Consider the following 288358-nt stretch of genomic DNA (forward strand, 5'->3'; position numbering starts at 1 on the left):
AAAAAAAAAAGTATCGCAGCTCAGGCTCGCTGTCCAAGACCTCTGGGAAGAACATACTTACCTGACCAATCACATTGTTCTTTGCTGAGTGATGTCAGACGTTTCATGCTGGCTCTAATGGCTTGCCCTCCGCGCTAAAATAGGGAAACTGGCAGAATCCCGGGGACACCATCGTTCGGTGCGCGCTTTTCAGCTCACATTCTTACAACAAATTGCTTGATAGCCAGAATCGTGCAAATACGGAGTTGCAATCTTGGCGGGCGGAGAATCGCGATAATGATTCTCCACGATTAATCATGCAGCCTAGACACCCAGCCTTTTGAACCTGAAGATGAAATGGGTGGCCCCATCAATAAGATAAGACAGATTTGTGAAACCTTGAAGTTGGGGACACAATTGCCTTCCCTTGTATAATGTCTGACTAAGGGCGTTTAGCAGAAAAAGTAAGTGTCTGTTCTAAGAGGAAAACGGGTCTCCTAGTTCTCATCCTGAAAATGCTAAACTCCCAAATTCCAGCCTTGTATACATAATAGGCAAGTCTCTGCTGGATTCATCGGACAGGACATCCATGCCCCACTCACCTATCTGGGCATCTTTCAATGAAGTAAGCTGATTGGTCTCAAAGATCTGTGTGCAAGCACCATTTCGCAGCTGCTTTACTCAAGAGGTAAAGAACCTAGTTAAATCCACCCGATTCAACAAGCAGGCTACTTTCACAGGGAGGCGCTTTGCAGGAGCTGCTAAAAAAATAGTGCCTGCAAAGCACACTGGAAGAGCCGCTCAATTCACTCCAATGTGAAAGCCCGAGGGCTTTCACACTGGAGTGGTGCGCTTGCAGGGCGCCCCTTACCATTGAAAACAGTGGGACTAGCAGCCGAATAGCACTGCTAAAACAGTGCCCGTCCGCCCCAGTGTGAAAGTAGCCTTCGACATGGGCAATCTGTCGAGTTTGCCAGACTGAATTAGTATGCCTTGGTCCCAGGTCCCTGTGCATCTTCACTCCAACTGGCCACAAAACCACCACATAACTTGTAAATATTACAAACAGGTTAATATTTTCATAAACGATTTTTTTTTTATTATCACCCTGGTATTTGATGCCTTAAATACTCAATTGTTTCCATTATGAGTTAATTGCAAGACACCGCTTCCATTGGTGCTCTACCCTAGCATAGCAATGCCGATCGCACTTCTCATTTCAGAAGCCGCACATACACACTCTGCTTATTCTTTCAGCAGATTAGCTCTGCATTCCTGGGAAAGGCAGACAATGCACACATTGCACAGCTTTTCAAAAAAGGAAGCAAACTTGCTCCTGTGATGCTAGGACCAATGTCTGACATATCCTGTGATTAACCAAGGCTGTATAATGCAAATAATGAAGTATTTGGGCCAGACTTCATAGGGGTACAGAAACTGCCTAAAAGTGTGGCATCTGCATTGAACCATATTTAAAAACTGCACAGTGAACTTAAAACTACTTGGGCCCCTTGTCTGCATGGGCCAGCTTCTGTAAAACTGTGAACTTGCCCTTTAAAGGATCTCTCCTTCCACCTGCCTCAGGTCTGTGGAGCTTCATTCACTCAAACTACTGTTGGTAAGAGCTTTTCTGTCACCAGCTCATGATCTAAAAGAAAAATGGTGCAAGAAAACGCAAGACCAAAGCAGACAGGAGATCGCCCTTTTAAGAGTTCAGAGAGTTGTTTCCGCAATATGTGGTTAGCGCATCCATTTCCATTGCTAAATAATGCACCTTAAAAGACAACTGGAGGGATGGGGGAAGATATTGAAAGCATACATATATAAAGTAAAGATATAGCATAAAGTCAAGTTCAAACAAATAAAAACAAAAAGAAGCAGACGTTTATTGAAGTTTTTTTTTTTTTTAATATCACTTTTCAAAGTGTTGAAAGCAACGATCCACAAAAATGAAGGTAAAACAGTGTTGATGGAAACGTTTTACAAGGCATAAGGGCAAGTATCAAAATAATTACTATGCAAGAAAGAATTTGAAGTGTTTTTACAAACATCTGTTTTATTCTAATGTCCTCCTAAGGCAAGACGAAAAATAGACCAAATTGAGTTCTATTATACAAACTGCCAAGCACCCATATTTATATATTTATATAGAGATTTATATTATTCAATCCACACACTCATTGAACAGTTTTAGAATATCATTTTTTCAAGCAGGTTATTAAGGCCAGTAACAGTTATACTCTCTTAGCACAGTGAGCTTTGGAATGCAGAAATCTGGCTAGCTTATGAAGGTTGAACCCGTATGCTAAATATTTTCAGAGAAAAAAAAATAAAAATAAACGCCAACTCCCTGGTCTTGTGCAAGGAAGCAAACTCTGACCTTGTGTTGAGGGTTTTTTTGTTTTATATGCATATTTTTTCATTTCTCACAACAGCCCATGTACAGGTGATTCCCATGGCTGATCCCAACTGAACTATGCTCACTCTATATGACGCCAACTGCATGGCAGAAAATATAACAGTGCAATTTTTATTTATAATTCGGGAGGAACTTTCAGCTGTATAAAGAACTATCAAGTCAGTGGGCTCGTCGCAAAGTGGCAATGGACCCAATTTAATAAAATGTAAACCAATATTTTAAATACTTTGCCTGTCCAAAGTCCCATGTCCGTGACAAGACATCTAAAGTGAATGTAGGTTCACTCCATATAGTCTCGTATTCAGTTCACTTTCCTCAACTAATTTCCCTCTACTTCAAACATTCGCAAACAAGACTGTATGAGAAAGGATACGGGTACACAGTGGAGTACATGGTTCTTTGACTCCACATGGGGTTATTGGTGTGGTAGTGTGCTTTATTCCAGCAGAATTTTGAGAAATAGACAAGATAAACTCGTGCGTAATTAGTGGTAGCGCAAACCGCAAATGCATTGTGCAAACTGCAGTCACACACGGCAGGCAGATTTTTAAAATCACACCTGCCAATAGTTGATTTCTGACCGCTTCCTATGGATTACTGTTCTTAGCATTTAACTGTTCTTTGTGGTCCCTTAACTAAACAAGCTAAAGCATTTCAATTCCTGTGCCTAACCAGCTTGTGAAATCTGAACAGAGTTTTCTTTTCATAAACAGTTGTGACTAGTGTTTAAAGCAGAGTTTGGCATATACATATGTAGACCAGCCATATGCAACATGAATCTCCAGATGCTGGGGAATTGTAAGCACTAGCATGTTAGGCTTTTCACAACTGTTGGACGGTAATGCATACATTTCCACTGCATATCTATCTTTTTGATGTCATGTCACGGACAATCAACTTCACTGGTGTTAGTAAGATTTTCATTCCTACTAATACTTATCTGTACTGTGTGGCAGCAAGTATACTGGAGGAGCAAAACGAAAGCCAATTTACAGGCATATAATTTAAAGCACCATCCTATTAGATAAAATACTATAGGAAATATTGCCTGACAAACACTTTCATTTAGGAAGAAGCACCTTCCAAGATAAGAATCCTGTTTAATATTAAAATCCATGCCATACATCTCTCTCCCAGGCTGCATGATCAACATGCAAACATTTAAAAACGACTAAACTGTGCTGAGAAATTTAAAAATAAAAACTGTTGCTTTCAATTAAAAATATGAAGAGGAAAATGTATGTTCCATTAGTCTTGTAAATATGACTGAGTGCTGAATATGTGAATACCAAAAAAAAAAAAAAAAAAATCATAAGTTAAGCAAAACCAAGCAGCAGGTTTGTAGAAAAACAACAAAGCAAGACTTAATGAAGGGCGAGATCCTAAATAAACTTTATAAGCTGGATTTTGTCCTTTTTAGCAACACCAGTTTAAAAGTCTCAAACAGCAGCACTGAAGGGAAATAGTGCAGGAAGGAACAAAGGGAAGCCAATTTAGTAAACTTTGTAACCTTAAGCTGGCCATACACCATACAATTGCCTGCCTGATTGCACACAAATTGAAAGTGTTTAGATTTGACCCTATATCATATGGTTTTGGTAAATCTAAAGGAAATCTATAGAAGAAAACTGTATAATGTATGGACAGCCTTAGTCTCTAAACACACAGGTGTTTAATCTTAGCATGCAAATACCAGCCTGAAAAAATAAAATAATATTAACTATCCTATAAGCAATGTGGAAGCTTTCTAAAACCTGTTCAAATCTACAGCCAGAATTCCATTTGTGTAGTGTTGATGTACCAATGGTAAGGCGTTAGGCCACACCCCCATCACAGCTCAAAACGCACCTGAGCCTTTCAGGAATGCCACACGATAGGTTCTTTTGTCTTGGCACATTTAATACTGACATTTAAAATGAATGAGGTGACATTGCACTAACACATGCATAGTTTGATACTGCAACACCCTAACCTAATGAGATTCTGACCCTAAAATGTTAGATGGACGAGCAGATTTAGATACAGTTACACGTGATGCTAAACTCCAGCTAACACTTCATAAGCAGTTACAAGTAACATTTTCTTTTTGGTATAAAGATTTTACATAAATAAGTAAAAGATGATCACCCCTGTTAGAGTTAAATGGTTTGCCTCACCTCTGAATGGTACATTCTGCTGGAGAGCTTCTTTTGAAAAAACTTACTGGCCAAATCACCAGATAAAAATCAAATAAAGCAGCCTAAAAAAAACTGAATGCAGTCATCAAATCTATGAATTGGTAAGCTGCAATATAATAAAGGTTTGCTTTTAGGTTTAATACCACTGTAAACTTAATTCTTTTAGGGCTCATTAAAACTAGCAGTTGGGGGGCAGTAAAACCATGCAGAGGAAATACAACTCCTCCTCGCGATCTGAATGCATTTCCCTCTTCAAAAGATCAAAGCAAGTGTGAAAAAGCCCTAAGCGTAAACGACCCAAAACAAGCATGCAGATTAGAAAGTCAGCGCTTTTGACCTGCATTCTTTTTCAAGGTCTGTGCCTTTAAGTTAGGCAGACCAGCTCGACAGCTGCAATGACATTCTCTGTATTCTCCCAGTTCAGGTCTCCATTTTTTTTTTAATTTCTTAGTGTTGCCAGACTAAGGCTTGTTTTAAAGTAAAAGCTTCCGTTCTTTTTTTACTTCCTTTGAAATACTAATACTTACCTCTCCAGGACTATGTTGTAAATATCAATGACCAGTTCACATGGGGCAATAAGTACCCATACACACTACTAGATTTTCTGCAGATTTTTGTCTTCAGATTTGCCAAAACCATACAATATGGAGGTCAAACCTTAAGAGTTTCAATTTGTATGCAGTCAAGGAGGCCCTTCCTTGCACTACATTGAAATCTGCAGAAAAAAAAATATGTTTATGGGGTCTCAGTTGCATACCCCATCCAAGGGGGTCTTTTACTGGCACAGAGATGTACAGGTGTTGCATGCATTCCCTTGTCTACTGGGACACATGGCAGCATGGACACAGCTGCTGTGTCCCAATACAATATGCAGGTCCCCAAATGCACACAAGGTGAGCTGCACATCATGTTTGGACACAGCGGCTGCATATATGCAGCCGTGTGTCCCAATAAATAATGGGACGCTGGCAAGGGGATGCATGCAGCGCCTGTGCATTCCCCCGTGCTGGTAAAAAACAGCCCTGCACGGGGCATGCAATTAATGGCCCATGTGAATGGGGCCTTATAGTTACTGAATTGTCTGCCTAGCCCTCAACTATTCCCTGTGGTTCCATTCACCAGCCTGTATATCACTACAGGACAAACTAGTGATGCAAGGGCTGGTGTGAATACAGAGGACAGCAGCAGATAAGTCATTTTACACCTTTGGAAGAAAGCAAAGACTCATGCTCAATTCCATCTGCATAGTACTGGAGAGGCAAGCACACAATTTTTGCAGGGAGCTTAAGGTAAAAAAAAAAAAAAAAAACTCCACACATTATGCTGACAATGGCTTTAAGAAAGCCGTTCAGTACTTATTCAATCATCTGGAAAGGCTAGTTGACGCTGCTACTTCTCAGACCAGCATTTACAAGGTAAGATTAAAATTGTGCGTTTAGGGATTTACCGGCTTTCAGACATTAAGAGCTACATAAAAAATAACAAACGACTAGAATATGTAAACCTGAAGTGCTAAACTTTACCACAATAGCAGTAAAAAAAGTATTTTAAATGGATAAGTGCACTTTAAAACAAACTGTGCGTATCTTTTTAGCCCCTTTCCACTGATCTAACATAACCAACCCTGAATTTGAAGGCCACGGCCTCTGATGTTTGTCAGATGAAAGCAAATGTGTATCTTTGGAGAGGAAGGATGGGTAAATTTAGGTTAGGGCAGAGAGGACAAGAGCGCTTGGTCTTAAAGTACACGTATCCTTCAAATCAGATGGCGAGAAGAAAATTAAATAAGCTGTCAAATTGATCTGGTGAAAAGAAAAAATTTTTTTTTACATACATTAAAAATAAGTTAAGATGTTGATGGGAAGGGGAAAAGGTTTTCCCAAAATAAGTAATAGCCTGTTAAATATACATGTCCTAGGTTCACAGGGTCTGCATTATAGCCTAAAGTCTGCTAAAACTGTAACCCTTTTTCTAGTATGATTTATCAGAAATAAAAATGACTTCAAAGTCAAGCTCAGCTACAGTTCACAGTTATGTGAATTACAAGACCTTGTTCTAAAGAGAGATTGTACATGTTTGGCCCCGATATAAATTGAAATGAGATGTTTCAGATGCATGACAGCATAACCATACTTTGATATATGTTAATATCTATATACATATAAATATGTACCTATACACAAATGTAATATACACACATTTACAATATAAGCATATGTATGCAATTTAGCTTAAATTATGTTTCAAAGTAATCAAGTATTTGCAAAAAAAAAAAAAAATCAGTCTTTAAATTCATAACTTACATAACCATTTTACATCTACAAACAACTCTAGGCCCAACAGTTACTGCGCCTTAATAACCTGTGGTTAAATCATTCCTACTGCTTCAATCACACACACACATAGCTGCCATATCATCTGGGAAATAGGGGAGACCAACAACAAAAATAGGGAGGAGCGTTCAAATCTCTGAGCAGACAGACCGACATCTGTCATCTTACTAGAAACAGAGGAAAATGTACTTTGGTAACATAGGTACAGAAGTCATTAATAAATTAAGCACACATTTCACCGACACAATGGACCTAGACGTTCCAGTGTGTTCTGTTCAAAAAGCACCGCAACTTAACAGCACCAATTGACTGAGGCACAATCTTGTACGCATAGCACCAGTTGAATCTGCATTGAGGCATATTGACAGAAAACCTGTCATATCCCTCATGTCAATCTCAAATCCAAGTGCCAATCCAATTTTCTGCTCATCTGTTGAGCTACGTCCTCCACAAAATTTGAAAAAACCCAAACTTACAAAAAACAAAAAAAAATACAAAAAAAATTACAAACTTTTAATATAAATAAGAGTACAGTTGTTTTTCCCGATCTTGTTGCAAGGATCTCATTCACAGTGGAAAATGGGTAGGTGTGTCCTAGCGCAGAAATTGGTAAAAAGATGAAGTGATTTTTAGCTTGAACCAGTGGTAGCTACAAAAGGAAGAATTGAGGGAAAAATTGCCCTCAACTTGTGTTGAGCACCTTTTTTGTGATGGAAGGTAGACAAAAGAAAAAAAATATACATTAAAAAATAGAAAACAAAAATTAGAACATAGCAGGTCTGTCTTTGCATAGGTGAATTCAAGTGAGGTAGATAATTAAATACCTGCAGAGAAGAGAAAGGGATTAGTAAAGGACACAGTCTTGTGCAACTGCATTTTATTTCCTGTGAACATAATTGCATTCAGCCACATCTTACCACCACCCCATTTTAAAACAAAAAGATGAAAAAATAATACACATAAAAAAAAAAGATATAAAATGATGGGTAGCATGTGACTTTTGAATCTGTGCTCCTAAATATTGCATAGGTTGGTAACCTAATTCTTCTCCACAGGAGATAAGCAATATAGCTTGCTAGTTAACTAGCCAACCTCAGACCTGTGACTGAGAAATAAGGGCATGAGCACACTGGTTTTGTCATCCCTCTACTCTTCCCTCCCTATAATGCATGTTCATTCTGCAAAAACTGAATGTCAAGATGTGCAGTATTTTAGGACCTGTAAGACTCAGATTGTGGACCCTCCCTCCCTCAGCCTAAGGTCTGCTATGAAGAGGAAATGGAAGGTTTGATATCAAGGGTTATTCAGGGAGTTAAAAATGTTACTAACCCAGGACCCGGCATTCACTATATCTGGTCTCCCGGAGTACACAGAACATAGAAATGCAATTATTTTAGTAAATATAAACTGCTAAATACATTTTCTTAGCAGTTAGAGCAGTCTTGACTTCTCAGTGTTCAGGCAATCAATGGTTAACGTATACAAACAAGCTACCAATTATAAATGAGAACATGTAAAAAGTAGCACTAAAGGTAAATAATTAGCAGAAAAGATACTTTGAATAACACACCAAAAAGTGTTAATGTGTATAGTAAAGTCCAAAAAAACTCGATGGGGTCAAATCTATGGGTCGACAGTTGATAACTTCATCCAACACCACACCATGTGACCGAAACGTGACTCCACTCCCCAGTTTAGGTGTAAACTCACCAGAAAGATTTGCCTCACACTCTTATGTTTTCGCAAGCAGTTAACCACCATAGGGTTCAGATGAATTCCATTCCCCAGTGGATAATATAGGAGAAATAAGACTCCAAATACTGTGGTATCGTCAAATTAAAAACAGAATTTATTAAAAAACATAGCCCGATGGTAATATACTCACAGACAGTTGAAAAAGTAGAGTATCAATGCTCTATCTAGAAAGTGCTTGACAATCAAACTAAAGATATATAAAAAATGTGAAAAGAATTGTGAAAAATAATATTCTCACATAAAGTGCTTAGTATAAAGTGGAAAGCAGCTAGACTTCTATAGTGTTACTGGTACCAATAAACCTGTGTATAAATAATGAAGTAGCGCTAACTCAAATAAAAAAAAAAAAAAAAAACGCAAATGTGCCTAGAAATACACTGATCACTCCTGAAATTATGTCTTGGCACAATTAACAAACAATTATAGTGATAAATAAAAATGTTCAAAATATGAATAAGTCTGATCCGGTTAATAAAGTGCATCACATATTAGTCAATTAAAACTAACCATATTTCAATATTTAAAGTGCATCAATAAGCAATCTAAAGAAATGTTCCCATCAAAAAATGCATCCAAAAACTAGTTTGAAATGTTTAGTCTCTTAATTCTATGTAAGCAAGCAGAGCTGAGGGGGGACAGGGATGGATAAGGAAGTCCAATCTAGAATATTACTATGAATATATTCAGACTCTCACCTTCAAGGAAGATCCCCACGGGTCAAATGGTGCATCAATAGACAGTGCGGTCACTTTCTCCTCCTTGATGGATCCAGGGCAAAGGATCACTCCAATCTTCCTTTAGTCTTGACGACCCTTTGTCCTGTAAAAGAAGGTCTCCAGGTCCAGAGGATCAGGAACAGAAAAGGAGATTCTCTCCATCTCTGAAAAAGGTAACGGCTGTGACCGGAAGTCTTTACCTTTTAGAGTTTTTTTTTTTGTTTGGCATGTATTGCCGTTTTTATAGCTGTATTTTTGATAAACACTGGATTTTTAAACCATACCATGGATAATCTCCTTTTCTGTTCCTGATCCTCTGGACCTGGAAAACATTATTTTACAGGACAAAGGGTCATCGAGACTAAAGGAAGATTGGAGTGATCCTTTGCCCTGGAGCCATCAAGGAGGAGAAAGTGACCGCACTGTTGTCCAATGATGCACCATTTGAGCCGTGGGGGTCTTCCTTGAAGGTGAGAGTCTGAATATATTCATAGTAATATTCTAGATTGGACTCCCTTTATCCATCCCTGTCCCCCTCATCTCTGCTTGTTTACATAAAATTAAGAGACTAAATATTTCCCTGAATTATCAAACTACTTTTTGGAGGCACTTTTTGATGGGAACATTTCTTTAGAGTGATTATTGATGCACTTTAAATATTGAACTATGGTTATTTTTAATTGAATAATAAGAAGATTATGTTATGCACTTATTCACTGGATCAGACTTATTCGTATTTTGAACGTTTTATTTATCACTATAATTGTTTGTGCCAAGACATAATTTCAAGAGGAATCAGTGTATTTCTAAGCACATTTCCCCCCCCCTTTTTTTTTTAGTTGTTAGCGCTTCTTCATTATGCAGTCACAAACAGGCAAGGTAAAATAGCGTTCAAATAATGGAGATGCCAGAGATACCATCACGGCGGATAAAATGTATAGGGCATTCCTCTCCTGATCAAAACACTTAGATCAGGGGTGTCCAAACTACGGCCCTCCAGTTGTTCAGGAACTACAATCCCCATCATGCCTAGTCATGTCTTTGAATGTCAGAGTTTTACAATGCCTCATGGGATGTGTAGTTCTGCAACAGCTGGAGGGCCGTAGTTTGGACACCCCTGACTTAGATTGTCACTTCCGGTTGTCCGTACAGCCACACCCAACGCGTTTCGTTATACCGACTTCGTCCTGGGATTTGGAGTCCTATTTCTTGTATATTACCCACTAGGGAATGTGCACCGATGGAATTCATCTGAACCCTATGGTGGTTAACTACTTGATTGCCAAAACACGAGTGTGAGGCAAATCTTTCTGGTGAGTTTACATCCAAACTGGGGAGTGGAGTCAAGTTTTGGTAACATGGCATGGTGTTGGATGAAGTTATCAACTGTCAACCCATAGATTTGACCCCGTTGAGTGTTTTTATGGACTTTTATACTATACACTTTAACAATTTTTGGTGTGTTATTCAAAATATCTTGGCTGGTAATTATTTACCTTTAGCGCTACTGTTTACCTGTTCTTATGTATATTTGTTAGCATGTTTTTATACATTATCATTTTTAAGTGGCTGCTTATTTCAATTATACATCTTTAAATTTTTTGTTTTTTTCCGTATCGCAGTGACTAAATCCCATTTTGGTGAGCGGTTTATGCGATTTTGTGGTTTTAAGCACTGGTTAAAGCTTGTAGTTTTCTGACTGAGACTGCAAGAGCCCTGACCCTCTATCTGGTCAGTGTCTATTGCCCCTGTGCTGATCACATGCACTCTCCCAAGAGGAAAAAAAAAACCTCTCGCAATACACACCAAACGGAACATGTGCAGCCTGACTCCATAGCCTTTGTGTTATCAGGAAATTAACAGGGGACAATGGAAAGAAGGGAGGATCTGTGCACAGAGGATCAAACAGCCTTTTTACACAATGTGGAGGGTTAAGCCCTTAGCTTCCACAGTGAGTATAACAAGTATGCTTTGCTGCAAATAGACTGATATTTTACTGTTGTGGGTTTATTAACACTTTAAGTAAAAGAATATATTTGCAATGTTTTTGTACGACGTCACCATATGACAAAACACGTCAAGTAGGGACGCGTTGACGTCACCACGTTGTTCAGACCCCGGAGGACAGGCGATTGTTAGCCGGCCGGCTTTTTTATTCATGTGAGTTTTAACAGAATCTATGTGCATTACTTTTATACTGAATAAAGTGCAGACAGTAATACACTATGGCCAGTTTTTCTTTCTGGGTCCTTAACTGAATGAGACGAGACTGGACTCTACAGTGGTCGATAGGTATGCAAGACTCAGTGCAGCGATCCATCCTGTGGCCAATTCTCCATACAAGCATCTGTGCAAGTACAAGGCCTTGGCTGGGCTGGGCTATAGCCACATGCCTGGTTTACTTGCTTTCTGGTAAGAAAGCTTTTCTTAAGGTGGCGGTGCACTTGTATGACGTGAACCACTGTGGTGTCACTGTGAGAGGGATCTTCACATATGGAATTTAAATATTTATGCTGCACAATCAAGGATTTTGCATACTTCAATTAGGACCATTTAGTGTGGCTTTTCCAATTTATATTTGTTATAGTGCTGGCGGGGGTGGAGCATGCTTCAATAGGTACGCGTGTTGGTTTTGTACTGAATATGAACCAGATGTCAAAACCTCCCACTGTCACTGCCAGACATGACACTGATGAGCACCAGAAAAAAAAAGTCCTCAACAAAAAAATTTAAAAACATTTAAAGGATAAATAATATACTCAGAGCGTAGGCTCAACCCCAACTGAATACTTACAGGGTTCCAGTAGCTTCAGTCCACTGCAATGCTTACATCCAGCACATCTGGATCTTTTCCCACTTTTCCACCTTTCATCTCCATAAATTTTTATGGAGCAGACTCGCAAGGCAGAAGACACCCAGAAAACAACCCCAATGAAGTTTAAAGGGGAAACTTCGGACAGGAGTGGGAAGTAAAGCCAGGATGGTGGGTTGTAAACATGGTGGTAGACCACAGCTGAAAGAACCAGTAAAATAGGCAGTCTTGAGTGGGGTGAGAAAGGTAGGCCAACATTCTTTTAAAAGTAGACTTGGCCTGAAAGATAGTATGGCAAACTTATACACAACAAAACATTTCTGTACTTACCGTAAAATCTTTTCTTGAGTGTTAATTGAGGAACACAGCAATTCAGAAACAGGTTATACTGCCAACTTCAGAAAGCTGGGACACTAGTAAATAGAAAAATTGTAAGCCAGTCCCCTTATAACCCTTCCTCTACCCAGTATGTCTGTTATGCAAGAGAGAAAGAAATACACAGGGACAGCCAAAAAGCACAGAAGGGTGTGACCGGTCCCCCACACCCTGACCCTTGGGTCAGATATTCCTTCTACCTAGCATCAGCCTCCCAACTATTCAGCCAAAATGCTCTGTACAAGCTTAGACCCATGTAACAAACCATCACAACTAAAAGCACAATGATCCAGACATTTGCTTCAGCTGCATGATAAGGGAACCTACACTAGCAGTGGAAGGATCCCTTTTGAAGGAAACCACTCCTCTTGACATTGTCTGACCGACTGCAATCGTAAGGAGAACCACAATCTTGAAAGGTGTGCAAATGTTCAACCCATTTAGTGGTATTTCTAGTAAGGTGGATTCACTTTTACATCAATGAGGAAAACAGATTGCCGATTTTCAAATTTGCTTTCCAAGTGGTAACACGCCCATCCCAGAACCCTTCAAGATTTGGTGTAGGGACACATTGGACGCCTTCATCTGCCATTGAGCTCTTGCGGGACTTCTCATATATGTTCCCGCACCTTTAAGGAGGAATGGGCTCCCTCCAGGCATACCTGCCCTTAATTTATTAGCTACTATATATGCTCTAACTTGGAGACTAAAATTTGAGTTAGAACCACAACTTCAGAGGAGACTTGGCGAGGCAGTGTGGCTTTTACATATATTTGCAAACGTGTGAAACCAAAACCTCTGTTTTTAAAAGGTAAATTGTGTCTTTTTTGGGAGGCTAGCTGGTAAGTATCCTGGGAAAAGTTTGTTGGTCTGTACTGTGCAATTGCAATGCCCTACCATGTGCGCCTTACTTCAAAAGTTAGTTGTAAATTAGGTTGGTTGCCATTCTTCTATCAGGATGTTTCCAGTCTGCACAGAGAAATGACTCAGTGGGTGAAGCAAAAATGTCTTTGCAGCTGTTGGAGCCCTAAAGACCCCAGACTTGGAACAGTGGGCTGATCCTCCTGATGCTGAATGATACGCACTGCATCAATAATATTTAAACCTGAATCAATGGCATGGCAGGAGTTTGCAGTGCCTTTAAAAACAGTCCCTTTAGAAATAGGTTTTATTTAAGAGCTTAGGGTGGTCAGGGACAGACTCGGGGCAGGGCACTGGTGTGAATAGAGCCTCTGAGGCTGGATTCACACCTATGCAGTTTTAGTGCTTTTTGCATTTTGCAGATTTGCACTACAGTCCATTTAATATGGTCTCCTATGGAACACATTCTGCAGTGCAAATCTGCAAAATGCACTAAAAATGCATAGGTGTGAATCCAGCCTGAAAGTGGTGCTCCAGTAGCTGAGCGGTGGTGGTTGGAAATTTGAAAAGTTGTCTCGTGTGCAAACAGTGAGGTAGCTCCTGATGCTTTACCGCACCAGTCTTACTAAATAAGAACAAGGTCACGCCTGGTGCTGGGCAACAGCTCTGGACAGCACCACACTGCAGAGGCTAGCCCCACATGTTCAATCCAGCAGGGTATGGTCTCCAAAGCTAGTGGTAAGGAGTGGTTGATCTGGATAGCGGCTATGTACAGGCAGCGGTGTACTAAAAATATTGATTGAAACAACTGCAGGGGGGGGGGGGGGGGGGGAGACTAAAGCAATTGAAGGCTAGCAAAAAAAAAAAAGTTAAACTTTCTTTCAGCAGTGCTGAAAAAAAGAGACTAGTCTCCTAGAACGCTTATGTCAGGGCTGACTCCAATCTGTTTGCCAGTGTCCAAATTTCCTGTAGGCAGCAGTATAAACTGAATTTCTGAATTCCTGTGTGCCTCAATGGACAAGAAAGAAATACAAAGCACCCTGATTTTAATAACACTATTGTCATCAGAGAGTCTCCCCATTAAAGCATAGTCCACCTTTGTGACAATGTTTCATGTTACACCGTGGCAGAGGCACTCAAAGAAAATCGATCGAGTACAAGATCACATTACTGCACTTGTAGTCTATTGATTACTTCCTATAGCAGTGGGTCTGTATCTCTGTACGAATCTGGGGCTGATGTTGCGTACACACGACCGTACTTTCCGGCAGAAAAGGTCCAACGGTCTTCCCGACAGACTTCCAAATGAACAGGACTTGCCCAAACACAAATGGATGAAAGTCCGTTAATTTTGAATGTAATGACGAACAACGGGACTAAAAAATGTAGTTCAATAGCCAGTCGCCAATGGCCGTCCTTGCGTCGTATTTGGTCCGTCGGACCAGCATACAAACGTTTTCGCGACAGGAATGGAGTCCGGAAAGATTTGAAACATTCTATTTCTAGGTCTGTCGGAATTTTTTTAAAGAAAAAAAATCAGCATATCCCATGCATGAAAGGACTATCCGATGGAATGATTCAATCCGACCTATTCTGCCGGAAAGACCGGATGTGTGTATGCGACATAAGTAAACAATGCAGAAGCTTGCGTATTGCACCCATGATGCAGTGACAGAAGGTAGACTTTGCCTTTAAGAGGTCAAAATTTTTCCGTTACTTGAATGTTCTTTCACATATATACAAACATGACACCCCCCCACTCCCAATCACTATGCAGTTTTGTGCATTTCCCAAGTTAACATTTATGTATAGTCAGACAAAATTGTTTTCTTTTTAAGAAAGTGCGAAAAGTACAATAGTCCATGGCAACCAATTCATATCGTCTCTAGTCAAATAGGGATGTACAACACCTATGCATCTAATGTGACTGCAATTTAAAAGTGACATTCCAGGCTTACTGCATAGAATACATGTTTAGTACTTGACCTTTCAAAGGATTTGCAATTCTGTTAGGCCAGCCTTACAACTACCCAATGCACAGCTAGGGACATTTTTGGAAGAGATTTAGTGCTTGGTCACCTGAGGTGATGCTGATTATTTTGCTGTATGAATAGGCCATGAATAGGCCAGAGGCAACTTGGGGAGCTACAAACATGAACCAGGAAATAGGCATGTGGTGTAGTGGTTAGCACTCTCACCTAGCAGTAAAAAGGGTCGCTGGTTCAAATCTCAACCATGACACTACCTGCCTGGAGTTTGCATGTTCTCCCTGTGCGGGTTTCCTCCCGGTACTCCGGTTTCCACCCACACTTCAAAGACATGCAGGTAGGTTAATGGACTTCTGTCCAAAATTGGCCCTATATGAATGGGGACCTTGGATTGTGGGCTCCTTGAAGGTAGGGGCCGATGTGAGTGTGCAATGTACAGGGATAGGGACAATTGTAGACACTCAGGTTGAACTGGATGGACTGGTGTCTGACAGTTACATAGTAAGGTCGAATAGACTGGTTATGTAGTGTTGATGTGTGAATCACAATAATGGCTGGACAGGGCTACAAATCATTTGTGAGGTAAAAATTGTAGGTGTGCATTTAAACGTTATATTTAACCGTTTGCATGAAGCTCCTCTAAGTAAAGTTACTAATTTCAACAATATTTAAAACTTACAACCCATCAAATACACAGTTCCTTTCTTCATTGCATAAGCAGTACACTTATACTACATACTACTGCTTAGCTGGGAAGTGTGGTTCACTCACCTCCTACTGTTCCACCGGTCACTCCAGGCGATGTGAAACTGGCCATGCCATGGGAATTAGCTAGACGGCCAACTGGGCCAGTCACATGTACAGGCATGGAGCTGAAGAGAGACTGCAGAACTGAATTGCTGGCCATTGAAGTTAGGCCACCCTGCAGTGTAAGCTGGGAGCCAGTTGTCAGGTTGCTCAAGAGATGGTGGTGTGTTTGGAGGGGTGTCGAGACAGGCCCCTTCCCATTCAGTAGGACCCCTGTTCCCTGTGACATGAATAAGTTGCTGCCTGCTCGTCCCTCCCCATCCCTTTCCCGAGTGCGAGGTGCTTTGGAGCGATCAACTCTTGAGCTTGGACCCCTCTCCTCTCTCTTTCCACCATCAGATGCCAACTTTTTACTCAGGAACAAGTTTGCCTCTGGCATTCTGCCCACGTCTGCTCGGGTGTGTTCGCCAAGACTGCTAGCTGACCCTGGGCTCATACCCCCAGAACCTCGACGAGCCCCATCACCAGATGAATAATGGTTACTGCAGCGTGGGGATGATGCGGGGCTGTCAGGGGTGCGGCTGGGAGCTGCATCAGAGATCGGGGAGAAGGTGGATTTCCATTTGCCTACACTCTCGCAAGAGGATTTTCTGCTGGGGTACGGTAGACCTAAAGTGGTGGAGGGGAAAGCAAGGGTCAATAATGGGGGAAAATGGGTTTGGTAAAAGTCAGGAGGAAAAAAAAAAAAGAGCCAATGAAGAAAATGGCAGGAAATTATTTTCAGACCTACCTCTTTCTCCTTCACTCCTGTGTGGGGAATCTTTGCTCTCAAAACATAAACCAGAGCTCTTCCTTTCTGCTCTATTAGGAGAAAATAAAAAAGTCAAGAGGACCATCATAAAATAAACACAAAATTATATATTTTTTTAATGATACTTCAATTAACCAAAAGGTAGCAATAAAGAGACCCTGCCTCCACTAGTATCTGAGGTACTCCGTGTGTTCAGGAAATGGATCCTCCTTGTAGAGTATTGCCTGATCACTAAAAACTTTCACTTTTTTTTTGCAGAGTACCATCATTTTAGTAAAGTCTCACATGTACATTTCATGATATTTGCACATTCCAGCATAAACAGTGGCAGACGGGGTGTTTTACAGTTCTGTACATTTTCAACCCTGTGAAATCTAACTTTATATTTATTTTAAAAAAGGGTGATGTGCAACCTCTTTATTCACAAAAATAAAAAGCTCCTTTTCTGTATGAAGGTGTCAACAATGTGTTGCATATTGAAAATTAAAACAAGTCTCCAGTTTGTGTGTGTGGTTGCTCAGGACACTGTAAAATGGGTCCTTGAGAGCACAGAAATGAAACAATTCATTACAGAGCCTAAAATAGTAATAATGTTTAGAAATTTGAAAAAAAAAAAAAATACAGAAAGCCGAAGCTTACAGGTTGGGGGAGGTGTGCAGCTGCTCAAACAATACAGCCTTTTTGCAGACGATGGGAGACCTCAAAGCACAGCTGGTAATACCGTCAAGGATATAAAAAAAAAAGATAAAACTACCCAGATACTAACTGTACACTTGTGTGTCTGGTGTTGTAGAAATATACCAGCTCTACTTGCAGCAATGGACACATTTAAACCAGTTTTTAGTGTGGCGTATTCAGAGAAGCACTGCCCAAATAACAGCAGTTATAGCTCGGTAAACTATATCAAGTGGAAAAACAAACCAAAACACACACAATGTGCACTTAAGGGGTTGATGCTGCTATTCTGTGAAAATAGCTGCTCCGTCAACTGTGCAAGATGAACACAATTATACACCGATCAGTTAAAATGTTATGACCACTGACAGGTTAAAAAAATAACATTATCTTGTTACAATCAATGGCATCTGAAAGTCAGTGGGAAGTAAAGTAACGTCTAGCCCCCAAGGTTTGTGTGTTGAAGGCAAAAAATAAATAAAATGGGCGTCATAGTTTGTTGTGTATGGGGCTGCATAGCTACAGACCAGTCAGGGTGCCATCAGTGACGTTGCATCCATAAGAGCGGACGGGTGCCACTCCCTCTAGCACCAATAGATATATTCATGCATTGCATGACTATGGCTGCCGCCCCCTATTCACATGCGCCCGGCCCCTTTTTGGGTGCTGAGCTCCTGAATTACAGCGGTGGAGGGGGGAGGGTGTTTTTGAAACACCAGATTAGAGCCTTAGGACCCTTTTACACTACTGATCTGACAGGCAGATCTGAACGTTTTTTCAGGCGGACCTGAACGGATGCTCCATAGAGGTCTATGGAGCGTCGGATATCAGCGCTGACATCCGACCCGCTCCGAAAAAGTGTGACGAAGGAAAAAGGCATTTTTTCATCCGTCATCGGATCACCGGACATCGGACACTGCGGTCAGTCATCACCAGATCTCCCATGGGGAGAGCGGCGCTGTGACAGGTCCATCCCTGCGCAGTGTGCAGAGACAGACCTGTCATTTTCCTGCTCAGCGGAGATCGCTCCGGCAATCCCCGTTGAGCAAGCGGATATCCAGGGGGCGGATCAGCACTGATCCGCCCCGTGTGAAAGGACCCATAGGCTCTAATAGGCGTCAAAAAGGTTAACCTGCGAGCGCCATGCTGGGCGCTTGCAGGTCACTCAGCTGTGTTAGGAAAGCAAATGAATATTCACTTTTCGAAAACTAAAGAGCCTCTCCCCACCACTGATGGCTCAAAACTAATTTGCCATGGTCAAACCGACATCTTCCTGCCTGTTTTATGGGAAAAAATCTCCAACTCATGGACAGCCATATGAAAATCTAAAGTATAACTAAGGGCAAACTTTTTTTCTTAATTTTGAATAGCGTAAGGGTAGATTACTTTCACATTGGAGGATTTACCCTCTATTACCGTTCCGGTGTCAACCCAAAATTTGGGTATTCGTTACTTTCGATAACAGTAAACAAGACAAAATAGAGGGCATGAATCTCCCTAACCGGGACAAAGATGGCAATAAAAATTGAGGTGTGTTCTAATCCCTCTCCTCTAAAAAAAATCTCCAGGACAGATCAAAAGCCCCCCAGAAGATGCCCAGTTCATGAATTTGCCGTTCACAACTCAATTTTTAAGTGATGTTCCTTACCTTGTACTGTGGACCTCCTCATCAGATTCCATCTCATCTTCTGTTGTGAGAGGTGAGTAATGAACCCCATTAGTTGGCAGTAAGGGTTTCTCTTTTTTTAAAACTGGTGGCAATTCATGATCATGGTATGGGGCAGGGGAACTTTTCAGCGAGTTTTCTGGAGATGAAATAGCAGTGATCTCCAAAGGTTGATTAATGTTATTTACCTAGAAAATAAGCAATATTCAATAACAGATTAACTAAGCATTAAAAATGATAAATTATTGCCCATACACAAAAAATGCTAATTATGTTCATTTGTGTTTAATGTTAATCTGTTTTAGCTTTTTTCTGCTAAAATCACCCTATTCTGAAAAACTTGACTTTTTTGTACTCACTGTACATTTTATTGGAGTCCACTGAGGGACACCGGAAGTAGAGTACTGTTGGGTTATACTGCCACCTACAGGTGGATTGGACACTTGCAAACAAAAAATAAATATTGTCGGCCAGTCCAGGATAATCCTGCCTACTCCCAAGCATGCCTGTTTTGAACATAGTACAAAGAACATGATCATTAAACAAAAAAGAATGGGACCTGTGACCCACAATGGACTCTAAGAAAAGGATTGGACGGTGAGTACAATAAAGGCCTATTTTCATTCTCGTTCATTGAGGAACAGTCAGTCAAAGTCTTGTACTGATGGGACATCCAAAAACACTTAATCTAAGGTGGCATAATGCAAACAAGCCCACAAAAAAAGAAATGGGAACTGCCAGCAGCTCAAAGAGCCACCTGAAGGACCTTGAGCCTGAAGCTGGCATCAGATTACCTGGTAAAACTTAGAGAACATGTGAATCTGAGAAACAGATTTTTGGTTGAAGAGCCCAAGAAGTATTTATAGATTAAGTGGGGTGAGCCTCAACGGGAGTGACGTTTGATCCTTAAGACCATAAGCTTGAATGATGGTCTGTCTGAGCTACTTAGAAAGAGCGGAAAGAAAAGCTGGGGACTATCATGAATGACAGAGTCAGTCTTTATGTAAGGCAGTTTCTGAGAGATAAAACCAACAGCCCAAGCTACATCCAAGCAACGAAATCAGATCTTTCAGATTAACTGGAGTCAGACAGAAGAGCAGAACAATTTTCAAGTTGAAGGGAAAGGTTAAAACTTTAGGAAGGAAGGAAGTTCTGGGGTTCAACACTAACTAGTTCTTATGCAAGAACAGAAACAGTTCTTTACAACAGAAAGCCGCCAATACAGATGCTCACAAGCAGAGGTGATGGCAACACAAATCTGCGTCATATTTTCACACAGATCTGGAAATGAGTAAACTATAAGCCCCATCTGCCACTGCAACAGGGACTTCTAGTTCACATTTTAACAAGATATGGACAATCTGGAAGAGCCCAGAACATCTGCCATAAGTCTTACCAGGTCAGAGTACCACATCTCCCTGGACAAGACTGGACCTATGAGGATAAGAAAGCCCATCATCTCAATCCTGTGAAGTCAAAGCAGAAGTGTCAGGGGATGAAAGGTGTAGATCAGGAAGCAACCACAGGCTCCACTGCTAGAGTATTCCTATACCTAGTGACAGACCTATCCAGTTTGTAGTTAAGCATTTAAGCCAGGAGATATGAATCCAGAGCCACCCACCCGTGACACAGGTCCTGGAACACTTTTGGGTATGGGGAGAACAACCCCTGGTGCTGCTGCTTGAGGTCGTCTACATCCTGGGTATGGACAGTTGGCAGGCAGATGGTCACTAACAAGGCTGCAACATAATGCCCATGACAGGATTGACATCTCTTGCTGCAGCAAGACTTCTGTTTCCTACCTGTTAGTTGAAGTATGCTGATATTTTGGCATTGTCTGACTGAAACCAAATCAGAAAACCTTTCCTGTTGTGGGGTCCATCATTAAAAAGGGACAACTAAACTGCTTGACGTTCCTCAATGCTGACCGAGAGGGGAGATTTTGCCAATCTCCAAATGCCCTGCACAAATAAGGTGTCCAGGACTACCTCAGCCTGACATTGTAAGGCTTTTCCAGAAGACTGGAAGACAAGACTTTGCCGACTCCTGAGCAGGATTCCTGAGTTACCATGCCAGAGACCACCTGGTCTTCTGGGCAAGATGAAGGAGTTTTCCCAGACTTTGCCCCAAAGGCTTCTTCTGCCGAGGAAAACAAGTACACTATGCACTGGTGGCAACTTTAGCTAGAGTAGCTCTAATGTGGCATTTTCCCTGTCAGGTCACATGGAGCAGACGTTCTTTGCATGTGGGCTCTGCAGCCCAGCACTTTAACCAAAGAGTCCTCATGTTTACTGACAGACTCATACAAGGCAGGTGACCAACAATCCATCTATGCTGTAACTCAAGGCTGCAGGCATGAGTTCCAAATGCTCTAAAAACAAAGGATCAACTGCTATATTGATCATATCCCATGACAGCCTTAGGTCAGTCAGTCGGGGTCTGACAGATTAAGGGTCACTGCACTATCAAATACAGGTTTTAATATAGAAACTACAAGGGAGAACACTGGCTAGAAAGGGCTTCTACAAGTTTATCAGTGGAGTTCCTAAAGAGAGGTCCATGCCTCCACATGGCTAGTAGACCTTTTGTTAAGATGGGATACTGCAGGATTCACAAGGGGGCAGCCCACTTTGTACCTCCCAAGGGTCTGCCAGCCCTGTACTGATTTGAGACAGGATTTGTTACAAACAGCTTGTCGGGATGGTTCCAGCCCCCACCCATAGAAGACTGTAAACAGTAGGTGCACCAGAAGAACTACAGTGGTCTTCAACCCTAAGGGAAACCAGAGAGACAGTACTGATAATGGTCACCGGCTGCTCATCATGTTTTAAAGGGGTATGCACCACTTCAATAAGAGCTGAATCTGTATCTTACAATTTGGAAGTGAAGGTAGTTGACTGCAATTCCTCAAATGCAAGTTCATTAAAAAAAATAAATAAAAAAAAATGGAGATTCCACATCAAAGTCTCAGCAGCTGAAGGCTCAAAGGACACATGCAGCACTGACAGATTCTGCAGGGGCATGCTTATCACCTTTGCAGTCACAGTCCACAATTAATAATGCCAATTAGCTCAAAGACCTACATGAATGCAACAAAATCATCCTTGGATGGAGCAGAGAAGGTTGCCACAACTGATACTAGAGAAAACTCAAGACGATAGCATAGAATCTAGTAGAGTATAATTCAAGGCTTTTTGGCCAGGACCTCAGAGACACAATGAAAGCAGTACTGAAAATGTTAGTAGAGTGTGGGCTAGAGGCACTCAATACAGTAGGACTGGCTCCCATTTCTACCATGGGATAATAAACCACAATGCAACTTGGCTCTGGGTACAAGGCGAGCCTCATAACCACAAACCCCAACCGCTGGGCGAAGGGGTAGGATCAGGCAGCCAAGGATGACCTCAGTGTTGGCAAGCGGTAAAAGCTGATCGAGAGTTCTATGTGGCTTTTGCTAGCCGAAGCAAGAGCTTAAGGTGCTTCAACGATGAATGCTGGAAAGGCTACAGAGCACATGCACGCCACCCAACATCATTCAATTCCTCAGTGTTAACACCTTCCACATAGCGTCTGGTGGTCAGCCCAAACAGGTTACACACAAACCGGGAAAATGTTCAGTGGCTAACTTTTACCAGTGCATGAAGGCCCAGAAAGCACCACATGCCGGAACCCAGTGCTCAAAGGTCACATTCCAGGTTGGCCCTGCAATGTCTAAACCAAAAGGGGACACTATAAATTCAAGCTTAGGACAGGCTGATCTTGATAGTCGCTCACAGAGACCAGCCCAGCAGCGGTGTGATGCTTTTCTCATCAGTGTGTACAAATTTCCAGTAGGCAGCAGTGACACTACAAGACTTCCTGTGTCCTTCGATGGACATTAAAAACAAACAAAAAAACAAAACAAAAAACAGCATTATATATGCTTTATTCTACAGTGCATTAAAAGGCGGCTATATATATATATATATATATATATATATATATATATATATATATATATATATATATATATATATATATATATATATATATATATATATATATATATATATATATATATATATACACACACATCAATACTCATTTTAGACATTTTAAAGCGGTTCTGCACCTTAAAAAAAAAAATATTAAATATATATTAAAAGCCAGCAGCTACAAATATTGCAGCTGCTGACTTAATAAATTGACACATACCTGTCCCAAGGTCCAGCGATGTCGGCGGCAGATGATGAGCGATCGCTCGTCTCTCTGCTGCCCCTGCTGCCATCCTCTGTCAGGGAACCGGGAAGTGAAGAGTTGCGGTTCCCTACTGCGCATGCGTGAGTCGCGCTGCGCGTCTCTGCTGGTCCCCGCTGTGTCCTGGAAACTGTGCGTTTCCCAGAACACAATGCGGTGGTCTGTCCCGAAGGTGGGTGCAGATACCTAGATTATCCAGGTAACTGCACCCCCCCTCCCCCCTGAAAGGTGCCAATTGTGGCACCGGAGGGGGGGGGGGGAGGGATCAGATGAGCGGAACTTCCACTTTAGGGTGGAGAACCGCTTTAAGATGAGAACAAGGAGACTTATGGGCAGAATCAACTCTGCATAACAATGTCTCTCTGCCTAACTCTCAGGGGCCCTTCGTTATGTTTTTATCATAACATGCCAGAGTATCTATGTATATATAGCCATCTTTTAGTGTATTGTACAATAAAGCATATCGTTTTCATAATAAATATTGTGTCCTGATGCATTAAAGTTCCATGGGAGAAAATGTCTTTGTTTACCGTTCTATTGGGGACGTAGCAGCCTTTGTTTGCTCTAGGCAGGCTCATCTGCCCCTTTTCCTTTATGTATTGGAGGTTTACTCTTACTTGCTGTCCAGTAAAACCAATGTCAAGGGGACAGTAAAGCCCCATACACACTATCAGTTTTTCTGCTGAGTTTTTCCTTCAGATTTACCAAAACCATATAATATGAGGTCAAACCTTAGGAGTTTCAATTTGTATGCAATCACGCATGCCCTTCCACTACATGGGTTTTGGTAAATCTGAAAGAAAAACTCAGCAGAAAAACTGATAGTGTGTATGGGGCTTTAGTGAAAGAAAATCTAAACAGAGCACCATATAAAAACTCAGATGTTCTAATCCGTCCCCACTTAATACAGAGCAAATCATTTTTACATGATAGACAGACATACAAGGCATTTATCTTGTGTGATATTTTAATACATACTCTGCAATCATGAGGAAAAAATGCATTTATATATAGAATTATGCTACACAACAAACCTGTGAACTAAAGAAAGTCTTTAAAGGCAAAGTTCACTTTCCTGAAAAAAATAATAATATTATAAATGCCCATATTATTGCAGGAAAAAGTGCATTTATTATTTTTTTCAGAGGAGCATCAGTAGATCACGGGTAAAAGTGAAAAAATTTGTTGCGCTAAAAAGCAAAATCAATCTATATAAAACAAAAATAGCTGCTAACACAAATATTGCTGGAAACAATATCACGGGTGCAGTGTCAGGCTCTTGCAGACACCTCCAGCTTTGCCTGTTCCTCTGTACAGACCGTCTGTTTGACAGCTGGAGGAAGTGTGAATGGGCAACAAGGGTGCTCATCCATGTCCTCACAGCTGATTGAGAACTATGTGCAGTCTGCAGTGGTGGGAGAGACTTGCCGTTTTCTCATTCATAGATTGCTGTGGACGAATGACGTGGCTGTGAGTGGAGCTCTGCAGATTTTGAAATGCGACAGAAGGTGCAGGGACAGCATCTCCTACCTGTCACAGGGGTAGGAGATTAAGGGGGGGGGGGGGGGGGCACAGTGGTCAGGAGCTGGAGAATGTTATATATTATGCCCTAAATTTGGGTATACTGTGTAACATACTCTAGAGAGTGAACTTAGCCTTTAAAAAAAAGGAACCAAAAAAGTGTATTGCCAATATCAAATACTATTTAACGGTAATTATTTACCATTGAGTTGATACTCATTGGAGATCCTGAAGTATAGCCACTCAGTCCAAAAGATGATGGATGGTATCTACGTTTGGGAGAAACTACCAGGCTGTAGTTCCCTGCAGAGGACCTTTTGCGCCGGCTCCCTTTCCTCCTGCCATCCTGACCCGGGCCACTCTCCATGCGAATAGTCGCCGTCAATGGACTATGTTTATTTGATGGTGACCTCCCTGAGGAGCTTCCACCACTAGTTATAGTGAAAATGATTCGCCTCTTCGCCTCTACTTCTGCATCGCTGGCATAAAAGTCTCCATCACCAGAGGTCTTACTTGGATCTGGAAACCCGTGGGGACTATCAGACATGGGATAGTGAGCAGGTGAGCGCTGAGAGGACTGCTGGTGATGTGAAGGGGTGGAACTTCTAGATCCCCCAGAGTTTGAAAGAGTGCCTGAATTAGAAGAATCATCCATGCAGTCAGTCTCTGATCCATGGCTGTTCAAAACTGGTCCATTAAGAGAGCTTGACCAGGTTGGGTAAAAGAAACCTAAAAAGTCAAATGAGAAAACGGTTTAATTTGGGGGGGAAAAAGCAAAAAATAAATATAAAGAAAAAAACAAAAACACAAAACTATAAGCTACAATTGCTTTTTAGTTTAAAATCAAAGAATGGTTTCTGAAAGTGTCATGGACTAAAGCCACAGATGGAGTGAAATTTGCCAAGTTTAGCCAGAACAGCCTGGTTTTCAATCCGTATGTGGCCACTGCCGATCGACATCTGTCGAAACAAAGTTTTTGGAAATCCGATCAGCGGCTGCAGTCTAATGGCTGCACTGGAAGCAAAGAGCCCCTGCTGTCAAAATATGTCTCAGCAGGGAGGATTCCTCCATTTCCCCCCCGAAATGCGTGGATGGAGGAATCTGTTCATGAAAAAAAAGAAAAAATCCAAAGGATACACATCCATGGCCAACCTAAAGGAATAGGACTTCATGGAGAATTAAATAAGTTTAACCAGTTCAACGCTAGAGAAAATGTTTTAAATTTCTGCACACATGTAAAAGTTTAAATTTTTCACCCACGCTGTGAAAGTGATTGGAGGCTACACAGCTGCTGCATTACTTTCACGTCAAAAGCCAACATACAGCAGCCTTTCTCAAATAGTTCCTCCAGAGGTTAAGAGTTTCTTGAGCAAATTCAGTAATTACTCACACCAGTGACCTTAATTTGTGACACTGGGGTGTCGCATGCGATGGCAGTAAAGCGGCACTATACTTAGCGGCACTAGCGGGGCAGTTTTAACCCCCCTTGGCAGCCAAAAAAGGGTTAAAACCGCCTGCAAAGTGCCGCTACAGCGGCGCTTTGCAGGCGGGTGTGCAGGGCTGCCCCATTGTTTTAAATGGGAAGGGGCGCTTAAGGAGCAGTAAATACACCGCTCCTACAGCGCTCCAAAGATGCGGCTTGCAGGACTTTTTTGACCGCCCTGCAAGCGCACCGCTCCTGGAGACACAGCAGCGGCTGTTTCAGGGCGCTTTGCAGGCGCTATTTTTAGCACTTTAGCACCTGCAAAGCGCCTCAGTGTGAAAGCAGCCTAACATTGCCTACTAATTGAATTTTTAACGTTAGCAAAAAATTATTATTATTATTTTTTTTTTTAAACAAAACCATTATGCTCACATAGAAGCTTTTTACAGCTGAATTCCAGGTAGAAGAGATAAAAAAAAATACATACATTTTGCTAATACTAAAATACATGTCAATTGTCAAAATTGCATCCCTATCTTTTTAGTTATGCAGCATGCGCGACTGTACAGATAGCATTCAACCCCTACTAATTGCACTTACACGCTGGCCACTAATAAAAAGCAAGACAACTTTGAGAAAGCACAGAAGGACACCAACATTTCAGGTGGATGGAGCGGAGTGACCTCCTCATGCACTGCAAAACACCATCTTGGATTTTAGCGGAAATGTATTACAAGCGGCCTATTGCTGACGTCTTGCTTTTTATCGGCCACTTCGTAAGCACAATATTTTTTAAGTAAACAAGCTTTTAATGTTTTACACTACAAAATCCTCTGATTTCATGATTTTACGGGGATTTGAGTATTCCTTAAGCTGAATAGGAACCAATATATGCAGATGGTTATTTGTCCAGGAGGAGCTTTGAGCAAAACGGACACATTTAAGCGCATTAGACCTCTAATTTGCATAAATAGCGAGTTCCATCTCTTGAGGTTTGATTACATATTGAATGGCACAGTGGTGCTAGCGGAGCACTAGTTCTGGATACATTTCTCATAGTGAAGATTAACTGGAACACTGATACATTGGCTATTAAATGTGGACTGCTTTTAAGTAGCCACAAAGGACAAAGGAGGTTTTCCCATCTGATTTATTATACTAAATGTGATTGGCAATAACGCATGCTATATATGTTAACCCATGTTAATATTTAGGCATAAATGTGGCGATAACTAGAGCCTTTCACTATTTCTCCTTTTAATTTTTTAGCATTGTGATATTAGTTATGATTTTAGTGTGAAACTCTGGTTTTGTGGTATTTATTTATATATATATATATATATATATATATATATATATATATATATATATATATATACACACACATACATATATATACACACATACATATACACACACATATACATACATACATACACATATACACACACATATATATATATATATATATATATATATATATACACGTCACAATTAGTAAGTCATAAATGGCTGTAAAAAGGGTTTAAACTTTAACATTTTATATTATGAACAAGGGTGAAACTTACCTGAGGTAGCCAGTGGCTTTGAGACAGCACCGTAATTGAAGCCGTTAGAAGTAGCACCATATTGATTCTCCATGCTAGAGCTATCTCTGCTATTGCAACCTGGACTGGGACTGTTTCTCTAAAAACAAGGAACAGGAATCATACAAGAGGCTCAAAGGACAAATGTTTAATACATTAAACCACATGCATTTGCTAGTGGGCTTGTTTAAAAAAAAAAAATACATTATTCAAGACTGGCTTCATCAAAGAAAACGTAAAATGGTTTGGTTTAGTAGATATTTTTCGCCATCTGATCATAACTATTAGAAATAAAAAAAGGGAAGCCACTTTATTAGATCCTGACCCAGGCAAGAGGATTCCCAGGTATCATAGGGCTTTGGGACCCTGGAGTCCCAAGTTGATAGCACAAGCTAGGACACTATGGCTGGCTTTTGCACCAGAGTTATCGGAGGAGTTGCTTGATACTTACCACGCACCACTGTTATCTCCTCGACAGACAGAATGATTCAGTAATTGTTCTTTCATCAGATATTCTATACTCTTGTAGGTCTATTTTGTATGCATAAGATTTTCTGCAACTTGTCATAAGTGTCAAAGGGCTGAGGGAAATCTTACATGTGGCATGGGAGTGTTCCAAGAGAAGGTCTTTGTGTTCTATGGTGACAGAGTTTATAGCTGATAAATTTGGTCTCCCTAATATATGCTCCCCTTTGCAGTGTCTTTTGGGAATTATTGAAGAGGAGGAGATGGAAGTGGCTACAAAACTGTTCCTTAGACTCCTTTTCTTCTGTGTCCGTAAGATCATAGCAAGAAGGTGGTGGATTTATACTGAGAACCTGATGCTGGAGATATGGAAGAAATTAGTTAATGCTCACATTCTGCTCTATCAAAAGACATATGAGGCCCAAGAATTTTAGGAAGGTGTGGTTTCACTGGGTGGACTCTAATGATAACCTGGGGGGAGAGGCAGATAATTTCAATTCATAAGGTTCTTCCTGGGGGTATAACATGTTGCTGGGATTGGGGGCTTGGGTTTTGTACGTTTGTCCAAAGATTGTGTTTTGTTTACTTTTACATGCAGATGAGGCCTGAAGGTAACTCTTCTAGTGTCTCAGCCATACTAGGTGAGTTCAGAGATTAGGTCATGCCTGGGGCCACACCATGGCTCTGGACAGCAATCTCTATCCAACCCACACACAGTACACGAAGGTCTAGAAAACAGCACAATGGAGAGCCCAGTGCTCAAAGGTCATATTCCAAGCAATTCCAGGGTTCAGCTTTGGTCTCCAAAGATAAGGCGCTAATGAACTGGATGGCTGCTGTAGAGACTCAAGCAGCAGTGTAGTAAGGAAACTTGATTGACATCAAAAGGAAAATAAAATACCAGCTGTACAAAAATCTTCATTAAAATCAAGGGAAAAAATCCACAAAGAAAGAAGGCTAGCAAAATCAGACAGGCAGATCTGAAAAAGTTGTCCAATCTCCTAGGACAAATACCTGAGGTATGCTGGGTAGGAAGGGGGGGGGGGGGTTATACAGGTTTTTCTGTTTGCCAGTGTCCTAAACTTCTGTAGGCAGAATTACAGCCAGATTGTGAATTCCTGTGTCGCTCAATAGAGAAACCACATTGGGCTTTTAGTAAAGGGTACCAATTTAACCATTTGGCAGCAAAGTGACTTTTTCCAAATTAAAGGAAATATTTACATATTTGAAACTGGGGATTATCTTTACTCTACAGATCAAAGTAAATGAACTGAAAATTATAAACAGAGTAAAACAGCCAGCAAATCTCATTGCACGATTACCAACATACCTTTTCTACTCGGCTTGGCAGGACAACACTAGCCAGAGGGATACTGACTGGCAATTTGTTTGGTTGGACTGTGCTCAGCGGGATACTTATAGGCAAACTGGTGATCGTTTCAGGATTAGAAGGGCTACGGTCTCTTGAGAGCTGAAAGAAAAGCATCCAGAAGGCACAAGTTAGACTATAAAAAAAAAAAATAATTAAAAAAAGTTAAAGAAAATTTGAAAATGAAACACTACCTTATTTTTGAATTGATCAATCCTAAAGCCTTGTACACACGATCGGAGAATCCGTCGGAATGTGTCCTATCGGACCGCGTTGTCGGATAATCCGACTGTGTGGTATGCATCGGAATGTTTCCGTCGGACCCAAATTTCCAACTTGTTGGAAATATTTCCCGACCAACTGGTTCGATCAGACATACTCCGATCATGTGTAGAGAATTATGATCGGACCAAGTGCCACGCATGCTCAGATCAAATTCCTACATCAAAGCTATTGGCTACTAGCCTGAACGTAGTCCCATCATAACGAAATGACATTCTGAAATATCGGATTTTTCAACAACTTAGTCCGACCGTGTGTATGCAACAGTTTCGGGCAAAATCCGACGGATTTGGTTGTCGAAATCTCCGACCGTGTGTACAGGGGCTAAAGCATAGTGCTTTTGCACATACTTTATTGCCATACAAACATTTGGCTTACTTTAGGAGCTCCTAAATTCTGGGTGCACTAAGATGATGCATCATTCAACTTTCATATGTTAAAAAAAAACCTCCTATTCATTACTCCTTGTAACTGACAGATTGATATCTGTGAATATTAACCTCTAAGACAAAACAAAGATAAAAATTGCTGCTCTTAAAGAGTTCCACCCACCTCTTTAAAAATTTTAAGTCAGCAGCCACACCATACTGTAGCTGCTGACATTTAACATTGGGACACTTCCCTGTCCTGGAGTCAAGAAATGGTGGGATGCTGCCACTGCTATTGCTGGTAAGGGAACCAAGCCGCCAGTGTAGACTTTCGGCTTCATGGCTGGGTCCCTACTGTGCATGTGCAAAGCATGCTGCGCTCTAACTGGCCTGGTCATTTTATCAAAACAGATCTAGACTGAACAAAAATATAGATCTATGGACGGGCGCATATAAAAATGGACATACAGCACTGTGCAAAAGTTTTAGACGGGTGTGAAGAAATTCTGTATAATAAGAATGCATTTCAAATTTTTTTTATTTATTCTTTATCAATTTACAAAATGCAAAGTGAATGAACAGAAAGAAAACAAATATAAAATCAATATTTGGCGTGACTACCTTTTGGCTTCAAACCTGCATCAATTCTTGCACTTTATACACTTGCACAAAGTCAGGGATTTTGCAGGATTGAAGCTGGTGCGAATGATCAATTTCATATGTAGGTTGAAACAGTCATTAACGGAAACAGAAACAGCTGTGTAAGAGACCTAAAAGTGAGGAACAGCTAAACTCTGCTAATAAAAGGTGAGGGTTGTGTTAGACCGTGTCACACACCATGGCACGACTGAGTTACACTGCATCAGCAAGGTCTCTCCCAGCCAGAGATTCCAAAAGCAGACTGGGGTTTCAAGATGTGCTGTTCAAGTTCTTTTGAAGAAACACAAAGAAACAGGCAACACTGAGGACACTAGATGGCCAAGGAAACCATGCATGAGAAGAAATATTATGCTTACTTCCCTTTGACATAGGAAGAAGTCCAGCAGTGCCATCAGCACAGAAATGGCAGAAACCAGTGGGACCCAGGTACACCCATCTACAGTCTGGAGATGGCCAGAAGTGCTTTGCATGGAAGAATTGTGACCAAAAAGCCATACCTCCGACGTGGAAACAAGGCTAAAGTGATTCTAAAGATAGGTGGCTTTATCTTATGCATTCTATGCAGTAAGATAAAAAACCTTCAGTGTGCAAAAGCCCCACCTCAGCTCCCCCCAATGCTTACCTGAGCATCATCCGTCACTGAATGGACAGAGCTACAGCTCAGCTCGGGTGGCCCCATAGCAAGCTCCTTGCTGTGTGCCCATTTGACAGAAGGGAGGGGAAAAGGAGTGCCGGCCAGAGACCCGAGGAGAGGAGGATCTGGGCAAAAATGTATATCCAAACACACGCCTCCCTAATAGTATGGCATGATGGCTAAGTATCTGCCTGTATTTCTCAGCATTGAGGACACCATTGATCATGACCAAATCTCCAACTCCATTTGTAGAAATGTAGCCCCCAAACTTGCAAGGAACCCCCACCACTATGCTTTACTGTTGCCCACAGACACTCATTGTTCCTTTCTGCAGTCCTTTGGGGAAAAACTGGCTCCTGCTACAGACAGATATTTATTTCTGATTTTGACTCCTCAGTCCAGAGCACCTGCTGCCATTTTCCTGCACCCGTTTTCTATGTTTTTGTGCATAGTTGAGTTGCTTAAGTGATACTAAAGTCTTGTTTTGTTTTTTTTCTTCTTTAAAAACAACAAATATGTCATACATACCTGCTCTGTACAAAACCACTACACAGCGCAGGTATGTATGACATTGTTATTTTTAAAGAAAAAAAGACTTGGTATCACTTAAGCAACTAAAGCTCAAATTAAAGCCATATCTCACTGCACCTTCAGTATCACCTACAGCTCTACCTCCTCCTTTGCTTTTTCTGAAGGGATCACCCAAGGCTCTGTCCTCGGATTCTTTCCATTTGCTTTCTATACCACCATCCTGGGTCAGTTGATAGTATTGGAAACTGATGTCGTCACCCAAATCTCTCTACTGCTCTGCTCACCCCCAGTGTACTCGTACATCACCAATTTACCATCAAATCGTTATGGATGTCACATTACTTCTGCAAAATTAATCTTTCTAAAAAAAGAGCTCTCTCTCCTCCCCCAACGTCTCAATTGAAACCAATGGAAAAACTATCAGTTCCTCCAGTTATGCCAGGGTGCTAGGTTTAAACTTGGGTTCTGACTCTTCCTTTTGCCCCACATCCAATTACTGTCCAAACTTGCTGGTTTAACCTAATCCATAACATCTCCAAAATATGTTCCTTCTAAGTCAAGGACACAAAAAAAATAATAATTCACTCCCTTATTATCTTGACTACTTTAACACTCTGCCTTTTTTAGCCTACCTTCACATATGCTATCCCCCTTCCATCGTGAATGCTGCTACCAGACTCATCAACCTTAACCATTCAGTGACTGTCAACCATCTATGCCAATCACTCCACTGGCTTCTGCTTGCCCAGTGAATAGTTCTAAAAACTATACAAAACTATCCAAGAATGTCTCAAGCTATATTACCAACCTCATCTCAAAAGTTTCCCCAAACTGACCACTTCTAAACTTTAGCTCCCTCATCACTAGGCTGGAAAAGGACCTGGGGGTCCTAGTAGATGATAGGCTCAGCAGTGTCATGCAATGCCAAGTTGCTGCTAACAAAGCAAACAGAATATTGGCATGCATTAAAAAGGGGATTAATTCCAGAGATAAAACGATAATTCTCCCGCTCTACAAGACTCTGGTCCGGCTGCACCTAGAGTATTCTGTCCAGTTCTGGGCACCAGTCCTCAGGAAGGATGTACTGGAAACTGAGCGAGGACAAAGGGCAACAAAGCCAATAAAGGGTATGGAGAATATTAGTTATGAGGAAAGGTTGCGAGCACTGAACTTTATTCTCTCTGGAGAAGAGACACTTGAGAAGGGATACGATTTCAATTTACAAATACCGTACTGGTGACTCCATAATAGGGATAAGACTTTTTCGCAGAAGGGAGTTTAACAAGACTTGTGGCCACTCATTAAAATTCGAAGAGAAAAAAAACAAAGAAAAGAGGTTTAACCTTAAACTACGTAGAGGGTTCTTTACTGTAAGAGCAGCAAGGATGTGGAATTCCCTTCCACAGGCGGTGGTCTCAGCGGGGACCATTGATAGTTTCAAGAAACTATTAGATAAGCATCCGAACCACAACATATGGGGATATACCAGGTAATACTGACATATCACACACAAAGGTTGGACTTGAGTGTTTCAACCTTGCCTACTATGCAACTACGCAACTTCCTCTCAAGCTCGCCTACCAGGACTCCTCCAAAGCTGGACCCCATTTTTCGAACTGTAATGGCCCTTCAAACCCTCTTGAATTGTATTATAACTATACTGTTTCCCTTTATATTCAAAAAATCTGGGGCTATATAAATCCTGTTTAATACACTAATCATAAAAAAGTAGCAGAGAAACCCTGACCGCATGTGTACACAGGAGTATGACTAAGATAAATGCTTATTAGAGGAATGTTGAGACTCAAAGGATAAATAAGTTTGCCGAAGGCGTTACAAAAAAAAAAAAAAGAAAGAAAGAAAAAAACCTCAATATACAGAATCCAGAGGAAAAAAACACAAAAAAACTATAATGCATTGTTCAATTTTGTCCAGCAGGACAAAAAAAAAAAAAAAACAAAAAAAAAAAAAGGCAAGCAGATTGTGGTTTAGATACTGCACAAGGAAATTAAGGTGCATACAAGCCATATTTGGATTCTTAATAGAGAGTAAACTAAAAGTTATTGCCATGAAATCACCCACCTTGTCAGCTCCCCTCTCAACGGTTGCTTGGCCTCCATCAGTAGGATGTGATTCTCGAGGACTTAACTCGATACCATTCAAATTACCAGGACTTGATAACATAAAGCTGCTCTCCTTAACCATCTCACACCTAAAACAAAAGACAATCTACAATTAATCTCACTGGTAATCTTTTAATGACTCTTCCATGGCAGCAATAGACTAATACATGGTTTTTGAAGGGGGGGTGTAACAATTCCATCTTTGCGTACGTACAGGACACAAGCAAATTATTCAAACAACCTGGGTTATAGGCTGATACCTTCAAGTGACTGGACACTAGTAGGCTTTATAGGACATGCCCCCTGGGTGCCTCACCTATAACCCTACCCAATTCAGTGAGTTCTCAGTTGTGTAGCAAGTAATGCAGAGTAATGAGAGTATGGAAGGGAGGGTACCCAGTGTCTTGCACTGTATGGAAAGTTAAAGCGGAGTTCCACCCAAAAGTGGAACTTCCGCTTTAAGCACTTTCGCGCCTTTCAACATGCCACAATTAGCATGGAATTTTTTTTTGGGGGGGGGGGGGGGGGGCTGGCAGTGTGTACCTTTTTAGTGGGACTTCCTGTCCCACTTCCTCCTTTCTTCTTGGCCGCCTAGGCGACTCTTCTCGCCCTAGGCAGCCCCTCCCTGCCAGTGATCTTCGGGGACACGTCACAGATCCCAGAAGATTGCCTGGCCAATAGAGTACAATGCAACATGCGTATGCGCAGTGCACACCGGGCCATGGAGCCGTAAGCTGTCACAGCTGGGTGCCCACAATTGCTATGATGGTGCCGCGGAGAGGAGGGGGAGAGAAGTGAGGCTCTGGGACAGGCAAGTGTCTATTAAGTCAGCAGCCACACTTTGTATAGCTGCTGACTGCATTCTAATTTTAAAATGCCTCATTGATCCTGGGACATCTATCGGCAATGAATTAGAAGTGTGGGCAACAACTAAGCAAACAGAACTGCGCCAAGAAAGAACAAGGATAAACATAGTTGACTTCAGTGTGCTGCTGCAAGAACCTTGTGGCCAAAAGCTACATTCAAAAGAGGCTTGGCCTTCCACCTTGCAAAAAATGTATTAAGGTATGAACAAAGAACTGGGTGGCAGTCTTACGAAGCTAGAATAAAGCGACCTAGTGCATGTAAACCCAGGAAATGCCCAACCATATGGAATGAGTGTGTAAAAGTGCAGGAGGAGATTTGTCATTAAGCTCTGGCAAATTAGTGTTCTTATCCATCGAGTGGTGGTAGACTTCGAAGAATGGAGGTCCAGTACTTTCAAATTAATCTGATGCCACTAAGCTCAAAAATTTTAATGGGACATGTCAACTCTTGTGGGCAATAGGTCCCCTAGACATTCAGGAAGTTGTCAATTTTGCCCTTGAGGCCAGCATCTGGCCCCATCTTCCCAGCTATGTGAAGAGACGACTGCCAATTTCAGGGCTGTATTGGAGATCCACCATGTCGGGATGAGCTTTCTTGTTATAGATATGTTGGATTGAAGAGGTCTGGAGTGTAACTGGGAACTGCCTCTAAAGGAGGCCACCATCAAGCCCAGATGACTCATGCAGAAGCAAACTGAGGGGTGTCGTTTTTAACATAAAAGGTCCTCCGGAGGACCTTGGAGAAGCATTTTTCACCTAATGATTTAAGTTTCTGAACGGAGCTGTGAACAAGATTAGACCGTTGCTTGAAAAATTTGTTGTACTCACCGTAAAATCCTTTTCTCTAATTCACAGACCAACACAGCTCCTCTCTTAGCCATTGGGTTGTTTGCCCTATTACTAGGAGATAATGGATATTAGTTGTAATACAACACTCAGAACTCCAAGTTCCACCCAGGGGGTGGTCCCTTGGGCAACAAGCCTCCACCCTGCCATGCAGCCAACAGTACATCAACAAGCAGTATAACGTAAAGATAAAATGGAGGGGCAGGTGCTGTGTCAGTAGGTGAATTACAGAGAAAAGGATTTTACGGATGCCAGGGGTCACTGAAAAAAAAAAAAAATAGACAGCCAAAGCTTAAAATTTGCCCCCTAATGGTGCTTATCGCCAATTTCTGGTCTACTCCTTGCTAAAGAAACAGCAGGATCCTGAATATAGAAAGGCAGCACTCCACACATATGGAGATGTAAGCCTTCCAGGTACAATGGTATATCTTCCGAGACGATTCCCATGCTCTCAACATAGTTGGGATCAGAGTCCGACAGACCCCAGTTCCTCAACACCTGGCTCTCAATAGCCATGCCATTAAAGCCAGCGATGGTAAAGCAGGATGGAGAATAAAACCTCGAGACAGAAGGTCCTCTTGCAATTGCAGTCGCCAGGGAGCGTCTGCCACCAGACACACCAGGTCTGCGTACCAAGGACGCGGAGGCCAATCTGGGGCAACCAGTATTACTGGGAAACCCTCGGTTTCCACTCTGCGAAGCAGGTGTGGTAACAGTTTTAGTGGAGGAAAGGCGTAGATCAGCTGGTACTGATCCCATGGAGCCACCAGTGTGTGCCAACGGATCTCTTGTCCTGGACATGAATCTTGGCATCTTCCGATTGAGACGGGAGGCCAGAAGATCCAAGTCTGGTGTGCCCCACTTCAGGCACAGTAACCTGAATATCTCCGGATTCAACGCCCATTCTCCTGGGTCCAGCATCTGGCGACTCAGATAGTCCACCTGCCAGTTCTCCACTCCCGGGATGTAAATGGCCGACAGGGTCCGGTACGTGTCGCTCTGCCCACCAAAGTATGAGAGCGACCTCCCGTCGTCGGCTGAGCTTCTTGTTCCTCCTTGGTGATTGACGTATGCCACAGCCGTGGTGTTGTCTGACTGGATCCTGATCGGACGGCCCTGAATTCTCATCGACCATGTGGAGAGGCACACTCAACTCGAGCAGATTCATCTGCAATTTGGATTTTTCTGTCGACCAGAGGCCCTGACCCGACTGGACTCCCATCGCTCCACCCCGGCCAGATAGGCTGGCGTCCGTTGCATCACTGCCCACTTCAGAGGCAGGAACGATTTCCCGGACTGAATCACCAGGGACCTCAGCCACCAGATCAGCGAGTCCCTGACTGACTGGTTCACCTGGATTTGACGATCCAGGGAAAACAGATTTGTCCCATTTTGTCAAAATCTCCTTCTGCAGGACTCTGGTGTGGAACTGGGCATAAGGTACTGCTCCAAAGGAGGCTACCATGAGCCCCAGGATTCACATGCAGAAGTGCAGCGACGACCACTTGCAGTTCATCAGCAGTTTTACCGCGGATCTGAGAGTCTGCAGTTTGTTTGAAGAGAGAAAAACTCTTGCTTCCATGTAGTCCAGCAGCAAGCCTAGGTACTCCAGATGCTGGGTTGGTGCAATCACCAACTTCTTTAGGTTCAACAGCCACCCAAATCCTTGCAGGGTCTCCATGGCGATCGCCACATCCTCCTGAGGCTGAAGATGCCCTCAGGAGGATATCATCTAGGTAATCCCACGATCGCGAACCCACGTTGCCGCAGCAACGCCAAAACTGGAGCCAATACCTTGGAAAAGACTCAGGGGGGCCGATGCCAGACCAAAAGGGAGAGCCACAAATTGGTAGTGGGCTTCCCCAAACTGCAAACCACAGAAATATTTGATGCCCTGGAAGCGTTCCGATTCTGGAACCAGTACAACCACCCCACGATTCAGCAAGTCCCTTACTGCCCCCAAGAGGACCTCCTGGCGAGCCGGGATATGGGTATGCTGGAGGGGGAAGAATCTGTTTGGTGGCCAAGAGAGAAACTATCTTGTAGCCCGTGGAAATCAGATCTCAGACCCATTGGTTGGATAACCGAGAGGACCACTGGGCTGCAAACTCCCGAAGGCGACCCCCCCCCCACCCGAGACATGGGTGGGGGCAAACCTTCATGCGGTAGCACTTTTATTCGCAGGCTTGCGGTTCCCTGGGATGTTTTTGACCACCCGTGGTCGTCCTGTCGACGTTTTGTCAAAGCTCCAGGCGGATGAAAAAGGCGTTTGTGAGGGAAAAAAAAAAAAAAAAAAAAAGAAGAAGAGGACCCTTGCCTTCGGAGTGGCTTCTTAGCCTTCCTGGCCTATGGGAGTAGGGTCCTCTTACCACCGGTTGCATTTTTAATAATGTCATCCAAGGAGGCTCCAAAGAGCTGGTCGCCAAGGAAGTGGCGATCCGTCAGGGCTTTTTTTGGATGCCTGGTCAGCATTTTAGCCAAATTAGGCGCCTCAGCACCACAGCTGACACTGAAGCCCTGGATAACAGAGGGAGAGTATCCAGGGCCACGTCACAGACGTACTTAAGGCCTTGCACTAGTTGGTCTGCTAGTTCCACGAAGACAGGAGAATCCTGTTGCTCTCCCAGTTCGTGGTGCAAAAGTTTTTCCCACTCAGTGTCTGCGACACAAGTGCGGATGCCAGTACTGGTCGCACGGCTGACCCCACAACCGTAAACATGGAACTAGCCACGGCTTCGACCTTCCTGTCCGTGGGATCCTTGAATGCAGGAGTCCCCTCAATCGGGATCGTGGTTACTTTATTTAACCTGGATACTGAGGGGTCCACAACCGGAGGAGCCAACCATTTTTTGAGAAGGCTCTCCTCAAAAGGCTAACGCACCGCCATGTATTTGGAGACCGAAAAGGTCCATTGCGGGCGACCCCATTCCTTGTAAATGAATTTGTCAAAATAAGTCAGATACGGAACACCATAGGTGAATGTGCTGGCTTGCGGGACCCAAAAGAGACGGGTACATCAGCAGAGGGATCCGCTGGCTCCTGAATCTTCAGGGTATCACGCACAGCTGTGATAAGTGCTTCAAGCAGCGCTTTGCCGTGCACGGACCCGGACGGGGACTCATCCTCACTGTCCGAACGGTCCTGGTCAGCGTTGTTTGACAAGACAGCAGGGGTCACCAGCCCCAGGAGGACCCGAGTCTGCATCAGAGCTCTGCCTAGAGGACGGGGGGCAGGGGGCACTTTAGTGCACCTTTCTTCCCATGCACCACCACCATCTTAGCAACGAACAAATTGAGGACCGCCGTCAGGGTGTCCATGGGCACTGCGCAGTCTGCAGGTGACCCAGTTGCAATTGTCTGGATTTCAGGGGAAGAAACACCAGTTTCTGAAGCCATGCTGACCCTACCCTGTCTGCCACCCGAAGGGGACTTAGGACAGTGACAGTTCGACCCTCCTAGCTGCCGCTGGCTAAGGGGCTCTTTCCCGCTGGACTCACCACCCTGAGGAGTTCCGCGCTAATAAGCAGTGCCTGTAGTCCCTGTGGGCCCCCAGGTGCAGAGGAAACAAAAGCTGTCTCGGTGGCAGCCGCTGCAAATAGCGCCAAAATGCTCTGAAGTGTGCTCAGGCTTCAATAAAATGGCCGCCCAGCGTCCAGTACAAAGACATAAAACACAAGGAAAATGTCTGTGAGCACATGCTGCTGCTAGAGAACACTGAAAAAAACAAACATTCACGTTTTTAGAAAATGTCCGCCAGTGTCCTGTTTGGGAGATCACTAGGAAAATGGCTGCTCAAGCCCAGGAAAGCATGCTGCCCTTGCCCACACCTAAAATGGCCGCCAATGCAGCTCCATGAGGTACAGGGAGAAAACAATGGCAGTGAACACAGCCCCCCAATCCAGGTGAGAGGCCCCAGAGAGCCCCTATATAGGCCCACACACACCGCTCAGCTGCCACATGCAGCATCTCCCCAGAGGGGGGGGGGGATGGGGACAAGGGAGAGAAGAGAGGTAGGTGAGGGACCCCCGAATCGACCTCCCAGGGAATGCCCAGCTGCTCAGCCCCGCCGAGGCAGGGAGAGCTGTATTTACCAGTCCTGAAGAGCTGGGAGACATTCCATCACAGACCCACCCACTGATCAGTACAGGGTGGCTGCTGGCCCAGCATACTGTGACGCAGACATCAGTAGCCCGGTCATATGCATTTCCCCCGGAGCATAAAAGCTCACCGACCACCTCTGGAGCTGAGGTTTCCTCGTGGCCTGCAGAGCGCGTAGCTGCAGCCTGCACACGCTCGATGGCCGGACTGGGGAGACTACAAGGATAAGGGTATCCAGCCTGTCACCCAGCCGGCTGTTGATAGTAGATCACAGGATCATTCATCTTGCGCAAAAATTCACGCTTCTGCATAAAAAAGGCACGGACCGATGGGCCCGCAGGGTTCCTAGGTCCTTCACTAGGCAAAATAAAACTGATGGCTGCATGGCAGGGTGGAGGGTTGTTGCCCAAGGGACCGACCCCTGGGCGGAACCAAGTTCTGAGTGTTGTATTACAACTAATGCCTAGTATCTCCTAGTAATAGGGCAAACAACCCAATGGCTAAGAGAGGAGCGGTCGGTGAATATAAGAGTTGATTATCCAGCTAAATGTTTGAAAGAACTAAACTGTCTTTTAAATAGTGTCGTCCACGTAACCTGTGACATGAGATACGCTGGGTCTTCAAAAGAGCCAGTAGTAGTGCAAAAAACTAACGGTGCAGAGGAGAGCTCGATTGGTAGCGCTAAAAGCAGACAGTATTGATCTCCCACAGCAAAACACAAAGTATTGATGTGAGGAGTGCGAGAAGACTGGGAGGTGTAGATCGGCCTCTTGTAGGTTTACTGATGGCAGATAGTCTCCTTGTTGGAGAGAAGCAACAGATCTTGTTGACTCCATCAGAAAGTATAGTACAAGAAGAAAATCGGTTTAGAGACTAAGTCCAGTAAAAGGCAGATTTCCCCATTTTATTTTGGGACTGTTAATAGGTTTGAAGAGAAACAGTGAAACTGTTCTGTTGAAAGAGTTTGTACAATTCCTTGTGCCTGAGGATGGTGCAAGACAGTCAGTAAATCTGCTTTCTTACAGATTGAACACAGAGGTCCTTGATGCCTCAGATCCAAGCTTACAGAAACACAGATGTTTCCCTTTTCAGGGGAGTGGGGGTGCCCCCTCATTGTGAGGAGGGCCTCTGAGCAGGCTTAGTGGATTTGAAGTCCATGGCTTGTGGTAAAAGTAAATGTAGGCCTTGGTTTTGAGGATGATGCGTGGGGAGAGGGACAGGGTCCCTTTTGCTCAGCAAAAGTATTAACTGTAGGAGTAGGAAACTTAGGCTTTTTCTTGGGGGATAGGAGTACCTTTCCCCCACTGTCTCTTAATTATTCAAGCGATTCTCAAAAAATAGTGGAAAGAAATAGTCTACACACCTCTGCAAAAATGCCAAAAGTCAAAAAAAATTAAATAAAAATTAGGTCAAGATAAAGCCCTTCTGAATCATGTTCAAACTGACGTTAAATATTAAGTTAATACATACTTGCCATCAGTGAAAATTACTGATTAAGTCCATATAAAAAGTTTAGCTGTTCTAGTAGGATTTTTCTGACATTTACAGTTGCACAACTGATTTAAAAAATAAATAAAACTGTGGGGGGGCTGCCAAAAGATCTACAGCACTACAACATTAAAAGATGCAGTAGTGCCTGTGTACCATATGTGACAACAATCTCCTGTATTCTTCATATGTCTGGACTGTGGGGCAGGGTGACAGAACAGAAGCCTTTCTTATCAAGAAAAACATCAAAGCTTGGTACAGTTTGCAAAAGCAAAAACCTACATCAAGATTTAACCTTTTGGCAAATTTCAAAAATCATGTTTGGCACAAAAAAAAAAAAAAAAAAAAAGACAAAAGACAAAAATCAGAGACTTCTGAACAGTTTCAAATAGTCAATTTCGGCACAAAACCTTCAGGCCTCTGCTAAAAAGCTGAGCACAATGACCCAAAGCATACCGCCAAATCAGCAAAAGAATGGCTTCACAAGAAGATAAAAGTATTGGAATGGCCCAAGCCAAAGCCTATAACTAAATCTAAAAATCTGTGGGTTCACCTGAAGAGGGCTGTGCACAGGAAGCAAGGAACAGGGAGCAACACTTCCAAAGGCAACATGCAATGCTGGTAGACTTCTACACTAAAATGACTGAATGCCATCATAAAATCAAAAAGTGGTTCAATAAAGTATTAGTTTAAGGGTGTGCATATTTGTACAACTGCATTTTACGTTTTTTTCTCCCTTTAAAGATTTGTTTTTATAGGTCATATTCAAGGTGAAAACTAAAAAAATAAAAATCAATAGCAATTATCTTGGTCGGAACCCTGGCATTTTTACAGGGGTGTGTAGACTCTTTCCACTGTAGGCAGTCACTGCAAAAAACATGTGTAGAAGACATTTACAAGTGGGTCCAGGGCTTAAAAAAAAAAAAAAAAAAAAAAAAACAACAACAAAATCCTTAAAAGAGGGAACAGCCTCAATAGGAAATGTAAAGTGTTTATTTAGCACCGAGAGGGCAGTATCCACCACCAGAACAGCCCATTTCTTCTTAAAAATACTTTTCCACATGATAGTCCTCATGAGGTGCACCAGTGTGCGTATAGGAAAAGTCTTTAGACTTTGCAATTGTTTCAATGCCCATAGGGGCTCGGTTAAGCTGTGCAGAGTCACTTGCTGTTAGGCAAAGGCTAGTGTGCAATAGGTCTGTTATTGTGTACACAGTATAGGGCATTAAGCAGTTGCTTGTAATTCAAAAAATGTAGGTGCAGCGAAATCCTGTTAGACGTCTAAAAGAAATTTGCCAATTACTCACTTAAAGGTAGCCTGCAAATAATCCATGGTCTATTAGTAAGAGTCCTGTACTGTACAATTAAGAAATACGAATTTACTTTTTTTATCATAATTTCTATTTTAGTGCTTAGATTCGATTAGATTAGATAGTGGGAAGGCGACAATCTCTCTACTGGACAGGAATTTGAACCATACAGGTGTCGAATATCATTTTAGCCAATGTATTTCATATTATTCATATTGATTTGCATATGTTTTATTGATATGATTATTTGGTAGTGGTCTTATCAATACTATTATTAAATAGTAAAACAATAGTTATTAATCTTAAAGCATGTATAAATAAAGAGAAAGTTTTAAATGCTGAACTTTAGATGACCTAGCTGCTTCTTTCTCATACTTTTTATAAGATAGTTTACTGGATGAAAGTTCATTAGAATAGATTCAAGTATATAGAATTGTCTCTAGTCATTGAAATGCATATAAATCAGATAAGAAAACAGGTGTTTAAAATTAAGTGGAATACGGGAAAGTTATGCACAATACATTAATTAAGCTTGACAAGGTCAAAGGTCTGCTTGAGCCCTCATTAAAACTGTTAAAATACATTGAATAAGGAAATGAGTGTGTGCATATATTAATAATTAGACAAGATTAAGTAATTGGCTGTGTGTGTGCGTTACTAACACATGGGATTCTCTCAAAGTTGTAAATCTAATTCTTGAAGCTAGTTAACGCTTCTCAAGATGAGGAGAGTTTAATAACAACGCTGAGGGCCAGACTGTCTATACACAGGCGTTTTTAATTGGACAAAACCAATATCACTTTAACCACTTAAGCCCTGGACCAATTTGCAGCCAAAGGACCAGGCCCCTTTTTGCGATTCGGCACTACGTCGCTTTAACTGACAATTGCGCGGTCGTGCAACGTGGCTCCCAAACAAAATTGGCGTCCTTTTTTTCCCACAAATAGAGCTCTTTTGGTGGTATTTGATCACCTCTGCGGTTTTTATTTTTTGCGCTATAAACAAAAATAAAGCGACAATTTTGGGAAAAAAAATGCAATTCTTTACTTTTTGCTATAATAAATATCCCTAAAAAAATATATAAAAAAACATTTTCCTCAGTTTAGGCCGATACGTATTCTTATGATTTTTTTTTTTAACCAAAAAATATGTAGAATTAGCAATTGGTTTGTGCAAAAGTTATAGCGTTTACAAAATAGGGGATAGTTTTATAGCATTTTTAGAATTTTTTTTTTTTTTTTACTAGTAATGGTGGCGATAAGCTATTTTTATTGTGACTGTGACATTATGGCAGACACATCGGACATTTTTGACACATTTTTGGGAACATTGTCATTTATACAGCAATCAGTGCTATTTAAATGCACCGATTCCTGTGTAAATGACACTGGCAGTGAAGGAGTTAAACACTAGGGGGCGAGGAGGGGTTATGTATGACGTTAAGTGTTTTTTTTATTGTAGGGGGCGTGGTCTGGCATGTGACGTCACTGATCGTCCTTCCCTATAAAAGGGAACAGACGATTGGCGACAGCCACACTAGGAAGCACGGGGAGAGGTTTGTTTACACAGACCTCTCCTTGTTCTTCAGCTCTGTGACCCAATCGCGGGCCACCAGCTGCGATCGGGTCCGCTGGTCCCACGGCCACAGAGCTCAGGACCGGTTCGGGAGCGCACCGCCGGCGGCACGCTTCCGACCCACGGCTGGGCACTTAAAAAATCCTGTACAGGCAAGTGATTGTGCCCAGCCGTGCCATTCTGCCGACTTATATCGGCGTGAGGTGGTCCTTAAGCAATTAATGAACATATAGGAATTTTAGGAATTATTAAGTCTGTCTGGTTGTAGAACAGATGTCGAATTTATGGTTAGTTACATTGCCATAGATCTTAGCGACCAATCATATGTAGGAGAGATGATGATAAGGCTTGTAAAATGGTATATAAATGCAAGCTCTACAATTGTTAGACAAGTCAGATAGGCATCTATCAGGCTGACTGTCTATGCAGCCCTATTGCAAGGGTGGCAGACGGTCAGGACCAGAAGGCAAATGTCAGTAATTAGTCTCCTCGTACGAGTCAAATAGAGAAAACTACTTAACTTGTTGCAGAGTGTTGTCTCAGGTGAATTTCCTTCACAAACTTGGTCGAGCAGGAACCCAATACTCTGAGGGGACCAGACCACCGGTCGATATACTGGTCCCGATCAGGTGACGGGTTCCCAATAATTGGCAGAAAAGACCCATTCTGGTTCAAGGCGAGAACAAGTCACAATTGTTTCAATTTGGTTAAAGGATACAAATACCTATATCTAATATGCTTGCATTGTAAGAAACTGTATAAAAGACATGTACCTTGTAATACTTTGAACATAAACCTGTATGTTATCAGCTGTTAATAAACCTGCATGTTATCAGCTGTTAATAAACCTGCATGTTATCAGCTGTTAATAAACCTGCATTGCTGAAGCTCTGCCTGGTTCAATGCTTTATTATTCTACTTTACAGGACTGGGACTGGAACTCGGGGAGCAACTGCTGTCACATACCAGGATTAAGGACCTTCATAGCAGGCTCAACAGGCATTATTTTAACCAAAAGCAGTGTTTTTAAAAAAAGACTAAAATTATGTGCATTATGTGTGTGTTTTTTTTTTTTTTTTTTAATAGGTTTACATCTAATTGAATGCAGAATATCAGGTTATGCAAAACCGTTGTACAATCTTTTTTCTTTCAACTACATAATAGCAGCATTCCAAAAGCCTTAGCGGCCAATGATGCATAAAGGTTTACCAATTAATTTTTTTATTGCACCCCTAGTATTTTGGAAAGGTTGGTATGCGACCTGTAATGAATAACCGCCTAAGCAAGTTCTGCCCATAAAAGCACTACCACCAATGAGCATAAAAAAACACTTCAAGCTCATTTTCTTTTTCCTGAAAACAGTAAAATAAAAAAAATAGTGAAGTTTCATAAAATCACCTGTGACTGAAGTCTGCATTTCTGCAGTTAGACGTTGGCTCTTGATTCAGATGACGTCTCATGGCTATTTTAGCAGGCGAGTATCGGGTGTAGTCTGGTTGAGATTGTCCAGCAGTCCTCTCTCCCTTGTGTCGTGATAAATGTGTTGGTGTATTTAAAACAATGTCAGAATGATCCATGTGGGAAGGAGTACTCTCTTTTGAGCACGGCCTATTTCCACCACTGCGGCCTGATTGGTAAAGTTCATAGTGCAACGCATGACCATTTGTGGAGAGCTCTGGGCTTAAACTATTGGGAATGGAGGTCTGAGGAAGATGCACACGTGCATGAGAAGCATCAGTGGAGTAGCGAGCACCAAAACTGCCCTTAGAGCGACTGTTGCTTGATGGAGGATCATCTGGCAAAGTGGAAGACTTCAGCTGAAGTAGCTCATGTTGCCTTTGTAATTTCTCCAACTCAACAATACTAATCTAAAGAACAAAAAACACATTTGTAAAGACACACATTTCAGATAAACACTGTGTGGCTTTAACCCACCAGCAGCTACATAAAGAAACCATAACTTAAGTCTTACCGATTTCTTACCCCACCTCTTCCAAAATTCGCAAGCATGTCAAACTAGTGCTTTCTGACCTAAATACGGCCGCCTTACTACCTTTGTGGCCCTTGGCTACTGAAACACTGTAAAAGGGTAACAGTACGCATGGAAGTAAATGTAAGCCTTCAACAGATAAACGCTGCATTGCTAGCAATATTTTCACCACAGTTGATACAGTAGCTACATTATTCAGCACTGCTTTCACCATGCTCTAGCAATAAGCCTGGTGCATTGGGGAAGGAAAAGTGGGCAAAGTCTACCTCAGATTAGTTATGCTCAGAGCTAGTATAAGGCAGATTATGCCCACTTGTACTCCCCTTGTGAGCAGGTCCTAACATTATAAAAAAACAGGATGAGTAGTACTGCAGGATGCAAATGTCCATTTGCACCACAGTACAAATGGGACATTGTGGGGACAAAGTAGGTATTAAAATGGTTAGCAAGGCAGTGCATGTGTGCTTGCGACTTTCCCCCCAAAAAAACTTTACTCTTTAAAATGAATACAACCACAAACTGGGACAAAGCTCATTATGCCTACTCTTGTTATTTCCACAGTTTGCAAAAGTTTTCTTGCACCATTAATAGGTCTACACATATTCAACTGTCAATAAATGAAGATATATGAAATAAAGAAAAAAAAAAAAAAAAAAAGAAACGAAAAAAAAAAAAAATTCTTTACATAAATATGGTTTTCCAGACACCTTTCTCACCATGATTAGGGCACTCTACCACATGTCACAAGCTGTTATCAAGTGCTTGGGCTTTCATTTACCCATGTTTCCCATCCTTGACAGTCAAGGCTGCCCACACATCAATTGTTTATCCAAGCCATAGAACAGCTCAGCCTTCTAACAGCCCAAAAAACATATCCAGGGCAAAGATGTTGCTGGTTTCCATCACAAGCATTGCTTGTTGACAATTTAATAATTTTCCTGACCAACCCCATCATCTTTTCCCCCCCAATATCCCTCCAAGGGGTTGTAAATCCTCATGGTTTTTCACTTTAATGCATTCAAAGCTGCAAGATTATTCAGATAGAGCAGCCCATTGAGCAGCTGGCTGTGAAGCCGCAAGCAGTCACAGCAGGGTGCCAACAGTTAATATGTCGAGAACATTCACTGAATTGTCCCTAAGCCAACTCCTGTGTTGTCTTGGCCGTGTGCTTAGGTTTGTTATGTTGGAAGGGGAACCATCAACCCAGTCAGAGATTATAAGTGCTGTGGAATAAGTTTTCATTGAGGATAGCTCTGTACTTTACCTTATTCAGCTTTCCCTCAACCCTGACCAGTCTCCCATTGCCTGCTGCTGAAAAACACCCCCCCAGCATGCTGCTGCCACCACCATAGGATTGTATTAGGCAGGGGATGAGTGGTGCCTGGTTTCCTTCAGACATAACATTTATAATTGAGGCCAAACAGTTCACTCTTGGTTTCCTCAGACCAGAGAATATTGTTCCTCACAGTCTGAGTCTCCTTTTTTCTGTGTTTTGCACTAAGGGGAGACTTCCACCTAGCCACTCTGCCATGAAGTCCAGACTGGGGGAGGGCTGCAGTGATGGTTATCCTACTGGAACTTTGTCCCATCTCCACACAGGATCTCTGGAGCTCAGTCAGAGTGACTATCGGGTTCATGGTCTACTTAACTACCCAATTGCTCAGTTTGGCCAAGCGAACAGCTCTTGGAAAAGTCCTAGTTGTGCCAATACCTTTTTTTTTTTTAGCCTTCCTCAGATCTGTACCTTGCAATAATCCCATCTGAGCTCTGCAGGCAGGTCCAAATCATGTCCAAACAATTCAATTTACCACAGGTGGGACTCCAATCAAAGCGTAGAAACATTTCACCAACAATTAAGAGAAATGGGAGGCACCTGAGCTAAATTTCAAGTGATGTTGCAAAAAACGTATTTAACCAGTTGCCGACCGCCGCACGACGATGTACGTCGACAGCATGGCACGGGCAGGCATATGGGCGTACCTGTACGTCCCTGCCTTCCCGCGGGTCGGGGGCCCGATCGGGCCCCCGCCCGGTGCCTGCGGCGGTCGGTTTTCGTCCGGGAGCGATCCGGGACGAGGGGGCGGCCATTCATTCATGGCCACCCCCTCGCGATCGCTCCCGACGAATAGAAATCCCCCGTGACATCACTTCCTCTCCTGTAATGTAAACACAGGAGAGGAAGTGATGTATTCTCTCCTCCGTGTTGGTATTTTTCGTTCCGACACGGAGGAGAGCGGATCGGTGAGTTGCACCAACACTCTACACACACAGTAGAACATGCCAGGCACACTCACACCCCCCCTTTACCCCCCGATCACCCCCCCAATTACCCCTGCCCCCCAGTCACAGTGACACCAATGTCTTTTTTTTTTTTTGTGCATTGGTGTCATTTGTGACTGTAATAACTGTTAGGGCAGTTAGGGTTAGCCCCCTTTAGTTCTAATGTACCCCCCTAACCCCCCCCAATAAAGGTTTAACCCCGTGATCACCCCCCGTCGCCAGTGTCACTAAGGCTGGGTTCACATTGCAGCGGTTTATGAGAACGAATGTGATTCGCACCGCACTGCAGTGCAAATCACATCCGATCTCTGTGCGATTCGAGTTCAGCCATTCGCCGCACCCGCCGCAAATTCGCACGGGACCCTTTTTTTGGCCCGCAGCAGAATCGGATCGCATGGGTGTTCACACCATGCGATCCGAGTTTGCAGATCGCACTGCGATATGCGAACTGATCTGGGGGTGTCAGTAACATTTCACTGACACTCCCAGCAGTTCGCATAGGGCAGTGTGAACTGCCGCCGGGAGGCATGCGATGCGGGAACCCGCCGCGGATTCGTGGCGTTTCCGCATCGCTCCAGTGTGAACCCAGCCTAATAAGCGATCATTTTTCTGATCGCCGTATTAGTGTCACAGGTGACGCTAGTTAGGCAGGTAGGTATTTAGGTTCGCCGCAGCTTTTTATAGCGCCAGGGACCCCCATATACTACCGCATAAAGCCCCCTGATTGCCCCCTAGTTAACCCTTTCACCAGTGATCACCATATAACTGTTACAGGTGACGCTGGTTGGTTAGTTATTTTTTTATAGTTTCAGGGCACCTGCCATTTATTACCTAATAAAGGTTTAACCCCCTGATCACCCGGCGGGTGTCATTTGTGACTAATAACTGTTAGGGCAGTTAGGGTTAGCCCCCTTTAGTTCTAAGGTACCCCCTAACCCCCCCAATAAAGGTTTAACCCCGTGATCACCCCCCGTCGCCAGTGTCACTAAGGCTGGGTTCACATTGCAGCGGTTTATGAGAACGGATGTGATTCGCACCGCACTGCAGTGCAAATCACATCCGATCTCTGTGCGATTCGAGTTCAGCTATACAGATAGTATGGCTGAATTCGTGTCGCACCCGCCGCAAACTCGCACGGGACCCTTTTTTTGGTCCGCAGCAGAATTGGATCGCATGGGTGTTCACACCATGCGATCCAAGTTTGCAGATTGCACTGCGATATGCGAACTGATCTGGGGGTGTCATTAACATTTCACTGACACTCCCAGCAGTTCGCATAGGGCAGTGTGAACTGCCGCCGGGAGGCATGCGATGCGGGAACCCGCCGCGCATTCGTGGCGTTCCCGCATCGCTCCAGTGTGAACCCAGCCTAATAAGCGATCGTTTTTCTGATCGCTGTATTAGTGTCACAGGTGACGCTAGTTAGGCAGGTAGGTATTTAGGTTCGCCGCAGCTTTTTATAGCGCCAGGGACCCCCATATACTACCGCATAAAGCCCCCTGATTGCCCCCTAGTTAACCCTTTCACCAGTGATCACCATATAACTGTTACAGGTGACGCTGGTTGGTTAGTTATTTTTTTATAGTTTCAGGGCACCCGCCATTTATTACCTAGTCTCACTAGTGTACCCCTAAATTTAGGGGTGTCTACTTTTCAAAATGGGGTCATTTGGGGGGGGTTTGTGCCATCTTGGCATTTTATGGCCTTCAAAACTGTAACGCCCTTAGAAAGCCTGAAGGCGGTGCTTGGTTTTCAGGGCCCCGTACGCGGCTAGGCTCCCAAAAAGTCCCACATATGTGGTATCCCCGTACTCAGGAGAAGCAGCAGAATTTATTTTGGGGTGTTATTTCACATATGCCCATGGCATGCGTGAGCAATATATCATTTAGTGACAACTTTGTGAAAAAAAAAAAAAAAGTTTGTAATTTTCCCGCAACTTGTGGCAAAATATAAAATATTCCATGGACTCAACATGCCTCTCAGCAAATAGCTTGGGGTGTCTACTTTCTAAAATGGGGTCATTTGTGGGGGTTTTGTGCCATCTTGGCATTTTATGGCCTTCAAAACTGTAATAGGTAGTGAGAAGTGAACTCAAAAATTTACGCCCTTAGAAAGCCTGAAGGCGGTGCTTGGTTTTCGGGGCCCCGTACGCGGCTAGGCTCCCAAAAAGTACCACATATGTGGTATCCCCGTACTCAGGAGAAGCAGCAGAATTTATTTTGGGGTGTCATTTCACATATGCCCATGGCATGCATGAGCAATATATCATTTAGTGACAACTTTGTGTAAAAAAAAAAAAAATTTTTTTTTTGTCATTATTCAATCGCTTGAGGCAAAAAAATAAAATATTCAATGGGCTCAACATGCCTCTTATCAATTTCCTTAGGGGGTCTACTTTCCAAAATGGGGTCATTTGGGGGGGTTTTGTACTGCCCTGCCAATTTAGCACCTCAAGAAATGAGATAGGCAGTCATAAACTAAAAGCTGCGTAAATTCCAGAAAACGTACCTTAGTTTGTAGATGTGACAACTTTTGCGCAAACCAATAAATATACAATTATTGACTTTTTTTTTTACCAAAGACATGTGGCTGAATACATTTTGGCCTAAATGTATGACTAAAATTGAGTTTATTGGATTTTTCTAATAACAAAAAGTAGAAAATATCATTTTTTTTCAAAATTTTCGGTCTTTTTACGTTTATATCGCAAAAAATAAAAAATCGCAGAGGCAATCAAATACCATCAAAAGAAAGCTCTATTTGTGGGAAGAAAAGGACGCAAATTTTGTTTGGGTACAACATTGCATGACCGCGCAATTACCAGTTAAAGCAGAGGAGTGCCAAAGTGTAAAAAGACCTCTGGTCATTTACCAGCAAAATGGTCCGGTCTGAAAGTGGTTAAACTGTAGTATCAGGCTGCAACATAACAAAAACAGAAAAAAGTGAACTGAATACTTTGTGAACGCACTGTATCTTGTGCTTGATAAATCAGTTGCACAAATATCATGCAACATAAAAAATATTGCAACTTCCAGCATTTCCTTCTACAGGGCCTGTGCTTTTTGAAAATACTATAAAATTGTTTGGGGGTTTATAGTACATTTCTAGAAAACAAATTCAGATTTTACCATGGGCACAATTATAAAATTGTCCTCATGGAAACGTGGTTAAGATTAGCTGTGTATATTAGACAGCAAAACTAGGTCTCCTAAGACCCCTTTCACACTGGGGCGTTTTTCAGGCGCTTTAGCGTTCAAAAAAGCGCCTGTAAAGCGCTTGAAAGAAGCCTCATCTGCAGTCCCAATGTGAAAGCCCAAGTGCTTCAAGAGCCCTTTCACAATGTCAGTGCCAGAAAACCACTAGTAAAGCGCCGCTTAAACTAGCAGCGCTTTACCAGCGTTTTTCGAGCATTATTGGGACGTTATTGGGGCGTTATTGGGGCATTATTGGGGCATTTTTAACCCCTGCTAGTGGCCAAAAAAAGTGTTAAAAGCGCCCACAAAACGCTGCTGCCAATAGCGTTTTTCAGGCACTTCCCATTGATTTCAATGGGAAGGGGCGCTTTAGGAGCGTTGTATTCACCGCTCCAAAAGAGCTGCTTGCAGGACTTTTTTTTGACGCCCTGCCAGCGCAGCGCCTTGGTGTGAAAGCACTCGGGCTTTTACATTGGGATTGCAGTTGCAGCTTTTTTTTTTAACGCTAAAGCACCTGAAAAACGCCCCAGTGTGAAAGGAACCTCGGTATGAAAGCACTCAGGCTTTTACATTGGGATTGTAGTTGCGGCTTCTTTCAGGCGCTTTTTTTAACGCTAAAGCGCATGAAAAACGCCCCAGTGTGAAAGGGGTCTAAAAGGCTGCTAAAATGGCATGGCACAATCATACCTGTAACTCCAAGCAGTGCTTCTGCTTTTCAGAAATCTGGTTTTTCAGTGCCAATTTTTCCTTCATCAAATTTTCCAGGGACAGTGTATTCCAGTCCAGCTTCAATTCTTCACAACGTGCCTTCAACTAAAAAACACAAAGCAACTTTATTCTCAAATGTTCGACATGTTGCAAAATAGTTTTTGTTTTCTTTTAAACTCATCAGGTTATCTTTTTCCTATCATTTTCGTTTGTAATTTTACTTTTTACTCACCAGCTGCAAACTGCGGTTTCTAAGTTCACCATTTTCCTGCTCTAGCTGTCGGCTCTGTTCCTTCAGTTGTAGATTGTGAGCGGAGATCTCCTTTTGGGCTTGAATGAGATCACTGTAAGTAAGAGCCTTGACTCCCAGCTGCAAGAGCAAAAATCAATACAAAGTACGTATGGGTGGGGAGATTCACACATCAATATGCACTATGAGCATTTCTTTGCAACATGGGGGGAAGCTCTAAAATGAGGGGAAGCTCAGCTGGATTTCAACCTCCAATCATGTACAAACAAAAATGTTTTTTTTTTATTTTTCTTGCCTGTGATTAAAGCGGAATTCCATCAAAAAGTGGAATTTCTGCCCGTTTGTCGATTCCCTCCCCTCCTACCCCGATGCCACTTTTTAGGGTGGGGTGGGGTACCTGCTGCGGAGAGAACCCTTGCTGCGGCGCCACCTCCTGGAAGTTCACCCCCCTTCTCCTTCGGGACAGACATTGCGGGCTCCCTGGACAGGCCTAAAAAGTCAGCAGCTGCCGTATTTGTAGCTGTTGACTTTTTTCCTCGAGTGGGCGGACCTCTGCTTTAAGTATTCTTTTCAAAGAAAAAACTTTACCTCATTTACTAACCTCTGAAGAATGCGCACTTGCGGTGCACAGTATATTTTCCTTTACTAAATCAACCCCCTTAGCCTTATTTACATTTCCTTTTAATCAGGGTCATACTCCTAAAACCGTGCAAGTCTAATTTTGTAGCATGTTAAATATATTTCAGATATGGTTGCATTTACACCTCTGTTTTTTCATGCATTTTAGCACACATGAAAAGGGAATACAGAGCATGTGAATAGGGACTGCACTCACTAGGCTCGCTTGAACAGAAATATGTCTGAGCTTAATTGTCCTCCCTCCCTATTCCCCCGCTGGTCTGCAATCACACTGGCCTTTAAGTGTTCCAAGTCAAACTTAAATCATCACCTATGTCAGGGATATGCAATTAGCGGACCTCCAGATGTTGCAAAACTACAAGTTCCATCATGCCTTTGTCTCTGGGTGTCATGCTTGTGGCTGTGAGAGTCTCGCTATGCCTCATGGGAGTTGTAGTTCTGCAACAGCTGGAGGTCCGCTAATTGCATATCACTGACCTGTGTCAACCAGACTACAATAATCCCTGCACTTCTGTGCTCAGCGATCTATGGAGAGAGTTTTAGTCCTCATGCACAGGGACGTTTTTAAAAAAACGGGCTGTAAAGCTAGTACAGACGCCAGGGGAAAAAAAGCAGCGTTCATGCGATTTTTTCTGCTGCGTTTTGCATTGAATTCAACGCACGTTAAGCCGTGCTAGCTTTCAGACACGTTGCTCTGTCTCTATTCAAAAACCAATGGTTCCCTATGGGAGCCCATTGATTTGAATAGAAGTCGTAGCAGAAGTTGGATCAAGAGGATACCACTCGCGGCACGACTTGGGTGCTGAGAATCTTGAAGGGGAACCCCGTGGAAATGTAAAAAAAATAATTTGCATGAGGTTCCCCCCCCAGGACGATACCAGGCCCTTTGGTCTGGTATGGATATTAAGAAGAAACCCCAGACCGGAAAAAAAAAAAAGGGTCACATCACCCGGTGACCATGCCCCATACAAGCCATTACAGAGGAAGAGAGTGTTGTGTCAATATCGGAAGAAAGAAAGAAAGAGAAGAGAGGGAAGAAGGACGGAGGAGAGCGGGCTCCTCCGCTAGTAAAAGAGCTGAAAGATAGCGGAGGAGCCCAGAAGAGCGGGAGAAGACGCCGGAGAGCAGGAGAAGAGGCCGAACAGAGAAGTGCGAAGAAGACCCCCGGAGCCGATTAATAAATATAATTACTTTAAAAACCTGTGTTGTGTTTTTTTTTTACACTTTTTTTTCTCCAGGTGAAAGGGTAGGGGTATGATGCACCCCTTACTCATTCACATAGGGTGGGGGGCAGGGATCTGGGAGCCCCCTTATTAAAGGGGACTCCCGGATTCCAATAAGCCACCCGCCCGCAGACCCCAACAACCAACGGCCAGGGTTGTTAGCAATGTTCTAAGCAAAGTTGCCTTTAAAAAACCTCATTTAACATGCATTCCCTTAAAAAAATTATATAAAAAAAAAATCACAGGAAACCTCTGCCCACTTCATATTGCTTTTAAAAGCAACACATGTAGGACATACCAAAAACTGCACATTCTGACATGCAATAAACTGTTCCTTTTTCCAAAGCAGAGGTTTGACAGCACTCAGTAAAATGACTATTTACAGTATAGTTCTTGCACAAGGTACTGATGTTTGAACGATAGAGCTTCCTGGCAGAAAATTCCTGCTCAAAAAACAGGTCAGTATAGTGAGCGCCTTTACATGCATATGTGCGCATAAAAATTCTTCCAGCTGTTATAATGCCCAACAATTTAGGGCTGTTGCGGCTTATTGTGCAAAAAGCGTTGACCACTAACACAGATTTTGTGCTTCATTTATTTTTTAGTGATCCAAACGCGGTTCTTAGTTACTGATATTTATGTGCCTGTGTGTGCAGGTCCAGTGAAATCAATTGGTCGGATGCAGATGAGGAAAAAAATATGCCCTAGTGACTAAAAAGGTTAGGCATTTTTGGTGCCTGTGTGCAAACCCCCAATACTAATATTTTGAAAATCATGCCCCCTATAAAAAAAAAAAAAAAAAACTGGCTCATTAGTTTACAATACCTCATCCAGCTTCTGCTGAAACAGTTTTTTGATTTCTTCCTTTTGAACTTGGCAATGTGTAAGAAGTTGTTGTGCAGTACCAAGCAGCTGGGAATTTTTCTCCTAAAAGTTTAAAGAAAATCTGTATCAGTATAGAAAAAAAGTCAGCTAAAAAAACCTTATGTCTGAGAATAAAGACAAAGAGGAGGTCCAGTGAAATAACATACTTTTTCCTTATGTAACAGTTGCTGCAGTTCCGCTTTGTAATGGGGAGTCTTCATGTAAGACATAAGTTGCAGATACTGTACCCTAAATGAGTCTGAGACAGAAAAATCAGTGAAGAGCTGCACATAAAGTTAAACGGATAAAAGGTTTCACAAACTCAGGAAAGAGCTCTCCTGTATTTAATACTTACAAGAATATAAACCTGTGGGGGTTTAGAGAGACTACTCCTGGAAAATGTATTTCATAAAAAAGGTACATACTACCTGTGTTCCAAAGAACAGCACCAGCAATAAAAAAAAAAAAGAAAAAAAAAAAAAAAAAAAAAGACGGCATGTTTCCATGACCGGGTGGGGGGGGTTAATGGGAGGGAAAATAAATGCATATAGCAGGAGCAAGCATTAGTCTTATAAGACTCAATACGCATCCAAAACACTTTTTTTTTTTTTTAATAAAATCTGAGTTTTACACTGCTCCATAATAACCAATGAGTATTTTGGAATTGGCACTGATTACACCTGAAAAAGCAACAGCGGCCCTGTTAAAAAGTAGCTGCTTTAAAAACAACTTCTAGCAACTAGCAAAAGAATTTGCCTTTCACAAATGGAACTGCAAAGTACAATAAAATCAAAGAACACATGATATTCTACATTGATAAGATACTGATTCCCAACATTCTGAGGAATCTAATTCTCTCCTTTTTTTATACAAAATCTGTTCTAGCTTTCTCTACATTTGAAACCTGTTGTCGTCCTCAATTTTCTTTTTCCTCAAAAACAAAGGTCTGTGCTTATACACCTATATGTAACAGAAACAAAGCTTCTTATTTAAAGACTGGTCACTGAGAATGGACCAACAAGACATACCAGGACAGGGCAAACTACGAATCAAGATGAAAACTTACTTCATTAAAAAAAGTTAAATTGAATATAAAAATATACATTTAGGAGCCCATGTGTCTTTTTGGCATCCTATCTGACAATTTCTCTCATCTTCAAGCTCCTAAGCTGATCCTCATTCCTTTGTTCTCTCCCTTCTCAGGCCTTTATTGCTCTAGTTTTTTTGCACAACGTTCTTAAAAATGATTTCTCAAACACATCTATCCCTATGCTAAATAAACCATTTTGGAAACATAACTCTAAACCCTCTAGCAAAGCAGACACTCCACCATTTTGCTAATAAAAATAGAGGCACGCATTTTTGTACTGGTTATGTCCCTTCACACTTAAAGCCCAAATGTAGCTTGTCGTACACAAGATAAATGCAGGGTGCTAAAATAAGATAGCCTGTCTTTTTAATTGCGCTCCAGTCTGAAAACGCCAAATACTTTGAGGACGACGACAATAAACCACAGACCACTGCTCTTTAGCAGTCCCGTCACAGACTCTACACATTCTACAGCCACTGTATCCCCTACTAAAACCACATTCTGCATCCCAACACCTCATTCTACATGCCTCTCCCCCCACTGCCCCAAATTCTGCATACCCAGTATCCCCAAATTCTGCACCACCCCACTACTACACAGACAACACCCCTTGCATCCTTCCTGTTCAGCACCCCCATGTTCTGCATAATCTGCATACCTCACTATGCACCACTCTCCAAGAGAAAAATTCCACTAGACAGGGGTATTAAAGAGGAAAGGTAAAAAAAAAAAAAAAATTCGCACAAACCAAAGCTCATGGATAGATTATCCACATATGGGTGGAACCTGTGAATTCACTGCACTAATAGTCGTGCAGAATCTTTGATTACTGCAATGGCTTCATAGGTCCCTGTTTTAGTGACCCGCCATCAAGAAAACTACAGAGCAAACACAGAAACAAGCACAGCCAAGTGAGCTTTGACATACATAGTTTTTATTCTCTCAGTATATGTAAACCTGTGCTGTTCAAAACTGGTCATCAGGACTCCCCAAGAGTGCAATTTTACACAGATAACCAACACCACCAATACTTCTAGGATGTGTTCACTAATAACAAAAAGAGTTGCACTGACGGGGGTTTTAAATTGAAAGGAGAGAGGAAAAAAAGAAGAAGAGGTTCTACTTTAAAGATAGAAATTTTCTCCTAATGGGAAAAAAAAAAAAGCTGCGTTAGACTTACCGGTAGCTCCTTTTCTGAGAGTGTTCCAGGAAAGCCCATGAGACCTAGGGCTCCTCCTACCAGGACAGGAAACATATTAACCCCCGCCAGATAAAAAGGTGGTCCTCTAGGTCCTATGTCCGTATTCTCAAGAACCACAGGACAACCCTGTAAAATATATGTATAATACACATAAGACAAAACCGGGTGGGAATCCAGCTGTCCTGGAAGACTCTCAGAAAAGCAGAAGTCTAACTCAGCTTTTCTCTAAAAGTCTGCCAGGACAGCCCATGAGACGATGAGCCAGAACTTAGCAGTCAAGGGAGGGACAACTGCCCGAAGGACCTTATGACCAAATACCTGCTCCTGAGCAAATAGGAAATCCATGTGATAATGCTTAATGAAGGTCGAAAAACTGGACCATGTGACAGCCCTGCAAATTTGTTCCGGTGAGGGCCCTCTCAGCCCAAGACACAACTCTTGTTGAATGCACAGTGACAAAAGCTGGAGGAACTTCCCTAATTTTGTACGTTTTAGAAATAGTTTGCTTTATCCATCTAGCCAAGGTTGCTTTAGATGCACTTTTCCCTTGTGTGCTCCTGAAAAGAGGACAAACAAGCTGTTGGTTTTTCTAAAGGTCTTGGTGACCTTAAGGTAGATAAGAATCCTTCTCACGTCTAAAAATCAAAAATTGTCTTTGTTCACCCTTTGGCCAAATACAAAAGGTTGGCAGTACAATGTCCTGGGATCTGCGGAATGTACTGGCCACTTTACGCAGAAATCCTGGATCGGTTTTCAAAATAACCCGATCCTCAAAAATTTTGAGGAAAGGTTCCCTTACTGATAGTGCCTGTAACCATCTTAACCTACGAGCTGAGGTAATTGCCACAAGAATAATGTTTTTTTAAAGTTAAGTAACTTAACTGAAATATCCTCTGGTAGAATTCCCTTTTGAGGTCCTAGAGTTTGAAGCACCAGGGACAGGTCCCAGGTTGGACAACTTCTAACCACTACTGGCCTGGAACTAGAAATTGATTTGAAGAATCTAGCTATAGTGGGATTTTCCAAGAGAGAAAACCACTGAAAGCTGCCACCTGTACCTTTAAGGTACTAACTGAAAGACATTTGTTGACACACTCTTGAAACAAAATCTAAAATTGAAGGATCATCACCATTAGTTACCACCAGTGACTGCTTTTTTTGCAATTTACAAGGGTCTTGACAACTTTGTCAGAGAACCCCTGGACGCTTAATATATTTTCTTCAGATACCAGTCTGTCAAGTTTAAGGAAACCACCTGTGGGTGCGACACTGGAACCTGCAATAAGAAGCGTTCTCTTTTTGGAAGACTTGGGAGAGGCTATGAGACCAGAGACTGTAACAGGAAAAACCATGGCCTCTTGGGCAAAAAAGGGGATATTAAGATGAGATGTTTCTTCTAGAAGAAACTTATGAAGGACTTGCGGAATTAGAATGATCGATGGGGAGGCATAACAGAGGCTGAATGGCTGCAGATTCGCCAGAACATCGATACTCAATGATTGATCTGCTGGGTTCATAGAAAAAACGTCTGTCTTGTGATTGTACTGATCTGCAAACAGGTCCGCTTAGGGACATCCCCATCGGTTGGCGAGACCCGTAAAGATTTTGGAATGAAGGGACCAATTGTCTAGACATACCCGGTGGCGGCTGAGATAATCTGCCCAACAGTTTTGTGTTCCCTTTAGATTAACCGCTGTAATTGAGGCTAGATTCCCTTCTGCCCATGATAAAATCTCCTGGGCGGCAGATTGAAGTATTCGACTCCTCCTACCTCCCTGTTTGTTGAGGTAGGCAAAGGTAGCGATATTGTCGGATAGAGTCTGGAGATTGTGACCTCAGACTTCTGTCTGAAATGCATACAGGGCTCTCTGAATCGCTTAAAGCGCTCTGATTCAATGAAGCTCTTGCTTCCCTTAAAGAGGAAGTAAACCCTGATGAGTTTACTCTCTTTCATTCCCTGCAAAGGCAAAGTATAATGGACTACTATGCATCGCATAGTAGTCCATTATGTGTCACTTACCTAACACAGGAGCCAGCGATGTCACCGTTGTCCCCTGTAGTTTGGCGCATCCATCTTCTCGGTGGGGTCTCGCAGCTCAGACGCTGTCATTCGGCGAAGCCGCGATGACGTCACTTCCGCACACCAACTTCGCCATTGACAATGCCGCGCTTGCGGCATGCGCCGTAGACAGCTGTGCCCGCCTTCGGGCAAATATCTCCTAAACCGCATAGGTTTAGGAGATATTTTTGGACCTAATGGTAAGCCTTAATCTAGGCTTACCTGTAGGCCAAAGCGGTTTGTAAGGGTTTACAACCACTTTAAAGGCCAATTCTCCCTGTGCCATTGTGTTTCTGAGGTGGGCTCGCCATCCCCAGGAACTCGCATCCGTTGTGATCCTCTAGGATATAGGGATGGACCATGGTAGACCTTTTGTTAGGTGCTAGTTTGTCCTCCACCACAAGCTTCTTTTTACCCTGGAGGGCAACACAACCCTTGATTCCAGGGAACATGCATCTGTCCCAGTTCCTTAGTAGAAACAGCTGTAATGGGCATTGATGAAATCTTGCCCATGGCACTGCGGGAAAGCAAGGGGTCATCAGACCCACTGCTCTTGAAACCTCTCAGCGAAACGGATTGATTGGTCTGTAATGCTGACATTTTTTCCATAATTTTTGAGAACTTTTCCTGCAGAAAGAAAAAACTTTGGTCTAAGGGGCAAAATTCATATCCCAGATATGTCACTTTCTGGGCCGGAATTAAGGAAGACCTCTCTTTGTTTATTAACCAGCCTAGAGATTGAAGGAAGTCCTGTACAGTCTGGAGATCCGCTATTAACTTTTGGAATGCCTCAGCCACCACCAAGAGGTCGTTCATATAAGGGATAATAGTTATCCCCTTTAACCTTAGCCGAGTCAGTCCCTCCCACAAAACCTTTGTAAAAAATGTGTGGGGCTCATGACAGACCGAAGGGGGGGGGGCTTGAAATTGAAAGTGCCGAATCTGTCCCCATCTTGACCACTCGTCTTAATCTTTGGAACACACACAAAAATCCTTTTCTCTGTAGTTCACCGACTGACACAGCTCCTTAGACCATCGGGTTGTTACACCACCTTCAAGAGAGGACTAGGAAGAACATGTTAACATGTTATAAGAAAAGCAGAACTTTCTAGTTCAGCCCAAAGGGCGGTCCCTTAGATAAACAACTCCCCAGCCTGCCTCCTGCAGCATCAGTACATCAACAAGCAGTAAAAAAAAAAAAAAAAAATAGGGGAAGGTGCTGTGTCAGTCGGTGAACTACAGAGAAAATGATTTTATGGTGAGTACAAAAAATCCTATTTTCTCTTACGTTCACCGACTGACACAGCTCCTTTCTTAGATCAATCGGGACATCCCCAAGCAGTGCCAAACGAGGGGTGGGAAACCGCATAAAAAAACTTCACCCACAATGGCATGTGGGAACCAGTATAAAACTTCACCCACAAAAAAAAAAAAAAAAAAAAAAAAACCAGAGTGTGGGAACAGCAGAGAACTTTTTTTTTTTTCTTCCCCCCCACAAAAAAAGAGTGCTCCTCAATCTGGGAGTCACTACCTCACAAACCCTCTTAAAACTTGCAGTAACAAATACAACAGTGCATTTACTAAAAAGGTACTGTTTTTTTGTTTTTACCAAAAACCCAGAATTTATTTTATTGCAAATGCAAATTACACGGCCGCCTGCAAAACTTTGCAGCCAAAGCACTGACATCTACCTTATAGAATTTTGTAAAGGTTTATACAGACAAGTCGGCGCTTTACACACTTGAGCAACAGACGCTTGATGTCGGAAGGCCCAAAACGTTCCAATTGCCCTGGTGGAGTGGGCCGTGACCGGAAAGGGGGGCACCTGCCCCTTCAAGGCATAGGCCTGTGCCACAATCTGTCTGATCCACCTGGAAATGGTGGTCAAGACCGCCATGCCTTTTTGGACCAGCCATTGAAAAACAAGGAGTCTGACTTCCGAAAGGGAGCCGTAGAAGACAAATACACCCTCAGAGCCCGGACCACGTCCAGGGAATGGAGGGTCACCTCTTTAGGATGTGTCTGTTTAGGACACAGAGATGTTAACAAAATGTCTTCATCGATGTGGAACGACGAAACCACCTTCGGCAGAAAAGAAGGTTGTGAACGCAACACCACTTTATCCTTGTGGATAACCAGATAGGGTTACTTGTAAGACAAAGCCGCCAGTTCCAAAACCTTCCTGGCCGATGTAATGGACACTAGAAAGACCACTTTCTGAGAAAGTCAGAGGGATCTCTCTGATATTTTCAAATAGTGGACGCACCGGAGGAGCGACATGTCGGACCCCTTGAACAAATTTGCACACTAGAGAAACTCCAGGGGGGTCGCTGAAAATAAAAAAAGACAGCCAAAGCTGATATTTGTCCCTTAATGGTGCTTAAAGCCAATTTCTGGTCTACTCCTTGCTGTAGAAACAGCAGGATCCTGGATATAGAAAAGGAGCGCGGACGCCATGCTTTTTCCTCACACGGAGAAGTAGGCCTTCCAGGTACGATGATATATCTTCCGAGAAGAATATTTCTATGGTCTCAACATAATTGGAATCACCAAGTCCAAAAGACCCCGATTCCTCAGCACCTGGCTCTCAATAGCCATGCCATTAAAACCAGCAATGGTAAAGCAGGATGGAGAATCGGACCTTGAGGCAGAAGGTCCTCTCCTAATGGCAGTCACCATGGTGCATCCGCCACCGGGCGCTCTAGGTCTACGTACCAGGGACGCTGGGTCCAATCTGGGGCAATCACAATTACTGGAATCCCCTCCGCCTCCACTCTCCGGAGCCCATTATGCTTTGACCTTGCAGGCAAATAGAGGTTTTACTTCCCCTTTAAGACATAGGCTTGTTCTGGCCAAATTCACTAAGGCAGAGGTCCTAGCTGTCATTCTCATCAATTCTGCGGAAGAAACAGCCAAAAAACCCACTGCATGAAAAAGGAGAGGGCAAGATTTCAGCATCTGCTCTCTATAGGTACCTGCCAACAAGTGTTTGTATTTGTGTCAACCATACTTCTACATTTCTGGCTACACAAGTGGAGGCCAGAACCGGTTTTAAGATTCCCAGGCTCTGAAGAAGGGCATCACCTCTTTTATCCATCGGATTCCTAAGTGTGCCCATATGTTCAAATGCTAGAGCTAAATTTATTAGAAACTTTTGAAAGAGGTGCATCTAACTTAGGATTTTTGTTCCATGGCTGTGTTGTGTCCTCTTCAAATGGGAAAACTTTTTTTTTTTAAGGTTACCGGAAAAGAAAGGTTTTCTCTCTGGATTTTCCCACTCTAGCTTGATGGCCATATGGTCAAGTTTTGACAATTGTACCTTCTCTTCTATATCAAGTGTCATATAGACAGCCCTTTAATAAGTTAACTATATCCTCCAATGAAAACATACCTCAAGCCCATTGCGGATTCTTTATACCTGGGCCCTGTATCTGACCCAGATTCTATTGGAGAAGACTGGGCAGATCTGGCACCAGCCTCAGAGTCTTAACTCTCCGCACTCTGCCGTGGAGCACTAGGACCGGCTGAAATTTTAACTGGAGATGGACCCTCTGAGGGAACCTGAATTTTGTCTATAAAGCCCCATACACACTATCAGTATTTCCTTCAGGTTTATCAAAACCATGTAGTGCAAGGGCCTGCCTGATTGAATACAAATTTAAACTCCTAAGGTTTGACCTCATATTATATGGTTTTGGTAAATCTGAAGGAAAAAACTGATAGTGTGTATGAGGCTTTAGAGTTTTAAAGGAGCTAAACGTGGACGTAAGCTCATCTCTAACAGAAGTCAGCATTTTTCTTTTTACAGGAGAGTACTGGGTCATCCTTAAAGTGATTGTAAACCCTTACAAACCACTTTTACCTTCAGGTAAGCCTAGATTAAGGCTTACCTGTAGGTCCAAGAAATATCTCCCAAACCTATACGGTTTAGGAGATATTTGCCCGAAGACAGGCACCAATGTCTATAACACATGCGCCGTAGACAGCGGCGTGCAGGCGCACTAAGCGTAGCATCCTCGATAACGAAGATGCCGCGCGTCTCGGCTCCCGTGCGCATGCGGCGGAGTGACGACAGCGGCGGAGCTGCGAGACCCACCGAGAAGATGGATGCGGCGGACTACAGGGGACAGCGGTGACTTCGCTGGCTCCTGTGTCAGGTAAGCGACACATAATGGGCTACTATGCGATGCATAGCAGTCCATTATGCTTTGCCTTTGCAGGGAATGAAAGAGGAAGTAAAGTCAGTGGGGTTTACTTCCTCTTTAACTAGGCTGTCTATACAGGTGTGGCAAGCCGCTTTGCTCCATGAGGATCTCAATTTGCTTCTGCAAACTGCACATTTCCTTTTTGGTGGCTGCGCTTGGGCCTTGTCCTGAATCTTGGCCTGTAAGAGAACAAATGACCCCAATAACTTATGCCACATTCCTCCTGCACGGGGTGTTATGGAGTGTAAGGAAAAATGTGCACTCTTCACCTAGCCCCTACCAGTTACAAGGGGGGAGAACACTCGCAGGATGTGCAAATAAAATACACTTCAGGCTTACTCGTGAGGTTCTGGTGTTAGGGCCTGCTTCCGCTGCCTGTGCAGGTGTCGCAGAAGTCGTCCACCCCCCCCCCCCCCCCCGTAGTGGTCCGCAGCCTCTGCTGGGTTTCATAGTTTTAAACACCAGCCTCCCAGCATCCCTGTTCATGCCCCAGAAGTGACCACGCCAGATGCTTCCTGTGGGCCCGCTTGGAACACATAAGTTCCACCCCTTCATGGGCGTGGCTTCCTCTTCCCCTGCACACTCCAGCCATGCTGTTTAACAAGGAAAGGACAGCTGACTTCCGCCATGCGGCTCGTGGACCGGAGCTCCGACATACACCACAGTGTTGGCATTCCCCATGCACTGTGAAACAGGGACAGCAGCCACAATCCTACTCCCCTGGTGGATGTGCTACTCTGGAACAAGGAGGAGGTAAGAAAGCCACCCCAAAAACGCCACAGGAGCCATGCTCATGAGACCTAGGGGAACCAGTTCCAGGAAACATGTTAACCCCCCCCACCCCGGGGAAACCATAATAATGACACGGGCCTGGAGGACCGCCCTTTTATCTGGTGGGGGTTAACACGTTTCCTGTCCTGGTAGGAGGAGCCCTAGATCTCATGGGCTGTCCTGGAAGACGCTAAGGGAAATCTTCTTGACATCTGCTTGAAATACTAAAGCCTGGTACACACTACCAGTTTTTTTCGTTCAACCCAAAAGGGCTGAACGAAAAAAAAAAAAAAATCTGATAGCTCAGGAGGAGCCGATGTACTAACAATCCGATGTTAGTACTGCAAACTCCCCTGTCATGCTATTGTGTTCTGTGGGGGGGGGGGGACACTCCGGTCAGCGCATCTTTTTCCATGCCCCTTTGACAGAAGGGCCAGCTGCCGTATACACAGAGCGGATGTCGGCTGGTAACGCCCAACATTGGACTTGTGTGTACTAGGCTTAAAGAATCCCAACTAACACACCAAGCTTACATAATGCGATTATAAAAAAAAAACTTGTAATTGTAGACCACCATTCGGCTGTGCTTTTATCATTTTCACTAAACTGGATCTGATCAGCAGATTCTGAGAGCAGCATTAAAGAAATGCAGCTCTCAATCTGAGAAACCATGGCAAGTCAAGTTGAGCCAGATTTTTAAAAAAAAGTACAAAAAGAGGATTTTTAAAACAGCTTACCTGTAAAATCCTTTTCTTTGAAGTACATCACCGGACACAGATCCATAGCAATTACTATGTGGGTTATAGTCCACCTTTAGGTGCTGGACACTGGCACAACCTAAACAGGAAGTTAACTCCTATATAACCCCTCCCACTACTGGGAGTATCTCAGTATTGTAGCAAAGCAATACACGTGTATACTAGAAACCTCTTTCTAGAGGGACGGGACCTCTGTGTCCCATGATGTAAAATCCTTATCTTTTGAAGTACATCATGGGACACAGATATAGTAATTACTATGTGGGATGTCCCAGAGCAATGCCAACTGAGGGGAGGGAGATGCAACCAAAATAGGGCACCAAGAGATCAGAGGATTTATACTGCTGTCTGCAGTGCACTGCGCCCAAAGGTGACATCCTCATGTCTTTTTACAACCACCTGATAGAATCTGGTAAATGTATGGACTGAAAACCAAGTTGCGGCCTTGCAGAATTGAACCATGGAGGCTTGGTGATGCACTGCCCACGAAGCACTAACAGCCCTAGAGGACTGCGTTTTGATTTGAGAAGTTAGAACTACCTCTTTAAACCATAATCTTGAACGATTACTTGTCGAATCCTTTTAGAAATAGTAGATTTCGATGCTGCCTGTCCTCTTTTAGGACCTTCAGGCAACACAAACAAAACATCAGTTTTCCGAATCTGAGCAGTCACCTTTGAGTAGGCTGACTGCTCTCACCACATCAAGAGAATGTAGTGATTTTTCTTCCATAGAACTGGGAAAAATGAAGGTAGAACAATATCCTGGTTTAGATAAAAACTTGATATTACCTTTGGTAAAAAGTTAAGATGAGGACGCAATACTACCTTATCCTTGTGAACAATAAAAATATGGCTCTTTACAAGAAAGAGCAGCCAATTCTGATACCCTTCTTGCAGCAGATACGGTTACCAGAAAAAATATATTCCTTGTCAAAAAAGGACCAAGGAAATATGTAATATCGGCCCAAACAATGGCTGTTTTGTAATGACAACAAAACAAAATTCAAGTACCAAGGGGTCAGGGGTTACCTAATGGGAGATCAAGCCATGTTACCCAAAACTAAAGAATGTGAATCAAGTGGTCGTTGAAATACCGATAAGGCCGGGACCTGTCCCTTAGAAAGCACAAAAAGCCAGCCTTATTTCTCACCCCATCTGCAGAAAGTCAAGGATTCTACCTTTGACCTCTTTCCTGAGATGCAACTCCTGGTTTCACACCAGGAGACATACGTTTCCCAGACTCCATAAAATATAATTATGGAGGCCGGCTCCCTTGTATTAACCAAGGAAGAAACTACTGAACCTGACAGCAGATGCTTATTCAGAGTGTGGGTCTCAATAGCCAGACCGTTAAATTTAGAGTTTGTAAAGTAGGATGGAACACTGGACCTTGCGAGAGGTGGTCTGGCCGTGATGGTAGGGAGGGTCCCCTACTGCCAAATTTACGGTCTCTGCATACCAAGATTTTCTAGGCCCCGCAAGAAACGACTTCCCTTCCTGCTTGATCTTGCAAAGAAGTCATGGACGCAGGCAGAATAGGAGGTAATACATAAAATCAGTGAGAACCGATTCCACAGGAATAGCAAAGCATGCTAGCGGATCCTTTGTTCCTGACACAAACTTGTTGATTTCTTTGATGAACCTGGACACAAACAGATGTCTGGGATCCCCCATTTTTGACATATTGACAGGAAGATATTGGGGTGAAGGAACCAGTCTCCTGGGAACAACTGCTGGTGACTCAAGTAGTCCGCCTGCCAATTTTCTATTCCTAGAAATAGGAAAAACCCTCTATAGAGAAAAATCACAGGGAAAATGGCCCGCCGAAATTTCGGGAAAATGGCCGCTGACCATGCTTCCCACAGAGACTCACAGAAAATGGCCGACAAGTAACTGTATACAGTGAATGAACACAGATAATGGCGGCAGACAGCGCTATGGCGGCAGCACATACAGAGCCCACAGACACCAGCAGAGAGATCACAGGCAGCCCAGGGACGCAGACAGCCAGCGCAGCCCCCAGACAAGGATCACAGCCCCCCGGAGGACCCCTCGGGGGGGGGGGGGGAAGAATTATTCTGAGTGAGGGAGGGATGGCATGGTGGAGACCTGGAAGCCACCACTGTGTAGGGGATGTGAAAGAAAACTGCACTGCCGATCGTTCTCCCTTATACTCAGCCTCTTGAAGAGGTAGAGTTCACCTCAGGTGGGAGTGTCTGGAGGGAGCAAAACCCCCCAAATTGACCATTTGCCGGAGGAAAAAAAAGTCTGCTGCTTCTGTGACACAGCATGACTCTTGGCAAAGCATGAATAGGTACGTGCTCCATACAGCCCCAGTGGTGACAAAAAATCCTTACAAAACTCCACTTACCTTTCCCAACGCAGAGTTTTCTGTGGCAAAAAAAAAAAAAAACAGACCCACTCTTCACCCTTCACGGTGGGTTCTGTTATCAAACCTTCAGGAACTTGGGACCCTCAGGAAAACCCACAATCCTGGACCTGTAAAAAGCACCCCCCCCCCCCAGTAAAACTTTATGGCCTTAATATCAAAAGTACTGGATCCTGGGGTCCAGCTCTCTAAAAAGAGAAGCGTTACAGGCGAAACCTCGTTTCTTCGGATACGAGGCCTGGGTACCATTCAATTTGGCCTAAAATACACTTTTAATGGATCCGGTTGTATAGCTAGCCCCAGCAAGGTTTGCTCCAGAAGAGCTCAGCACATCTTCACTCGTGACCAACACCTTAGACTCTGGTGAAAAAACTGAGATACTCCATTAGTGGGAGGGGTTATATAGAGGCAACTTCCTGTTTAGGGTGTGCCAGTGTCCAGCACCTGAAGGTGGAGTATAACCCACATAGTAATTACTATGGCTCTGTGTCCCCTGATGTGTGATTAAAGAAAACAGATTGCTTTTGTTCAGACGGTTCACTAAAAATGGTATGTTAAAACCGTCATAAAATACAGAGGTGCCAGAAATAGCTTAATATGGAATGCTTGCATTTTTCTATATAAATTGTGAGTTAATCCCCACTCTTTGAATGTCATTATTGGTCCATCAGGTTTGCAAAGTGCATTAGCAGACCAGTAAGGAAACAAATTTGACAGGAAAATTCCAAGTTAGCCTATATTCAACTACCTTTATTTTTAGGTCTACTGGTCATTTTGACATGTGGATGTCACTAAATATAACTCAGGAATCAGGAAGACACAACCAACCTGAATTTCATCCCGGGGGGGGGGGGGGGAAGAAGGAAGGGGGGGGGGGCAGGGTGGTAGGAAAGAAAAGCAGAAGAAAATGTAGAAGACGACAAGAACTGGATTAAACAAAAGCGCAGGAAAATATAAAACTAAACAAATCGCGAAGTAAAAAAGAAAAAGGGGCACTATCAACTAAGAAAGCGCAATAAAGGATGAGGGTTGTTACAATAGATGCAGAAATCACAGAGCAAACAAAATAAAAAAAATAAAAATTTTAAAAACACAAAACAAACATTTGCACAAAATAAATTTCAAGAACATCTAAATAAACCATAACAGGAATATATATAGAAATACTGTAGAATATAAACAAAAAAGAAAAATGATATGCAGAGAGTGAAGAAACCATGACAGGAACTGGGAGAATAGTAAAAGGAAACAATGAGAGAACAAGTGGGCAGACTCAATGGCAGAGAGCCTTTGCTCAAGCCTTGGTAAGGAAGGCTAACCATGATCACCCTAGAGGCTCCACTGCCGAAAGCAGCTGCTAAACGGGGAGGTGACATAAGGTTGAGGCCAGAACCTTCAGCGGCGAATAATGCTGCTAGAGAAAGGCAGAATGTCAGACAGAGAACATTAAAAATAGGTCAGACATTAAGCACATCTCTTTAAATTTAAAGCTTTGCCTCAGTACAACTGAACTATATACAAAATGTCATTCTACAGCATTAATTCCCATAGTCACAAAACTAAGCTGCCTTATTGACAATTGTGGTAAATGTCACCCCAAGAAGTCATTGGACTCTTCCAGAAACAATTTGGTCATTATATGGCTAGTGGAGCCATTTTAGTACGTCAACTATTAGTGAACAATACAAATTAAACAACTTTCTACATAGTCTTGTCACAAAATGTCAGTCTTCAATTAAAGCGAAACTAAACCCACTTGTTTAACCATTTCCCAAAACAGTGAGGGCAAGCTCACACAAAGCCATGAACAGCATTTTTCTGCATTGGAAAAATGCCAGTCACTGCTAGGAGACGCATCTTATTTGCACTGCAATGCATTGTGGAACGGTGATGCAGTGATCAGCAATAAAATGCAGACATGCTGTATTTTACTGCAGCGTTCTGGGCAGGATTGCATGTCACCATCATGAAGCACAGCAGATAGTGACATGAATGGCATAGCACTTTCGTGCACTAAAAGTTGCATACAAAAAGGAGGAAAAAAAAAAAGGGGGGGGGGGGAGCTGTGTAATGCACTAAAAAGTGTTCCACACTACCCCCCCTACTGCCAGCTCACTGCAGCTGAAACAGAAAGTTGCCACATTGCAGTTTAGTGTGTGTCAGCTGTACAGGGCAGTGTGAAAAGGCCCTTACATTCAAAGAATGCCATAAATTATATACAACTGTTGCCGTTTCTAGCGTGCTTATGTTAGCTCTCAAGTAAACTGTCAAGCCATCAAATGGCTGGTGTCAGAGCTCATCAAATTTACAGCAAAATGGCAACTGCAGATCCAACAAGGATTAAGATGGCAGCTCTTTTTGTTGGCTGTAAAAAAAAAAAAAAAAAGTAAAAAATAAATAAAAATAGGATTTAGTTGCGCTTTAGGTCACTTTTCAGTCCCTGATTTTCCTTACAGCTATATGCCATGTTGCCATTAATCAAGGCAATACAATGAAATACCAGAGCTTACCCAGAAGAATGGTGTTATCCATGGAAACTGCTTCTTGAAGGTATTGATCTCCTTTCTAGAATACTAGATAGCGGACTTATGATACAAAAGACTGTTGTAATATTCTTACCAAGCAGCTTCTGCAGTGCTGGGGGTGTGGGACAAGACATCAGCTGGTTGGAAGGTTGACGCTGTGCTTTCAGAGGTAGCTGGTAATGGGGACTTTGAGGTGACTTGCAGGCATCTACAAAGAGAAAAATAATTAAATACATTTTCTACCAGTTTAACCATATGCCAACCAGCCACCGCAGTTGTACTGCGGCAACATGGCTCGGCTGTGCGAATCGCCATCATTCTACATCGGTACCATTGACGGGCACTAGGCGTGTGCGCTGCCGGAGGCACGCGAGCGCCCCTGAGCCAATGCGATTGCCCGATGGTCTCGATAACTGCCGGGCTCCTGCGATCGTTCAGGGCACATGTAGAACCCGGAACTATGTGTGTAAACACACAGATCCCAGTTCTCTGAGGGGTGAACCGACAGATCCTCTGTTCATACAGAGTATGAACAGAGGATCTGTTAGTTTTCCTGCACAGTCCACATCCCCCTTCAGTTAGAGCACACATTAACCGCTTCGCTGCTAGTGACATTTTTATAGTAATCAATTTAATCGCACTGATAGCTGTATTAATGCCAAAGGTCCCAAAAATGTGTCAAAGTTGTCCGACGTGTCCGCCATAATGTCGCAGTCACAACAAACATAGCTGATCGCCGTCATTACTAGTTAAAAAAAAAAAAAAACACCTATCACCTATTTTGTAGACGCTATAACTTTTGCACAAACCAATATACGCTTATTGCGTTGTTTTTTTTACCAAAAATATGTAGAATGCGTATCGCCTTAAACTGAGGGGGGGGGAAAAAAATGTTATATATATTTTTTGGGGATATTATAGAAAGTAGTAAAAAATGATGCATTTTTTTCAAAATTGTCGCTTTTTTGGTTTATAGTGCAAAAAAAAAAAAAAAAAAAAAAAAAAACACCACACCCAGAGGTGATAAAATAGCACCAAGAGAAAGCTCTATTTGTGGGGGGAAAAAAAAGGACAGATTTTGTTTGGGAGTAACGTTGCACGACCGCGCAACTGTCAGTTAAATTGACCCAATTTAAACGCAACTATCATACCTCAGTTTTGTAGAAAAACAGTACAGAAAGCATGAAATAGACTGAGAGGTGGGACCTGTGCTCTTCAGATATATAAAACAAACAAACAAAAAAAAACTCATCCATTGAGTGACAGGAGTTTGTAGACTGCTGGGACATGCAGGTCAACAGAAGTCTGGGCAAAATAACAAAAGGCCAACCCAAACCCCCCCCAAAAAAGCTATGCCCAATGCCCAACACCCAAAGCTTGCGCCAGGTGAGGCCTGAATATGTACCTGAGGGAGCTTAGAAAAACATCAGACAAGGTGGTAACCTTGCAAAATAGGAGTTTAACAGGTTACCTGTAAAATCGTTTCCTTGGAGTAGATCATAGGACACAGAGCCTCAAGTATTTACTTAGTGGATTATATAGCTACCTTCAGGTGTTGACACTGGCACACCCAATACAGGAAGTTGACTGCCCTATATAAACCTTCCTCCTCCCAGGAGTACCTCTGTTTTTGAAGCCAAGCAATATAATTAAACCCCATAAAAGAAGAGGGGCGGGGCGTATGTGTCCTATGATGTACTCCAAGAAAAGTATTTTACAGGTAAGCTGTTACAAAAATCCTATTTTCTTTGTAGTACATCAAGTATTCACTTAGTGGGAAGTCCCATAGCAATGCTACTTGAGGGGAGGGAGACAAACCATAGGGCACCCCCAGATCTTGAGGACTTATACTGCTGCCTGCAGCACACTGCACGGAAGGAGATATCCTCATTCCTTCTTACATCCACTTGGTAAAATTTTGTGAATTTATGGACCGAAGAACAAGTTGCGGCCTTGCAGATCTGAGCAAAGGAGGCCTGGTGACACACTGCCCAAGAAGCATTAACCGCTCTGGTAAAGTGTGCCTTAACTTAATGGGGGGGGAATCTTAGCCCTTAAATGATAAGTTTGAATTATAACGTGCTGAATCCACTTAGCAACAGTGGATTTTGAAGCGGCCTGTCCTTTTTTAGGACCTTCTGGCAGAATAAATAAGACATCAGTCTTAAATCTGAGCAGTTTTCTTTAACTAGATTTTCACTGCTCTCACTACATCAAGACAATGTAGTGATTTTTCTTCCCTGGAACATGGTTTTGGGAAAAACTATGGCAGGACAATAGCTTCATTCAGATGAAAGTCTAAAATCACTTTTGGCAAAAAGCCTGGATGTAAAACCACTCTGTCCTCATGAATAATCAAATATGGCCCTTTACAAGAAAAGGCAGCCAATTCTGAAACCCACCTTGCCGAGATAGCAACCAAAAATCAGCTTCCTAGTCAGATGGACTAAGGGAATATGCTGTAATGGTTCAAATGCCAGTTTTTGTAATATAAACAAAACTAAATTTCTGTCAGATTAATGCACATCACCCCTTGCATAAAATCCCAGACTAAAGAATGTGTAGCAAGCGGTCTTTGAAATAAAACCAAAAAGGCTAAGACTTGGCCCTTAATAGTACTTAGGGCCAACTTCAGCTCTACGCCCAATTGTAGAAAGGCAAGGATTCTGCCTATACTATATCTGAGGGTGCCAACCCTTGGATTCACACCAGGAAACGTAAGCTTTCCAAACTCTATAATATACAGCTCTGGAAACTGGTTTCCTTGCATTGATTAAAGTTGAGATAACAGACATGGAAAGCCCACGCTTTTTCAGAATGTGGGTTTCAATAGCCAAGCCGTTAAATTTAGCGTTCGTAAAGTAGGATGGAATATCGGCCAAGGACCCTCCAGTGCCATCTTTACGATCTCTGCGTACCATGATCTTCTGGACCATGCTGGTGCTACCAGAATTACCAGCTTGATCCTGCAAAGTAGTCAAGGCAGCAACTGAATCAGGGGAAAAAGCGTAGATAAGTGAAAACTGATCCCACAGAGTTACCAACACATCTCTTCCGTATGCGAGTGGATCCCTTGTTCTGGACACAAAGTTGACTAACTTCATGTTAAATCTGGACGCTAGAAGAGCTATGTCCAGAGTCCCCCCATCTTTGGCAAATAGCCTGAAACACTTTAGGGTGAAGAGACCATTCCCCTGGGAATAACTGCTGGTGAATTATATAGTCCGTTTGCCAATTTTCTACTCTCGGAAAGGAAACTGCCAATAGGGATGGGAAATTCCTTTCTGCCCAAGTTAGGATACGGTTCTCCTCTCTGAGCTGAGAGACTCTTGGTGCCCCCTTGGTGATTGATATTGCCAATTGAATCCGGACTGGACAATTCTTTAACCTGAAGGTTCAGGTTTTCAGAGTCAGATACACTGCCCAAATCTCTATGATGTTGATGGGCAGGGCTCTTTCGAGTTTTAACCACTGTGTCTGGACAGTCATTTTCTCTAGTACCGCTTGCCCAGCCGGAGAGGCTGGCATCTGTCGGCACTACTTTCCGGATTAGTGGTCTGAAGGATTTCCCCTTCAGCAAATTCTGGCTTCGTAACAACCAACTGAGGCTTTAAGACACTCTTGGGGACAGCCGCATTGGTAAGTCCAAAGCTTGGATAGTCTTGTTCCAAACAGAGTATTTTGTTATGCAACAGTCCTGAATGGAACTGGACATAGGGGAATGCTTTGCATAAGGTTGTTAGGAAAGATGGTAGCTTCATTCAAAGGCGAATGTAAGGATTTGCTTTTGATCTGACCATCCATACCAGTTCTTGTATGGAGCTGATCTTTGCTGAAGGCAAGAACATCCTTTTTCTGGGCTGCATCTATGATCAGGCCTAAGTAATCCAGCCTTCTCACTGGTTTTAAAGAAGACTTCTCTAGGTTGAGGATCCAACAGACTTTCCAGGTAACTGGTCGTAGTGCGTACGCTTTGCCTTAAGCGAGTCACTGACTGGTCTATTAAAAATACATAGTCTAGGTACGCCAACGCCGTTATGCCCTGTGCCCTTAACCTGGCTAGAGGTGGGGCCAGTATTTTTGTGAATACCCGTGGTGCTGTGGCTAGCCTGAAGGGTAAGGCCGCAAACTGAAAGTGCCGTTATTCCACTTTGAATCACAAAACCTTTGGTGAGCAGGAAATGTAGGGACATGCAAATATGCATCTCTGATGTCGATGGACGCTAGAAGTTCTCCTTGTAGGATGGAGACCACTGACCTAATCGACTGCATTCGAAATGACCGAATTTTTAGATCCAGAATGGGCCTGACATCTGCATTCAGTTATGCCACTGTAAACAGGTTTGAATAGAAACTTAAACCTTGTTCTTCTGTGGGGATCTGTACGATTACCCCTTGAGTCAGTCTAATGCTTGAAACAGGGATTGTCTTTTCCCTGGATCCTTGGGAACGTTTGATCTTCAGAAAGCGAGATGGTGGAAACTTCCGAAAAACTCTAGTTTGTATCGTAGAGTCACTGTGGAGAGAGCCCAACTGCCCTGAGCTTCCCTCAGCCAGACTTCTGTTAAATGCAGAAGTCTTCCCCCCACCTTGGTGAGGGGAGATGCCTCTTCATGAAGAGGTCTTAGTATTCTGCTTTGTAGTCTTGCAGCTCCAGGTCTTCATTGAGCCTGGGCTTGACCCTGCGAGTTTCCTCTGGAATCTGACTGTGGAAAGCCGTCGCCACTGCCTAGAGGTGGATGCGCTTGGCGCAGTAGAGAAAGTCCGTTAAATGAAGGATGTTTATACTTTCTTTTGACTGGCAAGAGAGTACTTTTTCCACTGGAAATTGTCTGGATGTATTTATCCAAGTCGTCGCTCCTCATGAAATGGGAAACTAGACAGTAGGTTTTTGCAGGGGGCTTCGGCAGACCAACCCTTTAGCCAAAGGGTCCTACGCATGTGTACTAGCACAAGGTGAGACCCCTGGTGAATAGAATCATTCATAGCATCTATGGAAAAACATAATGCTTTTGGTAAATTGGCCAATTTACTGGCCTGTTGTGCAGGAAGCTTAAGGGCCTCTGTGAACTTGTCTTTTAAGGACTGACAGATGCCTATAGCTGCAATTGCAGGCTGAGCAACAGTATCTGCTAAAGAAAAAGAGCATTTTAACAGGAATTCCAACTTTTTCTGTTTTAGTATTTGTGCATTGTCCACTGGACAAGTTAAACTTTTATTCACACTGGAAATCGCAGCATCTACTGCTGGAACTTTACATTTTTTGGTGAATTTTTCCTCCATAGGATAGAGAAATGAGAATCTCTTTGGAGGGAGAAAATGCATATCCGGATTATCCTATTCAGAATAAATACCCTTCTCTAGTAATGTGTGGACTGGAAACGCATGCACTGGCCGTGAAGGTTTCAAGGAACCAAAGAAGAAACCAGATTTTCAGCTGACTCTGTTAGGGGTAGCATTAAAGTGGAGCGAACCATGTCCATAAGAATTTGATTGTGAAGCTGAAACTTCAACTGTTTCCTCCGCAGAGGAATAATGGGTTTGTTTTTCCCGATTGAGGGTAATACCTCATCCTGTCCGCACTGTTCCCCTGGTAAGGGGTTTGAAGTGGGAGAGAGGGATCTAGCACACTTCTTATCCCCTTTAATGGAGGATGCGATTAAAGCTGCTAATCTTCCAGGGCAGAAAAAAAATGCATCTTCAGTAATGTATACAGGGGCTGAAGTGTGAGAAGCAGTTGCACCACCAATTGCTTCCAATCATTCGCCCTGGCTTGCCATGTCGGGTATCTCCGGAGAGGATGACAATGTGGAGGCATGTCTGGAGTTCCCAGCGCCTTGGGGTGGTTTTGGTGCCTTAGTAGTAAGCCTTGAAGCCATAGTGCAACGCACAAAAAGCAAAAGGTACTCTAAGAACTGTTCTATTTGAATAATAGTAGGAAAAACAGTGGTAGCATAGAATGATCAAATGCTAAACAATAAGTTTTTTTCCTGCACTGCAAATGCCTGTGTAAACCCCCTCACGTGCATCAGCTCTTCTGTGTCCTGTGGCAGCCTTGCTTCAGCTGCTCTGATAGACACGGTTTCCCAGAGTATCAGCTTTAAGCTTTTTCAGGTGTGAGCCTGATTGTCTATGCGCCATGCCCTTTCCTGTACCTTAGCCAGAGTCATCTCAGAGGGTGGGAAGGGGATTTACACAGCCGTTTTATCAGCTTTTCAGATTTATGCTTGCTTAAACATAACATGTATCCCCATCCACTCACTTTCCCCATTTAGGGGGAGAGGACAACACCCCCCCCCCCCCCAGCTGCTGAGATACACTCTGTATTAGCAGATTTAAACAGGGTCTACACACTGAGGTTTTTAAGGCATTTTACAATATAGTTGAAAGAAAAGTCATAGGTGGACTTTGCAGTTCCTGTGCTTTCCTCTTACCTTTTCCTCACTGCAGGATACTACTGTAAACAGAGAGATTCAAACTTCACCCATCACGACGTGCAACATGGTTAAACCTTCCAAGACTGGGGCCCCCTTTTAATAAGGGTTCCACTCCTTTAGACCATGTATAGCACACCTCAGGACAGCTTTGGCTAATGTAGCAAGACCAAAAAGAGTGCTGGTTCCCAGGGTCCAGTCCTCAAAGAGGAGCGTTACAGGCAAAACCTCAGTTTTCTGTGCGAGGCCTGGGCACCATCCTGGAGCCGCAGTGGCGGGATGGATCCGGTTGTGGAGGCTTTTTAAATCCAGCATGGATCCCTCGTGGAGCTCCGCAGGGCACATCTTCACTTGTACCTTTAGACACTGGCTAAAAAACGGAGGTACTCCTGGAAAGGGGGGGGGGTTATATAGGAGCATCAACTTCCTGTATTGGGTGTGCCAGTGTCAACACTTGAAGGTAGCTATAAACCCACCAAGTAAATACTTAAGGCTCTGTGTCCTATGATGTACGATAAAGAAAACATGATTAAACAATAAAAGAAAAAGAAAGCACTCATATAGTAGACTGTCCCTTGACAGAGTAACCAGATCCTAAAAATCACAACATTTGGCACATGATCAGCCCAAGACACCTAGGGATGGGGACACAAAAATCTGGTGAACCCTTACAGAGTCCATCCAGAATACAAAATTAATCCAACTTCCTGAAGAAGCAGTGGGAGAGGAAAGAGAAAGAAAGAGTGGGATGAACAAACTATGTTGGAGGAGGCGGCGGAGAAAGGAGGAGAGGGCCCCCATCTGGGACTTCCACGCTATATACAGTTGAACCATGACGGATACCTGGGTTTGCTTTGACCCCGTGGGAGGGGTCTTGGCATAATATTTGAAATGCGATATTGACTTAACTATTCATTTAACCACTTAAGGACTAGCCTCTTGAGATTTGGGTGTTTACAAGTTTAAAACTTTTTTTGCAATAAAATTACTTTTCAACACCCCAGAGAATAAAATGGGGGTCATTGCAATACTTTTTTTCGCATCGTATTTGCGCAGCGGTCTTACAATCGCACTTTTAGAAAAAATTAACCTTTTTGAATAAAAAAATTAAACAGTAAAGTTAACCCAATTTTTTTTATTTAGTGAAAGATAATGTTTTGCCAAGAAAATTGATACCAAACATTTCACGCTTAAAAATTGTGCCCGCTCATGGAATGGCGTCAAACGTTTAACCTTAAAAATCTCTATAGGCAACGTTTAAAAAAAATTCTACAGGTTGCATGTTTTGAGTTACAGAGGTGGTCTAGGGCTAGAATTATTGCTCTCGCTCTAACAATTGCGACGATACCTCACACGTGTGGTGTGACCACCATTTTCATATGCGGGCACTACTCACGTATGCATTCGCTTCTGCACACGAGCTCATCGGAACAGGGCGCTTTAAAAAAAAAAAAAAAAAAATTTTCTTATTTTACTTTATTTTTTCACTGTTTTAAAAAATAAAAAATTTGGATCACTTTTATTCCTATTACGAGGAATGTAAACATCCCTTGTAATAGAAAAAAGCATGACAGGCCCTCTTAAATATGAGATCTGGGGTGAAAAAGTCCTCAGATCTCATATTTCGGCTTAAATGCAAAAAAATAAAATAAAAAATAAAATAAATAAAAAAAAATGGCCCTTTAAGACGTATGGGTGGAAGTGATGTTCTGGCGTCGCTTCCGCCCACTTATGGTATGGAGACAGGTGGGGGCCATCTCCTCCACACTTCTCTCCATACCACAGACATGACAGGTTCTGATCGCCTCCACCACTACCGACGGCTCCGGCAAGTGGCAGAGGGCACGGGAGAGCGCCGGGAGGGGGTGGCACCTCTCCCACCACGATAACCATGATCTAGCGTAGAATCCGCTGCAGAGACCACCATTATTGTAAACACGACCGAAACCTGAAAAGATGGATACCTCGGTTGTGGCAGCAGCTGCTGCCGCTAAAGAGATATCCATCTTTAAAGTGCCAACGTATATGTACAAGAGCCGGTCAGTAAGTGGTTCAAATTAATTTAGTCACTACTTAGATGGCAGCAACAAAAGCGTTAGCTCCTGATGGAGGACCATGTCCAAGAAACGCATTGAGCAGAAAGACTATATTGTATATATTACTGCAGTAGTTGAATTGACTGTTTTGTAATAGCATTTTATTATAAGTCTGTCATTATTATTTTTTAATTTTGAAAGGAAATGAAATAAAATGTTATATTTTTTATTAAGATGCTGTGCCTCAAAAGTCCCACACTTTTTACTGTGTCCATCCATAGCAGTTAGTATTCCATTCTTCACCAACATTAACTAAAAAATAGCTGTCAAATTTTCTGCAACCATATTCTAACATTTGTACTTCTAGATAACTTGGAGAGTGATTTATAGCACTGTGTGGTTTTAAACTAGGAAGCATTAACAGCAGAAAATTGCTCTATAAGTAAAAAGGGCTCTTTTGCACAAATCAAACCTCAAATAGGGGGGTCAGCTGTAATACTGCCAATTCCTTTAGGACTGCCCAACACATGTATGGCGGCAAAAGGGTGGGCTTTAGTATCCACATACCACACATATGCGTCAGTGGGTAGCGTATGTGCTGACAGCATGCTCATTTCGTCCCAGCACAAAGACTTGACTTATCAAAGACCATTTGTCGGTCTAGAGTAAAGCTTGATAGCCAGCAAGACCAACTACCAGTCAAGTGATCACAGACAGTGGCCCATATTGGCCGATCCTTGCATATGACGTCCTTGACTTTGTGGGGGTATATCTGAATGATGCCTGCAGCTACAGACATCATTCAGATAGAGTCTTTTTCAGCCAGCGATTCCCTACACCATAAGGAGGGTAATAACGGCTGGTCCGCTGCTTGATTGTTCTTGCGGGCGGCGAGGGGAAGCCTCCCCCCATTCTGCAGCGATTGTCAAGTCTGAACTCATCTGCTGGCCCCGGAGGTTACCAGCGGACTAGATGGTCGCTGGAGTCTCTACGATCATTCGGAGGTTGGGCGTGATGTTAGGACGTCACTCCCAGCATTCAAACAAATGGCGCCACCTTGGCTTTTTATTTTTATTTTTTATTTCAGGCTTCCCAGGCTAGAGGTGAGATATGGGGTCTTATTGACCCCATATCTCGCTGTAAAGAGGACCTGTCATGCCATATTCCTATTACAAGGGATGTTTACATTCCTTGTAATAGAAATAAAAGTGATCAAAAAAATTTTTTTTTTAAAGTGTGAAACTAAAAAATGGTAAAGTAAAATTAACTATTAAACAAAAGAGACAAAAAAAAAAATAAAAAATAAAAGTAAAGTGCCCCTGTCTCCATGTGCTTGCACGCAGAAGCAAATGCATACGCAAGTCCCACCCACATATGAAAACAGTGCTCAAACACATGTGAGGTGTCGCCATTTACATTAGAGCGAGAGCAATAATTCTAGCCCTAGACCTCCTCTGTAACCCAAAACATGTAACCAGTAAAAAAAATTTCAAGCGCCAACTATGGGGATTTTTAAGTACCGAAGTTTGGCACTATTCCACGAGCGCGTGCAATTTTAAAGCATGACACGTTAGATATCTAAATTACTCAGTGAAACATTTTTCACATTATGCAAAAAAATTTGGGCCAACTTTACCGTTGTTTTATTTTTTTAAAGCATGAAAACGCGTTTGAGAAATTGCTGCGCAAATACTGTGCGAGATAAAAAGTTGCAATGACCGCCATTGTATTCTCTAGGGTCTCTGCTAAAAAACAAAAAAAAAAAAAAAAACATATGTTTAGGGGTTCTATGTAATTTTCTAGCAAAAAAAAAAAATTTTTACTTGTAGGAGAGAAGTGTCAGAATTGGCCTGGTTGGCAAGTGGTTAAAGGATATGTAAAGGTTTGTTTTATTAAAAAAAAAAAAAAAAAAAAAAAAAAAACCCAAACCTGTCATACTTCCCTCCTCTGTGCAGTTGGTTTTGCACAGAGTAGCCCTGAGCCACCTCTTCTCAAATGCGCTGTGTTTGACACAGCAGGACTCGGCCCTGCTCCCCCATGTCATTGGATCTGATTGACAGCAGCGGGATCCAATAGCTGCGCTGCTGTCTTTTCAATCAGGACCCAAGACGTTGGCTGGAGCTGGTGTGCTCGTCCCAGTCGCTAAAAAGACAGAGTTCAGGTAAGTAAAAGGGGGGCTGCTGCATCACAGGAGGTTTTTCACCTTAATGCATTCCAAAAACCTTGAGGGTTTACAAACCCTTTAAAGTTGCTAAATGCTTACTGTATATATTGCTCTTCGAAACAAGTGTCTACAAGCTCAAGCTGGCATGAAGTAGTATCCTCCTTGTAATAAAATTGTAGGCACAAAAGACAAACCAAAGACATTGGAGTTGATTTACTAAAACTGGAGAATACTAAATCAGGTGCAGATGTGCATGGTAGCCAATCAGCTTTTAACTTCAGCTTGTTCAATTAAGCTGACCAAAAAAAAAAAAAACTGAAAATTTATATGCAGAGCTGTGCCAGATTTTGCACTCTCCAGTTTTAGCAACAACCCCATAGTCTACAGAATTTTCAATTCCCCTCAATACCAAACTAGTCTAGCAGGACTACAGTAATTCATCTCCTCACCCTGAGGGCTTGACTGTGTTGGCGATTGAGGCGGAGGACCATTTTGTAGATGTAGCCCTTCCAGTACAGTTGGTGATTTGGAGGATTTGCGGTCACCATTAGATTGAAGGAGCTTCTTGGGACGTCCCCTTTTCCGACCTGCCATTTTTTTGCCCTTCTTGGTCAGTCTCCTACAAGGTTTGGCAGGTGAAGTCTTTTTCACAGGAGCTGGTTTATCCTCCTCAGTTGCAGAATCCTAAGGGGAAAATAAGGAATTAGGTTTTTTTTTACTACTAAAGGAAATTGTAATCTGCTTAAAGTCATCCTGTCAGCTTACAAAAGAAATCGAGACAAAAGAGCTCCTATTATGTCCATCTCACTCTAGCATTTACCTCTGCCCCATTCCAGCACTGCAGCCTTCATCAGTATCTTCATATATTCAACATGTCGAGATGAATTGGATTGCCTGCTACATGATGTGGTTTCAGCCTCCAGTCTAAGATGCCCAGGTTGTGTTTGATAGGACTTGTTTACACCTGCTCTCAGATCACTCTTCAGGGAGGATTTTATATTGCCTCTTACTTCTGTTCCAACTTACTAAATACCAGACAACCGTGCCGCAACTGCAAGCATTGTACCCAGTTAGATTTACCTATTCACTTGAAAGGCAGTATCGCTCACAAATCGCAAGCCAGCGTTACAGGGGGCTATAATTTCTGCTGTGGCTGTGAAGCAAACATCTAGGCCCTGGCACGTTTACACCCTGGCTGCTGGAAGGTTTCAGGGCAGTAAAAACATTGCTTAACCCCAGGGCTTTACTGTCCCCCAATCTCAAGTGTAAACAAGCCTATAATTACATAGCAGTTCAGAGAATGGAACCACAACATGCATCAGGAGCAGAGGCATCTGACTCTCCCCAAATTGTTAAATGCCCAAGAGTCTGGCAGAGGCCATGAAGGGGGCATTGTGGCTTGGCAGTCACCTCCATTTGTTTCAATGGTAAAGAATGATAGTTGCTTCGTTCTTTATAATAAACGTGTGAACAAACCCTAAAAGCTCTTCTTTGCAGGGTCCTGCCTAAAAGACAGTTTGAGGAATGGTATGTCACTAAGGCAGCCCATAGATGGGTTTTGTTTTTTAACCATTAGTGTAGCACTGGATATGTGTGAAAAAAAAAAAAAAAAAAAAAAACCATACATGAATGAATTATGTGGTTACAAAAAAAATGTGAATATACTGAAAATACAACATAAAAACTGTGAATACTAAAAAGTGTTAACTAAATAGTGAGTCCCAGTGAAAAAAGTCCACATATATTAAGTAGTGCACAAATGTTGTGGTAGATATTCCTCGCAAGGAAATCGGATGAGTCGCATTTGGGGTACCGACCCCAAATGTGGAAGGTGGTCCACAAAAAATATAAAGGAAAAAAAGCTCCAAATGGTGCAGGTCAGAGGGTAACCATTGGGTTTTATTTAAAAGGTCATAAAAATAAACAAAATTATGACATGTGATAACAGAAAATAAATATTAAATGGAAGAAAAAGCAATGTGGGGTGCCAAATGCAAGCCTTGCATTTGGCACCCCACATTGCTTTTTCTTCCATTTAATATTTATTTTCTGTGACCTGCACCATTTGGAGCTTTTTTTCCTTTATATTTTTTGTGGACCACCTTCCACATTTGGGGTCGGTACCCCAAATGCGACTCATCCGATCCTGACGCTTTGAGAGACACTTCGAGAGACGTTCACCATAGTCTTAACATCGGAAGCCTCCCCAGTATCCATTTGGACTACCATCAATCCACCATTTGGTTCCATGTTTGGACCCCAAGCGCTGTTGACCCAACCGTCGTATGAAAGATGAGTCCATCTTCTCTGGTAAGAGTATTTTACCTATTCTTTGAAATTACTTCAGACAAGTCGTTATCCTTGGTTTCACCTGATCTGTGGACTCCCTGATTTCCTTGCGAGGAATATCTACCACAACATTTGTGCACTACTTAATATATGTGGACTTTTTTCACTGGGACTCACTATTTAGTTATTAACACTTTTTAGTATTCACAGTTTTTATGTTGTATTTATAGTATATTCACATTTTGTTTTTTGTAACCACCTAATTCATTCATGTACGTTTTTTTTTTTCACATATCCAGCGCTACACTATTTGTTACTTTATATTCACTGAACTTTGTTTAAAGTGTTGGCAGCGGTTTTGAAGTTTTCAGTATTTGGTTTGTTATAGCGCAGTGTTTTCCCCTTTAAATATTGTTTTTTAACTAGCAGACTGAATGTAAAAAAAAAAAAAGGACCAATTCCTCCCCACTGAGTTATTGTATCCCAACAGCAAGGGAGACATTCCCACTATTAGAATACACTGATAAGTGTTGCAGGCTATAGCCTGCAGTTCTGATTGATCAAGGAAAATCCAACAGGGCAGTGCTACACAACCTGCCTGCCCATAGAAAGATCGAAAAATTCAGCCAGTCCCTGATGAACCAGATGTTTGATCCATGTACAGCTGGCTTAAGCAGCATCTTATGATCAATCATTAGGAATGTGTATTCTTTTTAAACAGCAGTGACATTACTCAGTCCTGGAGGTACCCCAACTTGAATAATTAACTCATCCCTCAGTTTATCTAGCAACTTTGTATTCCTAACAAATTCAAGCACTGCAAAATTAACACGGTCAAATGCAGAGAAGCCAGTTAAACAAATTACATTTCTGGCATTAAGGAGTAGGTTTGAGAACTTGGAAGAGAACAAAACAAATTAACCACTTCACGTCCAAGGGTAAATCAATTCTTAATGTTTTATGCACGATTCTGCAACTTTGACATGTTAGTAAAACCATACAGATCACAATTATATAGTGTGTCCGGGTGGATTATACCTTGTGTTTTTCAGGACAGATTGGGCTTTCATTTGTTAGTAAATGGTTATGGATATCTCCCAACTTAAATTTTTATGATCAAAGGAAAACTGCCCCAAAGTAGTAAAAAAAAAAAAAAAAAATTGTTTAAAATTTTGCTGTATATTTGTTACCTACCAAAGAACAACCCAAAATAAATTTTCCTTTGTCCTACCTAAAAACACACCAATTTAAAAAATAAATAAAAAATCCTGCCTAAAAATATACTGACCCAAACACAAACCCTGGCACTACCCTAGATCAAACCTTGATCTAGGTATTTTTTCTTTATTTTACTTATTACTTTCCCCCTCTCTGCAAGGAAAGAGGAAGACACATTGCATCTTTCCTCTCCTTTCACAAAGAGAAGCACAGGGACTTCAGTGACTAATCATTGTGGTAGCCAAGCAGAGGATACCACAGCAATCAGATGACCTGGAATCATGAATTCAGGGTCCCGATAGTTAGTATGGGGCCTGGCACTAGTCGAGACCCTGGCCTCTGTGCTAGGAGCATGCTGTACGGCACGCTTCCAACACAAAAAGGAGATGCAGAGACATACGGCCCAATGGAAAAATGCCCAGTGCAGTAGGGCCGCATATATGTTCTACACCAGCAGGAACGGGGTTAAATGCAGAAACCCCAAATAGTTAAGTGCTGAGAAGTTAACCCAAACCCCACATCAATTTTCATCCAGATACTATGTCACACACTAGATTTGATTTGTAAAGTGTTACTAAACCTAAAAACACCTTAATGCATTGTTTGCAGTAAGGCAAAAAATGTTTTCAATTTCCCTGTACCCCCCCCCCCCCCCCCCCCACACACACACCCCATGTGGAGACTAAGAGGGGAGAAGCTGTGCACAGCTGTATCTATTCATCCCTTATTTCCTTTTCACACAGCATTCGAGAAGCAGCAGGAGCCATTGGCGTCAATCAAACGCAGGGAAAAGGAAGTGTTGGGCGGGCCTAAGTGCGCTGTGTAAGTCTATGGAGCATGCAGACTGTTTCTTCCCATAGCAAGCAGCACCCCAAAAAAGGAGGATCGGAGCAGGTAAGTATAACATGTTTGTTATTAAATTTTTTTTTTTTTTTTTTTTATTTTGACTTTAGTAACACTTTAACTTTGAAAAATAACTGTTTATCTTTGCTCTAATTAGAATTACATTTTAGGATTTCATTTAATAGAAGCAAAGGTTGTCTACCTTAATCTCCTGAATTTTTGTAGGGGTGGTAGTATTGCTCTTTCCTTCACGCTGCTGCCTTCTACGAGCTGCTTCCTGTTCCTCCTTGATAAGAAAACAAAATTTTTTTTTTTCTAAACTGAATACTTGTTTACTAAAATGGCTAAACCAACCCTCTAAAGGAATGATTCACTATTATTTTGCTTTCTACATAGAACACATAGAATGAGATTCCAGCTGCTGCATAACAAATACAGCAGCATACAAATAGTCTTTACTCTTAAGGGTCCATGCATACTGTGCATAATAAAATGTTGCTTATACAGGCTTTTGGTAGGTTTTTTTCCTCCATCAGACTGTATAAGCAGTTCTATAGGTTAGTCTATTTGTCCATGAACATTGGGGAGTTTACAGGCAGAAAAACAAATCAGAATTGCAGTTTAAAGAGAAGCATACGGACAGAAAAGAAAAAAAAAAAATGATTGACGCATAGCGTTTTCAAATGAACATTTATAGTGAAAAATTAGCAGAGGGGAATGCTTTAGAAAAAAAAAAAAAAAACACTTATGAATGCAAATGCCCATAAACACTTTTGCAATATTTGCATTTTATGCTGTTTTCTCTGACAGAGGTTCTGACATTCCGAAACCTAGTGTGCGTAGGCCCTAAAGGGGAACTGAACACAAGAAGCTCTGTCCAAAAAGGCAGGCAGATATCTCCTTATTACTGACTTACAATTCCATATTCCACACAGTTTCGCTCTGTAAAGGCAGCAGTGTTTCGCTTCCTCATGTCAGAGCCTTCAGCAATAACACTGACAGACACTGTAGTGACATTATTGCTGTATATCTGCTCTGTGTAAGTGCTGCCTATGACTGCTAGTCCCAGGAGATTTGGTCTCACTCCAAATCTCCTCCATATAATCAAAAACCAGGAAATGCACTGCTATTTTTCCGGAGGAATTCCAGGAAAAAAAGTAAACATTTTTTCAGGGTACTTTGGAATAACCATTCTACATTTTCCCTATAACATAGTAAATCCTCACTTTGAGGTCAGTTCCACTTTAAGTTCAATATGAACAGCAATTAGCCTTCATCTCGTAATGGTCTGAAATCAGCAAAGTGAATCCTATTTCGTAAAAATTAGTAACCTCACTGAATAGGGCAGCGACAATGTTAAAGCAAATAACGTTCAGCTTCCCTAACAATTAGAAAGTTATTACATTCTATGGGCAAAATAGATAATGTATCAAATTTGAAACATACCCTGAGTTTTGGATTTTTCAGACTGGAAAAGTAGTTTTCAAGCTGTACAGAAGAAAATAAAAAGTTAAGACATGTTATTGTTTCAATAAAAACCAAACCCCCCCCCCCCCCCCCACAGAAACACTTTAGTAAAAGGTAAACAAAAAACAAAAAAGAGGTAGAGAATGCATCATGCATGAGAAAACTAGATGAGAAAAAAGGAATTTTACCAACAGCAAGCTGAAATCGCTTGCGACTGCCTCATCACTGCTGGTAACCCCTTTGTGACAAGAGATCATTAATGCCTAGATGCCAGATAAGCTCTGTCATTCCCATCAAGCTCCATATAGATTGAAAAGCAGTAGTAGGAGTGGATCACAAAGGACAAAAGAGGTGAGACTTGTATCCCCTAAAGAACTCCAAGCAAATTATTTTAATGGCAAGTACAAAAAACCCGTTTTCTTAATCAAGGGACACATACGATCGTTTGCTTGGGTCGAACTAGCCCAAACGATTTCCCTTGCTAAATTATTTGGTGGCTACGAGTACTGTGTTCCACAGCACTATGGACAAGTTCCTGTATTGTGAAAGTTGAGTCAGGCGGAGTTGATTTCCGCTACAGATCTCAGCAGTGAAAGCATTGTATTTATCAATGAATACAAGGCTTCCTCTGACTGGCATAATTTGGCCACCTCTCCACCTCGGCCAGTCATAGGAAACCTTGTATTTGTTATTAAAAATACAAAGCTTCCTCACAGTGGCTGAGCAGCACAGAGCCCAAGTCCACTTTCATCTGGCAGCAGACAGGACACTGTCTGTACTGCAGAACACAGTGCTGAGGTTTGTAGCGAGTTTTACTACAGTATAATGCAGTGCTCACAGTCGCCAAATAACTTGTTTTGGCCAGCTTGGGCCAAACGAGCTTTTAAAAAAGGGACATGAAACATGGACTTCAACCAAGTCTAAAAGCCTATGAGTTGCCGAACCAGCCTAAAAAAAGTGGAGCAAGAGGCAAGGCGTCCATTCTGGGCACCCTTGACAATGATGAGAAAAAACATATCCTCAGTGGATAAGTGATACCTGAGACTTGAACAATTTGCACAACACTGAACACTAGAGCTGCACAATATAAAAAAAAAAATCATGATCTCGATTCACCCCCTCTGGCGATCTCTCCTGCAGAAGTTGTTGATTCCTTCATATAAACAAGTGGAGAAACTATCTGCTCACTCAGCTGTCAAAAGAAAACATCTGGGCAGACTGCCAAGTTTTCAACAATGTGTAAATGCAGGAAGTCTAAAAAAAAGTCTAAATCTTTTTGACCCTAGGGAATAAAATGGCAATTGCTGCAATTTTTTATGGCACACTGTATTTGCCCAGCGGTCTTTCAAATGCAATTTTTTGGGGAAAAAAAGAAAAACGTTAGCCCAATTTTTTTTTGTTTTCATGTGAAAGATGTTACGCTGTGAGAATTGTGAGAATCGTGATCTATCTTCTAAGCAAAAAAATTGTGATTCTCATTTTAGCCAGAATTGTGCAGCTCTACTGAACACTGGAGGGATAACTCCTTGGATGTAACTCAACAGGACAGGGTGATGAAGCACAATGTCCCTGTTAAGGTGAAGGAAGAACTACAGAGGGTGGCTTATGAGGCCAGGCTGCCAACTCAAAACAAGGAAAGTTACATAAAAATAAATAAAGTATACTGTACACAGTGTTCAGTAGGTGGTTATTAAAGAACTGACAGAACCAAGCTGAGTTACAGGCAGACATACAGGGAGTACTATGTGAGCAACACCCTGTAGAAAGACTTTTGAAAAGGAATAAGAGGCAAGTGGTCTTTAACATTTTATTACAGGTGCCAAGATCTCACCTTTGGTTTTGCTCGAGGAAAAAACACAGGGCCAGGCCCCTACTGGAAATGGATCAGGATACATCCCAAAGAGAACCTCCTAGGATGGAAGTTCCTTGCATCACACAAATTGTATGCCTTTCAGGTGTGCTTGTAGATCAAGTTAGAGGAGCGCTTCCTAGCACAGGAAAAATTAAATATGATGGTCCTCCATCTCTCAGGCTGTCATGCTGTTAAGGCCAGCAACCATGGTGGTAAACTGATCCTTGAAACAGAAGATCCAAGTGGGAGCGCCAATAAGGGAGAGATAGATCCATCCATCAGGGATCTGTTTGGTTTCTTTTAAGTGCTGGTAGACATCTTATGCTGGGCGGTCTAAGCTTCTGGTAGCTGTGGATGTAGGTGTGGGAGCACTTAAACATTTTTCTGCCACAGATGGAGCGCTAAAGCATTTATTGTGCCACTGCTTTACTACTAGACTCACAGTGAAGAGTGGATATCTGTGTGAGCCCAACATGGTCGGTGCTGACGTTACTGGTGAGCCTGCTCATCTATGCTTGGCTGTGGTATATGCTCTACTGACCTGTTTTGGCTTCCTCTGCCAATAGCATGCTTTCCTCTATTGCCAACTCTGAAGCTTTAATGCCTACTTCATACACTATATACATCTTTGCGGACAAAGCTGTTACCTTGCGGTCCGCATCCATCAGCTACATCATTATGAGGAACTTATAAGCAGTGATTCGTGCATGCCAAAGTGGTGGATGCACTACATGCATGTTATGGTGAAGGCTGCGAGAGACCGCAGCATTAATTCCTGGTAATGCAATTCACATGGTGACCAATTATGCTATGATGAGCACCATAGTCGCTTCAAAAGAAGTCCAATAGACCACAAGCATTTTGCATACACATTATCCTGAGTGATTGAAGTGTGGGGGTCACATGTATAATGGCCAGTACAACGTTGCTGACGTTTAGTATGGGGGTGAGGGGGGTTCAGAGGGAAGAGTTAGTAAAGTTGCCCCAATAATGCATGTGCATTTGACCATTTTTCTTATTTCCTAATACTTCATAGTCTTTGGAGACATGGTTACAGCAGCCAGCGTACCATGACCCTTTAAAGTACTCTGCAGCTGACACTCACACAGTACATCACATGGATTGGAGAGGTCCCTCAGCAGAGGCTCTGTGGTAAAACCAAGTTAAAATTACACTAAACACATAAAAAAACAAAAAACAAATGCAATATGCAGAAATAATTGTATAATCTATCTCTACCTTCCTTGCCATCTGTTCAGAAATCATTAATTACTCAGACTCCCTCGCCCCCCCCCCCCCCCATCTTGAAGGAACCCACCCTCTCATTGCTCACCCCGACGGACTACACCTCTAAGTGCCAACAGATTCAGTGCCAGAATATAATACCCCCATGGTTCCGCCCTCTTCCATCCTTATCCCACGTGTCTCTGCCTCAAGCTCCAGATTGAGACAAAGTAAAAAATAAGCGTACATGTATGTCCAACCTGCCCACATCTCACTACTGGGAATGAGATACTTGGCTCTTTGCCTGAATGCTCAAATAGTTACCTTTCAGCAGAAGCTGATCATCATGTATATTTAGCAGTATAACTACTGAAATTATACAAGACAGCTTCTCTGTCAATCATTGTTAAAGTAATTTTAAAGTCTGATATATATATATATACACATATACCTCCGCTGCAGTTGAGCAACCCGGATCCTACTCTTCTCGGGTCCCTCTTCTGTGCTTCTGGCTCCTTTCTCCTGTTCAGTGCCCCCAGAGCAAGCTGCTTGCTATGGGGGCACCCGAGCAGAGTCACGGCACCCTCTGTCCATTCAGACATGAAGCCCCAAACCGGCCCCCTCTCTCCTTCGATTGACTAACTGACAGCTGAGGGAACCAATGGTGCTGCTGTGTCTCAGCCAATCAGGAGGAGAGTCCCGGATGACTAAGACACTTGTGGACATGCACAGAGAGAGGGGGGTTTAGGTAATTAGGGAGTGCTGGGGAGACTGCTACACACAGATTTTTTTATCCTAATGCATATGCATTAAGATAAAAACAAAAAATGAAAAAAAAAAAAAAAAAAGGGCACTGGTCTTTTTTCTGCTGTCACTTTTCTGTTTTTTATGCTACTTCACATTTAATACTGATGTAAAAAAATGCTGTAAGCTTAGTTTAATTTTCATTGCAAAACAAAGGGATCCTAACAAAAGCAGTAGTGCTGCAGAAAAAGTATTGCTTCCCTCCAAGAGAAATGACATCTACCCACCAAAGACACTAGAAAAAAAATAAAAAAAATAAAGAAAATATCGAGCTTGATGGGAGTGGAAAAGGTTATAACTGGAGAATAGTTTTTTGCTAGTTGCCAATCTCCTGTAAGCAGAACACTCCAGTATCAAAATTGACCCGATTCTTTCATTGTGTATCTACTAAAAGTATATGTATAAATAAATAAAAAGATAAGCAGATAAGCCCATCGCTGTCAGCCTCTAAATATATTAAATGTTTAACAATGTTCTTAATTAGCGTATTATTTTTATACATGATTTTTATAGCACCAACAGTTAGTGCAGCGCTTTAATATGGTTTAAGCCCTGGTTCACAGTGGCATGTCAAATTGTAAGTCAAAGCAACAGCAACTGCACCTTCCTAATTGGTGCAACTCTGCATTTGCGGCGCCGCACAGATTTCAAAAAGTAGTTTCTGTACTACTTTTTGCGATTTCGGGCTGCGATTTACACTGACATCTGTGCAGGAACCTGCACAAAATGTTTCTGAAATCTTGGCCAAAATGAGGACTAACATGCGGGAGTGAAATCGTGCCAAACTCGCACAGCTTTTATTCCAGCAGCTCAGTGTGAACCTGGGCTTAAGATACAAAAAAAAAACCCAATACAACTATTATTCAAACACGTGGCTCTTTCTGTTCAAGAAACACAACAATCTGTATGCTTGGAGGTTGTCACCACCACTGTGTACATTGGCTTTTTTTTTTTTTTTTTGGAACAGCTTCCCTCTCAATACAAGGGAATGCAAAAAAATAAAAAGCTGCTTAAAGCAGTTAGACAGCTTGGGAGAAGGTCAAATACAGCTCAGCTACATCTGTCAATTTCTAAATGATCTGAAACGCATTCTAAACGTATGTCAGTTGCAAGCAGAACACCCCTGTTAACCTGCTGAATTTGACAAAAGACCCTAGCCATGTAAGGGTCAATTAAATTGGGCTGGGTTCACATATATGAGAACTGGAAGTGTTTTTAACCACATCCAATTCACATAACATGTGAATGTAAACTGCTTTTGGAGCTGGTCCACACATGTCCAGGGCGGCTGCAGTGCGGTTTAAAAAAAAAAAAAAAAAAAGTACCGTTTGTTTTTTGGGTCAGGTTCAGGTGCGAATTCAGGGAAAATTTGCCCAGTGAACAGAAACACGCTGGCCATGTGTGAACCCAGCCTAAGTCAACTTTCCAAATTCAGCCGTATCAAGAAGTGTTTTGAGGCTACACAGCAGCTGTTTTTACCATGTGCTACAAATTTGCATCTGGCAGAACATCCCTTCATAATATTTTAGTGTTAGTTCTAAATGTAAAAAACAAAAAAAAAAACAAAAAAAAAAGCTTAAATCTTGATTTTGACTTTAGTTCTTTAAATAGACAATAAGAAACACACCTGAAAGGCATAACAAGAAAAAAGAGGAATGAGAAGGTAACTCACTAAAGTCCGGTCTATGGTGTGCAGGTAATAGGAAACTGGCTTCCCGGTCCAAGAGACAGAACCCTTCAATGGTGACAGTTCTACTACTCTCATTATAGTGCCGATATCTGAAGAGGGTCAAAAATGTTATGTACAGGAAACATTATAAAAGATAAAAAATAAATAAAAAAATGAGTGCACATAATTACACAAATACCTCAAAATGTTCGATTAGGGTTAATGGCCGTCAGGATCAGCCAGCACTGAGAACCAAACACTGGAAAATACTGCTATAAATAGCTTTTCTAACTGATGATATCCCATGGTGAGCTGGAGCTCTACAATGCACATCTCTGTGCCAGATAATTTAAGAGAAGAAAGTGTGCCGAAACATGTCAGGGGGCATGGCTGGAGCGGCGCTGGTCAAGGCCACATTCATCTACATATTAACGCACTGGGTTGGTAAGCGGCAAACTCTTCTCTTTAATAATGCTCTTACACCTCTGAATTGGTCACGGACGCCAGTTCCCTTCACTGCAACTGGCAGGAAGATCTCAGTCTCAGCTTAGAGTGTAAAAGCATTTATTTTTTTAAGGCCCCTTTCACACGGGGCTGTCCTTTACTATTCCACTTGCTCAGCGGGGATCGCTCTGTTCACTCCCACTGAGCCGGCGGATGACAAGTCCGACTACACTCTGTGAAGGGACGGACCTGTCAGAGTCCACTCTCCCCTATGGGAGATCGGATCATTATGGACCGCCTGTCAGTTTTCATCCGATCTGATCCGGCAGATGGATGAAAACTGAAAACTATCCGTTTGGATTTTGCGGATCAGGGTAGATCGGATGTCAGCAGACATGTCACCACTGAAATGCGACACTCCATAGAGCTGTATGAAGCAACCGTTCAGATCCGCCTGAAAAAACTGACAGGCGGATCTGAACGGTCCACATGTGTGAAAGGGGCCTAACGCAACCAATTTACAAATTTCTGTTCATATGGGAAAGGGTCCTGGACACTAAAGGGGAGCCTAGAACCCTTCACAGTATTTCCAGTATACATAGAGCAATGACAAACTATGTTACTCCAGCCATTCATATTCCCGATTTGTACTTGCTGTACCATGTACTTGTAAGAAAAAGTATCTTTTTTTGTACTGCTTCCTTTGTGTGACATCCCTGGTGCTCCTGCCAGTCCCTTCTTTCCTGTTCAAAACAGACCACACTAAGCTGAACACACCATGGTCAGTTCTCTAGCTGTGCTGGGAACCTAGCCTACTCTCCTCCGATAATGAGGCATGTCCTGACAGCCCCCATCGCATAGCCATTCATTGGAAGGTTTGGTGTAATGTTGCTTCTCCTCCGCCAGCTTTTATGCAGCAGAGAACAGAGGGACTGATCAATAAAAAAAGGGGGGGGGGGGTGTATGTGAGATATATTTATTGTGTATTTGCTTTGCGTTTTGTTTTTTTACACATATATGCGCACACACAAATGTTTTGCCTTTAATTTATATTTTAAACTTGAATGGGTTGTTTTAAAAAGTGACCGTTCACAATCACTTTAAATAGCAGGTGTAGGAGAAAAGTCTTTGCAGTTTTAAGAGCCCCAAAAGACCTGGAACCACAGGCTTATCCTCTAGATTCAGGGTAATAGGCACTGCATCAATAAGGTTTCAAAAAAAGCTCTATAAATTCAAGTTACACAGCAGGCGTCTGCAGTGCCTCAAAACAAACTCTGCAGAAGATGGTGCTTGAGCACACTTTGTGCTCAGCTATTGGGCATTTTGCCCACTGAAGCTCCAACAGCTGAGAAGCCCTGAGTGGACACACAGGTCCATGTGAACATGGGGGGAAACCCAGTATCACCAGGCAGAGCTGAGAAATACATCCTTGTATAACAAAATAGGGTTTCAGATTACAGGCACAGTTCCCTCTAGGGACAATGCATTAATGCCCTGGAACTACTAGTAAAGTATATACCAAGGTAACCCAGGACAGCCAGACTGTCCTCTGTGTCCAACCCAAAAAAAATAAAAATTTTGCAACTGCACAGCAATAATGCAACTAGACCTAATGGCTGAATGGCGGTAAAGAGTGTACCCAGTGGATGATATTTCTTGGTCATTCAGCCTCAACTTTACCACAGTAAAACCAGCAGTAGTGGGAAATTTAAAAAGGCTCTCACTTTTTTCAAAAATAGTGCAATGCTGTTTTACTTGTAATGATTTTCAACACTAAAAATTATTTTGCGAGCTTAGATTTCGTTAATCAAGGATCTTGAATAGTGCATCACGGATGAGAGGGCATGTGCAAGATGGCCTCAGAGGCAAATGCATTCAACTGAACCATCAGTTTTGAGAGGCCCAGCCTCTGGTAGACATCTTGCCTTAATTGTTCACAGACAATACCTTTGCTTGGTCAGAAAACTAGACTTTGAAGTTTATGGAGAAATCTGCAGCACTCTCCCGCACTGAGGGAAGTCTGATGGTGACGGGACTTAGCACATCAGCAGCTCAACCCCCCTCATCTGCCCTATAAGTTAGAGAGCGTAGCGTGCTTCGCGCATGTACAGCAGGGAACAGGCCATGAAGCCAAAAGGCTACATTGCCAAGTTCACTTACCAGCAATGGCGGCGGCAGCACTCGACAAACATCAGCTGCGGTGCCGACATCGCTGGACTCCAGAACAGGTAAGTGTCCTAATGTTAAAAGTCAGCAGCTGCAGTATGCGTAGCAACTGACTTTTTTAAAGGGGTGGGTAGAACTCCTCTAAGTACAAAGACTGCATAAGAAGCTCTGAAGAGCAGTGAGGGGCAAAGCCGCACTAACCTACATAACACAAACTCACTCATGGGGGCAAGTGCTGTGTGAAATGTATGGGGAAAGGAGTAAAACAAGTTAATTACAGGTAGATGAGACAGTCTTTCAATGAATGGGGAAAAGAAAAAAAAAAAGCAGCTGAGGTTTATGTGACATCACATGGTTAGAGTCAAACCTGCCCTAGTCTTCCTGCTAAAATTCCTAGTTGGTTTTCATCCTGGCCTTTCAATTTTCTACTTGACCTTAAAGTGATTGTAAAGTCTCTTTTTTTCCTATAAAACAAACAAACATGTTATACTTACCTGCTTTGTAAAGGCCCATACACACGATCAGCCATGACCCCCTGTGACATCACAGACTGTTGCATGCTTGGTTGTTGACGTCACAAGGGGGCGAGGCCTGTTGGTAAGTACCTATATAAGAAATGTAGATGGCTGAGCCTGTACTAGGCAGCCAGACTGCACTGAAAATGGAAGAGTTTTTTTTCTGGGTCCGGCAGGCGGCGTGATTGATGCTGGATTTACTTTGGGAACACCATTTTTTAATAAAATAATTGTGAAAAATGTTTGTTTTTTAAACCTTGTGATGCTTTTTGACTGAATGAGTAAGGGCGCAATGTACCCCTACTCATTCACATGGGGGGGCCTTTTTTAAAGGGGGCTTCAGATTTCAATTAGCTCCCCTGCTTCCCGGCCCGCTCCTTAGCAACCAGCTATTTGTCAAAAACAGCCCCCGACCCCCAGGCTGTTTGACAAAGACTGCATATGAATACCGCCAGCAAAACCCTGGTAGTAATTATCGCATGCTTTTTTCTCCGATTAGTTTGTAAATTGGACTTAAAGCGGGAGTTGCGCCGTTTTTTTTTTTTTTAAAGCCAGCAGCTACAAATACTGCAGCTGTTGACTTTTAAAATAAGGACACTTACCCACCCAGCGCGCCCGCGATGTCGGCACCCGAAGCCGATCTCTCGATCGTCTCTCGGGTGCTGCCACCGCCATCTTGGGTATGGGAATCAGGAAGTGGAGCCTTGCGGCTTTATTTCCCGGTTCCCTACTGTGCATGCGCGAGTCGCGCTGCGCAATAAGGATGGTCCCCGCTTTCTCTGGGATCTGTGTGTTTCCCAGCAGACAGCGGGGGATCTGCGGAAAGGGGCGTAAATATCCGCAGATTCTGCGGATATCTATGCCGGAAGTGGGTGCAGATACCTGTACTGTACAGGTACCTGCACCCCCCTCCCCCCTTAAAGGTGCCAATTGTGGCGCCGGAGGGGGGGGGGGGGGTTCCAATAAGCGGAAACTCCACTTTAGGGTGGAGCTCCGCTTTAAAGTGAAAGTCCATGCCAACACTAAAAACCCTGCATCCCACCATCATTCTAACACTAACCTATCCTATAGCTGCCAGCATTCTAAAGGCCCGTACACACAATCACACTTTTTGACAACATGCAAATTAGCTGTTTTAAGGCAACATTCGACCGTGTGTACGCTCCATCAGACAAACTTTTTTGGTTTTCATCTGACTTTTGTTGGCTGTGCAAATGGACAAACTTTTTGACAACATAACTCCGATGGAGCAAAGTCCGATCGTGTGTGTACAGAAAACCATCAGACTTTTGTACAAAGTACAAACACGCATGATCAGAACCAATGCAAAAGATCAGACAACAATACAGAAGTTGACCAAAGGTGGCGCTGGAGTAATTGAACGTCCTCTTTTGAAGTGTCGTCAGTACGTTGAAACGTCACAATGTTCATGTTTGTTGCCTAAAAAGTCAGATCGGGTGTATGCAATACAAACTTACGGCCAACACCCTTTGTACAAAAATCCAAGGGAAAGTTTGCACAAAGTCCAATCGTGTGTGTGGGGCTTTACAACGTTTTTTTCACAGAGCAGACTGGATCCTCCTCTTCTCGGGTCCCTCTTCTGCGATCCTGGCCCCTCCTTCCTATTGCGTGTCCCCACAGCAAACAGCTTGCTATGAAGGCACCTGAGCAGAGTCACAGCTCCCTGTCCAAACATGGAGCCCTGCTCCCGCTCTCCTCTGATTGGCTAGCTGACTTTGATTGGCTGAGACACAGCAGCGATGCCATTGGCTGCTGCCACTGTCAATCAGGAGGGAGAATCTTGGATAGCTGAGGCACTCATGGACATTGCTGGACAGAGAGGGACCTCATGTAAGTATTAGGGGGGCTGATGAAATCAGGCGGCTTTTCATCTTAATGCATAGAATGCATTAAGATAAAAAAATAACTTTCTGCCTTTACAACCCCTTTAATGGCTTATCCAGGTTACTGGGTGATCTTCAAGCACACAGCATTTTTCAAAATATAAAAATGAATTGACTCACCGCTGAGGTTTCTACTGTTAATTCGAAAGTTTAGCGGTGCAAAGGGTTTGGAGGACACAATTCTTCCACCTGAAATTGAAGTATGAAAAATTAGAAAAGAAAATGTTATTTGAAAGCCTTTTCAGTCTAACAGTGTGTTATCTATTAGAAACTGTGCAGTCTAGCCATTTACTGTTCCCAACCTCAGAACGAGATGAGCTGAGGAGAGTGCTACAGGTTAAAAGAATATCAGTGATTACCAAGGACACTGGATTATTATTTATTAAAAACAAACTTCTATTAGCCTTATAACATACAATGTTAACTGCTATAAAAACAAACAGCTCCTATAACTTAAAAAATAAGATAATAAATGTTTAACTCCTAAGGAGATGAAAAAAGGTGAAAATGTAGTAAAAGCAGGCTAAAAAGGTTATACACATACAAAAGATGCATGGAATACATGTGTAAAAAAAAAAAAAAAAAAAAAAAATAGCTAAGGATAGCACACAGAGTAAAGACAAAATGTCACTCAGGAGAGCAGAACACTAATCAAGTTGTGCTCCTGTGTCCTCCCTCATACAAGTGCAAAAAAAAAAAAAGTTTCAAAGGTTTGCCATGAACTAAATGTTTAATAATGTAATTAGCAGTGTCAGGTCTGACAAAATTAAAATTTTTGTTTAAACAGCCAAACTGTAAAACTAAGGTAAAATAATATTACTACAAGTTTGAGTGTTGTGTTTTTTTGACTCACATTAAACAGCAACTGTACTTCTAGCGTATAATCATAAAGAGAGGAGGAGCCCCCCCCCCCCCCCAACCCCCCCATGGTGGGATTATGTAGGCCCAAAATCAGCGTATAACAATAGTAAACATCCTAAATAGTGTAAAAGCAAAATTACAATTTTTATTGCATTCAAGTATTAACCACTTGAGCCCTGGAAGATTAACCACTTCCTGACCAGAGCATTTTTTACAATTGCTTTAACTGGTAATTAGGTGGTCATGCAATGCTGTACCAAAACAAAATTTGCATTTTTTTAACCCACAAATAGAGCTTTCTTTTGGTGCCATTTGATTACCTCTGCAGTTTTTTTTTTTTTGCGCTATACGCAAAACAAAGAGCGACAATTTTTGTTTTTGGGGGGGGGGGGGGGGGCGGGGACTAAACAATATTTGTTTTGCTATAATAAATATCCCCAAAAATGTTTTTTTTATAAAAAAAAAAATTCTTCATCAGTTTGGGCCAATATATATTCTTACAAATATTTTGGGTTAAAAAAACAAAACAAAAAAAAAATACGCAATAAACGTATACTGATTGTAGATGTTATAACTTTTGTGCAAACCAAACTGGGAAAGATTTATGGCTTTTTTTGGTTTTAACTATTTTTAGCGGTATTGCGGCAGTCAGATTGGACACTCTACTCATTTTTGGGGCCATTGACATTTATACAGTGATCAGTGCTATAAAAATGCACTTATTTCTGTGTAAATGACACTGGCAGTGAAGGGCTTAACACTAGGGGCAGATCAAAGGGGTAAAGGGGCAAATGTGTGTTCCCTCAGTGTGTTCTAACTGTATGGGAATAGGACTGAGTAGGAGGGGCGACATTTCGTTGTTTCTACTTACTAGGAACAAACAACGTGTCTCCTCTCCTCTGACAGCACAGGGATCTGTGTGTTTAATTCCCATTCTGGCACTCATGCGCGCAACCGCTGGGCGGCGCACGCATCCCTCCGGCAGCTCTTAAAGAAACCCTGTATATATACACACAGGGTTCTGCACAGGGGGGCCATTGTGCTGCAGTATATGTACACAAGGCGGTCAGGAACCAGTTAAGCAGAGTTCCAACCAAAAGTGGAAGCTTATCTGTCTCCTCCCCCCTCTGGTGCCACATTAGGCACCTTCCCAGGGGGAGGGGGGTGCAGGCGCCCATATTTGGCAGGTACCTGTCCCTATGGCGAGGTATGTCAGAAGTTTGGCCCCCCTCCTCACGCCGCCAGTTAGAGTGCGCAATGCGCACATTCGCAGTAGCGAACTGGCTGTGAAGCCACAAGGCATCACTGCCAGTTTCCCTTAGAGGCTATAGTGGCGGCAGCACCCGAGAGCCGACAAAAACATCGGCTGGGGTGCTGACATCGCTGGATCCAGGACAGGTAAGTGTCCCATTATGGAAAGTCAGCAGCATGCATGTCATTTTTTTCGTGCAGGGGGTGGAACTCTGCTTTAAAAGAGCATAATAAATGTCTGGTGTAACAACTTATCACCTCAGAGCGACATTTAGTGATGCATGATATTCTAGACGTATGTTGTCATCATGGTGCATCAGCCATGACTACTCAGTACAGCAATACATTGGAACACTACCATTTTTTCTTTTTTTTAATGTTGGTCTTCAATAACAATTGCAATTTTGCCTTTACAATATTTTGGATGTTTACACTGGTGTATAACAATTTTGGGGGCCCACATAATCCCACCATGGGGGGGTCCTCCTTTTTATGCATGTATATTTGGGGATGATGGCCATGTTTCTCTTGACTAGTGGTTCTCAACCTCAGTCCACAAGGGAGATGTTTTAGGAACTTCCCTTAGATAAAATAGCTCATCAATATGTCATAGATATTGATTTAAATCAGCTGTGCAAACTAAAGGTAAACCTGAAACAATGGCCCGTTGGGGGTACTTGAGGACCGAGGCTGAAAACCACTGCTCTAGACCATACCTTCTTTCTCTTATATTCTAATGTCTTATCTGCCAGTGTGCGGAGTTAACAGTAACAGTATGGTGGCAAATTGTACTGTAAAAAATATACAACAAAGCGTGCTTATTCTGCCATGCCCCTCAGACTTCTCCCATCCAAAATAGTGCCTGTATTCAACTGTTGCTTTTAGCTAGATTGTGGAAGCTGGTTGTGGCTGCATAGTCAATCCCTACAGACTTGATAAGGCCATCTCCTGAAGTTGGAGATGCTCCTACAAAAGTTTATGGGTTTTGATTGCAAGGCACAGCCAACTTAAAGAGGATTTCAACCACAGGATGACAACATTGTGATGGACTGCAGCATGTAGTTAAGAAACCATCTGGAGTGGGGCAGGAGAAGGCAGACAGAAGTGAACTTTAACTGGATCTACTTCCCTACATAGAGCATTATTACCTAACAGTCCTATAAAAATGAGCATTACATGGAAAGTGCATTTACATATTACCATATAAAGCAAACACAAAGACTGAAAAAACAAACTGTGCTGTTTCTACTTTAATACCAACACACCGCTAAACCATAATCTAACAGCTGCATGCTCTACATCCTGCAAGACATACCAAAACATAAGAAGATGTTCTTCACTGTGAAGAGGTTTAGATCAATACATTACCTTCCTTCATGTTGGCAAATCTCTCCTTTAGCTGGTGGTCGACCTCAGGACCAAAGGCAAAATTATTCACAAAAATAACACTGCAAGATAACAGTAATGTTACTTTTGGAAATACCATGATGCTTTTGTCTAACCAACTACAGGTTCTTCGTTAAGAGTGAAAAAAAAGTTGCAAAGCATTTTTAGGCATCAACAAAGCATTATACTGGTCAGTACTTAAGTTTTGCATAAATTACATAACTTCATTTGAAAATGACAGGTTGCAAGAAAAGACAAGTATGCTGGAGAAGTCAAATATTTCACTAGTCATGCAGATTGCTACCAAAATACTTAGCCATAATATTATAAATTATCTATTTTTAGAGCCAGGTGCAGCCATTTTTTATTTTTATAAGGTTTGATAACGGATAAGGTCTCTGAAGATTGTATATTGCTTTCTGTCTTCAAGTCTGATACAGTTGGGGCATAGACAGAAGCAAAAAACTTACAGTAAAAGGGATAGGATAAAACCTATAAGGGAGGTAAATAAAATATGCCTTCCTGTCCTAGTGAAAACAGCTCCTCCATATCTTCTGCTGGTTGTCACAGGGACAGGGAAGAGAGGGGAAAACCCCCACACAGTGATACCCACAGCAACAAAAACACTTCACATGTATATCTAAAAATGTTTCAGCAAAAGTTGTGCCTTAAAAATTTCTACATTTACTTTTTGTACATGTAATTATCCATATGACTGAGGTATATGAGATTTGTGTAAACTTTACACAAATACTCAAAATCATTAAAGTGAACCGGTGCCCAGATCATACACACCAAATTTACATATTCTGAAAAAGTAGTAAGAGCCCTTTGATACCAAGCCCAAAGACACCTCTCCATCTACAGTATAAGCAATGTAGAGAAATTCATTCTCAAATCTCACAACAGACATTGAAATCTCCCCCCCCCCCCCCCCCACAATCAGTACAGATTATGGCAGATCAGCAGCCCTCTCAGCTAGAAACTGAGACTGGACTGTAGAGTCTTTGTTGTGATCTTTGAAGATGTGCGAAAACTATAACTATATATTAAAGAATTTGAGGTATGGCATTTTATAGTTACATTGGTCAAGCACAGATGTAAACTATGCATATAACACATATGCATATTGGGGGTGGATATCACTGGTACAGTATATGCATAGTTATCTTGGTCCAAAGCAAGACCAATGTAATTGTGTCAAAAATGCCATACCTAGAAATCTTCTTTAAAACTGCTAGAGGGGTAAGGGATGTCTTGATCTAAAGCTCTTTTAGACCTTAAGACTAGCGGACCATTACAGTAAATGGGGAAGCACCACAAACACCCTGTAACCACATCCAATGCATGCAGTTGCAGAGAGTTTGTTTGGCAGAAGTGGTACTAAAACAAGAGCTGAGGTGGCATCACAATAAACGGTTTAAAGTGGTTGTAAAACCTTATATATACCCAGTGAAGAGAATGGCCTCAGGTGATACAGAGATGAAACAAATCAGTACCTGTTTATCTGCCAACTTCTCGTTCCTATTCAAAGTGCTACATTTATAAAGCTTGCCTGAACTGTCAGAAAGAGGGGGCAGAGAGCTGAAATTACACTATACATAGCTTAGTGAAAGAGCTCTGAGAGCTGATTGGAGGGAAGGGACACACCCTCCTTCACAGAGGAACAGAGCTGAGGCTGTCAGCCGTTAAGTTTTCTTGGCACCAAGAGAAAAAAATCTGAAGTGATTCCTGCTGAAAGAGGAAAAAGCACTAAAATGAGACTCCCAATATTTTTGGCTTAGAATAAAGATCACTATTCTCACGGCGTAACAGTCTCCATTTTATTCCCCAGGGTCTCTGCTAAAGAATATATACATCTATATCTAAAAAAACATTTGGGGGTTCGGCATAATTTTCTAGAAAAAATTATAATTTTGTCAGAAAAAAAGTTTCATCCAAGTGGTGAAACTTCCCTCATCTACAGACCGAAGTTGATTCTTTTGATCTAAGAATGAACAGTTACAATTTTTATAGTTATCTACCAGCAGGGACAATGTTGTGAAAAACTTTCTTTTGACAGCTGAGTGAGCAGAGAACTCTACACTTGTTACATGAATGCATCGGGAAATTCTGCATAGAGATTGTGAGGAGGGTTGAATCGTGATCACGATTAATCGTGCAGCTCTACAAAACACCAGAAAGGAATGACACTTTGTGCTCTTAATTGAGACAAGTACACACTATACAGGCATATGCTTTGTTCATATTTCATGTCTTAGATTTACAACCACTTTAAAAAGTAAAGCTAGAACCAAAACAAGTTTATTCAATAAGAGTAGTGGAAGACCTGAGTCTCTCCCCGCCACCCAAAAAAAAAAAAAAGTTTAGTATTTAGCTATAATCTGGGAATAGGTACACTTTAAAACATGTTTTTAACTATACAGACAAAATGGATAGCTACAGAAGTACACTGGCTTGCATTAAATTCTGGCTCATAAACATTCAAAATTTAAAACAAAAGAACATACTTACATACAGTGCATCCAGAAAGTATTCACGGCGCTTCACTTTTTCCACATTTAGTTATGTTACAGTTTTATTACTCCAAAAGGGATTAAATTATTTTCCTCAAAGATCTAGAAACAATACCCCACAACGACAACATGAAAGAAGTTTGTTTGAAACCTTTGCAAAGGTACTAAAAAATAAATTTAAAAAATCATACGTGCATAAGCATTCACAGCCTTTGCCATGACACTTAAAATTGAGCTCAGGTGCATCCTGTTTCCACAGATCATCCTTTAAGGGTCCTTTCACACGGGGCGGATCAGTGATGATCTGCCCCGTCGATATCCACTTGCTCAGCGGGGATTGCTTCCTCGATCCCAGCTGAGCAGACAGAGGACAGGTCCGTCTTTACACACTGCGAAGGGACGGACCTGGCAGAGTGCCGCTCTCCCCTATGGGGGATCAGATGAGGACGAACCGCATTGTCTGTTGTCACCCGATCTGATGATGGATGGAAAAGTAGGTTTTTCCTCCGTCACACTATTTCGGATCGGAGCGGGTCGGATGTCAGTGGTCATGTCACCGCTGACATCCGACGCACCATAGACCCCTATGGAGCATCCATTCAGGTCCGCCTGAAAAACTGATGGGCAGACCTGAAGGGATCAGCCGTGTGAAAGAGGACTAAATGTTTCTTCAACTTGACTGGAGTCCACCTGTGGTAAATTCAGTTGATTGGACATGATTTGGAAAGGCATACACCTGTATATATAAAGGTCATACAGTTAACAGTGCTGATCAGAGCACAAACCAAGCCCTGAAGTCCAAGGAATTGTCTGAAGACCTCCAAGACAGGATTGCTTCTATTCCCAGATCTGGGAAAGAATACAGAAAAATTTCTGCAGCATTGAAGGTTCCAATAAGCACATTGGCCTCCATCATCCATAAATGGAGGTTTGGAACCACCAGGACTCTTCCTAGAGCGGTACCTCTGGCCAAACTGAGCAATCGGAAAGGGCCTTAGTCAGGGAAGTGACAGAGAACCCCATGGCAAATCTGACAGAGCTCCAACATTTCTCTGTGGAGAGAGATGAACCTTCCAGAAGTAAAACCATCTCTACAGCATTCCACCCATCAGGCCTGTATGATAGAACTGCCAGACAGAAGCTACTCCTCAGTTTAAAAAAAAAAAAAAAAAAAAAAAAAAAAAAAAGAAGAGGAACATGACAGCCCGTCTGGAGTTTACTAAAAAGGCAGCTGAAAGACTGACGAAAAAGATTAAACTCTTTGGCCTGAATGGCAAGTGACATGTCTTTTCAGCGGCAGAAACTGGGAGACTAGTCAGGATTGTGGAACAGATTAATGCAGCAATTTAGAGACATCCTTGATGAAAAACTGCTCCAGAGCGCTCTGGACCTTAGACCAGGGCGAAGGTTCATCTTCCAACAGGTCAAAGACCCTAAGCACACAGCCAAGATAACAAAGGAGGAACAACTACGTGAATATCCTCGAATGTCCAAGACTTTAACCAGATTGAACATCTCTGGGGAGAGCTCCAGAAAATGAAAATGACTATGCACCGATACTCCCTATCATACCTGATGGAGCTTGAGAAGTCCTGCAAAGAATGGGAGAAACTGCCCAAAACCAGATGTGTCAAGGTTGTAGCATCATACTCAAAAAGGCTTGAGGCTGCAATTGGTGCCAAAGGTGCTTCAACAAAGTACTGAGCAAAGGCTAAATACTTAAAGTGGTTGTACACCCTGTACAACCACTTTTACCTACAGGTAAGTAGAGCTGGGCGGTGATCAAAAATTTTTTTAAAAAAAACACAACCGATCACGATTCAAAGTTTTTTTTTTTTTTTTTTTTTTTATGGACACCGTGACGGTCCTGAGGAGCTGCGGGCAGGAATTTTTTAGCAGAGTTCGCAGCTTCGGCCTAGTTGCCTAAAAACTCCAGCCCGTAGCTCCGCAGAAAAAAAAAAGATTTTCTGAAAATAGATTTTTTTCCCCCAGCCCTACAGGTAAGCCTATATTAAGTCTATATAAGATATTTACAATAAAGTTGTGCACTGATATCTATGGCGCATGTGCACTTTATAAACAGCAGATCGTGCCAATCCTAAAGGGGGTCATGCTGTGACTTGCGGTCCCGGAAGGAAGAGGGGTGAAGATGGACGTTCACTGCTAGTGGGGACAGCGGTGACATTGCAGGCTTCGTTTTCAGTTAAGTGACACATAATGGGCTGCTATGCATAGTAGCCCATTATGCTTTACCTTTGCAGGTAAATAAAGAGGAAGTAAAATCCATCAAGGTTTACTTCCTCTTTAAAGAGGGATTCCACCTACAAAAAAAAATATTAAAAGCCAGCAGCTATAAATACTACAGCTGCTGACGTTTAATAAATGGACACTCACCTGTCCCGGGTCCCAGCGATGCCGGCAGCCGAGGCCGATCGATCGCTCGGCTCTCGGCTGCTGCCGCCACCATTCTAGGTAAGGTAATCAGGAAGTGAAGCGAAGCGAATCAGCTTCACTTCCCGGTTCCCTACTGCGCATGCGCGAGTCGCGCAGCGCAATAGGAATTGTCGTGTGTGTCCCGGCAGACAGCGCGGCAGGACAGGAAGAGGTATAGACTCCCACGGGAGTCTATGCCCGGAAGTGCGTGTAAATACTTGTCTTTGACAGGTATCTCCACCCCCCTCCCCTCTGAAAGGTGCCAATTGTGACACCGGAGGGGGGGAGGGTTCCGATCAGCGGAAGTTCCACTTTAGGGTGGAACCCCGCTTTAAGTCAATGCAATTTTTTTTCATTTTTTTTCAGTTCAACAACAATTCTTCCACATTGTCAATATGTCAGTATTGTTTGTAGAATTTTGGGGAATTTAATCCATTTTGGGATAAGGCTGTAACATCACAAAATGTGGAAAAATTTAAATGCTGTTTATACTTTCTGGATGCACTGTGTAAGAGGGAAAATGAAGCACATTTAAGGCCCATGCACATTGTGTGTTATGGCAACGTGGTAAAATACAAATTTTACTGTACATTACAGCCAAGCAAGATAACTAATGCATTGGAGCACAATTCATTTTCAATGGCACCCCAATGCATTATTACAGTAGTGGGAAGTATACCAGCACGCCACAAAAACCATGGATTGTGATACACATGGAAAGTTTTAAAAAATGTCATGTCAGATTTCCATAATAGGCTTGCCCTAATGCAACACACAAACACTCTACAACAGTTCATAAAAATGTGAATGGGCCCTTAGACTTCATGCACATGGCCATAAAAGTTACTAATCAAACACAAGATCTTGCTGGCAGAAAGATCCTGGGTAAAAGATGCAAGTATGGTCAAAAAAGAGCATGCATTTATATGCAACCAAGCACATGTATTAATGTATGTAAACCACCTCTTATGTTTTTGAAAGGGAAGATTTAAATGATGCATTTACACATTATTAACACCAGATATGAATTTTACAGATCTGAGCGCAGTGAAGTTTTATTGATCTTAACACATGTTATGCATTGGCAGATGAAATACAAAAGAACTGTGTTCAGATCCCTAGAAAAATAAAAATAAAAAAAAAGCTGTGCCGATGGAAAAACCATTTTATTTATGGCCGTGTGAATGACCCCTTATGTGCAATATACGGGACAGATAATTCATGGAAAATAAATCACAGGTGTCACAAAGTTAAGTATAACCAACTTCCACATCCTAAAATGTTAGAAATAAAATGCTGACAGGCACCTTGTGTTGGCTATCCTCTCCCTCCACTCTTCGGACAGGAAGTCTCCACGTTCCAGCTAAATATAGGACCAACAACCATTAATAGCTTTTTAGGAAAGTCAAAATTTGACTAAAAAAAGATGGAAGAATTGGTAAACCATACTATAATCACAAAGTTGTAAGAAGAGCAATTGGAGAATTAGGCGCTCAACGATAACATTGTGTATCCTTGCAACATAAGTTAGTAACACAATACCCATAATGTGCTATGCTTTCTAAGCCGTGGCCTTGCACTGGTAAAAAGACAAATGAAAAAGGTTGAAAATGTCACCAAGGCAAGCGAAAATAAAACATGGCACCCTGTTAAAGTAAAAAAAAATAAAAAAAAATTAATACATCTAAAATGCAACATGTTACATTTTCAATCTTTTGAAGAGCTATAGATGGCACTCATAGCCAACACTTCCAAGTGTGCTGTATAGTTTGTAGCAATGCTCTTTGGTTCCTCCTGCCAGCTGCTATATTCTTATGGTACTCAGTAGTGATGCAGCATCAGGTTGAAGGAACCACAGAGCAGACTTTACATGACGCCTATGTTATTTTCTCAAAATTAGGTAAACTTGAGAAAAATATTAGTAAATGAATACAAAAAATGTCAAAGAGCAACAATCACTCCACAGTGTAAACACCACACTAGTCTCAAATGTAAACCCAACAGTGACGCGCTCCTACATTAAAAAAAAAAAAAAAAAAAAAAATACCAAATGCTGAGGTGCATAGGCACAACAATGCTCATAAATGATACAATGTAACAAAGGTAAATTTTCCACAGTGTCAGAAATCCTCCACCAGAAACTACCAGTAAAGACTATCACCCACTTGCCCAATCAGGTTGCTCCTTCTCTAATGCGCTGGACCCCTTAAAATAATCAAGGGGGTCAGAAACTCTTAACCACATAAGTAACAGATCAGCAGCAGTTCTGATGCCTATGTGATTAGGACACACAATCCGGCACATGGGCGATATTCTTTGGTGGTAGTCTATGGTGGAAGATATTCAATACTGTGAAAGATTTACCTTTATTGGGAGGCACTGTAGTGGCTGTTTTTTTCTAGACACTTACAACCAGATCGGATGACATATGGGACAGTTTTCATCTTTTCATTTGTTTACTGCACATGATATATAAATTGTATAATTTAAGAGCATTGATGTGCATATACACATTCTGAGTCAGCATTTGGTGATTTTTTATTAAGGAGCACTTCAGTTATTGGGAATACAATTTAAAAAGAAAACTGCACTGGCTCTGAGAAATTTTATTTAATTTTTTTTGAAGTCATCTCACTATAAAGTTAATGGGGACGCTTAAATCCACCCAGTGCAGATAGCACTTAATCCCATTAAAAATAAGTGTTGTGGTTCCTAATCAGGGTCGTCAGGCAGTTCCTCCCACTGTTAACCGACAACGTTGGACAAGAGAGACAGGGTTCTGACTGTGCACAGAGGAGCAGGGTGGTGCAGACAGAGACTACACAGTCCCTGCCCTCTCTAAAAGCAGACAAGAGGATCTGTAACCCTTCTTGCAGCAGCACAGGTTACTACATCTGTCTGAAATAAACCTGTATATAGTAGCACAAGGCAGCACTGCCAGATTCAATTTTGTTCTGGATATGGAAGGGGGAAGTTCCTATTCCCCTGCCAGAACACATCATTGAACACTATATAGCTGAGGCTACATACAGTCCATACAGAGCAGAGAGCCGCTTGCATGTCTTACTGAAGTAAATAGTCTTCTTGGACCAGCTTGGTCCAAAACAAACCATTTAAACGTCACTAAAAACTGGAGATAACTTTAAAACTTATCTCCAAACGCTTCAATCTTCACACAACCCATTGTGCTGTGCTCAGGGCTGACCACAAAGATCTGACTGTATACTAAAGTTTGAAGATGGTACAATGAAACAGCATGGTGTGTGTAAATTAAGTACACATCACAGAAACCTGACTTTTTCAACTGATGTTAAAAGACAAACATTTGAACACTAGCCACTTTAAACCCATGAGATTAAACTCCGTGTTCCATATTAAGGGGTCAATTCACTAGCTTCGCCACTGAACGATAGACATTCTTTCAACCAGAACAAAAAAAAAAAAAAAAAAATCAGTTTGGCGCATCCCCCCCAGAGAAGCATGGTCCTCTAGCGGGAGGTAGAGAAGCAGATGCAGGTGGTTTGGCATCAGCTGTGGCGCACCCCTGCCCCCCCTAGTTTGGGCCCTGCTAAAGTTCACTGCACGCGATAACGGTATGTTACTCATTCACATAAATTATTGCATGGGGTAAACAAGTCCAATTCACAGAGAAAAAAAAAAACGTAAATATGGCATAAAAAGTTCTTACAGTGAAAGTCCATGCTGAAACCAAAACGCCCTGCATCTATGTTAGAATTCTGGTGGCTACTCACCTAACTAGCCCTATAAAGGGAAAAAAATAAAATAAATAGTATGCATACCTTTTCTGCAGGTGATCCAACCCGATTCCATGCTAAGCTGTCAGCCACAGCTTCGCTGTGAAGGCAGATGCCCAGAACACTGCCGACAATGAAAGCCCGCCCCATAGTAACGCTATGGGTGACGCAACTTCATTTCACAGCTGTTTATCAGACGTATCAAATGCAGAGCTTCCGACGCTGGAGATTGGGTCGGATTGCCAGCAGAAAAGGCATGCATACTAGATAGGCTAGTGTAAAGCCTCATACACACGATCGGACTGCATACAAACTTTGCCGTGGACTTTTGTACGAAGGGCGTTGGCCCTGAACTTAAACATACACGCGATCCAACTTTTTCAGCCAATTTTCACCAAATCATGTGGTTTTTCTGCTCTCCAACGTCACCTTTGGTCAGCTTCTGCTTTGTTATCTGATCTTTTGCATTGCTTCTGAGCATGCGTGTTTGTAAAGACTGAAGGTTTTCTGTACACACGATCCGACTTTGCTCCATCGGACTTGTATTGTCGAAAAGTTTGTCCGTTCGCACAGCCAACAAAAGTCAGATGAAAACCGCAAATGTTTGTCCGATGGAGCATACACACGGTCGGATGTTGCCTTAAAACAGCTAATTTGCATATTTGTTGTCAAAAAGTCTGATCGTGTGTACAGGCCTTTAGAATGCTGGTGGCTATAGGATAGGTTAGTGTGAAGCCCAATACACACTATCAGATTTTCTGCTTATTTCTGTTTTCAGATTTACCAAAACCATGTAGTGCAAGGCCTGCCTGATTGCATACAAATTGAAACTCCTAAGGTTTGACCTCGTATTATATGGTTTTGGTAAATCTGAAGACAAAAAAAATCTGCAGAAAATCTGATATAGTGTGTATGGTGCTTTAGAATGCTGGTGGCTATAGATGCAGGGATTTTAGTGTTAAAGTGGAAGTCCATGCTAAGTCCAATTTACAAACGGATCAGAGAGTAAAAAAGTATGCGATAATTACCACCAGGGTTTTGTTGGCGGTATTTGTCAAAAACAGCCTGGGGGTCGGGGGCTGTTTTTGACAAATAGCTGGTTGCTAAGGAGCGGGCCGGGAAGCGGGGCGATTGAAATCTGGAACCCCCCATGTGACTAAGTGTACATTGCACCCCTACTCATTCAGACAAAAAAGCAGTTAAAAAAAATTATATATACACATTTTTCAAAATTTTTTTTATTAAAAAATTGTGTAACCAAAGTAAATCCAACATCAATCACGCCATCTACATTTCTTATATAGGTACTTACCTACAGGCCTCGCCCCCTTTGGGACATCAACAACCAAGCATGCAACACTCTGATGTCCCAGGGGGTTGGGGCCATCCAGTGATGTGGCCCTGCCCCTTACCTAGATAAGAAATGTCAGATGGTGGAGCCTGCAATAGTCAGCCAGCCTTCGATGGCAGTGGTGTGATTAACAGTGGATTTACATCAGGAGATGGTGAATGGTACCTATTCACATGGGGGGCACTGGGACAAAACCACTGAAAGCTGATGAGTCATCAGCTGTGAAGGACAGTGTGGCCGGCTTCCCAGCACACTCCTTAGCAACCAGCTCAATGCGGTAAATTACTGAATGAGCGAATGCTGCAATTACCGCTAAATGGAATACCACATTCGATATTTAACTCCGATATATTGACTTGAACACTTGCACAATTGTTACTGCATGCGGGAACATAACCCAAATTATTAGCCAGTATTTAAATCTTCGTGAATTGACCCTCAAGTACCAATGATTAGACCCCCTAGGCCAGTGATGGCAAATCTTGGCACCCCAGATGTTTTGGAACTACATTTCCCATGATGCTCATGCACTCTGCAGTGTAGTCAAGCACCATGGTAAATTTAGTTACAAAACATCCGGGGTGCCAAGGTTCGCCACCACTGCCCTAGGCTGTATGCAAGTGGAATCCATAATAAATCTTCACATACCTAGGCCTGGTGTTCTTTGTTATTGACACGTGTCGTGTCAACAAGCCATGATCAAAAGCGCTCTCCAAAACCCTCAAAAAGGAGGCTGTGAATGCCTTAAAGTTTGGTAGAGGGTTTAAAAAGACTTTGCTGTCCAGAAAAATAAAAAATTAGAACAAAACTAAAGTTTGCCATTGCAAAGATATCAGACTGATGCTGCATCAACCTAGGCAAGTATGATTTTGGGGAAAAACAAAAACCTCTTAATTCATCTCTGCTGCAGCAATGCAGCAGAGGGTAAGAGGTGAAGCAAGTTTGGAGGAGGAGGAAGACTTCTGTCCTTTCCTGAATGCTGGGAACAGTCAGCTGCCAAAACCATAGCAAAAAAAAAAACACCATATGCATCATCATGCCCAGAGAGCCATTGCTTATTAAGTTGCTGGCAGCCAGCATGCCCTCACCATAGCAGGTCATGATGTAGGCCCAGGGGAAACAGAGTCCCATGCTCGTGACATCCCAGAAGTAATAGCCACACATTTTGTATGTCTTTAGTTAAAAAGTTCTGTCAATTTAACAGACTTCCTATATGAACTTTAAGGGTTTGAACCTTGTTAAGTTGCAATTAATAAACAGTGATTTGCCAATTGAAAAGGGTACCAACTAAAAACTTACTTTACGTCTGGCCCACTCACATTTGCAAACTTTAGGTGATTTTTACAAAATGTCCTTTATGCTTTCAGTGAGGTTTACAGCAAAATGGGCATTTACATAGCATTTAATAGTAACATCTAAAATGTGCCTAAAACATGGATATAAAATGGTGCCTAATTTTGGGAGCATTCAGCTTAAATTAAAGCATTAGTAAACTCCACTTTTTAACTGCACCGTTTAATATTCAGAAGCGTAGCACCATCACCGGAGCATGCAGAGTTTATAATACTCTGGTCCAGCCGCACCTAGAATATGCTGTCCAGTTCGGGGCACCGGTCCTCAGGAAGGATGTACTGGAAATGGAGTACAAAGAAGGGCAACAAAGATAATAAAGGGACTGGAGGATATTAGTTATGAGGAAAGGTTGCAAGCACTGAACTTATTCTCTCTGGAGAAGAGACGCTTGAGAAGGGATATGATTTCAATTTACAAATATCGTACTGGTGACTCCATAAGAGGGATAAAACTTTTTCGCAAAAGGGAGTTTAACCTGATTTATGGCCACTCATTAAAATAAGAAATTAGATTTAACCTTAAACTACATAGAGGGTTCTTTAATGTAAGAGCGGCAAGGATGTGGAATTCCCTTCAGGCGGTGGCCTCAGTGGGGGGCATTGATAGTTTCAAGAAACTATTAGATAACCACCTGAACAACCGCAACATACAGGGATATACAATGTAATACTGACATAATCACACACATAGGTTGGACGTGATGCGATAAATATATATATATATATATATATATATATAACACACACACACACACACACACAGAGCTGAATTTGTATATTTGCACACTGACAAAGAATCAGGTCTATAATTTTAATGGTAGGTTTATTTTAACAGTGAGGAACAGAACAAAATATAAATCCAGAAGAACACATTTTCATTTTAATGAGTGAAATAAGTATTCGATGCCTTCACATAACATGACTTAGTACTTGGTGGCAAAACCCTTGTTGGCAAAACAGAGGTCAGAAGTTTCTTGTAGTTGGCCTCCAGGTTTGAACACATTTTAGGAGGGATTTTGTCCCACGCCTCTTTGCAGATCCTCGTCAAGTCATTAAGGATTAGAGCAGTGCCAGCTGGTGCTCTATTTTTTGGAAGGGGGGTTGCTCTGTCCCCTTAGCAGAAAAACACCCCCCCACAGCATTATGTTTCAACCTCCATGTTTGACGGTGGGGTTGTCGTCCTTGAGGTCATAGGCAGCATGGCGAGTTGAGTTGACGCCAAAAAAGCTCGATTTTGGTCTCATCTGACCACAACTCTTTTACCCAGTTCTTCTCAGAATCAGATGTTCATTAGCAAACTTCAGACGGGCCTGTACATGTGCTTTCTTGAGCAGGGAGACCTTGCGGGCGCTGCAGGATCCCAGTCCTTCATGGTGTAGTACATTACCAATTTTTTTTCTTGCTGACTCTCAGCTGCCTTGAGATCATTGGCAAGATTCTCCCATGTAGTTCTGGCATGATTCCTCACCATTCTAATGATCATTGAAACTCCACGAGGTGAGATATTGCATAAAGCCCCAGACAGAGAGACTTTCAGTTATTTTGGGTTTCTTCCCTTAGCAAATAATTGCACCAACTGTTGTCACCCGCTAACCAAGCTGATTAGATGGTCTTATAGCCCATTCCAGCCTTGCGTAGGTCTACAATCTTGTCCGAAATCTTTGGACAGCTTTGATCTTGATGGAGAGATTGGGATATGATCGATTGCTTCTGTTGACATGTGTTTTTTTACACAGGTAACAAGGATAGATTAGTACTCCCTTTAAGAGCGCTCCTGATCTCAGCTCGCTACCTGTATAGAAGATATCTGGGAGCAAGAAATCTTACTGATTGATAAGGCAACAAATACTTATTTCACGCATTAAAATTACAATTTATAACTTTTTTTTGTGATTCTGTCCCTTACTGTTAAAATAAACCTACCCATTAAAATTATAGACTGATAATTTGTCAGTAGGCAAACATACAAAAGCCAAAATCAGCAGGGGATCAAAATAAATAAAATTATATAATATATACATACATGCATACATACACACACACACCCCAAGAGAGTAGGTTTAGGGGTGGGAAAGAGGAACAGAGATCTTTATCACCAATAATATACACATTGAAGAGATTGGTTATATATCATACCAAGCGCTTTTAGAAAAAGACATTGAAAAGAGTACAGATTACCCTTTAAAATCAAAATTCATGTGCACTTACTGTATATTCTGAATGCTTCTTCCCATACCATTTCATCCATTTTCTAAACTCTTTATCCATGGACTAAAATAAACCAACAATTTTTAGGTCACAAACTGAACACAATTGTCAATAACATTATTATAGGTTTTCAAGCATACAAGCAAGCCTCCCTCAAACCTTAAAAGGAATTCTATGGTTATGGTTTCAGCAATTCAACATAAGCTTGCTCTACTTTCATGTGAGCACTATCTGGCCAGCCATCTCTTTCTACAACTTCCTGGATACCCCAGAAGCATATAGCTCACTGGCCGCCCCTGGAGCAGAAGGGGCATGTCCTGGCTGACCCAGCGCATAGCTAGGGCCTGCCACCCAGCTGGCTGTTGCTAGAAGATCACAGGATCAAAAATTCCCAGGACTAATGGTCCCTTCAGGTAGCCTAGGTCCTCCATCACTAGGCAGAAAAAAACTTAGCTGCAGGAAGCAGGCTGTGGGGTTATAGCCAGAGGGACCGACCCCTGGGCGGAGCTATGAAGCATTGCTGTTTTTACACGTGTTAAATATTCTGCCTAGTCCTCTCCTGAAGGTGGCGTAATAACCCTACGGTCAAGATTTAAAGGAGCCGTGTGTGTCAATTAGAGGTCGACCGATATGGGTTTTTCTCTGGTCGATGCCGATATTTAGAAATCATGGCGGCCGATAGCCGATTATATGATGCCGATTTTTTTGGGCCGGTATGTTAGGCCGATTTTATTTTATTTATTTATTTCCTTTTTTATTATTATTTTTTTTTTAATCACCCTTGATCTAACACACCTTTCCCACTGGGGCGTTTTTCAGGCGCTTTTGGGCTAAAAATAGCGCCTGTAAAGTGCCTGCAAAATGGCTCCCCTGCAGTCTGTGTGAAAGACAGAGTGCTTTCACACTGAGGCGATGCGCTGGCAGGAGCTTACAAAAAAAGTCCTGCAAGCAGCACGTTTGGAGTGGTGTATACCGCTCCTCCACCACTCCTGCCCATTGATATGAATGGGCACCACTGCCGAAGCGCATGCAATGCGATTTGGCCGTAGTGCTTCATGGGCGCATTTAACCTCTTCCTTGGCCGCTAGCTGGGTTATATGTGCCCCACTAGCAGCCAAATAGCACCGCTAAAATGATGGTAAAGAGCCGCTTAAACTTGTGTTTTACCATCAACGCCTGCCCGCTCCAGTGTGAAAGCAGTCTTCATAAGTGATACAGAAAATTTCTTACATTTAAACATTTATTAAACAAAACAAACCTCCAATCAGTTTACTTGTATGTATGATTTAGATTAAAAAAAAAAAAAAAACCTATATATTAAATAAAAACAGGTAGACAAAACTTTTGGACGAAAAAAATGGGCTAACTTTACTGTTTTTATTTTATTTTTTAAATAGTGTATTTTTTTCCCCAAAAAAATGCATTTGAAAGACCTCTGTGCAAATGCCGTGTGACATAAAATATTGCAACAACCGCTATTTTATTCCCTAGGATCTCTGCTAAAAAAATATATATAATTTTTGGAGGGGGGTCCAAGTGATTTTCTGGCAGAAAATACAGGATTTTTACTTGTAAGCAACAAGTGTCAGAAAAGATTTAGTCTTTAAATGGTTAAACTGAAAACTTCTACACACTGAGATGATTTCATTCATTGAAGTGTAAACATTGTATCTTTCTGTTCTTTTCTTGGCAGGCTGCCCAGAGAGGAGGAAAGATGTTTCTATGACGACTCAGGCAACTTACACTGACTTCTATTACAGAAGTCATTTCAAAGTCCCGCTGTAGTTCTAAATCGGCTTTTTATCAGCACAATCGGCCGATGCCGATTATTTAAAAAACGGCAAATATCGGCCGGCCGATATATCGGTCGACCTCTAGTGTCAATGAACAAAAGAAAAAAATAGGATTTTTGTACTCAGCCTAAAATCCTTTTCTCTGATCTTGACTTTAGGGTTATAATCGCCACCTTCAGGAGAGGACTAGGGAGAACATGTAAAAAAAAAAGCAAAAAAACTGCACAGGGCCACCCAGGGGGTGGCCCTATTGGCTATAAAAAAAAAAATGAGAGTCCTGATGCGCAACACTCTTGCTAAATATAAAATATATATGAAATATAGGAAGCTGCACACATATAAAAGTGTTCTCAGCACTCTAAATAAAATTATAAGGGGTGTTTTTATGTGGCGCTACCTAAATACTAATAAGGTGAATACTGCAAAAATTAAATAAATGCAATTGTGAATAAATATATATATATATCTATCCAACCTATCACAATAGTGCAAAATAATAATCAAGCTACAAAGTAGCAATAAAGTGCATAGAAGTCAGATAATCTAAATACTGAAGTGCATCAGCAGTATATCTTAATTATAAAAAAATCCATGCGACAGTGCAACTATTAGGAATGCACCACATAAGGACAGAAGCACCATGTCCTCATCTAGATGAAAGGCTGAAACAACCATTGGAAGAAACAAAGGCTTCAGGCGCAGTACCGCCTTATCCTTGTGGAGGATCAAGTAGGGAGACTTGCATGACAAGGCCGCCAACTCAGAAACCCCTTCTTGCAGATGTGCAGTGCCTTGCGAAAGTATTCGGCCCCCTTGAACTTTTCAACCTTTTGCCACATTTAAGGCTTCAAACAAAGATATAAAATTTAAATTTTTTTGTGAAGAATCACCAACAAGTGGGACACAATTGTGAAGTGGAACGAAATCTATTGGATATTTAAAACTTTTTTAGCAAATAAAAAACTGAAAAGTGGTGCGTGCAAAATTATTCGGCCCCTTTACTTTCAGTGCAGCAAACTCACTCCAGAAGTTCAGCGAGGATCTCTGAATGATCCAATGTTGTCCTAAATGACTGATGGTGATAAATAAAATCCACCTGTATGTAATCAAGTCTCTGTATAAATGCACCTGCTCTGTGATAGTCTCAGGGTTCTGTTGAAAGTGCAGAGAGCATCATGCAGACCAAGGAACACACCAGGCAGGTCTGTAATACTGTTGTGGAGAAGTTTAAAGCCGGATTTGGATACAAAAAGATTTCCCAAGCTTTAAACATCCCAAGGAGCACCGTGCAAGTGATCATTTTGAAATGGGAGTATCAGACCACTGCAAATCTACCAAGACCTGGCCGTCCCTCTAAACTTTCAGCTCAGACAAGGAGAAGACTGATCAGAGATGCAGCCAAGAGGCCCCTGATCACTCTGAATGAACTGCAGAGAACTACAGCTGAGGTGGGAGAGTCTGTCCATAGGACAACAATCAGTCGTACACTGCACAAATCTGGCCTTTATGGAAGAGTGGCAAGAAGAAAGCCATTTCTCAAAGATATCCATAAAAAGTCTTGTCTAAAGTTTGCCACAAGCCACCTGGGAGACACACCAAACATGTGGAAGAAGGTGCTCTGGTCAGATGAAACCAAAATCAAACTTTTTGCCCACAATGCAAAAAGATATGTTTGGCGTAAAAGCAACACAGCTCATCACCCTCAACACACCATCCCCACTGTCAAACATGGTGGTGGCAGCATCATGGTTTGGGCCTGCTTTTCTTCAGCAGGGACAGGGAAGATGGTTAAAATTGAGGGAAAGATGGATGGTGTGTGTGTATGTGTATGTGTATGTGTATGTGTGTATATATATATATATATATATATATATATATATATATATATATATATATATATATATATATATATATATATATATATATATATATATATATATAATCTCAGCAGTGATAATAAAACCATGCAATGAGAAAGAATAGTTTTTTATGAGCAGCCAAACTTGCCATGCCAAACCTGCTTTAGAATCAAGTGATCTGCCAACTAATTCCAAATCACACATACTGCAGAATAATAGGCTATCAGACGAAGCATTATAACTATTGAAGTTTTTAATTGCAAATAAAAGGACTCCACACTTACTTCTGCATATTTGGCTGGTATATCTGCTTTTTCTATTCCATAGTGATGTTTTCCTCCAGTGGCTGCAGCAACTTGCAGGACAACCTGCCCAACACCTGGGTTAGAAGAAAAATAAATAAATAATTGTAGTGTTTACCTCTATCCTCAATGCAACCAATCAATCATAAAGGAAGCCAAGACTGCAGACATATACTAACCCTTAAGCGGCTTCCAATCCTTTTAAACATCAAAAGAGATGAGCAGTACACATAACCCAAATATAAAAACATCAAGCCTGAAGCGGCCACTTGCCTCATACTAATAATAATGCTTTCAAATTTCAATGTTCCTCCATTTGTCAGGAAAGCCTGTGCTGCCATTTTTAAAAAAATTACAGCATTGGTGGCAGTGGTGTATTTAGGTTTTGTGCTGCCCTAGACCCGAATGAACTTTTGCACCCCCTAATTTAAATAGGACCCACCCCTCCCTGTCAAAGCCACAAACCTTCCTGTTTAAGACCCACCCTATAATCTGTAAACCACACCCCCTCCTCTGCACCATTCAGAAAGTGCAGTGTGCTTTGCACATGCGCAGTAAGAAACGGGACACAATGGAGGCAGCAGCACCCGAGAGCAAATCCAAAAATTGGCTGGAGTGTCGACGTTGTAGGAATCCTGGACAGGCAAGTCCAGAGCACTATGAGCATCATGTGATAGGCTGTTTGGAACATGCACATTACAATAGCAATACAAATACATTTTCTTGCTGCCCCTGCCCGCAAAGTGCCGCCCTAGGCCTTGGTGGCCTAGGCCAAAAGACAGCACTGATTGGTGGCCAGCTTCTTACTAGCTTTTTGGACCCATGACCATCAACCGATCTCACATATGCATGAATATACTTTCCAAGTTATTACAGATTAACTACAAGAGCTCCCTGGAAGTCACTGGTGATGTAGCCTTCCCAGGAGAAAGCTGGGAGGCACTGGCTACAACACAAGTGATTCTTGGAAGGTGGAAGCAAGATAAACTAGTAAATGTACATAAATTACAGCATTTTGCTATGCAAGTTTAAAGCGTTTATAGCCAGTATGCAATACTGTATGCAAATGTGCTTTCAGTTTTGGGGGTAAAAAGTAAAACACCTACATAGTTTTGTTTATGAGAGGGGTGGAGAGCTGCGTTTTTAAAATTGAACGTCTATACTGTGCTGGATGACATCTCATCTGTTGTAAAATAGATTTTAAAAAAACGGTCAGGAGTTTACCTTCCATTATCCTTTTTCCATTATATAAACAAAAAACCTCAACGTTTTGAAAAACAAAGCAATATTTTCTACTTCGATATATATAAAAAAAAAAATAATCTAATTTCTTCATAAAATGTATTCGAAAACTTATTCCACTACTTGTCCTTGTTCTATTATATATTTAAAAAAAAAAAAAAAAATTTGATCCATAAGACACTAGGTTTTAGACGAGGAAAACAAATTCTGAACCAAATGGTGTACTAAAATATTGACCTGTGCCCATGAAATGCAGCCTTACCACACAGAGCTTTGTCATGTATTCCAATATCCCGGCGCCAACTAACAAATTCCAACTTTCTATGATACACGTCACACTGATTCAATATATCATTGGATCAGTGTTCTGTCCATCTAGGAGGCAGGACATTGTTACAGTCCTCTACCTCGCACAGACTGGCATTCCCTGGTGGGAATGTTCTGTCTTCTGAGTGACAGTCCCAGCCCCCCGCGGGATAGGAGGGAGCCTGGTCGATAGTCACTCCATAAGACGCACAGACATTTCACCTCCAATTTTACCCCTCTTTGGAAAGCAGATAATCTGAAGTATAGATAAATAGGTGATTGAACTGCCCAAATGATTCAATAGATATGACTTGTAAACTTTCAATAAATATACAGTTAAAATGCAGAAGTCCAGCCAAAGCTCATTTGGCTGGACTTCTATGGATCACAGGAGTGCAGTTCTTTCTGCAAAAGCTGTGAAAATGAGGAATAGACTCCCTCCAGAGTCTATTGCAAAGCATACTAGCTCATTATGAATAACTTACCTGAGATGGAAGCCCCCCCGAAGCGCCCCTCGTCGTCCTCCACCAACGCCACCATGATACCCAGAGTGACTTCTGGGTATCGTGGCTCCGGCGCTGTGACTGGCCGGAGCTTCTATTATGTCACCCCCGCGCATGTGCGCGGGAGCCACCACTAACGGCATGATTGCAGTTAGCGGCAGCATGCTTAGTGCGCCGTAGACAGCGGTGCCTGTCATCTGCAAATATCTCATAAACTGTATAGGTTTAGGAGATATTTCTTGGACCTACAGGTAAGCCTTAATCTAGGTCTAAGTGGTCTGTAAGGGTTTACAACCACTTTAAGAAAGGCCTGGATTATTTCCTAAAAGTACACAATATAACTGGGTACTGACATTTATAGGTTGACACGGGGAAAATCCAATTGCCTCTCTAGGATCAGGAAGGATTTTTTTCCCCTGCTGTAGCAAATTGGCTCATGCTTTGCTGGGGGTTTTTTCACATTCCTCTGGATCAACTGTGGGTATAGGATTGGGTATATGGGATTGTATGATATTTACTTATTTGGTTGAACTAGATGGACTTTTGTCTTTTTCAACCTGAATATGTAACTATAACCATGACCTGCTTTTAGCAGAGAGGCTGAAGGGCTGAAGTCTGCTCTCTGCCGACATCACAAACGTCAGTCCAGGCACCGCGTCATTATGCCAATAAAGTCTTGATCTACTAGGTGCCTGGACTGACACTGACCTCTCAGCAAGCCAACAAGAGCCTGAGATGGCCTCCCCAACCACAGCCCAGCACTCAAATGAGCGAGGAGGAGAGGGTGGGGGGTCAGAGCAGAGAGCGGTGACTGACAGTCTACAGCACTCCGCTCAAGGAGCTCTGAAAGTGGGTGGTGTTCCATTGCTCTGTTCTCAGAACGGAGGCACTGGGGTACAGATGTAGCATTAGACTGATGCTGCATCCACCAAGGTAAGTATTAATCTGCAAAAAAAAAAAAAAAATCCTTTACTTCTCTTATCAAATGTGCCAAATATATAAGATTTTGATGAAAATGATCAGAAAGTCCAAATCAAAGCAAAAATTTAAAACAAAATTTAAAAAAGTCCCAAAAAAAGTGCTCCAATGTTGCTTCTCGACAGGAAAAAAGCAGAGAGTTTACAATGTCTAGAATCCCTACTGTAAAACACCATGCAATAGTGCTCTGCCACCAGGTGAAATTAACGCACACCTTAATACAAGACCCACATATGGGTTAACATAGCATGTATTAAATATGTTTCACACAAAAGATAATGGTCCTCCACTCAGATCCTCCTTAATGGCATATCACCTCAAATGGGAGTGACGCCACAAAGTTCAGGGAAAAGGGGAGATCATCTCCAATGGTACAGTACCTCAGTTAATGACAAAATACACCAGCCCAACTTAAAGCGGCGGTCCACCCACCCCAAGAAAAATTAAAAGTCAGTCACAAATACTGTGACTGCTGACTTTTACTATTAGGACACTTATATGTCCAGGGAGCCCGAGATGTTGGCATTGCAGCAGATCTTCAAATCGGCTGTTGGGTGCAGCTGTTGCCCATTGCTGGTAATAGAACACGGTAGTGAAGCCTTTCAGCTTGACCGCCGGTTCCCTACTGTGCAAGCGCAAAGTGAGCTGTGCTAATTGGCCCGATGGCGGAGGAAGGAAGAGGGGGCCAAAACATGCACTTTTGGGTGTAACTCGGCTTTAAGGAAATGCACTCATGTTTTATGTATAAAAAAATAAGCATATAAAGCAGTAAAACCATGTATCCTTACATGCACCAACTGATGATCACACGCTGCCTGGCTCTGCCTCCATGAGTATCACCACCCTCTCATGTGGCTTTATCAGGAGGAATCCGAGGGCCTCTGGCAGGCATAATTTATAATGTATGGTGGTAATCGCTGTAACCTGTTCCAGACAGGCATGTGCAGTACACGAGCTGTCAAAAGGAGCTGGTACGTGCACACACAGATTATAAATCACGCCTGCCACAGCCGTTTGGCTTCCTCCTTTTGACGACCGGATCTGCAGCCCCAGTCAGCAACGTTCACCCTGTCCTAAGCCTGTGCTCCACAGCACTTCCTGGTCCTCTTCCACGTCAGGCGATCTAGCTCCTCTTATCAGTTTCGTCACTTTCTCTGGCATATATGAGTGGATGACTTTCTTCCCAAGTTATATATTACAGTGATCGCCGCCACTTTCCCCTAGCCCAATTTCAATGACTCAAATGCTGAAAACAATCCCTTTGAGAAATGACCCCTTTTCTTAGTATTACTCATGGCTCCCTACAACTATAGCATCTGAATAAAAACCCTTTCCATCAAATGAAGTGATGGGGTTAGCAACTGAAGGTTCAACTAAGTTTTTAACCAATCTTAGGTTGGTGGCTCTTTTATATATGAACCTGGGTTTTTCCGGAATGATTTTTTTTTAGGATATCATATTTTAATATATTCCAATATTTCTCAATAATCTTTTTGACCTGTTTATGTTGAAGATTATGCTCAATGCTCGGGGTAATTCCTGTCTTTCCTGTGCTGGTTTATTCGTTATGAGTACCTTTCTATGTTACCAACATTCTGTCTTTTCAATGAAAGCCTGATCGTAACCTTACATAATAAATTTGCTAACTGCGTTGGCTGTTCCTCAATCACTTATGTTGGTACAGTTTCTTTTGATCCTGAGGAACTGTTCTCACGGTACATTAAGCAGCCAGGGTTTGTGAGGACAACCATTTGTGGTATGTATGAATTTCTGTCTATAGCGTTAAAATAAGTTAATCACGAAAACCTATTTTGATTAGCAATTTCCTGGTCCAGGAAGTGGATCTTTGTATGGCTAAGTTCCCATGTCAATAAAACCCCAAAGACCCAGAAGGCAAAGACCAGAGTATGATCAGTGCCAGCAGTTGGGAAACAAATCAAGTCATGTTCCAGGAGATCATGCTGTAGTGGGGTGTTCAAACAATGGATCTTTTTGCATCCAGTCTCAACAAAAAACTACCAGCGTTCTTCTCACTGGAAGGAGAGACAAAGTCCTTAGGGACAGATGCACTCTCCTTCCAGTAGGATTTCACTCTAGCCTATGCCTTCCCTCCATTTCCCCTCATACAGCTGGTAGTTCAGAAGATTATTCAGGACCAAGCAGACATTATTCTGATTGCCCCTTGGTGGCACAGGAGGAGTTGGTCCTCCTTGCCGAGAGCTCTCTCAATAGAACCCCCCTGGCCCCTGCTAAAAACGGAGAGATCTTCTCAGTCAAGGGCGGGTGCTACATCCAAACGCTCAGACCTTCCATTTGACGGCCTGGAGGCTGAGCAGCACATCCTTCAGCTGAGAGGGTGTTCAGACAGGGTTATTGAGACTATCATGGACAGTCGTAAGCTGGCCACAAGAAAGATCTATGAGAAAGTTTGGAAAACTTGTTTCCTAGCAGAAGACAGGAATAGATTCCTTTTCTACTCCCTATATATTAGATTTTTTATTTTTTCTATCCTCATCACCACTGGGGTCCGTTTTGGTGCCGTGTCGGAATAGGCTTATATACGAGAGTACAGCAACCCATTCATTAGAGAATACATATTTATAATACATGTCAGCATATAGACAATATAAGCACAAGTTAATCACTAGGGAATAGCTGCAATTCACATAATTGTGGGCTACAAGAAAATGGTGGCGATCAACATGGGAGCCAATCGCATATACCAGAGGAAGTCAGTGATCAGCTGATGTAGCAGGCACCAGGATGTGCTGTGGAGCACAGGCTTAGGACGGGGTGAACACCGCTGACTGGGGCTGCAGATCTGTTTTCAGGTGACATCACCCCATCACACACGAGCATCTTAAGGAGTGTTTTATCATGAAATGTGATTGTAATTCTTGTGGAGTTTAAGCTGTAATAAACGTTCAAAAAATAAAATAAAAAAATAAAGATGATAATCACACTATTGCAAGCCTCTGTTTCTACATGTGACATATGTGAGAGGAGTTGGCCTTTTTATCACAGGAAGAAGGAATTACAGGAGGATCTCTTAAGCGGTTAACATTTACTACAGGCCTTTATACGAAGCCCTTAAAGGCAAGGGTACATCTGGTGGAGGGTATACTAGGACTGCATGCACACTGCAAGAGGGCACCAACATAACTTATCTATGTTTTTATGATGGATTGTCAAAGATCCTTATTCAACAATGAAGGATATTGTGCAGCACATGGAGCACTTGCACTTTATTTTGGACATTACAAATAATGGAATGCTATTTGCACAATTTTGGATTTGTTTCACAGGATATATTTAATACATCAGTTTAACCACTTAAGGACCGCCTCGCGCCAATGTACATCAGCAGAATGGCACGGCTGGGCACAAGCACGTACAGGTACGTTGCCCTTTAAGTGCCCAGCCGTGGGACGCGAGCGAACCAATATACGCTTATTGCGATTTTTTTTACCCAAAAATATGTAGAATATGTATCGGCCTAAACTGAGGAGATATTTATAGCAAAATGTAAAAAATAATGCGCTTTTTTCAAAATTGACGCTTTTTTTTGTTTATAGTGCAAAAAATAAAAACCGCAGGGGTGATCAAATACCACCAAAAGAAAGCTCTATTTGTGGGGGAAAAAAAAGGACGTCAATTTTGTTTTGGAGCCACGTCGCACGACCGCGCAATTGTTAAAGCAACGCAGTGCCGAATCGCAAAAAGGGGCTTAGTCCTTTAGCTGGAAAATGGTCCGGGGCTTAAGTGGTTAATATCCTTTTATATCTGTGCTATATACACACACACACTTTAAAGTTATTTCATCCATTTATGTATTGTTTGGTCTCAGCGTTGCACATTTGTTATATAATTGTTTATATAATTTTGTATTGTCACATAGGGAAGTGTAGGGAGTTCTGGCAGCTATCTGACTTTATATTTTATTTTTTATTCTCACATTTTTCATCTATTAATCTTAGCAGCTTACAATGTTTCCACCCATTTGCATTTCTACTTGACAAAGCCACGTGGGAGGGTGGGGATACGTGTGGATGAAAAGCCAGGCGGTGTGTGATCATCAGTTGGAGCATGTAAGATACTGCTGGAAAACATGGTTTTACTGCATTATATTCTTTATGAACAAAACGTGAGTGCATTTCCTCAAAGAGGAACTGCAGTCTGCTTACATAAATGGCAATAAAAACAGCTTTGCCATTCTGAAGCTTCACTCAAACCCCTTTGCATATTTTATATATACTGCGATTCTGGACTTTCCAAATATGCTGCCGAAACCTCCCTCCACCAAGTCTGGCTGCAGCCATTTTAACTGTGGGCCTGTTCACTTCCTGGATTTACACAGACACACATCCAGCTCTGCAGCTCTTATTGGACTCTCACACCACCCCCCCCCCCCCCCCCACCTCCCTTCCTGGCAAACTCTCAGGAGAGAGAGCTGTGCATGCTGTCAGCTGCAAAGGATGACAGAACTTCGTTAACTGTGAATAAATGATATGGCCATGTTGCTAAAGCCCAGCACATCCGCGCTGTTCTCAAATTGTGACAGCGGGTGCTAGGGAATCTTCTCTTCACCTGCTTTCACAGGAAAGTGGGGTGGGGTTGGTAGTGGGGGGATGGGGTGCATGCTCAACATGTTACACCCTAAATATGGGTGGCACATGTAACACGTCAGAAGGAGGTAAACTTCACTTTTCATCATGAATTATGATCAAAGAAGAACTGCTCTATTATCCATCGCAATGGTCATTTACATAAAGTGCATCCGAAAAGCATTCACAGGACTTTACTTTTTCCACATTTTTCTTGTTAGAGCCTTCTACCAAAATGGCTTAATTCATTATTTTCCTAAAACTTCTACAAACAATACCCCATCATGACAATATGAAAGAAGTTTCTTCCGTTAGCTTTTTTTTAAATCTTTGAAAATGTACTAAACACAGCAAAAAAAATTCTTTGCTGAAGCAACTTTGGCACCAATTACAGCCTTAAAGTGGTTGTAAACCCTTACAAACAACTTTAACCTACAGGTAAGCCTAGATTAAGGCTTACCTGTAGGTCCAATATCTCCTAAATCTACGCGGTTTAGGAGATATTTGCCAACACACAGGCGCCGCTGTCAACGGCGATATGCCGTGAGTGGCGGCTCCCGTGCGCATGCGCGGGAGTAACATCATCGCGGCTTCAAATGACAGCGGCGGAGCAGCGAGACCCACCAAGAAGATGGATGCTCCAGACTACTGGGGACAGCGGTGACTTCGCTGGCTCCTGTGTCAGGTAAGTGACACATAATGGACTCCATGCGATGCATAGTAGTCCATTATGCTTTACCTTTGCAGGGAATCAAAGAGGAAGTAAACTCATCAGGGTTTACTTCCTCTTTAAGGGTCAGTTCACACCATAGAAGCGCAGTCCGGTTTTTATTTTTTGCGCTATAAACAAAAAAGCCACAACTTTGAAAAAAATAGTTTTTTTTTTTTACTATAATAAATATCCCCCAAAAATATATAAAAAAAAAAAAAAAAGTTTCTCAGTTTAGGCCGATACGTATTCTACATATTTTTTTTTTGGGGGGGGGAAATCGCAACAAGCGATCGATCAGTTTGCGCAAAATTTATAGCGTTTACAAAATAGGTGATAGTTTTGTGTGTCATTTTTTTAAATGCTTCCTGGTTACGCACAAATTACAGTCATGTACAACAATAGCACAAACGCGAGCTAAGAGGTGGGGCAACACAAGCTAAAAGCCATGAAAATCCATAGGTTACCGAAAGTCACTTAACAGAACCCAAAAAGCCATCTGAAAAACCCTAAAACAGAAGCCAACATTAGTTAAGGCCTGAACAGCCACATAGTACATCTTACCGAACATGTGACCAGAAGACCAGATGGCAGCCTTGCAAAACAGAAAAAAGATGACCAAACCTGAAAAGCGTAGGAGTGCGAACAGATCTAGTGAAGTGAACTTTGATGGGTGAAAGGTTTTTCAATGAGGCAGGGGTTGACAAATTTGCTTTCAAATCAGGAGCCAGTTAAAGTTAGGAGACAGTTTTTTTTTTTTTTTTTTTGTGGTATGGATTGTCAGCTCCCAGGATAAGGCCAGTCATTTTCACGGCCTATACCTAACTCACAACGGAGCACCCAGTCAATAACTCCAACGCTGTTACATCAGGGTTATGGGCTGACCAAAAAAGTAAGGCTGGCAACAGATGAAACTGGTTGGCTTAGGCAGGTGGCACCGGCTTGGGACCGGCAGGTGGCACCGGCTTGGGACCGGCAGGTGGCACCGGCTTGGGACCGGCAGGTGGCACCGGCTTGGGACCGGCAGGTGGCACCGGCTTGGGACCGGCAGGTGGCACCGGCAGGTGGCACCGGCAGGTGGCACCGGCAGGTGGCACCGGCTTGGGACTGGCAGGTGGCACCGGCTTGGGACTGGCAGGTGGCACCGGCAGGTGGCGGCCCTGGCACCAGCTGTCGGTGGCGGCCCTGGCACCAGCTGTCGGTGGCGGCCCTGGCACCAGCTGTCGGTGGCGGCCCTGGCACCAGCTGTCGGTGGCGGCCCTGGCACCAGCTGTCGGTGGCGGCCCTGGCACCAGCTGTCGGTGGCGGCCCTGGCACCAGCTGTCGGTGGCGGCCCTGGCACGTTTCACACTGAGCACCCCGTTACTGAAAAGTAACAGAGGAGCTGTCAGAATTGAGCTCAATGTCGGGGGTGGGCGGGACCCAGCCAGGGTGGGCAGGACTCAGCAGCTATAAAACACCAGCCAACGATTGGGCTGCTTAAGAAAAGGGGCGGGACCATATACACGTAGCGGCCCGCCCAGATCCCATTGGCTGGTGTTTGATAGCTGCTGGGTCCCACCCACCCCCCCACATCAAGCTGAAATCTGACAGATCCTGTCTCCTCTCTGTTGCTTGTCAGTTTCACACACTTAGCGTGGCGCTTGATGCTTGCCAGAGCCGCTGAGTGTGGAGGAGGGAGGGCAGCGGCAGTCAGTGTTAAAGCGCTGCCTGTCTGGGTCATCAATAGTGAGTGGGCTGGTGGCAGCTTAGGCGCCAGGTTGCGATTTCTGGTCGTATTGGCGACCTGGCGCCTGGGGTTTGTCGAGCCCTGCAATGAGGAGTTATCAAATCCACTTGACGATATGGGAATGATAAGCAAGTGGTTTCCTATAGAGAACTTTGGGAATGACAACCTGAGAGACAGACTGACTAAACAGAGGCACACACAAAACAAAACATATCCGGTAAAAGAAACCATCTTAGGAAGAAGAGTTCTTGGGTCTCAAAGACAACCTTATCTTTGTAGCACAATAAAGGGTTCTTTAACGGTGAAACCTGTCAACTCAAAAATTAGCCTGACCAAGGTGATGGCAATGAGGGAAGCAACCCTATGAGTAAAAAATAGCAGTTCACCAACTGACACAGCTCCTTTCTTAGACCATTGGGTTGTTACACCACCTTCAGGAGAGGACTGGGCATAACATGTGATAATAAAACTAGAACTTTCTAGTTCTGCCCAAGGGGAGGTCCCTTAGCTAACAACCCCTCAGCCTGCTACTTCAGCTTCAGTACGTCAACAAGCAGTATAACAGACAAAAATAGGAGAGGAGGGTGCTGTGTCAGTCGGTGAACTACAGAGAAAAGGATTTTACTGTGGAGAACAAAAAAATCCTATTTCCGCTTAAGTTCACCGACTGACCGCTCCTTTTTTAGACCATTGGGATGTCCCCAAGCAGTGCCAAAATGAGGGGTGGGAAAACCGCATAAAAACTTCACCCACAATAGCATGTGGGAACTAGTATAAAAACGTTACCCACAAAAAACAGTGTGTGGGAATAACCAAAATCTTTTTTACCCACAAAAAAACAGGGTGCTCCTCTACTGGGAGTCACTATCTCCAAACCTCATCAGAACTGCTGTAACAAATGCAACAGTGCATTTACTTAAAAGTACTGTGTTTTTACCAAAAAAAATAAATAAATAAAAAAATAAAAAAAAACACAGGAACATTTTAAGTGCAATTGCAATTATACAGCTGCCTGCAAAACTTTGCGGCCAAAACAGGCATCAGCCGATGCACGGACATCTACCTTGTAGAATTTTGTAAAGGTGTTAACAGACGACCAAGTCGCCGCTTTACACACTTGAGTGACAGATGCTTGATGTCAGAAGGCCCAAGACGTTCCAATTGACCTTGTGGAGTGTGCTATGACCAGAAACGGGGGCACCTACCCCTTCAAGGCATAGGTCTGTACTACAATATGTCTGATCCACCTGGAAACGGCGGCCAACGAGACCACTAAGCCTTTTTTCGGACCAGACATCGAAACAAACGGAGTGACTTCTGAAAGGGAGCCGTAGCAGACAAAAACACCCTCAGAGCCTGAACCACGTCCAGGGAATGAAGGGCCAACTCCTTAGGATGTGTCAGTTTAGGACACAGATGTTAACAATGTCCTCATTGATGTGGAACGCCGAAACCACCTTCGGCAGAAAAGAAGGTTGGGGACGCAACCCCACTTTATCCTTACGGATAACCAGATAGGGCAACTTGCAAGACAGGGCCGCCAGTTCCGAAACCCTCCTGGCAGAAGTAATGGCCACAAGAAAGACCACTTTCTGGAAAAGAGTCAGAGATCTGTCTGATTTTCTAACGACCCCAGATCCCACAGGGGTAACTGGACGCACCAGAGGAACTACACGTCGGACCCCTCGAACAAAAGTGCTCACTAGAGTGACATGTCAGGGGTTGCCGAAAAGAGACAGCCAAAGCGGATATTCGTCCCTTAATGGTGCTTAACGCCAATTTCTGGTCTACTCCTTGCTGTAGAAAAAGCAGGATCCTGGATATAGAAAAGGCGCACGGGCGCCAAACTTTCTCCTCACATGGAGCTGTAGACCTTCCAGGTACGATGATATCTTCCGAGAGGAAGATTTCCGTGCTCTCAACATAGTTGGAATCACAGAGTCCGAAATACCACGGTTCCTCAACACCTGGCTCTCAATAGCCATGCCGTTAAAACCAGTGATGGTAAAGTAGGATGGAGAATCTGACCGAGACAGAAGATCCCCTTGTAACGGCAGTCGCCATGGGGCATCCGCAACCAGACGCACTGGATCTGCGTACCAGGGATGCTGGGGCCAATCTGGGGCAATCAGTGTTACTGTAATCCCCTTGGGCCTCCACTCTGCAGAGCAGACGTGGTAACAGTTTCAGAGGAGGAAAGGCATGGATCAGCTGGTACAGATACCTTGTCCAGGACACAAATTTTGGCACCTGCAATTGAGACGGGAGGCCAGACAATCAATGTCTGGTGTGTCCCATCGCAGGCACATTAGCCCGAGCACCTCTGGATGCAATGCCCATTCTCCTGGGTCCAGCATCTGGCGACTTAGGTAGTCCGCCTGCCAGTTCTCCACTCCCAGGATGTAAATGGCTGACAAAGGCCTACCCACTGAAGGATGTGAGCAACCTCCCGTGCAGCAGTCGAGCTTCTTGTTCCTCCTTGGTGATTGACGTATACCACTGCCGTGGCTTTGTCTGACTGAATCTTAATCGGACACCCTCGAAGTCTTATTGACCATGTGGAAAGGCATAGCCTGATAGCTCTCAGCTCGAGGAGATTGATTCGCAACTTGGATTCCTCCACCAACTAGAGGCCCTGGGTCAATTGAACTCCCATTACTCCACCCCAGCCAGTCAGGCTGGCGTCCGTTGTGATCACTGTCCATTTCAGAGGTAGGAACGACTTGCTGGACCGAAGTGCCGGGGACCTTAGCCACCAGAGCAGGGAATCCCTGACTAACTGGCTCACCTGAATCTGTCGATCCAGGGACAACGGAGATTTGTTCCACTTTGTCGAAATCTCCTTCCGAAAGACTCTGGTGGGAAACTGGGCATACGGTACTGCCTCAAAGGAGGACACTGAGTCCCAGGACTCGCATGCAGAAGGGTAGCGATGACCACCTGCTGTTCATCAGCAGTTTTACCACGGCTCAGAGACTGAAGCTTGTCTGAAGGGAGAAACACTCTCGCTTCCAAGGATTCCAGCAGTAAGCCTAGGTACTCCAAATTCAACCCGCAACTCAGGTGGTCCCTTACACCCCCACCCCCATAGAGCATCCTGGCAAACCGGTAGTACGGGTATGCTGGAGGGGAAGAATCTATTGTGTGGCCAAGAGAGGAACTCTATCTTACAGCCTGAGGAAATCAGATCGCAGACCCATTGGTTGGACAGCTGAGAGGCCCACGGGGCTGCAAACTCCCAAAGGCGACCCCCCACCCGTGACGCGGGCGGGGGGGGGGGGGAAACCTTCATGCGGTAGAATTTTTGCTCGCAGGCTTGCGGTTCCCGGGTCTCTTTTGTCCCTCAGAGGTCATCCTGTCAGGCTGGGGACACTTAGCTGAAGCCCCAGGCGGACGAAAGCCATTTGTGAGTGGAAAAGGAGGGCCCTTGCCTACGGCGTGGCTCCTTAGCCTTCCTGGCCTGTGGGAGTAGTGTACTCTTACCACCTGTGGCATTCTTAATAATGTCATCTAATGAGGCTCCAAAGAGCCGGTCGCCAAGGAAGGGAAGAGCCATCAGGGCTTCAGATGCCCGTTCAGCAGACTAGCATTTGAGCCAAATCAGGCGCCTCAGCACCACTGCTGACAATGAAGCCCTGGATAACAGGGGGAGAATATCCAGGGCCACGTCACTAATGTACTTAAGGCCTTGCACTAATTGGTCTGCTAGTTCCACACAGACAGGAGAAGCTTGTTGCTCTCCCAATTCGCGGTGCAAAAGTTTTGCCCACTCATTGAGTGTATGTGACACAAGTGTGGATGCCAGTACTGGTCGTATTGTTGATCTCACAACCGTAAACAAGGAACAGGCCACTGCCTCGGCCTTCCTGTCCGTGGGATCCTAAAATGCAGGCATCCCCTCTACCGGGATCGTGGTTACTTTGTTTAACCTGGATACTGGGGGATCCAGGACCGGAGGAGCTGACCACTTCTTGAGAAGGCTTTCCTCAAAGGGGTAAGGTACCACCATATATTTGGGGACTGAAAAGGTCCATTGCAGTCGACCCCATACCTTGTAAATGAACTTGTCAAAATAAGTCAGATTCAGGAACACCTTAGGTGAACGGGCTGGCTTATGGGACCCAAAAGGGACCGCTACATCAGCAGAGGGATCTGCTGGCTCCTGAATTTTCAGGGTATCACGCACAGCTGTGATAAGTGCTCCAACAAGCGCTTTGTTGAGCACAGACCCGGACTCACTCACTGTCCGATCGGTCCTAGTCAGCGTCATCTGAAACGACAGAACAGGGGTCACCAGCCTCAGCGCTCTCCCCGGAGGGGGGGGGGGGGGGGCAGGGGCCATTTTTCACCCCCTTTGCACCCACGCAACGCCTCTATCTTGGCAATGAAAGAACTGAGGACCACCGACAAAGTGTCCAGAGGCACTGCACTGTCTGCAGGCAAACCGGTTGCCATTGCGTGGATTTCAGGGAAAGAAACACCAGTTTCTGAAGCCATGCTGACCCTACCCTGTCTGCCACCTGTTGGGGACTTAGGACAGTGATGGTCCAAACCTCCTAACTGCTGTTGGCTGGAGGTCTCTTCCCGCAGGACTCACCAACCTGACTGAGTTCTGCGCCGTCCAGCTTAGAGTGCCTGTGTCATCTCCCAGATGCATAGGAGACCACACCGCACTGTGCAGAGCTGCGCTGAAACTGAAAAGAATGTTTTAAGGCTTCAAGAAAATGGCCACCGAGCGTCCAGTATAAAGGACATAATCACAGGGAAATTGGCCACCGAACTACAGGAAGATGGAGACCGAGCATGCTGCTCCCTGGTCACATCAAAGATGGCCACCGAGCACTGTATACCATGGACAGTGAAAAACAGGCAGAGAAATGGCAGAGAAACAGCGCTACAGCGATCAACAGACAACCTCCAGACAACTCAAGGGGGTGACCTACACATATCCAGGTAACAGCCATCCTGCGCAGTCTCTGCCCCCCCCCCAGGTAAGAGCCCCCGCAGAGAGCCCATCTATTGCGCACGCACACCGCTCAGTAGCCCATGCAGCATCCCCCACAGGGAAATGGTGGGAGGGAAGATAGGGACAGGGAGAGAAGAGAGGGAGGTGAGTGACCCCCGAATCGACCTCCCAGGAAATGCCCAGCTGCTCAGCCCCACTGAGGCAGGGAGAGTTGTACTTACCAGTCCTGAAGAGCTGGGAGACATTCCATTACAGACCCACACTGAACAGTATGGGATGGCTGCTGGCCCAGCACACTGATGCAGATGCCAGTACACCAGTCATGTCTGCCCCGGAGCATATAAGCTCACCGACCACCCCTGGAGCATATTGTGGCTGAGCCAGTGCAGAGCTCTGGTCTGCACACGCTCGCTGGCCAGGCAGGGCAGACTACAAGGATAAGGATAAGAGTATCCAGCCCGTCAGCCAGCAGGCTGTTGATAGCAGATCACAGGATCTTTAATCTTGCGCAAAAGGTAAAAGCGTCTGCAGAAAAATACACGGACTGATGGGCCCACAGGGTTCCTAGGTCCTTCTTCACTAGGCAGAAAAAACTGAAGCTGCAGTAGAAGGCTGAGGGGTTGTTACCCAAGGGACCCCCCTTGGGAGGAACTAGAAAATTCTAGTTTTATTATCACGTTATGCCTAGTCCTCTCCTGAAGGTGGCGTTAAAACCCAATGGTCTAAGAAAGGAGCTGCGTCAGTCGGTGAACGCAAGAGAAAACCGGAGTTAGACTTGCCGGTAACTAGGAGTCCCCTCCGGGACAGGAAAAAAAGGTTCCGTTTCCACAAGAACCGCCAGAAGGCTCTGAAAGACATAACATATTGGCACAACATTAGTATATCTCCTTATACTCCAACCAAAAAAAACTCTGGGTGGGTAACTAGACTGTCCTGGAATACTCCTAGAAAAAGTTACCCTTAAGTCTAACTCTGGTTTTCTCTTATCGTCTTCCAGGACAGCCTCTGAGATGATGAGCAAAAAACTTACTCTGCTAGGGCGGGACCACTGCCTGGGGGACCTTTCTCCCAAATGCTTGATCCTCATCAGCAGCCAGGTCCAAGCAGTAATGCTTCGCAAACGTGGAGTAGCTGGACCACGTCGCCACTCTGCACATCTCCGGAGTGGCACCAGCCTTCTCTGCCCATGAAGCTGACCCTTACCCCAGTGGAATGTGCCTTAACTAGAGGCACTTGCCTCCCTGCCAACCTGTAAGCCTCTAAAATCGTCATTCTAAGCCATCTGGCGATGGTGGATTTAGATGCCTTAAGTCCTTTGCGTGAACCCGCAAAATTTACAAACAATGATTCAGACTTCCTGAATTCTTTGCCAATTTTTAAATAAACTAAAAGGCTACGCCTAACATCAACTAAACGAAATCCTCCTTCCTCATCACCCTCTGAGGAGTAAAATGTTGGCAGGATAATGTCTTGTGTTCTGTGAAAAGCAGAAGCAACCTTGGGGAGGAAACTAGGATCTGTTTTGAGCACAACCCTATCCTCCAAAATCAACAAAAAAGCCTCTCTAATCGAGAGCGCCTGCAACTCACTCCCTCACTCTCCTAGCTTAGGTAATTGCAATCAAAAAAGCTGTTTTTAGGGAAACCCATTTAACATCAGATTTCTCCAGAGGCTCGAAGGGACTTCTTGTGAGAGCATCAAGCACCAAGGTTAAGTCCCAGGAGGGACAGGCTCCGACCTTTACAGGCCAGGACCTGGAGAGGGCTTTAACGAAATGATCTTTCTGCAGGGGGACCTGAAGAAAGACGCTTAAAGCAGCAGCCTGGACCTTCAGGGTGCCGAGAGTTCCAATTCCACCCCTGCCCTACAAGAAGTCCAGCACTGCGGGAATACCTGGATCTTTCTGGCCCTGTTCCATCAGCCAGGAATTGAACCTCTTCCACACCTTGGTGTAAATGGCCCTGATCACTGGCTTACAGCAATCTAAAAGTCTTAATGACCCTTTCTGAAAAACCTTGGGTCCTCAGCAGCTGTTCCTCAGATACCACACTGCAAGCCTGAGGGTCTCTATTTGAGGATGCCAGATAGGACCCTGTGTAACTAAATCCTCCCTCCTCGGAAGATGAATCAGAGGATATATTGCCAATTTCTGTTGGACTGCAAACCAAGCCCTTCTTGGCCAAAACTGAGCTATTAGGATGAGATCCGTTGCCTGGGTCTGAAATTTCTTAAGGACTGCCACCACCAGTCTTACTGGGGGAAAGGCATAGTACAGGCCGAAGTGCCACGCACTGTCGAAGGCATCTATCCTTTTGGCTTGATCCTGAGAGTGCAGGGAAAGGAACTGAGCAACCTTCTTGTTGCTTTCTGAAGTGAACAAATCCACCTCTGGTATGCCCCAAGTCCTCACCACCTGCTTGAACACATCCTGGTTGAGAGACCATTCGTCCTGTTTTTACACACTAGTGACTGAGAAAGTCTGCCAGCGAGTTCAGAGTCCCTTTTAGATGAACCGCTGATAGCGATGCTAGATTCATCTTGGCCCAAGAGAAAATCTCTCCCGCTATCTTCTGCAAAGCAGGGCTCCTGGTCCCCCGCTTGTTTATATAAGCGACAACAGCTGCATTGTCTGATCTCACTTGGAGGTGTTGTCCCCTTATTTTTTGCTGGAAGGCCGCCATCGCCCTCTGAACTGCCAGCAACTCCCTCTGATTCGAGGACTGTCTGGCTTCCACCTGAGACCAAGATCCTTGAGCCAGATCTTTTTCCAGGTGTGCACCCCAGGAAAAAGCTGTCTAGGTTGTGACTGGTTCACCACTACCACAAAGTCCTCTTGACCCTTGTGGGTATTGGTATGGGATGATCCAAACTCTGCTGACTGCCATCCCAGTAATGCAGCAAAAGAGCCTGCAGCGGACGCTGGTGGATCCTTGCCCAAATAACTGCTGGGAAACAGGATGTCATTAAGCCTTTCACTCTCATGACCTCTCTGACCTGAGCTTCCTGATTGGTCTGAAGCCGTGCTACTGCCAGACCTACCTTCTCTATCTTCTCTGATGGGAGAAACACCTTCCCCTCTACAAAGGAAATTCTGTAATCCAGATACCGTACTTCCTGGGTTGGGATTAACTGGGACTTGTCCTGATTGATCAGCCAACCGAGAGAACACAGGAAAAAACTGAGTTAGACTTACCGGTGACGGTAAGTCTAAGAGCCTTTCAGGACAACCCCGGAGAGAGTGTAGCTCCACCTTCTTATCAGGAAACACATGCCCACTTTAAAAACACCTCCTCTTCCTCCATGGCTTCAGTTATTGTGGCCTTCCGACACTGGAAAACAAAGCACAGAAATCACAACACCATGGTAGAACTTGATACATTTACTAAGCATAACCTAGGGAGGGAAGTAAGGGTTGTCCTGAAAGGCTCTTAGAAATACCGTCACCGGTAAGTCTAACTCAGTTTTTCAAATCGCCTTTCAGGACAACCCCGGAGATGATAACCGAGAAACTTACCCTAGGGCGGGACTACTGCCTGCAGTACCTTCCTGCCAAAGGCCTGATCTGCCACAGACAGTAGATCTAAAAGTTAGTGCCGGAGAAATGTCGACTAACTGGACCAAGTGGCAGCCTTGCAGATTTGTTCAGGCGTTGCACCGGCCCTTTCAGCCCAGGAAACTGCCGTGGATCTAGTACAGTGCGCGGCAATACCTGAGGGAGGTATTTCTCCTTTTTCTTTATAAGCTTCTGCTATAGCCAGCTTAAGCCACCTACCCAGCGTACTCTTAGAAGCTCTCTCCCCCTTGCATGATCCTGAAAATATCACAAAATGGGCGGTTGATTTTCTAAAGCCTTTAGTCATCTTCAGAAACTGCAGTAAGCATCTTCTCACATCCAATGTGTGGAAAACGTCCTCTCCTGCATTAGCTGGGGTCGATGAAAAGCTGAGGATACTTTTGGTAGGAATGCTGGATCCGTCCTCAGCACTACTCTGTCCAGATAAACGCTAAGGAAGGGTTCCGTAATAGCTAAGGCTTGGAGCTCGCTGATCCTCCTGGCCGAGGTGATGGCCACTAAAAAGATTGTTTTCAAAACTACCTTCTGTAAAGAGGCTTCTTGTAAGGGTTCAAACAGTGCTCCTGAGAGACCCTGCAAAACTGTTGACAAATCCCAACTGGGAAAGTCTTTGAGGGCTACCGGTCTACTTCGAGCGAGAGCCCTAAAAAAAAAAAAAAATCTAGAAATTAAAGTCTCTTTTGATAAAGTCTTTTCAAAGAAAACTGATAAGGCTGCCACCTGATTCTTAAGGGTGCTGGCCGCTAGCCCCTTCTCCATTCCCTCATGGAGAAACTCCAAGACAGACACCATGCTCTTGACCTTGAGCTCTCTAGAACTACACCAGGAATTTCTTCCACACCTTCATGTAAATTGCCTGGGTAACTGCTTTCCTGCTAGATAGAAGGGTCTTTACTACTTTATCTGAGAGCCCTTTGGCTTTTAAGAGGTCCTCCTCAGAAACCAGGCAGTTGGCTGTAGAAGTTCCACCTCTGGATAATTTACTGTCCCCTGGGATAACAGATCTTTTCTGGGTAGTAACTTCCATGGAGGCTTCGAGGCTAGGTTTCGAAGACCCGCGAACCAAGATCTTTTTGGCCAAAAAGAGTGACTAGTATTAAGCCCGTCCTTTCTTCTCTTAACTTCCTCAGAACTAGTGAAATTAGAGGAAAGGGGGGAAAGGCGTAGCACAGCTGGTAGTGCCAGGGGTGAGCAAACGCATCCAGCCCTACTGCTGCATCTCCTCGGTGAAGAGAAAAGAATATGTCCACCTTTGAGTTCCGCTGGCTAGCAAAAAGGTCTACCTGTGGAACCCCCCAGGCCTCGAAAATCATCAGGAACACCTCCTGATTCAAGCTCCATTCTGCCTTTAACAAATTCCGTCTGCTTAGGAGATCCGCAAAAAAGTTCCGAGAGCCCTTCAGATGCACCGCCGATAGCGAGGCCGTGTTCTGCTCTGCCCAGGCTAACAACAGATTGGCCAACTCCATCAGGCTCCTGCTCCTGGTTCCCCCGTTTCATTATGTAGGCAACCGCTGTAGTGTTGTCTAACACCTGGACATGGTGACCTCTCAAATTCTGCTGAAAGGCCACTAAACCCAGAAAGATCGCCTTCAATTCCCTCCAGTTGGACGCTCTACACGAACAGATTTGGAGACAGCCTGTCCCATTGTTCGCGAAAAGCTGACAGTCTGCTCCCCCACTGGAGAGAGATTGTCACTTGCTCTTGGAGGTCTGCTCAGGGGGAGATCTAAAGGGGACTCCACCCCTGCCTCTGCCCTTCTGCGAACCCCATCTGCTCTTGCGATCCTGGTCTTTTTTATGGGACTGCTGGAGAGCACGAAAATTCTTCTTGGTAACCTGCTTCTTATTGGCTGGAAAAGCCTTCTTTTTATCAGCCGTCCTATCCAGCACTGACTCTAAATCGGGGCCGAACAGTAAGACACCTGAGAAGGGCAGACCACACAGTTTGACCTTAGAGGCTGTGTCTCCAGACCATGTCTTCAGCCAAACTGCTCTCCTGGCTGAATTTACAAGAGCCGAGGACCTGGCGGCCAGTTTGACCGATTCTGCTGATGCATCTGCCATATATTTGATTAGTGGGAAGGACTCTAAAAGATCCCTGCGGGGCATCCCCGCTTCAATATGGTTCTTCAATTTCTCTACCCAGCATTCCAGGTTCCTGGCCACTACCGTAGCCGCCATAGCTGGCTTCAGACTGACTGGCGCTGCATCCAAAGCCTTCTTGAGGATGGAGTCAGCTTTCTTGTCCATTGGGTCCTTTAGGATCCCCATATCCTCAAAGGCTAGATCCATTCGTTTAGATACCTGCGAGAAAGCTGCATCGACTGGGTTTTTTGTTCCACACCTCTGAGTCTTTATCCTCAAAGGGAAACCTTCTCTTGAGAGCCTTAGAGAAAAAGGGGCCTTTTCTGGGTCCTTCCACTCCTTTCTCACCGTACCGGAGGGGACCATGTGGACTGGAAAAACTTTTGTTTCGTCCAGCCCCTGGTACATTTTGTCATGAACTGACAGCTGTACCTTTTCTTCTTGAATTTCTAGAGTTGTGTAGATTGCTTTAAGGATGTCATCTACCTCCTCTAACGATAGCTTGTACTTAGGAGCCCCTGCTATCTTCTTCCTCTTCCTCCTCAGAATCCCTGATGGAGATGAGAGTACTACCCCCTTCATCTCCAGAATCCTCGGTCTCCACCTGTCTGGACGACGACACCCTGGGGCTGGGCGGCAAGTTCTGAGGCTCGGTCTGTGCGGGAGGGTTTTGTATCAGGATGGACCTGACTGAACTCAAGGAGTTTGTCAGCTCGTTAACCAAAGAAAACAACTTCTTATACTACTGGGATGTTTCCTCTTCCAAGATTCTCTGAGGGGGTTCTTGCAAGGATGACATTTTCTCTGGCCTGGATTAGCTTTTCCTAGTGACTTTTCCTGAAACGACATGCAGGTTCAACTCACTAAAAGCTTTCAACTACCAGCTGCTTAACACCAAGCCAGTGCAGAGACCCACCAAACAGACCACTAGTGAGACCCCAGGACTAGGCTGCAAAGGTCAGAGCGAAGTCACCTCTGACCTGCAGCGACAGTGCCCCCAAGAGGGGGGAACAGACAAAAATATAGCCCAATAGTGAAGCAGAGGGTGCCGCTGCACCTTGCATACCTGGGCTGGACCGGTGCTTGGGGAGCCTGTCTCCGCCATAGCTGGCTTACACTCCTCCATTTCGCTGAGTAAGGCAGCATATTTCAAACAGTTCCACCATTCTTTTGAATTTTCCCGGCCGCCACGTCATCAGGGCCGGCCGGAAGCGAAAGCACTCTGTCACCTGACCCGCCCCATGATTCCTGCGTTCCAGTCGCTTTAACCACGGCGCCACGCCCCCTCAGAGGGCCCGCGCGTCACCGTAAGGAGGCTGTCACCGCCCGGGACCCGACGCTGAAAACTGAACCATGCCGCTGACCTGCAGCGACCTCTGCCAGCGACAGAGCCCTCCCCGCGCTTGTCTAGCGGGCACCCGACGCACTCCGAGGGTCCTTACTCCCGTGAGATGGCGGGACCAGGAGCTTTAGGAGTCGTCTCCCGCTGGAGATGCTGCTGGGGGCCAAGAAATAGACAACCAATACCTTAAGGTAAGCCTTTACTCACCTGAAGAGTGTAGCTTTCCCCTGGTTCAGGCACATGCTTCCCCCATGGAGGAAACACAATAACTGAAGCCATGGAGGAAGAGGAGGTGTTTTTAAAGTGGGCATGTGTTTCCTGATAAGAAGGTGGAGCTACACTCTCCGGGGTTGTCCTGAAAGGCGATTTGAGAAAGTTGCACCTCCTGTAGAGCCTCTTCTAGCTGCCAATAGGACCGGGCGACAAACAGAAGATTGTCCAAGTAGGGGATCACTGCAATGGCCCTGACACATAGCGGAGTTAGAGCTTCTGCCAGGACTTTCGTAAAGATCCTGGGAGAGGACGCTAGGCCAAATGGAAGAGCCCTGAACTGGAAGTGGAGGATTTACGAGTTCACCCTTACCGCCAACCTGAGGAACTTCTGGAATTCCTGGTTTATTGGTACATGCAAATATGCATCCCTGAGGTCGACTGTTGCCTTAAAGCATTTAGGAAACAGGTTCGTTATCGTAACAATAGACTCCATCCTGAACCGTTTGTACCCGATAAACCTGTTCAGGGGCCTGAGATGGAAGATCAGCCTGACCCCTGTCCGTGTTCTGCCTCTGGTACCCGGCTGATGACCTGTTGATCCAACAGCTCTCCCAACATCAGACTCAGGGCCTCTGCCTTCTCCCGATCTCTGGGTAACTTGGTTAGTAGGAAGGTAGTTGGGGGGGAATGGCACTGAATGCCAACTTGTAACCATTTTTTATTATTTCTAATATAAAATGGACTTGAAGTTGCGTTTATCCATTGTGGGAGGAAATCCCCCAACCTTCCTCCCACTGGAACACAGGAGTCACAGGGATTTTGAGGTGGATTGAGGAGGATTGAATAATATTCCTCCTCTGCCATGTCCCTTGTGACACATCCAGTGCTTCTTAGGCCGACCCTCTTTCTCCTGCTAGGACTATTGCCTCAGGCGGCTTTTTCCCAGGAAAAGCTTTCTTTTTGTCCTGGGTACGTTCCAGGGCCTCCTGGAGACCAGGACCAAAAAGGTGGTTGCCTGAAAAAGGCAATCCAAACAGTCTAAGCTTAGATGCTGCATCTCCCGACCATGCCTTTAGTCATATGGCCTGTCTTGCTGCGTTAAGCAAAGCAGCAGACCTAGCTGCAAGCTTAACTGACTCCGCAGAAGCATCGGCTAGGAAACTAACAGCCTTAAACAATAAGGGAAAGGTCTTGAACAGCTGCTGTCGGGATGTGCCTGCAGAAATATGTGTCTGTAACTGGGTTAACCAGCACTCCAAATTTCTAGCCACACAGGTGGCTGCAAAGGGCAGGCTTGAGTGCAATAGAGGAGGCATCCCAAGCCCTCGTCAGCAGCACATCACCCCTCTTGTCCATTGGGTCCTTAAGGGATCCTAGGTCATCGAATGCCAGATCAGTGTTCTTAGAGACCTTAGCTAGTGGCGCATCCAACTTGGGAACCTTGTTCCAAGGCTGGGCCACATCCTTCTCGAAGGGAAATCTATGCTTGAGACAGCTCGAAAAGAATGGTCTCCTCTCAGGGTGCTCCCACTTCAGCAAGATCATTTCCACTAGAGATTTGTGCACAGGGAAAACTCTGGATTTCTGAGCACCTGGGAAGAAGCCAGTGACCTGGGCTCCCTCTTCCTGTCTTCCCTATCCTCCTGACTGGGCTCAGACAGGGAAGGTAAACTTGCCGCCCTAGATAGGGGCACTGAGGGACCCTGCATCCTATCCATCATTCCTCTAAACAATTTGAAGGTGGATGCAATCTCGTCTGACGATAGGATCTTCTGACACTCAGTCATGGAGTCATCCTTAGATAGATTACTGACGCATTCGGGGCAAACTGGCTTCTCCCAACTGGGCCCAAGTTTTGTCCCACATCAGCACACTTTCTCCTTGGAGGCTGTATCTGAGCTCTGTCCTGTGCTTTATCCTGAAAGCAAGAGAAAAGACAGAAAACAACCATGAAAGCCTGCTCCCAACCGTTGCCACCACTCTGCTCGGGGGAAGAAGAAGTGCCCAACCCTTCACCTGTGGTTCCCCACCCAGGGAAAGACCTTTGCCACAAGGACCTTATTCCCTCCCAGAGTAAGCCATGGTCTGCCCTCACCACGCTTACCTGAGAGGTGCCGGTGCCAGAAGAACCGGAGTCGACCGCATGAACTTCTGCAGTGCTCTCCATGGCTCCTCAGTGTCTGTCACAGCCTCTGCTGGATCTACACGGGCTCCGGATGCCCAAACCACACACGCTGCGCCTGGAAACTGGAACCTTTGTTTCCTGGTGCCCTCTGAAGAAGCGGTTCCGCCACAAGCAGCATCACTTCCGTTTGTTGGAACGCCGAAGCCCCTCCTTGGACGCACGCACATTCAAAACTATATCCGGAACGGACGTTCCGCATGCCTCGTGGACACCATTCGTTCTTGGGCGCAGTACGTTCCTTTCCAATACCACCGACTGGACTGTGCAAAAATGGAGGTAGGGAATCGGACACTTTTCAGAGGTCCAACTCTCTCCGAGCTTATAGGCAGCGGGGTCTAAGCAGCCCTCTCTTCACTGCACCTAGACAGAGGGGTGCTTTGGGCAGAGAAGGTACTTCAGAGGCTCCTTCCTAGTACAATGCTGGAACCTGGAGCTCCCCAGGTTCCCCACATGCTTAGTTACCATCCGGCAGGAAACACAAAACTGAAGGGGGAAGGCCTGGAGGACCGCCTTTTAACCTTTTTGGTGAATGCGTTTCCTGTCCCGGAGGAAGGAGCCCTATGTCTCAGAGGCTGTCCTGGAAGACTAAGAGAAAAGATTATTCCCCAAAAGTGATAACTGAAGAAGTGAAAGAACCAGGTTGAAATCCCACTGTATCACTGAGGGAAGTGCAGGGAGTATAATGCGAGCAACACTATGTACACAAAGGCCTTCACTAAGGAAGGGCAAGTGATCCTTTAAAAGAACCAAATATGGTGTAGATTAAAAAAAAAAAAAAACACACAACCACACACACACACACACACACAAGACAATGCATCCCACAGAGTACTATCCTGGATTTAATTACCTAGACATATTTTGATGTACTTGTAAATTAACATGTTTGTTTGAGTAAGGGATAGGACACAGAACATGATTCTTAGACCAAGGGTTAAATTCTACCACCATCAGGTGACTGGACACTGGCAAAAGCTTTGCTGGATTGGCCTCCCAGAATATCCATACAATCCCATCCACTCTGAGGCTCCAGTGTGTTAGCAAGGAATAACAAGTTTACAGAGGAAAGAAGAGATCTGTGTCCTGTACTGTACTCCAAGATATGAATTATACCATCAAAATTTCTATCTTTCTGTACAGTGCACAGGAATTGATTCTTAGATCATGGACACCTGCAAACAGTAGGTCGAGGGGTAGGCACCAAAATATATAAAAAAGCAACACTAGACCCAAAAGGAAAAATGCAGAATGGTCAGCCTGAACAGACAATTTATACCAAAAGCACCTTAGGGGCCAAGTACACATCAGCAGAGGCCAAACTGTCACCTGACATGAAGCGGTTAACAGAAGATCTGTTGACAGCCTAGCAAACCTGTAAAAAAAAAAATAAAAAAAAAAACGATTTCTTCGTGCTGAAAAAGCTAAAGATCCCAAACACCTCTAGAAGAAGTGGCTCAAGTAGTAAAGGGGGAAAGAAACCCATAGAGGGACCACCCTGTGGGAAAAACAGAAGAGGGTCAGGAATACAAAAATCACTGTATGAACAAAGCTCACGGTGACATACATAAATGAAAGAAGCCATATGCAAACATGATCCAGAAGCGCTGCCATCTTCTCGGAGTCCAAGCTCATTTAACCACTTCTGGACCACCCGCTGTCCTTACACATCGGTACTTTGAAGGAGTATCGTTATGGCAGCAGCTAGCTGCCATAACCCCAGTATTCACTTCTTCAGCGGGTGGTCTGCTTCCAGATAAAGTGTTCTCTGCGGAGGATTCGCTACGAGATCACTTATTGGTGGCGGGAGAAGTTACAGGGTCCACTCTCCTGCTTGGTATGGAGATGAGTGAGGGGAAGATGCCCCCCACCTACCTCCATATTAGGGGTGCGCATCTTCACTGGTCTCACGATTCGATTATCTGGTCAACGTTTCGATTCCGCGATGCATCACGATTACCGACATGCTCCCACTTCCGCTTGGGCCACCTAAGCGGCCATTCCTTTCTGCAATCTTCTGGGACACATCACAGGTCCCAGAAGATTGCCCGGCTATGCAGGACAGCGCAGTGAGACATGCGCATCTGGATGCCCACAGTAGTATTGCCAGCGCCTTGGACAGGCAGGGGAGAGAATGAAGGGTTCGGGTGGCCACATCGCTGGATTGTGGAACAGGTGAGCGTCTTTTTTAAAAGTCAGAAGGTACACTTTTTTGTAGCTGCTGACTTTTAATAAACAAAAATAGTAGGCGGCCCCTCTCTGCCAGCGATCTTCTGGGACCATTATCTGGCCAATGGCAGAGCGCAGTGCGCGCCCAGCCGTAAGCTGTCACGAGTGCATGTCACTGCCCACAGTAGATGATGGCGCTGAGGAGAGGAGGGGGGAGAGGAGCGATGCTCTGTGCGGCCACATCGATGGACCGTGGGAGAGGCGAATGCGATTATTAAAAGTCAGCAGCTACACTTTGTAGCTGCTGACTTTTAATAGACTAAAAAACGGGTGGAACTCCGATTAACTTAGTGCACTAATCTGGTGTACTACAGGGTACAGGAATTCACACACACACCTGGCTGCTGGGAGGTCAGGAGGGATTAGAATCCAAATCCACAACTGACAAACAGCCCTGTGAAGTTCCCTGTACTGTCTCTGATGACATTTACTCACTCCCCCCCCCCCCCCCTCCCCTATCGTTTGTACCTTACAGCACACTAGGAGTTAACACAGTGGAATGTGCAAACGAGGGAGGGGGTGGTGGGGAGGGGCATGGCCTGGTAAATGTCATCACAGAGCACATGTAGGAGCCAGTGTATGTAGAGTACAAACCTAGTTGTACTCTACATACTTCTGCTAAAATATACCTGTGTGGTGATACAAACGCAATTATAATCTATTAAGTGCCCATCGCTGTATGTGCATTCTAAAATATATGCAGATTTTCATACCTTGTTTTTTAGTGTGTGTAACTGTATAAGCCGCTCGTGTGACTGCTCTCTGCTCGCCTCGTTCTGGCCCGCCTCTCTCGTCTCTCAGGCTCACGTCTCTCCTCAGGTCAGTAGTTCTCAGCCCGCCCACCGACTGTAGTTATCAGGTTAGAAGAGAGGAGGGCGGGGCTGACGTCAGGAGAGACGTGAGTGGAGAGGGGCTGGCCGGACCGAGCAGTCACATGAGCGGTGTATACAGTTATATACACACGCTATAAAACAAGGTATAAAGCTGCAAATATTTAAAAAAAAAAAAAAAACAACACACGCAGAGGTGACCACTTAACGGATGGTCATTGTATGTATAAAAAAAATATATTTTTTTTTTATAAAAACGCTGTGATCGCTCTTCCGGATGGGGCGGGGCATGTCGGGATGACGTCACCCAACATCGATTGTTTTCGGGTCACATGCATAGATGTCGCATCGGGGACCCCCCGAATCGCGATGCAGCGATTAAATTCAACACCCCTACTCCATATCATTGCAGGGTGGAAGCGACGTCAAAACATCACTTCCTCCCATAGCTCTTAAAAAGGGCAATTTTTTATTTATTTTTTATTGCATTTTAGTGTAAATATGAGATCTGAGGTATTTTTGACCCCAGATCTCATATTTAACAGGTACGGTCATGCATTTTTTCTTTTACAAGGAATGTTAAAAAAATAAATAAAAAAAAAGTAATAAGAAAAAATTTTTTTTTTTAAAACGCACCCCGTCCTGCCAAGCTCACATGTGCAGAAGTGAACGCTTATGTGAGTAGCTCCCACATATGGAAACAGTGTTCAAACCACGTGTGAGTTATCGCCTCGATCCATAGAGAGCAATTCTAGCCTTAGAAATCCTCTAACTCAAAACATGCAATCTGTCTAATTTTTTTTAACCACTTGAGACCCGCGCTATAGCCGAATGACGGCTACAGAGCGGACCTCCTTTGCCGGGACTAAGTCTATTGACATCGTCCCGTGCACGAGCGGCCTGCGCGCTCCCCCTGAGGGGCGCGCACAGCACGCTCTGTGATCGGCGAGTCTATGAGACTCGCCTGATCACCGATCCGAGCAAGGGGTCGATCCCGACCCCTTATCACGTGATCAGCTGTCAGCCAATGACAGCTGATCATGTGATACAGCGGAGCCGGTAATCGGCTATTATTCCTCCTCGCGCTGACAGCGCGAGGAGAAAAAAAAAAAAAAGAGCCAATCACCGGCGGCCATGATCGGGACATCAGTCCCGATCACGGCCAGCCCTGCCAGTGCCCAGTGCCACCCAGCAGTGCCCACAATCTGCCTCAAAGGTGCTGCACCCCAGTGCCACATATCCGTGCCCATCAGTCCCATCTTATCAGTGCCCACCATTGCCGCCCATCAGTGCAATCTTATCAGTGCCCACCAGTGCCGCCCATCAGTGCCGCCTCATCAGCGCACTTCAATGAAGGAGAAAAAAGACCGGTTTGCACAATTTTATAACAAACTATTAAACATGATTTTTTTTTTGCATCTTTTTTTGTTTGTTTAGCAAAAAATAAAACTCCCAGCTGTAATTAAATACCACCAAAAGAAAGCTCTATTTGTGGGAAAATTTTTTAAAAATGTCATTTGGGTACAGTGTTGTATGCCCGCGCAATTGTCATTCAAAGTGCATCAGCGCTGAAAGCTGAAAATTGGTCTGGGCAGGAGGGGGGTTTAAGTGCCCAGTAAGCAAGTGGTTAAACGTTGTATATGGAGCTTTTTAAAGGGTAAAAGTAAGCTGCCATTCCACGAGTGGGTGCAATTTTAAACTGACATGTTGGTTATCAATTTACTCTGTGTAATATCTTTCACAATATAAAAAAAGAAAAATTTGAGCTAACTTTACTGCGGTCTTAATTTTCAATTCAAAAACATGCATTTTTTTCAAAAAGTGCACTTGTAAGACCGCTGAGCAAATACGGTGTGACAGAAAGTATTGCAATGAACGCCATTTTATTCTCTAAGGTGTTAGAAAGAAAATAAAATTATTAAGTTTGGGGGGTTTTAAGTAAATTTTATAGCAAAAACAAATGTTTTTAACTCTTAAGAACCAAGCCTCTTTCTGAGATTTGTTGTTTAAGTGTTAAAATGGTTTGTTGCAAAGTGGAAAACTGTTCTGTGGTCAGACGAATTGAAAGGTGAGGTTTTTTGTTTTGTTTTTTTGGGTACCCATGGTTGTCCCATCCTCCAGACCAAAAGGAGAGGTACCTCCCAGGTTATTGGTGCTCAGTTCAAGAGCCTGCATCTCTTATGCTAAGGGCGTGCATTAGTCCGTATGAAATGGGCAGCTTGCGCATCTGAAAAAGGAACCATCAATGCTGCAAGATATATTCAGGTTTTAGAGGAGCATATTCAGGAGACATTTTTTTTTTTTTTAGGGAAGGCCTTGCATTTTTCAGCAGGACAATGCTAAAACACGTAATGCATCTGTGACAACAGCATAGCTTTGTAGTAGAAGAGTCGGGGGGCACAACTCGCCTGTCTGCAGTGCAGATCTTTTCCCCAACTGAAAATATTTGGTGCATCTTGAAATGAAAAATATGACAAAGACCACCCAGGATTGTTGAGCCGTTAGTATCCTATATCAGACAAGAATGGGATAATATTCCTCTCCCAAAACTCCAGCAACTAGCCTCTGTAAATTCCCAGACGTTTACAGTGTTAAGAGAAGAGGAGATACTACACCCCTAGTAAACACTGCCCTGTCCCAACTTTGAGATGTGTTGCCATCAAATTACCTTATTTTTTTTTTCTTAAAATGGTACATTTTCTCCAGTTTAAACATTTGACGTTTTCTATTGTGTATATGGATTTATGAGATTTGCAAATCACTGCATTCTGTTTTTATGTAGATTTTACACAGTGTTAAAACCTTTTTGGAATAGGGGTTGTCTACATGCACACTACAAGTATGTTTGTGTAAAGTACACTAGAGTTGAAAAAACTTACCACTCCCCAAGTCAACAAACAGATCATCTTCCGTCATCTTTATTTCATCAATCATTTGAGCTACCAAGTCAAAAGACGTCTCGCCATACACTTCAGGTGAAAAAGGCTCATAATTATTAAGCTTCTCTGGGTCAGTAACAGAGTGGTTGTAGACTTGCTGCAAAATATGGCGAAGGAGACCTGTGGATGGGCGGGTGTTCAATTTCATAGGCTGAGTGGTGCCTTTCCACTGATAGAGAAAATGAAAATCTGAGTTACTCCTTTTCTAGTAAAAAAAAGCCTAAAAATACATAATTGCTCAAAAAAAAAAAAAGGTATAAGCCGTATAAGAGTAAATAATTGTTCCTCTGAATTCTTATAGTATTTAGCTGAGATAATGCACATTAGCCTCCCTGGTGGTATTCCCAAGTGGAATGGCCTGGGGTGGAATTTCAGTACCATTAGCAGTAATCCCAAGGCAGAGATCTCGGGATCGCATCGCAGGATACAGGGAAAGTTACTCAACTTGTCCCCTGGATCCTGCGATGTCTCCCGTTGTGTGTGCAATCTGTCTCCTCGCTCGAGTCACACAGTGCCAAGTGCTGCTGAGCTCCATCCCTGCGACGTTGCCATGCACTAGAGTGTAGATTGGCGCCAAATTCAAAAAAGTAAAACCAGTACACATACAGTACACTGTAATCTTACAGATTACAGTACTGTATTAAAAAAAGAAAATTATACATCACCCTTTGTCCCTAGTGGTCTGTCCAGTGTCCTGCAAGCATTTTTATATTATAAATACTGTTTTTTTTTCTGCCTGGAATTTGGAGATTGTCCATAACAACCAAAAATTGTTCCTTTATGTCAAAAGTGGTTTTAGACCAGCTAGAAAACAGCGATAATAAATTGGAATCACTTGCAGAATTGAGCGATAGTGATTTGTGGGGAAACGTATCAAACAATAAATCTAATGAGAGCGAGAATTCTGCAACTGAGCAAATTTCAGTGTTTTTGATTTGATTACATTATTGAAAAATTATTATATTATTTGTTATAATAGTGATTATATTTCATGATTTTTTGTTTCAAACTTTAGCATACCCAGGATGTCTACTACACTCTGGTTTGGAAAATGTAAGCAAGTAATTCCTAAGAATTGCAGGCTTACAATATAAAACGCAAAATTTCTATGCAAAACATTGTACCACTTTCAGCACCTGAAATCAGAAATAATCATACCACCAGGGAGATGAGGGGAGTCCCAGAGGGTACTGCAGCAGGCAATAAGTGCAGAAGTGTGTTGCCGAGGCTTTGACTATAGCAAAGTAAGTGCAGAAGAGAGGTGAGGGACCCTCCCTAGAGAGCAGAATTTTAAGTAAATAAGTTGTGGAGAATATGAGGGTGGATGACACGCACAAGATAGAAGTGTGGAAGGTAAAAGGAGGGGCAGTGTGTAGAGGAGAGATGTGTGGAGGGCAGGCAATGCGTACAGTAGAAGACTTCTGGACGCCAAGATGCTGGGCACTATGTGGAGGAATGGAATGCTTTAAGATGTAACAGTAGTCAGTATGTGCAGCAGAGGTGTGTCATATGTCATAAGGTATAACAGTGGGAAGTACAAGAGCACCTGGAAATCTCCAGAGACAGTATATACAGTAAAGGAGAAGCAAAGCTCTGGGAGGTGACAGTATGCACAAGATGGCAGTACACATTGTATGAAAGGAGGTAATAGATGCGGAAGAGGCATGCATGGGTATCCTGGCCAGCAGCAGCAAAAAAACTGCTTGCAAAGAGCTGGCTCAGGATCCTCATGTCAGGCTGCAGTAGCTATAAATTCTCTTGAGTCCCAATCTGTGATGGGTTAGGCAGCACGTTTGTACTGATGTATGGCACTGGGGACATTGGGCTCTTCAAAGTTTGTTGTAGAGCAGTGACTAGAAATGCAAAAACAAGACATATGGCTGTATTTACAGTGAATCTTTGAAGCCACCTTTTTATTACATTAGAAAGTAAAGCCTTAGGCCGCGTACACACGGGCGGACTGTCTGACGGACTTGGTCCGCTAAAACGTGTTTCAGCGGACAGTCCGCACGTGTGTGGGCTTCAGCGGACCTTTTCAGCGGACAGTCTGGCGGACTAAGTCTTTCGGAATTTCCGTAATATTGTCCGTCCAACTTTGGTTTCAGCGGACAGTCCGCTCGTGTGTAGGCAAGTTGGACGGACTAAGTATGGTGCATGCTCAGAAAGGATTTACACGGCCGAAGGTTGCATTGCAGTGTATTGGACGTCGTATTTCTAGTCCCGTCGTACGTGCTGTACACGTCATCGCGCAAGCTTTCAGCGGACTGTCTGTTCGTCATGTGTGGTCAAGTCCGTTCATTCAAAAGTAGGACGGACTGTCTGTCGGATTGTCTGACGGACTTAGTTGGCCAGACAGTCCGCCCGTGTGTACGCGGCCTAACTGAATGACATTTACTATGATACGACAAAGTACATCTAATAACTGACATAAATATACTTTATAATGGAAGTAAAGTCTTTTCCTTCTACCTATAGGTAAACCTAAAAGGTTTACTTGTAGGTACACGGAATATCTCCTAAACTTGCACTGTTTAGGACATGCACACTGCATGCAAGCCAGAGATGTCACCTGCACATGCGCTCTGAATGGACAGCATACCAATGCCATCCCTTCAGAGCTTTTTGTAATAAGTACCGAACACAAATATGCTGCACCGGCCTTTCATAGAGCTTGAGTCCGCGAACCCGGAAGGGAGACAGAGTACAAACGGAATGACTTAAACCTGCAGGAGGGCTCAATTTTTAAATTTTTTCCCCTGGATGTTTACTACTGCTTTAATGAGGAGTTCCAGCCTGAGGGGGAAAAAAAATAAAAAAATATAGTCAGCAGCTACAAATACTGTAGGATTGTGGCGATCTTACATGGAAGTGGGAGCTGGTACCTGGTTGACAGGGAAGCAAACAAGCAGAACTTCCCCTTTTAGGTGGAGCCCCGTTTTAACATTTTTAGGTGCACATAAGCACTGCTATTCTCCTGTATCCACTTCTTGTCTACATGCAAGCACTTTAGCAACTGCTACACATAATGCCACAGCGTTGGTATCATTTCTGTTGGTGACTACAGCACAACATGCCTGTGTAGTGTGTGGTGAAACAATCAAATGAGGTTTCCATTGGGAGGAGCATTAAACAGGGTGACAAATTGCTAAACTTCAAGTTCTAGCATTTTGTGTTCTACCACAAGTGGAGGATTTATAAAAAAAAATCTTCATTTTTACTGGAAATCAATTTAGGTAAACCTCAATGATGTAACAGAATTTCTCTTATGAGGATTCATTTCTCTTGGGAGGTAGCTGATGTAACTTTTGACAAAACTGGAAGCATACAAGGTGAAGTATGAGGCCAGCTCTAGGTAAAATGGAGCCTTGTGGAAGCTGCGAGACATCAACGTTAAAGGAAAACCTGTACGTTTCCATAGACAATCTTAAAGTGGTATTAAACCCAATAACAAAAATGTTATATTGTAGCTTACTAATCATTAGATGTGGCAGCTGCATTAGTTTTCAATTTAGGTTTTCTACCCCCCTATTTTCACTTGGTGATTTGTCCAGTAACAAAGCTCCTGTATTAAGGAGCAAAAGAGACATCTTTGCACAGCAGCATTTTCCGTTAGTGGGAGGGTAATTTTCCATGTAGAAGCAAAACTGAAGTGGAACTCTAGCTGACACCATTTAAGCAGCAACAGCAAAAGTATTTTTTTCCCCTTTTGGGATAACGGTTTTACATAAATGAATAAAAGCTGATCATTGTAAGCACCCCTGTCAACATTAAATGGTTTATCGCAACCCTTTAAAATGCTATAACTGCAGGAGACTTTTTTTTTCTTACAGAACACACCTACTGGCTAGATCACTAGATAAAAGGGCAATGAAGTCTTAAAAAAGAAGCATAATGCAGCCGCCACATCTAAAAATTGGTAAGCTAAAATAAAAAATACAAGGGAAAGTAAATAATATATATATATATATATATATATATTATACACACATACATATATACATACACACATACATATACATGTACACACGTAAATCTTACCAATTGGTGTATACTATCAATGGCGCGGTTGTACTTTTCACAAAGCCGTTGCATGCTCTCAAAACTGTAAACAAGACAAAAGGAAAAAGTGAGATATACCAGTATCCAAAACAGAAAATGACAATTCTAGAAAAAAAAAAATTATTATTTAAAAAAAAAAAAAAAAAAAATTGAACGATTAATCCAGGTGAATCCTAATCCAGCTACAAAAATTTTTTTTTTAAATGTTCAACTTTGAAAGGTTAAGCATGGAATTAAATAAAAAAAAAAAAAAATAATAAAAACCAGGATTTTTTGTACTCAGTTCTCATCCTTGGAAGCAGTGAGGGGAACCACACTGTTGCTGCGCCCATCTAGGGGAGTATTTTTCTTTTTCTTATATTCACCAACTGACAGCTTCTCTCTTTAGACTGTTAGGTTGTTACACCACCTTCAGAAGAGGACTAAGTGCCCGTTCACACAGGGGCGACGCGACTTGCAGCGCGACTCACAGACGCGACCTGCACACGACTTCAGCGGCGACTTGCAAAATGACTTCTGTATAGAAGTCAATGCAAGTCGCCTGAAGTCGCCCCGAAAATAGTACAGGAACCTTTTTCTAAGTCGGAGCGACTTGAGTCGCTCCTATTAGAACGGTTCCATAGTACAGAACGGAGCGCGACTTGTCAGGCGGCTAAGTCGCCTGACAAGTCGCGGTAGTGTGAACGGGCACTAAGGCATTACATGTTAACATAATAAAACAAACTTTCTAGTCATGCCCAAAGGGCGGCCCCTTAAGTAACAACCCCTCAGGATGCTACTGCAGCCTCCGTATGTCAACAAGCAGTACAACATAAAGAAAAATATGGAGGGGCGGTGCTGTGTCAGTCAGTGAATTACAGAGAAAAGGATTTTACACAGAGTACAAAAAAGCCTATTTTCTCTTATATTCACCGACTGCCACAGCCTCTCTTTAGACCATTGGGACGTCCCCAAGCAGTGCCAAAACGATGTGTGGGGAAAAAAGCATAAAACTTCATCCACCATGTGGGAGCTAGTACAAACTTTACCCACAAGAAAAAATAAAATTACCCACACTACAGTTTGTGGAATAACCACCACAAAAAACGCACCAAAACTGCAGTAACAAATACAACAGTGCATTAACTTAAAAAGGTACTAAGTTTTTACCCCAAAAAAAAAAAAAAAGAAAAAGAAAAAATTGTATGTGCAATTGCCATTATACAGCCGCCTGCAAAACTTTGCATCCAAGACAGGCATCAGCCAATGCACTGACATCTACCTTTTTGTAAAAGTGTGAACAGATGACCAAGTTGTCGCTTTACACATTTGAGCGACAGACGCTTGATGTCAGAAGGCCCAAGACGTTCCAATTGTCCTTGTAGTGTGGGCCGTGACCAGAAAGGGGGCACCTGCCCCTTCAAGGCATAGGCCTGTACAACAATCTGTCTAATGCACCTGGAAAAGCTGGCCGACGAGATCGGCATGCCTTTTTTCGGATCAGCCACTGAAACAAACAAGGAGTCTGACTTTCGGAAGGGAGCCGTGACAGACAAATATCCCACAGAGCCCGAACCACGTCCAGGGAATGGAGGGTTACCTCCTTAGCGGCTTAGGACACAAAGATGGTAACACAATGCTACATTGAGGTGGAACGCCGAAAACACCTTTGGCAGAAAAGACGGTTGCGGACGCAACACCACCGAATACTGTGGATAACCAGATTGGCGGCCTTGTCTTGCAAGTCGTCCTGTTCCAAAACCCTCCTGGCCGAGTGATGGCCACTAGAAAGACCACTTTTTGGGAAAGAGTCAACAGGGGAATCTCTCTGATATATTCAAATGGCGGTTTCTGAAGCGCCACCAACACCAGATTCAGACCCCACGGGGTCAACGGTGGACGCACCGGAGGAACTACATGTTGGACCCCTTGAACAAAAGTGCTCACTGGAGTGAGACGACAGGGGTCACTGAATAAAGTCAGCCAAAGATGATATTTGTCCCTTAATGGTGCTTAAAAACAATTTCTGGTCTACTCCTTGCTGTAGAAACAGCAGGATCCTGGATACAGAGAAGGAGGCGGACGCCATCCTTTCTCCTCACACCTGGAGATGTAGGCCTTCCAGGTACAATGATCTCTCTTTCGAGAATATGATTTCCGTGCTCTCAGCATAGTTGGGATCACCGAGTCTGAGACCCCAGTTCCTCAACACCTGGCTCTCAATAGCCATGCCATTAAAGCCAGCGATGGTAAGGCAGGATGGAGAATTGGACTTTGAGACAGAAAGTCCACTCGTCACGGCAGTCACCAGGAAGCGTCTGGCACCAGGCGCACTAGGTTCTGCGTGCCAAGGACACAGAGGCCAATGGCAATCAGAATTACTGGAATCCTCTTGGCTTCCACTCTGCGAAGCACATGTGGCAACAGTTTTAGTGGAGGCAAGGTGTAGATCAGCTGGTACTGATCCCACAGAGCCACCAGCATGTCTGACCACAAATCCATTGTCCCAGACATGAATCTCGGCACCTTCCGATTGAGACGGGAGGCCAGAGATCCACATCTGGTGTGACCCACCGCAGGCACAGTTGCCTGAACACCTCCGAATGCAATGCCCATTCTCCTGGGTCCAGCATCTGGCGACTTAGTCCACCTGCCAGTTCTCCACTCCCAGAATGTAAATGGCCGACAGGGCAGGTACATGTTGCTCTGCTCAATGAAGTATGTGAGCGACCTCCCGTGAGGTGGCCAAGCTTCTTGTTCCTTCTTGATCACTGTCCATTTCAGGAGGTAGGAACGACTTCCGGTCTGAAGTACCAGGGACCTCAGCCACCAGATCAGGGAATCCCTGACTAACTGGCTCACCTGAATCTGTCGATCCAGGAACAACGGAGATTTGTCCCACTTGGTCAAAATCTCCTTCTGCAGGACTCTGGTGTGGAACTAGGCATATGGTACTGCCTCGAAGGAGGCCACCATGAGTCCCAGGACTCGCATGCATTAGTGTAGCGACGACCACTTGCCATTCAGCAGTTTTCCGAGTCTGCAGCTTGTCTGAAGGGAGAAACTCGCTTCCATTGAGTCCAGCAGCAAGCCTAGATACTCCAAACGCTGAGTCGGTACGATCACCGACTTCTTTAGGTTCAAAAGCCACCCAAATTACTGCAGGGTCTGCATGGTGATCGCCACATCCTCTTCGGAGGTGGAAGATGCTTTTAGGAGGAGATCGTCTAGGTAACCCACGAAAGCGATCCCGCATTGTCGCAACAATGCCAAAACAGGAGCCAATAACTTGGTAAAGACTCGGGGGGCCGATGTCAAACCAAAAGGTAAGAGCCAGAAACTGGTAGTGGGCTTTCCCAACTACAAATCGCAGAAACCTCGGATGACGAAGGCATAAGGGTATGTGCAGGTAAGCATCCTGTGTGTCCAAGATGCCAGGGAGTCCCCTTGATGGAGTGCAGCGACTACTGAGCGAACTGATTCCATTCTGAACCCCTGTACTTTTACAAAGTAATTGAGGGCTTTTAGGACCAAGATTAGACTTACTCCTTCCTTCTTGGGGACCACAAATAGTTTGTGTACAAACCCTGGAAACATTGCGATTCTGGAACAGGTACGATCACCCCACGATTCAGCATGCTGGAGGGGAAGAATCTGTTTTGCAGAGAGGAACACCATTTTGTAGCCGCAAGAAATCAGATCGCAGACCCATTGGTCGGACATCCGAGAGGTCCGCCAGGCTGCAAACTCCTGAAGTCGACCACCGACCCGAGTTGCGGGTGAGGGCAAACCTTCATGCGATAGCACTTTTGCTTGCAGGCTTGCGGTTCCAGGAACGCTTTTGTCCTTTAGAAGCCATCCTGTCGGGCTGGGGACATTTGCCAGAACCTCCGGGAGGACAAAAGCCGTTTGAGTGGAAAATTAGGGCCCTTGTCTATGGCGTGGCTCAGCCTTCCTGGCCTGTGGGAGTAGTGTACTCTTACCACCTGTGGCATTCTTAATAATATCATCCAAAGAGGCTTCAAGAGCTGGGTCGCCAAGGGGAGATCCGTCAGGGCTTTCTTGGATGCCTGGTCAGCCGACCAGCATTTTAACCAAATCAGGTGGCTCAGCACCACTGCTGATACTGAAGCCCTGGATAACAGAGGGAGGGTGTACAAGGCCGCGTTAAAACGTACTTAAGGCCTGCACCAGTTGGTCTGCTAGTTGCACGCAAACAGGAAAAGCCTGTTCTCCCAATTCATGGCGCAACAGTTTTGCCCACTCAGTGTCTGTGACACAAGTGTGGATGCCAGTACTGGTCGCATGGTTGACCCCACAACCGTAAACAAGGAACGAGCCACTGCCTCTGCCTTCATGTCCGTGGGATCCTAAAATGCAGGAGTACCCTCTACCGGGATCGTGGTTACCTAGTTTAACCTGGATACTGGGGGATCCAGGATCGGAGAAGCTAACCACTTCTTGAGAAGGCTTTCCTCAAAAGGGGTAACGTATCACCATATATTTGGGGACTGAAAAGGTCCATTGCGGTCGAACCCATTCCTTGTAAATGAACTTGTCAAAATAAGTCCGATTCAGGAACAGCTTAGGTGAACGGGCTGGCTTATGGGACCCAAAAGCGACAGCTACATCAGCAGAGGGATCTGCTGGCTCCTGAATTTTTAGGGTATCACGCACAGCTGTGATAAGTGCTCCAACAAGCGCTTTGTCGCGCACGGACCCCGACAGGGACTCATCCTCACCATCCGAATGGTCCTGGTCCGCGTCATCTTAAACGACATAGCAGGGGTCACCAGCCTCAGCAGGGCCCGAGTCTGCGTCAGAGCTCTCCCCGGAGGGCGTGGGGGCTGGGGCCACTTTATAGCACCTTGCACCCACGCACCGCCTCCATCTTAGCAACGAACGAATTGAGGACCGCCGACAAAGCATCCAGGGGCACTGCGCATTCTGCAGGCAAGCTGGTTGCAATAGCCTGGATTTCGGGGGAAGAAACACCAGTTTCTGAAGCCATGCTGACATTACCCTGTCTGCCACCCAAAAGGACTTAGGACAGTGATGGTCCCACCCTCCTTACTGCTGCTGGCTAAGGGGCTCTTTCCCGCAGGACTCACCACCCTGACAGGTTCTGCGCTGTCCAGCAAGTAGTGCCCGTGTTCTCTGACAACTCCCAGGTGCAGAGGAATTCGATCTGTGTCATTCAAACCTGCTGCTTATGGCGCTGAAACCACGCTGCAATATGCTCGGGCTCAAAGAAAATGGCAGCCAAGCGTCCAGCATAAGGACAAAGCGCTGGGAAAATGACCGCCGGACTACAGGAACACATTCTGTCTCTAGAGAATGCTGAAAAACATGCTCAGGCTTCGAGAAAATGGGGGCCGGGCGTCCAGTATAAAACAGAAAACCATAGGGAAAATGGCCGCCGAGAAACAGAAGAGCATGCTGTCTCTTGTCCATACACAAGATGGCTGCTGACACTGAAAAACCATAAGGTACAGTGACTGAAAATGGCGGTGATCAGCACTGCAGAGATCAGAGACAGCCTCACAGGCCCCCCAGGAAAAAAAAAAAAAAACATCACAGGACACAGCCCCCGAGAGAGCCCTTGTACACACACAGACACACACACACAGACACACACACACAGACACAGACACACACACACAGACACAGACACACAGACACAGACACACAGACACACACACACAGACACAGACACACACACACAGACACACACACACAGACACACACACACAGACACACACACACAGACACACACACACACAGACACACACACACAGACACACACACACACAGACACACACACACACAGACACACACACACACACACACACAGACACACACACACAGACACACACACACAGACACACACACACACACACACACACACACACAGACACACACACACAGACACACACACACAGACACACACACACAGACACACACACACAGACACACACACACAGACACACACACACAGACACACACACACAGACACACACACACAGACACACACACACAGACACACACACACAGACACACACACACACACACACACACCTTAGCTGCCAGGGGATGGGGGGGTAAATAGGGACAGGGACAGAAGAGAGGGAGCTGAGGGACCCCCGGGAATTGACCTCCCAGGGAATGCCCAGCTGCTCAGCCCCAGAGTCAGGGAGAGTTGTACTTACCAGTCCTGAAGAGCTGGGAGACATTCCATCACAGACCCACACTCTGATCAGTACAGGACGGCTGCTAGCCTCGGCACACTGTAATGCAGACATCAGTAGCCTGGTCATATGTGCGCCCCGGAGCATAAAAGCCCACGACCACCTCTGGAGCTGAGGTATGTTGTGGCCGGCCTAGCGCGTAGCTGCGACCTGCACACGCTCGCTGGCCAGGCTGGGGAGACTACAAGGTTAAGGGTACCCAGCCTGTCACCCAGCCAAATGTTGATAGATCAAAGGATCATTAATCTTGCGCAGAAAGCACAGAAACAAAACAAACAAAAAAAACACTGACCAATGGGCCTGTCAGGGTTCCTAGGTCCTTCTTCACTAGTCACAATAAAACGGGGGCTGCAGTAGCATGCTGAGGGGTCGTTACCTAAGGGACCGCCTCTTGGGCGGAACTAGAAAGTTCTAGTTTTATTATCACGTTACCATGTAATGCCTAGTCCTCTCCTGAAGGTGGCATAACAACCCAATGGTCTAAAGAGAAGCTGTGTCAGTTGGTGAATATAAGAGAAATAAAAAATAAATAACTCACCTAGATGGACGCAGCAACGGTGTGGTTCCCCCCACTGCTTCTAAGGATGAGAACTGAGTGATCAAAAACTGCCAATTGCTTGGTTTTCAGGCTTCAGTGAGCTGGTAACTGACAAGTCAACAGCTCTCTGCTCTGCCCCTCTAGCGCTCACTGGAGCGCTGGGTGGTGGAGGGGGTGGGAGTTGCCGGCTCAGCCTTTCAGCGATATGCCGAGACGATAAACCAGCTGACAGGCTTCTACGCAGATCCCCAACCATACAGGACGTTAGGCTTTAGCCTGCTGTCAGCTGAAACTTGTGACCCAAAAGGAGAAGTATAGTCAAAAAAGATTTGGCCATATTTCACCTTTAAGATTTGAATATTTCACCATGAATACTACTATTTTAGCAAAATCTGAAATGTAGCACCTAATTTTTACATCAAACCTCTCCTGAAAGAAACACGCAGTCAGAAGTCCATACGCATGCTTTTTGTGGGTTGGTAAGACCAGGCAACTGGCATTTAACAAAATAGCCACCAATAGCAGTTCCCATAGTCACTATAAAAATTGTTCAAAACAGTTTGGATGATCATATGCAGATTAAGGCCTCATATGAGGCTTAAGGCCTATGCACACAGGCGCATAAATGCTTGTTTACACGTCTGTGGGCATATGCCCATTACAATTAATGGGCTAAATAAGCTGTACTGAGCTTTTTCAAGCTGCAATGTGCAAAAATGTCATGTGTAAAATAACCCTGTATGTTTATACATGGGATGTACCATGTCAAAAGCTACTGTATATGATCTAAACAGTGTTGGATTTTTTTTTTTTTTTTTTTTACGTATAAGAATTTCTTCCACAGCAAAACAAGCTGCCACCTAATTGCCATGTTAAGCTGGCCCCATAAGCCAGTGGCGGCCAGTGCTCAATTTTTATTGGGGGGGGGGGGGGGGGGGGGGAGAGATGCACTTTGGAATAAACTCTATAATATGATTTATCTGTAATATAAACTTGTAGCCCAAGATGTTAGCCTCAAGATATTAAAGTGGTTTTAAGTGAACTTTCTCGGATCACCCGCCAGCCCTCCTGGCTCCTCCCCTCCAGGGAACCTACCTATAAAAAGCGGTTTTCTATAGGGGTAGTAGTGCAAACTCGTCTGAGAGCCTCGCTGTCTGAATCTAATACCCCTTCCTCCCTAGTTACTGGCTTTGATTGACAGGAAAGCGTGTGAGAGCAGGGTGTAAAGGGATAAAAGAGCTGCAGACTTGGGCAGCACTGGTTCGAATGAGGGCTCAATTAAAGGGGGGGGATGCTTAAACTTTTTTTTCCCCTTAAAGTGGTTGTATACTCAATTTTTTTACTTTTACCTACAGGAAAGCCTATAATAAGGCTTACCTGTAGGTAAAAAAAAAATATCTCCTAAACCTGTACGGTTTAGGAGATATTCCCCTCGGTATGCGCCGCTGACTGCAGCGGCGCATGCGCACAAGGGGATTCTCGGCCTGAAAATCCGGCAGTGGCCGGCCGGCATGAAATCTCCCGCGCGCATGCGCGGGAGTGACGATATCGCGGCTCCAGCCACTAACAGCGCTGGAGCCGCGATACCCAGAAGAAACGCCGAGGGAGCCGACATGGATCGGGCCAGATGTCGGGCCTCGTTCTAAGGTAAGTATTTCATAATGAGCTAGTATGCGGTGCATACTAGTTCATTATGCCTTTTGCTTTGCAGGTGTTAAAAAAAAAAAAAAAAAAAAAATTGCGGGTTTACTACCGCTTTAAAGCAAAAAGGATACATTTAAGTATAAAGTTTAACTATTCAAAAAAAAAAAATATATAGGTTTTTCCTTTTTAGAGTTGAAAGGGATTAGAGCACCTGTTTTTTTATTGCAGTCTGTGCCCCCATTATGAAAAATCACCCTCCATGTGTCCTGTTTACCACTATCATTAAAAGTAAAAGCAAATCCCAAAGTAAAAAATGTTTAGGCTTTAGAACCACTTTAAGGAATGGTTTTCATTGCTCCTCCCTTAAATGAAGCATTAACCAGCGCGTTTTTGGTATCCATTTTAAAAAGACTCCATTGTGAATCCAGAACTCAAAAAATCCTCACTCGCCCATCTACAGTGGTGATCGAAAGTTTGGGCACCCTAGGTAGAAATGTGTATTAATGTGCATAACGAAGCCAAGGAAAGATGGAAAAATCTCCAAATGGCATGAAATTACAGATTAGACATTCTTATAATATAAACCAAAAAATATAAAGCTGCGCTAAAACTTATAAACTACAACAATAATATTGTGACATATTAAATTCTAGTATCAAATAATAGACAGTGTATACCATCGAAAATTGTGCAAAAAATCATCAAACTTAAAACACATAAAAAGTCCAAGGGGAAGAAAAGCACAAAGACATGAATTCAGTCCATTGAAGTGACTCTTTAAAAACACCCTTCAGATGTATAGCAGGTGCGCTCAGAGAGAGTTTTATCCACCACCAAATTCAGTGAGGCTTACCAGCTGCCAAGATCTCTTTTTAGGGAGATCATACAAGCTTAAAAACAAAGCGATCGTTCCTGGTCTTTCCAATGGGTTCTGCTGGCGTCTGCAACTCTTATAACTCCTTATTTACTGCATTGTAAGGGGAACATTGAATATTCCATCCTGATGGAAGCCGTGTTGACTCAATAGCTCTGGTTTACTTCTCGGGAGAGCACTGGGTAGAGGGAAGGGAGGAGACAGTCCGTATCCCAGCGGCGTGACGCACTGCTCTTTTAAGGTCTATCCATAGATTTTCAATAATGTTGAGGTCAGGAGATTGTGAAGGCCATGGCAAAACCTTCAGTTAACCCCTCTTGATGTAATCCCCTGTGGATTTTGGGGTGTGTTTAGGATCATTATCCATTTGTAGAAGCCATCCTCTCTTTAACTTCAGCTTTTTCACAGATGGCATCAAGTTACCATCCAAAATTTGCTGAAATTTTATTGAATCCATTTTTCCTTCTACTCATGAAATGTTCCCTGTGCCACTGGCTGCAATACAACCCCAAAGCATGATTGATCCACTCCCATGCTTAACAGTTGGACAGAGGTTATTTTAATTTAATTCTGTGCCCTTTCTTCTCCAAACGTACCTTTGCTCATTCCGGCCAAAAAGTTCTATTTTAACCTCATCAGTCCACAGAACTTGTTTCCAAAATGCCTCAGGCTTTGTCTATATGTTCATTTGCAAAGTTCAAACGCTGATTTTTATGGTGAGGATGTAGAAGAGGTTTTCTTCTGATGACTCTTCCATGAAGACCATATTTGTACAAGTATCTCTTTATAGTGGAATAGTGTACCACAACTCCAGTGTCTGGCAGATCTTTCTGGAGGGATCGTGCAGTCAAACGTGGGCTTTGAATTGCTTTTCTCACAATCCTGCGAGCTGTTCTGTCTGATATTTTTCTTGGCCTTTCAGATCTTGCTTTAACTTCCACTGTTCCTGATGACTGCCATTTCTTAATTACATTCCGAACAGAGGATATTGACAACTGAAAAGGCTTTGCTATCTTCTTATAGCCTTCTCCAGCTTTGTGAGCGTCAACTATTTTAAGTTTCAGTTTTCTAGACAACTGCTTAGAAGAACCCATGGTTCTGATTGTTGGGGCAAGGTCAGATGAGTCTCGCCATTTAAAACCTTTGAGATTGACATCACCTGGTCTTCCCGGACGATGACTGAGAACAATCCATGACACTGGCAGGTCTTAGCTTTGCAAAGGGGGCAGTGCATGCTATAAATTCTTCAGGGCGCCCAAACTTTTGCAGACGGCATTTTTTAGTTTTCTGTAATTTTGAAAGTGTAAATGATGGAAATAAAATATAACTTTTTTTTACATATTATAAGAATGTCTAATCTGTAATTTGATGCCATTTGGAGATTTTTCCATCTTTCCTTGGCTTCGTTATGCACATTAATACACATTTTTACCTGGGGTGCCCAAACTTTCAATCCCCACTGTAAAATAGACCCATTAATGATTAAAAGGTTATACTTATGAGTTAAAGTCTCACTTCCTGTTGTGTCTATATCACAGATGGCAAAAAATATAAATAACCACTAGCTGCCTTGAGTTGTACTTTAACTGAAACAGACTTTCACTTTCAGTCAGTTTTTACAAAAACAATGCCTGACTCATGTAAATATGAATAAGATCCAATAGTAATCAAGAAGCAAAAAGGAAGATAACCATAACAGAGACAATATTCTGAGTTACAAACTAATACTACAATAATGATTAGCATTGTACACAAAAATGCAGACTGAGCACTAGCTGTAGATTTGAAAGAGCCCATAAATGTAATAAAAGAATCAGGTCTGTCAAATGGAGAGACGGGGAAATGTATAAGCTAAGACGGGGGTGCCCAACCTTTTGAAAAGAGAGGGCCACTTTAGCGACTTGATAACCGGTCGCGGGCCACAATGAGCGGAGCAGGCAAATGACAGGTCTGTGTCCACTCAGCATGTGCAGAACGGACACAGCCCGCTCTACTCTATGGGAGCCCCTAAACAAGAGGGCCGAGCTTCTGTTTTAAGCGCATCGGATTGGCGATAGGAGGGTGTAAATGGATACAAGTCTGTTTACATCTGCCACTCTACAGAGTTGAATGGAGAACCCATTTGGGTCTGCATGAAAAAAAAATAAATAAATAAATAAATAAACAACAGACAGGCAGACCTGATCGGACCGATCATGTGAAAGGGGTCTAAGGATGCTTTAACACTGATGCACTGCGGTTTACCTGCACCTCAACTGATCTCAATTGTCACTTAAGATTCCGGCAGGCTGTATGCCACCCCCCAGGGCAGGTGTGCTGGTTAGGCACCCCTGGACTAAGGTCTCCACAGTAGGGAGCCAAAGAAGATAAAAGGAGTTAAGGTGTAGGGAAGGAGGGGGGGGGCATCAGGGACACCCCAGCTGGCACTCTAGGACCTATAGAGATGCATAAATAGATGTAGACATGAAAGGGTGGGGATAAAGTATCTACGGGGTCCAAATTTTTAGAATTGTGTGTTTAAGATACTAGTGAGATTTTTTTCTGTTGATAAAGAGGGTGTCCATACTGTGACAGACTTCTCTAAAAGAAATAAACGGCTGTTTCCAAGCACTAGCTATGATCCGTTTCGCTGCCGGTAAGACATATATGGTTAATTTAAATTGAGACCTCATGAGGCTCGGGGGCTTTAAGTGCAACAAGATAAGCCAGGGTTCTCTAGGAAAGGGACAAGTCAGCAGGAACTGTAAAAGTTTAACCACTTCAATACAGGGCACTTTCACCCCCTTCCTTCCCAGCCCAATTTTCAGCTTTCAGCGCTCTAGCGCTTTCAGTGACAATTGCGCGGTCATGCTACACTGTACCCAAATGAAATTGTTATCATTTTGTTCGCACAAATAGAGCTTTATTTTGGTGGTATTTATTCACGACTCCGTTTTTTTTTTTTTTTGCGATATAAGCGCAAAAAAAGCGGAAATTTGGGGAAAAAACAATATTTTCTTTTTTCTATTTGAAAAGAAATCCAATAAAATCAAATTTTGTCATAAATTTAAGCCAAAATGTATTCTGCTACACGTTTTTGGTAAAAAAAATTCCGTTAAGTGTATAATAATTGGTTTGTGTGATTACGGACATATGTAAGCAAATGATCATGTACATATGTGTGCAGGTGATCACGTACATATGTGTGCAGATCATTGGGACATGTGATTTTAGTGGGACATATGTGGGGGACATGTTTTTATTATTAGGGACATGTGTTTTTATTATTTGGGGACATGTATGTTTTGGGACATGTGTGTTTTGGGGACATATGTGGGGACTGTGTTTGTACTGTGTGGTGTGTTGTGTGTTGACACTACACTGATGATCAGTGAGTAAAAAGCTGTGAAAAGCAGCCCATACTCACTGATCATCAGCCGGCTGCAGCGATCCGCTCTCCTCTCCTCTGCGATGACTTCCGTGTGAGGAGAGGAGAGCCGATTGCCTAGCAACCGGCTGTTTGTTTACATCACATGACGGCCGTGATTGGACACGGCCGTCATGTGATCAGGAGGGCCAATCACAGAGCCCTCCTGCCGATCTGAGATGTGCCGTGTCCGGGTGACACGAGCACATCGGGATCGCGCCACTGCGGGGGCGCGATCCCGCTACTCCTGAAGTTCCTGAACGTCCTATCAGGAGCAGGCGGCTCCCACCCGGCCGTATATATACATTGGCCGGGTGGGAAGTGGTTAAAATACTTTTGGTCGAGAGCATAGGGCATGCCCACCATTTGCCCACCATTTGTAGAGGCCATCCCAAGAGCAGAACAAGCACAGAAACTGGTGTCAGTGGAAGACAGGTAAAAGGTGCACTAAGGCCCCTTTCACACGGGACAGATCAGTAATGATCCGCCCCTTGATGATCCGCTTGCTCAGCGGGGATCGCTCCATTTGTCCCTGCTGTGCCGGCGGATGACAGGGCGGTCCCTGCACACTGTGCAGAGACCGACCTGTCAGCTCTCCGTTCTCTATGGAGGATCGGATGAGCACGGACCGTCGGTCACATATTATCCTCTTACTGGGTGTTCCGAGATTGCAACTAGGACTTGCTACTATACTTACCTTGGGTTTATATGCTTTGGTCAACCTTCTACTAAAATGCCCCCAATACTACCCTCTGAAATATGTTCTGTGCAAAGGGAGAGACTGGGGAGCAGTAAAGCATAGGTAACCCTAATCCCCATCTGCACTGGAGAAATTATTCTCCTGACAGGTACAGTAGTCACTCTGTCCCTGCAATGTCACACCTGACCTTTTATCCCCAACATCACACAACTGGGCATATATTTATTGGGACGCATCCGCTCAGAATTCGCCTCTAACACTTTTCGCTCAATTGCATCTTAACTTTTACCAAGCTACCTACCTCTGCCACTGGCATCTCCAAATATTCTCCTCTATACTGGCCCATGCTAGAATCGGACTAGTATGGTTCAAACTTGCTTTCGGGTTGGCAATGCATGCAGGTTGTTTCAGGGACAGCATCGACTAGGTCCAGGTTAAAAGAATGTTGAACTGCAGATGTCTGGAATGCCATTAAGCATATAGGACAGCCTTGAACAAAGGACACCATATAAAGTCCAAGTCCCCCATGAATAATCTAACCTGGGGATTTACAGTGGGCCCCGTGGTCCAAGCTTGCTCCCGAAGGAAGACCATTTTTTCCTGCAGCAGGAACAGTTCTGGGCCATATACAGCAAAGATCCCAGGTATTTCAGACGCTGACTGTTCCAGAACAGATTTCTGTAGGCTGAGAAAGTAACCAAAGCTCTGAAAGATCTGAATCGCCCATTGAAGGGTTCAGGGCAAGGACAGACTTTTCACGCAGATGCAGAACATCCGGGTATCCCATTATGTGAAAACCTTCGGATCATAACAGAGCCAGCATCAGTGCCAAGACCTACTCAGGGAGCCATGACAAGTCCAAAAGAAGAAAGTTCACCTAGCCCAAGGGCCACTATAACCGAGTGTGGATTCATTCCATTTGGAACTTTGACTTTCAGAAAGGAGTTTAAGGATTTGAGACCCAGAATGGCTGTTTCCACCTCATTTGGGGTGGGAATCAAACAGGTTCGAGTGTAACCTTCGATAATTTTTCCTTTGGGACCTGTATCAACTCCCATCAGCCTGAAGTTGGAATACAGCTTTTAACAAATCCACTCTACATAAAGATAATGGCACAATGGAAGGCCAAAAATGAGGTGCAGAATGGCACCGAAAAACACAAGTTCGTAACAAAAGGATACAAACTCTTCAACTCAAATTACCCCCCTCGCCCCTAGTGGTACTAATGGGGGAAACCATTTATTGTGGAGAATTGGGGTCCACAGTCACTGTTCCTCGTCACCCCCTAGGGCTGCTCTAAACAGACCCAATCCTTACCTGAAGGCTTTATCAAGTGTTAAATTAAGGGAAGGAAAGTCACCCTCAGCAAATATAAATAATACTACAATGAGTACATGTGATTCAACTTACCTTTTGGTGTCATAGTCAATGAGTACATAATTTTCCATGGCCAATTTAAGGTCTGGGATTTCCTCACAGACCCATCTGGAAAGAGACAAAACAAGTAAATGGATAGATTCTACATACACAATCATTTTAACTCCTAACAAGCTACCGAATATAAAATTAATCAGCCAGAACATTATGATCACCCACCATAGCCCGCCAAGGAATGGACTCAACTAGACCTCTGAAGGTATGCGGTGGTATCTGGAAACAAGCCATGAGTTGCAGATCCTTTAAGTTATGAAGTGAGACTTCCATGCATTAGACCTGCATTTCCAGCACATGCCACAGATACTCCGTTGAATTGAGATCTGGAAAATTTGGAGGCCACGTCAACACCTCAAACTCATTGTGTTCCTGAAATCATTCTTGAACTCATCCAACCAGGCCACCTTAGAAATAATATGGTACGGCGGGGCTGTGTAGGGTAGTTGTGCCACATCCAAAATTAAGTGCATAGAACAGAAACCCCCTAGGAGTGAATTTTAATGGCACCTACAACTAAATTAGAAAACAATCAATTCACTTTAATATAAAATAGTGTGCAGTATACATAAAACAACTGGATACAAAAGTTGGAGATATTCTTCTAACAATAAAGAAAGCACAAGCGTACACATAATCAGTGTAGGTACAATCACCCTACGCGTTTTGGAGCTGTAAAGAGTCTCCTTCAGGGATGTAGGTACAACATACATACAATGAATCTATTGAATGACAGATGACAGAATATTAGGACATATAGGCAATCAAACAGGCATATAATAAAGCATGACAAGTAAATTGCAAGAAAGATTACAAATGGTACTCACAGAACTTGTGACAACAATTAGATGTATCCCATGGTTCTTATTTAAAAACAAAAAACAAAGGCAATGGATGATCTCAAATAAATAGCTGATTTTGCCAGTATTCAGGGCTTCTCAAGGGGAGGAGAAGAGTAGGGAATGTAGTAAAACACAGATGTACCATTAATCTTCTATGGTTGTTTAGACAGGGGGGATCCCATATAACCTCCCTGGAGAACCCCTGTAAAAGGAAAATAAGGGAGAAGATAGTAGTTGGGCAGAATCGCAGGGAAACAATGGGGCTGAATATAGAGTGCTGGGTCCAAGGTTAGGAAAAAAAAAACAAAAACAAAATTATATATAAAAAAAAATTAAATTTTTTTGGATGAAAAAAACAAAAAAACACGTGAATATACGCACATACATATGTATATGCACACATACATACCTGCGCATAGACACACACGCATGTATATGCTTGAAAAATAAATATGTAGTACATACTGAGGTACCTATACCCCGCAGTACTAAAGAAGTAACTATGCATTCATAAAAATCCCTCAGGGATATATACATTGGTATCATGAGTAAGGAGAGGTGGGGACAGAGCAAATAATGATCATAAAGATGTTCTTCCTTTTAATGTCAGCTGTTAATGCATGGAAGACAGATCCTCAGACTGGCGTCCCACAGGTAAAGTCTGCAGGATGCCAGAGAGACGAGTGTCGGGAATATAAAGGAAGGAACTCCAATCAGCTGGCGCCAAAACAACTGCGCCAGCTGATGGAGAAAAGTGGACCCAGATACGGCCAGCCCCGAGTGGTGGGCGTGCGGTCCCGCCCCCAATACGCTTGAAGTACAGAGGCGTCGGGGCAGGGCCACGCCCACCACACCCGACGACATCCGCAAGCCACCCAGGCGGACAGTGCATGTCCACCGGAGTGGCAAGATGGTGCCCACCCACGGCGCATACGTTAGAGGACAGAGGCGTCGGAGCGAGGCCCAGCCCACTGACACACAATAGCTAGCCCGGCGGACAGTGCATATCCGCCGGAGCAACAAGATGGAGGATGGTCGGCGCTGGATGTGCTGGCCAGAGCCCCCAAATACGCCGCCCAGAGTATATATCTCGGGCGGCTTTGTGTGCCAGGCGAACCTTGTGATTAGCACCAGGGTGTAATGAAAAGCGTGAAAAAAGGCTGAACAGGAATGGCAGGAAAAAATAAATTATTCCAACTGACAGTGAATGGCCATAAATATAAAAAATATAATATAGTAAGTATATGTATTATAAGATAATAAAATAATAGTATAGATGTCCTAAGTGGTATTAATTGCTTGTTCCCTTAAAACCCAGGGACCAGGGATAAATAGCCTAGAAAACTGGCAAATAAATCAGCAATAAATTAATAATGGTACAACAGTATAACCATAAAAACAGTTTAAAAAAAAAAAACACCTTTTCAGCTAACAGTGAAAAGATTATTATTAATGTGTTATAAATATATTAAGCGAGTTGTACATGCATGGAGCATGAAAAATAAAATGTATATATGGTGCAGATATCCTAAATATTAATAGCTGGTTCCCTATTGCTCCCTACCACCTGAAACGAAACCTTCTAAAAAAGGTTTGAACCAAATATCATTAAGACCCAGGGGCTGAGTAGCTTTCAAAGAGTGAATCCATCTGGATTCCATCTGAAGAAGGGTCTTATTCCAAATCACCCCCCCCTATGGTTAGGGTGAACTCTGTCCAAAAATACATTTTTGGAAATTTACCCCCATGAACTTGGCTGGTATGTCAGCCTGGGGGGGGGGGGGGGGGGGTTGGTTTACTACGTTCCCTACTCTTCTCCTCCCCTTGCGAAGCCCTGAATACTGGCAAAATCAGCTATTTGAGATCATCCATTGCCTTAGTTTAAAAAAATAAAAATAAAATAAGAACCATGGGATACATCTAATTGTTGTCACAAGTTCTGCGAGTACCATCTGTAATCTTTCTTGAAATTTACTTGTCATGCTTTATTATATGCCTGTTTGATCGCCTATATGTCCTAATATTCGGTCATTCAATAGACCCCTGATTGTACCTACACTGATTATGTATAGGCTTGTGCTTTTATTGTTAGAAGAATATCTCCAACATTTGTATCCAGTTGTTTTATGTATACTGTTGTTTTATGTACACTTTATTAAATATATTTTATATTTAATAAAGTGAATTGATTGTTTTCCAATTCAGTTGCATGTGCCATTAAAATCCACTCCTAGGTGGTTTCTGTTCTATGCAACCAGGCCACCTTCATCTATTGCTTTGTGGCCTATTTCTGATGCTTACGTGCCCACTGTAGGTCCTTTTTGCTGTGGATATGGGTCAGCTACTATGCAGTCCCCATATGATACATGTGTTCTGATACCTTTCTATTAGAACCAGCATTAACTTAATAATTTAGGCTACAGTAGCTCTTCTTTTGGACTGGACTACATGGCCAGCCTTTGTTTCCCAAGGGTATCAATGAGAATTGGCTGCCCATGACCCTTCCACCAGTTTCCCTTCCTTGGGCCACTGTTTCTAAGTTCTGACCACTGCAGACCAGTAACATCCCACAAGAGCTGCAGTTCTGGAGATGCTCTGACCCAGTCATCACATTATGGCCCTTACCAAAGTGGCTCAAATAATTACACTTGCCCGTTTCTTATTTTTTCAACATAATCAATTCAGGTACAACATGTTCACTTGCTGCCTAACGTATCCCACCTACTTTCAGATACCATTGTAATGAGATAATCAATGGTATTCACATTACCCGTTAGTGGTCGCAATATTATGGCCAATCGGTGTATTGTTTTAAGAGACATTGCTTTTAATGTACCTTTTCAGAAAGATGATAATTAATGCAGATTCCACCAGAGACACATTTTAAAATTCAGTGAATTTTGTTTACAAATATAACCTTTAAGAGTAAGAGCCCGGTTCACACTGGTGCAACAATCACTCCGTCTTTGCAACTTGTGCTCTCACAATATGTAAAAATTAATGTTACCCTTTGAGAGCCATCTTAACTGGTCCGACTAGTGTCGGTTCAACTTTAGAAAAGGTTCCCACACTTCTTTGGTCCGACTTGGGTCCGATTTAAGCCCATTAAACTTAAAGAGGAGCTGCACCTAAAAAAAAAAAAAAAAATATTAAAAGCCAGCAGCTACTAATACTGCAGCTGCTGACTTTTAATAAAAATCACACTTTCCTGTCCCAGGGTCCAGCGATGTCGGCGGCAGATGACGAGCGATCGCTCGTCTCGCTGCTGCCACCACCGCCATCCTCTGTCAGGGAATCGGGAAGTGAAGCATGACGGCTTCACTGCCCGGTTCCCTACTGCGCATGGGCGAGTCGCGCTGCGCGTCTCTTATGGTCCCCCGCTGTGTCTCTGGGAACTGTGCGTTTCCCAGAACACAACGGGGGGGGGGGGGGGGGCGTCTGCGGCAGTTTGGCCGGAAGTGGGTGCAGTTACCTGGATTATCCAGGTAACTGCACCCCCTCCCCCCTGAAAGGTGCCGATTGTGGCACCGGAGGGGGGGAGGGATCAGATTAGTGGAACTTCCCCTTTAGGGTGAAGAACCGCTTTAATCTTGCATCAAAGTCAGATCCTCATCTTATTGATGCGATTTAGAACAGACTTTACAGGAAGATAACACAGGGAATCTCTGAATTTGTTTTGAAATGTCGTCAGTCGCCTGGCACGACTTTCATGTCCGAGCAGTGTGATCCCAGCCTGAATCTTAAAGTGATTGTAAACAATCACCTTGTAAAGCAATTTATTCCATTTAAAATAGAAATGAAAGACAAAACATCTGTGTATAGACATAAAAAGATTTTTCATTTTTTTATTTTTATTATACAAGTGAGCACATTCCCTCGGTTCCCAGCTGCATAAGAGCTGGGGGGAAGGAGAAGCAGCACCACACTGAGCTTCCATGTGATAGGCTGTGCAGTGGGGGAGTCAGGACAGCTCCGATTATTGGAGAAGCGCACACAGTTTGCAGCATAGGTAGACGACTTACCATGATGTGTTGTCATGCATCAGTTTTCATTAGGAAAGCAACGGGACTGGGAGGAACACCAGGGTTTTTACAAAAATAAAGCAATACAAAGAGAACAGAACACTCATACACAAACATAACATCAGGCACATATCAGGAATGTTTTGGGGTAACACACACCAAGTTAAAAAAATGTTTAGGCTTTAAAACCACTTTAACATTCACGAGCACGACCGAGCACCGATATTTACTCGCCGATACCAATTACATATTTTTAGGGTCATGTCACAGTTTTTGACAAGCTAATGAAAAATGATTACTTGGTACTTAAGTCCTGGATCACACCAGTGCAGCTTTGAAAAAATCGAGCTGCTTTATCTGCAGCTTTGAAATCGCAATTTGGACCTCCAATTTCATTGCAGCTTGCGACTTCATTTAACAGAAGTCTATGCAAGTCGCAAGCCATTTTTTTCAAAGACGCTGCAACTTGAGTTGCAAGGATTTGAATGGTTCCATTGCCGGCAATGGGTTGAGACTTGTCTTACGATTTTGAACTGCTAAATCGCACTGGTGTGAACAAGGTTTACAGGTTTTGGTTTTAGTATCAGAGCATTTGCACAAGTACAATTACTCGTGCAAATGCTTAGTATAGGCTTCACTCAACACTATGCAATAGTTCAATGGAACACCATCTAACTGTTAGACCCCTTTAACACTAGTGCACTTTTGCCACACTTTTCCAGGGAGACAAAAGCACATGAAAACTATTCTCCATTAAATCCTAAGTAACTGTTCACACTGCAGGTGTGTTGCTTTTGAAAAGCCATGCTGCATCTTTCGTGCAGTTTTTCAACAGCATACCAAAAAGGCACCTTCCATTGGAAAGCATCAAAAGCGCTTAAGTATGAATGGGCCCTTGGGCTGCACAATAGAGCATCACTGCGAAAGGGCCCTTGAAGTGGTGTTGATGCTGAAATAGGACTTTTAAGATAAAAATACTCCTAGAACAATCATGCCTCGTGCAATGTAACAAAAAGGTATGCTGTAAACTATGCCCAGTTTTCTATTTATGCAGAATTGTTTTCTTACTGTGTGAAGTTCCTGAACAGCGCAGCCATTTCTAGTGTGGACATCTGAAGTCAATGTGTCCTTTTCCTGGATTCTGTGGATGATGGCCACCCAGCATGCACCTGCCGATCTCGTGCATGTGCAGTGCCGTGCAAGCGATTACAGCTTAACATGGCACTGTACGGCATGCCATATCAGGAAGGGGATGACATACAGAAGATGTGGTTTACATTCTCCAACCTCAGTCTGCAGGCAAAAAATTATGTCAGCGACACTGCTAGGAGTGACATCACCCTATGGCTGCACCCCCATGCGGCTCTCCTTAGCTGCATCCCCTGGAACACGGACAGAGCCTGTGCCATATTCCTGCCCAACACCAGAACTGCACTCCCACCACTCTGCTCAATGGTATCCTCATAGTCCTGGGTCCCCTCTCAGTGCTCCCCAAGTTTGCTGTCCCTGTCACTTATGGTTTGGGAGCAGTGCCATGTCAAGCTGACCAAGATTTCGTCCATTGCCTCCTGGGATTGATGGCACATCTCCCAGCAGCCAATCCAAAGTCACTAATGACATACGGTGCTGCGGTCACTAGAGGTGGAAGTGAAAGTAGGTAGACACAAATCTTATAAGTAAACATAAAACAAAAAAATAAAAAGTTGCCAATTCATTTTGAGGATGCACATTAGTGCTGCAGAGTGAGTGAAAAATGTGTGTGGAACTCCGCTTTAAGAATTCCAATTTCACATCTGGTAAAAGGATATACATTTTTATTGTGATTAAATCATTTACAAACTAAGGCACTTACCTAATAGTTTCAACAATTTCATGTGCAGCATCATGGTGTTTATCCTGCAAAGGCAAATATATATTTGTCAATGAAATTCATTTATCAGTGGTGCCCCAATTTTGTGCTCATGGCTCCCAGAAATGCATGTTTTTCAGTTCTTTTCAGAGACCCCCTTCTCAGGAGGATTCACTTACTATTTGCCGATTAATGCAGCTTTGCCCATATTTGGAGCACACAATGCAAGTGCTTCGGCACCACAATTAACATCATTGCCATAAATGAAAGTGAAGCGCACACGCACACACACACAGTTATTTATAAAATATTCATATTATAAAACTACATAACAATTCACACCCTCACCGTTTGCCTTATTCATGCCTACTGAAGCATTTTTAAAGCTAATTATACCTGTGCATTTTGGGTCGTGCAACACGTATGCCACACTGGTAGTAGCAGCTGTGGTCATGCAGCCGCTGCATCCCAAATGACAGTTGCGGAACTGATTGCACGGGGATGTATGCAACTGTGCATCCCCAAGCAGGTGAACATGGCCCTAACACAAGGCACAGATGCATATGCCGTTCAAATCTGTGTTTTCCATTGCAATGAAGGACACAAAAGGTTTTGCTCTACTTGCACAATGTACCAGAGTGCCACACAAGTCAGTATTATACAATACTGTGCATTGTGGAAATGCACATTTGCCTCATGTTACCACAGTGCACAGATGTGAATCAGTTCAAATGGCATCACAAATGCACCTTGCAAGTAAGCCACACCACACTTGAACCATTTTTGCACTATAGCTCGATGCAATAAACTTTTAGGCGAGTTGGAGGCCCAATCAGAATGATTGCCTTAACCCAACACAGTATGCAAAATATAGCACCTTAAAGTGGTTGTAAACTATCATATACCCAGTTAAGGAATAGCTCAAAACCTCCTACATAAGTTGTACCCGTTTATCTACGATCTTCTCTTTTGTACATCCATTCAAAGCGCTGAAATTTTAAAGCTGGTCGGAGTTCAGAAAAAGGGGGTGGAGAGCCGACGCTCAGTGAGGATAGTTCTGAGAGCCAATTGAAAGGAAGAGACACACCCCCCCTTCAGACAACAGAGCCAAGGCTGTCAAATATGCTGGAGATCCCTCTCATCAACATTTTTCTCTGTGTCAGGAAAACTTGTCAGAAGTGATTCATACTGAAAGCAGGGGAGCAAAGCAGCAGTCAGAAATTACACTAAAGCCTGGTACACAGTTAATTGCACAAAAAATAAAAATAAAAAACACAGTCAGCTCTGGCTGGAGCCACTGTACTAATGATCTGACGCTAGTACAGTGATCTCCCCCGCTGAGCTGTTGTGTTTTGACTGGGAGACGCGCCCCCCCCCCCTCCCCCCAGAACACCCGGTCAGAGCTCTGAGCACTGATCGGGGTCCGGACGGCTGATGGTTTTCTAACATGTTCTTCTGACAGAAGCTGGCCAAACAGCCAGCTTCTGTCGGACTTGCTCCCATAAACGGGCCGAATGTTGGTCGTTTTGTATTGAACCAGCCAATACCGCCTAGTGCTCTTAACCACTTGCTTACTGGGAACTTAACCACTTTCAGACCGGACCATTTTGCTGGTAAATGACCAGAGGTCTTTTTACACTTTGGCACTGCGCTGCTTTAACTGGTAATTGCGCGGTCATGCAATGTTGTACCCAAACAAAATTTGCGTCCTTTTCTTCCCACAAATAGAGCTTTCTTTTGATGGTATTTGATTGCCTCTGCGATTTTTATTTTTTGCGATATAAACGTAAAAAGACCGCAAATTTTGAAAAAAAATGATATTTTCTACTTTTTGTTATTAGAAAAATCCAATAAACTCAATTTTAGTCATACATTTAGGCCAAAATGTATTCAGCCACATGTCTTTGGTAAAAAAAAAGTCAATAATTGTATATTTATTGGTTTGCGCAAAAGTTGTCACATCTACAAACTAAGGTACGTTTTCTGGAATTTACGCAGCTTTTAGTTTACGACTGCCTATCTCATTTCTTGAGGTGCTAAAATGACAGGGCAGTACAAAACCCCCCCAAATGACCCCATTTTGGAAAGTAGACCCCCTAAGGAAATTGATAAGAGGCATGTTGAGCCCATTGAATATTTTATTTTTTTGCCTCAAGCGATTGAATAATGACAAAAAAAAAATTTTTTTTTTTTTTTTACACAAAGTTGTCACTAAATGATATATTGCTCACACATGCTATGGGCGTATGTGAAATGACACCCCAAAATAAATTCTGCTGCTTCTCCTGAGTACGGGGATACCACATATGTGGGACTTTTTGGGAGCCTAGCCGCGTACAGGGCCCCGAAAACCAAGCACCGCCTTCAGGCTTTCTAAGGGCGTAAATTTTTGATTTCACGCCTCACTACCTATTACAGTTTTGAAGGCCATAAAATGCCAAGATGGCACAAAACCCCCACAAATGACCCCATTTTAGAAAGTAGACACCCCAAGCTATTTGCTGAGAGGCATGTTGAGTCCATGGAATATTTTATATTTTGCCACAAGTTGCGGGAAAATTACAAACTTTTTTTTTTTTTTTTTTTTTTTCACAAAGTTGTCACTAAATGATATATTGCTCATGCATGCCATGGGCATATGTGAAATGACACCCCAAAATAAATTCTGCTGCTTCTCCTGAGTACGGGGATACCACATATGTGGGACTTTTTGGGAGCCTAGCCGCGTACGGGGCCCCGAAAACCAAGCACCGCCTTCAGGCTTTCTAAGGGCGTAATTTTTTGAGTTCACTTCTCACTACCTATTACAGTTTTGAAGGCCATAAAATGCCAAGATGGCACAAAACCCCCACAAATGACCCCATTTTAGAAAGTAGACACCCCAAGCTATTTGCTGAGAGGCATGTTGAGTCCATGGAATATTTTATATTTTGCCACAAGTTGCGGGAAAATTACAAACTTTTTTTTTTTTTCACAAAGTTGTCACTAAATGATATATTGCTCACGCATGCCATGGGCATATGTGAAATGACACCCCAAAATAAATTCTGCTGCTTCTCCTGAGTACGGGGATACCACATATGTGGGACTTTTTGGGAGCCTAGCCGCGTACGGGGCCCCAAAAACCAAGCACCGCCTTCAGGCTTTCTAAGGGCGTTACAGTTTTGAAGGCCATAAAATGCCAAGATGGCACAAACCCCCCCCCCCCAAATGACCCCATTTTAGAAAGTAGACACCCCTAAATTTAGGGGTACACTAGTGAGACTAGGTAATAAATGGCGGGTGCCCTGAAACTATAAAAAAATAACTAACCAACCAGCGTCACCTGTAACAGTTATATGGTGATCACTGGTGAAAGGGTTAACTAGGGGGCAATCAGGGGGCTTTATGCGGTAGTATATGGGGGTCCCTGGCGCTATAAAAAGCTGCGGCGAACCTAAATACCTACCTGCCTAACTAGCGTCACCTGTGACACTAATACAGCGATCAGAAAAACGATCGCTTATTAGGCTGGGTTCACACTGGAGCGATGCGGGAACGCCACGAATGCGCGGCGGGTTCCCGCATCGCATGCCTCCCGGCGGCAGTTCACACTGCCCTATGCGAACTGCTGGGAGTGTCAGTGAAATGTTAATGACACCCCCAGATCAGTTCGCATATCGCAGTGCGATCTGCAAACTTGGATCGCATGGTGTGAACACCCATGCGATCCGATTCTGCTGCGGACCAAAAAAAGGGTCCCGTGCGAGTTTGCGGCGGGTGCGGCGGGTGCGACACGAATTCAGCCATACTATCTGTATAGCTGAACTCGAATCGCACAGAGATCGGATGTGATTTGCACTGCAGTGCGGTGCGAATCACATCCGTTCTCATAAACCGCTGCAATGTGAACCCAGCCTTAGTGACACTGGCGACGGGGGGTGATCACGGGGTTAAACCTTTATTGGGGGGGTTAGGGGGGTACCTTAGAACTAAAGGGGGCTAACCCTAACTGCCCTAACAGTTATTAGTCACAAATGACACCTGCCGGGTGATCAGGGGGTTAAACCTTTATTAGGTAATAAATGGCGGGTGCCCTGAAACTATAAAAAAATAACTAACCAACCAGCGTCACCTGTAACAGTTATATGGTGATCACTGGTGAAAGGGTTAACTAGGGGGCAATCAGGGGGCTTTATGCGGTAGTATATGGGGGTCCCTAGCGCTATAAAAAGCTGCGGCGAACCTAAATACCTACCTGCCTAACTAGCGTCACCTGTGACACTAATACGGCGATCAGAAAAATGATCGCTTATTAGGCTGGGTTCACACTGGAGCGATGCGGAAACGCCGCGAATCCGCGGCGGGTTCCCGCATCGCATGCCTCCCGGCGGCAGTTCACACTGCCCTATGCGAACTGCTGGGAGTGTCAGTGAAATGTTACTGACACCCCCAGATCAGTTCGCATATCGCAGTGCGATCTGCAAACTCGGATCGCATGGTGTGAACACCCATGCGATCCGATTCTGCTGCGGGCCAAAAAAAGGGTCCCGTGCGAATTTGCGGCGGGTGCGGCGGGTGTGGCGGGTGCGGCGAATGGCTGAACTCGAATCGCACAGAGATCGGATGTGATTTGCACTGCAGTGCGGTGCGAATCACATTCGTTCTCATAAACCGCTGCAATGTGAACCCAGCCTTAGTGACACTGGCGACGGGGGGTGATCACGGGGTTAAACCTTTATTGGGGGGGTTAGGGGGGTACATTAGAACTAAAGGGGGCTAACCCTAACTGCCCTAACAGTTATTACAGTCACAAATGACACCAATGCAAAAAAAAAAAAAAAAAAAATGACATTGGTGTCACTGTGACTGGGGGGGCAGGGGTAATTGGGGGGGTGATCGGGGGGTAAAGGGGGGGTGTGAGTGTGCCTGGCATGTTCTACTGTGTGTGGGATGTGTTGGTGCAACTCACTGATCCGCTCTCCTCCGTGTCGGAACGAAAAATACCGACACGGAGGAGAGAATACATCACTTCCTCTCCTGTGTTTACATTACAGGAGAGGAAGTGATGTCACCGGGGATTTCCATTCGTCGGGAGCGATCGCGAGGGGGTGGCCATGAATGAATGGCCGTCCCCTCGTCCGGGATCGCTCCCGAACGAAAACCGACCGCCGCAGGCACCGGGCGGGGGCCCGATCGGGCCCCCGACCCGCGGGAGGCAAATCACGTACATGTACGTGCTTATGCCTGCCCGTGCCATTCTGCCGACGTACATCGGCGTGAGGCGGTCGGCAAGTGGTTAAACACCATTCCTGCCCAGACCAATTTTCAGCTTTCGGTGCTCTCACACTTTGATTGACAATTACTCAGTCATGCATCACTGTACCCAAATGAATTTTTTGTCCTTTTTTTTCCCCCACAAATAGAGCTTTCTTTTGGTGGTATTTGATCACCTCTGGGGTTTTTATTTTTTGCGCTATAAATGAAAAAAGACCAAAAATTTTGAAGAAAAAAAACGCATATTTCTTTGTCTGTGACAGAATTATGCAAACTTAATTTTTCTTCATAAATTTTGGCCACAATTTATACTGCTACATATATTTGGTAAAAATAACCCAAATTAGTGGATATTATTTGGTCTTTGTGAAAGTTAGAGAGTCTACAAGCTGTGGTGCGAATCGCACAAAATTGATCACATCTGATGTACTGGTGGCCTATCTCGCTTCTTGTGACCCGAACAAGTCAGGAAAGTACAAATACCCCCCAAATGACCCCTTTTTGGAAAGTAGACATTCCAAGGTATTTAGTAAGAGGCATAGTGAGCTTTTTGATGTTGTCATTTTTCCCACAATTCTTTGCAAAATTAAGATTTTTCTTTTTCTCCACAAAATTGTCATTGTAATAGGTTATTTCTCTCACGTGGCATGTGTATACCACAAATGACACCCCCAAAAAATTCTGCTACTCCTCCTATTACAATACCACATGTGTGGGACTTTCACAGCCTGGCCACATAGAGAGGCCCAACCATGCAGAGAGCGCCATCACGTGTTCTAGGAACATAAATTACACATCTAACTTGTTGACTATTACACTTTTGAAGCACCAGGACAATGACACGTGACACTGATGACAGATGGCACTGATACATGGCAATGATGACACGCGGTACCGATGACAGATGGCACTAATACATGGCACCGATGACAGATGGCACCAATACGTGCCACCGATGACAGATGGCACTAATACATGGCACCGATGACGCGTGACACTGATGGCACTGGGGGCAGGTAGCACTGGGGAGGATGGCACTTTTTTTTTTTTAACTCGAGGCAGAACGGCTGCCGCTGCAGCCGTTCATCTCTCCCCTCTCACACTCTGTCTGTGTGAGGAGGGAGAGCGGCGCTGAGAGATGATCTCATATGTTTACATATGAGATCATCTCCCATTGGACACGCCGATCACGCTGTAAACGGCCGCTGTGATTGGCCGTTCACAGCGATCTGTGTTTGCCTGTCCCCAGGGGACACGGCGAACACAGAACTTCCGCGATGCGCGCCCGCGTGCATCGCAGAAGTAAACTTTAGGACGTCCAGGGACGACCACCCGGACGGACGAACGCGCCTGCTCTACGGCCGTCATTCAGCTATAGGGCGGGCGCGAGGTGGTTAATTGAGACAAGCACACACTATATAAAAGGGATTTTTTTTTTTGTTCAAATTTCATGTCTGAGGTTTACAACCACTTCAATGCACCACAAGGAAGCAGAGATGTCTTAAAAAGAGCCCCTACAAATGAGGCTGCGGTAAAACGTACGCAATTTCTAGCACAGATGTTAATCTACCATACACATAAAAGTAAAACTTAAAAAAACTGGACCATTAGAACGAATTTCAAACTTTCCCCAAGTGTCCTTCCAAAATCGACCCCAGCGGATAAGAAAAAGGCCGAGTCTTTAACCCTTTCATTGCCCAGCCCTGTGCTCCATTTTGTACACTCAGGTGGCCAGGCCATTTTTGCAATTTTTCCTTTATTTTTTCACTAATAGCTTTCAGAATTTGTGATTTTTTTTTTTTAGACCTCACTGTATTTACACGAATGTTTATCAAACCAATAGAATGGCAAAAAATACACTAAAACCATTATTGGATAAAAACCACAGCAAGTTTTACAAAATTCATAATATAAAAGTTTGAAGAGTGAATAAATAATATTTAATTTTTAAATTGTGTCTTTTTGCAAAATGGTGAAAATTGGGCACAAGTGTAAATATCCAAATTTCTCCAAACATCTCCTGTGCCTCAGCATGACCCCACCAATCACAGTGCAGACGCTGATTAGCACAGCTAATGGTAGTAAGAAAGCTGGATTAACCAGAGAGCCCAATAACAATACTCATGCAGATGATATATTATACGCATATAACCCAAAATGAATTGCTTCAAAGTGCCATAACCACATTTAAACATACATTAAAAATACCCCTCAAAAACCAATTCTAAACACCGCTACAGTGTAACATTAGTCTGAGTGACACCATCGCTGCAGCTTAACACAGCGAGTTGAGATTGTGTATTAGCATATTCAGAGTATTTGGCACCGCTAACTCTACACTGCTTGGTAGAATTTTTGCATATTTATTTATTTATTTTTTTTTTGAGTGGCAGCAAGTGTTTTTGTTGTTTTGTTTGATTTTTTGCGTTTTGTTTTTTAATGTAAGCGCAGTGGTGATACACAGGTGTGAGGGCGAAAGTGTGTATTATTGTTTTTGATTTTGCCTTACAGCTTTCAGAATTTGAAAAGACCCATCAAAATACTATACATTTTAAAAGCACATGGCCAGTGGAATAAAAAAAAAGTGCTACTGATTTTTTGGGCCCTGCACTAATTGCCCAAATGATCATATTGACATTGTCACTAAAAATAAACTAAATCATTAATATTACACAAACACCATACAAAATTGCTGCTAAATAGCTACTAAAGCCTCATTCACATGTGGCATACTAAAGTGCACACCCATGGTGGGCCATGTATACCTACAAAGGGATGCACGAGTGTACCGTGCATCCCTTCCAGGCAGTCCCATTTATGTAAATTGGGATGCAACGGCTGCACAGGCATAGCTGCTGTTGCCAATCTGACATCCAAGTGGGTGTTGGTACATGACCCCGATCGCAGACAGCGTGAGCTCAGGGACATGCGGACCTACATGGGTGTAAAATTGGGAGCAAGGCTCCATTTGTGCAGGTCCTACATCCCAAATAACATCAATGGGACTGTGTGCACAGAGATGCACGGAATACCTCTGCATCCCTGTAAAGGTGCGCTGTGTATGCCCTGTGTGAACAAGGCCTTAGGCCCCTTTCACACAAGCACACTGATTGGGTCTGCCTGTCCATTTTTCAGGAGGGCCCAATCAGACCACCCATTGTTCTCTATGGAGAGACTGATGTAAATGGACATTTTCTGTTTACACCCGCCTGCATCTGATGCAGTCTGGTAAAAACAGACGGATGGGGATTCCATCTCCATCTAGCAGATCGGATGGCATCCTATGGAAATGGACAGGCAGTCTTACTATCTGACCGTCTCATATTATAAGCAAGCTATATAGGTGGCGGACCTGTCATCCGTCTGCTCAGCGGGGATAAGCAGACAGATCTCCCACGAGCAGGCGGATCTGCTTTTCTTTTTAATTAACAAAGACGTTTATTGAGTGAAACAAAGGCATTACAAAGTACAAAGGAATAGGCATACAGTCCGTGATAAAAACATGAAATCGAATTGGCAAGTCATAGGATGATCTGCATTAACTGCATTGCCATTAGATTAATCAAAAAAAGGGTGTGCATTGTATCATACCTCATGCTCCATATATTATCAAAGAGAAGTAAACAGTTAAACCATAAAAATAGCATAAACTGGGGAAACAAAAAGGGGAGAAGAAATAAAACAAATTAAAAATAAAATCAACTGGAAATATTAGTGGATTTATGCCAAGAATAGTCCTATGCCAGCATGTCCTTCATCTGATGTCCCTTAAAGCGGTAGTAAACCCACCCACATCTATACTATATTCATAATATTCTGAAAGGCAAATTATGAAACGAATGACCACTTTGTATAAATAAAAAGTTAGCTTACTGCATATATTCTTAATCATCCAAATGTTAGTTCAGCATATTCGCTGGCACCATCTTCAATGTGGTCTTCCGCATTTGAATCACTCTGTATTTCCGCCCACAGAACGTCCTCGGTCTCAATAATCCCACGCATGCGCACTAGTAAAAAGATATTCAAGCCTCTTTGTTTCCGGTTACTACAGAAACTAATAGAAAATAACCACAGCGTGCTTCAGAAAGGAGTGACCATACCTCCTGGAGCATACTGTGTAAAGCACATTCTAAAGACATATTGGTGCAGGAATTCTGACGAAGTACCGCTGGTTGACGGGGCTGCCGTCTATAAACAAGAAGTGACACAACCCCGACAAACACTGAATCTTTCCTGCAGGTTCTCAGCTTGCCGGAATGAAGGAGGATACGGCGCATGCGCGTTAGATGTAAGGACTCGACAAAATATCGATAACACGGACAGGAAGCAGGTACAGCAAAAATTAATCATGGCAATTGATTCTTAAACTAAAAAATGAAATGCAAAGTGAAAATTTGGGGCTTACTACCGCTTTAAAGGAAACCACAGCACTCACAGAAGGACCGAATGTTACATACTAACTAGGTAACCAAGGTTGAATAAAGACACCAGTCCATCCAGTTCAACCTGAGCGAGTGTCTACAATTGTCCCCATCACTGTACATTGCACACTCATTGGTCCCTACCCTCAAGGAGCCCACGAATCTGTGTGGTCAGCTAGCCCAGCAATAATATATGCAGGACTAAGTGCAGGGGGTGCCATCTCTGGGATGCTCAGCCAATTTTGCAAAAAACTTTTGAACTTCTGAGATTTCCTATAATATTTTTTTTTTTTTTTCCCCTCGCACTAGGATATTATTGACCGCGTGGATCCACTATGCGGTCAATAATATACACCGAAGGGAGGTACCGTTCCTCATTAAGACTGCCCAACAGACATCAGTGGGTCCATAGTCAGTTGAGCGTGCTATATCTTATTGATAGTGGTGATAACTCTATTCAAATATCACACAAGCTTGGGACATTTCCAGAACATATGGATGAGATCCCCAGGATTAGCAAGGCATTTAGGGCATATAGGAGACTCTCTTACCCCATCTATGCAGTTGTACTGGTGTCTGGTAAACATGATGCAAAATAAAACGTGTGACAGTTTCTGTGCCACAGAAACTGTCACTAAAAGGCCCTACCCCTAGAATCTGATTCCACTGCTCGCCATCAATGGGGCCAATATTTCCCTTCCATCCCACTTGGCAGGGTAAAAGATCAGCTTGGATGCGAGATAGTAGGCGAGTGTAGATTCAAGAAATAATGCCCTTCCTTCACCGGCTCAGTATAAATGGACTTGGAGAACAAAGAGTCGCCCAGCCTCAAAGCAGATTGCCTGCGCTGACATCTCATGGAATAATGTAGCTTTATGTATTAAAAGCGATGGCCCTTCAATAGTGAAAACTCCTGTACCAACTGATATGGCTTCAGGACAGAATTATGATGCACTTGTGAGGCATCTAATGCCTACCTTCTCCCATACCGAGCGTTTCGGAACTATAGCCAGGTCCCTGTAGAAGAGGTTGTGCCAAACAGGTGTGTGGCATAGAAATCCAGTTAAATCTAGTCTATGACTGACACTCTTCCAAATTTTTATCAGTAACTAATGTGGGACAATGAGGTGGGACTCAGTCATAGGCAAGTCCTAGCCTGCAAAGTGTTATAATTGGGCTGAAAAGTAATACCTTTGCAGATGTGGGTTAGCCAGTCCCCCCTGGTCTTTTGGGAGCTGCAGTGGCGAGCTAGATACATGCCACTCCACTCCTCCAGATAAGAGTGCAAAACTGATTCCACGCGTTGGAACAAATCGTTCGGTATCCATATTGGGGCATTATGTAAGACAATAATTGCAGGGCCCAAATCATCTTGACGAGGTTCACACGACTGGTTACTGTCAGCGGCAGTTTACACCAGCTGGTGTGCTTTTGTTTAATTTTCTGTAGTAGTGGCTTCAGGTTGAGAGGTATGTACTCCCATGGGTCTCTAGTTATTACTATACCCAGGTATTTGAATGAGGCAACTACTTGAATCTGGGACATGCTTTCCGGTAGAGCTGTTAGCAAAAGGTATAAGGGGAGAAGGACCGATTTGTGCCAGTTAATGGCAAAGCATGAGAGCTGCCCAAACTGATCAGTTGCATCGCTGCCCACAGACAGCCCTCCGGGTTACCAATATAACAGTGTTGTCTGCACACAGTGAGATTCATCTTCCCCCTGACCTCTCTGAAATCCCACTATATTCATGAAAGCCCTCACCATAGGCGCCAGAAGTTCCAATGCAAGGGCGAACAGGGGCGACAAAGGGCACCCTTGCAATAGGTGTGGCATATAGAAGTTGATTCCAAGATATGAATCTCTAATCCAGGCCACACAGACGAAGCACCTCCCACAGGTAGTTCCACTTGACTGTGAAAAACTTTGGCAGCATTGAGGGAAAAAAATGGCCCTATTGCCCAGGTTGTCCACAGGGATCTGAATGTTCAAGAAGAGCCTACGGATATTTAATGCAGTGGATTGGGCAGGGATGAAGCCAGAGAGGTCCTTGTGCACTAATTCCGCAACAATACCAGCCAATCTAGTGGCCAGTACCCTCACCAATAATTTACCATCTGTATTGAGCAAGAAGATGGACCTATAGGAGTCTGGTTGTAATGGATCTTTTCCTGCTTTGGAAATTAATACTATTGCAGCCTCACTCATGGATGGAGGTAAACCACCATGCCGAAGGGCATCAAAGCAGGCAACAGAGCATTATATAGGTTTCGATTGGCAGCCCGTCCATGCTACCGCTAGGGAACGTTCCTCTAGTTTGATTGGGTCATTTAGTGCAGCAAATCCCTGTCTTGATAGACATGGGAGGGTGCACTTTTTTTTACATAACGCATCCAGCTCTGCCTTTGTGGGGTGTACCTTGGAGGTGTACAAGTCTTGGGAAAAAAAAGTGAAAGAACGCTTCAGATATATTCTCCTGCACAACGACCGTTTCACCCTCTATATTTTGGATGGCTTCTATGTGGGTTTGTCCCTGTTGGGCCCTAGCTATCATTGCTAGCTGGTGTCCTGCATTTTCCCCTTTACTGAAGTACCGCTGCTGTATGAAAAAAATCTCACATTTTCAGCCATAGTAGTAGAGACCTGCTGGTACAAGGCTTGGGCTTCCAGCCATCTGCACTCGGACACTGATGAGGGGGCAGCAATAGATAATTCCTCCGATTTGGTAGCTTCACCAAGTACAAGGTTCTCCCATTCTTTCATTTGTGTTTTAATGGCAGAGATCTGCGTGCTAATTAAAAACCATAGATGAACCTTTAGGGCAGCCTTTCTCAACATAGAGGAACTATTGAAATAGTTCTGCGGTCTCAGGGAACCTATGCTAAAATTTTGAAATCCACAACTCATGATACATTAGTGTGATGGTCAGTGGGAAGAATTGTCCTTACACTTGTGGTCATTGGGTAGAATTACCTCCTTACAGATAGTTAAAAAGATCAATGGTGTCCATGGGAACTTATCTGAGAGGCAGAAATTGCCCAATGCTGAAGGAACCCCTAGCAACCTCTGTCTGGAGGAACCCTAGTTGAGAATCGCTGCTTTAGGGTATCCTAAACCACTATGGATCTAGTCGAGCCTCTGTTGTGTTTCAAGAACTCCCCAATTGATTTGGGGATGGGAGTAGGGGGTCAGGAAAAGCGTAAATCAGGAAGAGTTGACCTTTCATAGTCGGTGCTTGCTTGCTTAAAACGGGTTGTAAATCCTTTTTTCACCGTAATGCATCCTATGAAAAAAAACACGATCACTGATGACCGCTGCATGTTCCGAGTCTGCTGAACAATTCTGATATAAGCTTATGATCATAAAGTTCAACTCCATACGCCACATTGACTTGGACACCTGCAGGCACTTCTGTACATTCGTATGGACCTGGCAGTGAAAGGGTTAAAGTGATATTTTAATTAACCACTTCAGCCCCGGAAGAATTGGCTGCTCAATGACCAGACCATTTTTTTTTTTTGCGATACAGCACTGCATCTTTTTATCTGATAACTGCGTGGTCTGGGGTGACGCTGTACCCAAACAAAATTTTTTCCCCACAAATAGAGCTTTCTTTTTGGTGGTATTTTATCATCTCTGCGGGTTTAATTTTTTGCGTTATAAAAAAAAAAAAAACAAGCGATAATTTTGAAAAAAAAAAAACCCCCCAGGACACAATATTTTGTACTTTTTGCTGTAATAAATGTCCCCAAATTTTTTATTTAAAAAAAGCATTTTTTTTTCACACCGATATGTATTCTACATATTTTATGTAATAAAAAATCTCTAAAAGTGTATATTGACTGGTTTGCGCAAAAGTTATAGCACCCACAAAATAGGGGATAGATTTATGGCATTATTTTTTTACTAGTAATGGCGGTGATCTCCGATTTTTATTGAGACTGCAACTTTATGGTGGATAATTGAAAATTTTTGGGGTCAACTGACAATTATACACCAATCAGTGCTATAAAAATGCACTGATTACTGTATAAATGTCACGGGCAGGGAAGGGGTTAACAATAGGGGGCGATCAATGGGGTTAACTGTGTCCCCACTGTGGGGGATGGGACTATAGGAGATGATAGATCGTGGTTCCCAGCTCATAGGCACTCACGATCTCCCTCTCCTCACAGAACTGGGATGTGAGTGTTTACACACACGTACGTACGTCCCCGTTCTGCCTCATGCCAACGATCGGTCATGGCCGGCGGTCATCGCGACCACTGGTCATGAACATCGGCATCCCCGATGTGCAGCAGAGCACGCACCTGCTATCCCACGTAAAAAGGACCAACGTATAACGACAGTTTGCGAGATCATGCAGACCTGCCGCCGTGTAATGATGGCGGCTGGTCGGCAAGCGGTTAATAAAAATTGAGCTTTAATGACAGGTTTATGCTTACCTGCTCTGTGCAATGGTATTATAGATTGATCCCAGGTCAGTGCTGTCCGCTCCTCCTTCTCCGAGTGCCCCCATAGCAAGCCGTGTGTTGCCAGGCATCAAGGTAAAAAATGTGTTGCTTTTAAAACCACCCATCACTCATATCTTGTTCTAGATGAGCAACTGTGGCTATCTTTGCAAAAAATAAAATTAAACACACCCTCACTCAGTTGTCCCCGCTGAGCCGGCGGATAACAGGGCGGTCCCACACATTGTGCAGGGACCACCCTGTCAGCTCTCCGTTCTCCTCTATGGGGGATTGGATGAACACGGACTGTCTGTCCGTGTTCATCCAATCCGCTCTGCAGACAGATAGAAAAATAGGATTTTCCTCCGTCTGCAGAATCGGACAATAGCGGAGGCGGACGATATTAGGTGTCTGCGGATGTTCATCCGCAGACACCCGCTATCCCATAGGGATGCATGTATGTCCGTATTTCATCCTCAAACAGATGGATGAAATACAGACATACGGTCCGCATGTGTGAAAGAGGCCTTACCCAGGCCATTTCCTATATTAGGGAAGTGATTTATGCTTTCTGAAAGCCTGTAGAACACCTGCCATCCATTCTCAATTAGCAACTGAAAAACAACTGTTACCACTGCATACAGATAGGTGAACTGCTCACCTATCAGACCAGATATGGCTGGGGGGGGGAATGACACCACATACCAGCAGACCAGCAGACACTCAATACATGAAAACATCTAGTGCATTCACTGTATACCTAGACAGCAACATACAAATTGATTTAGCAGCATCATACACTTAGAAACTGTCAAAATCTTGCTTGGTTCCCCATATAAGGCATGAAACATGGTGTCTATTTTAAGAACGCGGCATCCTCAAACAGGAAATGTGAAGGCTTTGCCAGCCAAGACGTTAGGTTTGTGAAGTTCATACATCCCTCTCTAAGGGCTAAACTATTTTATGGCAATTCTAAACTCATACTCCTAAGTGATTAATATCTTGTTAGACACAAACTTATTTGCAAAATACGGAAAGAGATTTGCTTAGTAGTAAGTTTAAAATTGATCAAGCCCTTTAGCCTGAGACAAGAATGTATAAACACTACTGTGAGCGTCACACATTGCTTGAATAGCTGAACTGTGAGGCTCATCACTTGACAGGGAGAAGAGTTCACATCAGGGCAGAAAGCAAACACAAATTGATCCATGATTCAGTTATGTGCTTTGTGGTATGTAGTCCAAGTCTACAGGGCGTGTAGTAAAAGTCCAAACATACTGCATTTTTCTTTGCACAACAATCTCAAAGCATCTGTAGCAAAGGACAAAGCAGAAACAGAACAGACAAACATAACCAACTTCAGAGCCACCGATTTCCTAAATGGTCTGTCTAGTGTATACTCAAACCTCTCAAATTATGAACATTTTTACTACATCCATCCCTAAGGCTCAATTCACACAGGGGCAACCCAACTTACACGGCGACTTTGCAAGGCGATTTGGAGGCGACTTCAGTGTGACTTTAAGCAACAACTTAACTTAAAGTTGCTTCCAGGACAGGCGACTTATGCTGCTGGCAATCACAGAATAATCAGCTCTCTGGGAGGGAGGGGGGGGGGGGGGGGTTTGCCTGGGTAAAGAAATGTATTTTCCTGTAAAGTTGCTTCAATATAGATGGAGATCCAACTTGGGGTTGACTTCCATTGAATTCTGGGAGTACAAGTCACCTAGAAGTTGCCTTGTAGTACAGGAAACTTTCGGGAGTCGGAGCGACTTCAGTAATGTACATTGGGAATTACATTAGTCAATGAGAGCCTTCCCAATGTCAAGCAACTTGGGGCAACTTGAGGGCTGACAAGTCTGATCCCAAGTCGTTATAGTGTGAACCAACACTAACATGAGGCATTTTATTTTTAAGCAACTTTAATTTAATAATCAAGCACAAAAAATCCAACAAACGAACCACCAGGTACTAAACACTAGAAAACCTCTGAATACCTACGTTACTTTTTAAAAAGCCCCAGTGGAGAGATTTTATGCCACTTTCTGTACATTAAAGCCCCTTTCACACGGAGCTGTCCGTATTTAGCATCCGCTTGCTTAGCGGGGATTGCTCCTTTGATCCCCGCTGAGCCTGTGGATGACAAGTCACCTGTCAGAGTTAGCTCCCTCCTATGGGGGGGGATTGGATGATTACAGACCGCCTGTCCATTTTCATCCGATAGAAAAATATAATTTTTTGTACTTACCGTAAAATCCTTTTCTCTGTAATTCACCGACTGACACAGCTTCTCTTTAGCCATTGGGTTGTTATGCCACCTTCAGGAGAGGACTAGGCATTACATGTTAACATATGATAATAAAACTAAACTTTCTAGTTCCGCCCAAGGGGCGTTCCCTTAGGCCACAATCCCTCAGCATGCTACTGCAGCCTCAGTACCTCAAGCAGTATAGCGTAAAGAAAAATGTGGGGTGGGTGCTGTGTCAGTCGGTGAATTACAGAGAAAAGGACTAACCTCCCGCACGGTGGCTTAGCTTCTTATTCCTCCTTGGTGATTGACGTATGCCACAGCAGTGGCGTTGTCTGACTGGATCCAGATTGATCGGACGCCCTTGCAGTCTCATTGACCACGTGGAGAGGCATAGACTGATGGCTCTCAGTTCGAGCAGACTGATCGGCAACCTGGATTCCTCTGTTGAGCAGAGGCCCTGAGTCGATTAAACTCCCATCACTCCACCACAGCCAAATAGGCTGGCGTCCGTTGTGATTACCGTCCATTTCAGAGGTAGGAACGACTTTCCGGACTAAAAGCACCAGGGACCTCAGTCACCAGATCAGGGAACCCCTGACTAACTGGCTCACCTGGATCTGTCAATCCAGGGACAATAGAGATTTTCCCCACTTTGTCAAGATCTCCTTCAGCAGGACTCTGGTGTGGAACTGGGCATATGGTAATGCCTCAAAGGGAGGCCACCACGAGTCCCAGGACTCGCATACAGAAACGCAGCGATGACCACTTGCGGTTCATCTGCAGTTTTACCGCAGCTCAGAGTCTGCAGCTTGTCTGAAGGAAGAAACACTCGCTTCCATGGAGTCCAGCAGCTAGCCTAGGTACTCCAAACACTGAGTTGGTACTATCACCAACTTTAGGCTCAACAGCCACCCAAATTCTTGCAGGGTCTGCATGGTGATCGCCACATCCTCTAACTGAGGCAAAAAGCTCTCAGGAGATAGTCTAGCTAACCCACGATAGCGATCCCATGTTGCCGTAGCAACGCCAACACAGGAGTCAATACCTTGGTAAAGACTCGGGGGGCCGATACCAAACCAAAAGGGAGAGCCACAAACTGGTAGCGGGCTTCCGACTGCATATCGCAGAAACTTTTGATGCCGGAGGCATATGGGTATGTGCAGGTACGCATCCTGGATGTCTAAGGACGTCAGGGAGTCCCCTTGGAGTGCAGCGACTACTGAGCGAAACGATTCCATTCTGAACCTCTGCACTTTCAAAGTGATTGAGGGCTATTAGATCCAAGAATGGACGTACCACTTCCTTCTTGGGAACTACAAAAAGGTTTGAGTAGAACCCCTGGAAACATTGCGATTCCAGAACAGGTACATTCACCCCGCGATTGAGCAGGTCCCTTACTGTCCCCAAGAGGGCCTCCCGGCGAACCGAGAGAACGGGTATGCTGGAGGGGAAGAATCTGTTTTGCGGCCAAGAGAGGAACTCCATCTTGTAGCTGTAGGAAATCAGATGGCAGACACATTGGTCAGACAGTCGAGAGGACCACCGGGCTGCAAACTACCGAAGGCGACCCCCCCACTCGAGTCATTGGTGGGGGCAGACCTTCATTCTGTAGCACTTTTGTTCGCAGGCTTGTTAGGCTTGCGGTTCCAGGGATGTTTTTGTCCTTCCGTGGTCATCCTGTTGGGCTGGGGACGTTTAGCCAAAGCTCCAGGCGGACGAAAAAGCCGTTTGTGAGAGGAAAAAGAGGGCCCTTGCCCAAAGCATGGATCCTTGGCCTTCCTGGCATGTGGGAGTAGAGTACTCTTACCACCTGTGGCATTTTTAATAATGTCATCCAAAGAGGCTTCAAAGAGCCGATCGCCAAGGAAAGGAAGATCCGTCAGGGCTTTTTTGAATGCCTGGTCAGCAGACCAGTATTTTAACCAGATCAGGTGCCTCAGCACCACTACTGACACTGAAGCCCTGGATAACAGGGGAGAGTATCCAGGGCCACGTCACAAACGTACTTAAGGCCTTGCACTAGTTGGTCTGCTAGTTCCAAGCAGACAGGAGAAGCCTGCTGTTCTCTCAATTCACAGAGAAACAGTTTTGCCCACAAAGTGTCTGAGTCACAGTGTGGATGCCAGTACTGGTTGCATGGTTGACCCACCAACCGTAAACAAGGAACAAGCCACTGCCTCTGCCTTCCTGTCCGTGGGATTCTTAAAATGCACGAATCCCCTCTACCAGGATCATGGCTACTTTGTTTAACCTGGATACTGGGAGCCGGACACCTTTTGAGAAGGCTCTCCTCAAAGGGGCAACACACCACCATGTATTTGGGGACCGTAAATGTCCGTTGTGGTCAACCCCATTCCTTGTAAATGAACTTGTCAAATTAAGTCAGATACAGGAACACCTTAGGTGAATGGCTGGCTTACAGGACCCAAAAGGGACCCACTACATCAGCAGATGGATCTGCTGGCTCCTGAATCCTCAGGGTATCACGCACAGCTGTGATAAGTGCTCCAACAAGCGCTTTGTCGCGCACGGACTCGGACGGCGACTCATCCTCACCATCCAAATGGTCCTGGTCAGTGTCATCTGAAACAGAGCAGGGGTCACCAGCCTCAGCATGGCCCGAGTCTGTCAGAGCTCTCCCCAGAGGATGGGGGGGGGGGAGGGGGGGCCAGAGGAAGCTTTATAGCACCTTGCGCCCACACACCGCCTCCATCTTGGCAATGAGCGAATTGAGGACCATGACAAGCGTCCAAGGGCACAGCGCATTCCACAGGCGAACCAGTTGCAATTGCCTGGATTTCGGGGGAAGAAACGCCAGTTTCTGAAGCCATGCTGACCCTACCCTGTCTGCCACCTGAAGGGGAATTAGGACAGTGATGGTCTCACCCTCCTTACTGCTGCTAGCTGAGGGGCTCTTTGCCGTAGGACTCACCACCCTGACAGGTTCTGCACTGTCCAGCAAGTAGTGCCCGTGTTCTGTCAGCTCCCAGGTGCAGATGAATCGGCTCTGTGTCATTCAAAGCTACTGCTAATGGCGCTGAAACCGCTCTGCAATGTGCTCAGGCTCAAAGAAAATGGCCGCCCAGCGTCCAGCATAAGGACATAAAGCATTGGGGAAATGGCCGCTGGATTACAGGAACAAATGCAGTCTCTAGTGAAGCAGAAAAAACGTGCTCAGGCTTCTAGAAAATGGCAGCCAGTATAATGACAAATCAAAGGGAAAATGGCCCCCAAGACACAGGAGAGCATGCTTTCCCTGGCCCATAACCAAGATGGCAGCTGACCCTGAAAAACCATGAGGGACAGAGCTAGAAAATAGCAGTGATCAGTGCTGCAGATATCACAGGCAGAGCCTCACAGGGACCCCCAGGGACATGAAAAACTCCACTCAGGATACAGCCAGCCAACACTTCACAGATGAGAGCCCCTGCACATGACACACCACTAAGCAGCCACACGCAGCATTCCCACAGGGAGCTGAGGGACCCCCCGAATCGACCTCCCAGGGAATGCCCAGCTGCTAAGCCCCACCGAGGCAGGGAGAGCTGTACTTACCATTCATGAAGAGCTTGGAGACATTCCATTACAGATCCACTCTCTGATCAGTACAGCCAGTGGCTGCTGGCCTCGGCACACTGTGATGCAGACATCAGTAGCCCGGTCATATGTGCGCCCCGGAGCATAAAAGCTCAGGACCACCTCTGGAGCCAAGGTACGTTGTGGCCGGCCTAGCGCGTAGCTGCGACCTGCACACGCGTGCTGGCCGGGCTGGGGAAACTACAAGGATAAGAGTATCCAGCCTGTCACTCAGACGGCTGTTGATTCCAGATCCTGTGATCTGCTATCTTGCGCAAAAAGCAAAGCTTCTGCAGAAAAACCATGGGCCGATGGGCCGGCAGGGTTCCTAGGTCCTTCTCCTTCACTAGGCAAAATAAAATTGAGGCTGCAGTAGCATGCTGAGGGGTTATTACCTAAGGGACCGCTCCTTGGGCGGAACTAGAAAGTTCTAGTTTTATTATCACATGTTAACATGTAATGCCTAGTCCTCTCCTGAAGGTGGCATAACATGCAGAATCCTATTCAAATCGTCCCTGTTCACACTTGTATGCTCGGTTACCCTATATACTTACTAAGGTACAAAGGTTTTTTGGCCCGTATTTAACCATTTTTGCCCCAAAGGCTTTGTCCGTTTTGAGCGCTTTTTTTGTGCTTTAAAGCAGATCTAAACTGCATCTGGAACACCACAAAATTAAAACTATTTAATTCATTTTTAATATTCAAAGCAAACTCCCCCATCCATGTCTCGATGTTTAATTTCGTTGAGAAATCAGTTTGAAAACTACCGCCAACATTTATGGCCGTGGCTATCTTGGGTAAGGCGCCTTTCACACGGGGCGGTATCAGCAGTAAAGCGCCGCTATTTTTAGCAGCACTTTACAGTCTGATTTGCGGAGCTATTCTGTTGCTAGCTGGATTTTACCCCCTGCTAGCAGCCGAGAAAGGGTTAAAAACCACCACAAAGCACCTCTGCAGAGGCACTTTACCGGTGGTATAGCTGCAGTGCCACATTGATTTCAATGAGCAGGAGCAGTGTATACACCGCTCCAAAGATGCTGCTAGCAGGACTTTTTTTTACCGTCCTGCCAGCGCACCTCTCCAGTGTGAAAGCCCTCGGGGCTTTCACACTGGAGACAAAGCAGCGGCTGTTTTAGGGCGCTTTGCAGGCACTATTTTTTGCGCTGTATCACCTGCAAAGTGTCCCAGTGTGAAAGGGGTCTAAGATTAATGCAGCAATTGCTTCCTGGAATCCATCTGCCATAGGCCAGGTCTGCAAGCAGGAGGGTGTGCTGAGAAAACCCCATCCACTCATGAATACTCCTGGAATGTATGACATTTTTCCAAGACCTTGAGCTTAAGAAATTACAAATAAAGTAAATATGATATACTTTCCTACCCATTTACTAATGCAAGCAGCGTTAGGCTTAAATAATGTTTAAAAACAGTTTTAGAGAGTTTAGTTCTGATTTTATAATCTCTCACCTTCTCTGCAATAGATCTGCTCTCCATATCCAGCACCGGAAAACACCTAAAAGCTGATACACCTATAAAAAAAACACTTAGCCTGTAAAGCACCCAGGGAAAAAAAAAAAGAAAAAAAAAAACACTAACAAGCTTCAAAATCACTGGAAATACACTCTACTTGCACTCTTCTCAGGTGTAAATGCAGGCTTAAAGAATAAGTTCACCTTTTTAGAAACGAATACATTTTGTAGAAAAAAAGTAATTTTTTTCCTGCAGGAACCTGGAAAGCATGGCAACCGTGATCAGTGGTTTAGGGGTGTGATGTCAGACTTCTGCAAACAAGCCCTCTATACGGTCTGTCAGTTTGAAAGCTGCAGGTCTTGTGAATGACCCAAGGGTGCTCATCAGCACCCTTGCATTTCAGTCACAACTACAAGCTTTCTACCGCATTGGCTGATGGTACTTGTAGTTTATTCATTCACAAGAATTTTAAAGAATGATGAGGCCGCATGGATGGTGTTTAATTGTAAAATTGGGTACAGGGAGAAGATCCCCCGCCAGCTATCAGGGAAATCTGTGAGAGGGAAATCTGTGAGAGGGAAATCAGGGGGGGGGGGGGGGGAGGGGGAGAGCCAGCAGGAGCTGGAAACATGTTACAGCCTGAGGCCTGGTTGGTATTCGAACAAGTCCTTTTAACATGGTTCTTATGAGTCATGCTCACATCTGTAACTTTTCCACCAGTGCGTTTTTTTTGGAAAGGGTCAGGAACGTTCTACCGCAGCAGGTTGAGTTTTTAGTAACAAATTTTAAAGGAATAAAGCTGAAATACATCAAAAATGCATAGCTTGCATTTTTGCTTGTTTCTCCCACAAAAACAATTCCTAAAAATGCAAGATGCTTTCAAAAACGCATTGAACACAAAATGCACCAACCTCAATCTGCACAGGTGTGAACCAGGCCTAAAATACGGGTAGAACATGCAACTGGATCCAAAAGGTGAACTTATCCTTTAAATCTACACAAGTACAGGTAATCCAGTAGTTAATAGGCCAAGTTTACACCTACCCACTGAGGTGTGGTTTGTATTTATAGGATGATATGCCCTGTATTGGGCAGCCCATTCAAAAGGAATGGGCTGTTACGCACCTCAGCAGCCTAGAAACCAGTCCTACACCTTTTATGACAGCACTGCAATATAAGTTAGCCATGGACTTTGAGGTCCTGAAAAAAAAAAAAAAAAACATTTATTGCATCATTGCCAAAATATAAATAAAATAAAAAATATATCTGATGCGTAAACCACAATTTAGGTCAGCCAAAAGCTTGGTAACACTTGTCAGGAAGGAAAATAAGCAGAAGGGGTGTCTCATGGTTTATTCAGCAGACACATTGATTAGACTGTTGTGGGTGACAGTGGAGTTCTGTATCAGACACAGATGACTCACTGGGCGTTGCTGGTTTGTCATATCTCCTACTAAAGCTGCTATTAACCAGGAAAATCTTAACCATTTCAGTGTTTCACTAAGTGCATGCAATATGGTATTAAGACAACATTTCTGTCCCAATCAGAGCACATTACAAATGAAAAGGGAAAACATTTTTATTTTATATGTGCTATTTTGCTTTCCAAAGGTAAATAAGGACTATTCAAACTACAAAGTAGCAGCTCTTCTCCTCCCACATTTCTTTAACTATTTCTGTATTAAAGCTTAACTTCAGGAGGACACCAACAAGTTCACATGTCAGCCAGTTACCAAAGCAGTATTAAACTGAAAAACAAAAATAAATAAATAAAAAAACTACATTTCAGCTTAGCAAACCTAAAGGGTTTGTTTTAACATTCTTTGAAATGATTTCTCTTGTTTCCACTGAGCAGATCTGGTTGGTTCAGTAATGTACACTATTGAGTGTTTCCATTATAAAAGCGGCCCATACAACCGTACCATACAATCATGGTCCTGCGTCAGATGTGAGGCCATAGAAAATGGTATGGTGCAGTTAGGGTGGAGCTACTGGCATCACACAATACATTCCACCGATTGGTGGACAGAAAAAACGTCAAAGGTTTTTCTTCTAAACCCCCATATGGCCCCTGGCGGTCTTGCAGTGAAAACGCTCACCTGAAGAGGCCGGACCATTTAAACCCTTCCAAACTGTACCAACCCGAAACGCTCCGCTCAGTGGAAATGAGGCATTAGATACCATAGATGGCCAATACTGCACCCACTGCATTAAGATGTGGCGTTTTGCATTTACTTTCCAGATAGCCTCTGTGTGTTGGCTTTACAATATATGGATTCTTGTACTGTCATTTGGGCAAGTAATGCCTTCTATAAATCCATAGGTACATTTGAGGCACATCTGCATTGCCACCAATGAAGGCATTTGAGGACTGGTAAAGCCAAACGTTACACGCCAGATACATTTTGGTGCAACACAAAGTGATACAAACATGAGTGTGTGAAAACTATCCGCTGCAATGCAGAAAACAGACAGAGCATTGACAAGCATTTGTTAAGCTTAAAAAACAGATTAAAATTCTGCTTTTGACACTAGTGTAAACATAGCCTTGAAGAGGATCTTCAGGCTGCATCAATATAATAGTAGCTGCTGACTCAAAAGGACACTTGTTCAAGGAACTAGCGTCCTCACCCAGGCAGATATGTTTACTAAGGTAAGCCGGGTGTGACTCCTTGCAGCCTCACACTGCGCATCAAGCCACACTGCACTTTGTGAATGTTCCCGCGGCCTTCTTGGGGGTGGGGTCAGAACTGTCAAAGCACAGGTACACGCTACTACCAAAAATTAACATGTAGCTTAAAGTGACTGTCTTAGGATAACTTCACCCTGTGGAAAAAGCAATGGACCTTGCTTGCATGGATGGGAGAATCTTTCTTCCCATTCAACTAGCTGGCTGAATTGGAAAGGAATTTTTGTTTTATTCACCGTTTTAACCTCCTGTCAGCCATGCAACACATTATATACACACACACACACACACATACACATATACATACATATAAAAATATAAAATAGGGCCTCAAACACCCACACACACCACATGTATATCTATAGGCACTGGGCTAACTATGCTGTGAACACTTGTTACAGACAGCTCGCAAACTCAGTTTATGATCAGGAGCTGGCAAGACAGGCTCCCAAATAACTAACCACTGTGACAGCACATAACAATCAAGTAATCAGGGAGTCCACCCCAACCCCTCCCTCAAAAACACAGAACAAACTCCCCCCAAAGACGACCTATTTTTGGAAGGTAGACATACCAAGGTATACAGAAAAAATAAAAAAGGAGGGAGGGACCAGTGCAGGGTGCTCAGAAGTGTCATAGGTTGAAGAAACCGATATTGAGGTTACGGACAAAAGGCATAATAATATGCCCGCTGTAAATATTTTATGTTAGCAGCCTGAAAAGTTGTTCTTGATGACAAAGTCTCTAACTACTTCAATACAGGGCACTTGCACTCCCTTCCTGCCCAAGCCAATTTAAAAGACAATTGTGCAGTCATGCCACACTGTATACAAACAGAATTTTTATCATTTTGTTCCCAAAAAGAGCGCTTTCCTTTGGTGGTATTTGATCACCTCTGCATTTTAAATTTTTTGCTAAACAAAAAATTGATAGACGCCGCTGATAGATGGCATTGATCAGCATCACTGACGGCACTAATTGGCATCTCCCTGGTGGTCCTGGGTGGGCATCTGAGGGGGGCTGCGCTAACAATCGGCACAGACCCCCATCAACATCTGATCGGCTCTCCTCTACTCGCGTCTGTCAGACGCAAGTGAGGAAAAGCCGATAAATGACTCTTCCTGTTTACATCCTGATCAGCCGTGATTGGACACAGCTGATCTTGGTAAAGAGCCTCTAACTGCGGCTCTTTACCACATGAACAGATCAGATTGACACTGCACCACCGATCACCACAAAGCACGCCCCCACAGGCGCGTGAGAGCAGTCATTCTGGAGGGCTGTCATGACAACCACCCAGAATGAGAGCCGCGCCGCCCATCTGTCATATGACAGTGGGCAGTCGGCAAGCAGTTAAAACAGTTGTAAAGGCTTCTTTTGTCAAAAAATATGTTAATCTTAATTTTTCTATGCAATAGTACTGTAAACAGCAAAACAGCAGCCCTAAACCACCTCTTCTGGGGTCCCATACAGGCACTCGTATGTCACCTCAGAAAGCAGCTATGGTGGCACAACTGTGGGTTCGCTCCATTGGCACACGAAGCAACCCATAAACCCCCCCCCCCCCCGCCCACTCTCTGGATTTGACTGACAGTAGCAGGAGTCAGTAGCTCCCTCTGCTGAGTTTGACACAGGAAGGAAGAGACCAGCAATGCATCAGGGAATGCAATAAAGTGATTGTAAATCCAATTTAAAACAAATCAGATGTGTGCAATCAGCGCCATCTATAAATATATTTGATTTTTATTGTAACACCTGCACCAAGTGATCAAATTACTATATATCAAACTGTGTTCAGTAGCTGCTGAACACCTATTATGCCACGTACACACGATCGGAATGCTCGTCGGAAAAAAGCTCTGATGGTTTTCCCAACGGAATTCCACTCAAGCTGTCTTGCCTACACACGGTCACAGCAAATTCCAATCGTTTAGAACGCGGTGACGTACAATACATATGACGGAACTAGAAAAAGGAAGTTCAATAGCCAGTAGCCAATACCTTCCATCTCGTAGCTGAATCTGAGCATGTGGCATGTCGGAATTGCATAAACACGATCGGAATTTCAGTCAGGAAAATTGAGAACATGCTATCAATTTTCGGGTGGCGGAAATTTGGACGGCTAAATTCCGATGGACCATACACACAGTCACATTTTCCGATGAAAAGCTCTCATCTGTCTTTTTCTGGCTGGAATTCCGATTGTGTGTACGGGGCATTAGTGATTTCACCACGCTAAAGAATAACATAATATAAAAACATATGGTGCAGCACTGCTGAATATTCAATACTGTGAACAAGTCCAAATCACAGAAGACCACAATAATGTATATATAAACAAACATAGAAGTAAATGTGTAAAAGTCCTTTATAAATATATATTCCACCGTTGTGCTCAAATCTTATTAAACAAATGAATTAGTGCCATCACCACCAGGTAAATTGAAGGCTCACCTCACTACTCTTAAGACTTATTACATACTGTAATGGCAACCTATCGTTCCAAGAATATATTATGTAGAAAAAAAAAAAAAAGGGAGAACAGAGCAAAATAGCCCCCTTGATACACCCAATTAGGGAATCAAAATTAGCATTACATAATCCCTTAAAAAAAAAAAAAAATGTTTAATGCTTAGCAGTTAGTGTACATGGGCATCCAGCTTTATTGAACAAACAGCATGTGGACAGTCATCAACACCACATTTTTTCACTGGTCTGAACACAGGTGAATTGATCTTTACGCAGCTGTGTGCATACCAAATACACACAGCTGCGTAAAGATCAATAATAGCAATGAGTAGAGCCATAAAATAAAAAAATAAAACAGAATTTTACACGGAGTGCAGTAATGTCAGATTACAACATTGGCAACTAGAAGTGGATGAAGAACTTTACACAAACGCTTGTTTACACAAGGTCTTTAAATAGCATTTTACTGATGGTAACCGTTCAGGTTCTCCTAATAAAGATCGAGAACTGAAAGTAGTGGCTCTTAACATTTGGCCCATGTGTACGAAAGCTGGCCCAACAGATGCCAGCCGATTGGACAGATTATGTTGGACAAGCATGCTGGAAAACCAGCAGCCGACCAGCTCCACTATCAGCACTCTCAGCCAATGGCAGAGAGTGTGACTGGAGTGATCTGGTGAAGGGGCCATTCCTCTGTCAGAACACAATAGCTCAGTGGCAAAGACCACTGTACTAACAATGGATCGTTAGAGTGGCTCTGACCGGAGCTGCCCGTTTCTTTTTGGTTGAACGGAACAAAACTGATAGTATGTACTAGGCTTAACCACTTGCCACCCGCCATATAGCAAAATGACTGTGGCAAAGTTGTTTCAACACCCTGACCAGACATCATGAAGTTGCCAGGATATCAAGCCACTGCAGGCCCCCGGGGAGTGTGCATCACAGCGACCGTTGTTACGGTTTGTCTGTCTAACACACCGTAACACTGATCTAGGTAAAAAGTCTCTGGTGGAGACTACCACGTGATCAGCCGTGTCCAATCACATCTCGTCACAATGTAAACAGGAAGAGACGCTGATCGGCTTTTCCTCACTCGTGTCTCTCAGACTTTGGCTGCTCCAGCTCATTGGCTGCTCCAATGACGGGGGTCTCTGCTGATTATCAGCGTGCGATATACAGGGGACGTTTTTACAGCCTCTCCTGAAAGATTAAACTTGACAGACGTCCGATAGCAAAACGTCCATTTTGCCACATTTGCATTTAAAAAAAAAAAAATAATATTTTTCTTCTTCAAAATACCAAAAAACGTAAACGTCTAAACAAAACATGGCTAAAAAGGCGAGCTACCTCGTTCAGCTACATTTTGAAGCATTTGGCACTTGAAATGCCTCTAAACTCAATGTCTGAACTCATTTTTTTGCTTTCCAAAAAAGGTCTCTGAACTCAACTGCCTAGAAACAACTATAAAAAAGGACCTTGTGTAAATGTACTGATAAGATAGAGAAGAGTTCAGAGACAGCTGAAAAAATGCCCAACTGCTCCTAAACGTCCATTTAGCAGCAGCAGTGTACATGAGGCCTTAGAATGGCTTAATCTTAGCAATAACTGGTAGATAGACTCTTGGAACAGCAATAGCACAAAAATCTAAGTTTTAGATGTATACCACAAAGAAAACCTCACGTCTATCACAAAATGTCATGCCTGCTCAGACTTCCTGTGTCAACATGAATACTGGTTTGTCTGTCAAAAAAGGCAGAATCTTCCAAATAATGCAGTATGTTGACTCCTACACAATGACTTGTCTTTAGGAAAAGAGCCATCAAGAGTCTAATAGTTACTTGTGGGTTGCAAACATTTATCCCCCCATTATCTAATAACCAAATTTTTAAAGCAGAAATAAATAAATAAAAAATCTTAGTGGCAGGATTATTTTACAGCTTGGTAATAAGAGCTCTAGGTTGGCAGATAACATCTGGACCCAATCATTCACCACATCATAGCAGTGATGCCGAACCTTGGCATCAAGAGGTTTTAGAACTACATTTCCCATGATACTCATGAACTCTGCAGCATAGTTAAGCATGGAAAATGTAGTCCCAAAACATCTGGGGTGCCAAGGTTCACCATCACTGTCCTACAGCATTCTAGGTCAGATGATAGTCATACTGACAAAGTGAGGAATAAGACTTTTGAAAAACCTTAGGGTAAGAAGCAGGCGGATATCAGTGAAGTGCGATATTTTCAACCATACTGCAAGTGCGTAGGTAATGCTGGTTTTCAACTTTATCTCAGTTCTCATTGCTAGTACATGAACACGCAGCTGTGGCCAAGGATAGTGCAAGTCTGGACCAATTCATCAACACCAGCAAATTTGCACAGAGAGTGTAGGCAGTGATACAAACACCATCACAATGGTTTACAACAGAAGGACAACTCTGCATCTCTTACACATAGCTCAACTCCCCATAGCCAAAGCAAGACTAACAAGCATTATCATCCGTACAAAAACCAGCAAAGTCAGTCAAGTTTAGTTGACCTTATGAGTATTAGAGGTTTGGGGGGAAAAAAAAATAAAAAATAGACATGGACATCAGCAGCCAAATCTAACAGTGTACTGTTATCAGGAATAAAGTGGCATCAACACCAACCAGCAACTTGGACTTTGCATGCAGACTCTAAATTTCAATGTGCAAAGATCAAATTCTAGTACATGTACTAGATGTGAGTAGAGTTTGTTAGGCAGCTAGCTGGTCTTTTAAAGACAGCAGGGACTTCATTTGTTTCTCTATTACCAACCTCTTTAAATCGAATTCTACACTTGACACACTCGACCAGATGCCTGCCATGTTAAATTGCAAGAGGGCTCCTCCTGCTGCCTTCTAAACTTCTGGAGCTGGCCTGCAAATTCTGGCTGCACCCTGCATTAAAAAAGATAAGCGTATACATTTTACCAGTCTGTTTAAAAGCAGAGTTCCACCCAAAAACGGAACTTCAGCTTTAAGTGAAAGTGGCATGTCTTTTTTTTGGGGGGGGGGGGGGGGGGGAAGATACCCTCTTTAGGGGCATCCAGCTCCCACTTCCTCCTCTGGCACCCCCGTCGTGCAGTGGGCACGTGCCTCCAGTGGCGCACGCCTGCTTTCCAGCTTTAAGGAGACGACGTATAGCTACGACGGCTCGCGGGAACATGCAAACCTGCCACAGTATAATGGCAGCTGGTCGGCAAGGGGTTAATTACACCTCAAAACACATTTGGCTACTTCTCCCGAGCATGGGTGTACCAAATACTTTTTTACAGTCTAAAAGCAGAGGGGCCGAAATCCAAGGAGACTATTCGGGCATTCTAGGGGCATAAATTACCCATCTAATTTCCTGACTAACCTTCATGTTTTCACCAGGACAGTGGCAACACCCACATAACAACATTGTAAAAAGCAAACTCCCCCCCCCCCCAAGGTATTTTCAAAGAGGCATGGTGAATCTTTTAAAAATACTTTTTTGGTACAGGTTTTTGGAAAATGCAGGATAATTTTTTTTAATTATTTTTTTTATTTTTTTTACACAAAGTTATATATTTAATAAGCTATTTCTCTTAGACTCGGTTCAGACAGGGGCGACTTGGCCGCCTGACAAGTCGCACTCCGTTCTGTACTATGGAACCGTTCTAATAGGAGCGACTCAAGTTGCTCCGACTTAGAAAAAAGGTTCCTGTACTACTTTGGGGCGACTTCAGGCGACTTGCATTGCCTTCTATACATAAGTCGTTTTGCAAGTCGCCGCTGATCGTGTGCAGTTCGCGGCGCTGCAAGTCGTGCCGCCCCTGTGTGAACCGAGCCTAACAGCATGGGCATACTTAGAATTACAGCCCAAAACACATTCTAATACTCTTGAGTAAGAGGATATCACGTGTGACTTTCACTGCATATATACACCGGACATTGCATGTGGTGTGCGGCTTCTGCAAAGAGTGTGGCACGGTGGACATGATCTTCACAGCCTGTCAGCTCCAGGAGAAGTATCAGAAGTATCAAGAGAAGAATCGTGAACAGTACACCATCTCCGTGGACCTCACCAAGGGTTTTGATGCGGTTGGTCATGAAGGTTTGTGGCACATCATGTCAAAGTTTGGTGTGCCCCGACATTCATCCTGATGGCATGGCAGTTCCACGACGGCATGCGTTCTGGATGACGGAGAAGCTTCAGAGACCATCACAAAAGGCATCAAGGGTGCGTGCTAGCATCGACCCTCTTCAGCAAGTTTTCAGCTATGCTGTCAGACGTCTTTCAGAACAGTTCCTTGGGAGTTAGCCTGGAGATACAGAACTGATGGGAAACTGTTCAACCTGCGAAGACTCCAGGCTGTCACCAAGATAAAGGAGATTGTGCTACAAGATTTCTTTTGTGCCCTGAATGCTGGATCAGAGCAGGAAATGCAAGCCAGTATGGACAAATTTGCAGCATGCGACAACTTCGGCCCCGTTAAAGAAAACCGAAGTGGTGCACCAGCCAGCTCTGAAAGCCAAACACCAAGAGCCCCGCATCGCTTTGAAGGGACAAAATCTGCAAGCACGGGGCAAATTAACATATCTTGGCAGCACCTTCTGCCATGCAGTGACCATTGACAGAGGTCAACTGTAGAATCGAAATAGACTAAGACAAGCTCTGCATTTTGCAGACCAATGCGTGGGACCGCTGTGGTAATAAGTCTTGCTACAAAGCTTATCCGCCAGAAGATTTTACCCCCTTCCTGACCAGAGGACTTTTTGCATTCAGCACTGCCGCTTTAACTGACAAAAGAGCAACCCATAGGGAACCATTGATTTTGAATAGACACAGAAATGTGGGACGGTGCATAACACTGTATATACAGTGTTAAGCCCCGTTAAATCGCGTTAAACACCTTTTACCAGCATCTGCCCTTATTACAGCTCTAGTGCTGGAGCCTCAGAATGCACTGGTCCTGGGGTTTTTTTTGGGCGCTTAAAAAAAAAAAAAAAAAAAATGCCATGGTGGGCATAAGGCCATAGGCTAACATGGAGAGACATTTAAGCTGCAAAAAACGCTCAAAAAGTGGCTGTAAAAACGTCCGTGGGAATGGGGCCTAAGCGTATATTGATTGGTTTGTGCAACAGTTATGTCTACAAAATGGGAGAAAGATTTATGCCATTTTTCTTTTTTATATTATTTTCTTTTATTAGCAATGGCGGCGATGCGCGATTTTTATGGGGACAGACATAATGGCGGACACACAGGACAATTTTGACACAATTTTGGGACCATTGTCATTTATACACCGATCAGTGCTATAAAAACGCATTGATTACAGTGTAAATTACACTGGCAGTGAAGGGGTTTACCACTAGAGGGCAATGAAGGAGTTAAGCATGTCCTAGGGAGTGATTACCTGTGGGGGGGGGGGGGGGGTGAGCAGTGATCTCATGACACTAGCCAGAACAGGCTTCCCCGTTGTGAGGCTGTGTGACACGATCGCCAGGAGACCGCCGGTCGACTCGATGTTCACCGGTCCCGTGGGATGTCCCCATGTATGCAGCCCGATGCATGCGTGCCTACTATCCCGGCTCTTAAAGGGGACATACAGGTACGCCCATATGCCCACCGCTGCCACTGTGCCGATGTATTATAGACATGCATCGGGCAGAAAGTGGTTAAAGTGCACCAGGCAGTAGTGTCAACTACCCTGATGTATGCCAATGAGACTCGGACTGTATACAGGAGGCACGCTAGGCAACTGAACCACTTCCCACGCTACTTGGCTACGCAGGCTTCTGAGGCAGGACAAGGTGCAAGGCACAGAAGTCATCTCCAGAGCAGTATTGCCATAAGTTCACACCCTGCTGATGAAAGCCCAAACACAATCGGTGGGAGACCCACAGAAAGAAGGTAAAACTATTTGAGTCCTGTGGAATTTTGACACCACTTGAGGAAAGAACCCTGGATCCGTAAGCAATACCAGTCTGTCATCAAAAAATTTGCAGGAAAGGGTCCATAATAGAAAATGCCTGCAGCTTGCTAATGTGCCTGGCTGTGGAAATTGGCACTAAAAAAAAAAAAAAAAGACAGTTTTGAGCGTGGCTTATTTTAAGGACAGCTCTTCCTCTTGCGACCATTTTATCCAACCCTGCAATACTAAAAATCCCACTTTGGCAGAATTTTTAACAGAATAGACCTAATCCTGGCCAACCTCTCAAAGAACCTGCCAACTAGCGGGTCTAATGGCAAAAAAGGGACTAGGTCGATACCTGAACTTTCAGTGTAATAATAGCCAGTCCTTGGTCCGTACCGGCTTGTAAAAACTCCAAGACTGCTGGAATACCTGCAAACACTCAATTGCTTGAGTTACTTAGTACTGGAAAGAATTGTATTTACCATCCTGTTCGAGCCCCTTAGACCTCAGGTGGTCTCTCTCAGATACCAAGCTGACAATTTCAGGCTCTGTATTTTTGGCAACTGGAATGGGACCTGGGCCAAAAGATCCTTCCTCTCAGGCAGCATGAGGGGAAGCTCTCCTGCCAGGCACAACAGCATGAAAAACCAAGGCCTCTTTGGCCAATACAGGACCACTAGGATCATTGTGGTATGCTCTAAGGACCAGGGAACAAGTTTGAATGGGGAAAAGGCGTAGCATAGGCGAAACACCCACTTTTGGGCCAAGGAGTCTATCCCTTTGGCCCCTACTTTTCTTTCCATCAACAAGTACACTGGATTTAACTTGTTGGCGAACAAGTCCACCTCTGGAAGGCCCCACTTCACCACTAGCTGGAAAACCATTCCAATTCGTACACTTGGTGTCAGCTCAGGAAGTCTGCCAGATGATTGTCCACTCCCTTATATGGACTGCAGATATTGACCTCAGCTTCCTCTCAGTCCAAGAAAAGATGGTGCTCTACAGTCTGATTAAGGATGGACACCATGTTCCCCCCTCGTTTGTTCACATAAGAGACTGCTACCACACTGTCCGAGAGGACTTGTACATGGGGATTTTTCATCTTAGCGCCTTCCAGATTGCTTGCAACTCCCTCCAGTTGGCAGACCTTTGGTACTGGGTCTTCTCCCAGCACCGTTGGGCTACTGTTAACCCCCCAGTGGGCCCCCGCAGCCACTGGTGTCCATGGTGATATAGACAGACACCATTGTAGACCCTGCACAAGGTTCTCTTCGTCGTTCCACCACCAGAGACCTCTTGGTCCTTGGAGACAGGTGAAAGGTCACGTCCAGTTATTCCTGATCGCCGTCCCAGTTGCTCAGGATATTGGCATGGAGACATCTAAAATGGGGCCCTTGCCCATGGTACTGCTCGGATTGTTGCTGCGAGAAGGCCTAAACCCAACATGGCCAAATGGATAGATACTGCCAGATTGTTCTGGAAAAAGGCTGATGTCGCCTCTGAGAGAAACCTTTTGCATTACGAGTTCACCAAAAACCCTAGGTACAAGGCCTGCGCCAGGGTTAAGTTCGATTTCTCCCTGTTTATCAACCACCCCAGCTCTTCCAAAAAGGCAATGGCCACTCACAGATATCCCTGTAATTGGAGTACAGAGGGTGCAAAAAAATAAAAATTTGTCTAAGTATGGGATGACCAAGATTCCTTTTAGTCTCAGGGGCTTCAGTGCCATCGCCAGGACTTTCGTGAAAGTCCTGGGGGATGAGGATAGGTCGAATGGCAGAGCCCTGAAGCCATCTGGGGGAAGAACTGATTTCACTGTAAAGATGGTTTCCCTCTGCAATTTCCTTGAGTGCCTTCAAGTTCAATATCAAATGGAATTTGCCCAACGGTTTCTGTACCATGAAAACGTGTGAATAGAAACCCTGGTTTATTTCTCGTTGTGGCACTGGAATAAGGACCTGCTGGTCTATCAAGTCGCCAATTTGTTACAACAGGGACGTCAGTTTCATAGTTAGTAAGTTTGAAGAAAGACACCAGTCCATCCAGTTCAACCCGAGTGTCTACAATTGTCCCTATCCCTGTACATTGCACACTCACATTGGTCCCTACCCTCAAGGAGCCCACAATACAAGGTCCCCACTCATATACTAGGGCCACTTTTGGACAGAAGCCAATTAGCCTACCTGCATGTCTTTGGAGTGTGGGAGGAAATCCACGCAGGCACAGGGAGAACATGCAAACTCCAGGCAGGTAGTGTTGTGGTTGGGATTTAAACCAGTGACCCTTTTTACTGCTAGGTGAGAGTGCTAACCACTACACCACTGTGCTGCTGTCATCTACTGAGGATCCCTGGGCGGGGCAGTTACAAACATCCTTGCGGATGGAGTGCCCTTGAACTGAATTCAGTAGCCTTCCCTGATTATCCCCAGTATAAATCCATTTGGGGTAGTCTTTTCCCACTGTGGGAGGAACTGCCTCAATATCCCTCCCACAGGGACTAAGTCAGTGGGATTTTGTGGTTTTCTTAGGAGAGAAAAGACAGGATACCTTTCTGCTTCCCCCTTCCCCACCGTTTTAAGGACATGCTGCTGTCGGATACCTTTGCCAACAAGGGGGTGTGCTTTCACCAACAGCTCTGTGCACCCACATCCAGGACCGTCCACTTGCCATAGCTGGCATTCTTAAAGGGGTTGTAAAGGTTTGTTTTTTATTTTCTACATAGGTTCCTCTAAGCTAGTGCATTGTTGGTTCACTTACCTTTTCCTTCGATTTCCCTTCTAAATGTTTTTTTTCTTTGTCTGAATATCTCACTTGCTGTTTCTCCTCAGTAAACTTCTCACCATCATCCGAGCTGGTGGTTAGTCAGCCAGAACAGCTTACTGAACAGCTTACTGAGGAGGAACAGGAAGTGAGAAATTCAGACAAAGAAAACAAAGAAAAAAAAACATTTATAAGGGAAATCGAAGGAAAAAGGTAAGTGAACCAACAATGCACTAGCTTATAGGAACCCATTTAGAAAATAAAAAACGAACCTTTACAACCCCTTTAAATACACAGCAATGAATCCAGCATTTACTCTCATCACACGACCCCTGAAGTGTTGTCAGGAGTCCCCGCCCTCCTCCTGTGTTCCACAAGCCAGAACTCAAGCCCTAAGGCCGTCCCGCCGCTGGACTCACACCAGGATAACCATAGTATTCAGCCAGCAGACTGCTGCAAGACCCACGTGGGGAGCGCCAGCCCTCCCCAGGCTATTTAGGGAGGAGGAGCGCCAGTATCCTGCTTTCACAGGTACCTGCAGACCTCCTTCCCCATCCTCTTCAGGCAATTCGGCTCAGGGGAAGGAGAGCTCCATCCAGCCACCTCCACAGGTGGAGGAAACACAAAGACTGAGGAAGAGGAACGTGAGCCACCCTTTATAGATTACATTTTTGTGTTTCCTGCAAGCACAAGAGAAGCGAGCACTGTGTAAAAGCGGAGGCGCAAATGCTGCAACAGCGGTGCCCACACCTCTGCCCGGTAAGTGGCAGAACATTCCGTGCCTTACCAGTCCTACAGCCACCTGCAGACAGCGTGATCACCCAACAACCTGTTAGATGTGAAGGTCCTCTTTGAAAAAGACGGACGATCATCAAACAAATTTTATCAAAAACAATGTACTGAAATGGTGGCATGTGTATGAGTGGTTAGGGATTTTAGCTTAGCGTAATGTGTTACCTATAGCAGTCCCACTTCCTATAAGACAAGTCTATATACGGTACATCGCTGGCAGGAACCAAATAAAAAAATAAAAAAAGTCCCTGATTTCAGGAGTGCAGTTGTCCAGAGGATGGCTGGGACTGGCATCTTCCAGGAACATAGTCGGATGTGCAGATGGGTCAATTCAGGTGCAGGCAGAGAGTCAGCAAACAAAGGATTGGTCCAGGCAACAAGCAGAAACGCGGTCAATAAAAAGGCAGGGGTAAGTAGAGGTGGCAGGCAAAAGGTAACACTGCACTGGTGTGGGGGTGATCAAGAACACTGTTGCTGGCTTAGGATTTATGTATACTTTGCTGTCATTTATCAAGATTTTGCCACAGTTCTGCAGGATTTGTGGCTGGTCATCAAAACTTTCCCATTCTTCCACATTAAGGAGAAGGGGGTTCAATCTCAGATAAAAAACACAGACGCTCCTAAACTCTGCTAAAAGCCTGTGTGTACATTAACACATAGGCTTTTTGGAGTTGAGTTCAGGAGATTCGAAAAAAAAAAAAAAAAAAAGCTCCCAAGTCCTAAACTTGTCTGGTGACCATGGGTCTGGTGTGGCAGTGGTCAGAAAAAAACAAAACAAAAAACTGTTACTTACTGGACTGGTGTGTAAAGGCAATCAGAAATACTGATTCTAGCTACACTGATCTGGCGACCCTATGGCTGGTGATCAGAGAACTGGCTGCACTATTAGGGGAAGAGGGACAGTAAAACTTTGCAGTTGAGCTGCAGTTTTGTCACCCCTCAACTGCTACCCCCTTTAGCTACAAAGACAGTGGCTGGGCATATTCTCATGCCACAGCTGCTATGCCTCGCAGCTGTTGCGGGAATTTTATCGCCATAGGCCTGCTCATAATGACCCAGTCAAGTGAATGTGGTTACTTGTGTGTGATCCAAGTCGTCATATGCTCCCTGAAAAGCGATCTCAAAACTGATGGCTGTTCAGAGAGCATCGCACATGAACAAGTCCTTAAGGCGATACTGATGTGGCCTGACAATGCTTAGTGCACTAGGATAGAGAACAACACGTCTACGTCAGCACATTGCTGCGCCACGCCCCCAAACCCAGAACAGTGAGAGCAGCCAAGAGAGACAGAAAGGACCTGTAGCAGACTGCATGGACTGCCAACGCTTGCCGACCCAAGCATAGGAGGTATATTTATACCAGCGGATTAGAGAAACGTCAGATGGCAAGACTGTGCTAGACAGAGTTACGGGTTGTAACAAATAATCTTAAAGTGATTGTAAAGTCTTTATTTATCAAACAAACCAATGTTATACTTGCCTATTGCAGTAGATTTGCACAGAGCAGCCCAGATCCTCCTCTTCTCAGTTCCCCCTTTGCTGATCCTGCCCCCTCCATCTTGTCGAAGGCATTAAAAGCAGAGTTACAGGCTTTTTATGTTTATTAAAAGTCAGCAGCTACAAAAAGTGTAGTTGCTGACTTACCTGTTGCACGGTCCAGCGATGCAGCCGAACGGAGGGTTGCTACTTTCCTCCTCTCGGCCGGCGCCTCCATTGCGACCCTGGGCACCCGGCCGTGACTGCTTTCGGCTTCACAGCCGGGCATGCACGGCACATGCGCGAGTCGTGCTGAGCTCCCGGAGTGGACAGGCGATCTCCTGGGACCAGTCACATGTCCCAGGAGATGGCCTAGAGGGAGGGGCAGCCTAAGGCGAAAGAAGGAGTCGCCTTCGCAGTACCTGGGGGGGGGGGGGGCGGGAGGAGGAGGAGGAAGTGGGACATGAAGTCCGCTTCCTAATGCAGCCCCCACCCCCCCCCCCCAAAAGAAATGACATGCCAAATGTGGCATGTAAGGGGGCGAGGAGTGCTTAAAGCGGAAGTTAGATTTTTGGGTGGAACTCTGCTTTAATATAAACCATCTGCTTTTACAACCCATTTAAACCCAAAGGGGATAGAAACATGAACAAGTCATACCTTGGATGTGGCCATGAACCATTAACCACTTGGCGCCCAAGCTACGTCATATGACATAGTGGGCTTTGTGGTGCGATATCTGAATGATGCCTGAGGTTACAGACATCATTCAGATATCAGCATTTTCAGCCGGCGATTCCCTGCACCATAAGAACGATCATAGCAGCTGTTCTGTCGCTTGATCGTTCTTACGGGTGCTTCTACCGACTCACCGCTTCCATCAGTGAGTCGGTCACAGGATCCGCCGGCCCCCGGATGATACCATAGAGATTTCCGGCAGACCAGATTGTCCCCGGAGTCTATGATCTTTCAGGCTTTTGCATTCAAATTAACGGCGCCGCTTTGGCTGGGAAGCCAGGATCTTTTTTTTTTTAGGCTTCCCAGTCTAGAGGTGAGATGTGGGGTCTTATTGACCCCACATCTCACTGTAAATATGTCCGATCATGCCATATTCCTATTACAAGGAATGTAATCAATTTATAATTTTTTTAAAGTGTCAAACTAAAATTTTAAAGCACCCCTGTCCCCGTGAGCTAGTACGCAGAAGCGAACGCATACGCAAGTCCCGCCCACATATGAAAACTGTGTTCAAACCACACGTGAGGTATTGCCGCGAACGTTAGAGCGAGAGCAATAATTCTAGCCCTAGACCTCCTCTAACCCAAAACATGTATCCAGTAAAAAAAAAAAAAATTATGTTTTAAATAATGTTTGGGGTTTCTATGTAATTTTCTAGCAAAAAAATTATGAATTTTACATGTAGGAGAGAAAGGTCAGAATTGGCCTGGATGCAAAGTGGTTAATGATTGTCCTAATTTAAGTCGCCATTCTCTTGTATCAGGTCTCCAACCATCTCTTGCATCTTAAAGGGGTTGTAAAGGTAAATGTTTTTTCACCTTAATGCATTCTATGCAAAAAGGTGAAAAAACATCTGACAGTGCCTGCGCCCCCAGCCCCCCCGTTTTACTTACCTCACCCCTTGAAAATCCCACGCTCACCCCCGTCCTTTCCACCATTCAGCCTGGCCGCAGATTGGCTGGAGTGGATGGAAAGCAGCGCAGCCATTGGCTCGCGCTGCTGTCAATCACATCCACTGACGCGGAGCGAAGGGGCCGTATGATACAGCGAGCGGCTATAGCCGCCGGCTGTATCACGGGAGCATGCCTGCAGATTCTTCTCACCACGCAAGGGAACTCGCATGAACGTGAGAAGCACCTGCGGGAGGAAGCCGAGACAGCCACCAAGGGACCCCAGAAGAGCAGGTTCGGGGCCACTCTGTGCAAAACGAGCTGCACAGTGGCAAGTATGACATGTTTGTTATTTAAAAAAAAAAAAAAAAAAAAATCACTTTATAATCCCTTTAATGTATAAACCGCTGGCGAGTCCACCACTACGTAAAAATGTCCACATTGGGCCCAAAGTGTCCATTTTGTGTGGCCACCACTATTTTCCAGCACTGCCTTAACCCTCCTGGGCATTGAGTTCACCAGAGTGTCACAAGTTGCCACTGGTGCCCTCTTCCACTCCATGACATCACGGAGCTGGTGGATGAGACCTTGCGCTTCTCCACATTCCATTTGAGGATGCCCCACAGATGCTCAACAGGGTTTAGGTCTGGAGACATGCTTGGCCAGTCCATCACCTTTACCCTCAGCTTCTTTAGCAAGGCAGTGGTCGTCTTGGAGGTGTATTTGGGGTCGTTATATTAGAAAACTGCCCTGCGGCAAAGTCTCTGGAAGGAGGGGGCTCGTGCTCGGCTTCAGGACTCATGCAGCCCCAGACCATGACATGCCCACCACCATGCTTGACTGTAGGAAAGACACAATTTTCTTTGTACTCTCTCTTGGTTGCCACCTCACATGTTTGACATCATCTTAAAGAGGAAGTAAACCCTGATGAGTTTACCTTTGCAGGGAATGAGAGGAGGTAAAGCATAATGGACTACTATGTATCGCATAGTATTCCATTATGTGTCACTTACCTGACCCAGGAGCCAGAGAAGTCACCGCTGTCCCCTGTAGTCTGGCGCATCCATCTTCTCGGTGGGTCTCGCTGCTCCGCCGCTGTCATTCGGCAAAGCCATGATGATGTCACTCCCGCACATGCGCACAGGAGCCGCCACACGCGGTATATCGGCAGTGCGTCTGCGCGCCGTAGACAGCGGTGCCTGTCTTTCGGCAAATATCTCCTAAACCGTGTAGGTTTAGGAGATATTTCTTGGACCTACAGGTAAGCCTTAATCTAGGCTTACCTGTAGGTCAAAGTGTGTTGTAAGGGTTTACAACCACTTTAACCAAATAAGTTTATCTTGGCATCAGACCACAGGACATGGTTCCAGTAAGCTCATGTCCTTAGTCTGCTTGTCTTCTAAAGCTGATGCACAAGGGAGCGTGCATTTTGAAGAGGCTTCCTTCTGGGATGACAGCCATACAGACCAATTTGATGCAGTGTGCAGCATATGGTCTGAGCACTGACAGGCTGACACCGCACCCCTTCAACCTCCACAGCAATGCTGGCAGCACTCATACATCTATTTCTCAAAGACAACCTCAGAAAAACCTCAGGAAAGGACGCCGAGCATGTGCACTCAACTTTTGGTCGACTAGGGAGAGGCCTGATCCAAGCGGAACCTGTCCTGTATGGTCTTTGCCACTGTGCTGCAGCTCCGTTTCAGGGTCTTGGCAATCTTCTGATAGCCTAGGCCATCTTTATGTAGAGCAATTTTTTTTCCTTCAGATCTTTAGAGTTCTTTGCCACAAGGTGCCATGTTGAACTTCCAGTGACCAGTAAAGCCCCATACACACTATCAGATTTTTTGTTTTTTTCCTTCAGATTTACCAAAACCTTATAATATGAGGTCAAACCTTAGGAGTTTAAATTTGTATGCAATCAGGAAGGCCCTTGCACTACATGGTTTCGGTAAATCTGAAGACAAAAATATGCATAAAATCTGATAACACCAAATTGAACACACCTGCTACCCATTCACACCTGAGACCTTGTAACACTAACGAGTCACATGACACCGGGGAGCAAAATGGCAAATTGTACCCAATTTGGACATTTTCATTTATGGGTGCACCGACTTTTGTTCCCAGCGGTTTAGACATGAATACCTGTGTGTTGAGTTATTTTGAGGGGACAGCAAATTTACACTGTTATACAAGCTGTACACTCACTACTTTACACTGTAGCAAAGTGTCATTTCTTCAGTGTTGTCACATGAAAAGATAATAAAATATTTACAAAAATGTAAGGGGCGCACACATTTTTGTGAAATACAGGGGGTCCCCGGGTTACAAACAAGATAGGGACTGTAGGTTCGTTCTTAAGTTGAATCTTTTTTTTAAGTCGGAACAGGTAAATTTTTTTAAGTGTAGCTCCAGACAAACTCCAGACAAGCTTTTTGGATAACATAGGGGAGTGTTATCACCCCTGTAACATTTGTTTAGCTGTCTGTGCCCCTGTACAGAAGATTTCACTTCACTTTCTGTCCCAATGATAATTGGATTTTGAAAATTTTGGGCTGTTAGGGAAACAAGGATTGGTGATAAAGCATCAGTGGAGACACCTTTTCCCATATTACCTCTCACAGGAGAGAATTTCCCTTCCTAGAGGTAGATTTCCTCTTACTTCCTGTTATCTCCCCCCATTTGCAAGGAGTCGTTTGTAAGTCGGATGTTTTTAAGTAGGGAACCCCCTGTACTATATATTTCCCTATAAAAATGATGACGTATTCAATCCTTATTTTACCCACTGTACAACTCACTTGCCATTTGATCACTGTGACCAATCACAGAGATCACAATAGTGAACAAATGCAATCAAACTAATTTCATTCTTGGCAGTTGTCTACTAGTGGACATGCGATTGTAGTAGCCACAGCAATCACACAGGTACCTGGGCCAATCACACCAGCCCAGTACAGACAACTAAGATCATCACAGATCACACTACTGCACGCACCAGGGGGCATGTGCAAGGCACGCAAGGGCATACAGGTACGTCCTCCTGGAACTAGAGAGCACCCACTTGGCCGTAAACATACTGCAATGTATGTGCAGCTGCTGGCTTTTATTTGCAGCGGTGGGCGGACCTACGCTTTAAGCCAGGTTTTTTTTATACCATGTTTCCATGAAAATAAGCCCAGGTCTTATATTAATTTTGGCAACCAAACACACAGTAGGGCTTGCCACCTTCTCTCCCCTTCCTGCTCCCTGCATGCCGGGAATCCCCAGTGTGAACAGAGTAAAAGTGCCTGTGAAACGCTGGAATCCTCCATTACAGGATTGTGTAATGTGGAGGGTGTGCATTTCTGTAATATAAATTATGAAAGTACATTCTTATAGCGCCGCTCGGTGCTTCCATGGCCCACCTAAGCTGTCTACCACCACTCTGAGCACTGCAAATAGCCATTAACACATTCCTATCCATCAAAATCCCTAGTTTAGATGGTCCCACTATAGCATGGTACAAACAGAAACGGTAGCAACTGTTGATCAAACGGTAGTTCCCTGTCGTTCTTTCATATTAAAGAACGACAGGAAACTATACAACTGAGGGTAGTACCAAAAACAATGAAAAGGGCATTAAAGCAGAACTAAACACAATCAACATTAAAAGGACAATATTGCAAAAAATAAAATAGCTATACAACTGTGACCATTCATATTGTTCTATAAATCTGCAGTGCAGTCATTCTTTAAAATGCAACACAATCTGGAAACCTGGAGGTGTTCTGTACACAGATGGCGTACGGAACGCTGCCCAGAATTGTATCCCAATTGCGTGATTAGGTCCCGATTTTCCCAGAAGTCTGCACTAAGATACAATATAAACAATAGGGGTGCAACGGATCAAAAAACTCAAGGATCGGATCGTTCCTCGGATCAGCAAATAATTTAATTTGCAAAAACCTGTGAAAATTCCACCACCATATAGTCCTCACTGTAATATCCACAATCTCCCCCACTGTAATATTGGCTGAGTACGGCTGAGTATTGCTGAGTATTGGCAGGCAGGGTATCGCTCAGTATTGGCAGGCAGGTTATTGGCAGGGTATTGAGTGATGGCTGCTTCCATCCGATCTCTCCCCTCCACTGTACAGATTAGTACAGAGAAGTGAGATGAACTGGCGTCATGACATGACGCCGGTTTGTTTACAAGTGATCGCTCCGTCGGAGCGATCACAGTGTAAACAGCCTCGGTGTAGAAAGATGGCCGCCACTTCGGAGCTAGGCCGAAGCCGCTGCCTTTCCTAAGGCCGAGACCTCGGAGCGCTCCACGGCATGTGCCGAGTGGGGTGACTAGTTCGGATCACGGATCGGTGACGATAAGTTGCACCCCAATTAAACAAGTATATAATGCTGTCTAAACACTAGCAGCCAGCACAGTGGTGTAGAAATAAACAAAAGCAAGTGTAAATAATGTGCAGCGCTAAGGCCCCTCTCACACTGGGGCGGGAGCAGAGTCATTTTAGCAGTGGTATGTGGCAGCTAGCAGGGCGGTAGTGACGCTTTGTCGGCGGTATAGCCATGCTGCCCCATTGATTTCAATGGGTAGGAATGGTTTAAGAGCGGGGAATACACCGCTCCTTCACCACTCCAAAGATGCGGCTAGCAGGACTTTTCTCATCGTCCTGCTAGCGCACCCTCTGTCGCCTTTCCCTGGAGTGAAAGGGGACAGATTTTTTTCAGGTGCTACACAGGCGCTATTTTTAGTGCTGTAGCGCCTGAAAAACGACCCAGTGTAAAAAGGGCCTAAAAGATAATATCAAAAATAAGATTGACATGTGAGAAATTAAACAAATACATTGTGACATGTATTGAATGATGAATAGTGTCCATATATAAACATAAGGGTGGTCCTAATGTAATCCAAAAATAAAATGACAGCCGCAAAAATCTTGGGTGAGCATCCAATGGTGATAAGAGTGGCATAGAAAATCCACCACCAGAAACACCAGTCGCTTACCGGAGAGATTGGACTCATACAGGTATACACCTGATGAGTCAATCAAGCTTTATGAGACTACCAGAAGGTTCAGTCTCACTGTAAGGACACAACCTCCAGACAGACGTTCCAAAGCGGTGGCTACAGCAGGTTAGTAGCACACGGGCAAATTAGCCCAACCAAGAAGACAAAAAAAAAAAAAAAAAAGGAAGAGGAAGGGGGAACATAGCGTAATTCCGTGAGGAACATTTATATAAACATAAGAATTGCACCTACATTTCCAAGGTAAAACAAGCGCTTCAAATGAGACAGTAACAATGGGATCAGCGTAAAATGACACGTTTCGCCTCAATAGGCATCATCCGGGGTGCTGATCTGTAGTGGTTAGTGTGTGCGATTATAAAAATTATATAGATATAGAGAGAGTCCCTCATGAAATATTCTTGAGGAAGATCAATATCCAACAGTATATTGATTCTACGTCTTTACACAAGTTTGAAAGAACCGCGACTCCAGGTACAGTACAGTACCAGCGACTCCATCCTTTATTTTTAGGGATTTGGTTTTAAAGGACTTGGCCAAATTACATCCCAAGAAAATATTTAACCAGTCATTCCCCAGGGCGGGGTTTCAACTCACTTTGTGACAGGAATATATTTAGTAGTCCGTCCGGCAGACAAGGGTGGATGTATTGTCGTACAAGACAGACCTGATTATGTTAACGAGATGTACGGCTACTTAGTGATCAGGACACTTACCAGGAATTGTCCAGTAAACCCACTACCTCATTTAAAAAGGAACTGGACAAAATTGATTTTAAAAAGGTTTCAACCTACATATTTAGAACACCCAATTATAAGTGGGATCGACTCAGTTAGCTCCCAAATTGGTCGCTATGTAGATTTCCATCTCTAGCCTATTGTGAAACGAATGCCTTCATATTTGAAGGACACCACTGATACTCAAGACTTTTGGATTAAATTAAGATACAAGGAGATCTGATAATGGCCACTGCAGACGTGGCGTCCCTGTACACCTGTATACCTCATGCTAGGGGTATAGAGGCAGTCACACATTTTCTTCAACGTGAGTACTCCCTTAATTGTCAACAAAAAGACTATGTGGTTGAATTCTTAGAATTCGCCACAACACAATTATTTTTGGTTCGACCAAAAGTTCTTTCTGCAACAAAAGGGCATGGTTATGGGGGTCTAAATTTGCCCCCAGCCTCGCCAAACTTTTCATGGCCAAATGGGAGGAGAATGTCGTCTATTCTGAACACAGACCTTCTTTCCTTCTGTGGGTCAGATATATAGACGACATCCTCCTCCTATGGGAAGGTACCCCTGAATCTCAGTGATTTTTTTACATTTCTTAATGACAATGATCGTGGCATATCTCATTGTCGTCTGAATCCAGGTTTTTCAAAAATACATTTTCTAAATCTTGAGATAGAAATCATTTCGGGACAAATTCAAGTTCCAGACTCACTTTAAGAGGAGTACTACCTACAGCTTCATACCTACAGATAGCGGTCATCGATCATGGCTTGAATCTGTTCCATGCAGCCAGCTCCTTAGACTGCGTAGGAACTGTACACATGTTAATACCCATTTTGTTCAAGCCTGTACTCTTAAACAAAGGTTTATTGAAAAGGGCTATGAAGAAACATTAAATTCTGAAATACATAATGTGGCAATGGTGAATAGGAGTTCTTTCCTTATACAAAAACCTCTGCGTGAACCAGACGATTCTTATAAGTGTTCTATGCTCACTACATTTTCTGTTCAGCATAAATATTAATCATCACTGGAATATCCTAAAAAATGTGGATAGAATACTTCCTGAACGACCTAAAATCATTTTTAGAGGTGCACCTTCACTTTGAAGGAAAAAAAAAAAAAAAAAAAAAAAAGGTGCCCAGAATGCCATCAATCCCTCCACACTCCCTTCTTTATTTCCCACAACATGGTTGGCTATTTTCCATGCAAGAAATGTGTGGTTTGCCAGCACAATTCATGTGGAGACGTAAGAGTTTGGAATTTAGGTGTAAATGTTACCAACAAGGTATATCCAATTAAAGTATTTTGTGCCACTACACAGGTTGTCTACATGATTACCTGCCCTTGCAGAAAACAGTATGTGGGACCTTCATGCCTTTTCCGAAAGGGTAGGTGAACATAGTCGCCAGGATTAAAGGTGGCGATATTAAACACAATGTGCCAAGGCACTATAGAAAACATCATGGTCGAGATCCCAGTGGTTCTCAATTTGTCACCATTGACAAATATCTCCAGTAAGCAGCTGGTGTTTCTGGTGATGGATTTTCTATATCACTCTTATCACCTTTGGATGCACATCCAAGATTTTTGTGTCATTTATTTTTGGATTATTCACCTTAGAACACATTAGAACCTGCTTGTGGTCCCTTATGTTTGTACATGGACACTATTCATCATTGAATACATGTCACAATGTATTTTTGTATTTGTTAATTTCTCACATGTAAATCTTATTTTTGATATGGATTATCTTTAAGCACTGCACATTTTTTACACTTGCCCTAAGATACAAGACAGATTTTAGGCATCCTCACATCCTCTGCAACAAACATTTCAGGTTTGATAAGATATTCCCAAACAGGTAAACACATCTAAAGGGATTCAGACCCTGTCACTTTCCTTATAAGAGCCCTGCAAGTGCAGCAGCTGGTCACCAAAAAAAGTCACTCCCATCTACAATGCACATGGACACAGTTTGCGACAAAGTTTGTTAAAATCCTTGCAATCTACATAGATCACCCAGAGGAGAATGTTTCTCACTTAACAAAAGTGGTGTTATTTGTCACAAGCGTACTTGCTTTAAAAAGGCAGGGTGGATATAAAGCAACCATAAAAAAAAAAAAAAAAAAGAAGATTTTTAAACAATACTTTAACAATATGCTTTTGGATTAAAAATCTAAAATAGTTTAAGATACATTAATAATTTAGTTTATTCAGCATGAAATGGAGCGTAGCATAAGTAGAGGTCGACCGATATGGGTTTTTCTCTGGCCGATGCCGATATTTAGAAATCATGGCGGCCGATAGCCGATATATGATGCCGATTTTTTTGGGCCGATATGTTAGGCCGATTTTATTTTATTATTTATTTATTTTTTTCCTTTTTTATTTATTATTATTATTTTTTTAATCCCCCTTGATCTAACACACCTTTCCCATTGGGGCGTTTTTCAGGCGCTTTTGGGCTAAAAATAGCGCCTGTAAAGTGCCTGCAAAATGGCTCCCCTGCAGTCTGTGTGAAAGACAGAGTGCTTTCACACTGAGGCGATGCGCTGGCAGGATCTTAAAAAAAAGTCCTGCAAGCAGCACGTTTGAAGTGGTGTATACCGCTCCTCCACCACTCCTGCCCATTGATATGAATGGGCACCACTGCCGAAGCGCATGCAATGCGATTTGGCAGCAGTGCTTCATGGGCGCATTTAACCTCTTCCTTAGCCGCTAGCTGGGTTAGATGTGCCCCACTAGCAGCCGAATAGCACCGCTAAAATGATGGTAAAGAGCCGCTAAAACTTGCGTTTTAACATCAACGCTCCAGTGTGAAAGCAGCCTTCATAAGTGATACAGAAAATTTCTTACATTTAAACATTTATTAAACAAAACAAACCTCCAATCAGTTTACTTGTATGTATGATTTAGATTAAAAAAAAAACCTATGTATTAAATAAAAACAGGTAGTCAAAACTTTTGGCCGAAAAAAAAAAATGGGCTAACTTTACTGTTTTTATTTTATTTTTAAATAGTGTATTTTTTCCCAAAAAAATGCATTTGAAAGACCTCTGTGCAAATGCCGTGTGACATAAAATATTGCAACAACCGCTATTTTATTCCCTAGGATCTCTGCTAAAAAAATATATATAATTTTTGGGGGGTCCAAGTGATTTTCTGGCAGAAAATACAGGATTTTTTACTTGTAAGCAACAAGTGTCAGAAAAGATTTAGTCTTTAAATGGTTAAACTGAGAACTTCTACACACAGAGATGACTTCATTCATTCAAGTGTAAACATTGTATCATTTAGTTCTTTTCTTGGCAGTCTGCCCAGAGAGGAGGAAAGTGTTGCTATGACGACTCAGGCAACTCACACTGTCTTCTATACAGAAGTCATTTCAAAGTCCCGCAGTTATAAATCGGCTTTTCATCAGCAAAATCGGCCGATGCCGATTATTTAAAAAACGGCAAATATCGGCCGATATATCGGCCGGCCGATATATCAGTCGACCTCTAAGCATAAGGCTGTATATTCTACAATATTACAATTTTTGGTAAACTCATTCACTGAATCCAAGCTCTGCAAGCTAATATAACCTACACTGCATTGATGCATTCACACAATTTCACAGTAACCATGAGATAAAACAAAGTTCAGGAATATTCCTTTAACCCATTATTTTGCCAATCTAGTTACACTACAAACTGTATGATTGAATCGGTTCTGATATCACTGTTTCACCGAAATCTGACAGTTTATTCAAAATATGTAACCTTCATTTTGTTTGCAAATATTAAAGATTCTAACTACCATTAAGAATACGTCCTTACATTTAAAGAACATTGTTATTTCTGATACATCATGGCAGCGCTGATAACAGGAATCCACTTACCTGCTGCTGCCACGTCCCTCACCTTGTATCACTGCTCCATCCCCAGCCGTCACATTAAAGTGAATATGACCCTTGGTGAGTGAACAGCGGGTCAGAGAAGTAGCTGCTGCAGGACAGAAGTGACAGTTGCTCTTTAACGACTTCCCGACCAGCGCGTGACAATGTACGTCGGCAGAATGGCACAGACAGGCAAATGGCCGTACCTGTACGTCCCTTTAAGTTTGCCGCCGTAAACACTATAACTTTTGCGCAAACCAAACGCTTATTGCAATTTTTATTTACCAAAAATATGTAGAAGAATATGTATCTGCCTAAACTGAGGGGAAAAAAAATGTTTATATATATTTTTGGGGGATATTACAGCAAAATGTAAAAAAAGCGTTTCTCAAAATTGTCGCTCTTTTTGTTGATAGCGCAAAAAATTTAAAAAAAACGCAGGGGTGATCAAATACCACTTAAAGAAAGCTCCATTTTGGGGGGCAATAAAGTAAATTTTGTCTCGGAGCCACATCGCACAAAAGTTTAATTTATGCTCCTAAAAACGCCTGGGGAGGTGCTACTTACATGTTGGGCCTCTGTATGTGGCCAGGCTGTGTAAAAGTCTTACACGTGTGGTATCACCATACGTAGAAGTAAAATAATGTATTTTGGTGTGTAGTTGCATGTATGTATGTATTGCATGGATATGCTGTGTGAGAGAAATAAAAACTTAATATGACAAATTTGTGAAAAAATAATTTTTGCAAAGAATTGGAAACTGTCTAAACAAGTTTAGACAGTTTCCAATGTACAAACAACGCATTTGCCTATATCTATAGTTACATTTTGTGGTTATCCTAGTGCCTTTAACCTCCCTGGCGGTTTTCCCGAGTGTGGCTCGGCGTTAAATTTCAGTACAATCAGCAGTAACCCCAAGCCACACTCAACATTGCTTTGCAGGATCCTGGTGCAGTATACTTACCTTGTCCCCAGGATCCTGTGATGTCCCCCACCCCCCCACTGTCCATGGGCTCTGTCCCCCGCCCGATGACTCTTTGCACCGGGCTCCATTCCCTGTGAGCGCTGGGATGCACGGGGGCAGAGGCCCGGCAGCAAATTGGGGGAAAAAAAAAAAAAAAAAAAAAAACAGTACGCTGTAATCTTACAGATTACATTAACGTATGAAATCATTTCACATCCTTTTGTCCAACTCCCTGCATGCAGTTTTATGATATATACTGTTCTTTCTGCCTAGAAACTGGAGACTGTCCATAGCAACCAAAAAGTGTCCCTTCACTTCAAAAAGTGAATTGAGCGATAGTGAATTGTGGGGAAATTAATTTTATATTATTTTTTAATTATTGTATTATAAATTTATGTTTCAAAATTCATCATACCTGGGATTTCTACTAGACTCTTGTTTGGACAGATTTAAAGTGGGAGTCCGCCGTTTTTTTTTTTTTTTAAATCCTGCAGCTGCTGACTTTTAAAATGAGGACACTTACCCGCCCAGCGCGTCAGCGATGTCGGCACCCGAAGCCGATCTCTCGATCGTCTCTCGGGTGCTGCCGCCGCCAACTTGGGTATGGGAATCAGGAAGTGGAGCCTTTCGGCTTCATTTCCTGGTTCCCTACTGCGCATGCGCGAGTTGCGCAATAAGGATGGTCCCCACTGTCTCTGGGATCCGTGCGTTTCCCAGCAGGCAGCGGGGGACCTTCGGAAAGGGGCGTAGAATCTGCGGAAAGGGGTGTACCTTCTGCAGAATCTACGCCGGAAGTGGGTGCAGATACCTGTACTGTATAGGAACCTGCAACCCCCTCTCCCCTGAAAGGTGCCAATTGTGGCGCCGGAGGGGGGGGGGGGTCGGGTTCCAATGAGCGGAAGGTCCACTTTAGGGTGGACCTCCGCTTTAAGTGTGTTACTGCTAAGAATTACAGGCCTACAATATAAAACACCAAATATCTATGCAAAATAATAATTGTACCGCTTTGAGACACAAAAATCTGACATAATCATACCGCCAGGGAGGCTACCTTTAATCCAATCATCATGACCTTCAAGTCCACAATATGCTGAAGCACATATATATTAAATCTGGTGTTGAGCAACCCTATCTCATTAGGGTCCTCCCGTAGGGCACTAAGATTCTGGGTGTCACCAGTTCCTTGGGACTTAGCCCAGGGGTATCCAACAATGGCGACCAGATTTTTTTCAAATCTACCTGGGATTCCCCTTTTGTTGATAGATATACCTTTCCATAACCAAGGTGTACCACATGTGTGTTATCCATGAGGCAACTGTAGGGAGTGAGATCAATTTCCATCCCATCAGGATGAGTTTTTGGGCTTGAAACAACGCCCTAGAGCAGTGATGGCGAACCTTGGCACTCCAGATGTTTTAGAACTACATTTCCCATGATGCTCAACTACACTGTAGAGTGCAGGAGCATCATGGGAAGTGTAGTTCCAAAACATCAGGGGTGCCAAGGCTCGCCATCACTGCCCTAGAGAATGCTTTTCTAACCATCTCCCAGGAATAACCTCCTCCTGAACTCCCCAGATACAGTGAATTGGGTATAGGACGACGGTCGTTTGGAACACTAGATTAACCACTTACAGACCGGACCATTTTGCTGGTCAAAGACCAGAACACTTTTTGCGATTCGGCACTGTCGCTTTAACTGACAATTGCGTGGTCGTGCGATGTGGCTCCCAAACAAAATTGACGTCCTTTTTTTCCCCCCACAAATAGAGCTTTCTTTTGGTGGTATTTGATCACCCCTGCAGTTTTTATTTTTTGCACTGTAAACAAAAATAGAGCGACAATTTTGAAAAAAGCGCATTATTTTTTACTTTTTGTTATAATAAATATCCCCCAAAAATATATTAAACTTTTTTCCCTCCGTTTAGGCCGATATGTATTCTACTACATATTTTTGGTAAAAAGCGCAATAAGCGATTGGCTTGCACAAAAGTTATTGCGTTTACAAAATAGGGATAGTTTTATGGCATTTTTTATTAATTTTTTTTTTTTTTTTTTACTAGTAATGGCGGCGATCAGCGATTTTTATTGTGACTGCGACATTGTGACATTTTTGACACATTTTTTGGGACCAGTCATTTATACAGTAATCACTGTTATATAAATGCAGTGATTCCTGTGTAAGTGACACTGGCAGTGAAGGGGTTAACCAGTGGGTGGCAGTGTAGGGGTTAAGTGTTCCTAGGGGTGTGTTACTAACTGTGGGGGGGGGGGGTTGGGCTTTCATTTAGTGAACACTGATCTCTGCTCCAATCACATGGAGCAGAGATCAGCGTCACTAGTTGCTAGGCAGAATGGAGAAATGCTGTTTACATGGCATTTCCTCCATTCAGCCGCCCCGTGAGACGATCGCGGGTATGCCCGCGGCAATCGAGTATGCGGGACCCGCGACCGGACTCACGAGGGTCACGACCGGCACGCGAGGGCGCTGCAGGCAGCGCGCTCATGTTGGCAGGGCGGCATTGAAGATTGGACGTACCTGTACGCCAATATGCCTGCCTGTGCCCTTCTGCCGACGTACATCGGAGTGCACTGATCGGGAACCGGTTAAGCATCCCATTCCCAAGTACTGCGCTACGTTAACGGTGGAGCTTTGGGCATCGCCAGAGCAAATGAATGCCATCCCCATGGTGTATCCCACAGCTGCTGCACAGGGGGTCTGGCCATCTACACATCTTATGTAGTCTAAGTGGGGTGAAGTGCACCTGACGTACAATGTATAGTTGGGAGACATTTTGGGCAATGTTAAGACAGCAGGTAGTAATAGATTGCTGGACTTGCTCCCATTGGTCTCCCATGAGTGGGCCTACATCTCTTTCCCATAGGGACGTTGCCTTAATGGGGTGAGCTCTTAAATGGTGTGTCAGTAGCATTTGGTAACAATGTGAGATGATCCCTTTAGTTTCAGTACTTGTAAGAGGTGGAAAGCAGGCGTAATGGACAATCAAGTGGTTAGCATCTCTCTGGGAGCCCACAGTGCATCTGAGCTGGAGATAGAAGTAATACATGGTGGAGGGCAAAGTAAACCTATTTTGTAACTCGGGGAAAGATAGCAACTTGATGATTTGAAATATGTGCGACAGCAAATTACACCGAAGGAGCACCACTTGGGTCCCTGTTATAGTTCTGCCAGTTTGACATAGGAGAGGTTCTCCCACATCGGCTACTTTCAGTAAATCCTAGCATCCCCTGCATCTGCCTGCCCTTGTCCCATATTTTTGGAGTAGAGTAAAGGTGGGCATCCGTTTATTAGATTTATAGAACATCTGTGCCTCCAGGCCCATCAAAAGCAGTCTCCATATCAAAGCCGATCAGCATCAACCTTGCTGATGAGCCCACTGGACCATGGACCCAGTCAGATGATGCATTAGGGCTGCAATATAGTATAGCCAAGGAGTGGGCACTGCCAGTCTTCCACTGTCCTTGGGGTGTTGCAACTGTTCTAGTTTGATCCGGGGGGGGGGGGGCCTGTATTCCACAGTAAGCGTCTGAAGAGGGTGTTAATCACCCTAAATATTTTCAAGTGAATCACAAGGGAGTTGTGGAGAAAATACAGCAACTGTGGCATCAATATATTTTTTAAGTTAGCTCTACCCACCAGCGATAGTTTAAGATTATTCCAGGTTTTAATTTGGTCCCAAAATCGAGAGATAGTAGGGGGTACACATTTATTGGGCAGTAGACAGCAAGTCTGGGTGATATTTGTATGCGGTCACTACTGGGAATGGACAAGAATCAGGAAAATCCACATCAAGCACCACTAAGGCCGATTAAGACCAGTTTATGGTCAGACTGGAGTAGTGCCCAAGGTGGAAATTACAGCAGTCACTTTGGTGAGGTAGTGTCCCACAGGAAAAGCGTCTAGTCGTCAGCATACAACATGATCTTTTAACGAAGATCACCAAATCTCAACCCCGTAAAACCCAGGCTGGCCCTCACCAGTGGCACCAGCGGTTGTATGGCGAACGCAAAGAGCAGGAGAAATGGGGGGCAACCCTGCCTCGTACCCCTGCCCAGAGCAAACACGTGAGACACCTAATTGTCACTTGTGGGGACGCATATAGCTGTCTGTCTGGTATGAATCTTTAGGGGAAAAAATTGGGTCCCCCTACAAGAGTATACCAGGCCCTTTGGTCTGGTATGGATTTTAAGGGGAACAATAAAAATGGATAAAAAAAATCCATACCAGACCCTTAACCGAACACACAGTCAGCAGGTGAGGAAAGGGGGTGGAGACAATCAAGCACCCCCCCGAACTATACCATGCCACATGCCCTCAAAATGGGGGGGTAGGTGCTTTGGAGCAGGGGGGACCCTGCACCTTCCCCACCCCAAAGCACCTTGTCACCATGTTGTTGAGGACAAGGACCTCTTCCCAACAACCCTGGCCGTTGGTTGCCAGAGTCTGCAGGCATGGAGTTTATCAGAATCAGGAAACCCCCAGATCCCGGGTCCCCCACCCTATGTGAATGAGTATGGGGTACATTGTATGCCTACCCATTTACCAAAAAAAAAAAAAGAAGTGGCAAAAAAAAAAAAAAAAACATTACACGTTTTTTAAAGAAATTTATTATGGCAGCTCCGTCGTTTCTTCCTTTCACTTCTCCCCTCTTGGGCTCTTCTGTGTCCTCTGCTGACATCTTCTGCCTCTGTCGGTTCTCCCCTCATTCTTCACTCTCCGGTTCTTCTCCCTCTGTCTTCTGCCGGGGTCTCCTCCCCCTGTTCTTCCGATGTTAAATCAACACGCTCTCCTGCCAGGTGTGCCACTACTTATAATGGCACAAGACGGGGTCACCTGAAAAACGACATATGACGTCACCGTCCATCATGCCCCAGGCAGTGATGTCATAAGAGACGTGCCTCCGGTGACCCCATGCCAATATAAGTAGTGGCACATGGCAACGGCATTAGAGCAGGAGCGAGCGTTGAGTCAACATCGAAATACTAGCTTATTATGAAATACTTATCTTCAGATTGAGACTGTTGCAGTGGTCCCTGTACACTGCTGTGATGGGTGAAACATCTCCTAGAGCTATTTCAAGGTTCACGGGCTCTGCTGCTGTGACTGGCTGGAGCCGCAATGACAGAGGTACGATCAAGCCATTTCTAAAGCCTGCATACAATGAAGACATCAGCGCAAAGATACATGGTAAATATCTCCTAAACTGTGTAGGTTTAGGAGATATTCACAGTACCTACAGGTAAGCCTTATTATAGGCTTACCTGTAGATACAAGTAATGTAAAAGGCTTTACAACCACTTTACGAAAAAAAATTATATAATATATATATATATATATATATATATATATATATATATATATATATATATATATATATATATATATATATATATATATATATATATATATATATATATATATATAAATTTATTTATTTTTTTTTTTGAGAAACACTGATCTAAGTCAAGGGTAGGCAACCTCAGTACTCCAGATGCTTTGGAGCTACAGTTCCTGTGAGGCAACGAAAGACTGACAGTCACCACTGGCAGAAGCATGATGGGAATTTTAGTTTCACCACAGCTGTAGTGTCTGAAGTTACCTACCCCCGCTCTAACGAGCACTAAAATTACAAAAACGTCAGAATTTCCTGTTGTCTTACTACGGCAAACACCATGCTTAGGTGTATTTACATCATTATGACAGTTTCACTCTGGCCCTTTAAAACATTACCGCGCACAGGGCCTGTGGGACGGAAAGGGGAAAAAAGAAGGGGGAGCAACAGTTGCTATCGAGCGGGTAAACGCTGTGTGGTTTGATTTCTCTCACCCCCCCTTAACCCTCGCCAATAGAAAATCAAGATCTAATTAACTCTTTGAAAGCCTAGAGCGGGAATGGATAAAAATAGATTAAGCAGCTAGCCGTAAAAAATAAATAGAAAAAGTAAATTCGGGAGGTACGTTTCCAACATGCGAACGTTACATAGGATTTGAATACTGTTCAAAAAAAAAAAAAAAACAGGCATGGAAATGGTAAATTGGCAGATCTATGACAGCCACAGAAGAATGGATGGAGCCACATAGGCGAGCAGGTGCACTCGCCCCCAGGTAGTGAGGACGTGAACGCACATACCAATACGGAGCTTCCTTAATACACACATGACACACACATGAACACGCTGAGCTTTCCTAGTGGCCAGATCTCATACATAGGAAGGGGGCTGGGTGCACCAACTCCTACATTGACATAAGCTTATTAAATATTACAAGACCTGGCAGGAAGGCGTTCCAGGGCTCAATGCATGGCTTAGTCACCTTAAGCCTGAGGGGAATTGCATAACCTAAATGCCAAGTTGGCACACACATACATAGAAATGACAGGCTCCGTGCTGCCATGGCAGACACACAAAAGTCACCTTACATGAAACATATTTCCATGGTAGCACAATGCAGCCACAGGACAAACCACACTAAATCACCATAGGAGGTGATAGGGAAATAAATGGGCACACGGTGCCTGCTAAGCATTATTCATCGTGTACTATACAGGGCTAAGGCAAGGCCCTCCGCCCAGCAAACAAAAAGCCAGCCCCCACCCTCAGCTCCCTCCCTGCGGCCTAGCCCATATCCCCCAATCCTCGCACTCACGTAGATAGGCAGCGGCCAGGGATAGATGGCAGGCTCGGCTCCCACCGGCGACTTGAGCCTTAGTTCTAGCTTCTCGCCCATGTCCTGAGAGCATACTAATCCCAAAGGAGACGGTCCAGCGGAATGACACCGATACAATCCCAGGGCGAAATCTTAGGCCGCTCTCTATTTTCCACCCCCTCCGCCGGTCCCGGGGTAATATCACCTCTCCTCACACTCGGCGGTTTCACTGCGCCATCTTGGACCCGGCGCCAAGCAACAATGAGCTGAGGGCCGGGTCAAACCAACGTGTGCGTGGAGGAGGGGGGACGGTAAGGAGGGGCGAAGGAGATACACGCCTTCCTGAGGAATGAAATAAATAATTTCGTGAGGTGTCCTCATATGGCCCCTTGGCCTTAAATGTGAGGGTTGTGGGCAACTGGCGAGGGTCAAGCGGCGGTATTATGTGGCGGTAATAGGTGAACACGAATGTGCTTTAGGGAATGGGTGCGCCCGTGAAGGACGAAGTACTACATGCTTTGCTACACGTTCTTCTATCCAGCAATGTGGGGCTGTTGGAGGACACAGTGGACTGTACCAAGTGCAATTCACAGGCGGGGGCAGCACGCTCTTAGAAGCAAAAAAAAATCATCTCATTTGTCCTTATGAAGTCCAGACTAGAGAAATAAATGTATGGAGGTAGAACACACATCTTAGTAATAGTGTCTTTGTGCTCCAGTGCACAAAGCAAGGTAGGAGGGTCTAACAAGAAGCAGAGAAAGCATGTTCCTATATGGCTCAAAAAGGGATTGGAAAAGCCAAGGTGGACCAGACATGGCTGATAACGCTTGCACTGCTAAACCTGCATTGAAAATGTAGCATTTTCTTGGAGGGGAGGTTATGACAAATGACCATCTCCGAACAGGATATTCAGCTAAATCTGTAGGTAAATAAGAGAGCCAGAACCTTCACTGAGTGGGTTTGATATTAACCCTTTCCTGCCTGTGCTATAGCTGAAAGACAGCATGAAGCAACTACAGTTATGGTAAGATGTCCCCCCTCCCCACCGGTGCACGCTCTTTGGACACACCTGATCACAGTAAAGGGCCAATCACAGCAGCCCTTTACCATGTGATCACCTGTGCCCGTCCTGCTTTCTAGTCATCTCCTCCCGTGCTCAACTCCAGGACTTTTCCAGAGCCTCTCCAATCCTATTGAACTCATTACCCCAATCTATCCAATTTATCCCCAACTCTATTAGCTTTTAGACAATCCCTGAAAAACCCTCCTCTTCAGAGAAGCCTATCCTACCCACACCTAACAACCGTATGTCTATTTTCTCAATCAGATCATCCCCCACAGTTATTAACTTTTGTATCACTTGACCCTCCCTTCTAGATTGTAAACTCTAATAAGCAGGAACCTCGGATTCCTCTAGTATTGTAACTGTACTGTCTTCCCCCATGTTGTAATGCACCGTGCCAACTGTTGGCGCTATATAAATCCTGAATAATCATAATCACACGTAAACAGACCTGCCTTTGGTTCGTCAGATTTTGTAACTGAAGTGACGTTCCAACACCAACATGTTACTATACCCGCCCTCGTCCACAGTAAGGATACATTGAGAAGGCAGCAAGCGGACATCTTGTTACACCCACCAGAGTCTTGCAGTTCACTTTTTTTTTGTATAGTATATTGAGCTTATATAGTGAAATACATTATTTTTCAATCATCAACACTGTTTTTGGAAGTAGCAGTGTTCTGTCATATTAGCAAACCTGTGAGATCAGCAGGCTTGCCGCTGCTTTTAAAATTCAACATGTAAGCAGTCAGATGGATTTTTAAATTCTGTATTTCCCCCCTCATCTACTTGAGATATGATTGGCTCCACCTTCTACAGGAAATACAAATTGGATAAAATGTAAAAGTCCCCTCCCTTTCCCCTGACCTTCAGTTGTTTTGTGTTTCCAGACCTCCAGGAGTATGCACCATCATGTTTGTCTCTTTCGTTTGCTCTGGTGACTGTGTCTACGGCCACATCACCCTGAAAGCGCCCAATCTCGTCTGATCTCTGAGGCTAAGTAGGGTCGGGCCTGTTTAGTACCTGGATGGGCATGCTGCTTGGGATGTTTTGCGGGCTGTACAACAAACGGACAGCGTCCAAGCTCATTACAAATGCTCTCCTATCTGGTCCTTCTCATCATGGAGGTTAAGGACATCCCTGTGGACGGTGCACCCGCTCTGTCTGATTCAGCGGCTGCAATCGGGTACTGTGTTACCCTAAGGTTAGAACTTCTCCACTGTAATGAGAGATTGTATATCCAGGGGCAAATGTTCTAGCCCCCGTACACACGGTCGGACATTCCGGCAACCAAATCCGTCGGATAAATTCCGACTGATTTAGTCCGGAAGTGGTGTTGCATACACACGGTCGGACTAAGTTGTTGGAATTTCCGGTTGCCAAGAACGCAGTGACGTAAGCCGTGTACAACGGCACTAGAAAAGGGAAGTTCAGCACCACGTCCGGCACCCTTTGGGCTCCTGCTGATCTTGTGTTTATCGCGTGTTAGTAGAAGTTTGGTGAGAGATTATTTGCGCTTTTCAGATTTGTGCTTCAGTTCGTTACTGCTCTTCAGTTTGTGCTTGTCGGTGCGTATCCGCTTATCAGTGCATGCAGTCAGTAAGCATTTGTTGCTCATTGTGGACTATATCTTGGTATAGTACGCTTTGATTTGCATTGCTTATTGTCTGCAAACAGGGCGAGGAGGAGTTTGTGGACTAAGAATTGGTTGCGCCAGCGTGACCAGTTCTCGCACATGCGTTTGCTTCATGAGATCCGGGAGAATAATCCTGATGAATTATGACGGACCCTGTTTTTCACCGTCTGCTGGCTTTGCTGTCCCCTTATATGAGCAGGCAGGATACCTGCATGCGGCAAGCCATCACTCCAGAGCAGAGGCTCATCGCCACATTACGCTACTTGGCGACAGGGAGAAGCCTTCAGGACCTGAAGTTCACGACAGGCATCTCCCTCCAGGCTCTGGGAATCATTATTCCAGAGACCTGTTCTGCCATGATTCAGGTCCTGCAGAAGGACTATATGAAGGTAAGTTTTCTCCTTTAACATCACGTTCTATGTATTTAATGATTGCTAATGTCTTGTATTTCTTTCCTCATTCCCTAATTACCATGATTGCAATATGCTCTAATTGATATGCTGTGCCCCTTTGCCCTCATGCATGCTGGAAGCTTTTCAAGTTCCTTTTTTTCATGCATATTTGCCTTCCCTTATCTTCCCCAGCATGCTCTTCTGGGCCCATAAACCTATAGTCTAGTCACTTAGCAATGTATTTTGTCAGCTCCATAGTATTGTTTTCCCCTAAACACCCCCTAAAACGTGTACAAATGTTGTGTGTGTGCTTAAATTCATGCAGAGTGCCATATATTTTTTTTTTGGTTGGGCCAAACTCATTAGGAACCCCCCTCCCCCCAACTGCTAGGTCAGCTGATAGCAATCCTCTATCTGCTGGCTTTGCCAAACCCAATACACACTATACCTACCTTTTTCCTGGTCAGATTTATGGACGAATTCACCAAAGCATGTAGTGCAAGGGCCTGCCTCAATACTTTCAAATGCTACAGTTTCAAGTATTTTTTCTCCTATTATTATCTTGATAGGTAATAGCAGCATGTCAAAATGTGCTTCCATTTGTTCCTTTTTTTTGTTATTATGACACTTCTTACTTGTCCGATGGGCTCCCAATCGTGTAAGTAAGGAGGGGCTGGCCAAAGTATCACACATTATTTCTGCATTCAGCTCTCAATGAAGTGGAGAGGGTTACCTGTCCAAAACACCCCCCCCCTCATTTTTTGCAAGGGCCCATCAGATGGGGGATGGGGGGGGTGATGACTCTGATAAAGGGGACCTTATACTTTAGGCTTTAAATACTCATTTCCCAAAACGTTATACTGATATTGTCCAAAAATGTTTGTGTCTAATCTGCTTGCAATGTTGATGTGCAAAATTACAATTTTTTTTTTCTTGTTTCACTCCACAGTTTCCTTCAACGCAACAGTAATGGCAGACTGTGGCCTCCCACTTTGCCAGCCATTGGGACTTTGCCAATTGTGGAGGTGCAATTGATGGAAAACACATGCGCATCATCCCACCCCCCAACTTGGGGTCCTAATATTATAATTACAAGGGGTTTAATAGTATCGGGATGTTGGCGGTGGTGTCAGCGACCTATGACTTCCTTTATGTGGACGTGGGGCAAAATGGCCGGATGTCGGATGGTGGAGTGTTTGCACGGACTGAATTCTACTGGCATCTCCAGAGTGGCAGTCTGGGCTTGCCACCCCCAGAGGAGAATGTAGAAGAATTCCCGTTCGTTTTCGTCACGGATGAGGCGTTTACTTTGGCAAACGACCTGATGCGGCCTTTCCCGATGAGGACCCTAACCCTGGATCAGAGGATCTTTAATTTCCGGCTGGCCAGAGCCAGAAGAGTCGTGGAGAACACTTTCGGAATACTGGCCAACCGGTTCCACCTATTTTTGCCACCAATCCACATGGCGGAATATAAACTAAATCATAGTGCTTGCCTGCTGCGTTCTGCACAATTTTTTGAAAAAACATTCCTCAAACGATGTGGTCTCAGTTGGCCCAGATGCAGACTTGCCGGAAAATTACAACCTCATGGCCCTTGAAGCTGCTCGTCCTGGCTTGCCCCCCCCCCCCCCAAAGTGCCCGCGAGGTCAGAACCCAATACATGGAGTACTTTGTGGGTAGGGGGGGCCATTGATATGCCAGACAATGTCTGAGAGGCATTATTTGAATACATTTTTCTTTGAAACTACAATAATCTTTGTTTTTATTTACTGCTTGGCTTTGTTTTAGGTGTCTCATAAGTATATTTGCTCTTTTTTTTTTTTTTTTTTTTTGTGCCTTTTTTAACAACAGTGCAAACCCAAGTTCTGAGCAAGGTGAGGTGACAGTCTCTTCTTCAGATAATCTTATTATGTTGTGGGTCTGCTACACATACACACCTTGTTTTTGTTGATAATGTATGTAGTGCATTACTGACAAAAATATTGCTCTTTTTCAGCACCATGGCAGAAATATGTGGGGTCATGAAAATGGCGTGATTGGGGAAATTTAAACATCACTGTGGGTGTTATTTACTAAAGGCACATCCACTGTGCACTATAAGTGCACTGCAAAAGTTCACGTGAAACTGCACTTGGAGTGCAAAGTGGATTTGCCTTTAGTAAATACCACCCATTGCCACAGAAAACAACAACTTTACTCCAAATACTGCTTTTGCGCATTGAAAAAGGAAGCCACATTGTTGATAATTTCACTCTTTACTCAAAGCACATTCACATTTGCATTTAGAAAAGGGTTTTACAACAAACCAACATATTTGGTGTATAGAAAACATTATTTTGGGTAACATTTTTATAACTTGGCATTTTTGTGTAAACAGGCATGTATCAAAGCATAACATACAGAACACAGGAACTTGCAAAGTTAAACTCTGAAAAGTGAAGACAATATCAGACATAAATATGTACAAACTGTGCTGATATTGCCTTCATCGGATGGGGTGTCACCCCTGGAAAAGCCAAATTTGGAAGATGCACATACATTGAGAATACAAAAGTGGCCATTTTCCTCCTGATCACATGCCCAATGTCAACATGTGCTATCTCCCATCATGGGGTATCAATGTACATGTTTTGGGGGTGCAACCCCTTCATCTCAGCCACTTTAGTAGCAAGGAAGTTGTTGCACCCACAAAACAAGAAGGGAGATAGTACATGTTGACACACTGTGTGCATCTTCCAAATTTGGCTTTTTTTTTTTTAAATATAAACGTTTTTTGGAAAAATAAAAAAATATGCTACCTAGTTTGGGGTGTTTCTCCCCAAAACATCAATTTCATTTTCTGTTGAACATTATTGATGTTTTTCTGTATATTTTCTAAATCGCGATTGCACCCCATTATCTCCCCAATGGGGATCTGGGCACTTTCACTGGTAAAATGTGATTCTTCTTCCACATCACCTAAAAAATAAAATAAACACACCATGTATTATTAATATGCAGACATACATTGATTAGCTTACCGGAAGCTGTGGTCTCCGACACTCAACTGTTGTGGTGACAATTTGTCCAACTTCAACAATCTCTCCTTCCTCCTCCTCCTCCTCCTCCTCTGCTTCTGGTGTTGGAATTTCCCCTTCTTTGGGAGGTGTGGGGTCCCTGTTGTCCTCAGACGTCCCGAGTCTTCTCGCCCCTATGAGAATGTAAAAAAGGAATACTTAGCACACAGAGGGCAGAAATAGGAATATGAAACATTGCTTGGAAGTGTCGTGCAATTGTGTTTTTTGACAGAGTTCAAAGGTGAGAACATTATTTTGCACACTTTCTAAAGCTGGAATACTTATCTGTAGTGTGAACAAATGTAGTGAAGTGTAAGTTGGGAAAACATTGTTTTTGGAGTGGGCTAACGAACAATGTTTATTATGAACGATTGAACCCATGAACTTGAGAGTGGCCATTTTAAAAATGTACAAAGCACATGGAGCAGTATGCAAGCAATAATAATAATATGAACACACAACAACTACTTACTTTTTTGAAGAACTCGCTTGATCCTTCTGTGCTGATCATGCTCCCTCAGTTTCAGGTCTGACCAGCGTTTTCTCAGTCGATACTTGGATCGTCGTACCGCAAAATTCTTCTGAAGACTCTTCACAACTTTAGTCATGATCTTGGCCTTTCTGATATTTGGGTTTGGGTAAGGTCCATACTTCCCATCATAGTCGTTCCTCTTCAATATGTCCACCATCTCCAACATCTCTCCAAAAGACATATTTGAGGCCTTAAATCTTCTCCTCCGGGATCGAGACGTTTCAGGCTCCGGGCTTTCCTCGCCCTCCTCCTCGTTAGTGGAACTATTAGTGTGCACCTGCATTGTCTCCGCCATGTGCTCTCCCCACTGCACTGAAAGAGAAGGGGCGGGGAATAGTCTAGAAAGAACGTCAGGGGCGGGCGGAGTTTCACGCATGCGCACTGCATATAAAACGCAACACGCATGTGTCGTACGTACGATCTGTGAGCAGAGTGAGGACGATCGTGCAAACGAAGGTACAATTTTTAACTTGGTACATCACTAGCCTATACTGCTTCTATATAGGCCTATGTTGGTACAAGATTAGGAGAGTTTAGCATGGCATTATTATTATTAGGGTTTGTGTTGTGTCTTGCAGACAAGATGGATCCCTTCAAGCACTCAAATTTTATGGGGCTATTCATTGATCTGCTCAGGGAGGTGCCCTGCCTGTGGCAGAAGAACAACCCCTTTTATAATGACCGAAGAAAGAGGAAGGCAGCGCTGGAGAAACTTCTTGCTTTGGTGAGGATCATGGTCCCCATGGCAGACATGACCTATGTGATGTTTAAAATTGGTGCCCTGAGGAGTACATATCTCAGGGAGTGAAAGAAGCACCAGAATTCCCGGAGATCAGGAGATCCAGATGCCTTTTATTACCCCAGGATGGTGTACTATGAGAGGCTACATTTTCTGGCAGACCAGGGGGAACCCACGCCACCACTCTCCAGTCTTCCTTCAAGGCTTCCTTCACCCCCAGCTGAGGCTTCCGATGTCCAACCTGGGCCTTCCAGGCAGCAACATGTGGAGGGGCCCAGCTTGAGACAGGTATAGCATTGTTGAACATATTTCTTGTTGTACATTTAATGATGTTCACTAGATGTTATTATTGATCAGTAAGTTGTGATTTAACAAAGTGGTTTACATCTCAATGGACAGTAGTGACCGAAAATGATTGGGACAAGAATGAAAAATGCTGGGCTCAGAATGATAGTCTGTTCTATTTGGTAACATTCAATTTGCACCAGTCATGAGCACAAAATTGTGTGATTGATGACCAAAAAACTAAAACTATGTCCCATTTTCATACACAGGAAGACCTCAGCCGGGAGGAGGCTGTGGCAAGTGGCAGACGGGAGGTCGACCATCGCCCTCCTCCTCCTCCTCCTGCCACAACTACAGGAGCCGAGCCACAGCCTGGAAGGAAGCCTGGAGGGAAGTGCCCAAGGAAGACCAGAGAGTGATGGCCTGGGTTCAGTCTGGTCTGACAGAAGATGCAGCCTCTTGTAGGACCACAGCCTGGGGACATAGATGGCATCTGCTCTTCCTGATCTCTTGGACTTCTGGACCAGACTGCTCTCCCTGAGATATGTACTCCTCAGGCCACCAATTTTGCATTTTCTAATTAGTTCATGTCTGCCCTGGGGGGCCAAAGGCTTGGCCAAATTGACCAGTTTCTCCAGCGTTGCCTTCCTGTTTATTTGTTTGACACCTAAATAAAGGTTTTTTTTGGTTGAAGAAATACTTGCCTATGTGTTTTACTTCAAAAAGGACAGTTTATTTGTGAGTAGGCAGGTACATTTCAAAAATACAAAGTCAAATGAATAACAAGGGGCACCAACACCAAGGAACCTCCTCTAGATTAAAAAAGAAAACAATAAATTAAAAAGATAATAATGGTGTTGTGGTAAGTTGACACACAAAACACACCAAAAAAAATGCAAAGAAGAGCAAACTGTCAAAAAAGGAGATATTGATTAAAAAAACCAATCACAAAATTCTAAAAAAAATAAAAATAAAAAAATAAGATTGGGGAGATGTGACAAATTAAAATATTATATTGATGAAATGAGTAAAAAGAATAAAGAAATACGTTTGGGAAACGTGTGTGTGAATATGAGCAGCAAAACAAGTTCATTCTTGTAGCATCGTAAAGAACAAGAGAATGCGCTGCATGAAAGAATTTTTAACATTGCAGCCTGACGAATGTGCTATATCGATTACGAGCGGTAGTTTTACCTGAGCGAGCGCTTCCGTCTCAGAATTTTATTGTAAGCATGCGTGGCACCTTGTCCGTCGGACTAGGCTACACACGAATGAAACTGACGTGATCGGATCATGTTGTCAGAAAATTTTATAGTCCAGCTGTAAAACTTGGTCCGTCGGATATTCCGACAGAAACAGTCCGATGGAGCCCACACACAGTCGGATTATCCGACAACACGGTCCTATCGGACATTGTGCATCTGAATATCCGACCGTGTGTACAAGGGCTTAGAAAGTGGCCTTCTTGCCAGACGCGGCTAGATCAGTGGCCAAAATGTCAGATCAATTGCTCTAGAAGGGCAATCTGGTTGAAATCCTGGGACGGGGATCTGACCTCCAAAAATAAACTCTGCGTTATTCCCTTTGAAGGCAAACTATTGTTTGTTTCGGCTTTAGAGAAAGTATTTACTCAGTACTCGGAAAAGAGTAAACGTTTCCCATCCCAGAAGGTTAAGCCCCAAAGTAAGAGGCCCTTTCGTATTTTTTGGTGGAAAGCTAACTTCAAGTCAGCAGGCAAAGAAAAAATGGTCGTTTAGCAAAGACAAAGCTAAAGATGGTTTTCTTTTTTGTGATAACTTCTGGGAGAAGGGTCTCTGATTTAGGTTCTTTCTCGTGTAAAAATCCTTTCTTATGGATTTTAAACGACAGAGTAGTGATCAGGCCTGACCCTTTGTATTTGCCCAAAGTTTTGTCTTACTTCCACAGATCCCAGAAAGTATTTCTTCCTAGCTTTTCTTCCTCCCCCAGGAATCCGGAGGAAGAAAGGTTTGGTTTTTTAGATGTAAGAAGATGTTTTCTACACTACTTGGAAGTTACTAGTGAATTTAGGAAATATTCCCAATTACTGATTACTTTTAGTCGCCCCCAAAAAGGGTTCCAAGGCTTCTAGAAGTTCAATTTCCAAATGGATTAGAGAAGCTATATGTGAGGCCAACAAATATTCAGGACAATCCCCTCCTTCCAGAGTTAGGGCTCACTCTACCAGGTCACTAGCTGCCTCTTGGACAGAAAGAGCGGGTGCATCATGGGAAGATATTTCCAAAGCTGCTGTCTGGACCTCCTCTCATGCATTCGTCAGACATTATAGAGTCCAGATGTTCTCCAGCCAGGACCTCTCCTTTGGAAGGAAAGTACTTCAGGCGTTGGTCACTCCCTAAGATATAGATCTTGCTTATCCTCTCAAGTAGCTGTCCTGGAAGATGAGGGGGGAAAACCCCTGTTAGTCTTACCGGTAACGGTATTTCCAGGAATCTTCCAAGACAATGTCTATAGTCCCACCCTATTCTTGTTTCACTGGTCCTCTTATTTTTAACCTGGTAGTTGTATTAATGAGTCTCTGTTATTCCTCTTCCGAGTTCACTTTTGGTGGAGGTTTACTTGATCTTCATACAACTAAGGGTCAGGGGAAAGGAGGGGCCTTTTAAATTGTATCTGATTTGTGTTTCCTGTAGAAGGCGGAGCCAATCATCTCTTAAGTAGCTGTCCTGGAAGATTCCTGGAAATACCGTTAACGGTAAGTCTAACGGGGGTTTTCCCTTATATAAGCTTAGTTTACTGTTAAAAATAAGTGTGAAATGCATGTCTCTGGTGGGTGCAACAAGATGTTCGCTTGCTGCCTTCTCATTGTATCCTTACTGTGGATGAGTGTGGGGTGTAGCAAGATGGCCGTGACAGAACTTCACTCCATTACAAAATCTGACAGCTCACCTAATCTGACAAAACACTGTGTGAGGGGTTAGCTCGGCAGCGGGTGTGTGTGACCCCCTGGATGGGTTCACAACACAAAATCAGGCACAGCAGACAGCGTTGTAGGTGCAAAAAACAAAAGATGCGGTTTATTTATGCTACATGCAGTGATACATATAACAGCCAAACAAAAATAAAACATGAAAATAAATCCTGGTCAGCTTGACCTCTAACTACACGCTTAGATTCCCTGTCTAACAACTGAGTGCAGCCTTGTGCTGCACCAGTCCCTGTCTCTGTTGTAGAGGTTTGCCACACAGGCGTTAACTCACCGCACAGAACAGATATCACACTCCCCAGTCTATACAACACAAAACTGGTTCCAGGATGGAGCATCTCCCTAAGCATGCTGTTTTTTTTTTGTAGAGGTCTTAATGAGCCCACTTACTTCAGCTGGGCTCATTAACTCTTCCCCTCTAATTGTAAAATACTGCATAAAGCCTGAATCTAGGGCATACATATTTCCCATCCTGGATACAACCAGGTGACTTTACCTGCGTGCTGCCACAACTGGTTATCGAGATTACTTTCCTCATACGCTGTCTGTGTGAGGAAAGGAGAGACAATAACCAGCAAGACTGACAGTACATTGTTTACACTGATAATCGGTGCACTGATCATTAGACGTTATTATTATTATACAGTATTTAAATAGCGCCAACAGTTTGCGCAGCACTTTACAACATGAGGGCAGACAGTACAGTTACATTACAATTCAATACTGGAGGAATTGGAGGGCCTTGCTCATTAGAGTTTACAATCTGGAAGGGAGGGTCAAGTGAAACAAAAGTTAATAGCTGTGGGGGGTGAGCTGATGGAGAAAATTAAAATACAGTTGTTAGGCTTGGGTAGACATGTGCAATTCCTTTCAGTCCGAATTTATCCGACTGACCGAAAAACAATAGTAAAACATTTTGGTAAAACTTGTTTTGTTTATTCATTTTCAAACAAATTCCAAATTTTCAGAACGATTTGAATCAGTCGAAAATGTATCCACTGATCTGAATTCTGTGTGAATAACAGCTGGTTGTTAAGGAGTGAGTTAGGAATTCGGAAGCCTCGTCCTTAATAACTGATAGCTCATCAGCTGTCAGCAGGTTTCCCCACTGACAGCTGAATATAAACAAAAGGTCCTTCAGGTCTTGTATGGATGTTAAGTGAACCCACACGTAAAGAAAAAAAAAACCCGCATGGTGCCCCCCCCCCTCCACAATTTATACCAGAGCATGCAACCCGGCAAGTCAGCAAAGGAGGTGGGGGAAGAAAAATAAGAGTCCCCCCCATCCATACCAGCACACTGGACGAGGAGCTTATTGGAATTTGGAAGCCCCGTTTAACAAAGGGAGACCCCAGATCCTACCCCCCCCCCCCCATGTGAATGAGTAGAGGTTCTTTATACCCCTACTCATTCACCAAAAAAGGTGTGAAAAACTAAATAAAAACACAGTTTTTAACAATTCCTTTATTTAAAAAAAAAGATCCACCAAAGTAAATCCAGCATCAATCACGATGAATGCCTCTGAAAAAAAAAAAAAACAGGGCCGCACCCAAGGAAGGCTCCCAAGGTCTGACGGTTCTTAAATAACTAAGGGTCAGTCCTTGGGACATCATCGACCCAACATGGCCCAAGGTGCACATTATCAAGATTGGAGAAATTATTACAGCCATAGTGTAGAACTTTCAACCTATACAGTTAAACATACATGTGGATAGCTCTCATAATGCACGTGGACCTGGTATATGGCACAGCCATTCTCTGGGCTTTGCGCAATTCCCCAACAATCAATAGACTATGAGCACCTGTTTAGCCCATTGACCTGCAGCACCCATCCTGGATGGAATTGGATTCATTAACTAATAGTGAAAACTTGGTTGTGTATCTCACCATATGTTATTTGAGGTTAGCGCTAACCACTGAGACACTAAGGTTTATACTTCTGTACAGTAAGCTCATATATGCTAGAATAAATCCATCGTGAATCATTACGAGGAATGCAGTTTTTGAGCCTTCAGTGGCATTGGATACCTACGTGGTCTATATGTGGGTGTATACTATACCTTTGTTAGGAAGACATTGTGTATCTAATTGCTATTTAGCAGTGGAGGTTTATACAGTTTCAAGCAACCATGTCTGAGTCATTTGTGTTTAAAACAGGCAACTTGATGAACCTGCTTTAATGATCGCTCATATATAAACACTACATATATACAATATCTCACAAAAGTACACCCCTCATGTTTTGTTGCATGTGGCAACACTAAAGAAATACTTTATACTTTGCTACAATGTAAAGTAGTGAGTGTACAGCTTGTATAACAGCATAAATTGACTGTCCCCTCAAAATAACTCAACACACAATAATTAATGCCTAAACCGCTGGCAACAAAAGTGAGTACACCCCTAAGTGAAAATGTCCAAATTGGGCTCAATTAGCCATTTTCCCTCCTTGGTGTCATGTGACTCATTAGTGTTACAAGGTCTCAAGAGTGAATGGAGAGCAGGTGTGTTAAATTTGGTGTTATTGCTCTCATACTGGTCACTGGAAGTTCAACATGGCACCTCATGGCAAACAACACTGTGGATCTGAAGAAAAAAAAATGCTCTACATAAAGATGGCCTAGGCTATAAGAAGATTGCCAAGAGCCTGAAACAGAGCTGCAGTAAGGTGGCCAAGACCATACAGTGATTTAACAGGACTGGTTCCACTCAGAACAGGCCTCGCCATGGTCGACCAAAGAAGTTGAGTGCATGTGCTCAATGTCATATCCAGTGGTTGTCTTTGGGAAATAGACATATGAGTGCTGCCAGTATTTCTGCTGAGGTTGAAGAGGTGGGGGTGAGCCTTTCAGTGCTCAGACCATTCGCAACACACTGCATCAAATTGGTATGCATGGCTGTCGTTCAAGAAGGAAAACTCTTCTACAGATGATGTGCAATCTGTTTGCTGAGAACAAGCAGACTAAGGACATGGGTTAGTGGAACAATGTCCTGTGGTCTGATGAGACCAAGGTAAACTTATTTGGTTCAGATGGTGTCAAGCGTGTGTGGCAGCAACCAGGCAAGGAGTACAAAGACAGATGTGTCCTGCCTATAATCAAGCATGGTGGTGGGAGAGTCATTGCCTGGGGCTGCATGAGTGATAGCGGCACTGGGGATCTACAGTTCGAGGGAACCATGAATGCTAACAAGTACTGTGACATACTGAAGCAGAGAATGATCCCCTCCCTTCAGAGACTGGGCCGCGGGGCAGTATTCCAACATAACAACCCCAAACACACCTCCAAGAAGACCACTGCCTTGCTAAAGAAGCTGAGGGTAAAGGTGATGGACTGGCCAAGCGTGTCTCCAGACCTAAATCCTATTGAGCATATTTTGGGCATCCTCAAATGGAAGGTCGAAGAGCACAAGTTCTCTAACATCCATCAGCTCCATGATGTCGTTATGGAGAAGTGGGAGAAGACTCCAGTGGCAACCTGTGAAGCTCTGGTGAACCCCATGACCAAGAGAGTGTTAAAGCAGTGCTGGAAAATAATGGTGGCCACACAAAATATTGACACTTTGGGCCCAATTTGGACATTTTTACTTAGGGGTGTACTCACTTTTTTGTCAGTGGTTTAGACATTAATGGCTGTGTGTTGAGTTATTATTTTGAGGGGACAGCAAATTTACACTGTTAGGCCCTTTCACACAATATGCCGGTTCGGATCTGCCTGTCCATTTTTCAGGCAGATCCAAGAGGGCCATCCATTGACTAATATGGGTAGGCAGATGTCACTGGAGATGTGTCCGCTTACACCATCTGTCATCCAATCTGCTCCAGATAGACATATGGCAATACCTCTGCCATCCGTCTTGGCGGATCGGATTAGATCTGATGAAAACAGGCATGCTGTCTGTTTTCCTCTGATCTCCCCATAGAGATCAGCTGGGCTCTGAGAGGTCCCTCCCCATTCAGTGAGCAGAGATGAACCTATCACCTGCCAGCTCAGCAAAGATCAACGGAGCGATCTTCCGATGAGCTGGCGGACTCCACCGAGCGGATCTGCTCCATGTGAAAGGAGCCTTATACAAGCTGTGCACTCACTACTTTGCATTGTAGCAAAGTGTAGTTGCTGCAGTGTTGTCACGTGAAAAGAGCTAAAATATTTACAAAATGTGAGGGGTGTACTACCTTTTGCGAGATACTGTACTGTACATATACCCACAGGGAATTTGCCCAAGTGGGGACGTTATAAGGGTCTATTGAAAGGTGAAATTGTTTGAATTGTATGACTGTTTCTTTGCTGGTACCCATATTGCTAACAACTACTCAGCAATATGAGATAAAGTGCACTTGAAAAGTATTCACAGCACTTCGCTTTTTTCACATTTTGTTATCTTAACCACTTCCCGACCGGCGCACGCTGATGTATGTCGGCAGAATGGCACGGACAGGCAAATGGACGTACCTGTACGTCCTTTTAAATTTGCCACCATGCCATCGCTTGCACGCCGGTCGGGACCTCCGTTCTGCCTAGTGACAGTGTCACTGATCTCTGCTCCCTGACATCGGGAGCAGAGATCAGTGACATCTCACACACAGCCATGACCCCCCACAGTTAGAAACATGCCCCAGGACACACTTAAACCCTACACTGCCACCTAGTAGTTAACCCGTTAACTGCCAGTGTCATTTACACAGGAATCAGTGCATTTGAACAGCACTGATTGCTGTATAAATGACAATGGTGTCAAAAATGTCCGATGTGTCCGCCATAATGTCAGTCACAATAAAAATCGCTGATCGCTGCCATTAGTAGTAAAAAAAATTAATAAAAATGCCATAAAGTTATCCCCTTTTTTGTAAATGCTATAACTTTTGCGCAAACCAATCAATATACGCTTATTGCGACTTTTTTTTTTTTTTATGTAGAAGAATACGTATCAGCCTAAACTGAGGGAGAAAAAAGTTTTTTTTATATTTTTTGGGGGATATTTATTATAGCAAAATGTAAAAAAAAATGAGTTTTTTTCAAAATTGTCACTTTTTTTTTGTTTATAGCGCAAAAAATAAAAACCGCAGGGGTGATCAAATACCACCAAAAGAAAGCTCTGTTTGTGGGGAAAAAAGACCGCACAATTGTCAGTTAAAGCGATGCAGTACCAAATCGCAAAAAGTGATCTGGTCTTTGGCCAGCTAAATGGTCTGGGGCTTAAGTGGTTAAAACCCAATTTCAAAATAGATTAAAATCATTATTTTCCTCAAAATTCTTCAAACAATACCCCATAATGACAATGTGAAAGAAGTTTGTTTGAAATCGTTGCAAATTTATTAAAAATAAAACACCAAAAAAATCTACATAAGTATTTACAACCTTTGCTCAATACTTTGTTGAAGTACCTTTGGGACCAATTACAGCCTCAAAGTCTTTTTGAGTATGATGTTACAAGCTTGGCACACCTATTTTTGGGAAGTTTCTCCCATACTTCTTTCTAGGACCTCTCAAGCTCCATCAGGTAGGATGGGAAGCATCGGTGCACAGCCATTTTCAGATCTCTCCAGAGATGTTCAATCAAGATCAAGTCTGGTCTCTGGCTGGGCCATTCAAAGACATTCACAGATTTGTACCATAGCCACTCTTTTGTTATCTTGGTGGCTGTGTGCTTAAAGTTGCTGACCTGTTGGAAGATGAACCTTTGCCCAGTTTGAGGTCGAAAGTGCTCTGGAGCAGGTTTTCAACAAGGATGTCTCTGTACATTGCTGCATACATCTTTCCCTCAATACTTACTAGTCTCCCAGTTCCTGGCTCTTAAAAACATCCCCACAGCATGATGCTGCCACCACTATGCTTCACTGTAGGGATGGTATTGGCCAGGTGATGAGCAGTGCCTGGTATCCTCCAGACATGACGCTTGCCATTCAGGCCAAAGAGTTTATTCTTTGTTTTATCAGACCAGAGAATTTTGTTTTTCATGGTCTGAGAGACCTTCAGGTACCTTTTGGCAAACTCCAGACAGGCTGTTGTGTGTCTTTTACTGAGGAGTGGCTTCTGTCTGGCCACTCTACCATACAAGCCCGATTGGTGGAGCCCTGCAGAGACGGTAGTTCTTCTGGAAGGTTCTCCTCTCTCCACAGAGAAACACTGTAGCTCTGTCAGAGTAACCACCAGGTTCTTGGTCACCTCCCTGACTAACTCCCTTCTCCAATTGCTCAGTTTGGCTAGGAAGAGTCCTGTTGGTTCGAAACTTTTTCATTTACGGATGATGGAGGCCACTGTGCTTATTGAGACCTTCAACACTGCAGAAATGTTTCTGTACCCTTTCCCAGATCTGTGCCTCGATATAGTCCTGTCTCGGAGGTCTACAGACAATTCCTTGGACCTCATGGATTGGTTTGTGCTCTGACATGCACTGTTAACTGTGGGACCTTATATAGACAGGTGTGTGTTTCCAAGTCATGTCCAATTAACTGACTTTACCACAGCTGGACTCTAATTAAGTTATAGAAACATCTCAAGGATGATCAGTGGAAACAGGATGCACCTGAGCTCAATTTTGAGTACCATGGCAAAGGCTGTAAATATAGTTGTGAAAAGTGAAGTGAAGCGTTGTGAATACTTTTCAGATGCAGTGTACCCAGATTGGGATGGGAGGCTCTGGAGGATCTATTCTAAAACCTTTTGATTGACAGCCAATGTCAGGCATGCAAAATTACTAGCGCACTCTTTACCTCATAGGGCATATTCAAAAGGTGATGCTGGAATTTCCATAGCGGTGATATCCCTATTACTGTATGCTATGTATATACGATACTTGTTACAATTCGTATTAAGATCACTGTAATTGCTGATGGTATGTCTTCAATAGCTCTGACACTGATGTTTTTATGTACAGTTTTTTTTTAGATGTTGTGTGTTATTTAATACATTTTTGTATTCACTACTTTGGATATTTTTGTAATACTGAATAAAACTTTTTTATAACATATTTACCTTAGTGTGTTAGCCACAAGCATTGCCAAGAGTAACCTTTTTTTTTTAAATCCGTCACTCTTGCTGTAGTTCTTTTTTTCGCAACATATATATCTAGGTTACGGCGACCACACCATAATTCAGTGTGTTGGCATAAGGAGGAACAAAAACAAATTTGGGCATCCCTGGAATATTCCCAGGACGTTGCTAGGACCCTGCTAAGTGAGGCCTAGTCATTACTGTTCATCACCTTGATCACAAAGGTGAGCTCTCAGACGCTGAACTCAGAGCTACTGCGCAAAGGCCTGGTTCATACACAGGGCTCGAGTGCTGCGGGAACGCATGGGAACGGCGTTCCCGTACTATTTCCACAGCGGGAACGCCGTTCCTATTAGCTGTCTGAGCAGGGCCGGCTGAGGCTATGCAGCGCGTAGTCCGCGCCGCTCCTCAGCCGCCGAGTGACTGGTTGCTAGGCAGAGGCCGCTCCGCATCTAGCAACCGGTCACATGACTTCGGCGTGGGCACGCACTGGCACGAGCCCGTCAGTGTGACACACGCTGCGCGCCGGACTGTCCTCCCGCTCCCCTCTACCCAGTGCCTCCTGGGGAAACAGCCGCTGCAGTGCACTTTGAGTTTACTGAGAGAACAGAAGTTTATTGAGAACAGAAGGGAAGAAGAGAATACCAGGAGGTCAGTCACTAGTAGTGTCATGTGTAAGTAAGTTGCATTCTGCAATACCCTGCCAAATTGCCAATACTCATCCATACTCTGCAATTTCCCGCCAATACTCTGCAATACATACCCTGCCAATACTCTGCAGTACCCTATCAATACTCTGCACTACCCTATCAATACTCTGCACTACCCTATCAATACTCTGCACTACCCCGCCAATACTCTGCACTACCCCGCCAATACTCTGCACTACCCCGCCAATACTCTGCAATACCCCGCCAATACTCTGCAATACCCCGCCAATACTCTGCAATACCCCGCCAATACTCTGCAATACCCCGCCAATACTCTGCAATACCCCGCCAATACTCTGCAATACCCCGCCAATACTCTGCAATACCCCGCCAATACTCTGCAATACCCCGCCAATACTCTGCACTACCCTATCAATACTCTGCACTACCCTATCAATACTCTGCAATACCCTGCCAATACTCTGCAATACCCTATCAATACTCTGCAATACCCTGCCAATACTCTGCAATACCCTATCAATACTCTGCAATACCCTGCCAATACTCTGCAGTACCCTATCAATACTCTGCAATACCCTGCCAATACTCTGCAATACCCTATCAATACTCTGCAATACCCCGCCAATACTCTGCAATACCCCGCCAATACTCTGCAATACCCCGCCAATACTCTGCAATACCCCGCCAATACTCTGCAATACCCCGCCAATACTCTGCAATACATACCCTGCCAATACTCTGCAATACCCTGCCAATACTCTGCAGTACCCTATCAATACTCTGTCAATACTCTGTCAATACTCTGCAATACTCTGCAATACTCTGCAATACCCTGCCAATACTCTGCAATACTCTGTCAATACATACCCTGCCAATACTCTGCAATACCCTGCCAATACTCTTCAATACTCTGCCAATACTCTTCAATATCCTGCCAATACTCTGCAATACATACCCTGCCAATACTCTGCAACACCCTGCCAATACTCTGCAATACCCTATCAATACTCTGCAATACTGTGCCAATACTCTGCAATACTCTGCAATACCCTGCCAATACTCTGCCAATAAATACCCTGCCAATACTCTGCAATACCCTGTCAATACTCTTCAATACTCTGCCAATACTCTGCCAATACTCTTCAATACCCTGCCAATACTCTGCAATACCCTGCCAATACTCTGCAATACCCCATCAATACTCTGCAATACTGTGCCAATACTCTGCAATATCCTGCCAATACTCTGCCAATACACACCCTGCAATACCCTATCAATACTCTGCAATACCCTGCCAATACTCTGCCAATAAATACCCTGCCAATACTCTGCAATACCCTGTCAATACTCCGCAATACTCCGCCAATACTCTGCCAATACTCTGCCAATGCATACCCTGCCAATACTCTGCAATACCCTGCCAATACTCTTCAATACTCTTCAATACTCTGCCAATACTCTGCCAATACTCTGCCAATACCCTGCCAATACCCTGCCAATACCCTGCCAATACTCTGCCAATACCCCATCAATACTCTGCAATACTGTGCCAATACTCTGCAATACCCTGCCAATACTCTGCCAATACTCTTCAATACCCTGCCAATACTCTTCAATACTCTGCCAATACTCTTCAATACCCTGCCAATACTCTTCAATACCCTGCCAATACTCTGCAATACCCTGCCAATACTCTGCAATACCCCATCAATACTCTGCAATACTGTGCCAATACTCTGCAATACCCTGCCAATACTCTGCCAATACACACCCTGCAATACCCTATCAATACTCTTCAATATCCTGCCAATACTCTTCAATATCCTGCCAATACTCTGCAATACATACCCTGCCAATACTCTGCAACACCCTGCCAATACTCTGCAATACCCTATCAATACTCTGCAATACTGTGCCAATACTCTGCAATACTCTGCCAATACTCTGCAATACCCTGCCAATACTCTGCCAATAGATACCCTGCCAATACTCTGCAATACCCTGCCAATACTCTGCAATACATACCCCGCCAATACTCTGCAATACCCTGCCAATACTCTGCGATACCCTGCAATACCCTATCAATACTCTACAATACATACCCTATCAATACTCTGCAATACCCTGCCAATACTCTGCAATACCCTATCAATACTCTGCAATACCCTGCCAATACATACCCTGCCGATGCTCTGCAATACCCTGCCAATACTCTTCAATACATACCCTGCCAATACTCTGCAATACCCTATCAATACTCTGCAATACCCTGCCAATACTCTTCAATACTCTGCCAATACTTATTCCTGTTTGTGGGATATTTTCTAATGGGCTGTGTAACAGAATTTGGAACAGGGTGTATTTGTGGTAGAAATTCCCTGCGAGGGAAAGATCATCACCCATTGTGTTGATTGTTTTGTTTGACACGTTATTTTGTTTTTGTAAACTGGCACTTTACAATAAATGTTGTACTGTATTTTCTGTGAAGTATATATGCATATGAGCGTACCTTTTTTTTTTTTTTTTTTTGGTGGGGGAATGGATCTTGGGTGGGAGTTCCCACACTTTTTTTCCCAGGACTTGACCCCTGTTCATACATATCCATTTTTTAGTGCATTTTCAGTTTTTGCAGAAACACATTACAGTCCATTTAACATGGTTTCCTATGGATGTAGTTCACATCTGTGCATTTTATGGAAAGGGCCAGGGACTTTTTCTGGTTTTTGGTTCCATAGAATTCAATAGATCAAATGCGTGTATTGAAAAACACAAAATGCACCTGGAACATGCAAACTGCAATCTGCATACATGCGAACCAGGCCTAAGGCTGCTTTCACACTGGGGCGGGAGCAGCGTCGGCGGTAAAGCGCCGCTATTTTTAGCGGCGCTTTACCGTCGTTTTAGCGGCGGTGTGCGGGCGCTAGTGGGGTGGTTTTAACCCCCGCTAGCGGCCGAAAAGGGGTTAAACCCGCCCGCAAAGCGCCGCTGCAGCGGCGCTTTGCCGGCGGTATTGCCGCGGTGTCCCATTGATTTCAATGGGTAGGAGCGGTGAATACACCGCTCCTTCACCGCTGCAAAGATGCGGCTAGCAGGACTTTTTTCACCGTCCTGCCAGCGCATCGCTCCAGTGTGAAAGCCCTCCGGCTTTCACACTGGAGTTAAAGGGGCCGGTTTTTTTCAGGCGTTACACAGGCGCTATTTTTAGCGCTGTAACGCCTGAATACCACCCCAGTGTGAAAGCAGCCTTAGGGAAGAGGAAGAGCATGTGAGGGGGTTTGAATCAGAGAAAAAGCTCACTCCTGTGCTGCTGGAAGTGAGCAGTAACAACTCGGTCTCACTTAGTAATGTCCTAGACGTATTCCAGTCAAGCTTCAAAGGGTATGTAAATGGCCTACTTCTATGATTAAAGCATTTTTCATGCTGTTTGTTTTTATCTACAAACACCCCTTTATCTACAAAACCCCCAGTTTTTTTTTTGTAAAGGTGAACTAACCCTTTAAGGTTGGCAGTGCCTCCACCCAGGACAGAGCTTCTGTGAACAGAGAGGATTTCCTTCCCGAAAAAAAAAACCGAATAATCTAATCAAAGTCATTCGGAGCAGAAGAACTAATGCAACCAGCAGCCATCTGGAAAAAAATCCAAGCTTTATTCAATAAAAGATTAATAATAATACATACATCCAATGTACATACTTGAATTATCAACAAGGGGCCAGATAGTATTCTAGGTGGAATTGTGCACATATACATGGGTATGTACAGTGGGTATAGAAAATAATCACCCCCATTAAAATAATTGCATTTTGTTGCTTTGCAGCCTGAAACAAAGACAGACACAGTTTTTTGTTTTATCCAGCTGTGCAACTTATAACATCCAAGTGAAAGATATAACACCAACATGTTAGAAAAAAAAAAAAAAAAAACAGAATCACTGAGTTGGAAAAAAGATCACCCCCTTCCTAAAAATGACTTTTAAACTCAAACAGGTGTAGCTAATCACATTCTCAGTGGTACACAAAGCCATTTGACTTTCAATTGTGATCAGCTGAGGCCATTTTGATTAGTTCAGCATGGAAAGAGCATTTCAGACCCTGGTAGTGCAACTGAAGCAATCAGCTATGGGTGGCAAGACACTGTTAAAATATCTTCTGGGTTAAAGTTGTGGACAGGCACAAGTCAGGAGCTGGATACAAAAAAAAAAAAAATCAAAGGCTTTATCAATGCTTAGGAGCACAGTGAAGTCTATTATTAAGAAGTGGAAGATATTTGGTACAACACAAACCCTCTCTGGATCAGGACATTGCTCCAAACTTTAGCTGAATCACAAGATCTCTCTTTCCCTTCACGACAGATCCGCTGTTTGGCTTGTTTACACAGGCAGACAGCTGATCTGTCTCACCTGTGAAGGATCAGCGGGTTGCAGCGGCGGACTCGCTGATTTGCTCCCGCTGTGTTCAATCAGAGCGGGAGCGGCACGCCCTCCCTAAACCACGTGCGCAAAAACACGTACAGGTAAGTGATTTTGCCCACCCAGGCTGCCCTGTCGCAGTAAATGTACATGGGGCGGTCCAGTAGCGGTTAAAGACAAGCTATCAAGAGAAAAAATATGGATAGCTTTGTTGCCAACCTCACACTGAAAATGCTAGCTGGCTGGCTATTATACACCCACCTTCCCCCTAGCTGCTTACATACCTTTGTTCCAGAGTTGTGGCCTCCTCTGGTGTCTACAGTCTGTCCTGGACTGGTGAAGTTCTGTTTAGCACTGGCTATGTCTACATGTCCCCATTGACTTGAATAGGGGGCATATTCTGAGGCTCAATTCAGCTGCTAAAGATTATTTAGTGGCTAAGGATGTAAAACGCATGTCATGGTTATGCAGTGATCTTCCTGTTTGCTTCCCTCCCCTCATGTGTTCAGACTAAGAGGCCAGCCACTTCCACCTGGTGGTTTTTATAACCTCTCTTCTAAGCATGGCTCCACCCCAGGCCCTATCAGGGAACCTTATATTAACCTGTGCACTGCAAGCCAAGAGTGCTGATCAACCATTGTGTATTCCTTTGTGTGTTTGGCTTCCTATTACCCGCCGTGTGCTCTTCTGTTGTTCCGTTACCGACTTTGGCATGTCTTTGACTATCCCTGTTTGCCTGTGATCCTGACCTTTTGGCGTGTCTCCGGCTATTCCAGTCTGCTTGTGGCCCCGACCTTGGCTTTGTCCTTCACCATCCTTATTCTCCTGTTGCCTACTGTGGGTGTGAGCTGGGGGACCCTGGGGGTCGCGACCTGGAGCCAGTTGCAGCCAAGTCCATCCTCACCACTCGAGGCTCTGGTGAACACCTGCTGGCTCTTAGACTCCACGCCCCAGGGAATCTTACGCTCTAACCCCGGTGGGACCTGTCTCCCGTCCGCAGCAGTCAGCCATAGGGTCCACAACCTTGCGGTGCACTCCTGATTCCTACGGTGTGCATCTGTCACCTCGCCTCAAGGTGACCTGACACCGCATGGGGCGTAGCTGAGTAAGCAAGGTTAGTAAGCAGTTTGAGGGAGTAGTTAATGCAAGTTAACTTTTGAGCACTTAAGGATAGTTTAGTAAAAGGCATGCCTGTACTTTAATGTTCATTCAGTAACCATCTTTTTACAAAAAAACTCAAGGCCTACCTCCAAGAGACAATATTTTTGTGTATCTTATCTTTTTACATTTTAGCTAGAGTATGGTTAAAACCTGTATAATTTTTTGCTGTTTGTCCCATTGGGGAGAATTCCTTTCCTTGCCTGTCTTGGAGATTCAACAGGAAGTAAAAGGAAATCAAGGGGGTAACCCCCTTTAAGCTGGCTATACAGTAAAAGGAAAACAGATTTCTCCTTCAACACTTGACAACGCAGGTGGAAGAATCCCCTGCTACAGCTATTATATATCTGCCTAGTTACTTCAAATTTCAATAGGATCAGCCAAAATGTGCACAGTGTATGGCCAGCTTTATACAGCTATCAACATAACAGGCATCTCCATTTGAAGATGAGAATAGTAACACTTTGCCCTTGTACACACGGTCGGAGAATCCGTCGGAATGTGTCCTATAGGACCATGTTGTCGGATAATCCGACTGTGTGTGGTATGCATCGGACTGATTCCATCGGAATATCCGTCGGACCCAATTTTCCAACTTGTTGGAAATAATTTCCGACAAACTGGTCCAATCGGACATACTCCGCTCATGTGTAGAGAATTCCGATCGGACAAAGTGCCACGCATGCTCAGATCAAATTCCTACACCAAAGCTATTGGCTACTAGCCTGAAGGTAGTCCCATTGTAACGAAATAAAGTCATCACGTTCTGAATGATCAGATTTTCTGACAACTTGGTCCGACCGTGTGTATGCAACAGTTTCAGACACAATCCGTCGGACAAAATCCGTCTGACAAAATCCAACGGATTTGGTTGGCAGAATGTCCGACCGTGTGTACAGGGGCTTTGAATTTCTCATCACTTTCTTTCCCAATTATAATGGTCACCAGGGCAAATAGAGATGATGAATCACCATACGGTCAACAGTAAAATATAAATGAGGCATGGACCCTACCTTATTCTATTCATGACTAATGAAATATGTTTTGGTTCAGATACACATTAATCAGCCTGGATGTTTCTCTTCCTCCATTTCAACCAAATATTGGTACTTGAGACCTAAACATTCAAAGGTCTGGGAACCTCTGCTCAAGACAGAAGATGGCCTAATTGTTTAACTGTAACCCCAAGAAGCTGGCTGGCCAAAAATTACAGACAACAATCTACCATTTTAGTTCCAGTCCACTGTAAAGGTAAAAGACAGACAACATTTTACAACAAAATCTCACCAGTTCAGGCAGGTTGCCACAACTTCATTGTTGGAAGCCTACAGAAATTGTGTTTGATTATGTTATTGATTGGCAGGTTCTTAAATGTCACCAATAATGGTTAGAAAAAGTGAGACATTTCTACCATAGATAGTCAAGGGCACTGGGTTGCAATGCACAGCTGTCACGTGTGAATTACAGCAATATTAGAGTATCTCCTGTAGTACAAGGTCCTTGAACATAAGGTAGCACTTCAGTGATTGTGGCAAGTTGAAAGTCCTCACGGCTTTGAGCCTCTGGGGCCCCAGGCTGGAGCGAATCGGCAGGTGACTCAGGTGTTTAAGGGAGCATGGCTGATGGAAGCAGGACTCAATGAAGGCAATGAAGCCTACTTGGGAGGCAAGGTGCTTTGGCAGCAGTTTAGTTTTCTTATTCTTGTAAGTTATGTAAGCACCGCAGCCAGATACATTGGGGTCACCCCCCAGTTATCCTGCAGGTTGACATCGGCCCCGTGCTGTATTAGTAAGAGAGCACAGTCTAGGAACAATCCAGTTGGCGCATATAGGGGGGTCCTGCCATGTTTACAGCAGAAGTTCACATTGGCCCCATGTTGGAAGAGCAGCTCCATGGAAGCCCTCTGACCTTTATACACTGCCCAGTACAGAGGTGTCTTACCATAGTAATCTTTCCAATCCACAAGCTTTGTCCAAAGTGGCGAGCAATGCACGCAGCTTCTCCATGTTGCCTCTACTGGCCTCATAATGGATATCTGTCCATTTATAGTTGTAACTTGGTGCTACCTGGTAGTGTCGCACCTGGGTCCCCTTGCAGGGGCTTTGGGGCAAGGAGTGGATATAAAACCCCATCTGTCTTCTCAGGAATTGGCTTGATACAGCAATATCTTAATATCTTGGCTATGGGACCCCCTGGCTGGAGGATGCCGCGTTGTCTCTGTAGGGGGCATCTTCCCTTTGTCTGTACAGATTGTTTTTTATTGTTCTGCAAATTACACTAGTGGAGGGCAGAGGGGCCACACTTTCCAATTAGCGCAGGTGTCGGTACCATGACATGGTGAGGTCATCAATGTGTCTGGGGGGTGTCCCCAAGGAACCCATCAAATTCTTGAGGAAAATCTTTTGCTCTCTAAGCCCTTGTACACACGGTCGGACATTCTGACAACCAAATCAGTTGTCGGAAAATCCGATTGTACATAACGTGATGACGTTATTTCGTTACGACGGGACTACGTTCAGGCTAGAAGCCAATAGCTTTGGTCTAGGAATTTGATCTGAGCATGCGTGGTACTTTGTCCGTCGGAGTAGGCTACACATGATCGGAGTATGTCCGATTGGAGCATGTTGTCGGAAAATTTTATAGACAAGTTGGAAAACTTGGTCCGTCGGATATTCCGACGGAAACAGTCCAATGGAGACCACACACAGTCGAATTATCCGACAATACGGTCCGATCGGACACATTCCATTGGAATCTCTGACCGTGTGTACAAGGGCTAACAGAAATCAATGGGAAGAAAGTTTATCTTCCAACATGACAAAGACCCAAAGCACACAGCAAAAATGACCACAAAGTGGTTGAAGAACAAAAAGGTAAATGTCCTTGCATGGCCTAGTCAGAGCCCAGACCTAAAGGAAAGTACAGACAGCTAAAGCTCGTTTGGCTGTACTTCCCATGTGGATCACAGGAGTGCAGTTTGGGATCCGCCCATATGCATGGACTGACACTTTCAGAAACCCGCTGAGAGCCTAAGCTGGCCGCTTCTGCCCCCTTCATAGCCCAGTGCTTCAGTGAGCATAGGGGAGGTGGGCAGGGCAGACAGTGATGACTGACAGGCACCAGCTCTCTGCTCAGGGAGACCTAAGAACTGAGCGATCAGCTGTGTTTGATAGCTTGGTTCTCAGTGTTATAAGCCAGCGGAGGGACAGACCTGATGCAACTGACCAATGCAGCATCCACCCAAGTAAGTATGATTATTTTAAATACAAATACTTCTCTTTTAAACCTCTTTTAAACCTGTGGAATGACTTGAAAACTGCAGTCCGGAAACGGTCACCATCAAATTTAACTGAATCTGAGAAGTTCTGCAAAGCAGAGTGGGCTAATATTACAAAGTCTATATGAGCAAAGTTAGTAGAGACATATCCCAACAGACTAAACACTGTAAATAAAGCAAAAGATAGTTTAACAAAATAGTGACACAAGGCGTTCATCCTTTTTCCAACTCAGTGATTCTGTGGTAGAATTCATTTTTTTTTTCTAACATGTTGGTGTTATATCTTTCACTTGGATGTTATAAGTGTCACTGAGTAAATACAGCTGGATAAAGCAAGAACTGTGCCTGTCTTCATTTCAGGCTGCAAAGCAACACAATTATTTTAAAAGGGGTGATTATTTTCTATACCCACTGTATAGTTATTAATAGAAACACCTCCAGATGAATATTGCAGCCAAGTCCAGTTGCAGGGGACCCTGAGAAAGATCCTGATGCCCCATCCATCTTGGTGAAGGCCTGAAGATACAGCAAAGATGGGGAGATCTTCTAACCATTGTATAACTTGTCTAACACAGCTTCTCACCAGCAGAAACCGTGGTGTGATATTAGAACTCAGGGTCAGTCTATTTTGCTTCTTCATCCCTAGTAACTTCTAATCTGCCATGCAACCGGCCCTCTAACTAGCTACTGGGCTGCTGGTTGCCTAACCTAGCTCTTGTCAGAAACCATGAAATCAAGCCAAGACAGAAGTGCAGTTGAATCACACTTGTTTAATGATAAAAGTAAAAAGAACAAACGTAGTCAAAACATAGCCAAAGTTCAGTAACCAGAACGGATAGTCAGCCAAGCCAGAAGTCAGAGATCAATGTAGTGGAACAGCAAGCAGGATCTGGAGCCAGAAGGGATATCAGCAAAGCAAGTCTTGAACAGGATCGCAGGAGATTTTCTGTTTCTGTGATGTTTGACAAAGGCGAAGGCAGAGCTCCTCTGGACTGGGCGGCTTACGTAGGCAGGAATGTCGAGCAGGATATCATCAACAGCTGAGTAACTGGAGAGATAGAAGCTGGCAATTAGCCAACAGAGCGGCCAGCTCAGAGAAGGAAGGGCGGGGCCTAGCCCTGACAGCTGTAGCCTATGCTGGTTATTAAGCCCTAAGCTAAAACTAGCTACTGTATAGAATCCCATATTGGAAGGGACAGTGTTAACTAAATAATAGGAGCTGCATAGAAACTGTATTACAATAAACAGGTTCAGCTACTACTATACTCGAAGGTGACAGCTTCAAACATACATTAGAGCAGACCTAGCTATCTGGCACTGTGCATATGAGAAAACAACAATAGGACAGAAACTCATCTGTCTCTAGGATTCAAATAAAAACGTTATGGGCAGCTACAGGTAAACAGTCAGAACACAGGAACAATTACTTAATGGTCTCTTCTTCTGGTCTGGATAAAATACGGCAGCAGACCCTGCATGTGAACATGTGGTCTTCAAAAAAACTCTCCATCTACTTCTATCCTCTGGGGTTTTTAACTCAGCATCACAGAGACAGGATCACTAAAGCCAAGCTAATGCCACTTTAGGTGAGTGATCGACTCTCACATGTTGTGAACTGAAACCCAGGGTGCTGCCCAGCTCATCTGCGAGATTCAGTAACATGAACAACATGAATATTGTTGCACTCATTGGTATCTTTATTGAAACATTAAAATTTCATCACAAGTATGACAGGAACATTAAAAGGCGATGAGTTTCGCTCTAAATTCAGCGCTTACTCAAACCTCACCTAACATATGAAACACATCATGTTTTAATGCTCTTGGCATACCTGTGATGTCATTTTAATGCATCAAAAAAAGATACCAAGAAGTGCAACAATATTCTGGATTTTTGCATGTTACTCCCAGGGACAGAAAGTACATACATCCTTAACTGTGTAATTTTAAGAGCACATGTGTTCACAAACACAGACAGTAGATGGCTGCAGATCCCTATAAAAGTTTTGAGGTTGCTCACCCTTAGGCCGCGTACACACGGGCGGATTGTCTGCCCAACTAAGTTCGGCAGACAATCCGACAGACAGTCCGTTCAAAATTAGCATGAACGGACTTGACCACACACGATGAGCAGACAGTCCGCTGAAAGCGTGCGTGATGACGTGTACAGCACGTACGACGGGACTAGAAAAACGACGTCCTATACACTGCAATGCAACCTTTGGCCGTGTAAACCCTTTCTGAGCATGCGCCATACTTAGTCCGTCCAACTTGCCTACACACGAGCGGACTGTCCGCTGAAACCAAGTTTGGACGGACAAAACCAAGTTTGAACGGACTGTCTTACGGAAATTCCGTAAGACTTTGTTCGTCAGACTGTCCGCTGAAAAAGTACTAAGGACTAAGTTGGGCAGACAGTCCGCCCGTGTGTACGCGGCCTTACTCACCCAGGGTTTCATAGACTTAGGGATCTGACAGAGGTTGCTAGGGTTTCTTGAACAATGAGCAATTTGTGTTTCTCAGATAGGGAACCACTAACACCAATGGTTTTTAGCTATCTCTAATACAAGCATTCTTCCCACTGACCCACAGGCTAATTTACCATGAGCTGCCCTTTTGGCTATGAGCAAGTGTATTATCTGTTCTTATCAGTGTCCAGGATGGGTGCTTTGCTGCTATTCTGGCCTTTTGCCTAGTATGATATGAGTCTTGAGGACTTCCTGCGGGAAGAAAACCAAATTATGTATCTACTGGGTAAGGATGGTAATACTTTTCTAGTGTGGTGAAATCCAGGGACCCAGTGCCTCCTAATATGAACAGTGCTAACTGGTCTGACTGAGGGCTGGGAAGGCATAGAGCCCTTGATGTCAAGCACCATGGAAGCGACGGCACAGGGATGCTGGAGTAGCACTATGGGTTTGGGATCCCACTCTGTGAAACAGTACCTGGCCATGACACATCTTGCTTTTTTCAGAACCTCGTCTCATGGACTTAGCCTGGGCAATTTTTGTTACCAGGTTATAAAGCCAGGATATACTGTACAAAACAAGCAGTATCACATAATACAAAAACAAAGTTAGAGCATACAAAACCAACAACATGATACTAGTAATTATGTTCACATCACATATTTGTGTGCCGACCTAAAATATAGTGGGTGACATATTGGCTAAAGTGTCACACAGGTGTAAATTTAGTTTTTGTCTCAGAACAGTAGGGGTTTTGAGGGTTAATTATGTAGGTTGACTTTGACATCAGTTTGGCTGGGTGTAAGGGCTTACCTAGATTGGAGTCCATGTTGCAGAGATGTACGATCACCCTTGCAAAAAGACACAGCCCACAGTAACAAACAGATAAGCTACCTGGGCTGTGAATCTGTGCACGGGGGCTTGACAGGAATTTGCCAAAGGATTGTCCAGGTAAAGCCGTAGTCAGGGATTCCAGAAAACAGAATAAATTATATACAAGCCAGGGTCGGTAGCCGGGGTCTGTCTTGGAACATTGTAACCAGGAACACAGGAACCTTTGGCAACAAGAGACAATGAACTGAACAAGTCCTTAGAGTGAAGCAATGCTTTATACCCAGATAATTAGGTAACCTGCCACAGCTGATCCAAGAGTGACAGGTACAAACAGAATTGCCCACAGTACTTATGCAAAACTAGACATGGCTGGAAAGCAGGCAGCATAGAACTGAGGTGTGGCTCAGAGGTAAGGTAATGGGAACAACTACTGGTAGTCATGAGTTCAATACCACCCAGAGCCACTTGGGGCGTGACCACACCTGGCTGTCCAAAATACACGGTAGGGACCGTGACACTGTGCTATGTTAGAAGTTCTGCTTGGTCATGTGTGTGGTGAGGTGCACATGACAGGCCAGAACCAGCCCTGGTTGGACGTTTTGGGTATCAGCCTTTTCAGAGACAATCAGCGGGAGTGCCGGGCTTCGCTGAGGAGTCTGGGAAGGGGTACTTAAGATGTTGGGGTCACGTGTTTAGAGAGAGGAGTTTGTGAGGCCTGTGTGGTCAGTTCTTTTTCCAGGACCGGGGTAGCCCTGTGAAGGGTCCCGGTCACAGGATGTCCAACATCCCCGCAACATGTTCCTGTTAGTTACCCCCAATAGACCCGTCTGGTCTGGGGTAGGGATCCATCCATTCCCGAGTCTCAGGACCGGCTGGTCGGAGGCGCATAATATATTCCCAAGGTTAAAGAGGAAGTAAATCCTGATGGGTTTTACTTCCTCTTTTATTCCCTGCAAAGTAAAAGCATAATGATCTAGTAGGCATCGGATAAAAGCCCATTATGTGCCACTTACCTGCAAACGAAGCCCGCAATGTCCTCAGTGTCCCAGCTGTTGACCATGTCCATCCCATGGACTCCGGCTCTGTGACTTGCCAGAGTCGTGTGATGTCCCTCCCGCGCATGCGCACGGGAGCCGACAGTCACGGCACGGGCCATGTAGAAACGGCATGATCGTACCCTTCCTTCAGAGCACATGCGCCAATGATGTTGGCACATGCATATATGGCAAATATCTCCTAAACCGTGCAGGATTAGGAGATATTTCCAGTACCTACAGGTAAGCCTTATTATAGGCTTACCTGTAGGTAAAAGTGGTATATAAGGGTTAACAACCACTTTAGGAATTAACAAATTCTAAAAAAAAGTCACTGGCTGACACTGTAAGCATGTGCAAGGATGCTATCCCTTAACGGATGGGGAATCCAACAGCTGCAAGAGAAGAGGGGAGGGAAAGAGAGGAGCTAAGCAGGCTATAGTGTAGCACAGTTTAATATAAAAATATATAAACGCAAAACAAAATGCACTCACAAAATTTGGGGGTGACATGCGAAGGACAGTGGAGGATATGCTTTTCAGGATGGGCCAGGGGGAGCAGCTGCCAACACTCTGGGGGGAACTGGCAGTACAGGGAGAGCCGACAGTCCAGGGGGCCAGCCGAGGACGGAGAAGCCGAGGATCATTCGTTTACATTGCAATAAAAAAAATTGGCAAAATGGAATAAAAAGTCATAAAGTGGATGTAAACCCGATTTTTTTTATCATAATGTAGAGTATAAGATTTCCTATCATTTGAGCCCAGTCTTGCCACAAAGAGTTATTCCATCTCTGAGCAATCCTCTTTTATTGTTCAGTGAGATAAAGCTTGACAAACAGAGAAAAACTTTGTCAAATCCTCCCCCTTGCTATGAGTGACAGGTGATTTACATATCTCGTGCACTAGCCTAAGAGATATGCATTATTTTTTAATTCCCTCCCCCACTCCTTTCTTCTGCTGCTCTGCCAGAATTGGATTTCCACACCTCAGCATGATTTGGCATGCTGAAGTCATGTGGTTATATTCCTGTCTTTTCACTGGATGCTAGTGATCATAGCAGAAGTTCAATGTAAGAAATACACAGGAGAATATGCATAACGACAAGGGGAGTGTAGAGGTGGGCGGGGAGTCTACTGACATCACGACTCCACCCACTGAGCTCCGGACAACAGACCCACCCAGAGAATCTGCATTTTTTTCGGGTCTCATAACAGACAGAGGGGAGACATTTGACAGGTAGATACATGCAGGAGGCATGTATATCCTTATAGATAACCCCTATGGCAGTAGTTTAGAAAGGATGACATTGGGTTTACATCCACTTTAATTTTATTTGCAAATAAACACCACACTAGCTACCAGAAATTTAACTTTAGTGTTATTGTATATCTGGTTCCCGACCAGCACACGCCGATGTACGTCGGCAGAATGGCACGGGCAGGCATATTGGCGTACAGGTACGTCCAATCTTCAATGCTGCCCTGCCATCACGAGCACGCCGGCAGCGGCGCGCTCGCATGCCAGTCGGGACCCCCGTGAGTCCAGTCACGGGTCCCGCAGACTCGATCGCCGCGGGCATACCCGCGATCGTCTCACGGGATGGCTGAATGGAGAAGTGCCGTTGTAAACAGCATTTCTCCATTCTGCCTAGAAACGAGTGACGCTGATCTCTGCTCAATGTGATTGGAGCATAGATCCGTGTTCACTAAATGAAAGCCAACCCCCCACAGTTAGTAACACACCCCTAGGAACACTTAACCCCCTACACTGCCACCCACTGGTTAACCCCTTCACTGCCAGTGTCATTTACACAGGAATCACTGCATTTATATAGCAGTGATTGCTGTATAACTGACAATGGTCCCAAAAATGTGTCAAAAATGTCCAATGTGTCCGCCATAATGTCGCAGTCACAATAAAAATCGCTGATCGCCGCCATTACTAGTATAGCGATACCCTCACTTAAGAGGGCCGCAAGTTTGGTTTGGGTCCTGAGCACAGCTCCGCCAACCCCCCGGCAATCTGCACTACCCACTCTGGCACAGTTAGTATCTAGCAATACACATTAAATCACTTATACTCTAAATATGTGTGTGTGCGTGCGTGGGTAACTCAAGCTCATAAACAATCTTTGAAAGTATATAACTGACTTTACTTGTTGTTTTATAAAAGGAATAACATGAATTGAACATTTGGTTTGCAACACATAAGCAGGTCCCTGCAGTAACCAGTAATAAAGATAAACAGAGTAATCAGCACAATAAAGTATTGCTATGCAACTCTAACGCTGCCCTTTTTCAGCTACTTCCCCGCATGGGTAAACTAACACCCAGCACTATCTACCTATGCAGTCAGGCCTGACTGATCTAGATGGAAGTCCAGTAAAACAATATTCGCTAGCAATCTTTCGGTGGTGCACTTGAAGAACAACTTTGTAATCCAAACGAATAATAAAGATAAAGCATCTGTCTTTAAACAGCTCTCACCACCCGGACAAGTCCAAGTCCGGTTTCTCTGCCTTTTCGTCTAGGAACAGGAATCCACCGACTTCCGAGTCTTCAATCCTTCTGGTGTACTGCAGCAAGGAATGAGAAAATGTCTCTCAGGTGCAACTAGGCTGGCAGAGAGCTCTTTGGAAAAGAGCACAAGGCCCAGGCTTCAGGCCTTGTGCCTCAGCAGTTCAGCACAGATCTCCTCTTGCTTGAAGAGAGGGGGGTGTCCAAAAAGGAAGAACTAGGCCTCTCCCCCTCCTTATATATCCTCCCCCATGAGTCTTTGAGACATAACTCAAAACATCCTGGGAACCAGCGGGGTTCTGGGAACAGTAGTTTTATAGTCCTTAAAGAGACCCCGCTACACACTCCCCCCACTGAAACTCTTTGGTCCCCAAAGATAAACTTTTAACACATATCCTGTACCAATTTTGAAAGTGCTGGGTATGATGTTGGTACAGGGAATTTCCACCAGAACTCAGAGGTGGGATTCCCTGTCCCACAGGTCACACTGACATGAGTGGCCTGCCTAACTGTGCCAGAGAGTGAGCTAGGGTTGCCCTCCACCAAATGGTCAGTGGAAGGATTAGAGCGTTCAGCACTTCTTCTAGCAGTCACAACAGAGTCCTCAGAGCTCTCCCCCATTTGAGAGTAGGTTAGCTTCTTGGGGGGTCTCACAACTCGGCGAGCTCTCTGTTCTCTTGGGACTTCAGGCTCTGGTGCCACAGGCTCTACTTCAGGAACACATTCTGACAGCATCACTGGTTCTGGAACATCGGTTCCTTCCTCTTCTGAGTAAATGCTAGGGATATCTTCGCAGCCTTCAGGCACACCACTAGATGGAATGAACTCTGTAGCTTCTGGGTTCAGTGTCCCATCCTGTGTATCCTCAGTAGGTGGGAGATCTATGGCAGAATTTTCTGGAGTTGATGAAGGCCATAGCCACTCAAGCTCTCCTCTTCCACCTTCACCTCGTTGGGGATCTTGTCCATCTCTAACCCGGGAGGTCTGAGACCGAGTGCTGGGTCCCGGGGTATCCAGAATGGAAACAGATTCAGGTGGATTTCTCACTGGAGGTATTCTGACTGCTTCAGTAAGCGGGAGCAAATGATTCCTGTGCCAAGTCTTCAAGGGCCCCACTTTCCCCTCTGGTTTTAGCTTATACACAGGCAATCCAGGTATCTTTCTGCAAATGACATAGGGCTCCGATCTCCATCTATCAGCAAGCTTGTGCTTCCCAGGGATCCCCAGATTGCGTAGCAGTACATGGTCCCCAGGCTGCAGGTCTTGCACTCGAACCTTCAGATCGAAGTTCCTCTTGTTGCGGGCTCCCCTTTGGTCCGAGGCCGCCTGAGCTCGTTCATGGGCCACTTTCAAATTGTGTCTAAGTCGATCCACATATCCCTTGTGGGAGGTAGCAGAGGCATGGTCTAGGGAAATGCCAAAGGCCAGATCCACCGGCAATCTTGCTTCCCTCCCAAACATGAGCCGGTAGGGGGAGTAACCCGTCACATCACTTGTGGTGCAGTTGTAAGCGTGCACCAAAGCTGATATGTGTTGGCTCCAGTGTTGCTTCTTCTCTGTCTCTAGAGTTCCAAGCATGTTTAGTAAGGTCCAATTAAACCTCTCAGGTTGGGCATCTCCTTGTGGATGATAAGGTGTAGTCCTGGTCTTCTCTACTCCCAATGAGTCCAGTAGGTTCCGGATCAGACGACTCTCAAAGTCCCTTCCTTGGTCTGAGTGGATTCTCTGTGGTAATCCATAGTGGACAAAGTATTTTTCCATGAGCACCTTGGCCACAGTGGAGGCCTTTTGGTCTTTGGTGGGGAAAGCCTGGGCATAACGGGTGAAATGATCGGTTATCACCAGAACATTTCCCAATCCACTCAAATCGGGTTCGAGGCAGAGAAAGTCAATGCACACCAGATCCATTGGACCCTGACTCTGTAGGTGGCCCATTGGGGCAGCTTGATGGGGTAGAGTCTTCCTCTGGATGCATCGTGCACAAGAACGGCAATATTCCTCCACTTCTGCCCTCATACAGGGCCAATAGAACCGGCTTCTGACAAGCTGGAAAGTTCTCTCCGCCCCTAGATGGCCATGCTGGTCATGTAAGGTAATTAGTACCGTCTCTCGGTGCTTCTCTGGGAGAAACAACTGCCACTTATCTTCTGAGTTATCAGAGGGGCCCCTTCGGTAGACCACTCCCTGATGTACTTGTAGCTTATCCAACTCTTTCCTCAGCAGGCGAGCCTCCTTGGAAGGGTGATGTCGAAGTCCCTCTGGATTCTCCTTCTCCAAAGCTTCAAGGACCAATCTCCCCATGGGGTCTTCCAATTGGTCATAGCTCAGCTCCTTTCTGGACAGCTTTGGCAGGAGTTCCTTGCTAGTTGAGTTACCCCACAGTAGGGTTGAGGGACTCCCACTGCGGTGACTCCTATCTCCTCTGCTCTGGGGCCCCCTCTTGCTTGAAACTCAGCACCCTGACAGAGTGCTCGCACTCCTTCCGGTGCTACCTGGGTCCAGTCTTCCCAGTCATTGACCATGACATGAGATCTTCGGGACAGGGCATCTGCATCCCTATTTCCAGCCCCTGGTCTGTACTTTAGACTGAAGTTGAATCCGGATAATGCAGCCAACCATCTGTGTCCGGTTGCATCTAACTTTGCAGTAGTGAAGAGGTAGGTCAGAGGATTGTTATCTGTCTTTACGGTAAACTCCGCCCCATAGAGATAGTCCTTCAGTTTATCTACTACTGCCCATTTGAGGGCCAAGAACTCCAATTTATGAGTGGGGTAGTTCTTCTCCGAGGGAGTCAGGCTCCGGCTCACATAGGCCACTGGTCGCAGCTGCCCTTCATACTCTTGATAGAGCACTCCGCCTAGGCCCTCATGACTGGCATCGACATGTAGCTCATATGGTCTGGTGGGGTCGGCATAGGCCAGGACTGGGGCCATGGTAAGGCTCCTCTTCAAGGTTCGGAAAGCCTCTTCACACCTTGGGTTCCACTGATCTTGAACCGACTCACCGGCCCTCCTAGGTCCCAAGCCATCCTCTTCTCCTTCAGTCTTGAGCAATTCGTTTAGTGGCTTGGCAATCCGGGCAAACCCATCCACAAATCTTCTATAATAGGAGCAGAACCCCAAGAAAGATCTGAGCTCTGTGACTGTTGTCGGTCTTGGCCAAGAGGTAACTGCCTCCAACTTCTCAGGGTCTGTAGCCACTCCCTTTTCAGACACTATGTGTCCCAGATAGTTCACAGAGGATTGGTAAAACCGGCACTTCTCGGGAGAAAGCTTGAGTCCCTCTTCGCTGAGTCTTCTCAACACCTTCTCCAACCTAGCCTCATGTTCTTCCAAAGTTTTCCCGAAGACAATGACATCGTCCAAGTACACAAGGACTTCTATGAGGTTCATGTCTCCAACGGTCTTCTCCATGAGGCGTTGAAAGGTAGCAGGGGCTCCAGACAGGCCCTGAGGCATTCTGTTGAATTCGAAGAATCCCACTGGGGTTATGAAGGCTGTCTTCTCTCGGTCTTCCTGGTGCATGGGGATTTGGTAGTACCCACTCTTGAGGTCCATTACACTGAAGCACTTGGCACCAGCCAAACTCTGTAGGGCATCCTCTATTCTCGGTGTGGTATACTGGTCAGGGATGGTCCTCCTGTTGAGAGTCCTGTAGTCAATACAAAGCCTCAACGACCCATTCTTTTTCCTGACCACCACTATGGGGGAGGCATAGGGACTTCTAGACTCCCGAATCACACCAGTCTTCTTCAACTCCGCAAGCTGCTCCCTCAGATCCTCCAGATCAGCTAGAGGGACCCGCCTAACCCTTTCCCTGAAGGGTTTGTCTTCTTGGAGGCGGATTCGGTGGGTGGCACTCCTGGCACATCCCACATCAAACTCATCCTTTGAGAAAATCCTCTCCCATCTAGTCAGCTGGGCCTTGGCTCTCTCCTTCCAGGCTCCAGGTAGGTCCAGGGTTCTCCATGGAAAGTTTCTCCCAAACATCTCCTCCTTCACCCGTTCCTTTTACTTCTGACCAGCTGACTGGGGCCGCAGGACTCACCTGCCCCAACAGCATCCTGGCAGGGATCTCTATGGGTCTCTCCGTAGGGTTTCTCACACTCATTGGGACTCTTCCTCGAGCCTTCTTCAGGGCCTTGATTGAAATCACTTCCGGTATCACTTCCAGGCCTGAGTGGTCCTCCCTTGGATCGGATTCCAGCATGACAAAGGGGCCAGGCTGCTCCCAGGTAAGCTTCACTGTGGCCCTGAGGCAGGCTACCCCTCCGGGCTGCAGCACCACTCCCTCTCTCCCAAGTCTCCACACCTTCCCTATCCCCTCTCCTGGGGTCTTCTGCTCTAGGACCAACCGTTGGTAGGCTGTCTTCAGCATGGGATGGATATTGGGATCTTGATGGTTTCTCGTCTCCACTAGAGGGGTCAGAAGTCTTCGCACCAGATCCGTATTGGTCCCTATGATGAGGGACATCTTGCTGGCCCCGGGCGGTCTAGGACACACAACTGCCAGGGTGTCAAACACCTCTGTTTTCCCCGCCACAGATGGATCGAAGGTCAGCTTTATGGGCAGGTAACCATCGTAGGGGAAACTCTGAGCTCCCAGGCCCCATATCTCCAGCTCTTCTATCTTCTGTATAGGCAAATGGCTCAAGTGCCTATCATAGAAGTCTCTGTACAACAAAGTCACTTGAGCTCCAGTATCCAGGAGGGCCTTCGTGTAGACTCCTTCCACCTGGATGGAGACAGTGGGGGATGGGCCGACCAATTCTTCTGGGTAGGGCCGGGTTGAGGCCACCCTCTTCTGGGGACCCGTCTTCATCCAGTTGGTTTTAGACTTTATTCTCTTTCGAGTCTGGTATGCATTGACCCTCCCCACAGTAATGGGAGTACAAACCCGCTGAGGGATGTTATCGTTTCTTATTTGTAGACATTCCTTCTGAGGGGTCTGGTTTTCTCTCTTCCTCTTCCCTCTATTCAGTTTGGAGTTCACTGAAAGGCATGGGCACCCGGTTGACTCCCTCACCGGGGCCCTCTGGCGTTTCCCGCCGGCTGGCGGTTATCTATCTTCTTCTTCTTGGGACTGGAACATCTACTGGCGAAGTGGCCACTGCCCCCGCAGCTGTAGCATAGCGTCTCTTCTCGGTCTCGAGTGGGGCTTGGTGTTGGTGTATCTGGAAACAACTACTTCCTAGGACTTGGTTTCTCGGCTCCCCCTTGACCTTTCGCCATCATAGCAGTCAACATCTCCATCACCTGGGACATCTGTAACTTCAAAGTGTCCACCTCCTTATCTCTAGCGGTAGTCATGGCCGGTGTAACTATTGCTACCGGTTGTTTGACGGGCTCGGTGAGATGTTCTTCCCTTTTCTCTTCCAGTAGGGCCTCTTCCTCTCTGATCATTCGGATGAGGTCAGTGTACTCCAGATTCTTCCCATCCAGTCGGGCACGCAGTGTCCATGCAATAGGATCCATGGGTTGAGCTCCCCTCAGTACCTGTTGAGCACGGGCCTCATCTACTTTTCTTGGGCTGATCCCCTTCTTTAGGATCATCCTATGCAGGATTTTATCTAAACGTCCCATGTAGTCTGATAGTTTTTCACCCTTTTTCTGGTAGCAATGCTCTAACTGATAAGCAAGCTCAGAGATTTTCTCTGTCCCACCAAACACAATCTGTAGTACATCTAGGTACTCCTGCGCATTACAGTCTGTCCTGCTCATCTTCAGGTTGCGTACGGCCTCTAGAGCAGGCCCCTTTAGACTTTCCACAATCCTCTGCTTCTTTATGAGCTCTGGAACTTCCCATTCCTCTAGTGCCTGAGTTGCGCTATCTAACCACTCTTCAAATCCCTCTTCTTCCGAAGGTACAGGTTTCCTCCCTGAAAACATCCGGAGTTTTCTGTACCCTGACATCGGGTAATCTGTGGGATCCTTCTTGCACTGGGCCACAATCTCCCCCAGGACAGCACACAGTTCTGCGCTAAGGGTGGCCGGTGCTGATCTGAGACTCTCGGGTGAGGTACGGGCCGCAGCCTGCGGTGATCCCGTTGGCGAAGGCTCCTCCTTTATTGCGTGCGCCAACCTAAAGGATCTGTTGTCTTGTGTCCGTACACGGTTGCGCTTGCAAGCCTCCGGCATCCCATCCCAGTATTCCACTAGCGCATACTGATATGAGATGTCTGGGTCTGATTTTATCTCCATCACCCATGGTTCATGGTCTGGGGACACTGACTTCATTAACTCCTCTACGGTCTCAGTCGACCATTTCTCCCCTGGGAGGCTAATGACCACTGACTGACTTGGGTCGGCCTTAGCCGCTTCACACCACGCTCTGACTCCCTGTGGGTCCATGCCGGTACCTCTGGCGTGTTCACCGCTGTCTCAGAAATCCCGGATTTACGAGCCCCCACGTATAGCGATACCCTCACTTAAGAGGGCCGCAAGTTTGGTTTGGGTCCTGAGCACAGCTCCGCCAACCCCCCGGCAATCTGCACTACCCACTCTGGCACAGTTAGTATCTAGCAATACACATTAAATCACTTACTCTAAATATGTGTGTGTGCGTGCGTGGGTAACTCAAGCTCATAGACAATCTTTGAAAGTATATAACTGACTTTACTTGTTGTTTTATAAAAGGAATAACATGAATTGAACATTTGGTTTGCAACACATAAGCAGGTCCCTGCAGTAACCAGTAATAAAGATAAACAGAGTAATCAGCACAATAAAGTATTGCTATGCAACTCTAACGCTGCCCTTTTTCAGCTACTTCCCCGCATGGGTAAACTAACACCCAGCACTATCTACCTATGCAGTCAGGCCTGACTGATCTAGATGGAAGTCCAGTAAAACAATATTCGCTAGCAATCTTTCGGTGGTGCACTTGAAGAACAACTTTGTAATCCAAACGAATAATAAAGATAAAGCATCTGTCTTTAAACAGCTCTCACCACCCGGACAAGTCCAAGTCCGGTTTCTCTGCCTTTTCGTCTAGGAACAGGAATCCACCGACCTCCGAGTCTTCAATCCTTCTGGTGTACTGCAGCAAGGAATGAGAAAATGTCTCTCAGGTGCAACTAGGCTGGCAGAGAGCTCTTTGGAAAAGAGCACAAGGCCCAGGCTTCAGGCCTTGTGCCTCAGCAGTTCAGCACAGATCTCCTCTTGCTTGAAGAGAGGGGGGTGTCCAAAAAGGAAGAACTAGGCCTCTCCCCCTCCTTATAGATCCTCCCCCATGAGTCTTTGAGACATAACTCAAAACATCCTGGGAACCAGCGGGGTTCTGGGAACAGTAGTTTTATAGTCCTTAAAGAGACCCCGCTACACTAGTAAAAAAAATTAAACTAAAAAATTATTAATAAAAATGCCATAAAACTATCCCTATTTTGTAAACGCTATAACTTTTGTGCAAACCAATCAATAATCGCTTATTGCGATTTTTTTACCAAAAATATGTAGAAGAATACGTTTCGGCCTAAACTGTAGGAAAAAAATGTTTTTTTATATATTTTTGGGGGATATTTATTATAACAAAAAGCAAAAAATAATGTGTTTTTTTCAAAATTTATTTAAAAAATCTATTTTTGTTTATAGCGCAAAAAATATAAACCACAGGGCTGATCAAATACCACCAAAAGAAAGCTCTATTTGTGGGAAAAAAAGAACGTCAATTTTGTTTGGGAGCCACGTCGCACTACCGCGCAATTGTCAGTTAAAGCAAGGCATGGCGAATCGCAAAAAGTGGTCTGGTCTTTGACCAACAAAATGGTCCGGTCTGTAAGTGGTTAAGGAACAACATATAGATTATTTTATAATGTTTATGTACATTGACACTGCATCTCTTTTAAACTAACACTAATCAAATTAGAAAAATGCATATTTTTACCTTTTTGCCTGTGTATTGCATATAAAATAAAATCATTTTTGTATGACAATATTGATAAAAAGCTCTGTTTTTCTTTAAAAAACTGAATATATTAATTTGGTATCAAAGGTATTGATGAACTTATTGTCAAATCAATAGGCCCATAATGGGAATATCGAAATTGCTACAGATCTATACAGGAGCTAAAGATGGTTAAGATCTGTTACCCAAGTATACTTTTCCCGCTATGAACTTAGTAAAGGATTTTTTATTTTATTTTTTAAATAACAAATGTGTATAAACAACAAAAGAACACTAGGCAGACATCTCATAATGCATTCCACCTGCTAATGGAAACAGGTGCTGGCTTTGCATGTAGGAATGAATCAAAGAAAATACTGGACGGCCGAACTCTGTTGATACCTTTATTGAAGACGGTTTAGATTTTCATTGATCCTGTGCCTCTGATGTCTTTGCACCAGAAGACTTTTTAAACTGTCTTCAATAAAGGTGTCAACAAAGTGTGGCCGTCCAGTCTTTTCTTCAATTCAACAAATGTGTATACTTACCAGCTCTGTGCAATAGAATTGCACAGAGAAGCCCCGATCCTCCTCTTCTTGGGTCCCCTGCTGATGCTCCTGGCTCCTCCTCCCTTGCTGGTGCCACCAATAGGAAACTGATTCCCACTCCCACTCGTGCATAGAATGGATTAAGCTAATAAACCTTGAGGCTTTAGAAGCACTTTAAGGTGCTACATCTAAACTGCAATTACAACCCAAAAATCATAAAAGATAGACTATCGTACATCTTACACCTGGTAAACATGGGAAGGTACATTTTACACAAGAAAATTCACATATACTTGGTTAGATGTCCATACAACTTTACCTGTATGTAAGACTAATAAAAAAAAACTCCAAGGATGGATATAAGAACATAATAACATTTTGTCTATGAGGGACCAGGAAGATTGCCCCAGCAGATGGGTGTGTGGGTGAAGACTGGTAAACATTGCTCTAGAAAGATCACCTCTCCTGAATCCAATTTTGCTTTAATCTCCTTACCCAGATGGCAACCTGTCAGGGACAGCTGCAGCGCAGCAAGGCATTACAGCTAGTGAGCTCTCCAAAACCCATCTGCTCTAGTGATACTTACAGTAATTCCAATAACAAAAGCTAATGTGCATGATAAGTTGGAATTATTTTAATCATAATCAATGCTGCAGTTGATGCAAATCTTAAAGCAGTTGTAAAGGTTATTTTTGCTTCTAAAAAAACAAACATGTTACACTTACCTGCTCTGTGGAATGGTATTGCAAGGAACGGCCACAAACCTCCTCTTCTGGGGTTCCCAGCCAGAGCTCATGACTCCTCCTCTTTTGTGTTTGCCACTATAACCAGCTGCTTGCTATGGTGGCAAATCTATGGGCTTGCTCCCAATCTGGGCAGTGTGTATCCATAGACATAGTGTGGCTTGGCCATGCTCCTGTCCCTTTCTCACATGATTTGATTGACAGCAGCAGGAGTCAATGACTCTCGCTGCTGCGTCTGTGCCTGTGAGCGAAGGGAGAGGGACCAGTACTACTGTTGATGGGCACAGTGCTGGATAGAGAGAGAAAGAGGTAAGTATTAAGGGAGGGAGAACAGTTAGTGGATGTTTTTTCACCTTAATGCAGGTAATGCAATAAGGTAATAAAGCTTTGGGCTTTAGAACCACTTCAAGTCAAAAAGTTTTTCATCAGGGTTGATGAGGCTGAGGCTAAATGACAACCAGCCTGACCCTGGATAATAGAAAGCCAGCTGGTTTTAGCCTACAATATTCTTGTAGCCAGGTGCTGGCACAAAGTTTTTTCCTGGGGGCGAGGGACTGTTTGCACCAAGCACTGTGGTCCCAGCATGTTCCCATTGACTTCTATTGTTCCCCTTGCTTGGGTAAAGGCAGGTGCCAGGGGAGAAGGATGTTGAAGAGAAGGATCATGGGATATGTGGTTCCATCAGCTTCAAGTGGGTATGTGCTCTGCTGGGGAAAGACTACAGCTCTCAAATGGCTGTGCAACTGGTGAGGAGGGGAGAAGGGAACTTTTGTAAAGGTGCTCTTGAAAGCTGGGGGTTCTTGGCATCAGAGACAAAAGGAGAGATAGAGTGCAGTCTCCAGTACTTGCATGATTACCCAGCTAGTTCCTTAGAAGCATAAAACTTTACAGAGTTGCGCTAATTGTGATCAGATAACAGTCCACATGTGATGAGGTAATATATATTTCTGGTTAATATCACCACCATCCGCCACCTTGAAATATGTGATTCTTTACAGCACCGCCACCACCAAAGGCAGAAAGGCTTGCTTACCAGCTCAATGGCGCTTGTGGCTCAATACAGTGCCTTGCGAAAGTATTCGGCCCCCTTGAACTTTTCAACCTTTTGCCACATTTCAGGCTTCAAACATAAAGATATAACATTTTTATTTTTTGTGAAGAATCACCAACAAGTGGGACACAATTGTGAAGTGGAACGAAATCTATTGGATTTTTGAAACTTTTTTAACTAATAAAAAAATGAAAAGTGGGGCGTGCAAAATTATTCGGCCCCCTTGCGTTAATACTTTGCAGAGCCACCTTTTGCTGCGATTACAGCTGCAAGTCGCTTGGGGTATGTCTCTATCAGTTTTGCACATCGAGAGACTGAAATTCTTGCCCATTCTTCCTTGAAAAACAGCTCGAGCTCAGTGAGGTTGGATGGAGAGCGTTTGTGAACAGCAGTTTTCAGCTCTTTCCACAGATTCTCGATTGGATTCAGGTCTGGACTTTGACTTGGCCATTCTAACACCTGGATACGTTTATTTGTGAACCATTCCTTTGTAGATTTTGCTGTATGTTTGGGATCATTGTCTTGTTGGAAGATAAATCTCCGTCCCAGTTTCAGGTCTTTTGCAGACTCCAACAGGTTTTCATCCAGAATGGTTCTGTATTTGGCTGCATCCATCTTCCCCTCAATTTTAACCATCTTTCCTGTCCCTGCTGAAGAAAACCAGGCCCAAACCATGATGCTGCCACCACCATGCTTGACAGTGGGGATGGTGTGTTGAGGGTGATGAGCTGTGTTACATATCGTTTTGCATTGTGGGCAAAAAGTTTGATTTTGGTTTCATCTGACCAGAGCACCTTCTTCCACATGTTTGGTGTGTCTCCCAGGTGGCTTGTGGCAAACTTTAGACAAGACTTTTTATGGATATCTTTGATAAATGGCTTTCTTCTTGCCACTCTTCCATAAAGGCCAGATTTGTGCAGTGTACGACTGATTGTTGTCCTATGGACAGACTCTCCCACCTCAGGTGTAGTTCTCTGCAGTTCATCCAGAGTGATCATGGGCCTCTTGGCTGCATCTCTGATCAGTCTTCTCCTTGTCTGAGCTGAAAGTTTAGAGGGACGGCCAGGTCTTGGTAGATTTGCAGTGTTCTGATACTCCTTCCATTTCAAAATGATCGCTTGCACAGTGCTCCTTGGGATGTTTAAAGCTTGGGAAATCTTTTTGTATCCAAATCCGGCTTTAAACTTCTCCACAACAGTATTACGGACCTGCCTGGTGTGTTCCTTGGTCTTCATGATGCTCTCTGCGCTTTCAACAGAACCCTGAGACTATCACAGAGCAGGTGCATTTATACAGAGACTTGATTACACACAGGTGGATTCTATTTATCACTATCAGTCATTTAGGACAACATTGGATCATTCAGAGATCCTTGCTGAACTTCTGGAGTGAGTTTGCTGCACTGAAAGTAAAGGGGCCGAATAATTTTGCACGCACCACTTTTCAGTTTTTTATTTGCTAAAAAAGTTTAAAATATCCAATAGATTTCGTTCCACTTCACAATTGTGTCCCACTTTTTGGTGATTCTTCACAAAAAATTAAAATTTTATATCTTTATGTTTAAAGCCTGAAATGTGGCAAAAGGTTGAAAAGTTCAAGGGGGCCGAATACTTTCGCAAGGCACTGTATGTGGCTTTAAATGTCGTCTGAGGATTTTACTGCGGATAATATACTGATCATCATGACAGAGTTGTCATAGGAGTTCCCCAAAACATAAAAAGGCTCCACATAAAGTGAGCCCGCAGTAATGCCAGAAGAAATAGACATAGGGCGGGCATGATGGGGTTAACAGTAAGAGAGTGGAAGTTCAGGAGGAGGTACTAGGGTGCCGAGGGGGAAGGGCTGAGCAGAGCTTTTATATGCTCCCGCTGCATGCTGGGAGCTAACAGACAGCCTGGGGAAAAGTTCCAGCATGGCCACTGTGGAGCTCATCCTTGCTCACCTTAGGGAACAGGTGGTGGTACGTGGGAGGAATGGCTGCAGGACACCTTAGGGGGCTTACTGGAGCAGCCGGAGGTTGAGTCAAATGTGGGGGTCAGGAGCGTTACTAGGACTCGCAGATCGCGGCCGCTGGAGCGTTTCTCGCCGGCGAGACAGGGGGGGCAGCAGGCAGCATCATGGCAGCACGAGCAGCGGCACCCCAGCTAAAAGACAGGCATCACACAGCGGGGACAGCCCGGGCAGGGCTCCTATACACCCAGGCCCGTCCACGCGGGGGAGGCACAGTGTGGAGATGATGGCGGCCAAGCACATGAGAAAGGAAGATTCACTGAGTGCAGGCCCCGCCCCCAGGTCAGAGCTGAGAGCTACAGTGGATGAGAGCAGAAGAGGGAGAACAGGGGTCCCTGGGCTTGCAGCAGTCTCGGCAGGGGAAGTTCACAGGACAGCGCGTGGTCGATTGGGCACAGCAGCCAGCAGAGCAGAGGCCTCTAGGTCCGCAGTATCGCGCACCAGTCCTGGTAAGGCCGTCCAAAAATCGGCGGGTGGGCACGCTGCGTGCAGGAGGAGCCGCACGACAGCAGGGACAACGGCAGCCAGGGCGGACCTGTCTGGTGGGCCATCGTCATCTGAGGAAGAGGAATTGAGGCTGAGAGCCTGGGAAGAATCGGAGGGGGCAGAGGAGCCGGCCCCCCCCTTCTAGGAGAACGACTGCAGTGGAGAACAGACGTCACCTGTGCAGCCTGGTAAGTCATCTTTATGTTTATCTGTGATGTGTGAATCGGGTACCAGGGGTATTGGGGGGACAAGCAGTGGGGCAAGGTCAGGAGACTAGAGCGGGGGGGGGGGGGCTGCGGGAGCCTCCATGGGCTTGTTGGGTTTTTTGGCAGGGATTAAAGACCTGGTGAACAAGTTTGAGCAGGGTGAACGGGCTTTAGCAGGGCCGACGGCGGCATGGGTCCCCCCGGAAGGGGGTACTGTCGTGGCAGGCACAAAGGAGGCCCCACCAGTTGCGGAACCTCCGACTGGAGGTAAGACGTCTGGCCCGGCGGGTGCGGCGGCGAGTATGCCACAGGCAGGGGAGAAGGTTGCGGCTGCGGCAGACAAGGCCAATAGGCAGGACAGCACAAGGTTGGCAGACGCTGCAAGTTGCGAGGTCTACGTATGTTACGAGGGACCATTGGGGGATCATCTGAAACAGGAAGTACGGGAGAAACTGTGGAAAGGTGAGTATGTGGAGATATTCTCCCTATTGCTGCTAGAAAAGTTCAACCTGGATAGGGTGAAGCCGGACGTCTCAAAGAAGGAGGATGAAGAAAAAAGGAGGTATCGGTTGATACCGAGAACATTTAAGAACTGGCTGCAAGTGTTTGCCATCATGGCAAGCGTCATAGGGGAAAAGAACCCCGAACATTTTTCGCCGCTGTTCTGCTATCAGGATGCAATAGGCGAGGCCTATCGGGTATATGGGGGAATGGCGTGGCTACGCTATGATGAACAGTTTAGGCAGCGGAGAGAGGTGAGGCCGTAGTTGAGATGGGACTACAAGGACATCAGCTTGTGGATGCGCTTGATGACGTCGGCAAGGGCCCCGGGCAGTTTTTTCAGGGGGGTGTCGGCGGACCTTCGTCCCCAGGACAGCCAGCCGGAAACAAAAAAGGGGTGTGTTGGCAGTACAATTCAGGGACGTGCAAGTTTGGAAGGGGTTGCAGGTTCAAGCATGAGTGTTCGGGATGCGGTGGATCGCACCCTGCATCCAGATGCTTTAAACAAGGAAAAGGCCGCCCTGGAGACACTAGCAACAAGAGGGAGGACCCCGGCGATGGTGGAAAGGATGCTGCCGTTTCTCGGTAAGTATCCTGATAGGGAAGTAGCCCGGTTACTGGAGTCGGGATTCACAGAGGGTTTTCGGACTCCGTGCTCACTTGCACTGCGGAAGGAGGTTGCAATGGGCAGGATGAGCGGCCCTTTCTCGGCTCCCCCATGGACTGACTTGGTGGTATCTCCACTAGGAGTAGTGTCGAAGAAGGAGCCCAACAAGTTAAGGCTCATTCACCACCTATCGTTTCCGAGGGGTGGGTCAGTTAATGATGCAATTGATCAGGAAGTGTGCTCCGTGTCATATACTTCGTTTCACAGTGCAGTGGGTGCGCAAATATGGCAAAGGGGCGCTATTGGCCAAGGCGCATGTGGAATCGGCCTTCAGGCTATTACTGGTTCATCTGGACAGTTTCCACTTGTTGGAGTGCCATTGGGCGGACAGTTTTTACGTTGACCAATGCTTACCAATGGGCTGTTCAATATCATGTGTGTTATTTGAACAATTCAGCTTCTTTTGTGGAGTGGGTGGTTTGGGTTGTGTCAGGAGTGAATTCGATAATTCACTACCGGGATGATTTTTTGTGTATAGGGCTGGCGGGTTCTAAGATCTGTGCAATACTGTTAGCAACGCTGCAGCATATCTCAGATAAATTTGGCATTCTGTTGGACCTCGTACATTCATCACGTTCCTGGGCATTGTCCTGGATTCCAAGGCCATGGAATGCCGGCTGCCAGAAGCTAAGCTGGTGGACTTGAAGAAGGAGATAGCTGGGTTGTTGGGGGAAAGAAATTTCAGCTGCCAGTTTTACATTCAGTGTTGGGCAAGCTCAATTTTGCTTGCCGTATTCTTCCAATGGGAGGAGTTTTTAGCCGCAGGTTGGCAACTAGTACGGTGGGAATTAGATCCCCAAACCATTTTGTATGTGTGGTCAAATCGCACAGAGATGACTTGAAGGTGTGGAATACCTTCCTGGAGTCTTTCAATGGTAGGGCGATCTGGATGTCGGGTCCAGTCAGCAACTTTGACCTGGAGCTTTTCACGGACGCAGCAGGTGCCACAGGATTTGGAGCCTTTTTTCAGGGGCGATGGTGTGCAGGCCCTTGGCCTGACTCTTGGGTGACAGCGGGATACACGAAAAACTTGGTTCTGCTGGAACTGTTTCCGGTGGTTCTGGCAGTGGAACTGTGGGGTGCAATGTTCAGGGACCTGAAGGTTCATTTTCATGGGGACAACATGGGGGTAGTTCAAGTCATCAACAGGAATACTGTCATGGAGATCCTGCCAGAAATCTGCGCCCCAGGCCCTCTGGCTCACGCCCGCGGGCGCGTACAGGTGAACACGCATGCGCGCCTGTGTGCGGGAGCGTGAACGCGTGCGCGCGCCCCTGTTGGCACCAGACAGGCCATTTAAGCCTGTCTGTCACAGACGGTCCCCGCTGTCTGCTCTACAGCGTTGTGTGCCTGAGAACCTGATCTGAAGTACTTATCTGTGATTTAGACCCGGCTTGTCTGTGACCTACCTTGTGATTTAGACCCGGCTTGTCTGTGACCTACCTGTTATCTGCCTGCACCCGACCCCGGCCTGTCTGTGACTACTCTCCTGCCTGCTCCCTTGTACCTTGCTGCCAGCCTGATACCTGACCTTGGCCTGTCTGTGACTACTCTCCTGCCTGCTCCCTTGTACCTCGCTTCCAGCCTGATACCTGACCCGGCCTGTTTGATGATCCTATCTGCTAAGCTGATCCAGTGTGCTGAGCTGATCCTATCTGCTAAGCTGATCCTATCTGCTAAGCTGATCCAGTGTGCTGAGCTGATCCTATCTGCTAAGCTGATCCAGTGTGCTGAGCTGATCCTATCTGCTAAGCTGATCCAGTGTGCTGAGCTGATCCTATCTGCTAAGCTGATCCAGTGTGCTGAGCTGATCCTGTCTGCCAAGCTGTTCCTGTCTGCAGAGCTGACCCAGTCTGTTCATCCCTTCCGGTCTGTTGATCCTGCCAGGCACCCGTGCCCCTCCTTACTCCTGTGTCCCCTGCTACCTTACCAGGGAACCGGTAGTGGGAGCCGTAAGGGAGGCCTCCCTCTGCAATTCGGGCTCAAAACCATTAGGAACGTGACAGTAGCAGACAGCCATGTCTGAGCCAGAGCGGGGATCCTCCGCTATGGAAGAACTGTGTCAACACCTGGCAGGACTTACCGAGGCAGTTAAGAATCTCCAGCAAGGCTACACCCAGCTGGAAGAACGGGGGCTCGCCCTGTCCAACCCCTCCGGTACCCTGGGAGCCCCTCATCCATCAGCTCCTTCAGCCGAAGCAGGAGAGGCACCTACAGTTGTGATGCTCCCTCCGGAACCTAGAGTTCCTACACCTGAACGATTTTCCGGGGGCCGCAGCAGCTTCAGGGCCTTCCACAACTCCTGCAAATTGTATTTCGCCCTCCAACCATGGACCTTTTCCTTGGAAGCCACCAAGGTTGGCTTTGTGGTGTCCTTACTTACCGGGGACCCCCAGACTTGGGCTCACCGCCTCTTAGAACAGAAGGATGCAGCCTTAACCAATCTCACCACCTTCTTTGACGCAATGGCTCAATTGTACGAAGGCCCTCAACTTTCAGCGACTGCAGAAACCGCTTGCGGACCCTCCAGCAGGGACGCAGAGCGGTAGAGGACTATGTGGCTGAGTTCAGGCGATGGGGTGCGGATACGAACTGGAATGACGCTGCCCTTCATCATCAGTTCCGCATGGGACTCTCTGATTCCCTAAAAGACGAACACAGACTTTAAATGCGCTGATTGACTTAGCTATACAGAACGATCGAAGCCTGAGAGAAAGGAGGGCCGAGAGGGCCACGGGTTTCTCTCGTCCAACCTGGATGCTTCTAATGCCCTGTACACACGGTCGGAGAATCCATCGGAATGCGTCTTATCGGACCGTGTCGACAGATAATCCGACTGTGTGTGTGTAAGGATTAAGGGGTGTCAAAACAAAATGGTTGACAATATGTCTTACTAAATACTTGTTTCTCTATCCTTCTCTGTAAAATAAGGACTCGTCATCTTTAGTCACGTACGCATAAGGAGAGGCCGCATCAGCCCTAAAAAGCAGTCTACGCCCAGAAGATTGTCTTATCAGCTGATAACACCCGGAGAATTGTCTTTCCTTTGCAAAAATGTTGTTTTTTTTACATTTGCTGATGTTTGCCCTTTTCTGTCTATAAAAGAGAAGTAATAAAGAGCCCAGAGTCAGTCAGAGAGAGTCAGAGTTACGACGGACTTCTGAGCAGAAATACTGAATACCTCCGTGTCTCTTTGCTTAGATAAGAACTCTAACTAACAATTGGGAAACGGTAACATAACCTGACAAATAGGTGACTTGTTGAGGTCACACCTAACATTTCTGGCGCCGCGAACAAGGGACCTGCAGAAAGAAACTACAAGAGGCGAACGAACATAAGGACGGAACGAAATGGTCGGACACATCAAGAACCACAGACAAATCCTGCGCAGGTAAGAAAAGCTTTATTTTCTTATAAACTCTGTGCTTCTTAGATTTGTGCCCACCTGATCTGTCTGAATTGTTCTTCAGGTAAACACCAACCTCTGTAGTAAGCGGGTCTTGAACTTAATATTTTGGCTTATGTTACCGTTGTTTCTTGTCTGTCTACTTGTCATCTGTCTGTTGTGACTGAGATAAGCCCTGTTTGTATGGTGTGAATTGAAACATATATCATCCCAATGGGTAACGGAATGCGCCCTTAACTCGTAAGAGTACTTGGGGGTCCGACACTTAAGTTTGATATACGCTTTTTGATTCATGAGCCTAAAAACGGGTTGAAAGTATAAGTCCTGACTGCCTCAATAAAGCAGGAATAAGAAACGAATGCTGAGAGATTCCATGGTAATGGGACGGAAATAAGGTCTCCACAAAGTCCCGGAGACCTAGTCATATGTGTTTGGCCACCAAAAGGGAATGCTTGTATATGTTGTAGCCGTCAGTCTGGTCATAATATTTGTCAGTTGGCTAGCATATAAGGTAATTCGATTTCAGAAATCTCATCTAGGAGAGGTTTTTTAGTATTTTGGCACCCTAGGAGGAGAAGGCAACGAGACACTTAGTAAGTGATCCAAACGCCACCTAGGCAGGACTGTCAAAATGGGCCAGACACATGGTAAACCCCAGGAGGAATCTCAGAAATGTTATGCTGTTAAAGACATAATTACAATGTTGTATGGGAAGGATAAGGCACAGGGCACGAATAGGATTCTCAAGAAATTGGGGATGGATGGAGAAAATGGATTAAGTGTAGAAGGTTGGGAAGAAATAAAGAAAGACAGACAGGGAGAGATATTGCAGAACAGATGGGTATCACAAATACAATGTTTAATTAAGGTTTCCAACAGGGCTGAAGAGGAGGGATGGGAGTATTGTCAGGAAAAGGGTGGATGGGATATGAAGGTCCGACACAAAAGTCTTCCTTCTGCTCCCGGCGATAGGGTAAATACGGGAGATACTCCACCTCCTTATAACACTACCACACCAGGTAATGAAAGACCAAAACTTTATCCTTCCTTAAGAGGAAGAGGATGGGTATGCCGAGTATGCGGTACCCAGAACCCAGACTGGGCACAGGAATGTGTATATTGCGGCGCTCAAAGACCAGAGCCCGTAGCTCCAGTCCACAGTCGGACTAGGGTAATACAAGTAAATAATCCAAATGCGGGTCAAGCAGGACAGCCACCTACAGTGACTCAACAAGTCGTTCTGAGGACATGGACACCTTGGTCGGCTGACACTCTTATGGCATTAATACAGAATGCTCCTGATCCCGTAGCAAAACCTGCCGCATTCTGTAGATTCGTGACACAATTACTAGACACACATGAAGCAACTTGGCAAGATGGGGAAGATATATGTAGACATAAAATGACACTAACGATGTTTAATCAATTTATGAATGAAATTGCTCCACATAGACCACAAGGGGATCCAGCGGCAGATCCACCAGGAGTACATCCCCGTCATATAGACTCTAGACCCCTGTTTATTGCTCAGTTACGAGAATTTTGCCAAGGGAAACAGCAGGAAAGGGGTTCGACAGCGCCCATAAAACAGGCCCCAGGTCAGACTGTTACAGAATTTTACCTCAACATGGAAAGCATGATGGCTGACGAAGGTCTAGATTTAGCCTTACCCGTCACCATTAGGGCTTTCAATCGACAGTTTATGGAAGGACTAGTACCCCAAATAGGTGACAAACTGAAGGCATGTACTCCCGAATGGAGAGCCATACGGGACAGAGGAACATTGTTGCAGAAAGCACAAGGCATAGAGGCTGATTTAGCAGAAACTAAACCCAGAAGGACACCGGGAGTTAACACTGTTGCCCGGGTCAATGAAGGAGGGAATTCCTCCCGTAAACCTCTTACCTGTTATTACTGCAACAAGGTGGGACATATAAAAAGAGACTGTAGGAAAAGGATAAAAGACGAACAGGAAGGAAACACGGACAGAGACACGAGGGACTACAGACAGAGGCGTACCAATGATAGGGACGATCCGACCGCATGACTTGCCCCAGTCCTAGCTGAATCAGAGAACAAAATGCTCCACATGTTGATGAAGGTGGAAGGTAAACATATTCCTTGTTTGGTTGACACAGGAGCGTCACACAGTCTGTTGTCTGATTCAGTAGTCCCTCCACACATGACGTCCCGTGACACCATACCCATAAGTGGTTATAACGGTCTTTTTGTCCGATGCCCCACTGACTAAACCTTAAAAGGTAAAAATAGGGAGAATGGCTACCGCCTGACACTTGTGTATTGTTGCAATATGTAGATGACCTATTGTTATGTTGTCCGGATAACGATACTTGTTTAAAAGCCACTCTCTCATTGTTACAATTCCTGGCTGAAAAAGGGTGCAAGGTGAATAGAACTAAGTTACAGGTATGTCAGAAAAAGGTTGTCTTTTTGGGCCACTGTATATCCCAGGGTACTCGACACCTCACTGAAGACCGAGTCCAGGCCATAAGACAAATGAATATCCCACGCAACTTTAAGCAACTTCGTATGTTTCTGGGAATGGTGTCATATTGTAGACAATGGATACCACATGCCAGTTCTCTGATGCAGCCATTATATGATTGCTTGAAAATAGTACCCTATGTACTCACAGAAGCAGGTCATGAATCTTTTAGCACCTTAAAAAGGTTACTAATTTCGGCACCTGCGATCGGGATCCCTGATTATACCAAAACATTTCATTTGTACATTGCTGAAATCACGGGACACGCAACAGGGGTGTTGACACAACAACACATCAAACAAAGGCCGGTAGCATACTTCTCGGCGGCTCTCGATCCTGTCTCTAGAGGATCACCGTCCTGTGTACGAGCAGTTGCAGCAGTGTCAATTATCATTGACAAATCCTCAGAAATTGTCTTAGACAATCCTGTAGTGGTACATACCACACATGACATACACGCCATCTTGTCACAGGTCCAGCCAAAACACATATCAATGGCAAGGCAGCTGCGTCTACAATGCACCTTGCTCCTACCCCCCAATGTTACCTTTCAGCGATGCACTTCTTTTAACTTAGCACAGCTTTTACCATTACAGACAGATTTGACAGGGGGGAGTAATGATGATAATGGTGTAGACACAGCACAAGATACTCAGGATTCTGACACACTTTCGTTTCAGGACATAACATCTGATGAACACGATTGTTTTCAACTTATGGAACAAGAAACCACGGGGTTCCCACATGTCACAGACATACCCATTGCAAATGCAGAACACACACTGTACATAGATGGTAGTAGATTTGCCGATGACAAAGGTAAATATCACACAGGTTATGCTGTGGTAACGGACACACAGGTAATTGAGGCAAAGTCACTACCAGCACACATGTCGGCACAAGAAGCGGAACTAACCGCTCTAGAGAAAGCCCTAGAACACTTGGAGGGACAAGAAGGGAACATTTACACTGATTCCGCATACGCCTACGGTGTGGCACATGATTATGGCCACATATGGAAAGCTAGAGGTTACCTTACAGCAGCAGGCACACCTGTTAAACATGGTGAAGGAATCAAAAGAGTCCTGAACAATCTTCAAAAGGTTATAAGAGTAGCCATCATGAAGATAGTGGCACACACGAGCGCAAAAACAACTGAGGCAAAAGGAAACGCATTTGCAGATTTAACTGCAAAGAAGGCAGCTCTAGGGGAAGTAAGCCCTGAGACCTTAGCCACGGTACAGGTGAGTATGCCCGAAACCACATGGCAGCAGCTAATGGAACTACAGGAACAAGCAGGGGCTATTGAGAAGGACCGTTGGGTTAAGGAGGGAGCTGCACCAGGCCTTGACAATGTATGGAGAGAAGGAGACAAAATATGTCTACCCGCTTCTCTATACCCCGCAATGGCAGTGGCTGTTCACTTACCCACTCATGTCAGCTCCAATTCTATGTATAGGATTGTAAGCCAAGGATGGCTAGCCCCTGGATTCAGTAGTACTGCAAGGAACTACTGTGCTGCATGCCAAATCTGTCTGATTAATAACCCAGGACAGAGAGTGAAAACCCCACGTAAACATCAGGTCCGGGCCCAATATCCCTTTCAGAGACTGCAGATTGACTACATACAAATGCCTAAGAGCGGCCCCTTTGAATTTGTTCTCGTGTGCATCTGCCTATTTTCAGGCTGGCCCGAAAGTTATCCTGTGAAATCAGCTACGGCAAAAGCCACCGCCAAGAAACTGATTACTGAGCTGATACCTAGGTTTGGTCTCCCAGAAACAATAGAATCAGATAGGGGGACACATTTCACGGGAGAAATAATGCAAAATGTGATGGCAATGTTAGGGGTTCAACAAAGTTTTCATACTCCTTACCACCCACAGAGTTCAGGATCAGTAGAAAGAGTAAATGGTACAATCAAGCTGAAAATACAAAAGGCCATGCAGGAGTTGAACAAACCATGGCCTGAGTGCCTACCCTTAGCTTTGTTCTCTATTAGGTACACCCCAACAGGAAAAACAGGGTTATCCCCATATGAAATACTGTTTGGAAGTGCACCTAGATTAGGTTTATATTTTCCTCAAAGTATGCAATTACAATGTGATAGGTTAACTACGTATGTAATACAGTTGCAACAGCGTCTGACTAAAATCCACAAGAGTGTGTATTCTTCTCTTCCAGACCCTAATTCTGTCACAGGTACTCACGATCTACAACCAGGAGACTATGTGTATGTAAAGAAACATACCAGAAAGACACTGGAACCAAGGTTTGAAGGTCCTTTCCAGGTGCTATTGATTACAGCAACCTCAGTGAAATTGGAAGGGAAACCTACCTGGATCCACGCTTCTCATTGTAAAAAGGAGCCAGTTGGCAAATGACAACATGTATCTTTTTATTGTTTCAGTAATCCTGGCTAATAGTTTGGTTACCTCACAGAATAAAATATACAAGGATGAAGGATTTTCTAAAAAAATTTTATTACTGAAGTTTAAATATGCTTATGCCCAGAAGTCAGGATATGAGAAATGTTGGATTTGTAGCAAATTACACCCCAGCACAGCAAGTATACCACTGATGGCAGTTCCTATAAACTATACTGATCTTGCTAACAGTAGCATTAACATAATTAGAACAAATACCAGCGAGACAGTAATGTTTAAGTCAAATGGTATCGCCTTTTTCCCCTGCCTGGTGTTTCAGCTTAGGGAACACAACGGGAGGAAATGGAGAATGCCAAGACAGCAAGTTTAATTTGTCCATTGTCGTATTAAATGGAAGCTTCTACCCCAGTAATTCCAGCACACACCAGACATTATCTGACTTCCTCACTAACATTGTGGATAATAATGTTAGGTGGTTAGTATCCAACTTATCCCTCTATGGATACACCTCTCGTTATAGAAATGATATCAGTTCAAGATCAGTAGCTCTAGGAAACAATATATACATCT

General features: G+C 44.2%; 1 protein-coding gene across 3 annotated transcripts; it reads right to left on the minus strand.

The window, feature by feature from the left end:
* Positions 1-2971: 2971 nt before the first annotated feature.
* On the minus strand, positions 2972-231638 carry DOT1L (DOT1 like histone lysine methyltransferase). 3 transcript variants are annotated; one of them, XM_077475974.1, is made up of 28 exons: positions 231372-231638; positions 174968-175011; positions 168231-168305; positions 153411-153474; positions 149313-149541; positions 118921-119015; positions 114985-115047; positions 107626-107681; positions 101352-101431; positions 97992-98060; positions 92846-92952; positions 87273-87314; positions 86029-86112; positions 81926-82160; positions 70937-71050; positions 56010-56101; positions 55804-55905; positions 53099-53236; positions 52846-52971; positions 46093-46562; positions 34472-34601; positions 29876-30016; positions 28063-28180; positions 25274-25800; positions 19297-19502; positions 16953-17023; positions 16187-16831; positions 2972-7732 (listed from the first exon to the last, which is right to left on the minus strand). In XM_077475974.1, exons 1-28 carry the CDS (start codon positions 231450-231452, stop codon positions 7725-7727), a joined length of 4212 nt encoding a protein of 1403 aa, XP_077332100.1. In that variant the 5' UTR covers positions 231453-231638; the 3' UTR covers positions 2972-7724. The 3 variants fall into 3 exon arrangements, with proteins under 3 accessions (XP_077332100.1, XP_077332101.1, XP_077332102.1); XM_077475975.1 differs by lacking the exon at positions 86029-86112; XM_077475976.1 differs by lacking the exon at positions 16187-16831.
* Between the last annotated feature and the right edge of the window lie 56720 nt (positions 231639-288358).

The sequence above is a fragment of the Lithobates pipiens genome, unplaced genomic scaffold (genome assembly GCF_037356315.1).
Source record: "Lithobates pipiens isolate NorthernLeopardFrog02 unplaced genomic scaffold, aLitPip1_a1.2 Scaffold_13, whole genome shotgun sequence".
NCBI lineage: Eukaryota > Metazoa > Chordata > Amphibia > Anura > Ranidae > Lithobates > Lithobates pipiens.

What these genes read in the sequence shown, in the direction of transcription:
- DOT1L (XM_077475974.1), bottom strand. Translation starts at nt 231,452, where the DNA reads ATGGGCGAGAAGCTAGAACTAAGGCTCAAGTCGCCGGTGGGAGCCGAG. An exon ending in CAAAAATTCAGGAGATTAAG is followed by an intron (nt 82,161 to 86,028) that starts GTAGACAACCTT and finishes TTTTCCCCTTAG; the next exon opens with GATTCTGCAACTGAGGAGGA. An exon ending in TGCCAAGCCGAGTAGAAAAG is followed by an intron (nt 28,181 to 29,875) that starts GTATGTTGGTAA and finishes CCTTGTTTTTAG; the next exon opens with AGAAACAGTCCCAGTCCAGG.